We start from the raw sequence: 288,358 nt of genomic DNA on the forward strand, positions 1-288,358 counted from the left end.
CCGGAACGATGGCGGTGGCGTTCGATTCTTCGCACCTGACTCGAAGGCAGTCCGTCATGCCCAAAGTCTGCGTCCTTCGTAACGGCCTACATACGACCGTTTCGCGCGTAACAGGGCACGCCGGTAAAACTGCATAAATCAGACGGAAGACAACGAGGAGTAGGAAACGAACACGTGCCCCGCGGAACGGTGATTTACTAGCTTCGAGGGTCAAAGAAGCAAGGATCTCCGCTCGAATTCGCTGCGAAACTACGCTACGGTCGATTCCAGCGGATTCGATGCGCGATTCTCCATCGATGCTCTGGAATGAATTCGGTTACACTTCCAATTGCAACTCGAACCTATCTCGGACTATTCGTAGCACTTTTACCAGAGAGTTTTTGATAGTGAAGTTCGAAAGTGATTTGCTGGGAACAATGGATTGTAAGGTTTCCAGTATTCATCTATTTTCATTTCTTCGTAAGTAGTAGCACACCTGACCCTCGAGTTACGCGAAAATCCGTTCCACGTGGGTTCGTTTTACGCGAACGAAATATATATTTATTTCGCATAGCTTAACATTATAACACAACCCTTTGAATTTTGTAGGCTCCAATATTGCACCAGTTGAAATATGAAATATTTTAATGAATCATAGAAACTACCCTAAAATTATTAGATTTTCTATTATTAATTATTAGACTTTTATTAAAAGATCAAAGGTGTATTATAGCATTTTTCATTTTCACTAGATACCATAAAAATTAGTTACAGTTGCTGATAGATTACAAAATCATCTGCAGCGCTAAGGGTTAACACTAGAACTACCGAGCATTTAATGCGGTTAATATGCAATTAATAAAAATTGTAACAATAGATTATTTTCAGTTTCTTCAGACATTCAGTATAGTACTGAAATGGAACTATTTATTTTCAAAATCATTTCGAATATTCATTTCGAAGATATCAATAATTGCTAAACAAACAGATCGAAACCAGTCATTTTGAATAATACATTTTAGAAAACAAAAGTATATTTTATTCGCTGTTACTAAATTCAGATAAAAAAAACTACCGCGTAAATCAGGTGTATATCAGACTGTATTTTGAGTATTTGAGAATCGAAGCCTAATCGATAGTTACTAAGAAAAAGTGCAATCATTTACTCGAGATTTCAATGTATCATTTACAAAGAAAAATCTTTTCCCTACTAAGTACGAAAGACACTGCACTGTCAATACTTTCTCCACTTCGTATCGTACTCATTTCCAGCAACTTTGCACTCCCAAGTTTCCCACGAATTCTATCTAGTGATTCTCACTTGTTCGATCAGTGTCCATCAGGATCGTAAGGGGTAGCAATAAATCGAATCGAGAAGAATATTTCGAGTGGTCTGCCGATCGATCGCGACGACGTCCGTTGTCGTTCGCTCGGTGTCCCCCGCGCTCGGTACTTTCCACATGTTATCAGGCCATTAATACTCCGTAGCGCGGAGAGATAGGGTGTTTACGCGGTGTTTCGCGGCGAACCGTGACACCCCGGCCGCCGGCCGATCGGCAGAGGCAGCGATAACCTCTACGAATCGGCTCCCCGATCCTACGGAATTTCTACTCGTGCCGAAGTATTTATAAGTCTGATTCATTTCGACGCTTGTCCGCGACATTAAATCGGCGGATGTGGCCGGTTGCTATGCAGCGAACGAGATGCTCGAATCTAGACGCGTCATGTGATCGGTGGAAGTTGGGAAAGCTGGGTCGATCGGAACCTTGGGCAGTCAAGCTCTGGATAACCGATGGAGTCGTCAGGCCGGAGAACTGTCTGGTGTGCACCTAGGTTTCAGTGGATGTCAGAGTTCACGATGATAGGATTCAGTGGATCTAGTATCTGGTAATTGGAAATGGATCCTGGATTTGGGCATTGGATACTGGATATACACTTGCGAATCTAATAGTATAACTTAGGTTTCGGTAATGGTTGGTCTTATAGATAGGATCTGTTAGATCTAGATTTCACTGACAGATATGTCCCTATTTAGATAGTCGAGCTAGGTCTCAGTCTTCTATCAGTTCCTATACTAGTTGAATAGCTCCAGGTCTCAGTGGATGTTGGAGTTTACGATGATAGGATTCAGTGGATCTAGTCTCTGGTAATTGGAAATGGATTCTGGATACATACCTGCGAATCTAATAGTATAACTTAGGTTTCAGTAATAGTTGGTCTTAGATAGGATCTGTTAGATCTAGATTTCAGATATGTCCCTATTTAGATAGTCAAGCTAGTCTTTTCAGTTCCTAGTTGAATAGCTCCAGGTTTCAGGAACACGAGGATCGATTTCGATTGCTGACTTCGCAAGCTCCTTTGCCTAGGTTCAATTAAGATTACCACTGCTAATCCTTTGCTCTCGAAGGAACTAAATGTTAAAGCTAACGTCGAAGCATTAAACCCAGGACCTATAGAGCTCCTCTAACGAGATCAGATGCTTCGGTAGAATCGTAGATTTTGCCCGATTCAGCTAGCAATGAGCAGTTCGAACTTTCTCTGCCTCCGAAGTCCGTTGGTCTCCCGTAAGATCCGCTGACTACGAGTTTATTCGCTCGGTGTGGCAGCGATCCAAAGGCGCGACAGCGATTGAGAAGTCGGTCGTGCTGGAACGAGCTGTAGAAGACCGTAGAAACATTCGTGGGGCTACCTACACGAGCAGGCCCCGAGGGACCGACCGGTCTGGCCATATTAGTCCACGGAGGCCACGAGGAGGTTGACGTCACCAAGGGTCGCGTTCTCCTGCAGCGTCGACGCAACGTGTCCTAGACGTTCCCTCGCCTATCGAACGCCCGGCGACTCCATGTGTCACCTGGACTGACAAACAATTCCCGTGAAATACGTCCCGTTTCCATGTGTACCCGCATTCGACGGATCTCCTCGCGCTCGGGCGTCAGCTTTCTTTTAGACGACACTTTCCTTTATTTTCAGCGACATCGAGATTCTCTGTTTCTTATTCTTATTCCGTTTGATAGTTCAGACTTTATAAAGTCTTCTTAACGCTAAACCTTACCATTCTTGATTTCTTCTTTTTGTAATTATTAAAAAGATAGATGTTCCTCTGAGGAATTATTAAATGGATTTAGCAATACGCCAACTGAATTATAAATGAATTGAAGTCTCGATGGATGCACTCTCGAAGTTGCTATAGAGGAATTTCGAGAAGTCAATTTAACTGCTCGGTTTAATGTTAGACTTAGACTAGTTTAACACTAGAACTACCAGACTGGTGAAACTAACCGATTTCAAGATTCTTACTTCATCGTTATTCTGATCAAGGTACTGTCGCGAGGAATTTCAAAAGAAATTGCATTTGTGCGAGTGCAGCAATAGGAAGCTCTTTGAATCTTAGGAAATCTGCTTTCCTAATTTTGATAACAAATTATATATAGCTCTATATAGTGTTAAGTCCTTAAAAGCCAGGTTTGCGGATATTTATTGTACAGTTTACTCTATTGATCCTAGAAGAATCGATGTTCGATTAGATGTTGGAAATTGGAGGTTTAAAAGTGACGATTCTAAAGCCAATGTTAAACGTTACGTTTTCATTGGAAATGAAAGACATGCAGCTAAGAATCAGGATAATTTGGTCTTCTAGCCGCTAGTCAAGAGAATACTGATATAACAGTGTCACAGGCTGAAAGGCAATCGATCGGTAATACCGAAGGAGACATTCTTTAAATAGCAAGAGCTCAGGACAATGATTTACATAAAATGCGAACTAAAAAAGACTGGTGTCAATCAGTGTGCCCGCGTTAATCGAAATGCAGAGCGAACGGTATTCCGAGGGAATGAACCTGGCCGTGAGGAATTTCTCGCCGGCTTCCGGCTGCTTGCAACCAAGTTACGGGGACGTGACCGGCCGATTAAATCTGCTCGGTGCGTGGTCGGCCGCGAAGATTGCCACCTGTCCCTCAGCTAGGCGAGATCGTTGCAACAAAAGACTCGAAAGCCCTCGGACCGCCTTGCAACCGCGAACCGAATAACAATCAACTGTTTGCACTTCGAAAGGCGCCTGTCAGTCGCCGCTTGGTCCAATACGGCGAATTCGTAAAGTTTTATGTGTAATTTTCGATCTTCCATAATGTAACCCTTTGAACTCGACATTGAACCTTTTTTCGGCGTCGCAGAGACGATATTCGTAAAGTTGTATATGAAATTTTTGATTTTCCGTAATGTAACCCTTTGAACTCGAAAGTTTTTCACTAGAAATATTGAACCTTCCTTCGACAACGCATAGACGACATTAAATTCAGAAAGAAAGCCATTACATTCGAATATTTCTCGCATCGATGTATTATAGAAATATTTCTATTGTACATAAGACTTTACGATTATATCAAACGCTTGATATTTCGAAGTTTCAGTGGTTGTTCGATAAATAATTGTATTCCATCGAATGATAATTCGGAAACACGCACGGTTCAAAGGTTGACGCACGAAGTACCGGAATAAAGCAGATTTCTCCGTGAATCTACGCGAGTGTCGCTGATTTTCCTTCGGAGAACGCTGAAGATTTCTATTAAGAATACTTTACCATACAAAGGGTTCAACGAGGAACGTTCAGAAGGTACAAGTGCTCAGCGAGAAGTAGGCGGCGAGGAGAACCTCTCGACCTTTGGGAAAGGTGTCGCGCATTGAAACGCAGTCGTCGTCTAATTTCCATCGCGCCTGTCGCGTTACGCTGCAAAAACTCGCGCTCGCCAGTCACCATTATTATATTCAAACGAACGTTTGAATATGTTACGCTTAAATAATTCAAGCGGTGGCCGGGCATTTCCATTTCCTTTGTCCGCGAGTTTCCTATTTACATGTTCCCAGCGATGGCTCGCGGTGACCGACTTCGCTCGCGTCGCGGAAAACCGTGGAATTCAGTTTCCGAATGTTACGCGAACGTTCCGGAAAATAGAAAAATGATCGAACACCAATTCGTCCGTCTATCTACTCTTCATTCGACGAAAGTGTACGCCGGTGGAAATGGAATGTCGTTCGATCGCGGTTTCGCGAAATTCGCTCGTGAAAACGTGCGGTTGTGCGTGCTCGGTTCGGTTGTTACACGTGTTTCGGCGTTCATTGTGAAATTCCAGCTTGTACCGGGACAAGTAGAAAGTCGGCTTGAAGGAATCTGAATAATAAGGAAGTGACTTTTCGAGAATCGCCGGAGTATTCTCGGCGGGAATCGATGAAAGCCCGTAATTTCCCTGGCGGACGGTGCGAACGTCGCCGAAAACCGAGGCAGGGATCGAGGGACGGCGGATTTTAATGAGGATTTTTCGAGAGACGTCCTCGCGTCGTATCGGTACGGCGCGGAGGGAGAAAGAGGGAAGCGAAACGACGGCGCGGATCGCCGCGGAGGAACGATATCATTAATATTAATGCGACGAGCGTACGATCGAATTATGTATACGAGTTATACGGGCTTGTTTACTCTACGGCGTGTCTAACGAATCGATTCGTTAGGTCTTTGGAAGCGTTCCCCGTGAAAGGCTGGTTAAACACTCCGCCGGGTAAACGAGGATCCTCGATTCTACGGGATATTAGTCACTCGGGAAGGGTTCCCGTTGCGAGGCAGCCTCTGTTTCTGAAGCAGTTAAACAGAGGTTCCAGTGAATGATGACCCCCTGGCCGGGCTACTCGAACCAATCATCGTGTTATTGTGTCAGGACGTATAGTCATGGAAATGTCGGAGTTGTTCCTGCTTCGTAGCCGCCGCTTCTTCGATCCGTCGAAGTTTCGAAACGCAAATAATGCGCAGTGCAGTTCGACGTTGAATCGAACGCGTCGAAGAACTTCGCGTGCTTACGGATGTGTCTTTACACAGTTGTTAGTCGAGTAGAATATGCTTCGTAGTTGGAAAGTTTGCGCAGTCTTTTAAGATTCATCGGGTGATAGGTCGCTGATGGTTGGGAGCTTAGAGTCTTCGAGTACTAGGATTTATCAATTATCCTCGAATCTTCGGGTATCTGTTGGACTCTTGGAACGAAGATTCTTGGATCCTTAACGCTTGATATTTCAAGGAATACCAATAATCTAAAATCTAAAGATACTTTACTGATCCCTAGGATCCTTGGTTTCCTCTTGGCTCCTCTTCTAATTTCCACAATCTCGAGGATTCTACGTGATCACTTTGTCTCCTAGCAGATCTTCAACGCTAGGTTTACAATAGTTTATTATTCAGTTTATTCTATCGTCTAGAACAATTCGTTCATCTAAATCTTGGAAGTTAGAGGTTTGACAATGGATAATTAGGAGGTCCTTTGAGATATACAGAACCTTCAGCAGATCAAGCTAAATTATCAATTAATAGAAAACAACATCAATTAATAGAAAACATCAATTAATAGAAAAAATGAAACTACGCGTTCTCTTGCTGTTCGACTAATTAACCCTTTGCAGTCGCCATTCGGTTTTACCCATGGAAATGATAAAAACTTCAATATTAAATTTTTCTATAATGCATCAACAGATGGAACATCGAAATAAAATAGTTACTTAATTCATACGAGGTATTTCTTTACGTTAGTTGTGAAACATATCATTGACGTTTCATCAGAAAATAATGAATATTTGTTGGGATATTCTCGAGTGCAAAGGGTTAAATCGTTTGCCCGCGACTCAGTCTTCCAAACGCGAAAACGTCATCTCGCCAGAATGTCGACATTCGTCAAAGGGTTAAAAGTGCCGGGCAACTTGAGAACGCGAAGCCGCAAGCTGCTCTCCTAGCAAACCGGTGAAACCGAAGTCACCGGCGCACGAAGATCAATCATCATTTCCCCTCGCATTGGTCTGGTAACTAAGCTGAAAAGCGGCAGCGAGCCGAGGCAATCGTAACTTCACGCGTCGCCAATATTAATTTCTTAGAAACGTTCATATCTCATGTCAATGAAAGTGGATTGAGGGGAAGGAAGAGAAAACAAAACAAAAAAAAAAAGAGAAGAAAAGAAAGGGGAACGAAAACGAAGGCATGCGCCGGGTTCTCTCGCTACCGGTCTGGCGAGTGGTCGACGGAGTCGCTGCTGCTGCAAAAGGAGAGGCTCGAGGCTTCTGGAACAACACGTCGCGACGCGTGTATCGCTGCGGCGAGATCTCCCCGCGAGGAGAGGAGCCGATAACACGACTCCGCGATCATCAATTCGGTAGAATATTCATGGACGTCGCCGTCGGCCGACGCGCGATCGGCCGTGCGTGAAGCTCGGACTAATTGATCTCGATATTTCGCGAAACCTGGAAGCGGAGTACTTCGTTAACCCTCGACAACCCAGTCACATTTGTAACTGTGACCGTGTAGTAGGAAATAGTCGATGGTTTCCAGTCATTTTGTAGCAACAGTCTAACCCTCTGCGGTTCGAAGTGCTCTTGGTTTCTTTGAGGTTCACGTCGACGTTAGTTCGTTCGATTATAGCTTGATATGACGGTATATTTATTTATTCGAGAATATTTGGAAATGTTACCTTTAAATGGTACAATTGTAATACTACAAATAAATATAAAAAATTGTTAGAACAGGTAGAGGGTGCAATAAAATAGAATGTCGAGTCTGACTCGACGTAGGACTGATAAGGGTTAATTAACCCTTTTAGTGCCGGGCGAAGATAACCGGACAATTTACTAAGGTTCGGGAAAAGCTCATAGAAACCAAACTAAAAATGATATTTATCTAATTAGTCGAACAGTAAAAGATCAGCACGTTTTCTTTCTTTCTATCAATTAATCAATTGATGTATAATTTAGCTTCATATGTTGAAGCTAAATGTTTTATAAATTTATTTTGAGATAGAGTTCTCTCGCGTTGCGAATAATAAGACGCTAATGAATGTGCAACGATATGTCGTCGCTGGTACTAAAAAGGTTAAAATCAAATGGAACTTTCTTGAGACATTTTGGTAAAATCATTCGATAGATGTATTGGATAAAATGATACAGATCGAGAAACAGTTTGAAAATGTGTCTACCGAGTGTGCCGTTACCTAGTTGTTTAGGGTTAACGAGATTGCGAGACTTTAACGAAAGGTTCGTGCAGGATTCCCTCCATTTTTTGGCAATGGGGGTTGGTCCGAATGGGGATGCTGCGCAGGGAAGATCCGGCAGATCCGCACGGTGGGAGCAGCGCTCTGATTGGAGCAGCATCCCTTGCACGAGGGTCTGTACCATTTTGCGCCAGGAGAAAATGGCTTGTCCTCCATGTTTCGCAACATGGCGTGACGCTGCGTGTTTACGGCGTTTGTTAATATATCAACAAGTCATTTTTCGTTGATCTCCAAGCGTATAGACATCATTCTCATGTATGAGAAGAGCTGTCTCCTAAAACTGATACACTTGACGTATAACGTTGCAACTACTCTAACTTTAGAATCAGGATCCTTCAAAAATCAACAAATCAATACTAAATCATTCACTAAATCTAATCCTCCATTCTCAACTACAATCTCCCACAAAGAATATCCCAATATTTCCATCAACCCACGAAAACTCCCAAGACAGCCCAAAGTTCCAAATAAAACGTCCGAATTCGACCACTCAACGCGAAATTAGATTCCGCAAAACGCCACTCCCAGAAGGTTGTCCGAAGTTCAAGAACCTCTGAAAGGGGTTAACCTCTCGCGCCATTCAGCCGTGCAAAATCCAGGCCACAATCATAGCAGCCGATATCTCACCGGTGATACTAACCCGAGTCGCCTAAGAAAAACATACATATTCATGAAAATAAATACATAGTCTTCCAAAGACTCCACGTACAGCCGACAACTGAAAACAGACATTCGACAACCTACATAACTGTCCCGCTAACGAAGTTCATATTCACTGACCGTTTTACAAATTAATTCTCAGACAGAGTTCTCCAAATTGTCCTCGATATTCGCGTTCGGTCCGAAATTCTGATCCCGAGCGAGACTCGTCAAAGTAGTACAAGGGGTTAATCGCGAGGGCAGGAATTGATCGTCCAAGGGAGCCTGTGCAGGGCGCGCAGGGGGTTCGTGTGTACGCCGACGAGGGGAGGGGGGAGGTAGGTTAGACGCAGAAGAGAGAGATCCAGCGACGACTGCGCAGGATTTCTCTCCCGATGCGGTGTCGTTGGCGTGTCGGCCAACCCCCGGCCGGGGCCGAGAGGGTGGAGAGGGTGCGGCCTGGCCTACCCTCCCGTAATCAATACCGGTGCCGGCCGGCTCGTTCCTCCGTTCTTTCGCCAGCCACGCGAAATCCTGCAGACCACGAATTTTTCTTCTTGTCGTCACCCCCTCGCCGACGCCGACTCCGACGCCGACGCCGACGCCGCCGCCGCCGCCGCCGCCGCCTTCCGTGGCCACCCTTATCGGCTTTTGTCGTCGCGACGCTGCCGTGACGACCTCGCCGCCCCCTCCGACCCTCCGCGGCCGCCGTAAATTTCGAATCGCCTAAGCCCGGCGACTCGTTTCGTTAACCCTGTTATTCGACGACGGGGTCGTTGCCGAAAAGAATAAAAAAAGAGGGGTGTACGCACGAAGACTGTCGGCGGGCTAAGCCCAGTCCAGACTGAAGGACTTTGTATTTAGACGGCGCGTTGTCTGTTGACAGTTTTCTGTAACCTTCGGCGGGGGTCTGGCCCGTGGATTTCGAATTGGAACGTTTGGCGGCGCGATTATGTAAACAGAGCTAGGATAGAGGTGACGTTCTTGGACTTTTTTCTCGCGCGCGTGTATTTCTCGATCTCGCGACTTCAGGTTCGCCGACGTGTGCGGGAGACCTCTTGTTCTGTTATTCGCTCGATCGTCCGGTTAGAGAGATTGAAGAAACATCGCTGGTAATCGTTATTTATCGTTCGGAACGTCTCCCGCGGCTTATGAGAATTTCATTCGGGAAGCTTGCCACTCACTCGGACGGTGGTGCCTTTCAATCAGCGCCGGCCGTTTTACACGTCCGAATCCTCTCCCTTTCTCTCTAGTTTCTATTGATTCTGCGAAAGAGGTGAGAGGTGAAACCACGCTCGGTGATACGCGTGTAATTGCAATGGATTGCTGAGGCGGCGGCCGCGATTATTCGATTAATTAATATTTCTGGTGTTTAGAAAGCACTTAAGGGCTACCCGTGCGCGCGCTGGTTCGCGTCTGTATCGATAGCAATTCAAGGGTATTGTTAAGGCGTTCTCGGCGGCAGCGGCGACCGTTTAATCGCGCGAATGATTTCTCACGGGATGATCGTAATTACGCGCGTTGCATTCCTCGGCCGCGGTTGTGCCGAGGGGCGGACGCCGCGTAAACGTAGATGCGTGAGAGTTGCGTACCACACGCGAAACTCGGCCGCTCGTGTTGCTTAAATCATTAATTAGTGCCGCACGCGCTGCGTTGCACCTCGCCGCGTCCGTTCGAGGCTAGAGTTTTCGCATGGGCGCCGTACGAACGCGCTCGCGGCGATTAATCGCTGAACAATCGCGCGATGATACGTTCGCAGTGGTTCCGCCTTTGCGCCGATGATCCTCGGCGATCGGTTCCTTTGTTCCTTCGCTCGCGAAACATTCTCAAAATCGACGAGACGTCGAGCTTCCGAGGATTCACGGAAACTCGCAAGATGTCCGCTCTCGAAAATCCAGTTTCCTTAAAAGTAATCGAACGCCGCACGCGCGACTGGGGATAATTACGTTGTAAGTTATCGCGTATTGTATTTCCGTCTTTACTTTGTCCGCTCGTCAGGAATAGGAGCAGCGTTTAATTGTATAATAAACAACCCGGCGAATGAAATATGCCGGCGTTTCGCGTTGCCAAATAAACGTCGCGAAATCCGCGTCGAGTCGTTCTCACGCGAGCGGAAAAAATATGTCGCGACGTCAGCGACGAGGCTCCGGGTATTTTCGATGCGTCGTCCCTCGGGGGACATTTCTGTCTCCAAATTTTCGAAACGTTTTACGCCGTTACGCTCTACGAAGACGTTATCGTGCGGATTCTTCTGTCTTAGAGAATTAACGCTCGATCGTTTATCTCGGAAAATCGCTTCTGAACGCCGATTAATCGCGTTCATATTCCGAGGGTTGATCCGACGATGTTTGCTTTTCCCTTTTTTTTCTCGCCGCGCATTAAGCGAGCCGTCGGTCTCTCTTTCTATCGGCGACGGTTACAATCGTCGATTTGCATTAACGACGCTCTCAAGGCGATCTTGAGTGGACATTCGAATGCGTTTCGCGGCTCGGCTACGTGCGACTCTTCGCGACGCATCTTCGCGTTGTTTCGACGCGGCGGAGGCGCGTCCGACGCTCGCTCGTCACGTATGACTCGATTTAAATTAATATATTCCATCCTTCGTTACCGATTCCCTTTTCTCCGCGCTTCCCGGCCTTCTCCGCCGATTTGCATTTAATGGAACGCTCGTCGGGACGTCGTCACGCGTCCGTTTCGAAATAGAACGAGGGAAACGCGACGCGCGAAATTCAGTTGCGCGCCGCCGTTATTATTACGCGGTTGTTCGCGTATTATTGTTGACTTATATTTGGAATTTTAAAAATACTCGTTTAAATTTAAAGTAAATAAATGCCCGGCCGAGGGTCGCGCCATCTTTCAGCGTTCTCTGGAAACTAGACGTTGAATTCGCATTATTGTTTTTATGTAAAATGAAAATATTTGAAAAATTTCAGGCTCATCGTGTTTGTCGGGTTTTCGGAAGATTCCTTGGATGATGATCTTTGGAAATCGATAAAGTAAAAATGAGGGATAATGCAGGAATGCTTCGTTTGTTATTGTATGGCGATAAAGGAGGTCACGATTTCTGGTACCGGAAGTCGGTAAGGAGGTTAGAGTCATTGCTGAGGGAAAATCGATAGATGGCGGGGAGGTTTGAACGAGTGTCACGGCTCTGTTCGACAGAGTTTTTATTTCTGCGATCGAGCCGAGAAGGATTGAAATGTCAGGGTTTCGACGACGGTTTTCGTGTTTGTGTAATGTCAGTCACAAGTGACGCTTTTGCGCTTCTCGCGGCGCACTCTTCACGCGAAACGATGCCAAGGGGATAAATTATGCCACGAAAGGAGAACACGTAAGTGTCCAAACAGATTGTTGTCTAACCTCGTTCTACCATTAGAAACACTTTTCCCTGTTACCTCGCGTCCGACGATATCGGGACGGGAGAGAATGTTCAGTCGTTCCCTTAAATCGTAACGGGGTGCACGTTAACGTTGCTGTCTTCTCAGCAAAGCGAAAACATGGGAGCGAGACAGAAGAAAACGTATGAACGCTTACTTCAAAACTCTGGCAGACCTTCTGCCGCCGCACCAGGAGGGTCGGAAACGCAACAAGGTCGACATCCTGATCCATGCATCAAAGTACATCAAAGACCTCCATAGTCGTACGGAGGAATTGTTTTCTGCCCATGCATCGGAAGCGCACAGTAATAAGATCCATCAGATTTGATGACAACACCGTGAAACGTCTGCGACCCGTTGTTTAATTTCTTGTTGTTACTTCTGCGCAGAGGAAGAATTGGCTCGTCTGAAAAAACTTGTAACCCAGCTGTTCTCTCGTACACAGTTATTGTCGACACTGTTGCGAGAGGCTGGGATCACTGTACCTGCAGAACCAGCCCTTGAAAAGATATCCCCGTTGAAATGGTCGAATAAAATTAATGTAGAGGACGCAGAGAAGTACTTCAATAAGTTAGAAGAAAGTAAGATGAAACGCTAAGGGATTAATGTTAAAGAGTTTTCTAGCTACTTAAAGAATGGTTGGTTTCAGTAAAAAGTTCTGAGAGCAAGAGGGAAAAGTCTGCAGAACTTAAAGTGCCTTCTAAGAGAAAATCTGTGAATCCTTCTCAGTCATCTGCTAAAAAATTGGTGGAGAATAGTGATATTTCGAAGAATGTGGATAGTTTGATTGAAAATCAGGAGAATCAAGTGAATTGTGCAAACAGTAAGGATGATAATTTGGATTCAATAGGAAATGTATCGGAAACTGTATCAAAAGAATCTGAATGTTGCCAAACAAATACAAGTAAATATTTGTTTTTAATGGGTACTTCAATTCACGTATGTAATAAAGATTATAATTTATAGTTATTTTTTATTAGATTCTGATGCATCAGAGAATGTTCCAGTAAGTGATAAAACGAATAATGGTAAGTACCAGTGAACTTTGAGTAATATTAAATAAAATTCTGCAGTAAGTTCTATAATTGATGTGTGGCTTTCAGCATTGCAGAAGGTAGAATCCCAGAAAAAGGTAAAAAGAAAAACAAAGAAAAAGGATGGAAAAAAATCTGTAGCACCTTGTATAAATAATTCTGTAACTAATTTGACTCCAAATACTCTTATACTGTCTGGTGGTAAATTGATGCCTTTAGTAACACCTATGACATCAAATATCATTGTGAATACTCAACAGCAACCAGCGAATCCCATAATCCTTAGCAATACGCAACAAAATCAGATGTTTGTTATGCAACCTTTGACCAATCGTGTACAGAACTCTGTTGTCTCTATTTGTAATCAGGCGTTAATTAACACTGTACAAAAGGTGACCTTGAATACCGTCCCAAGTATTCGCACAAATGTAGTAGTAGACTCGCAGAATTGGGCTTCGAATGTGAAGAATATAATTAACGCGACGAAAATCGGCGGTCACAAAGGTATCCTGCCTAAAGGCAAAGAAGTGACAAAAACAACGATGACGTATAAAGTTCCTATTCCAGCGATTCATAAAGAAAAGGTGGACAAACCGAAAGAAAGTAAGAAAGAGGAAGTTAAACCTAAAGGGAATAAAAATCACGCGAAGGGCTCAAAGAATCCACAGGTTTCAGAAGCAGTGGAGGAGAAGAGTGAAAAAGAGAAACTCGGAAGAACTACAGAAATCTCAAGTTCTCCTCAAAAATGTTCTCTAAAGCGCCCTTTAAATGTAGAAATCGGTACCAGTGATGAACCGGTTGATAAAAAACAAAAGATCAATGAAAACAATGAAAACCCTGCTACAACGTTGTCAGCATCTGTAACGAAGGCAGACTTTGCTGTGACTTGTAAATCAATTGAAAGTCTGAAGCATGTGATAGAAAAAATAGGCGAAAATGCGAATGAAAATCAAGATAACAGTCATATTCTGCTTGAATCGAATGAAAAAGAATCTTCTACAGAGGCCAATGCAGAATGTCCAGTTTCATTATATTCCCCCAACAAGGATATCTCTGAAACATCAAAGACCATAAGCGATATAGAATGTGAAACGAAGAAGCTCCAAGACGTATCGGTATCAGATTCGGTGTCGCCTGTAACTTTTTCGGAAGAGCATTTGAAACCGACTAATGAAGTTGTTTCTGCATCCTCCGATACCGAATTCAGTATTCCAGTAGACAACGCATTAGAAAAATCAGAGAATAATATGGATGGTTCGAGTTCTAAATCTTCTCTGACAGAAGTAGAAGAGGCTGTTCAAGAATCTGTAGATTCCAAGAAGGTGAAAGAGGTGTGCAACTTAGGCACAGAATTCGACAATTTGTTGCAAGTTACACCGAAAGATCCAGATGCCATTGAAGGGACACCGAACTTGGAGAATAATAAAATTATTTTAAATCTTGATACAAATATCACGACAACCTTGAAACCGGAAACGAATGTAACGGTTCAAACTTCTGATACTACCACAGAATCGTCATCGTTACTTCCAGTTAACATAGCCGAAGACGAGTCCAAGCTGGCCAAAGCATCTAAGGATGATGGACCAAAACCGTCGCTGCCCTACAATACAGAAAATTCTTTTGTGCCTATTGGCAATAGAGCTGATGGTCTCCACTCTGATTTATCCAATGACATATTCGCTTCCCTTCAAGTACCTTCCAGCTCGCACAATTCTGAATCCATATCACCTACTGCTGCATTTTTAATGGCTTTCCCGCTGGTATCCTCTTTGAACGGTAAAACTGAAGTCCTTGAAGAGGAGATGAAAGAGGATTTCAAGTATCATAGTCAAACTCCGCCCATGTTATTGCAAATTGGAACTATGGAACCCAATAGCTTCAAAATCAAGACATCATCGCCGTCTCATTCAATCGCAGAAAAACGTTTAAAGGTGACTTGCGAAGAGAAGAAAACTATAAATCCACCGGTCAGTGAATCTGTAACTACAGAGATGATTGCTACTGTGGAGTGCAGTACTTCTACAAAAGCTTTGCCCAAGGTTGTGAATAACGAACCCCTTAGGGAACCTTATAAAATTGTGCAAACTGTGTTACCAACTTTGGAGAAGACTGCTCCCCCTAACTCATTTCCACAAACAACCTTATACTCTATTGCGAGCGCATCGACCAGTAATTCCATCAATACCAATACTCAATCGGGAGGAAACTGTCAAAATCAGCTCACAAGAAACTTGCAGAACACTATTGCTACTAGTGAAAATATTATTGATTCTCAAATTGGTACTGTGTCCACCTCAAATAAAACAGATCAAACTAGTTGCCCAGTTCAGGTATCCACTTGTGACACTAGTGTTCGTTACTCGGCTTCTCAAGATTTCCTGTCAAGTTATTCAACTGTTGTCGATAACACTCTGACGAATCTACAACAGAATTCAACTGTTTGTAGCAACGGAACTATTTCAACTATTTCAGAAGTGAATCCTGCAGGACTTGATCAGAGTGCGTCTCAAGCATCTTTGGTTTCACACCTAGTCAATACAACAACCACTACGAATGCTTCTTCTTTGCCTTTACAAACTATGCAGGTGGATTACACATCTCAAATGAAAGACAAGGATTCCCACAATTCCCGCATTTCTTATGGAGTTGATGGAAAAGATAATTTAGTTAATTCCAGCATTGCGCCTAATGCAAGACTCAATTATACTGGTCACATTGACAGAGTTCTTCCTACTTCATCTCAGAACATACAACAAGATTATTCTATACAATCCAAGGATGCATCTCTACCTATTCTATCTGCGCAAGGTATTCAAAGTGTGTATGATTCGCAGTCTAAAAACAATCATGTTCTAACCACACCACCGAATATTCATAATGAGTATTCTGTGGATCAGAATAAAAATCTCTCACGAAAGGATACCATATCTTATCCCACGGGAACTGGCAATGCTTCAACTAGAACTCAAACTTATTCTTCTAAGGACCCCATACCCAATTCATCTGAAAACCATTTTCAACATAACTATCCAAAGATGAAAGATTCCGAATCGTCGGTAAATAACATTGTAGATCAAGATGCAAAGTTGAATGATATTCTGAGATCGAAGCCGCAAGAGACACAAGATCACAGACGGGAGGCGAGTTACAACTCATCGAAGAAAATTGATGTTGATCCTTTCGCTCAAACATTCTCTTATGGTGTAAAGGAATCCATAAGCGCACAAACTGAACAAAACGTTATGAGTCAGAACACGGAGAACCTGTTCCAAGGGAAACGGGAAGACACTCAAAATTACACTTCTTATTCCAACAAGGACATAAAGAAGATCAACACCAGTTCCTCGAATCCTGTAAGTTCTAAACCTTTAATTCAAAACGTCCCTGTTTCACGTTACTCGCAGCAACCGACTTCCTTCGTTGCCACGTCCAATTTTGAGCAAAGTACCGTTACGGATAATCATGCTAAATCAACTACCACCGTTGCCCAGAACTCTTCGAATTTCAGTATTTTATCTTGGACTACTTTATCGCCTGTTGGCGGTACTGGTAACAATAATTTGGTGCAGTTTGAGCAAGGACAAAGTCAGACGGAAACCACGGAGCAAAAAGCCATCTGTGAAAGTTATAATTATGTTCCTTTACACAAGGAAAATTCAAACTTCTCCGCAGTGTTGACGAATGATGTTTACTCGGGCAATTCAACTGTGGCTAACATAGATAAGTCGAGAATGAAGTCCGGAATGGAACCACAGAAGCCCTTCGTTGACCCTTCCAAGGCAAGAAATATTCAGACGAATGTCCCGCCGTCTGGTAAACAAAGTCGGATGCAAAGTCAAAGTCAAACTTCATCCAGTAACAATGATTACACTAAGTACAACACTGAAAATAAAAATAAGTCCAAGTACGGAATAGAATCAGAGTATATTCAGAATGAGTATCCAGGTATGGAACAGCAGTCACAACAGCAACACGGACCGAAGAATCATCAGTCTATGCCACAGAAGCAGGACAAGGCTATATATCCAATGTCCAATTATGATTCACAGGTCAACTTTGATTTGCCAGAAGTTAGCACGCAGATGAAGTACTCTGTAGATTATACCAGTTCAAATTTCAAATATCCGGATAAATCCCAGCAACATAATCAGATTAAATATCCACCACTAGTTCAAGGACAAATTCCCTCTCTTCAGCATGAAAGTGTTTCATATGCCAATGACGGCAAGCATGGACAACAACAGAGTGCCACAAAGTCCAAGTCGAATCAACAACAGCATGCTATCAGAGCTCCTGTAAACTGGATGATGACACCTGAAATCAAGCATAACACGAATATTGCCGACATAATTTTACCACCTATTGGAAAGGAACTTGACTTTTGTCAGAATAATCTGTTTGCTCAGACTCCGTCGTACAACCAAGGAACACCTAATCAGTTTTATAACAACTATGACGTAACAGCCCACAGTTTCCCCAATTTACCCGTTCTGCAAAGTGAACCAAAGAGAACTTCAGACGTATTTTATTCTGAAGAGCAACCGTTCCCATGGTCTCCTACAAAGACCAGTGTTCATGTCGAACAATCTCAACCAGTTAAAGGTATAGAGCAGCACATTGTACCTTCCAGTCTTCCAACTTTAGTCGGAGATTTGGACCTAGGTACTAATATACCTGAGAAACAGAATTTCCTGTTCAGTCAGGTACCGTCTAGAGTTCCATCTGACCAGAATAAAGACCCCATCAAAGATAAAGAAGGTGCCGTAGCTGCACGTGATTTCCATACAGTGTTAAATACTCAAACGGTACAACATCCAGGAGCTGGTTCATCGTTCCTTTCTGTGAGTCAATTGGTGGAGCACGAGAAGGCTGAAAAATCTCATCAGCAGCATCACCAGCAGCACCATCATCACCATCACCATCACCATCATTCCCATCAACATCAACAGCAGCAGCAGCAGCAACAACAGCAACAACAACAGCAGCAGCAGCAGCAACAGCAGCAACAACAGCAAGCCAGAAAACATCAAAGAAAAAGTAACACTAGTCCTAGGGGAAATAGTAAGCGGCAAATAGACCTTCGTAAACAGACATCGGGTAACGATCAGTTGCATCAGAGGCACGAAGACCAAAAGTCATCGGGTCACACCTTCTCAGAACAAGGGTATCAGCAACAACAGCAGCAGCAGAAATATCAGCAGAATAATGTTCACTGGAGAAGCAGGAACTGTAAGAGCAATTACACTGCAGAGGCATTGATTGGAACTAATAGTAGTGTCCATGATACAATCCAGGATAAACATGCTTCTATAAAGTTTACTACCAACTACCCTCAGAATAAATTTCAAACTAGTCTACCAACTGCGGATACCGTCATGCCCATCAATTATTTTTCTAATACCGATGATGGAAGTGGGTACGGGCAAATGGTTAATCAGAATTTCAATTCGTATACATACTCTTCCAATACAAACATTTATCCTACTTCAAACTTTATAACTAGTATATCAAATACTCCCACCAGTTACATGATGCCATTACACGATAACACCGATTACATGGAAACAAACGCGTTTCTTCTACCAAACGTGGCAACTTCCTCCAGTGCCACTTCATCGTCCACTTCTACAGTAACAACCTCGACCACTAATGTAAATACAAACACAAAGAACCACCAGCACTACGCGAAACATCAGAACTGTGACAAAAGGACATACTCTACAAATGCAAAGAAAGGGAAAAGAAAAGGTCTAGACGGGACAATGCAGAATTTAGAGTTCCCGCTTTCCGGCATTAATTCACCCTTGGAGGATTATCATCATTCGGCTACCTTCTTGCCACCACCACCACCGCCGCATGCTAGCCCCCTGTATCAAAACCATCCACAAGCAAATGTATACACAAAAGCTGTAAATAGTTTACCACCGCCACCAGCAGTTGCTGGTCCTCAAGGTGTACCGACTGTAGCCACACCCGGATTTTCAATGAATCCAAACATGCCAAGAGGAGGAATCGTTTCAAGCAACCCAATGGCTATGACCCATCATCCCTCGGGCACCAGTCTTACCAATTTTAACTTGAGTACCATATTTCCTGAGATGAATGACAAAGTATGTGGATCTACAGATTACACCAATCCCTTATACTTACATTGATATACTAATTTTTTCAATTGTTTATCAGATTACAGGATACAAACCGCCGAACGGTATACCAACTGGTTTGACACAACCACCAAATCAGACCACAGCTTACACACAGAGAACCAATTATCCGACGAACCCACTCTGTCACTTGCCTCAGGTTTGTTGCGTGAAAAACTGAACATTCCATGAATTTACATTAAATGTAAATATCGTCTTCAGGTATCTGAAGGAAGCCAATTTGGTAACAGCGTTCCTCCTCCTCCTCCTCCACCTCCTCCTGGAGTAATACATTATAAGAATGTATGATAAAGTAAGTATGAATGGGGAATGAGTCATTGACCATTGTATATATGTACATAATTATGTAATTGATTAAATTAAATTAAATTCAAAACGAATTGAGTTAATAACAATGACAATATAATTTTAGAAGATCTTATTGCGTGCTTGGTTACAATTTAAATGTTGTTTACAAAAGGAGCGTTTCCTTGAATTTTATAAACAAAAAGAGTCATGTTCAAACAGCAAATATATTATTTATCGTCACTATAGATCTGTGAAATTGGTCCTAATCATATAATTGTATAGTAAAAAAATATCACAGCTTATAATTGTATTATTAACCTCCTATAAATTGAGTTATCTCATAGCTTTGGTAGGCGGTTTTAATGGAATCTTGCCGAAAGTAAACTTCTCTGCCAAATACATGCTTTTCTCATCATCGGTCAATTGATCTTCCGCTGTATAAATACTATCATCAATGATAGTAGCGGTCATAGTAACGCCAAATGCAGGTTTACCAAATGGCTCACTGGAGGATACAGTAACAGTATTAGCCGTTTGATTTTGTGCAAAATTGCCGAACGGTGAAGTGGTTTGTTGTGTCCTCGGTGCAAACGGATTGGTAGTTGTAGTTGTGACTGTAGTATTAGTGGTAGCGAAGGGTGAACTCTTCAAATCACCGCCAATTGTAGAGGGTGTGAAAGGGGAGGTTGTAGTGCTAGGTGTACCAAAAGTCAGTCCAGTATTTGTAGTAGTTCCAAAAGGTGTACCGGATGATGTCACAGTAGTACCAAACATTTCACTGGTACTCGTGGACATACCAAATGTGGGTCGCGAGAAGGGTCCAGCAGTTGAGTTCGCGGCTTCAAATTGTGAGGTTGCAGGAGCAAAAGGACTGCTAGTTGCAGTGGTAGCTGTACCAAATGGGGTTGCACTAGAGGTTGATATAACAGATGTAGTTGGAACATTACTACCAAATAAGTTCACAGCAGGCGTAGACACAGTAGCTCCGAAAGCATTTGTAGGTTGAGCAGCTGAGCTAAATGTCGGAGTAGTGTTATTGGTTCCACCAAATATATTGTTAGAACCGCCAAATCCTGGTTGTTCGCCAAACATGGGTGTATTTGCGTTTCCAAAATTTGCTGCGCTACCAAACACAGGTGCTCCTCCAAAGGCGGGTTTAGATTGAGAAAATAATCCAGAACTGAATGCCCCGGTTGATGCAGTTGCTCCGAATATTGAGTTCGTAGTCTGCAGGGTCGAAGAATTACCGAACGGATTAGCCGTGGATGTTTTATTAGCTCCTCCCATGTATCGATTTAGAATCGGCGCATTTGCTTGAGAAGTGGAACCGCTAAATAATGATGGAGCGGATGTTGCTCCACTGAATACTGATGTTGTTGATTGCGATGTTTGAGGTCTAGCAAATACATTGTTTACTGGATTGGATGTTCCAAAAATACTGGGCTGCCCAAAAACATTCTGTGATGCACTTCCACCAAAAATAGAACCACTATTGGTATATGAATGATCTGTATTGAATGTAGTAGTAGTATTTGTAGTTCCACCAAAGACAGAGCTAGTACTAGTTCCACTACCAAAGCCCAAGTTATTTCCAAAACCTGGAGTCCCTCCAAATATAGGATTGGATGTATTGGCTCTTCCAAATATCGATGAGCTACTAGTAGAAGTAAAACTTCCACTGAAAGGATTGCTCTGATTTCCAAATGTTTTACTGCCAAATACATTAGAGGTTGAAGTGTTCCCCGGGATACCTAATTGAGGAGTTGCAAATGAAAAATTTGATGATTTTCTTAATTTATTTCTACTTGTATTTAATTTACCTTTTTGACCAGTCCCCTGAAGTTCTTTCTGAAAAAGAATATTTTTCATAAAAATTTGTAAATCATGCTCAATGTTTTTAGTGTTTACTTACAAGCATCTCTATAGTCTCGTGAGTAGGATTCTTTAAGGCTTCTCTTTTGGCTTTCATGTCTTGACACAGTTGTTGAAAACGTAGTTTCTGAAAAAATGTAACAGCCAAATGATTTATGAGCATTCACAATATGTAATGAATTATAGTTATTATATACGTACCGCCTGTTCAACCATCCCATTCTTTTGTGCTTGGTACATCTCCCATCGTACTTCCTCCGGGGATACATCTTCCATACCAGGAATACATGGTTTTTGTTTAAGTGGCGCAAAACAAGATAACAGCCATTGCCCTCCTCTTTCGGCACTAAGTACTTCTTTTGCAACCGCAACCCTAATTTTAATGATAACAATTGGATTATTAAAGCATTTTAAAATTTAATAAAAATTGACTTGATTTTATGTTACTTTTGAACCATTAATTATGATATAACATACGCTGTATATTCATCCTGATTGTAAGATTCAGTCTTGGTGTTGTTTCCTACAAAAAGAAAGAGACGAATTGATGTTGACAGAAAACGTATTGTGAACGTGAATTATAATCCATATTTTTTTTGACTTACCGAATGTATTTATGTGTTGAAACTGACAGTACTGTCCAAAGCGACAATTGCCTTGTCGATAATATTTACAAATAACCATTGTACAGGTAATTGGCTAGGTTCAGTGTTGTGAAACTTTACATCTTATATTGCAATTAAGTTATCCAGGACACCAGCATGTTTTCCATGATTCACACTAGAGTGCGCAGTTATGCAAACATTAAAAATACTGAAATTTATAAAATAGAAACAAGTTAACATGTGCCAATAAATATCGGTTTTCATTATATGCACATAAAAAATGCAGATTCAGGTATCAGTGATTAAAATAAATTGGAATCAAATTGTCAGCCTCTTTAACTTGAAGGAATTTTTGTATAGATATTTAGTTACTGCTTGTAACAGTATTTAATATTTTTTCAGGTACCACCTAGTGACAAAAGAATAGTATTAATTGGCAAGTAACTTGAGTGTTCTGGCGTAGATGGTGCCACTCGACACCTTCATCATTTTCCAATTGCACATAAAAAATTCAGTATTAATTTAAAAGACTGCAATTAAAGTTGTACTACTTCGCTATAGATAAAGACGATAATTAGTTTAAATATATGTATCTAAAAATGTGCATACGCCGAGATTAAAATGTACTGTATGCCATTGAATAATACAGAATAAGAGAGAGCTCCCATTCCGGACAGTAGCCTTAGTTTGCCAGAGTGGGGCGGACAACTATTTTGATCGTCGGTGTATGCGAAGCACCGCGATAATTTTCGGACAGGATGCGTTCTGAATTTGTGCAAATTCGCTGACGACCGCCCGTTATCTCTGTGGAAGTCTTTTCTACAAAACAGGAACAAGAAAAGTTAGTTTTGGTTATCAGTGAACTTCGGAACACGCCCCACGCCGTTGAAATTAAACCGGCCGAACTCAACCCCCCCTGATATGCATGAAACGTAATGTGTCACCTTTCACGTGTTTCCGTGGATCTTTTCTAAAAGGGGCAAACTGTTGGAAGGAGTAGAACATTGTTGAATTTTGATCACGACATTTCATAGCTAACTCGCAAAATGGTAAGAGTTCCTTCCAGATTTTACTGAAATAGGTTATGGTAATTTGTGTTCTTTAGGATGATTAAATTCCTTATCAGTAGACAGGATGTAGCAATAGTATGAATGGATATGTTTCACGCCCTACTATTCTGTCATATAATATACTATACTACGTTTATGCTAATGTAAAGTACTATTTAATTAGTGTCCAATTTGTAGTCATGTTCATGTATTAGAAAGTGTATCAGCAGGATATGGTAGACTTAATAATAGCTTCATTAAAGAAATTGAGTTAATCCATTTGTAAGAAATAGGGTTAGATGTACAGTTTCATTTTATTGGTGTACCTATATACTTTTTAAAAGTTTTTAGTCTTTCCATGAGCTATATGAAGGGCGTAAGAAAATCATTATGGTTTTTAGAAGATAAGACACGAATTTATCAGCAGAGATTATAATTGTTGTTTGTTTTATGTTCTACAGTCTGCGACTTTGAAACCTTACTTGACAGCAGTAAGGAGGACACTTACTGCTGCCATGTGTTTAGAGAATTTCTCTTCCCAAATTGTCGAAAAGCACAATAAGCCAGAGGTTGAAGTGAGAGCTAGTAAGGAGCTTCTTTTGACTCCGATATTGATCAGTAGAAATGACAAGGAAAAGGTGCTGATAGAAACCAGTATAAATAGTATGAGAATAAGTATCGCAGTGAAACAAGCGGACGATTTGGAAAAAATTCTGTGTCATAATTTTACAAGATTCATGACAATGAGAGCGGAAGATTTTGTCATTCTCAGGAGGAAGCCTGTAGAGGTAATTTTATAAATTTATGAAAAATCAAATGCATGATCGATTATATTTATGACATTCAAACTGTTCTATAGGGTTATGATATTAGTTTTTTAATCACAAATATCCATGTAGAACAAATGTACAAACACAAAATTGTAGACTTTGTTATCCATTTCATGGAAGAAATTGACAGAGAGATCAGCGAAATGAAATTATCTATGAATGCAAGAGCTCGCATTTGCGCAGAAGAATTTCTAAAAAGGGTCAGTGCGGTGAATAAATTCAGCACATATTATCATGCTACTTGATTAACCAACAATTTTTATTTCAGTTTTAATTCCTGGGACACAGTGTGTTACCAACATAGCAATAATTGGAAACGTCAGGTCGCTAAAAGTAACAGTGCCCATAAGCTGGTTAATGCAGTTAGTACTAATTTAAGGATAACTTCCTGTACCCTGAACAACCCTCCACTAAAAATGCCAATTCCTGTTATTCTCCAGTTACAAAATCCACTAAATAAAGTTTTCGATTAATTGGTGTTATCTCCAGCTGTGTAATGAGTAACAAGTCTGAGGTTTATGTAAGTACAATACGGTATTAATTCACTGCGTCGTTGTAAACTGTAATAAAAGTAGGGGAGTGTATCTCGTTTTCTCAAAGAAGTTGGATAGAGTGGTGAACCGACATCCGTTCAGAAAGCATTTAAAATTAATTTTATCGTTCGAAAGTTTGGGATATAAAATTGTAAGAACGACTTTATAAACTTTACACACTGCAAGGGTAGTCTGATAGGACGAGGTCAGATCTTTTTCGAGTCTAAACTTTTCCATCTTGTAATCGTGGTATGCATGATCAATCCATAGTGTACATTTTTATGACAACGTATTAAGGATCAAGATGTTTTTCAACTGTAAATACGGAATGGCATATAATCTTCACACAGAATCCTTTTCTTAACAAAAACACTTTCGGTGATGAATTAATAACGTATAATTTGATATTGAGTACTTTCGCGAGTAAATCTAGCACAAAGAGAACGAACGCAAGAATATGGTGCAAAGTCGGGAAGGCTTGAATTTCCGAACATCGGGAAGTTTTTAACGGACATTCCTAATTGTGGAGCCGTCGTCTATGTATCAGTGCATCGTTAACACTAGTAACTGTAAACACAACTAACGTCCACCGACACTGGGTATTGTAATATGTTCGACAACTGCCAAAACACTATTTAGCATAGCGAATCGATCAAGGGACTGTAATTACAATGTTCTTAAACGGTACGAGTAGTTCTTAAGGTGTCTATACTATAAGTACCATGAGAGCCGTACCCTCATCACGGTGTATTTATAACGAACAGAGTGGTGTACTTTTGGATTTTCAGTAATTTCCAACTGAAGTTCAACGCTCGAACACTGTGGAACGCGCGTTTCAATTTTTGCTGGATGGTGTTCGATTGTCCCTCTTCCCCCATTTTAATGCTATTCGAGCTGGCGCTTACTCGAGAAATGGTTTAGCAATGATCACGTGCTTCTCAGAGTAACAGACAAGACGGTGGTGTGTACGTAATGCGTGCAATTCCTTTTGCATTTACAAAGTTCTATTTATCTTACGAATCATTGTAACCATATGATTTAATACTAATGTAAATACAAATAAACGAGAAGAATCAGAACGTGCAGCCACTACTTTCCTCTTTAGCACTAGGCTCTGAGCATAGAAGACTAAGTCAAACTTCACTGAGAATAAGACTAAACATTAATTCCAAGTTTCTGTTAAAGAATACAATTACAAATATCATTAACACAACGAAAACCATGATATCCTATCCACATATTCATCGATCTCACTCAATTGTTTTCCATTTATTAGAACGTTCATCGAGAAGCCATCAAATTCCAAGTCCACCCCACACTCTTCGGCGAACCGTTCCTCTCCACGAAGATCCAGCTTCGATCAGTGAATCCCAGGGACCAATTCCCGATAGCACATTATCGTTCAAGGTATTCCTATGTCTTTGATTAAAGTAATTATCCCCGTCACGGTACCTTCAGCCCCCACCCTCGTGACATCCGTCTAATGTCCGCGTCGCTGATTCCTCAGGTAACCGTCCCACTCCTGAAAGTCTGCAACCTGTCGCGCGGAGCACAAAGGCCATCTCGAGTCATGGAATCCGTCACGTTCGCGGTGACGACTCCTCGTTCCATGGGGAAGGGTGCCTTGGCGGGCAGTCGCACGGCAATCGGCAATGCCATTCACCAGTGGCAGTCCGCGAGTTTCCCGGCGACGAGGTATCGCGGCGTCCTCGCGCATTTCGATCGGTATTACCTTTGGTTGTGCAGTTCTCCGCGGTAACAGTGGCTCCCCTTCTCTCCCCTTCGCGGCGGGGTGGGATTAATCAAATTGAACGTGGCGGTCACTCACGAGGGTAGCTCCAGGGAACCGGTATCGGCGACGTTATCAATTTTAACCCTCGTGCACTGTTTCCGGTCAATTACACTCGAACGTAGACTCTCGTTTTCAATTGTATTGTACAAATTTTCTAAATCAACATCATACTGTAAGCTCGCACTTAGCAACATTGTACACGGCATGAGTCACGGATAAGCCATTTATCTTAATTGCACGTCGACTTTGATCCAATTCTACAATTGCAATTTTGCTAGATATCAATGCAACGGTGCACCGTAGCGAACATTGACACTAATTCTCTAGTTCCTCGAATCTGACGCCTGAAAACCGTATTAAGCTTCAAGTTCCACATAACGTTCTACAATATATTTCGTAATCGTACCCTCGAACTCATCTTCTCGCGTAACGGAAACAATCCCAATAACGTATTCGTTAACCGCTCAAACTTCCGAATTCCTTAAGGAGAACGGTAATCCCGCGCCGCCGACTTCGCGCAAAGAGTGTCGCCTCGTTAAAAAACGCTTCGTCGCGCCCCCGAAGAGCGAGCGTCGTCCGCCGGGCAATTATTAAAAACAGAGAAACAGTTAGCCGGGTGAAGGGTCGCGGAACGGGGCCGGGGGACGGGGGGGATCGCGGGAAGCACCAGAAACAGAATCCTCTCGCGGAAACTTTTAAGCCCGCGGTCGTCTCGCGGCCAGTTACGAAGTTCCGCGGGGCCGTCGCCGGGCGAGGGGGTGGGTCGGCTTCAAGGGGTTCGCGTAATCTCGTTCGCGGCGGTCGCGATTTCGAGATTACCGCGTTCCAGGCCGCGCTATTTTCGAGGGTGAGCCTCTCTCCGGCCCGGAAGATTGTTGACAAACTTCCGGCGTCGGTGGGGCGTCGTTCCGAACCCCGCTAACGGGGGTTTTAGCGTCGCTGATCCCCAGAAACCGCGCGCGCCCGCTCCGCCCGCCTTGCCGCTCCGTCTCTCTCTCTCTCGCTCCCCGTTTCTCGCCCCTTCTCCCGGCGTCGCGTTTATTCAGCGAAATCGCGGCGAAAAGGGAGAGAAACTCGGCTGCTAGAGGAGACCTTCGAGGCCCACACCGCTAATTCCTAACGAGCGCCCAAAAATACACGCCGGAGAGACTGGCTGCGACGCTGCTCTGTAGATAGCTGCGAGGAAGAGGGCCGAGGAAGAGGCAGGTAGACGAAAACGAGCCGGATAAATAGAGGCTTACGATTAGAGAGAGAGTTTTCCTAGCTCTCCTCCTCCCCCTCCCCGCCGTTCGCCTCCCCGTGTTTCGCTGCCGCCCATCCCCACCCGTTTGCCCTTCATTCTGCTGTACGTACATTCCGAGGGGGTTGTAGCTTGCATTCTTCTTGGGCTCGGTCGGACCTCGGTGTCTCTTAATGTTCCGCATTGTGTCCTCTCAATTGAAGTGATTGGGAGTGATTATTGGTACCGTCTTTTTCGGTCTTCTCTGTTCCTTCTATATTGTTGCCCTTTTGGATCTGTTTCTCGGTGTGCTAGCTGTTGTTTAGCTGTGTACGTAGTCTCGATGCATAGACTCTTATACGGTACCGTTTAAAAAATATTCGATCGTTCATTACATTCTCTGGTAAGAGAGTATTAAACGCAGGCTGTTTATTCGTGATGATCGTTTTATTCTATGCAGCGATATTTTATGTAACGCGTTTACATAAGGGTGCTGTATAATGTACTCTGTATTCGGGTGTCAGTCTGATTAGCTACCACTCGAACGTCGTACTTATTCCTCTGTTCCCAGCGAACGTTTCGAATCAATTTCGACTTTCGACGAATCTTCCAAACATATTCCGATTCAGCCATCAAATAACTCTTGCCCGGCTACAAATTTCTATTCCCAATTCGGGAACGATATCACGCTCGAAGGGGTTGAAAAAGTTACGGTGACCAACTTCCTCTTTCTCTCCGCCGAAGGACCATCCTCATCTTCCGCCTAGCACCCACCTTTTTCTCCGCTCTCCTACCATCCTTAATCTCATCCCTCCTCCCTTATCCTTTCTCCGATTTGTCTCCTCTTCCGTTTCTCTATCTATTTATCTCCTCGCGCTCTAATTCTTTCTCTTTTATTCCCTCAACCCCTCGTTCTTCTCCATCCCTTACCCCGAAAATTCTCTCTGTCCCTTTCCCCCTAGCTTTTCCTACCCTCTTCTTCCTCTTCTCTCTCCGGCTCTCTCTTCTCTTCCGTCCTTCTCTCTAACTCTCTCTACCCTGCTCTATCGCTTCGATTCTCTCTTTCGCTCTTTCCAGTTCGTCTCTGCCTCTTCTTCCTCCGACGTTCAACTCTCTCTTTCTCTTTCTCGTCTTTTGGTCCTCGTCGATCTCGTTAGCCGCCATTTTCCTCTCTCTCGTTCTCGCCGTGGTCCCTCGTTCTCCCTCTACGACGGGGCGAGCAACGCAGAGGCACCGAGGCGTCCTCGCGGCGCGCTCCCGGCGAGCTTGCGCGACGCCGGTCGCTTTTTACGCCGACGCCGACGCCGACGCAGCGCCGGTGGCTCGGAGTCGGCGTAGTCTGGGGCCTGGCGTCCTCCCGATCGGGAACGGGAAGAAGCTAGAGGGAGCCGAGAAGGAGCGCACCCGGGAGTTCGTACGTGTGTGGTTGTTCACAACACGACGTGGTTCTCTCCTCCACACGCACGCACGCACGCAAGCAAGCAAGCAAGCAAGCAAGCAAGCAAGCAAGCAAGCAAGCAAGCAAGCAAGCAAGCAAGCACGAACGCACGCACGCACTCACGCACGCACGCGAGCACGTCTCCTCTCGCCGCGTCCCCGAGACACGAGCGGGATTATCATCGTCGCCGTCATCCGTGACTGGGGAACCGGGTCCTCCCCCGCGCGCAGTAACGGGCAAACGAGAGCCGACGGACCCGACGGACACTTGGTCTCTGAGTGACACGCGAGCGGATCACGCGTTCGAACAGAAAACAGGCCGCCTTTCCCTGTGACCCCTCGGTTAAAGGCGCTAACGGGGATCGCCACGAGTGAAAGAGCACCGCGGGGGTTGGGGGTTGACAGAGGACGAGAGCGGAGAAAAGAAAAGCTGTACACCTCGAAGTCTGGAATAAACGAATTGATATCTGTCGAGGAAGAGGCGAGAGGGATCGACAGGGAGAAAGCGAGAAGCTAGACTGTGGAAACGGAACGCTGGAGAGAGAGGCTCGACGAAGACTCGTGGCTAGAGGGTTAGAGAGCCGGGCCGCGAACGAACGAACGAACGAACGCGAGCACAGATAGAGGAGGAAGAGAGAGGAGAAGTAGAGACAGACTGCAAGCTCGAGGAAGGGGGTTGGTGAGGCGAAGTCGGAGAGGGGGATCGCGAGGGGGGAGAGCTTGAGAGGGAGAAAGAGGGAAAGAGAGCGAACGCGCGCAACGGAGAGAAAGAGAGAGAGAGAGAAAGAGAGTGAGCGAGAGAGAGGGAGCGGGAGGGTGTACGAGCGAACGAGCCGTCTTGCGTGCCACGAGAGATAGAGAGAGAGCATCAGAGAGGGCCTAAAGTCGAGAGTTAGGAGTTGTGGCTCGTGGTTAGATAGGATGCGTGTGCCTGGGTGCGGTGTTCCACCACCACCCGACAGCCGACGGTTCAGCAACGACGAGAGTGCCAGCACTAGGAACAGCAACAACGTCGACAACATCAACACCGTCAGCGTAGCAAGCGCGGAAACGGACGCACGGGTTAGCTGCGTATCGAGGAACGCCGACAGGTGCGTGATCGCGCGGGATCAACGGAGGAAGACGGTTCGCGGCGACCGTTCGACGTCGAGCAGATCAGCACGCGGCCACCAATCGCAGTCGGACGACCGTCAGACGTCGGCGACAACGTGGAAGAGGCAGTCGGTCAGGCAGAAACGAAGGGAGAGACGTTCGCGTCCGGTATTAAAAGCCTGGACCAGTTGCACGGAGGACTCCGAGGGACTCGAACTGTCCAGGGACACTTTGGCCAGCTGGTCCAGCACCCGGTGCACCGTTTAGAACCCGGTCCGAGTGACGACGAAGCCGTTTCAGAGGATTAATCGCGGCGAGAAGCTGGTCCGAAGAGATAGTACTCGTTAAGGATCATCATCGGCGGCCGAGCTGCCAGCTGCGACGGTCGTTTCACCGGTGAACGGGGACGTCCCGAACGACGTCAGGACGACGCTGTCGGCGAGCATACGCTCGCTGGAGGACCGTCAGCGCGGTGCAAGCCGGCTTCAGCCTGTACCACAGCCGACGTCCCAGCTACTCATGTTCATCCCGGACACACTGAGGAGCTGCATGGTGGAACCGGATGTCTCTACTTACCTGCAGGCCCCTTCCGTAGGACAGGTGGTTCGATTTTCATTTGCAACAGTGACCACTAATTATACACACGCTTCTTGGCTGAGCTTAACCGCTTTTAACCGCTTGCAAGCCGGGGAGAAAGGGGAGAGATCGCGAGAGAGAACCGGAGAGTATGGTGTTTTCGGTGTGCCAGCGCACGGCTCCCGCCGCTCCCGCGTGCCACGCTTCTTTGACGCTTCCGCGTGTGACGCCTGGTACTCGACGGGCTCGCGACGCTTCTCGGGGGTAGTTTCGGGGACTGCGTGCTCGGATCTTTGTTTTTAAGATTCGGCACCGTTGTCGGCTGTGATTCAGACCATTCGGGAGCGCATGATTGTTACCGGTGAGAGATCCTCGGCTAAACTTCCGGCGACCGTAGGTGGGCCTTAGATTCCGAGGAACTGTTCCGGATCATTTGGGAAAACTCTTCCATCGGGGAACTTTAGATTTTTCGACGGATTCAGAGAACATCGATCATAGGTCTCCTAACTGATTTCGTGCAGACTTCGCGGAGGATACGCCAATTCGCTTAGCTCGCAGGTTTCGAAACTTTACAACTTCCGTCCGAGAAGATTCGAACTTTCCTCTATTTTCAAATATCGCTTCGAATCTGTCTCTCTCTCCCTCTCTCTGTAGACTCTCGGATGCTGACGCAACCACCCCTAAACTATTTTCCCACGGAACGCCTCGCGCCGGAATGTTCCCGCTTCCAGCAATATTTGTTCTGTTGTTTCCTCCGCGCGATTGTTTTATTTGTTGTCGGGTCGGCGGAGAGAGAGAGAGTGCAAGGGTCGGAAGTGGCGCACGTGCGGCCCGCGCGCTCCGCCCGCGGAACTTTTTTCCGCCGGCCGATTATTGCGGCACACGCATCCGGGATCGACGTAAACACCGGTGTTTTGCCGCGAGGAGCGGATCTCGCCTCGGGTTTTCGCGGAAGCTCTCTTTCGCCGGCTGATTCACCGGTTAAATCACGCGGCCCTCGCCGCGTTTCTCGACGGCCGGGCCGCGGCGCGCGGTGAAATTCGTCGTGAAATTCGCGGTCGGGAAATCCGTGTATCCGGCGTGTCGAACGGCTCGTCCGTCAGACGCGGCCAATCAGAAAATTACGTAATCGCGCGAAACCTGGTCACCGATCGCTGATGGGGGGCTAATTGGATCGTCGATCGAACGAGGTGCTGAGCGTCGATTCGGAAGCAGGCATTTTGTTCGGTACGTGATTGGAATATTGTGTTCCGTAGCAGTTTGTTCGAGGATTTCGAGAGTTTCATCGGGATTCCTTTTTCATTGGCGATGCAGCAATAGCTGCGATCTGTAGGTTGTTAAACGAGAAAAAGAATCGATGAAGGAGGACTACTTTTATAAAGTTACAAAATTGTGACAAAGAGAGATTAAAGAAACCAACGAGAAAGCTTACAAATCGAACTCTTAAAATTCCCTATGACAATTGGAAAGCAACGTGATACAATCAACTAAAAAATCCAAATTGAAACCAGTATTTCTATTAATTTATTCAACATTGACAAACCTCTTACGCTATACGAAACATATACCCACATTCTCAATCTATCGGATTTTCCGAAGCGGACGGCTGAAATATTCGTGGATCGAGCGGAAGGGCCAGAAAGTGGGAAAAAATGATAATTGGCGGAGCGGCAGGAAGTCGCGGGTGGCTGCTGATGGCGGGGATTGAAAAAAGCGAGCGTCGGAAGAGGATTAGCGAAAGGGGGTTGCGCTTATTACGCTCGGGTGTCGGCGTCGGCGGTGGCGGCCGGCAATATTCGAGGGGCGCGATGCAACGCGATCAGTAACGTTGCACTTGGACCGGTGCAGCGGTGCGGCGGCGTGTAAATACCGGTGCACGTATAAACACGTCACCGTGTATATATTGGCGGCGCGCACGCGAACCTGTCCGCGATTGTTCCGCGTGCTTGTCATGTCCCGATCGTCCCCGGCTGGCGAGTCAGCTGATTTTCGGCAATGCAGCCTTCCGCTCCCGCGATGCATCGACGTCGGCTCTAATTATGCAAGGGGACGTTGACTGTTCGAACACGTATGTAAAAGATCATCTTCCTCGAGTGACTCGACGCCTCTTGGTCGGGAGACTCATTGAAAATTTAACGACTTCCCCTCGCTGATAGGTTTATCTGCTACGTTATTTAGATTAGGTCAACTGTGCACAGTTTTTTCGGTTGAACTGATTTAAGTTAACAGCCACTGAGCTTACGAGTGGGAAAAAAGGGAAAGCTCCAGCGGAATGACGCCTCGTCACGTGCTTCCACGTGAATTTCCCTTGTCCTTTGTGTATTTAGACTCCACTTGTTCTTTCGGACGATATCTTGTTGAGATTGCCGACGTTTCCTTTCTTTCCGTGCTCCTCGTCCTTTTCGTTGATGACTTCATCGAGTCTAGAGCAAGGTTTGTTTGCCCAGTTCGCGGTGTTTGCTTTTCCGTTCCGTGCTTGATGAATTAGGGGTGCTAGAGGAGACTGTAGAGTCGCTTCGATTCGATGGCGAGGATCTCGCGTTCCTCGCGATGCTTCCTTCCGTTTCGACTTTAATTAGTCGGCGATGGCAGGGTCGAAGAAGCATCTGACTCTCTGATTTCTCGAGAGTCTTCCCTTCCTTTCGATGTACTCTCTATCAGATCGAGTACTTTTCTACCAATTTTATTAGAACATCCCCTATTCCTAATTCACCGAAATTTCTTAATCTACTGTCCGTTTCTACAGATTTCATTAAAGACTCTCATGGCCCGTTTTCCAGAACCCATTGAACAAGATCCGATTCTCCGTAGATGTAAAAAAAATCCTCTAATGGCACCCTACTTTCCGAATTCGTGGGATTTCCTTGACCGACCGAAAGAAACTTTCCGAAGCGATTATCGTTAGCAATGTCCAGCGAGATAAGAAGATATGTTCCTGAGGCAAAAACGAAATAAATTCCGCGTGAAATTAAAGGAGCCCCGCGGGGGGGGGCCGGAAGTCTTCGGGCGAGGAGAGTTTCGTTCGATCGTAGCCCCGTCGGAATTGGGAACAGTTCGCCGCGCGGCCCGCTGGAAACGCGGGGAACTTTTTGCCGCGGCAATCCGGAATTTCGTAGCCCACTTAGGCGGTGAAATGTCGCGTGGATATAGCCGGGGAAGGTTCGTTGTCCCCGGGGGAACCGGCGTCCTCGTCTCCAGCAAACTTAGAACAGTCATTAGTGCGGCGAACGCGATATTTACTCGGGATGGTGTGCTCTGATACGCCGGCCGTGTGCATTACCGGCGTGATTCGGTGGTAAAACTGCTCCTCACGTGACGAACATCAGCCCGCTATAATCGTTTCGAAAGTTAGCATCCCCGCGGCGGTCCAACCGAGGTGTGCCCGACGGATTAAGCGTAAATAAACTCCACCTGTTTCTTCGAGCGTTTCAGCCGGCTAATTGTACACTTGACAATTTAACGGACCGTTCGCTCTTCCGACTTAGAAGCTTCCTTATTTCGCGATGTTTCGGATATTTTTAGTAGCCTCGAAAGGTCGCTTCGAGAATATTCAACTTGATCTTCGAGGAATATGTCTGACGAATCTGAATTCTCAGGAACAGTGGTTGTTATTCGCTTGGGAACTCTCTTGAAGTCTCGAACTATTCGTTTTACAGGTTAGGAATTAGGTTGTTAGGGTATTTGGTTTTCCAAAAAGACATCTTTATCTCTCAATCTTTACTCATACATCAGCAACGAAGGCTCCCATTCATACAAATCTAATCACCTAACATCCCCAACAGTGAATTATCAATCCATTATCCAAAGTATCAATTCTCAAGTTGAATCCTATCATCCCCTAAATAACTCCTATCATCATCAAAGGATCTGCATCCCGTCTTCATTTTACAGATTAGGAATTAGGTCGTTAGGATATTTGTTTTTCCAAAAAGATATCTATCTCTCAATCTTTACTCATACATCTTCAGCAACGAAGGCTCCCATTTATACAAATCTAATCACCTACCATCCCCAACAGTAAATTATCAATCCCACTATTCAAAGCATCAAATCTCTAGTCAAATCCTATCATCCCCTAAGTAACTCCTATCGTCATCAAAGGATCTGCATCCTGAAATCCGTCCAACCTGAACCCATTCCCAGCCAATCCGTCTTATCTACCGAAAAATACGCTGCGCCGGGACCAAGCGGATGCAACGACGCGAGGAAGGACACCCGAGTTCGCGAGGCGGGCTAGTTGCGATCAAAAATTGCGGGTGTATCTGCAGGCTGCATGCATAACGTTTTAGAGGAGGGTGGCCGGGGGGGGGGGGTGGAGGATTCCCTCTATCCGCGAGGAAGTCTATGTCAGTGTCTATCTTAGGTGGCGGCGAGGAGTTTGGCTATCGATCGGCTTCGCCAGCAGCCGCGTGTGCTCCCTCTCGTTCCTCTTTTTCTTCCCTCGTCGTCTTCTTGTTCCGCCGCCGACGCCGCCGACGCTTCTCACCCTACCCGCGTTTTCTTCTTGTTCCTCGTCGTGCGCGGAACAAGCCACGCGGACCCGGGCCCCGCAAAACACGCTTCCACGAACGTCCGACGTCTCGCTGTCCGTTTCTTACTGCGGCCAGAGGGAGAGAGAGGGCCGACATCCACCGGATTCCGTCGGTCTCCTTCTTTCTGGCTCTCCGTCCCCGTTCCCACCAGCCCGGCGTTCCCTCGCGGCCACCTACTTCGTTTCCGGGGGTGAGTTAGCCGAGTCTTTGGAACGCTTAACCCCGGGACGCGCGATCGCGACTCCGCGGACACGATTTATGGGGGGCCGAGACGACCCCGCGTGTCGCGGGACGGGGCGGAAAACGGAATTCCCAGGGAACTGGGGGTTCACTCCGGTGGCTGCTTCGAGGGGACTTTCGTTTGCGAGTTGGGATGAGGCTATCGAGGCTTTGATTCGACTTGGGGTTGATAAGTTGTAGTTTAAGAGGATTTTTGGTGGGTAGGGTGTAGTTTGTTTGAGGGAAGGATTTGACGATCTGAGGATTCGTTGTCTTTTGTTGATGAGGTTCTTGGGAAACGTAGTTTAGGAGCATTTTTGGAAGGTAGGGTGTAGTTTGTTTTAGGGAGGGATTTGATGATTTGATGATTTGTTGTCTTTTGTTGTTGAGGTTCTTGGGAAACGTAGTTTAGGAGGATTTGGGAAGTAATTGGGGTTAAGATTGAATATCCTGGTTTTTGGATAGAATTCGTGTATCTATGGAAGTTTGTAGGTTATTCGTTGTTGAAATTTGTGGATATTTTTGCGGAGATGTTTGGAATGAGTTTAGTCGATTAGAAATAGCGTGCACTGTAAGTTTTGTAGGTTATTAATCATTGGGTGCTAGAAGGAAGGGTTTATTAACGAAGCTTCTGCACGGATCGGGAAATTTCGGCCGACGATTGGTCATTCGCGTTTCCCGTGTCGAAGTGTTCGTGGAAATTGTTATTGTTATCGGAAGTATCATCGATCCCGAACAATCGGCGGTGTTTGCACGTTTCGCTCTTGCGTTTAGCGGTGTTTTTCAGCTTCCATAGAATCGAACGTCGATTCACAATGCAAGCCTATTTTTAGCGTTTCGGAAAGTCGGTTCCATTGTTTTTTTTCTGCGGGTTTATTGACGCGGAACGCGGCGGGCAGGACAGCCAGCCTCCGCGGGGAATTAAAACGTGGCAAGAATCAATTGTGACCGGCCTTCTTCGTCGAGTTTCGCGCAATTTACTGATCGTCCCCTGGGAATTCCCCGGTTAGCTACCATCGCGAAGTGTCGCAGCGTAAATTTTACCGTTCGTTGGCTGCCGGGAAATGTCCCCGAATGCTACTCCATTTTTTATCTCCGGAACCGCTGAATTTTTCAACTTTCAGATTATCCCGTGGAACATTAAATTCTCAAATTTTCGAACTGTCCGTCCAACCTTTCCCGTTTTGACATTCCGACGAATTTCAAATTACATATGGACGCTCAAAGCGTCGAATTTCATTTTTTTTATTATTGACATTTTCGAGCATAGTCAGTGTTTGTTTGAAAGGGAATGTTTAAGAATTGGAATATTAAGCAATATAGCCTCCTTAAGGAGACATTAGATTACTTGATTATATACTTAATACCATAGGCATAAAGTTACTGAAAACATGGAACAACGAAAAGTTGCTCACCATTCTCTACCATCAAACCAACCCTCACATCTCAAAACCACAATTTCCACTGCAAATCCTAAACATTTCAAAACCTCCAAACTCTAGAAACTTTTCTCGTGCCCTTTCCTCAAACACTGCCGGTCCCCACCATTTCTCCAGCAAATCAACCCAGGTCCAAAGCAACCCTCCCAAACCCGACTTCGTTATACCAAAAGAAAAAGAACCCTAACAATCCCATCAAACGAAACATAAACTTCAACCACCAAGAACACTGAACGCATTCACCGACCGTCCTACGAACATTCCGTGCCCAAAAAGCCAGCTCTCAAACCATTCTCATACAAAAATCAAAATAGTACAGAGAGAACGGCTACACCTCAAAAACCAGCAAATCCAACGCAAAGATCAAAAGCCAAAAAGAAAAGAAGCAAGAACCAAAGAGTCAAGGTAACCGCACCAAAATCCCAAAGAATCCGATATCAAAAATCAAAAACCGAAAAGAAAACGAGCAAGAACGAAAGAGTCAACCCTGGTAACTGCACCAGGAGCAAAAGGTCCAAAGGAAAACTGGAAAAAAGCTAAAAAGAAAAAGAACATCGGACCAGAAGAGAGACACCCGTCCAAAAGCGTGTGGCTCTCGATCCGCGAGAAGACGGCGCGTTAGAGGGGCGTCGGAGGGGGTGTCCGGCGGTCGGGAAATCGCGGGTAGTGGGGTCGGGGATCGCGGGCGGCGAGAAGGAGCGCAGGGGAGATCGTTCGGCGGATGGTCGAGCGGTGGAGGGGGCGGCGAAGAGTTGCGTTGGTTCGAGGGCAAATCTAGTAAGCTAGGACAGGGGCTATTAATAACTGTTTGGGGTGCCGTACCTGGCCGCCGCGCGGTGCCTTCGGCGCGCGTCTAGATACGCGCGTCTCGGCGACCGGCGTCTCAGTGTCGTCGCGACGACCGACGTCGAACCCGTCGTTCCGGCGTCGACGGTCCTCCCTCGCCTGCGGGTTCACGGTTTTCCTCTCGCGCGCGCGTCGCCGCGGTCCGTTTCTGTCCCGAGATCCCCCGTTCGTTGTGGCTCGATCCTCTCGCGAGACTCTCCGGCGGAGCCGATCGATCGGCTCCCCTCGTCGCGGCCAAGTCCCGAAAGGAGACCCGGCCCGAGTAGATCGGCGTCGATTCCCTCGTTAACGGGTTTCCCGAGTTTCGCGCGAGTTTCCGCGTAACGGGCCCCGGCGACGATCGAATGCAACGGTACAGTGCGCACCTACCGATCGGTCCGATCGAGTGAACCCGTTGGCAACTGACCAGATCCTTGGATCGAGTGGATCAGTGTCGAGGCCCCGTGCCGGATCAACCGTTTCTCTCCCTTCGGCCACGAATTGTGAACGAAACGGATCGGATCAGTGAGGAAACGACGACGGTAGTTGGTTCCCGGGACCGGGCTGACTCGAACGCCGAGCCGCGCTGCCGCGGTCTTCCTTAAGGATCAGCTGATCGGGGATCGCCGGGATCTTCGGTCGTTCGCTAACGTCGACTGCTACCGTTTTAGAGGTCCCTAGAACGTTCTAGAGACCGTTAGAGAGTTCCGATCGCGGCCAGTAAGTAGTCGGACGGTTTCGAGTGCAGACCAATGATCCTTGGTGAGAGCCGAGTGTCTCGAGTTAGAGGATCTCCGCGGGGATTTTTCGATATGGATACTCGCTCGTGGCTCGTGGATACTTAGACACTTACTTCTATCATGGTAATTGTCTTCGGTAACCTTCGGTTATTTCTTGAGAATGAATTTCTGGGGATGAACACGATCGATCCTCTTCGAGGATGTTGATTGTAGGCTGATGGTAGTCAAAGAGTTTTGGGTATCGCTATCTTTTTTGATCAATCGATCGTGGATCGCGAACGGAATTATGTAAGTAACCGATGTAGCAGAGTCGGCGTGCCGATTTCGACGGACTCAACCAGTTCTAAGCGGAAGTGTCTTTTTTCCGAGTTCCATTTAGCGCCGGCTGTCTCGGTACCAGAGATCGCGGCGTAAACGTATCTTCTGTTGTGATAAACACGCTCGCCGCGCAGAATCCGCGCCGATTTATTGCCGACAACTACGCACCAAGTCTCGACTTGCAAATAGAAGTTTTCCGCGACACGTGCGCTCGTCTCGATTCCACTTCCATCCGCCGAACGTCTGTATTCCTAGCTGGCTTTTAACGGTTTTCGGAATTGCCTGGGCAAAGTCGTGAATGATGTAAATAACAATCGTTTTGCCTTGACTGCTTTGGTTAATTGATTCTGGATCATCCATGATCATTGTTTTTAGTCTCTGTTATCCTTTGAGGATAAATATAAGATTCTAGTACCGTTGACAATGAAAGCATAATGTTCTTTGGCAAATGTTGCTGGGTTTGACGTTTTCAAATTTGATCTAAAAATAATCGATGAGAATTAGTTGCCAATGGAACTTTCGATTTATTTGAGCTTTTACAGGCAGTAAGATCGTTTGACCGACAAGCTCATCGAACCACGATTGCCGGAAAACCGTGAATTGTCTCCGAGAATTCTCCTGCTCCGCGCGGGATACTAAATTCGTTTTGTTGATGTTGTACACTGTCGTCGAATCCTCGCGGCAGAGCGAGGCACGGTTTGCAAATAGAATGTTGTCGCGAGAACGCAGCCGAGAGTGCTCCGCGTTTTCAGTTGCACCGGGAACACGTAGCATCCGCAAAAATCCCGAGACAACGCGCGAGAATTTCGTCGGAAACGCGAATCAACCGAGCCAGACGATTCCTCGGTTAATTTCTCAAACTCTAAAATACCTCTGACCGTTCCTCATCTTTAGAACCGACGAATTTCTAGCATTTGTTTTTCGTAACAGCAAACAACGTTCTAACTCGCGAAACGCGCACGATCCTCCATGAATATCGCGTTGGCCGCCACGTGACCCGCCGCTGGGTGACGCCATTTTGTTCTAGAAATTCGTAATACCGATTTCCCAACCCGGTCGCCAACGAAAATAGCAAAATTTCGATGCGTCTATATTTTCTCGGTCCGCGGTCCTCGAAAACTAATTCGAATCAACACGAAAATCCTCTAGATCCGAACGGCGTTTGTTTAAATGCGACAACATTCGTTAATTCTATCTACCAGACTCGAAGATACCCATTTTCAGTCATCTACAATTCTTTCTCTCATACCAAACACGTGCCTACGACATTGAACTCTTTCGTTCTTCCACAATTATCAAACCTTATCAATCTTTAAATCCCTAGAAGGCTAATCAGCTATTAAAATACCAAGAAACATTCTAGCGTCACTAGAAATATCCAAAATTTCTCATCAAGGTATACAGGACATTCTTTGAAACCATCTAATAAGAAAACACACAAAAAAACAACCTATTTTATTTCAATGCATTCCACTAATATACTAAGTTCTAAAATTAGTACTAAGTAGTACTAATTTTTTATACAAAATTCAACACGAAAACTACCAGACAGATCAATCCACTTCTGATTGCCTTTACCATTCCAAAAATATAGACGACTCAGAGGAATTACCAAATGACTGGATTCAGCAATGTGCAAATTAAACTACAAGCTAATGAAGATCTCAATAAATACACTCTTACCAACACTGTAGTGTCAACATCGCATGTAACATAATAATTTCGCCACATCGAATCGTGCGGTGACCCAGGGTCGCCGCTCCCGAGTGCAAGGGGTTAAACAAAGGATCCTTCGATTCTTTGACATTCGTCGGTTCATCAACCCCCGTGGCGAGATAAAACGGCCACGGGACGTCCCTGGGAGTCCGTTTCCCCGGTGTTATCCGCGATGACGGCGGCCCGCGGCGCGGCGTCACCGTGCGCCTCTCCTTAACGCCTTTGATTTTCGTTCGCGTCCGAAAATAACGGCGTGTCGTATAGATACGCGGCCGGCACCGTCCGTGTCCGCGCCTAAACGCGCACGTATTCGCGCTCCTCGCCTCGCCTCGCCTCGCCAGCGAATCGCGGTGACAAAGCGGGCGAACGACACTCTTAGCTCGAACATCTTTTCCCCCCTTCCCCTCCGTCGCGGAGCAATTTCGCTTTCTTTCTTCTTCGAAACGGAATCTTCAACGCGAACCGATCGGAAATCATCTTTACAATGTTGCTAATACCGGTTCCGAGTCGTTCGTAGACTCGAACTGGTTAAATCTGGTTATAGTTCTCGAGTGTCGTCAAATTTTAGAAGCATTTAACTCCTTGTCGCGTGATTCCTTTCACAACTGTGCTCGATGATGCTTCGTTCATAATTTCGTGGGAGAGGAACAGAATCCGATACTTCTGTGTTAACGATTGATATCGGATAAGGAATATTTAGTTCGTATTAAAAGAAAGTATGTCGATTTGTTCGATTTCAAATTTTCATCTAAGATATAAGGCAAATGGATGATTATGTCTATACGTAATTGTTCTCTACTATGGAATCGCCTTGCGAAGTCAATGCTTCAATTGTACGAAATAGGATTCTTATCCCTAGATGAGATGAATATTAATATTAACATTACTGAAAGAAGGGAGAGCCACGACCGAGCGTCAATGTATCGAGAGGTCGCGCGAGATTATCGAAACGAAGTGTTCCAATCGTGAAACCGGGATCATTCTCTCGTAACAGAGCACGTTCAGCCGAAGATCGAAGGGGACCGTCCAACCGCCATCTTTACGGTGTTCCAGAATTGCTCTGACGCGAGGAATTAAATAAATTCACCGTTGAAGACGGAGAATAGACGAAGTTGATCATTCAGTGTCGAGGAATCGGAGGAATAATCTCGAAGAGGAAGAAGAAGCCGAATAAAGGAGAGGGCTCCGAAGGATTTCCAGTGACAGAGGAGACGAGAGGACGTCGAGAGGGCCGACTGCTGTCGGTTCGGTCTGATCGAGACGAAAAAGGGGCCGGCGAGGAGAGAGAGACAGCCGGTGGCGCAGATGAGGCCACGATCAATCTGCGACAGGGTGGCGGAGGAGTATTGCGACCCTGACGGTTGTTACTGCGAGAATCGGTGCTTCTGACAGCCGGACGGCAGGAGGGACAGACAGACGGTAGTGTGCCACAGCAGCCGCAGTGCTTGCGAATACTCGATGGTTCGTGTCGTTTCACGCTTGTTCACTCTCTCTCTCTCTCTCTTTCTCTCTCTCTTTCTTTCTCTCTCTTTCTCTCTGGACACCCTTTCGTGTTCTTGCCTGGTAGACACCTTGATGCTCCCTTCGACTCCTGTTCTTGTTACCTGAGTTGACGCTGCGAGTCAAATGCGCGGGAATATCGATGGGAATTAGGGAGGACGTTTTTAGGGTGCGAGAGCGTCGGGGATGATTTGCGAATATTTGGATGGTTTTGAACTTGATCGTATGATTGTTAATCCTATGCGCTTGAAGGGTGGTTTGTAGTCATTGTTGAGAAGTGATTGTTTGATGGTGAAAAATGATTGAGTATGATCTGGGAAGCTTCTTGAGATTGAGTGGATGTTTTTCGAGCTCGTAGCAGGAAGCATAAGTTCTAGTTTGTGAATGAACAAGATTTGCCAGTGGTCGGATTAATATTTCCAGTGTATGCTTAGTAACATTCGAAATACTAGTAATACTTCCATAACCAAAAGAAACTAAGCTCTCGCGTGCCAATCAAAATCAGATCCTAACTCTCTCAAATCTACACACCTTCAGCTTCTCAAACGAACAACACGCTAATCTGCCACCCTTCATTTCCCCGAGCTCCTCGAAAATCAGCGAAACGATCCCGAAACAATATTCCCGTCGGGAGAAAGAAAGCTCGAACATTAATTCGCACACAAGCGAGCGCAAAAGGGGTGTCGAACATCCTTCCCCGCGACATTCCCTCCTGCGAGCATCCATCACGCGCCATTAGCCCGCGCTCGTCCACTCGAGCCCGTCGATCAAGCACATCGTTACAACTCGATGGGTTCCCGCACACCCTCGTGGAAAAGGGGGTCGGCGGCTGCTGCGAGGCGGCGCGCGTGTGGGCGAGAGTGCACGTACGTTATTGTTCCGTCGATGAATATTCCGCAACCGGGGCTGATTTTCATGCGAGACCGGTCCATAGAGAAGTCGGCCGAAAATTGATCCCCCCCTCCCCCTCCCCCGCCTCCGTTTCCCGTGAAATGATGTTTACATTCCGCGGAGAGCGTCATCGGGGGCCGCTGCCTCCACGGCTGCCCGCATTTGCCTGACAAAGGGACCGACGCGGCGCGATCCATTCTCCCGCGGCGATCGCTCGATCCCTCGACCTACAATCGGCGAACCGTGGAAGGAGCCTTTCTCTTTCCGCCCCTTCCCTCTGTTTTCGTTTTTTCACCCCCGGCCTCCACCCCCTTTCCCGCCGGTGCTCTTTCTTTCCCGTCTTCCCCATTGATTTTGTCCTCCTTTCCCGCCGCCGCCACCGGAAACGGAGATTCATCGACCTTCCGATCCCGGAAGGGGACGAGGGCCACGATAAGGACGAGCTTCCTTCCGCGACCCTCTTCTTCTTTTCTCCTGGCCGGCGTTCCCGGGAAATCGCCGTCCTTCGGCGGAACGAGATTTCCGACCGTTTGATCCGTCGCGTAGAAAATACCTCCCCCGCTGATTTCGGCGAGCCGGGGTCGGAGCGATGGATGCGGTTATTGGAGCGGCCCTCCGAACGCGGATCGGCGTTTTGTTTTGTAAAGGAGCGATCGGTGATTGGATGTTTCCTTCTTGCGGGAGATCTCGTGTCTCGTGGCAGTCGTCCGGTTAGGCTTGCTTTGGATCGTTTAAGGGATGTATGGGAATCTAGGTCGATTAGGGTTGGTTTTTGCATGGAGCTGTGCATGGTGGTAGATACTTTGATTAACTGGGAAGGTTTATTTGTGCTCATTTATTGATAACTGTTTACTGCATTTTTGGTTCAGTATTTGTTTTTTTTTGTTTATTAGCTAGATAGTAATTTGTTACGATAGCTGTTTTCTGAAGCTGATTGTTAGTGGATAATTTAAGGCTTGAGGTTTTATTTGACAGAAAGGTAAATTTCTTTGAGACTCCTTTTCCTGCGAATGAAGCGATGATTTCCGATAAACTCGTTAATTACTTGTAAACGACAGTGGAATAATCGGTTCGTCGCTGTTTATGATTGCAGGATGAGTTCCATCCATTCATTGAGGCCCTCCTACCATTCGTGAAGTCTTTCTCGTACACGTGGTTCAACCTACAAGCCGCCAAGAGGCGTTACTACAAGAAACACGAGAAGCGGATGAGTCTCGAAGAGGAACGTCAGTGCAAGGAGGAACTCCAGGTGAGTAATGTCACTAATAATATCTTCCCCGAAATTTATTACCTCTGTGCAACTCGACTTCCAAAAATTGCCTCGAAACGAGTCATCGATTCGTAGATTAATCGACGAACGGTTCGAAAGGGATATTTCAATAAGTGGAACAAAGTAATCGTTTTTCAGGGATAAATAGATTTACTAATTTACAGGACGATTGATTGATTTCTAGAATATTTAACAGTTGAATTGTTGGACAGTTTTTCAATGCTATGTAATATCAGTAACACGTAATTCTATGTAATAGATGTCTTATTGATCGATACACGGTAAAAAGAGGCGGTTCGAGTCGCGATAGGCGGTGCTCGATAAAAGTTCCGCGTCGATTCATCAGTGCCGATGGAATAAAATGCCAGAACAGTTGCACGAAGGTCTGGCGTGGGTGTGACCGCTAATTTCATAAGTTCCGAATAAAAATAATGAGGTTTCGGACTATTTCGGGCGCGAAGCGTCCTCGTGACGCGCTATCGCTCAGACCTGAAAGCCCAGTAGTTTCTCGATCGTCCTATAACGACCGGTCCTGTATTAATAGAACAATCCGAGCAACACAGGGGACATTAATGAGGCTCAAGGAAGTTTGAAAAATCGATGGGCAGCCGTTCCGTACTTCGCCTACCAATTTTGGGACCGGGAAACTTGAGATTCTCTTGGGAATTCTTTTATTTCTGAATATTCGATCCGGTTTTGTCTCTTGTAGAAATAATCGTTTAACACTAAAACTACCGAGCAGTTCAATTAACTTTTTGAAACTCTTGTATAGAAGCTTGAAGAGTGCATCTGTCGTGACAACTGATTTATACTTCAGTTTGCGTGTTGCTAACTCGATGTTCTCAATAATTTCCCAGGGAAACGTCTCTTGGCTTTTTAATAATTGCAAAATGAAGCAATCAAGAATAGGTCGGTTCGACTCGGTAGTCTCAGTGTCAGCACGTTGCAAATGACGGCAATGACCTATATTCTTAGTATTATAAATAAAACGCTACAGTACTTTTATTCTGAAAGTATGAAGCCTTGAACTCCCCAAGAATCATCTAATTAAAAACAATTGCTTTTGCTCCATTACTGATTTCAACGTGAACGTGTCAACTATTACAAATCTATAAAAAAACCAAGAATGATTTCCTAGAGAATTCATTGACTATTAGATTGCACATCAATATGCGAACGTAAATGTTTCCGTAGAAGTTTACAAATATTCGAATCGAAGAGAAACTGCCGTTTCCAGATTTTATATTCAATTATTATTAAATATATCCTTCTCTTGAAGTTTCCCGCGCGTTTTCGTTGGATTCATTGTGTTCGGGAAAGTTCCGTCGACTTATTCGTGAACGCGTAATTCGAAAAATCTCCGGTGTAAATCTGTGTGTCTCGGTTCAAGTTGCCGCGAAAGTACGAGGCCAGTTTCAATATTTAAAGCGACGTAACTGCGTCGACAGGACAGAGAGCAAACACTTTATTTAATTAAAGCGTAAATCGAGCGACGTCCGACGGTAAGACCGGAAGCCCGCGCGGCCCACGGCACGCCGCGGAAAGTTTTTCCGGGAGTTTTAATCGCGGGGATAAGTCCGCGTCGGATTTTACGGGGAAGTTACTCGCGGCCGAAGTTTCGATTACACTCGACCGCGACTGTTTTCTTAGTCCCGCGACTTCCGGTGTCCGCGGAGGAACGTTGCTTCCTCCTCTCGACGACGATTTGTATTAACCCTTTGCACTCGAAAGTTTTTCGCTAGAAATATTCGATATTCTCCGTCGAGATACGGACGATGTTCTCTTTAATTAATTAATGAGGAAACATATAAATTAACCCTCTGTAGACTCATGTAACTTTGAAGTTATATATCAGTATATTGGCATCTTGATTTATTTCATTTTGCACTCGAAGTGTTGAATAAAATTAAGTAATCAGTTAACTTAAACTTTTATACGCTCAGGCATGAAAGTTTGTCATTGTAACTTGAAAGTTACAAAATATATTCGTTTGATGAAATTGAAACTATTGAATACATTGTTAATTCGTATTTATATGTGGATATCTATTAATTTTGTACTGCATTGATTTTGTTATAACAATGAACAAAAATTCGGCCCATAAAGGGTTAAGGAGGATAGTTATTTTATTTCAATATTCCACGTATTGATGCATCGTGCAAAGCTTAATATTATACATAAGATTTAATAATTTTGCAAATCAAATTAAGTGGTGACTTGATTTAATTTAACAAGGGTTAACCCTTTGAACTCTGTAGGCTTAATTAATTAATAAAGGAGTAATTATTGCTATGTTATTTGTTTGGAAATTGTTAAGATGAGAAAGAAATTGTTTTGATTTAGAACACATTAGGAAGGTGATTTGAGGATTTGAAAGAAGAGGGTACATTAAACGTGATTGCGTGACAAATGATCATTCGATTGTGTTGCGTAGAGTTAATTTCACGATTAATCATTCTTCGTCGATATCAGTTTTCCACGTGCTAACACTCATCACCCGCTTTCACGCTCGCCCTATTCGCTCTCCTTTGAAACTATTCCATCCCGCCATTTTGTTTGACGAAATTTATAGTTTCCGCGCACTCGGTGTTCATGCCGTGATGAATTTACGACTCTATGGACTCCAGTTTTTCGGGGAAAAATTGAATCTCCCGACGGTGATGGACCTGAATCCCTGATCAAAGGGAATATCGATTTTTCACGTGATGGGATTCCTCGGCAATAGGTTCCTCTCGCGACAGAACGTCCTCGGCGAAGTCAATTCTTACCCAACTGAAATCCAGCCATATTACCATAACCGTACTATATACCTTAAAAATCAAAAACCCCGTTCCCATAAAATAATCACACTAACCCTTAAAAACAACCCAGCCCAAACCCAAGTAAATCACACACAAACCTCAACATACAATCCAAACTACAAAACTCTAACTATAAAAGACCCTTAAAACCTGATATCAAGAAAATCAGTTAAATCAACAAAATCCCTCCGGAGGCCCGAAACCGAACTCACCCCCGCGAGCGGCGACCCTCTCGGGGCGATTGTCCGGTACCGTTTCAACGGGAGCAAAAAATCCGGCAGAGGGAAAAAAGAAAGGAAACGGTGGACAAGGTGAATAAAAGTCGACGAACTTTCGATATCGAACTAAGTTTGGCGCTCGGTTCGACGAGTCATTGACATTCGAATTTTCGGCTGGACCGCAATCTTTTTTTCTTCCCTTTTCCTCTCCCTCTCTCTCTCTCTCTTTTCCTCTCTTCCTTTTTTTTAGCCCCATCGCCGGCACCAGCGGCGCCCCCTCCACCGCGGGGGTTCGTCGGTTCGCCGGAAACATGCAGAAAGGGGGCGACGGCGGCGGAGAAAGGGGGTGAAAGGGGGTCGGGCGGAGTGTTCTCTTCTATCCACCGCAATTCGTATTCTCCCTCGCGACGCTGTTCGATCAATATTTTAATTTCGCGATGCTGCGGTATTTAGCGGACGAAAAGAGAGAACGGTCGGACGGACGGACGGGCGGACGGAGTGGACCCGATGGTAACCGTGAAAGGATTCCTTCCAGGATCGATATATCGCGGTGTTTAGGGAAAATCGTCGACCACCGGATGCTCCTCTTTTTTTTTCTATCCCGCTCTTCACTCGCCGGAGCTCCTCTTTTTTCCGTGCGCTCCCTTTTGCTCGTATCGTACGTGCTTCCCTGACTGACCGAAAGGGTTGCGAGTCGGGAGTTTTCAGTTTTTCGCGGGGATTTTTCTTGATCGTCGGCTCGGTTAGGTCTTGGGAGATGTTGGAGGAGTTGCTCTTTTTTGTGATCGAGGGAGTGTGTTGATGGGGAATTGTTCATTTTTGATAGCTTGCGTTTGAAGCAGATTCTCTTGGTTGGCTTTTAGCTTTCCCTTAGATGATTCTCTTGATAGTCACCTTCGATAGTTTTTCCTCTTTAATTTAATGATTTCGTTCGAAAGTAGCAGCAAACAGTTATTCGATCTTCTAGTTTTGCTCCACTCTTTTCGTACTTTCGTTTTCACACTTTGATCTTGGCGGACGAATGTCATTTCGGCGAGATGAAATTTTCCTATTTGGACGACCAAGAGTTTTCTCTGTTTTCTATTGTTTAAGTGATTGATGTATAATTCAATTTCATCTGGCGAAGGTATTGTATGTTTCTAAGAACCTTCGCAAAGGGTTAAATATTGGATTCTACAATGAACAACTCCGCAATTCGTTGCAGACTTCGCTACACGTAAATTGAACTTTACGAGTTCATCTCGAGCAGAAGCAGCAACTCGCGACGAGTACCTCCACGATTCAAAGGGGAGGAAATAATAGAACTAGTCTAAAAACATTCATTTCCATCAATTCCTTCCAAAGAATCTTCTTGACCCTCTGCTTTTTATCGCACCCTAAACTTCTTTCTTCCAGTGTATTCGCTCTCTTCTCTACTTCGATAAACCGTCGAAGATTTTCGTCTCGATCGAAACCCGCGTTCGATGAGGTACGTCCGCGCACGCGAGATGTATAAAAATTCCGTCCGGCTAATGGAACTTTTTTAAAAACGAAAGTATGCCCGAGGCTGCCACGGGTCGTGTTGAATTTTACATGAAGTGCATTTAATCTGCGTCGCACGAAGCCCTGCAGGGCCGGCCGGAGCCCTCTGCCATCATAGAAACGGGCTTTATGGAATTGCGAGCGGCGAGCAGGAGGGCGAGAGAGATAGAGGAGGAGAGAGTGAGCTGGACAGAGAGAGAGACAGAGAGAAAGAGAGAGAGAGAGAGGAAGAGAGAGAGACTACTGGCCATAATCGACAATTCCATTTGCAAATCTAATCGACGCCGCAATTTCTCTCATTACATTTAGAATTTCGCCAACTTTGATACGGATCTTGATGAACCGTTACCGTTTTCCAAATCGCGATATTTGTCGGGGCCGACCCGTTACATCTCGACAGGAGAGATTTCAATTTCGATCTCGACACTCGTGTAATATTTTCCAGTTCGCTGTTACCTTAACCCTTTGCACTCGAGACGCGACTCCCAGTCGCCGGACGGTTTGATACAGGAAAATTATAAACTTTGGTATTTGCCATTAACCTTTGTATCCTGCACCAATGAAATTAAAATATTTCTAGTGAAAAATCGCCGAGTGCAAAGGGTTAATAACATAAAGCTAAAACTATGGTCAACATATAAAACACGTAAAAAGTACAACGCAGTGCCACGGAGGCCAACACACGACTCTGCTCTCGCAACTCTCTTACAGAGATTCTCTCCCAAAAATCATTCTCTCCCCCACAAGCATTCTTCTCAATCATTACAAACACTCGGATGCACCCCTGGAAAGCTGGACCTGCATTCTTACATTCACTCTTCTTAAAAATACCTTAACCTACGCTGAAAATTCTAGATACTACACTAATTGATCTCTAACCACCGAGATCTCCGACTATCAAACTAATACAGAGTATCTACATTTTCACCGAAACACAGCCAACACACAAGCAAGAAGCACGAATCGCTCAAATAAAAGAAACTTCACTCCGCTACATGTTCGCTCAAGCATCAAACATAAACATCGCCTAAAGAACCAACATCAATCATTCCGAAAACAATCACCAAAAAACCTTCCACTTAACTTGCGCTGGAAAGACGTGTTACGTCGTGATGTTTTCGTAAAATCACCAACGACATATCGTACAGTCGATAGTCATTGTACTACATATTCCATATTGTTCTGAAATCTACCACTTCGCACAAAATAATAAACATTTGCGTATCTGTATACAATACGCATAGACAAAATTCTTCGAGATGAGTTTCTCAATTCGTCGCGAGTGGTTAAATACCCTGAACCCGTATTCGGTCGTCAGCTGTCCACGGGGACACCGAAGACTTCCGGTTCGCGGGCGAGCAACGTGAAATGCGGCAAAAAGGCGCGCGGCCGGAGGGGAGCGGGGATGGAGCAACGAATGTATGTAGGGCTCGAGAAAGTGGCCATTGAAACGATGATCGCGATCTCCGATGCACCGGGGGTCCGCGCTCGAATCGGTCCGCTTTCAGAGATCGCGATCAGGAAGGGAAGAAGGAAAGGCGGAGGAGCAGGGGGAGGAGGAAGAGGAGTAGTAGGAGGCGGTGGCAGGGAACGGCGGGGAGGAGGGCGAGAGCTGTCGGCGACGACCGGCGCTCTCTCGGAACGTCCATTCCAATTTTCCGGGGCGCGCGTCGCATGTCAACGAGCCGGTCTCTCTTTTTCTCCGGTTTTTTCCCTCCTTCTTCCTTCGTCTGCCCCTCCGGTTCCTCCTCCCTCTCGCGCGGCTCTTCCTCTATTTTTTCGCCGTCCAAACACACGGCATAAAAGTGTATCGTCCGGTTTTCCCTCGTTCCCTCATGGTCTCTTTGCCTTCTTTTTTCCCCCTTTCGCTCGTTTTTCTTCTTCTTTCTTCCCGGGCTCTTTCTGGAAAGCATCTGCGTACGTGGCCGGCGTGTCGAACGACGAGAAAGCGGAGGACGCGGGTTACGCTCGACGCCGCGCCGGCGACGTCGGCGATAACGAAGATCGATTCGCTCGTTTGCGTGGAGGAACGACGGCGTTCGATGTGTCGGCTGGCGAATGATTTTTCGAATTCAGATGAGGCTTTTTTTTCTATTCAGGGGGTTTGGGGCGATGGTTTGTTTATGGGAGATTGGGCGTGTAGATGGGTTTGTGGGAGAGTTGGTAGTGTTAGTGCTGTTAAGGGTTTAGGGGACAACATTCGAGATTGTAGAATTCGATGTTCAATGGCAAAGTTGATGCAATGTACTTAATTGACACTTTGCACTCGAGAGGTGACTCACAGTCACCATTTGATTTGACACAGTAAAATTAGAAAATTTAATATTTAATATTGAAGTATGTACAATGCATCGGTACGCGAAATGTTGGAGAAGAAAGCTTTGTTTCTCAATTTAGTTTCTCTTTGAATTTTAAAAAAACCATCGTCTTTGTCTAGTTAGAAAATGTTAAGAATTACTAACGAAATACTTCCGAGTGCAAAGGGTTAAATAGTTCGTTTATAGGAATAGGAAAGTTTAATCACTGTCAGTAGAAAATTATGAATATGCAGCGAAAAGATGGTTGAAATATTTGAAGGTATTAATCTGGAAACGTAATTGAGTTTCCAAACGAAAGTTTGCGAGTGTTCAAAGTTCACCTGCGTAACTTCCTTCGGAAGAATTCTTGTTCTTGCATTTGCACTCTGTTCTACTGCCACTCGGTTACCAGCGGTAACACTGTTCTTCACTGTACGCATCAACTCCGTGAACAGGGTATAAAACGATAACAAAAGGAGCATAAAATTAACGCGAAACGAAAACACGGAACTCCGTGGTGTCCCATCGATTCCAACATGGCGGACCGTTAAACGGACACTTACTTTCGCAAGCTCGTGAATCCCCGCGAGCGGTTCACCGTTTTTATCGTACACTCCGGCGAATACGTAAATAGGAAGAGGAAGTTTCGATGTCCCCGGCCTGTCCCATAACTAAAGAAGACCGCGATTCGTAGTCCGCGGTCACGCCGCCATTATGAGGGGAACGGTAGTTTGTAGTCCGTGGTCCGTCACTGTCGTGGAAAATGTGAATTTGTAGTCCGGCCTCCATCGGGCGCCTAGGAAAACGGTGATTTCTAGTCGAAATGTCCGGCGTATAATTTAGAAAAAAGGCGCTCGCGGTCCGACGTCGCATGATCGGGGAAAGGGGTGATTCGAAGGCAACCCCTTATCGTGGAACACGGTTCAGCGGTTCCTTCTCCTCTTGACACATTGCGTACCGGCTAATTTTCAGAAAACTAAATTGTGATGGCAATTTTCACTGAGGTCAACTCATATCGCTATACATAGAAAAAAGATATATTGTCATGTGATGTATTTTAAATAGATAATCAATTCGAGTGAAATTTTATATTTCTTTCAATGCTGTAATTAGCGAAGTTGCATAGCTAAGTGTCTATAACATCGAGATTCCTCGTTACCACGCAATGTAACACTAAAGCGACCGGATGAGTCGAATCGACTCACCTCAGAATGTTCATTCTGCAAGTATTTCAATTACGAAAGCGTTCTAGCGAGAGATTTTCAATTAAACGTGTATTTGCATGGATACAAGGCTAACAGATCGAATCTCAAGAAACGTGCGATTTTCATGAGAAGCTGGGAATAAGTCAGTCCGATCGCTCGGTGGTTTTAGCGTTGAATATATTTTTATATTAGATTCCGAGCGTTCGGGTGAACTTTGGGTGTTCGATTTGTCTTGCTAGACCCCGAGGGCAAACCTAGACAGTTTCGGGCTTTAGAGGAAAGTTTAGGCGAAAGTTTCGCCGAGGTTAGTGTAATTAAAAGGGCAATTAAGAGGAATTTTTAAGTCGTAGGTCTCCTGGACTCGCGTGGCACGGGACAGTTTCTCATTCGGCCGGAATTAAGTCTTCCGAGGTCTCGGAGCATCGCGATATCTGGAAGTTCGACGCGCTGATTCTAGTTCACGTGTCGCTATCGCACCCTCCCTTCGAACTCCGCGAACATTTTTGCGAACTCGAAATTACCGTTCATCTGTCGCGGTATAATCGTGTGTCTCTCCGAGTGCTCGGCGAATCGTTTCGTAAATAATTTCCCGTCCGGTTCTGCGCGGATTACGTGAACGACATAAAGAGAGGGACCACGAATTATCCCCGGAAGCAGCTCTCGGAAATCCACCCCCGGTGTTTACGTTCGCAAACGGCGTTCGAAACGTCCAATAATCGTTCCCCGGTCGAGAACGCGATTAACCCCTTCCGCGAAGGGTCTCGTCCCGCTGAACGTGTCCTCGAAAAAGTCAGCCTCGCCGAGGGAGAGAGAGAACTTGTCGAGGAAAGAAAGAAAGCGTCGTCCAACCCACGGAGGAACGTTGCCGTCCCAAACGCCGACTTTCTCCTTCTCTTCGCTGCCTTTCGGTCTCTTTTACTCTATATTTATCTGTCTACCAATTTACTACTTTACTAATTTACTGATCGACTAATTTATCAGTCTACTAATTTACCAATATACTGATCTATGAGTCTACTAATTTACCAATCTACTGATCTACTAATCCACTAATTTAGCAATCTACTGATCTACCTGTTTACTGATCTACAAATCTACTGATCTACCAATCTACTAATTTACCAATCTACTGATCTACCAGTCTACTGATCTATCAATTTACTGATCTATCAATCTGCCAATCTACTAATCTATTAATTTAGTAATCTACCAACCCACTAATCTCCCACTCTACCAGTCTATTAATTTAATAATCTACCAATCGACTAATCTCCCACTTTACCAGCCTATTAATTTAGTAATCTACCAACCCACTAATCTCCCACTCTACCAGTCTATTAATTTAGTAATCTACCAATCGACTAATCTCCCACTTTACCAGTCTATTAATTTAGTAATCTACCAACCCACTAATCTACCAATCCACCAATGTACCTATCTACACATCCATCTCCATTTTCTCCCCATCCGCCCATCAGTTTCTCTACCCCACCGCACTAGACCAAAGAGTCCCCGAAAAAAGCGAAAAGAAAATATTATCAACACGGAACAACAGGGACAGAAATTAGCAGAGATAGACACGGGTACGCCGGCAACGGGCACAGACGCAGGCACCGAAAGGGAGCAAGAAAAATTCCTCTCGGGGGTAGCGCGCGGCGCAGACGGGACAAGCCCCCTAGTAGTAGTGAGGTTCCGAGTCCGTCGTTTTCTCTTAATTTCGAGACAGGCCGCAGGACGATATCGACTACTTCAATTCCGTTGCAGCTTCAATCCTCCCTCTCTCTCTCTCTCTCTCCCTCTTCACCCCCGAAGCGCACAAAAGACAGACAACCCGAACGAGCATCTAACCGACGAAAGACAGAGAAAGACAAACACCGAATCCGAAGGTTCCGAACGGTAGACACGCTTCGAATCCAGATGCAGAAAGAGACGGGCGAAGGGCTTCGGGGACAGGAGAGCGGACGAGGAGACAAAACCGCCCGACACAGTCCGGCTCCGAGGAACAGAGTACCGGGTGGCCCGAGCGAGAGACCCGCCGCGGCGCGGCGCGGCGCGGCGTAGCTGGTTTCCGAGCTGGTAAAAGACGGCGCGCGCGGGGGGGCAGGCGTAACATCGGTCGGGCGGACCGAGACAGAGACATTGTAGGACGCGGAGAGGAGCGTGTACGAGCCGCCGCGCGCGCTATCACGCGAGAAGAGGGCGGCGGACGGGGTGGCGAAAGCGCGCGGCAACGGCACGGCGAGGGGGCGGGGGTGGACGGAACGGTTGCACCCACCAACACCCGCGAGAAGTATCCGAGTACACGGGTGCACACGAGCTTTTCGGGCGCGCACACACAGCGGCCGGGCTAGAAGGGTTCGTGGCATGGCCGGTCGGAGGAAGGAAGGAAGATAGAGGACAGGCCCGCCAGACGGAGACAGCCGCCGCGGGCTCGGGGGGCGGGGTGAAAGGGGCAGCCGGCAGAGAGAGCGTAGACATGTAGCGCATACGCCGTCGCGACGGAGGCTGCGGCTACGCGGCGCCTACCAACCACCATCTATAATCTCTATGCGGATATCGATTTTCCACCCTGTATTTCCTAAATTTATGCAAACTAGCGGAGCCCGTCCTCTGCACCTCCGTTCCTGCCTGCCCTCCTCCGTGTCTGCCCTTCGGTCCGACCACCGACCACCCTCTCTCCTCGTGTTCCTACGCCCACGCTCTGGCCAACCTATAAACCCTCACCCTTTGTTCCCGTTGCATCCTTTCGCGCTCTCTGTCTGGCCGGCCCGTCTCTCTCCGTGTTTTACCACCTGTCTTTGTCGCCGCTCGACGCTGGTCCTCTCTGTTTCTCGCGTTTTAGGCACGCTCGTCTTTGTTCCTGTTACAGTGACACGTTTGAACCGGCCCGTCTCTGTTCCTCGCTTCTCCTCGCCCCGCCTCGCCTCGCCTCGGCTAACCCTCTCCTCGGGTGGTTAGCTCGCCGCTGTGTGCGTCGGCCGTACGTGTGCCGGCCCCATTCATCTAACGAGCTCAAGCGGGCTATCGCATCACGATGCACCTCGCACCTCCTCGTCAGCGGGAGGTGTATTCCGGTTTACGCGCGCCGAGGGCGCAAGTGCGGGTGAACCGCCGGTACAACGTTGTTTTCCGCGCGGGGCGGCCGAGCGGGGCCGCTGGACGTTGTTAATGTTGGATTATGTTTCGGCTTTCGGGTTATTAATTATCGACGCGACCGCGCGCCCCTGGATTACCGCGGTTCTTCGGCAGGGTTTTTCGTCTTTTTTCCGGTTTTTGAGCTGCGGCTGGCGTGCCCCGGATTAATGAGCTGATTTATCGGCCCACCGGGGATGAGGCGATATTACCGAGTGATTTAGGGGACGTCCGTTTCGTTTTGACTCGCGGCGAACGAGGGGTGGTTTTTAACCCCTTGCCGCACAATGAAGAGTGCGACTCGCGATGAAGATTTCTAAACTAATTTAACGAGAATCAATGTTATTCATTACCCACGGATCAAAGCGCGTAACTGTTTCGCTGTTATCAATGTATTATCTTCAAATGAAACTTCCGCTTGAAGTAGAATGGAAAATTTTGATACTTCTAAATTAGTAAAATGTTGCACGAGCTTAGTAGCGAAAATAAATACGTCAAGGAGTTAAGGGAGTTTTCGGATGAATCGTTTCGATGCTGAAGGAATTGAGTTCGTTTGAACTCGTTTTGTACTCTTCATGCTGTAGCGTTGTAGGATGATCGATGATGATTTACCGAGTCCTTCGGAGTTCGTTTTTGTGAAGTTAATTAGCCTGATAGGTAAACGAGGATGGATTATATTTTTGTTGAGGTTCGAGTTTGGAAAGTTTGTTCCTTAATTGGAGATGGATGACGATGGAGATGATGAACTTTTGGCATAGTTTCGTCTCGCGAACGTTTGTACAGGAATTTTACGCAGATATTTATCACGAGCGCGAAGGTGGAACGGTCAGTTTAGTACGTTGGTTTTAAGTTTGACACCGTTTCGCAAGGAGAGCGTGATAGTGGCTATTAAATGAACGGAACATAAAGGTTGCTACCTTGACTGCCGAACCAGCATCCATAAAATTCCCGTAAAATCGCGGCAATTTATTTCACCCCGTGCTTCAGAGCATCGCGCGGGGCCCGCGGCCAAGGTTTCAAACTCAATTTAACAAATGCTCCGCGTTGGAAGTAAACGTGGACCCACAGTGAAAGTGAAGGAACAATACCGATAGATTATTAATGCTGAAGCGTGTTCTGTCGAGGAAACAAGGTTCTAATGGCCCGGATTCGTCTTAAATCTCAACAGAATTTGGTTCGCTCGACGCATTACCATATAATCTATTTTTCAAATCTGAACGGGGAAGTGTGTCAACTACATGCGATTCACGATACTACCAAAGAATCTGAAAGTAGTTCACTGTCCTCGGTAAAAGAAGACGCAGTGCTTCCAGAGTTTAAACAAACTTCCCATCATTCTATCAACTTCTCATCTACGATTACTTCGCAACTCCGACAACATCCTTCACTAATAATTGCCAATCAATAAAACTCATCTCTGCAAGAATCCAAAAAAAAATCCTTACCTCACAATAACGTGTCAGACTAGTGGCGAAGATTTCAAACAGAATCGAAGGCGCACGAATGTTACTCGATTCTTCAGAATTAAAATTAAATATTATTCTTTCGTTACCAACTATTATACCCTATAGTAAACATTGATATAGAATACGCTTATCATTTTATTCGTTTTCTTAATAATCATCAATGTCAAGGTAGTATCGATCACAATTGAGAAATAAATCGTAGGGCAAGAGGTTAAGGGTTAATTACCAAGCAAGAAATGGTCCTTGCCAGGATTCAAAAGAAAACGCCGAGCTCGTCGCGGCTGGAGGCGTCACAATGGGTGTAGCAAGCCGTGCAACATTTTACGCTCTGCTACCGCGGAAAGGAGAGCTCGATCGCGCGTGAGACTTTTTACACGGGCCAGCACACCCCCTGTCCGCCCGTCGCGCGGCCGGAAGCGGGGAAACTTCGAAAATAAACGATATCCCCGAAAGACGGATCCTCACCGGAACCGAGTGACGGCGGCCGTATCGTTCAGACGCGAAATAATCTGCTTCCGCGTGCCCCCTCCCCACCTCCTCCGCCGCCTCCGCCTCCTTCTCGCGTTTTATTGCCGGCAGAGGCATATCGCATATGTCTCGACGAGAACCCTTTTGCGCGTTCCGTTCCGTATCGCGCCTGAATATTCGCCTCCCCCGCCTCCGCCGCCGCCGCGAAAGGAGTGGCGCTCCGAGATGCCGGAAACAATGGCAATAAAATTTTCGGAACGGCCTGCTCGCTCCGGGCCATCGCCTATCCTGACCCCCCCCGCCCCCACGCCCCAGTGCCGGCAGTTTTATGGCCGCGAATCTGAGCGCGTATCGCGACTTCCGGTTACCGGGCAGGTCGGCAAATCGGCCCTTCGAGCGGTTGCTCTCCTTTTTTCGAGTTTTCTATTGGTAGCTGCTTTGGTAAATTACGATCGTTGGACGGATCTTTATGGAGATTCGAGTTTTTAACGTGATGTTCTTTGTTTTGGTTTATTCGAGTCGATTAGGTTTTCGTTCTGAGTTTGTTCTTTTGTTTGTTTGACCTTTTTGTAGTGTTACTTTTTATTTTTCCGGCGAGCAGGATTAGAGGAGCGTGAAATTTTTGGTGCAATATCAATTTTTGGTTCGATTTTTGTTCAACATGTTCAATATCAAATGAAAATTGTCGGTGGCATTAGAGTGACCCAAATCAACTTGTTCCTTATGTGCAGTTTAATAATAAATTTAATAATAATTTGCACTCGAAAGATTTTCACTGGAAATATTCAACATTTTCCAACAAGATATAGACGACATTGTTTGAAACTAATTTCACAATAATTCACAGATAAATTAAGCAACAAAGCTATTTTATTTAAATATTTCACACAGCAACACAAAGTTTCATTTAAAACACTAAATATTCAACTTCATAGTTTTGCTGTATCAAATCAAGCGTTGACTGAGAGTCACCTCTCGAGTGCAAAGGGTTAATATTGTACGTAAACGTTGCTGAACGACCCATGGTTTGATGTCAAGAATTTTTAAAATTCCATTCGAGCATGCAGCTCGGTTCTGACATGTTCCTCTCGAAGCAGAAAGAATTCGACGTCGTTTCTGCAGCCAAAATTCCGGGAGTGTGCATGCAGTCGATTCGATTTGGCGGATTGATTGTTAGGTACACGGCCGGATTAAGGACTCGGGGGCGGCAAAGAACTGGGAAATTCATCGCGGCTCGATAAGTCGATTGGATTCGTTAGGCCCCCCACTTTGGCCCAATTCCGGCGGTTTAACTTTTAAACGGGGTTTAATCGATACTTCGGCCCGCGTTGCACCCCTTGGTGCCGCTGTCTTTTCTAATCGACGCTCGATTTTCGAGCATCCGTTCAATCTAAATATTCAAAACCGTTCGGTTCGCACCGAGATTGAATTATTGATTAGCTGCGGAAATTGTGAATGGAGAATTCAATTTTGCCAATATCTGTTTCAACCTGGTCATTACAATTTAATAAATATTTATAGGAATTATTTTTGTAGAGATTTTATCGATAGAAATTACATTGCTCGGAATGTGTGTGATATTTTTCATTTTGACGTTAGGGTTTAATTATAATTTTATCATCTTCTTCTCGATCTTGATTTTTCAATATCTGTTTCAAGCTGGTCATTACGATTTAATAAATATTTATAGGAATTATTTTTGTAGAGATTTCATCGATAGACATTACATTGCTCGGAATGTGTGTGATATTTTTCATTTTAACGTTATGGTTTAATTATAATTTGATATTGAAAGTATGAAGTGAGGTATCTGTACATAGAAATCATCTTCTTTTCGATCTTGATTTTTCTGGGTCAAACACCTTGTACTTCCAGCCATAAATACGCGATTACATGCATCGTATTAAATCACAAAGAAAAGCGAGCGCGGCTGTAAATCCTCTCCGTTTCATGCTTCGTTTAATTCGTCGATGCACTCGATATTTAACGATTGACGGGAATTAAAAAGTACAGCACGGAAGAGAATCGAATTAAAATTCAATCAGAAAAATATCGCCTCCCGTTACATCGAATACCGTTCGCCCATTAACTCGGAAAACATTTCGCGTTGGCCGTTAAATTGACATATATTGGCCTGTATATATATATACGCGCCTATATACGCATACAAGGTGGGGCGTAATTCGGGCTAAAATTGAAAATTGGGCGATCCTTCATGCCTGAAATAAATGAAATATGCGCAGCGAAGTTTTCCGTACTAAAGTTGCATTTTCCATTTAATCATCTTGCATTTTCAATAGAACTTCAATGCGAACAATTTCCAACGATCTCTTTAACCTATCAAAACCATATCACTGAAATCACTCATCAACGATTCAAAAATTGCATATCTTATAATTTCAACACTCTCTTACGTCACAGTTCCAAAACGAGTCACAAGCGAATTTTCCACAGAATGCTACTCGCCGAACAAAATCCTCCATTGGTACGATAAACCCTCTCAAGCCCCCGATAAAAGCATTCCCCCGTTCTCCGGTATCAATTAATAATCTCCGCTCTCCTCCCGGAATTCCAACGGTAACTCTGCGCGATCGGTGGCCCGCCACCCCGTATACTCGCAGGAAAGGAGGCAGCGGGAGCTCTCTCGCCGGCGGAGAAGGAGGGCTCGCTCTCGGCGCGGCTCGACATTAAATTAAACTGCAATCTGAAATCGTCGTCGCCATTGTCGCGGCGGCGGATCGGGGAAATATCGCGGGCGAAACGAGCGTGCCCGGGCTAAATAAATCTGTCCGGCGGCGGGCAGACTCGGTGGGAGCCCGCGCAAAATAAAGGGGTTCGAACGCGGTGTGTCCCCGTTCCCGCAGAACCGTCGCGACGATGCCACGAACGAGACGAATGAATTATGCCAGACGACGGACTATCATCTCGCAGCACGAGCTCTCACAGATTAGAAAACTCCCCGGTGCCCTGCCTCTTATCCGGCGACGTATCAGATCCTGGAATCGCTCTGACGACGGGGCGAGCCCGCGGTTTCCTCGCCGATCCCGCTCCGTATCGGGCCGAGATATCCCTTTCGTAATTCCGCCCGCCGGAGATTGTTTTATGGCGAGCCCGGAGATGGCTCCTTACAGTTGTACAAGTTAAATTGGGTTGGTGTTCCTTCGGAAATTGTGGACGTGCCCTTAATTCTTGGGGGATGCTCTAACTTCAGGGCTCCTTTCTTTCGAGTGACCATTTTCAGGTGGTCGTCGAGGCGTCGTTATTATTTATCGATGTCCTTGGAATTCGGGATCGATTGAGATACGGAAGTTTAACCCTTTGCGGATGATGAGATGAAATGTTCTGATTTCGAAGACTAAGTCGTGGACAAATGATCTAATTAGTCGAACAGCAAGAGATCAGTTTTCTTTTTTTCTATCAATTGAGCAATTGATATATAATTTAGCTTCGTGTGTTGAAGGTTCTGTGTTTCGAAGAATCTTCGCAAAGGGTTAATATCGCGTCTACCGATAGGTTAATAAATCGAGAAACTAATTAGATTGTAGTTGGGGATAGAGTATCTCTCAACACACAACTGTGAATCAATCGATTACCAAATAATTCTATCAAGACAATTACCATAATCCTCCAAATCAGAGTTATCTGCTAAAAACTACCCTCCGAAACTCCATCAAAAAACCACCCACAGTACTATTCACAAATCCGCGTTAGAAGCTCGTAGCAACGAACCGTATTCGACCCAGGACATCCTAAAAAGAGGACATCCTCATCAATCTCGAATCGCATTCCTTATCATCCGGTTCCCGGGAACGAGCGCCGCGCGATCCTCCGTTGGAACTGGGAAAATCATCGATCCCGTTCCGTCCCGGCGAAAACACCTCGCATATTACTATCCGAACCGCAATATACGAGTCCCGAGATCCTTATCCCGTAGACCACGCGAGAGGAGCCGGTCGGGGGTGGGAATCCCGACGCGGGTTAAGGACCCGGTTGCTCCTCGAGGATCCGTGAAAGGCGGTTCTCGGCGCTCAAAGGGCGCGGAACGAATCGGCCGGAGGGCGAACGGCGTCGGTAATAGACGTGGGATGGGTTAAACGGGGGGTGGCGGCGCACGGGTGATACTCGAGCGGTCGCGGCGCATAGGAGGGGTTGTAATATTTACAACACTCTATGCAGACCCCGGAATTGCCTATAAAGAAATCGCGGAGTCGCTTTGTTCGCGTCATAACGTAGTAACGTAAGGGGCCAGCAGCTATACACTCGGGAACGATGCCAAATTAATAAATATATTCCAGTCTATCCCAAGCCTCACATCCCCCGCTCCTCCCCCTACCCCTCCACCACCTTCACCCCGTGTACCAGCTATCGACGTCCACCGATGCCGGCCCATCCCCCTTGGAACCAGACCTGCTCTCTACCCACCTATGGGCTTCCCATAAATTTTCGATCAACGCACCGCCGATCCACCCCCTCGCCTCGGCGTTCCCACCGCCCGACACTCGAAGCGGCGATATCCAGCGGTTTTTTCTCTGTCCGCGAGTTACATGCGCGCGGACGGCGAAACGTCGGAAAGAAGGTTCTTCCCGTCGCGCGGCGCTCGAGGAGGATGCGCCGGATTTATGCCGGTCGCTTCCGAAGCTTCTTCGGTGGATGCTAATTTATGGAGGGCCCTCGTGGGGTCGCCGCGGCACCCGGTTTTTCGCGGGGCTTTTTGCCGGCGCGCCTTCGCGGAAGCGATGTTGGCAGATTGTTCGGTTGTTGCGCGAGCTTCGGTCTCAGGGATTTATCGGGGAGATTTTCCGTTGATTTCGGGACCGAGCGTGGCTCGCTTTAGCGAGTTTGCAGCGGGACGCTGAAGGTGGTTCGTGAATTCTTTGGTTCTCGAGTGATAAATGATAGAAGTGTAAGAGCGAATTAATGGCGCTTGGTGTTTAGCGTCCAACGAGCGCAGTAAGCTTACCGAGCGGAACATCTTTTCTACGTTCGAAATGAAACTTGTAATAATCGCAGTGGCGAGTTCTAATTCGCGTTAGATTTCAGTTTGCTAACGTGGTAACCACTGGAATCTAAATTACAAGGGTAGTACTACCTTCACGCTGAAACTACCAGTGACCTGATTTCTTCTTTCTGCGATTATGAGAAATAGACGTTCCTCTGAGAAATTACTACAGACATTGATTCAGCAATACGGAAGCTAAATTGTAAATCAAATAAAGGTTCAATAGATGCACTAATGGAGTTTACAGAGGAATTCCGAAAAGTCAACTGCTCGGTAGTTTCAGTAAGTACCATTGCCACTAAAACTGAGGCAAAAAGAATTTTCCCGCGATATCCCATTAGAAATTACCTGAGACCTCTTTTCCAAATTCAATGATTACTTCCACCAGAAAAACCATCCCTTGCAGCTGGATCTATCCAATGACGTTCGCCCGAAAATCACTGTACAGCCGGCCGTAAGCTTCATTGCTCGCATTGACGTTCGTTCGACGCGACCACCGCCCCCCGACGATTTTTTCCTGCCCCTCGGGGCAGGAGCCGGGGGATGAAAATTTCCTGCGGCCAGGTGAGCTCATTTCGGCCGGGCTTAATTCCCGTGACACGAGTTACACCGCGTATGCACGATTTTGATAGGATAAGCGGGCGTAAACACGGGCAAACAGAGTCGCGACAGCGTAGCGGCCGCCGAAAACCGGAGGCCCGCACTCGAAAAACCGAATCGATATGCGTCGACCGTGCACACGTGCGCGTGCGAGATCGTGTCCCGCCTACGGGGAATAAAGACCCAAACGAGATTCCGAAACGATGCCCGCCCGATAGATTATTTTCGAATCATCCCCCCATCGTTCCGCGTTTTATCGCGACCAACGCTGGGTCAAGTTGAAATAACCGATAGAAATATCATCGTTCCGCGACCGCCGGAGCGCGGACGATCGAACCGTTCTCGCAAACGTTCCGCGAGTTTCGAGTCGAAAAATGTTAACCCTTTACGGACGAATGTCGACGGATGGGGAGGTGAAACGCTCATTGGACTACGTCGCGAATTGTTTGATTACTGATTGGCATGTGGTTTCTGTTTTTTTTTCTATTGCTTCAGTGATTGTTATATAATTAACGCTAGGTTTACGGGTATTTATTGTACACTTCATTCTATTATTTCTGAAAGAATTGATGCTCGTTTATTTAGATCGTAGAAACTGGAGATTTGATAGTAGGTGGGGTACATGTCAGTGCGATCGCATCAATGAAAATCGGCGTAAACATTTACAAAATAATATTTCTAAAATCCAATATCGCTAAGAATGCTATAGAAATTAGTTGCAGTTGCTGATTACAAAACAACCTGGAGTGCTAAGGGTTAAACTCCTCTAGAGAAACCGATTGAAACATTCCAATCTTAACATACACCCGAAACAAAGTTCAAGAATCATTTATTAACACTAGGTTTCCGGAGTGCGTCAATTTGACGCATACTGAATTTACAAACATTACTTGGCAAACGTTTACGTCGGTTTCGGTTGATGCAGTTACAATACGTATCGTAATAACCTAATTTTAAATCCCTAACTTCCAAGATCTAAATGGTCGAACATCAATTTTTCTAGGAACAATAGAACAAACCGGACAATAAACGTCCGTAAACCTAGTGTTAATATATTAGCGACATTATCACCGATGCAATATCAGTAACAACAGACCAGAGTAAATAAGGAACATATAAATATTCAGTGAATGATGATTCGAATAAAAGTTGATTCTGATAATGCCCGGCCCTGTTATAGATTACAGTCTGTATACACACAGGGTTGGCCTGAATTGAACCCTCCTCTTTGAATGCTAGAAAGTCACAGTGGGCTGGGGGCAGATAGATAGATAGATAAAGAGTGAGAGAGAGAGAGTAGAGAGCAGAGAGCAGAGAGCGACCTATCAAAGACATTTTTCCGAGCGCAATCCGTCTTCGAGGAGGGGAAGAAGCCGGCGCGGAGTCTGGAGCCAATTGTCGATTACGTACCGCGCGGAATTGCGTTCCCCGTTCGCTTTATCGTTCCCGAAACCTTTTCGTTCGTTGTTTTATCGTCCGACGTTAGGACTGGGGCCGGGGCGATATTACGTTGCGTCGGGAAACGCGCGCGATGATGGATCCTCCTCGACGAACAAGGTTATTCTCGTCGAGGAGATGGTTCTCGGCTGACGCTCGCCAGGCACGAAATATTTCAACATTAATTAATCGCGCGAATTATTGCTTTTTATTTGCTCACATTTCTTAGGCTGCGGGAAGTCGATTGTAGGTGAACAATGTAGAATTTCATTTATTGCTTTTGGGATTTTTCGAGAAGCTTTCTAGGAGAGTTCCGATGTTTCTAGTTCTTCATTAGTTCCCTTTGCGGACGAATGTCGACGTTTCGGCGAGATGAAGTTTTCATGTTTTTCAAGATTAAGTCACAAATAATTTAATTGCTCAAACACCAAGAGATTAGTGCATAGTTTCGTATCATTTAAGTAACTGTTATGATTTAGCTTCATTTGCTGAATATTTAATATGGATTTTTAACCCTTTGAACTCTGTAGGCTCCAACATTGCACCAGTTCTAATATTAAATATTTTAATAAATTTTAAGAAAACTAAGATTCTTAGATCTTCCAAATATACGAAGTTTGTACTAAGAAGGGAATCACCTTCCGAGTGCAAATTGTTAATAGTTCAGTCGTGTGAATTGTATCTTTAGCTAGTCTATTCGTCTATTCGCTTCAGAATATTTTCTCTCATTTTCTTATCTATCAGAAACACTATTATTTCTTAATAATGTATCAAACACCGAAAGTCAAGTCGTAACTTTTTCACACGAATCAACGAATTGAATTAGCAGATAAAATCTTGATGTTCCCCAGCTTTCGATATTCACGATAAATTATTGTTTCCGCCGTCGAACGACTCGAGAATAATACGGTCAACGATTCCCAAAATTGGACTGGTCCCGGTCATCGTCTTTTTTGGCGCGAGATTCGGTTTCGCGGGAGACGCCGCTCCGCTCCCGAGACAACGGAACGGCCGAAGCGAAGCGTGAAGGAAATTCTCCGCGAAACAGCACGTGGCACGGGAAGTCGCGTGCACATGGCCGACCCAACCTTGGTTCGCCGGCTGCCAAAGATTCGTAAACCCGTAATTCGGTACGTAGGGGGCTAACCTTGTTGATTTGGCGTACGCCAAGAACCGGCCACGTGCTCTCGCGCGGCCACGTACACACGATTCCTTTCCCGTGGCCAAACATCTCCAGCTCCCGAACGAAATTCACTTCGGATCGTTTCTTTTATTCTCAAATTGTTTCCACCGTTTCCCTTCGCGATCTTGGCTTCGATGTTCCCGTTACTTTCGAGATTCCTACGCCGATATCCGATCGAACGATTCACCGAGTGTGTTCTTCGATCATTTTATAATTCTCCATCGGTATTCTTCATCGGAATTTTCATGAAAAGCCAAAATATAAAATCGTAGGAAAGAAATAGTCGAAAGAGTACTCGATTTCCACTTAGAAAATACTTTAACCCTTTGCACTCCAGAAGTTTTTCACTGGAAATATTCAATATTTCCTAATGAGATACAGATGACATTTTCTCAGATTGAATTAGTCTCACATGCATTGAGGAAAACTATTTTCTTTCGATATTTCGTACATTGATGCGTTATACAAAGTTTAATATTAAAATTTGTAGGAGAAAGAGAATTTTATTAGAAACAGTAAAATTATTTCTTGACAATAAAACACTAACTAATTCAAACAACGCACACACTATTTATATACTCGGATGCTCTTGTCTCACTCACATACTTTCTAGAACATTCTTTCATCACCATGCATTAATCTCACATATATTTGGAATATTCTAGATTCATAAAAAAACGAATATTATTTATATATAGAGAAAATCAATATAACCTAGAATATTCCAATGCTTTGAACATTCATTGCACACACATTCACCACTCATCAATATATCTATCCACACACTCAAATACATCCATTCCCACATATCAAAGTTCACAGTTTAGCTGTGTCAAATCATTCGGTGACTTAGAGGCGCCTCTAGCGCAAAGGGTTAAACGTACATCTACAAAAGACAATTCTTTCAAACAAATTCCTAAGAGTTCGAGATTCACCCTTGAAACAATCCCATCATCCGCCGGAAAATCTCCGGCGACTCAAGCTATAAAAATCCCATAGAGACTGAAACCTATGCCCGATGCATCCACGTCAAAATCCCTGGTACAAGGGTAGCAACCCCGGCGGTTGAAGCCGCAGAAAATTTCGAAATCCCGAAAAAACGTTATTTCCCCGTGCCGGGTGTGTCTAGTCGACAATAATTCGGACAATTCGCTACCCGGTAACGACGCAACGGTCGTAAAGGGGCGGGGTGCGCGGAGGGGGTTGTAGCGAGAGAGACTGCGGGGAAGTTTTTGAACGAGCCCAGTCCTTTAACACGCGTTACGGTGTAATTTCAGCGGCAGGATCGCTCTAAACGATATTCCGTGGGCAACGAGGACGCTGGCCGCCGAGTCTCGAAACTTTTCCACCTCGTGGTTTGGGGCAGACACTCACACACACACACACACGCGCGCGCATACACAAGTATTCCGTGTGTTCCACTCACCCCCGCGGTGCGTTTAAGGAACGAAAAATCAAGGAGGCGCTGGCGGCGAAGCCAGGAGTTTTAATATTTAGATTCAATTACGAAAAGAAAGAAGGCATCGTTATGCGGCAAATTGTCGCAGCCTGCTGGACCGCGAAGAGGGGCGAGCTTTTACCCCCGTCGCGGGGGACGCCGGCGGCAGGAAAAAGTGCCCGGGGGTGGGACGCGTTATATCGCGACGTAATGGACGCCTCGAGAGCGTTTTTCGGGTGCTTACTTCGCGAAAGTTATTGTTATTGGAGACACGAGAAACGGCCCGGTCTTTTCGGGGTGGCTTCCATTCTGCTAGGGGTGAGACCGTTCTTACCGCCCGCGTATTATTTAACAATTAAAAAACCGGCTCTCTGTCGCTCGCAGGTTTCCTTTGCACGAGGGTTCGGGAATTGGTTTTGGAATCTTTCGTTTGTGGATCGTGCGTTTTAGAATCTTGTTTCTTTACGGATGTTTCGGGAATTTCGATTTTCGAGGAATCTTTAGGGGATGAGATGTATCGTGATAATCGAGATTTTATTTTTCGCACGCTTCGTGTTTGAATTTCCGTTACTTTACTACGGTTTTAATCATACATACTTTTATATTTCTGTATTTTTCAAATTCTCACGACTCTTCGAAGTTCGAGAACTTATTAACCAATATTACCCAGTTTTCTCCAACTATTAACCCTTTGCACTCCGAAGTTCTTCACTAGAAATATTTCAACATTTTCCGATGAGATGAAGACGATATTCTGTAAACCCAACTCAACGAGAAATTCACGCGAATCGACGGACGAAGCTGTTTTACGTGCATATTTCTCAAATTGATGCATTATACGAAGTGTAATATTAAATATCAAACTCATCACTGAGAGTCACCTGCCGAGTGCAAAGGGTTTGTTAGGACAACAAGGGGACAATTTTACGACACGGGAATTATTCTTAGAGACGGGATAGAAAAGGGATAGAAAAACCGCCCCTGAGGCCTACCTTCGTATATCGAGAGGGAGGGAGTAGGCCCAGGATCAGTATAAAAACCCTTCAAACAGTCAGAAAAGAGTTCAGTTTGACAGTCAGTATAAGTATCAGTTCAGAATCAGTTCAGTCAAAATCAGTACCAGATCAGTTCAGAGTCAGAAGTAGTTGAGAATCAGCTCAGCTTCAATCAGAATCAGTTTAGAATCAAGTCAGGATCAGTTGAGAATCAGCTCAGCTATCAGTCAATCAGTCATTTAGTCCCAACATTGGGTGAGAATCAGTTGAGAATCAGCTCAGCTTCGATCAGACTCAGTTGAGAATCAGCTCAGCTATCGGTCAATCAGTCATTTAGTCCCAACATTGGGTGAGAATCAGTTGAGAATCAGCTCAGCTTCGATCAGACTCAGTTAAGAATCAGCTCAGCTATCAGTCAATCAGTCATTTAGTCCCAACATTGGGTGAGAATCAGTTGAGAATCAGCTCAGCTGTCAGTCAATCAGTCATTTAGCCCCAACATTGGGTGAGAATCAGTTCAGCTTCGATCAGACTCAGTTAAGAATCAGCTCAGCTATCAGTCAATCAGTCATTTAGTCCCGACATTGGGTGGTCCTTCGAAAAACTCAGCAACACTCAAAAGTGCTCGCGACGATCGGAGTACTTCACAGGGTTAAAGTAGCCCGAACATCCGAAAACGTCGAACCACCCTGTATAAAATCCCCGCGAGCATCGGCCGCTCGTCCGTGTGCCGCGGTGTGTGTGTGTCGACTGTAAATGCGCCCTCCTCCGCTCGCCCTCCGCCGCCGAGTCTGAGTAGAAGGGAGGTGGAGGTTGACCCCACTCCGAAAATGCTCAACGGCGTCGTTGGTGTCGCCCCACCATCCTCCGTCTCCGTCCCTCTCGCCACCTCTCGCTCCCTCCTCCCCGCCGACGCGTCGAAGCAACCCGCCGGCCGCCCCCCGCCGCCGCAGCGGAACGGCGGAGGCTCATGGGCTATTTTCAAGCGCGGGAAATAAAGCGCAGACCGCATTTTTAGCCTAACGGCCGACGGTCAGCTCGTTTTCGCCTTTCCTTCGCGCGGGGAATGAGCGCCGGGGCTGTTAAAGGGGACCTCGTATCTCCCCCCCCCCCTCTACGCCGCTTCTCCGAGAGGGTTAATTGGGGTTGCGTAATTGAGCAGATGCGATTAGGGCGCGGTTTCTTTTCCCGAGAGGATTTTGATTTCTCGCGCGCCGCTCTCCACGGCGATTAGGCGCTCTTAATGAACTTTGCTGTATTTCTCGCGGTGTTCAGATGCTTTAGATAGGGGTTGTTGGAGTGGAATTTTTCATTTCGATTTCGAGGTTAGAGTTTCGATGTTGAATTTCCTGTTTTATATAGAGAGTGAGTTTCTTGGTGTTGATTAATTGTAATCACTGTACTCGGTATTTATATTCACGTTCGAGAGAAATATTGGGGCAGCAGGCTGAAATCTTTCCCCAAATACTGTTTAATAGTTAGTGACAATATAGACGTAAGACTCGAAGATGTTCTAATGAGAATGGAAGGTTGATAGCGAATCGTTAATTCGATTGACGAAGGAGCAACGTGACAAATCGAATAATAGAACAGCTCGGTGAAATCCGGACCACCCGGTATGCACGATCGCGCGTACGTTAGCTAAATTCATTCGCGGGCAGAACGACCGTAATACGTAATTTCGGTGCACGCGAATTCGAGGATGCGCTTAATGCAGTGGGCACACGTACGGTGGCTCGCGCGATAGTGCGGGTAGAATGTTAAAAGGCCGGCCCGGCCGAGGAGAAACGGCGGAAAAAAGACCGGAGGGAAAAAGGACCGGGTAGAATCGACGGCGGGAAGGGGAGGAATTGCGGGCAACAATATTCGAAGTTTTTGCCCGGGTACGCGGGTATAATGCACCGCGATTCGAAAACGCGGGGTTTCACGTTTCACGCGGTGGCCCGATCGCACAGAGGAGTCTTTGACGCGGCACCAATTAAGTCGTCCTGGCCCGATCGTCTATTCTAAGCGGCCGATTGTTACAAATTAGAGGCCGGCTTGTGTTGTGAGCGCGCTAAAACGCTTTGAGCCGTGTTTCACCCGCGAGTAACGATCGGCACAGCTTCGGATTGAGTTATGTAAGTTCCGCAGGGCTCTCTCGACGTATCTTGGTTCCCGATGCACGACCCGGCCATTCGTCGGACAGCTTTCGATTGATTGTTTCGCCGGTTATTGCGCATCCGTGACTGTTTATTTTTCGGAGTTTTCATTGCGATAGTGATTTTCCTTTTTGGATCTGTGGCACTGATTTTTAGATAAAGGAGGCTATAGGTGTAGGTACCTTGTGGTTGTATTGACCCTTTGCACTCGAGAGGTGACTCTCACCATTTGATTTTATATAACAAAATTACAAAGTGTTGTATATAATATTAAATTTTGTAAATTGCGTCAATATGTGAAACATTTATATACAGCTTTGTTTAATTTAGATATGTTTCCTCATTAGTTCGTTTCAAATAGTGTCATCTCATCGGAAAGTGTCGGATGTTTCTAGTGAAAAGCTTCCGAGCGCAAAGGGTTAAATTTGCAGTGTAATTATGATTAGATTTTGAAAGGTGAAATAATATGTTCAGGAATATTAATCTTGTTTATTAAGAAAATTCGGTTTTTGATACAATATTACTATGTCTATCTGTAAAACATTTTTTGGTATATCTTGTGCATTTTGAAATGAAGTTACAATATTGTTTAAAGGTGATTTGCACCCTTAATGGATGTAGATGAACCAAAACTTTGCTTTGGTTAAAACCAAACACGGTTTGTTCAGTAATTATCTGGATATTAATGCCAGGCAACGATGACAAAGGTAACGAGAATATCCGAGTTAACGAAGCTCCCTTTGAAAGGGGTTGAAAACACGAGTCATCATCCCCGTAAGGACCCACCGGCGTTCGTTTCAGCCCGCGAGGCAGGTATGCATCGTGTCACATGGCGTCATGTATTCGCAGCTCGTGGCAAATCCAAAATAAATCGCCGGCAGCTGTTGCGTCCCGTGTTCGGGAGGTGTGCGACTGTTTTTCTTTCTTTTCAAACCTGGATACGGAACGCCCGCGGCAAGAACCGGCGCAGCGCATTTTTCTCTGCGATTTCGGTGCTTCAGGGAAATTCGGGAACCCGTTGATTCATTATTAAAATTTCCCACTGGAGATTCAATTTATATTATTCAAAAATTATTCAGCTGCACATATAACTTTTCCTTTTATGCGTAACTTATCGATCGAACATTTTCTAATTCATAAATAACTATTCTAATAGACTACCTAGTTCCTAAAAATCACGGAGAAAATCACGAAAACTATCGAACAAAACCGTGAGATCATTTCCCTAAGATCTCGAACCCACCCAAACATCTCAAGACACCACTCATCTGCCACGACTCCTTCCACATGCTTAAAAGCCCGTCCATCTCGAAGCCATGACCAAAAACCAGCGCGTCAAAGGGACCGTTCCGCAATTGTTGTCCATAGAAAACGGAGGAACAGAAAGAGGGATCCAAGTGCAGCGGGAACAGTGGCTATAGAAAGGCCTGAAGCTGAAGGAATAGGGGATAGCTTGCGTCGAAGAAAACGTGGCAACCTGTTTCGCTTTTGTTTTATCCTCTTTCCTGCGTTCTTTGGTCCTCTGTCAATGGATGGACTGTAGAAGAGGAAAAAGGAGAAGCAGGGACAGAAGAGGAGGAAGAAATAACAGCGAGAGAACAAGAGCAGGAAGCAGTAGCTGCTGCGGAACAAGAAGAAGAGGAGGAAGAAGCTATTACCGGTAGCAGCAGAAGAAGAAAGAGGTTGCAGCAGTAGCAGCAGCAGAAGAAGAAGATGAGGTGGAATAAATAGAAGAAGAGGAAGAAGCTGTAGCAGCAGAAGAAGAAGAAAAAGATGAGGAGGAATAAGTAGAAGAAGAGGAAGAAGCTGTAGCAGCAGCAGAAGAAGAAGATGAGGTGGAATAAATAGAAAAAGAGGAAGAAGTTGTAGCAGCAGCAGAAGAGGAAGAAGATGAGGAGGAGCGAGAAGTAGAAGAAGATGAGGAAGAAGTTGTAGCAACAGCAGAAGAAGAAGAGGAAGAAGCTGTAGCAGCAGCAGAAGAAGAAGAAGACGACGAGAAGGAAGAAGCAGCACTAACAGAAGAAGAAGCTGCAACAGCAGCGGCAGAAGAGGAAGAAGAGGACGAAGAAGAAGCAGCAGCACCAACAGAAGAGGAAGAAGAAGAAAAAGCAACAGCAGCAGCAGCAGCAGAAGAAGAAGAAGGACTCTCGCGGGCTCGGGATGTAAAACGGAAATAGAAACGGGCCGAGCATCGATGGCTCTTCCGCGTTCCAACAATCGGGCCAGCTCTGTCCCTCTTCCTCACGCTCGCGCGCGCTAAAGAGCGAGCGGGCGAGCTTCCCTCTGTTCCTTCCTCCCCCATGTTCCGTCTTGTTGTCCTATCGTTCCTTGGTTTCCAGCTAAGCCTTTGTTTCTTCGACGTTTCAGTCGGATATTGCGATTGGTAAAGAGACGCTGAACCCTCTCGTCCCTCGCGTTGGTCCTCTCCAGGATTACCTCCGGCCGATTTGCGCTCTGGCCCCCTTTTTAAAGCCACTCCGCGCGGCCACTTCCGTTTCGATGTCGTCCCCGCATTCTCCGGATGTTTGCGCCCGAAATAGCTGCTGCTTTTGTGAATCTGTTTCTCTCACTTTATCCCTCTCTCTCTCTCTCCCTTTCTCCCGCTGTCTCTCTCTGTTCATCCCATTTTCTTTATTTATTTTTTCCCTTTCTTCGCTTACGCTTTCCGCGTTTCAATGTTTTCCCAGGCCGATATTGTCCGACGGCGTTTCTGGAAAATCTGTGTTGCCCTCGCGATGCCTTCTGTCGTTTCGACGGTGAACAGCGGTGCACTGACGCTTGAGAGTCTTGGGTGCAGTTCTTTCTTCGTTATATTTCAGTGGTGTCAGAGTGGAGACTAGGCTTGTACATCCGAATCTTCAGAAGGTCTATGTGCGAACTCAACGAATTTCTGTTCACGTGTTCATTAGCCTATAACATTTACAACTCTAAGTCCTACTTCCTTATATCAGAATCAAAGTGCGAATCGTCGACTCACCGAATTCAAACTTTCATTGACTCCTACAGTAACTGACTTTCTTATCGAATTTTGTGTATGAAGATTTGATGCTTAGGAGAGTTACTCTAGGTTAGATCGAAATTGAATTGGGTATTGTATTTTGATAGTTTCTCATCGAATTTTCTGTATAAAGATTTGATGCTCAGGAAAGTTACTCTAGGTTAGATCGAAAGTGGATTGGGTATTGTATTTTGATAGTTTCTCATCGAATTTTGTGTAAGATTTGATGCTTAGGAGAGTTACTGAAGGTTAGATTGAAATTCTTCTGAACCTCAAGCGAATCCTCCGAAAAATTCATATCTTCCGAATAAGACATTCGAAAGTCCGATCCAAGGAACCGTCGAGCGGCCTGAAAGAAAAACTAAAATATCCCTGGAAAAGTGTCCTTGCCGAGGGAACGGGGCCGCGTAACAAGCCTAGGGCTCTCGCGTAGTCACATCCGTAGCCGGTGGCGCTTATTTTCGGATAATCACGTCGACCGGGACAAATTGTCGTCACGGAAGCCGTTCGCTCGTCCGCCGGGTATTTACGTTCAATTTCACTGGGCTGTATGTAACGAGAGCTCGTTGGCTCTCGAAGTGAGACGAATTCGATTACTTACGGACCCAGTGGGTGGGTGTGTGGGTGGCGTGGGGAGGGGGGGTTTAAGAGGAAGAGTACAGAGGACGACGAAGAAGGAGAGGGGCGAGGGGGGAGGGGGCGACGATCGTACCCGCCGCGCTTGTACGTGAACGTCTTACAGAAGGAAAAAGCATAAAAATGAACCGCCCTCCGAGATTTATTTACCTGGAGAAACTTACGGCCTCTTATTCCATGCCCGGCTCGTCCGGCTCGGAGAATTCCCGCTCGATAGGAATCGACGGAATTAGAGAAACGGACGGGATTGATCAGCCGGATCGCTATTCCGGGGACGGAGAATTTTCCATTTTCAGTGCGACGTTATCGAGCGAAGTTTCTACGCCGGTTTACGATCCTTCTTTCAGTGTTCGAATGTTTCATCGTCTTTGTTTAATGCTGTTTTTCGAATCCCTGAGAATCGAGGTGCTCGGAATTCGGGATTTGGAATTTAGTGTACGCGTGGCAATGGTTTTTTTTATATTTATTTATAGTTAACAGAGACACTTGTCATTAGCGACTAACAGTTTACAAGTTGTTAGAGTTAACCTACATATGTCACATAGCTAATAATTTTACGTTAGAGATTTTTAAATGGTATATTCCGATCACTTTCAAAAAACTTAGCCTTTGTTCTATCTTCTCTGGGTTTCCAATAATTTTTTCTAGTGATGTTCCTATGTTAGAGCTCTTCGTAGTGGGTGTAGAGGCCATTAATGTTCCATTGTATAATGGATGTCATGTTCAGAAGATTTCGTGGCAATGGTTGTTTATAAGTATTTTCAGGAAGTTTGATAATTATTTTATGGGTATTTCGTTGATATGGAGATATTTGTGCAAGTTAACCCTTTGCACTCGACAGGTGACTCTCACTCACCACTTGATTTCATAGAGTAAAACTATAAAATTTGATATTTAATATTATACCTTGTACAATGCGTCAATTTGTGAAATATTGAAATAAAATAGCTTTTTTCCTCAATGTACGTGTGATTTCTCTTTGAGTTGGCTTCACAAAATATCGTTTTTATCTCATCAGAATATGTTCAAATATTTCTAGTGGAAAACTTCCGAGTGTAAAGGATTAATAATGTTTTTTGGGTAGATGTGTCGACGATGAGTTTTTGTTGGATTTCATATCGATTGTTGTACGAGCGCGTAAATAGTGAATTTTTGCGACATTCGAGACGTATTCTTGTAGAAACGTGTAGATGATATGTTTCCTGAAATGTAATATGGGCTCGTGTACAGAATAAGGGATAAGCCAGTGGATATTCATTCTCCGGTCTGGCTCTGGAATGTCTGACAATGACTGGGACATTCTACTTGTCCCATTTTCATTGAAATATATATTTCCCCGTTGGGCAGGCGTTCCGCACTTAATACTCGGTATTCTAAAACGTTTAGGATAAATCGAGCACTATGTTAAATACAGATATTCCGTTTCTAGCTCCTCCGGATCGTCTGACGATGACTGGTATGATCTACTAGATCCTATATCTTTCGCAACGACTTTCCGCAGTTGTTATTGGATATTCTATGGGGTATAGAAAACAGGAGCGGCGGGTTAAAACATAATTCGATTCTTCTGTGTGTCTGACACAGATCGACTGAATCTACTAGGACAAACTTTATTCTTAAATTTTCAACAATTACAATAATTAACAAATTTTCCATTACTTTTCCTTAGCTGATGATAGCTCTATCAATCTGATTCCATTTCATTCCCTTATTAACATCTCCAGTACATAAAAAATAACATAAAATTCCATCAATTTAATCTCTCATTCAACTTTCATCCTAATTTCAATTTTCAACATAATATTCTACAAATCCCCGAAACTTCACAACCCAGTTACCAATCACTCCATTATCCCCTCTTTTAATTTCAAACTCAATTCTACAATATTCTACAAACTTGAAAAATTCCACAACCCAATTACCAATCGCTCCATCATCTCACCTAACTCCAAATTCCGTTTCACAATATTCTACAAATCCCCGAAGCTCCACAACCCAATTACCAATCGCTCCATTATCCCCTCTTTTAATTTCAAACTCAATTCTACAATATACAAACTCGAAAAATTCCACAACCCAATTACCAATCGCTCCATCACCTCCAATTCCAAATTCCATTTCACAATATTCTACAAATCCCCAAAGTTCCACAACCCAGTTACCAATCATTCTATCACCCCTTCCCCTAATATGAAACTTCCTTCCACAGTATACTGGAAATCCGAAAAATTCCACGATCTAATTACCAATCATCACTCCATCTTCTCTCCTAACTCCAAATTCCATTTCACAATATTCTACAAATCCCCAAAGTTCCACAACCCAGTTACTAATCGCTCCATTATCGCTCCCTTAATTTCAACCTCAATTCTACAATATCCTACCACCCCGAAAAATTCCACAACCCAGTTACCAATCGCTCCATTATCCCTCCCTTAATTTCAACCTCAATTTTACAACATCCTACAAACTCGAAAAATTCCACAAGCCAATTACCAATCGCTTCATCATCTCTAACTCCAAATTCCATTTCACAATATTCTACAAACCCCCAAAGTTCCACAACCCAGTTACCAATTGCTCCATTATCCCTCCCTTAATTTCAACCTCAATTTTACAATATCCTATCACCCCGAAAAATTCCACAAGCCAATTACCAATCGCTCCATCATCTCTAACTCCAAATTCTATTTCACAATATTCTATAAACCCCCAAAGTTCCACAACCCTACCAATCGCTCCATCATCTCTAATTCCAAATTCCGTGTCACAGTATTCTACGAACCCCGAAAGTTCCACAGCCCAGTAATCACTCTATCACCCCCTCCCCTAACATGAAACTTCCTTCCACGGTATCCTGTAAATCCGAAAAATTCCACGATCTAATTACCAGCCGCACTATTATCCCCGTTGCGACGAAAGGAACGCGATCGTTCAGGTTTCCCCGGCCGTCGCCGGCCGGTCGACGACAGGTGCACGATCCGGCGTCGTTAGAAGGAGCCCACGGCGGCCGGGTCTCGCATTCGCGTTTTTCGCGCACCGTGAAAATTTCAAGGCACGTATGTACACTCTCTCACGCACAAGAAATGTCACGCGGCGCGGCGGGCAGCGCGCGGCCCAACTGTGGGAGAGACCTGGTGCAGTTACCCGGTGCATCCTGCATAAACCCGATCAAGTATGCCGAGTGTGAAGGAGGGCCGCGAATGCGCCGGCCACGCATATATCGTGACATGCGTATGTACACCTAGGCGCGGCAGTTTACCTCGTTCACGCCGCCGATTTCTCGCGATGCTATTCCGCGCGTTCTTCACCGGCACCGGTTCTACGTGCCTCGACGACACCCCAGTCGCCCACGTCCGCAACCCTTCTCGCTTACGCCGTATCGCTTACGCAATCGTCTTCGGGAATGTCGCCGAACAGCGAACCATTTCGAGCTATTTCCGTGAACGCCGCCTTTTTATGCTTCATTCAGCTCTCCCGTCGACGTGGATCGTTTCGAGCGCGTTTTTCATTCATCCGGAATTTTCTTTTGGAATTTTCACTCCGAGCGGAGTTGATCATGGACTTGGCGAGATCGGTGAATAATTGGAGATTGATTTGATTGATGGATGAGGATACAACAGTGATTTGCTGAGGTGACCTAGTTTGATATAGTAAGTTAAGTCATGTATGTTAAGGTTTTTCTAATCGATCAATGGGATATTCAAATAAAACGGGTTACTTAGTGCTCTTCTTTATTCTAAAAGATCTTTACATCTCATCGCAAGATAGAAAGTCTTATGCGTAACATTAACCTCCTAATGCATCGATAATCGAAGTTTTCCACTAGAAATATTTGAACATACTCTGATGAGATAAAAACAATATTTTGTGAAACTAACTCGAAGAGAAATCACACGTACATTAAGGAAGAAAGCTATGTTATTTCAATATTTCACAAACTGACGCATTGTACAAGGTATAATATTAAACATCAAATTTTATAGTTTCACTGTACGAAGTCAAGTGGTGAGTGAGAGTCACCTCTCGAGTGCAAAGGGTTAATTCCAGCCTTCAACAGTTCCAAAACACGTTCACATCCCATCACAAAACACCTCACACCCCTATCAAAAACCTCCAATCCCGAATTACCTCAACATCCGTTCCCAAGCCGATCTCTTAAACTCAGAAAACAATCAAAGCCTCTCCACAACTTTTTCATTTCTCCAATCGAATTCAAAACTTCTCCCTCCCTAAAACCGCGGTTATCCTCAAAACATTCGAACCTCAGCTACGATCCGCGATCCCCTTACAAAATCAAGCGAATCCGGAGCACGAGAGGTCCCGAGGAACCGCGCAAATCCGATAGATCCCCGGAAACCTCCGTTGCTCCAGGAATCGCGTCGATCCTCGCGCGTGCACGCGTGCGTCGCTCGCCGCGGATCGTGCAGAAACGCGCGTCCCCCCGCTCTGCCCCCGCCGCAGTGTGTTTCAGTGGCTTTCCACAAAGTTTTCGCGGGCCGCACGTGCGTGGCAGAAAGGGGCTAGGCGGGATAGATCGGCTGCGCCGGTCGCGCGATGCATTCCGCGCGCTTTCAATGCATTTCTCAGGGACCTTATGCACCCGTGCATTTGCTATTCCACGGGTGACGAGGGCCGCGGGCGTGCGCTGCATAATCGGCGTCGACGCGCTCCGCTTAGGTCGGCCGTCAACCGGCCGGGCGGGAGAGGATCGACGCCGTGGACGGGCGAGCTCGCGAGATTTCCACGGTGACAGAGAAACGACCGGCCGAGCCGTGGCCTGGACATCGGAATTTTATTTGCGCGGCCGCTCGGGGCTACTCTTCACTCGAAATAGGCGGACAATGCGGTTTTGATGCGCCGATAAATTTGACGCGACGTCCCCCGCTACTCCTGGGTTTTGCTCCTCGGATCGGGGTTCTTCGGTTTTTTCAGTCGGGGATCGAGGTTGGAGTGCATTCGGATAGAGGTCGGTTCGCTTCGAGAGAATTGTTTGTTAAGGGAAAGTGGAGTGGTGCGACGTTTTTAAATTGCTTCGTGGCGCACTCGAGCGCACTTGGAATTTTGTGATTTGTAGGTGGAAGTTTGATGAATGAGATGGTGTTTCGCGGTTAATGGTAGATGAATTTTGTATTTCTTGAGATGGATATTTGATATTAGGTTTGATTGGTAGATCTGTTGTATAGATTATGGATTGTTAAGTTTGGTTTTATTTATTCAAATAACCATCCTCTAAGAATTCAATTGAAGCTATTCGAATATTACAGTCTCCAAGACGCGTGATACGCCTATTATTATTAATAGACTGATTAGTGTTATTTCTTTCTTGAATCAGTAATTTCCCCACGCTCCGTCGCGAGCAAGCGACTAAACATAGCGAAGAAACTTTCAACGGAGACTCGAGAAACTCGCGAAACTTCCATTCCGGCGAGCAGCTCCGAACCCAAAACCGTTCAGCCTACTTGCGAGCGGCTCGAACCGATCACGCGCGCCGTGTTTACGTATCGCATCGGGCCATACTCTTTCAAATTCCTACTATTTATATACTGACCCACTAAACGCGTAGTCAACAACGATATAGTAAATTTCGAAAGCGGGTCGCTCCACTTCCGTCGCTCAGCGTCGACAATGCAGATGCGGCGAGCCCGCGAGTGTCTGATTATAAAGCTTCGTCTTCTCTATGCGCGAAGGGAACGAAACACGGACGAGAAAGACAGACAGACGGACAGAGAGAGAGAGAGAGAGAGAGAGAGAGAGAGAGAGAGAGAAAAGCAAAGGGGGCACGAAACACGTAGAACGCGAGTAAGGTCAAGATATCGAGAGAGAAAAACGGGGGTTGGGCGGCGAAGGGGGAGGAGAGATGGGGGAAAGGGACACGGTGTGGGGACGTGATCCCGCATATCGTTTCGTCGAATAGTTTGAGGTCGCCCGGTTCCTTTGGTCCCGAGCCATCGAGTTTGTAAACTCGAGAAACTTTCCGGATCAACAGCTGCCGCGGGACATCGATACGCGAAACTTCGGAATATGCTTCTTGTAACATTTATGATGCATCGTCTGGTCGGCCTGTCGCTTCCCGCCTCCTGCCACCGGTGTTATACCCTCTTGGCTTTCCTGTAGCCGGCACCGAGGTCCGTTTCAGGCACGATTGAGTCTTCTGTCCGAGGATTTCGTATTTTTGGGATTTCTTGGGAGTGGAGCGATGGTGACTGGTAATTGAAAATTTTGACGAGGATTTGGCTTCTGAGGACCTCTTGATATTGGAATGGTGATAACCATGAATTTGATAATTGAGAATTTTGACGAGGATTTGGTTTCTGAGGATCTCTTGACATTGGAATCATGATAACTGAAAGTTTGATAATTGAGTTTTCTGTCGGAGAAGGATTTCATATTTTTGGGATTTCTTGGTAGTGGAGTGGGGGCGATAACTGATAATTGAGTCGTTTGATGAGGATTTGGCTCCTGAGGACCTCTTGATATTGGAATGATGATAACTATGAATTTGATAGTTGAGTGTTCTGTGCGAGGAAGGTTTGGTAATTTTGGATTTCTTGGTACTCTGGAGTTGAAATAATCGTAACTGAAAGTTTGATAATTGAGTCTTCTGAACGAGAAGGATTTAGTATTTTTGGGTTTCGTAATACTGAACTTGGAGCAGTAATGACTATAAGTTTGACAATTTGTTCTTCTTTGGCTTTGATATTTATCTGGGTATTCAAGAGTGAATTATAATTAATGTTCTCCTTAGAACTAGGAGAAAGTACTACTTAACGAACGACTACTAGAAAAGATGGATCCTAAAATATTCTCAGTTTATCTATAAAATATTTAAGAATAAATTTTATTACACAGATTAAATGGCATTGTCGCACGATATTAAACGGAAACGAATTGCTCTGTTGCAGAACGAGAAGCTGGAGGTGAAACAGAAATGGGCCTCGCGGCTTCTAGGCAAGTTACGAAAGGATATCACGCAGGAGTACAGGGAGGACTTCGTGCTGAGTATCACGGGGAAGAGGCCAGCCATGTGTGTCCTGAGTAATCCTGATCAGAAGGGCAAAATGCGTCGGATCGATTGCCTGCGTCAGGCCGACAAGGTGCGTCTGATCACCACTCTTCCTAATCCACTTACCACAAACCTCCCTTCTTCGCAATTTCCTAATCCCCTCAACATTAACCCTTAGCACTCCAGGTTGTTTTATAATCTATCAGCAACTGCGGCTAATTTTTATGGTATTTCTAGTGAAAATTACAAATGCAACATTCCTTCGATCTTTCATTTTCCTTCTCAGTAAAAAATTGATGTTCGACCATTTAGATCTTGGAAATTAGGGATTTAAAATCAGGTTATTACGATACGTATTCTTGTAACTGCATCAACCAAAACCGACATAAACGTTTGCAAAGTAATGTTTATAAATTCAGTATGCATCAAATTGACGCGTTCCGTAAACCTAGTGTTACATGGTACAATTGTGATACTACAAATAAATATAGAAAAAGGTAGAGATAGCAATAAAATAGAATGTCGAGTCTGACTCGACACAGGACTGCCAAGGGTTAACCTCCACGTTCCCGACCAATGTAAATTAGATAAATCCCCGTGTACATTCTGCGCACATTATTAATGTCCATTACGCGGCACGCAAATTTCCCATGGCCCCGCGTGGTCCCGCAAGACCACAGAACCATCGGACCCACCCCAAGAAATAGTTGGACTCGATCGTTAACCGCCGTCTCGATGGACCGTTGAGAAAGTCAGGCGGAAATCGGGCCGGGTGTTCCCCGGCTTCCGGTGGTTCGTGCGGCGGCCAATAACGCCGGTGTCTGTCGTTGTTCCACAGGTATGGAGGTTGGACCTGGTGATGGTGATCCTCTTCAAGGCAATTCCGTTGGAGTCGACGGACGGGGAACGGCTTGAGAAGACTGCGGAATGCGCTCAGCCGGGCCTCTGCGTCAACCCCTATCACATCAACGTCTCCGTCCGGGAACTCGATCTCTACCTCGCCAATTTTATCACCAGTCACGGTAAGCGACCGCCGAGACTATCGAAAACACATTTCTACGTGTGCCGTTCTACAGTCCTTTGAATCGCGGGAAATTCACGTTCGCTCTCGTCCTTCGTTTAACCGTTTGAGTCCCGCCGCCTTCGCGCTCTTCGGGTTTCGTGTCGAAAACTCAGCGCGTTTCAATGATACGGACAACTAACTAAACTAAACTAACAAAATTCACTATCTGGTGAAACGCGCTCAACTCAGACGCATCTACAGCGCATCGCTGCTTTTGTATAGTAATACATTTTGTATATCGTTGTTATGTATTATAAATTAACACGTTGAATGGCACACGATTTCACGAAGCAAAACGTAGGAGACGAAAAAAGATATAATATTGAATTATTGAATTAACCCTCTGTAGGCTCGTGTAACTTGTTGGTTTATTTCATTTTGCACTGGAAGCGGTGAATAAAATAAAGTAATCAGTTAACTTCAACTGTTTTACGCTCAGGCGTGAAAGTTTAAAGTCAATGTAACTTGAAAGTTACAAAATATATTCGTTTGATGAAATTATTGAAACTATTGAATACATTCTTCATTCGTATTCATATGTGGATATTTATTAATTTGGTACTACATAGATTTTGTTATGAACGAACATTGAATTAAACGGTGACTGTTTGAAAACATTTTTATATTATAAATAATGTCAGCTAATGCACTATATATATTAGTATTAACATACATGGTATTAACATAGATTAAGACAAGCACTCTCCTGCTTAGCTTTCCTCGACGCAGAGTAAAAAGAGCGCAATCGCGTCGCTCGGATCTTCTCGCGTCCCATTCAGAAAGCGCCATCGCGCTGTTCGGCCTCTTTCGAGCGTGTTTTTTGAAAAACCTCTGGTACTCAAACGGTTAAAAGAACGCGGCGATAATTATTCTTAGCCTCTTGCGCTGGGAACGAATTCAGAGATTTGGCAAAGTCTCTTGCGCGAAGAATTCTGTTTTTACCTGTTTCACGCAGACGCGTCAACTAATTTTGTTTATTAATACTTTCGTGTAGAGTGGTACGTTTCGAAATAGTCTAGTATGTAACGGAGACTATTATGATTATTTCCAAGTAATTCTGAAGCCGGTGGCTAACACGGAGCTTAACGCGTTAAATAATCTAAAGAAAATGCTTCGGTATCTACATGATCAAACGGAAGAAACTAATAATCTAATATCTGCATAATCAACTAAGAGCAACTAATCTTCCAACATTTAACACTAGAACTACCGTAACAGTAAAAACGACTGGTTTCGGTTTTCTAACCCTTTGCACTCGGCAGGTGACTCTCACCTGATTTGATACAGTAAAACTATAAAATTTGATGTTTAACATTATACCTTGTACAATGCGTCAATTTGTGAAATATTGAAATAACATACCTTTCTTCCTCAATGTACGCGTGATTTCTCTTCGAGTTAGTCTCACAAAATATCGTTTTTATCTCATCAGAGTATGTTCAAATATTTCTAGTGGAAAACTTCGGAGTGCAAAGAGTTAAAGGTGTTTTATTCGAATAGTCCAATTACTGACGCATTAGGAGGTTGACGTTACGCAGTTATAGAATCTATTTAATGTTAAACTAGTTCCTCGATACGTGAAATAGAATAAAATAGCTTCCTTCCTCAATATACTGATTTCTTCGCATTAATCTCAAAGAATGTCTTTGCCTCAGAAAATGTTATTCCTACTAAGAAACTCCCAAGTGCAAAGGGTTAAATACTCACATCACAAAGACCAATGATCCATCCCCTAAATGCTGAAACAAGACAATCTACCATCCGAGAACCGCAACCCCCAAGACAAAGATCGACACGTAAACACACGCCAGACGATCAGATCATTTCGATGGACAGTCCACTCTCCAGAACGCCCTTCGACGACTCGCATTTGGCGGCTGTCGGGTCGTCATCTTGATCTTCAGGTCGATCATGGCCGTCTCGGCATCTCTGCGTCTCGGTTTCGTCAGGCTGACCGCGTTCATTCACCGTCCGCGCGTGTGTCCCGTCCATTCAAAGTGTCCACGCTACACTCGGCTTCGATTCAAAGTTTCTTGGAACGCTCTGCCAATTCCACCGGCCCCCATGCAACGGGGCTGTGTTCATGGCGCGCGCGGACCAGGACCGTTTCCCGCCATTTTAAACGGCCGCGGTACAAAGACCCGACGCCCGCGGTCTACATAGAACGGATCCACGGATTGGCAGACCTTCGCGAGCCCACCACCTCGACGATCGGCTTCAAGAATAGTCGATCTTGTCCACCGTCCAAGGTATTCGATCGTTTCGCGTTCCATGAGTCGATTGATTTAACCTCTCTCTCTCTCTGTCTTTGTCTCTCGCCTCGTCTGTCTATCGACTCTGTCTCTCCTTTTGGTGCGAATTCTAGATCAGATCCTAGATGAAGACGATTGGATCAATAGTACTGGGGTTTCTAGACGTTTTTTTAAGTTTCGGGATTAGGCGTGTTTGGTGAGGTGTATTTGGTTTAGTTTCTTATCGTGAGAATGTTGGACGCGTTTTGGTAATTGGTGTTATTAATTAGTTAATTGTGTTTGACGAGCACGTCATCGTAGCTTGACAGGATACTAATTCTTTCAGCGATGGATTCTTTGTTTCGCTTTGATCTTTCATTAAAATATACGTGCATTCGTCCTTCGACGAGTACACGCTCCATTTTTTATTTTATTGCGCGTAGAACCAGGTTTTTCCAACTAAATTCCACAGTTAACTGGTTAATGAGAATATGATAGCTTTAGCTGCATCAGTGATTCCTCTGGTTCAAAGCTTAAGTAATAGGAAGCAATCGGTACGGCGAAATCGGGGAACTTCGAGAGATTCGTAGATTCAAGGAACTTGCAAGTACTTTTTCGAAAATCTATCTGTTCCGACATCAATTTCTGTCTACTGGATGTCCCGGAAGTTCCCGGAAGTTTTTCAGTTTACCCCGAGCGAACGTATCACTCTTCGAAACTCCAATAATACAATTCCATAGCGCAGAGGAGCTTCTTCGTCAACCTTTCGGCTACCGATCTTAATTTCCCGAAGTGTACTATACTTCTTTCCGCTCGGTACCTATGTTACCGTATTTCTTCGCGGTAGGTAAACTCGAAATGCCTCCGGTCCGTTAAGGGTTGAACCGTAAATTCCCGTTCCGCTAAACCGCAAACTGCGTGATACATACGCGAACAGTCTGCAGTGCGACTTCAACTTTGGATTACCGTGAAGCTGCCGAGCAATTAGAGCGACTTAATTTCAATCTTTTATGCAAACTAATATTACGTTCCTCGACGTTCGAAGAGCCTTCTAGTCTTGTATCTGTACAGATAGACTTTATAATTGAAATACTTGAGAAATAAACCTTGTACAGTACCTCAATTCGATTCGTACGATAGTTTCAGTGTTAGTGCGACGAAGATTTCTGCTAATCTAAGAATAATCAATATTCATTACCCACGGATCAAAGCAAACTATTTCGCTACCAATGTATTATCATCAAATGAAGCTCCTCAAGTAGAATGGAGCATTTCGTCGCATTTCTTCGAATTGTCGATAAAATATTACCCGAGCTTAGCGAAAGTGAATAGTACGCCAGGAGGTTAACCCGTTAACGTATTTATTTTCGCTACCAAGCTCGTGTAACATGTTACTATCGGCAATTTAGAAGAAAAGTAGCAAAATTCTCCATTCTACTTCAAGCGGAAGTTTCATTTGAAGATAATACATTGACAATAGCGAAATAGTTATGTATTTTGATCTGCGGATAATGAACATTGATTGTTGTCAAATTGGTCTAGAAATCTTCATCACGAGTTTCACTCGTTGTACGGCAGGTTAACCCTTAGCGGTCCTTTCTGAACTGTGATCCAACCGACTACTTTGTTACTCATAATTTATTGGAACAAGTGAAAAATTCTAAGCATATGTTATATCTATATTTCCTTTTAAGTATAGTAGTTGATTACAGAGGAATAATGTTTGCTATGAATCCGAATGAACTGAGTAATATATATATTTGTTGAACCGCGTTGAAAATCTTCACCACGAGTCTCACTCGTTGTAGAGCAAGGGGTTAACAGACACCGACATCCGGTCGATTCGAAAAATCCCCGAAAAATCCGCTTCGAAGCGTTTCGGTCTCGGTCGATCATACGCCCGGCAGAAGTCAGACGTAAACAGAAATGGCGCGCGTTGATCGACCGTCTGATCGATCAGCTGGCAAGGAGAGGCTGTCTCGCGACTGGCAGGGTCCGCCGGTTCTTTCCGTCCGGGTTTCATCGAACTCACTGACTCAGTGGTGAAACACGTAATTTCCGTGCGCGCGTCCTGGCAACCCGGTCGCCAGGCACCGACCCGACCGTTCCCGCTGCCGAGCGCTGAGAGGAGAGCTCCCGCTGGCTACCAGAGAGAGAGGAGACTCTCGCCCGGCCGTGCGCGCGGTGTGCGGCTTGGCAGCCGGCTTTCTAATGTTTACAGCCGGTTGACGCAAAAATTGGCGAGGCCTACCGCCACCACCTACGAGAAAGAGAAAAAAACGCGCGGCTGCCAAGACATGGGGTAGGTTAGGCACTCTCCAGATGGCTCGGTTTCTTGATCTCTCATTCAGCTTCGTCGCGCCGCGCTCTTCGGCTCCGCGTCCTCTCGGATCGTCTCGATGCCTGCGCTTATCTACTCGCTGGCTGGTTCCTCGATGGCGAATCGATCGGAATGGAACGCAACAAAGTAGAGCTCGTGTAGCTTTCTCGAGGAATGTGTATTCAGGAGAGATGACCTTTGTCATGCTGGACTCAGATTTGAGAGGAGGATCTTTTGAGACTTTAGCAGACGGTAACATTTTGTAATTAGAGATGGATAGTGAAGCTTTCAGAAGAGATGAATATGTAGATTATGAGACATCCCTGTTTAATTGGTCAATCATATGAAGACAAGCTCGTGTAGCTTTCTCGAGGAATATGTATTCAGGAGTAGAGATGACCTTTGTCATGGTGGACTCAGGTTTGAGAGGAGGATCTTTTGGTGAGAACAGCGATGGTAATATTTTGTAATTAGAGATGGATAGTGAAGCTTTTAGAAGAGATGAATATGTGGATTAGTACATCCCTTTAATAGGTCAATCATATGAAGACAAGTTACTTGATGACTCAACAACTCACAAGTATCCAGATCTTGAACCAACGATCTACTTCGACAACAATCATTGTAATCATTGGAAACTCATCGATATATAGAGTCTACCTCATACATTCTATTCACCGATACACCTGTACCTCGTACCATTCAGTCTAAGTAGACCAGGCTGCACACCGATCTCCATCGGACGCAATACCGCTTCAATCAAAATTCCTGAATGGACCGGTAAATTTCATCGAGCGTGTACGACTCCGTCGACGACAAGGAAGCGATACGTTCATCGTCCACGGTCCAAGTGAACGGATCACCGGTGGCAGCCGGTGAGTTGGCGGCCGAGCACGTGGCCGATTAATTCACAAAGGCCGACCGGCCGGGAGAAGAAAACTGGCTTGGTGCACGCGACGAACGATCAACATCATAAAAATTCCTTGCCCTCTGTAAATATACAACCGGCCGGCACCACAATAATATAAACTCGGTGGCTGCCAACGCGTGCGTGCCGGATAGCCGAAGGCTCCGCCGGCTACTCTCCGGGACCCTTTCGGATTATCCGGCCGCGCGAGCGCGTATGCTAAAAGTAGACACTTGCCTCCGTTCGTTCGTTTCGACTGACCTAATAGACGGTATTATTATAGAAGGGAAGTACACCGGGACACGGGGACCCAGGGATGCCTAATATTTCATTCCCGGCCGCGTTCAATCGTTCCACGAAAGCCGTTGTCACGCTTTAGGGGACGATTGATCGTCCACTTTAACAACCCCCCGCTCTGCGATATCGTGTCGAGCATCTGATGAAAATTTGAAACAGATCGACGAAGGTTACTTACCTTCTTTTCAATATAAATTGTATATTACTTTAATACTTTGTATTGGTTTTCTACTGTCAATCGTCCATTTTCGCAGTGGTGGGTTATGATGAAAATTTGAAAGATCGACGGAGGTTATTTATCTTTTTCTCAATATAAATTGTGTACTACTTTATTAACCTTCATTACTTTGTATTGGCTTTCTACTGTCAATCGTTCATTTTCAGAGTGATAGGTTATGATGGATTATGATGGATTACGATGGGTCATGCGAGGAATAAGTATCTTGTTTGCCCCTTTTCCTGATGAATTGTTAATGGTAAAGTTGCGGTATCAAGCACAATTACGAAAGCAAGAAGAAAGTGTGATAATTTGTAACGAGACGGTTGTTACATATTATTAGTCGCCGAAGGTCTTGATCTACTTCGCGTAGGGTCTATAATCTTCTTTCTTTTAGGGGAAAATGTACTTCTTTGGTACGGCAAGTTTCGTAATCTTCTTTTCTTAAGACGATTGTGGCGATATTCTTCTTCTTGCTACAAGAACACCCTCTTTCTCGAGACGTTTCTATATATTCTCTTTCATCTACGTATTCTTCTTACAATTAAACTCAGCTGCTTGCTCACGAGAACCTTCGTCACTTCTTCGAATAAACATCTCTACGTAACATTCTCTGTACTCTATATCTTTACACACTCTACATTATTAATCCTCATCATTCCAGATGGTTTTGTAATTTATCTGCAACTGCAACCAATTTTTATCATATCTCTAGTGAAAATGAAAAATGCAACATTCCTTCGATCTTTCATTTTCCTTCTCAGTAGAAAATTTAGATATGTGGAGAATCTAATAATTTTAAGGCAATTTTTGATTCATTAAAATATTTAATATTACAACTGGTGCAATACTGAAACCTACAGAGTTCAAAGGGTTAGATGTTTGATGGTAGCTTAGTAGTAGCTAGTTATGGAATAGAGGAACATGGACTGATTCGTATTAAGACGAAGGTGTAACAAATTAATTAATATCCGATTGTTATAACATTTCTTCAATATTTCATTTTCCTTCTCAGTAGAAAATTACATATATGGAAAATCTAATAATTTTAGTGCAGTTTTTGATTCATTAAAATATTTAATATTACAACTGTTGCAATATTGAATCCTACAGAGTTCAAAGGGTTAACACGTTTCAAGTTTCCTCCGTATCAACACACCGAAACGTTCCATCTTCATATAGAATTATCTAAATTTCCCTGTTTATACGAGCGCATCTTCTCTCGTCGGTTCGACGGTGCGAGCGCTTTCCCCTCGGCGGAGCACGGTTCGACGGGAATCTAGCGAGGCAACGCCGAGGATCCACGTGGCGTTGATTCACTGGCGGCGTTGGAAACGCGACCAGAGGTACCCCGGTCTATTCCGGATTACCGGAGTCGCGCGGAGCCGGCTAAAACGGAGCTTGCTCAGGGCGAGCGGTGGCATCGCGAAAATGCGATGTCCGAGAGCGACACGCGTGGAGGCACCTGTCCTCTCTTCTAACACTTTCATAAGAGACGATGATACTTACGCAACCCGGCCGGCCGGGCGATATTTAGCTCTTAGGGCGAATACGCGCGCCGGACGAACTCGCTCGACGCTTCGACGCCTTAAAACTATTCCTCCGCCTCCTCCCCTGGGAGCCGCTCCGCTAGACACATCCCCGTTTCGATAACCGCGGGACACGTAAACAGTCAGCTAGTAACCTCGAAACGACGCAAATAGGATCGGATTCATTTTTCACCCTGTCCGCCGTGAAGGGTTGCGGTTATCGTTTCCATAACTTACAGCTGATCTAATAACTTCGAGCTCATTGAAATTTCGAAATCTTTGTAACTTTGATCTGATTCGGACGAAACATTCGTATTAGACATTCAGATGAAATAGAAGTATTATAATTAGAGAAGCAGTGATAATCATGAAGGAAATGTTGTATATTGTGAGGAATCTGTTGGAACAATGTAATTGTCTATACTATCATCAGTGATTAATAGAAACAATATAATTGATAATAATTGAAGGATTAAATTTCTGTTAATCCTGCAATGTCGAGTAATCGAGTCTTAATCGCTCGAATTACCCTCGAGAGTAATTACCCCATGCTATTCCGTCTCCCGTGATGAACTTCTAAATGTACTCCGTGAGATTTTTATCCCCGCGAATATGTACTCTAGCCTAATAAATTTTTTAGTTGTACAGGCTCGTAAAAACGCTCGGCGTCCTCGTCGGTGTGTCGTGCACGCGAGCATGTGACCATGCGTGCCGATGTGTGCTCGCTCTATAAATAAATAGGCGACGGACATCTTGTACCGTGATCTCTCTCGCTCTCTGTCCCTCTCGTTCTCTCTTTTTCAGCCACCGTGCTCGCTTATATGTTTGATTTTCATTCGTGCCGACGCGAATACCTGAAATGAATATTCTCGTACCTCCGCTCGTGGACGAAAACCGCTCCGAAGCGGCGGATAAATAAATAAAAGGGAACAGGGGAGGAAGAAAAAGAGTCCTAGGTTCGGCAATTAATTCTCCTATCCTATACAATTTTTCATTTCCTCGGTTTTCTTCGAAGAAATATAAAGTTGCTTCGTTGAGAAATAAAGGAGGCTCACTTAGAATATTTTCGAATGTTAGTGTTGAAGCATCTGATTGGTAATTTCATCAGATTTTTCGAGTTCTCGTTTTGTAGAGTTGAACACCGTAGAAAATGAACGATTCGAATGCAAAATAAAAGGTCCTTTTCATTTAGTTATTATAATATTATAAAATTATTATTATTATTATTATCATTATCATTAAAGCAAGGAAAGGAACGATTGAGTATCTATAAATTTTTGAGTATCTATAAAAATCTCACTCTTCTTCCAGAGGGTTGAATTTCTCTTTCACTTTGAATTATCAAAATAAAATGGAGACTTTGTTTCTTCTTGTCGTTGTAAAAGGAAGTTAGAAGATGAAATTGACGTTTGACCGGGGATAAACGCAGAGCGCGTGGCACGACGCTGTTATTGAAATTTATTAACAGCGAGATAGATCTGGGTTAATTATCTTGACCCTTTTGCGACGTTTCGAAGGGTGGGAATCGGGGGATGAAACGGATATTGATCGGTATTAAATGAAATAAGAGGGTTAATTTCGCTAATGAAGTTTGTGTACGAGTGGAATTCGGATCCGAATTGAAGTGGCTGAAGGGGTGGTTACGGATTCTGATGAGTTTCCCCCGGCAATTGAATTTTAGGAGATTAAGAACAGCTCGCGACACTTTTTACTTGATTAAAGACTCGTTTTCGATACTGTAGTCGATTGTACATCGGTGTTTGGAGTTATTTCTCTTGTTTGCCGATGAAAGAACCTTTCGTTTTTCCCTTTGAAACGAATATGTTTGAATTCAGCGTGGAAACAGTTTGAAACTTATCGTTTTATTTCGTTTCTTTGTAATATATCTATTTTGAGCTCACTAAGTATGCAAATGTTAAGGTTATAAATGATTAACTTCAGAAGTTATTAACTTTAGAATTCGTTAAGCCCGATATTGTTCACCTTAGAAATGATTAACGTTGGAAATTATTAACTCTAGAAATTATTAAATCTAGAAGTGATCAATTCTAGAATTTATTAACTCTAGAAATTATTAAATCTAGAAGTGATCAGCTCTAGAATTTATTAACTCTAGAAATTATTAAATCTAGAAGTAATCAACCCTAGAATTCATTAACTCTAAAAATTTAAAATTAACTCTAGAAATTATTAAATCTAGAAATTATTAAATCTAGAAGTGATTAACTGTAGAATTTATTAACTCTAGAAATTATTAAATCTATAAGTGATCAACTGTAGAATTCATTAACTCTAGAAATTATTAAATCTAGAAGTGATCAACCTTACAATTCATTAACTCCAAAAATTATTAAATCTAGAAATTATTAACCCTACAAACCTTCGCCTGTTGAAGATATCACTCACAGGAAAATTATCCACCAGATTTCTATGCAGAACCACTTATTTCTCACTCGTTCTCGTGAAAGCGAGCTGTCCTATCAAAGCTTCGTTAGCGAGACCCCTAGGCATTTATTTTTAGTTTACATTATAAACTCTTAAAGTGACTTACGTTGTAAAACGTTCTGCAAGATGGCCGTAAAGTCTATCGTACACTGCGTCGTCCTTGACGGACCTCACCGTGGCATCGCGGGATCGCTCATGGATCACATAGCGTCAACAGATCTCTCCGTTCTCTATTATTGTTCCAAGATCGTGTGTATCTATCGGCCTCCTAAAATTTCTGCGTCGCACACGCACCTGTCGACCACCGGCGGACTAATTTTGCCGGGTACTCGCCCGAGGATCCTTCGCCGCGGTGTCGCAATTAATTTTCCCGAGAAACGATGCCCGGTTGCGCAAAATCCATCGTCGCGACCATTTTGGAGACCATTTTTCGCGACGGGTCCCGGGCCATTCGTTATTCCGCCGCTTCGGCTTGTCGTTTACGATCCGAATAATTCGCCTCGCCGCCCGTCTGCTTCGGGAATATTATATTCTCGAGTTTACACGATGGTTTCTCAATAATCCGATGTGACCCAAAATTGTCTCGTAATTTCAGGGAATTTCTGTTTCATCGAACGCCATTCGAACCGTTCGTTTCGGCGATAATTCCAACGTGCTAAAAGTAACGGCACTGCGACTCGCGTTTCGCTGTTTCTTTTTCAACTTTCGCGCTCTATAGACGCGCGTCTATTAATAATTATTCTATCATAACACAGCTTCATTACTATATACCCATCGCGACCAAACAAACAAAGGCATCTAAATCTCCGTCTAGCATCAAAACAATAGAAATGTTAGAATTCCAATTAAATTCCAACCTTTTCTATTTAAACGATCTTAGTCGAACCTCGACAGAAGTCTCAGGCCAAACTTTTCCCACTTCGATTCCCTCGAAGTCACTCTAATTCACTTTCGTTCATTAAACTACATCAATCCCTATATCTGATCAATTTTCCTATTTTCCTCATATCTCCATTAACAAAGTGTCAATACTGTTAACGTTAATCAAGACTACATCCATAAATGCAATTCCCCATACAACCCGATACCCAATAAAATCCCCGAATTTCTCCTATCCAAGAAGCTAAAGTTTCGATATAATTAAGTTCACTGTGAAAAACGGTGTCATCAAATTCGAGTGACCAAGTCGATCAACCGTTTCGCAGACGAATCTACTAATCCCCAATTTCTTCTAATTCCGTGCGATATCGAGCATTCCCAGCTCTAGATCGAAGGAGCTCGTTTCACGACCATAGCGAGGATTTATCGTCCGAAGCGGCGATATAAAGGTTGAGCCGCAATTAAAAATAACCCGTCGGTGAGCGTATGTTTGTCAACGGCTATTTATAGGCGCGGTACGTTTTCGCCGGCGAGAGGATCCCCTGCCCGTTGTTTAACGGAGACAGGGGCCGGTTTAACGATCGCGAAAAATTCGAGCCTCCGGCCGATCGAGCCGCGATTCTCGCGATCGATCCGCACGCCCCGCGCGCCCCGGGCCGATCCGCCGCGCGATGAACACGAACACGCGTTCCGGGCTCTCGTGTATTTCGGGTTTGGTGCGTTGCGTAATGAGATTTGCGTAAGGTGCCGCGATATAAAACACCGTGCGACAGCGAAGGTGAGATGGCCGGCAAGGAGCGCGCGCGTTTCCCGAAAAACGAAGCGGTCCCGGAAAATCCCAGGCGGTCGCGGCGCTCGGGGAAACGATCGGTTTCAACTCATTTCCTGAAATAAACCCGCCGTCGAACTTGAATCCGCGGCACCGACGGAAACGTTGACACATTTATCGCGACCGTTCGTCCCGAGTTTCCAACGGAAACGAATTTTATATCGGCGGCGGGATTTATCCGGCAGATCCGAATCCGCTGGATCGATGGAACTGATATTTTTGGGATCGGAGGCTCGGGATCGGTACGATCGTGTCGCGCTCCGAGCGGTTTCTGGGACGAGGATTCGTAGAATCGGAGACGTTTTCATTGTTTTGGATTTCGTTCGGATAGCTTTATTATTAGATTCGTACTCGTGAAATTGGAGTATGCAGGTTTCGGATTCGGCGAAGTATCGGAGAATTGTGTTTAGGATGGAGGATAGAGGAGGATCTTGTTTTATAGGGGATTCTTTGGTGGAATGTAGAAGCGGAGGATAGGGGACGATTGCAAAGGTGTCTGGATGTCGTTAGCGGGAGGATGATAAGAGACCTCTGTTTAAAATCTCTGTTACTTTGACATACCAAATGGTTTCCGATCAAACGCAGTTAATTTAATGTGTTCCTTATAATTTCATGTTGCAGAGGTTCTAAACGGCATCTGCAACGCGAGCAAGGAGGAAGAAAGGCGGCGAAAAGGTAAAGCTCTTCAATTCTTCGTTAAAGAACCGGCGAAAGTACAGTCTGAACCGTCAGTTTCATCGATTTCTTATCGTTGCAACAATTGAATCTTGCCAGTTTAATCGGATCCGTTGTGTAAAAGACAGACTAAGCATAAAAAAAAATTAATAAGAAGTAAATAAATAAGTAAAATAGAAAAACGTGAAAAAGAAGCTTGAAACTAATCTCACGGACGATTAAAGATGGCGGACTGGGTTCTGTTCCCAGGTGCGGGCTACCACGAACTATATAACGGTGTTGTCTGCAATGACACGATCCTTGCGACAGGTGTCTTCAGCTCCAAGGAGCTCTGGATGCTTTCAAAAGGTACGACGAAATCTCTCTCTCACATTTCCCACTAATTTCGAAGCGGCTTGAAGATTCGCGTTCTTGCATGAAAGACGTCTAGGATATCGAAAGTCTCCAGCCTCTCTCTCTCTGTTTCGTTGGAAAAGAAAAAAACAAAACAAAAAAGAAAGAAAAAGAAAAGATGGAAAAGAAAAGAGCAAATTGGAAAGAGAAAAAGAAAACGAGAAAAAAGAAAAAGACAAAAGTGATCGTAGAGACGAAAAGAGAAAGAAGCGAAGAAACGAAGAAAGAACAAAGATTCGTTCGATTGGAATTGCGGTTTCACGGATGCTTTCGAAAGGTAATCAATAAATCGATATCTGGAGAACCTTTTGAAAGCATCCTTTTCCTTCCCTCGGACGATCGAATGATCGCCGGATATAAACTCGAGTTGAATCGCGGGGAATGAATTTTTCTTGATTATCGGGCGAGGGGAGCGTGTTCCCTTTTTTGATAGGCCGGTTTTATCGTCGGGGGGCTATACCGTCGACGGTGAACGAACAGCGTATTTTTAGAGCCGGAATGCGATTCGCGGCTGCCACTTGACAGTTATCCTTTCGACGTGCCCGAGACCACTTCACCTCCTCTTTTCATATCAAGGACCCGATGAATGACTGGCACGCTTCCGTTTTCTGCGGATCTTCGCCACCTTCTTTTCCTTTTTTTCGCCAGTCGCGTCTCGCGGAATTCGCGATTCGTCTGAGACTCGTTTCTCCAGGTGTTGCTCTGTACCTACTCGATGTGAATTCCACACAGTATTAGGTCTTCTCGCTGTTATAATACCAATTCTAGCAACTCTGCTGACTTTGTCAATTCAGGTACTTAGGGTAATTTCGATTCTGGTACTTCGAGTAATCGAGACAGAAGTTTTCACTTCGAACACATTTCCAAACAAGTGCCAACGCTTCGGCAACTCTGAATCCGCTCTCAAAGCGAGTCAGGTACTTCAGGTACTTCGGGTAACTCTTCCAGCAACTTCCCCGTTTGAATACTTTCAGGGACAAATATCAATATCTCGGGTACTTACGGCTATCCCGAATCAACTCTAACAACTCAGGTACTTCGGGTACTTCAAACTTCTCGATTAATAGCCCATGTAATTCACAGATTCTACTATTCCATGACTCTATCAGCCTCGACATGTCAGGTAGCCCTCACTTCTCATGTATCAGGTACCTCCGCGAATCCTACCATGTCAAATATTTTCCCCACATCCGAGACTATCTCTATCCAATCCCCAAATGAATCTTCTCGATTAATAGCCCATGTAATTCAACGGATTATACTATTCCGTGACTATCAGCCTCGACATTTCAGGTACCTCAGCGAATCCTACCACCTGAAATTCCTTCCCCACATCCGAGACTATCTCTATCTAACCCCCAAATGAATCTTCTCGATTAATAGCCCATGTAATTCACAGATTCTACTATTCCATGACTATCAGCCTCGACATTTCAGGTACTTCTCATCATATATCAGGTACCTTCGCGAATCCTACCATCTCAAACACCCACATCCGAGACTATCTCTATCCAACCCCCAAATGAATTCCGAATCTCCCCGCATCAGGTACCTCGAGCGATTCCACGCGAAAAACACTTCTTCCAGCCGAGATCTCCCAAGTACCATTCGGGCACCATTCGCTCCTCGATCAGGCACCAAGATCCCTTGCCTCCGATGTGTCAGCGTCGTTCCGGCTGCGCCGATGCATTTACTATTTCGCGTAATTCCACTAGGAAGAAATATCGTTTCCCAATAAGCACCGGCGGGTCGGGGCGGAGGGTCGGCGGCGGAGGATCGGGCTGGTATCCATGCTAGAGATCAGGTTTTAAGCCGATCCCCGTCGAAACGAGCATCGTGGCACGCGTGTGCACCGCCACTAAATGGAATAATAGGGCAGGGGAGCGCGTATCGAGGAGCGGCGCGAGCCTCGTCGTATGCATCTGCACTCTCCGCCGTCCCCGCCCCCCAATCTGCTCCTCCTCCTTTTGCCATCCTACCCGTTCCCCCTGTAATCCCCTCCGCGTCACCGTGGCAGGAGATTAGTATGCAACCCGGTGTATTAATAGACGGGGAACAATGCTCACGGCCTCAGAGACTGCTGAGAGAGCCTCGCAGCCTCTCTTTCCCTCGAGTCTCTTCCCGCCCTCCTCATCCTCCGCCTCGCGTCCGCGCACACCCTCCTCTACCGTCTCTCGCTCGCTCGCTCGCTCGCCTCATCCTCTAACACGGCTGCATCCTCCCCGTGGCTTCTGTCGATCCTTCCATCCCGATGATTCTTCGTTTCTTAATTTTCTTTTGTTTTTTCGGTGGCACGCCGGATTTCCGTTTGTTCTTCGCGACCGCGGTTGCTGGATCTAGGTGAACGTCTCGTCCCTTCGTCTTTTTGTTTCATTACTGACGCCTCGGGAGTTTGTTTCGCTCGCGAGGGTTGATGGCTCCAGCTGAAAAATTTGGAATCTTTATTTTCTCTCGTGATAGGGGTTGCTAGACTTAGGAGAGTGTTTCGATCGTTAATTCTTTCTTTGTGACATTTTTGCGAGGAATTTTCTGTCTTCCATGGTGGGGTTGTCAGTTCTAAGTGGACGTGTTTCCATTGTTTTATTTTATTCTCGTTTGTGCGTACAGAATGTTGCTCGGCTTGGCGTTAGATGTGGGTAGCTCTATGAGAGTCTGTTACAATTTCGCGGGAAGGGACAGATTGTTTCCGGATCGAGGGTAGATCGTTCGGGGATGGTCGTTAACAGTTGACTCGGCGACCCCGCGCAGACAGACCGCGATATTCCGTGCAAAGTGGTCAAGCGGATAACGACCGCGAGCTTGATGGTCGTGTACCACTCGTCGGAATGAGGCTAGGTCCCCCATAAACTCTTGGGCCCGAGTGTCGTCTGTTTTATGGGCACAAGATGATCCTCGGTTAAGTGAATTACCCTGGAGCGCGTCTACCGCTGGGACATTATTTGTTTAGGCGTGCCCGTAACTTCCGTTGGAGTTGGCGGTTAAGTGCGCGGGAAAGGAATTGGTCGTTCCTCCAGCTTCATTATAATGCTGTAACCATGCACTATTCGATTAGGTTTCGCCGAACTTCAAATGAAGTTTTGGGGGATGGAAGTTCTGTCGAAACTTCTGTTCTCGTTTGTATTCAGTTCGACGCAGTAGTGTCCACATTTCGAGTTAAGTTTCGTTTATGTTTGAACTGATTGTTAGACAATAGAAAGTTTACTGTTGAAGTTTCAATACAATAGTATCCATGTATCTACTTTTCAGTTACCTTAAATCTAACTTTAAGTCGGTCTACACGAAACAGAGATTTCACCATTGAAACTATGGATCTCCTTCTCATTCTTTCGATGCAATATTAACTATACTTCAATTTTTATATTACCACCGATCGAAGTTCCAATTCATCTCAAACAACAAAAATTTTTGCAACCAAACCTTTTCGTTTCTCCTCCAATTCGTCTCCAAGCAACAAAGTTTTTGCGCAACTAAACCCTTCATTTCTCTACCAATTCCTCTCCATGCAACAAAGTTGTTGCAACTAAATTCCTTCGTTTCTCCTCCAATTCCTCTCCAAGCAACAATGATTTTGCAACTAAACCCCTCTACCCACCGTTTCCAATTCAATAGCACCGGTACATTCAGTTCCTAACGTCCCTTTCATTCCGAACAATTCACCAGTGAAATTCCCTAGGAGTCACCAGGAGCCGCATCCCCAATCCCATTTTCAAACAATTTCGCTGCGCGTCCCAGTCTCACGATCGGTACGACTCTTTTCCATCACGGCTCTCCTCGAGCTATGGAAGCGCCTCATAGAGGGTTAACCATCCGCCACCAGTGTTCATCCCTCCCGGTCCGGAGCCCACCCCCAATTTTCCCGGAGATTTTTCCAAAGTTCCTCGTTGCCGGTCGAGTGTCCCTCAACGGTGACAAAAAAATCCCTGAATCACGGTCCCGGCGCCGTGCGCGATTTTCGACGAATTTTTTTTTCCCTTCCCACTCGTTCCCCCTGCTTTCTTCCTCCCCCCTTTTTTTTTGTCAACAATGCGACCACACGTACGGAACACACACACACTCATACACACGTGCCCGCGCGCGCGCACGCGGCGAGCCGGGGGGAAACGGGGAGGCTGAGGCCCGCAGGGTGGCGGTATTTTCCGGCGGGTTTTTTTTTCCTCCCTCGGCCGATGTTCGGAGCCACGTAGGCCGGATAAAAAGGGGTGCAATTTCCGCGGGGACTGGATGATGTGAAATAGAGAAGAATATCCTGTCGGTGGCGTGACGTGCAAGACGGGCCATAATAGAAACACGCCGGTGCAACCAGCCCGAGGGGGCTCGCGGGTTTTCCGTTATGGAATTCGACGGGGGTTGGGGACGGGTAAATACTGGGGAAATTGGAACTGGCTCGGGGACATTACGAATGAAATTTGCGACGCGTTTAACCCGTTGACCGTCGAATTTTCTCGTCAACTGCGTTCCTCGCGGACTTCGAATCGAGTGCCAGACTTGTTATCGTTCGATTATGAACATGAAATTGTTGCTGTTCAGTTCCCGGTGATGAAAGGTTCTTGTTTTATCGAAAGATTGAAGGGAACTTCGGTGTTTAATCCTTTGCACTCGAGAAGTGACTCAATCACCACCTGATTTCATACAGTACGATTATAAGATTTGATATTTAATATTACAGCTTGTGTCACGCATCTATTTGAGAAATATTTAAATAAAATAGCTTTGTTCCTCAATGTACGTATGATTTCGAGTTTCATAAGATATTGTTTTCAGCTCGTCAGAAAATGTTAAAATATTTCTAATGAAAAACTTTTTTATATTAGAATTCTTCGAAGTCTATGAACACGTTGAATGCCGCACGATTTTATACAGTAGAATACACAAAATGAAAAAAAAATATGATATTAAGCCCTTAACGCACAGTTTTTTTGAAAAAAATCAATTTTGATATACTGCGCTTTTGTTCCATGGAAAAAGGCTATATTTTATTCTTGAGTAAATAAGTGTTATAGCTTACAATCCCATGTAAATGATAAATTTTTTTCTTTGCTTTCACATTATTATTTTCACAGTTTGGCCTGTTTAGCGTGCTCGAATTAACTCGAGCGTACAAGTTAAGGGGTTAAATCATTTAATTGAATTGCGTTATTATTATTACATATTCATCCAGCTGAAAATCACCGCATCGAGTAGCATTGTCCATAATGTAGAAATATCTTCAAATAATCGTCATTTAATTGAGTGAACTATAGTTATTTAATTTGGTCGGCGGTCACCGGTGACCCCCACGGCATTCAACGTGTCAAACACCGCCGCGAAGGTTCTAAAAACGGTATCTCCAATTTTCCACCGACTCTATTTCTATCTTCCGGGAACAAAAAACGCGATCAAATCTATTTCCCATCTTCCCGCTGCATCGCACTAATACGCACGGCCGCGCGAAACGCGAAGTCTAGTCGATGCGCGCAAAAACGGAAAAAAGGAGCGCGGCAGAAAGAGAGATAGAACAAAAAGTACAAATTGATCGACCATTTCAAAACATCACCCTCGTCGAAAGGAATTGCGATTCGGGAATCGTATCAAAGCCATTTTCTGGGGATGGGGCCGGGCTCGGTGAAGCGGAAGGGAAAAAGCGGAGGACGGAGCGGGGCGCGGGCGGAGGGTTGAAAAACGTGGAAAAAGGAGCGCGGAATGGCCGAGGGCGCACCTGTACCAACGATGGATCCGCGTCAGCATCCGGACCGGTTAGAAATTCGTCGAGCCGAATAAATATCCGTGCTCCGAGGCCTCCGCTCTCGAACTAATTCTGTAATTGGGGCCTCCATTAGGGGCGGCGGGCCTCGTATCGAGGACAAAACCGCCTCTCCCCAATTCAATCCTTCGACAATGCTGGTCCTCTAGTCTTGTTTGTCTTTTTCTGCTTCCTTTTTTCCTTATCGATTATCCTGGAACGGACAGCCCTTTCAGACGATAATTCCTCCTTTTCAGATGTATCGGGGTTAGGAATTCGTTCGCGTCTTTCTCCGAGGGACTCCGGAGTCTTCGCAGATTTCGAACGGGAACCTCGTTTCCTTCCGTCCTCGCGACTCGTCGATTCGGAAATCAGTTCGAGTATTGTTCCTATGGTTAGCTGATGGAAACGTTTTGAGCTTCTGTGCTTCCTTCTGCTTCGATTAATTGGTACTCAGGGATTTAGTTGAGATTTAGGACCTTGAGTTTTCGTAATGGAAGTTCTATTAGGAATATTATTCTCATGATAGGAAAATAATATTCTTCACAGTTTGCTCTTTAACTCTAGAAGAAAACATTTTTAACCCCTCGGCGTACTATTTACTTTCGTTACTAAGCTCGTGTAATACTTTACTATCGACGATTTGTAAGAAATACAAAATTTTCCATTCTACTTCAGCTGGAAATTTCATCTGAAGATAATACATTGATAACAGCAAAAAATAGTTTGCTTTGATCCGTGGATAATGAACAACATTGATCCTTGTTAAATTAGTTTAGAAATCTTCATCACGAGTCTCACTCGTCATTGTACGGCAAGGGGTTAAAGACGAACTCCGGTTGGAACTATCAGAATTATTTAGCTAATTATTTTTCTGAATCCTCGCCTATTCACCAATTCCTTGGTAATGTCCTTGAGGACGAACTCTGGTTGGAACTATTAGAATTAAAAAAAAACAAGGGGTTAATAATTCATCCAAAAGACACCAGAAAATTTCCCTCGATGAACCCCTACTTCATCCTCCCGTCTCACCGACCCGAAAACTACATCAGAACTCAATTCCCACCGCTTACATTCCTTACTCACCCCTCCGGCAGAACCCCCAAAAATTCGGAAAATCCCAAAAAACGCTCGCCGTCCCATTACATTTCTACACTTCCGTTGCTCTCGCGAACCCTTTGTCTCTGGAGCGCGATCATCCCGCTCTCCCGCCCCGCGCGAGAATTTAAATTACCCGTCACGGGCACGGAATAGTTTCCTCCTCATACCGGGTGCGCCACCGTTCCGTACGTAAAATTACTAGACCGGCCCGCGAGAAATACAATCGTCGTTGCCCCCGGCGTGAATTACAACCAAAGAAGTCGGCAAGATATTCCCTGTGCCGGCGCGGCGCGGCTCGGCTCCCTGGGGGTGGGCCGGGGGTGGACAGCGGGCGTCGCGTCGCGAGGAGGGTCCCGCCGATCCGCAGTGTCTCTGGCAGGGGGCGGCGGCGCGGCCGGGGGCGTAGGTTTACGAGCGAGTTGCTTACACAGGATGCAAATTCTACGGCACTAGCTCAACCTAATTGGTCGTTGACCGTCGTGCACGGTGGATCCCTATATTTACGCGTCGCCAACTGCGACAAACTGGAATCCTATTATTTTACGGGACCGCTGATTCAGCGGAACGTGTAACTGGAGCGTATTCTAATGGCCGGCCGGCGATTAATTAACCGATCCCTCAACCACGTCCGAGGTGTTACCGGCTACGGGCCGGCGTTCCCGTGACCGTTACGAGGCTGGAGGACACTTTCGATTTCTTGGGGTGCCGTCCGGATTCCGGGGTTCTTAGGGTTGTTAACGTCGGCCTCTTGGACCGTTCGGGTGGATTTGGGAATATTCCTCGCTGGGAAACGGCGTGTTCGTGTTGATCTCTTCAAGGATGGGGATTTTTGGGTTTGGATGTTTAAGTTCAGTTGGAATGGGGGATGAAGGAGTTTGAGGAATGTTTTGGGGATGTTCGGAGATTGTCTTTGAAGAGATTAATGCTGGATTGATAGATATTGCATGCTGGATTTAGTTAAGGTATTCTAAGACTGACGTTTCAGTGTTCGATGCATCGGTGCAATGGTTTAAGAATGGTTAATCTCAGATACTCTTGAGATATTAAAAATTAATAATCTTGATTACCATAATTTCCAGTTAGAATTCTATTAGTCTTCTATGATTCAGTTCCGAACAATATGGCAATAGAATATCAAACTATTGTTCTTATTCCAAAGCCACTGGCATCGATGCATTGAATGATCACTCACGATTCTCCCTTTCCCTTCAATCGAGAATCGGCAGAATCCGAATTTCGATAAGAAGGGTAAACGGAGAACAGTGTATCCTCGTGAAACGCGCGGAAGTGGAACTTCCACGCGAAATCGAGGCTGCAAGAGTACATAGACTGAAAGACGACGACCGCTACTGTTGCAACGACGACGACGACGACGACTACGACGACGACGACGAAGAGGACGACGAGGAGGAACGGATGACGTACGAACGCGCGAGGATCCGTAACCGCTAATGTGTGTCTGGTTTCAGCGTCCATACTGCATGACCTCAGCGACATGCAGCCTCAAATAAACGCGATCAAAATAGAGCACCCGCCGTACTACTGCAGCAGCTACACCCCTCCGTCCGCAGCCACGGCCGCGGATCATGCTCAGCCAGCGGCTAGCTTCAGTGAGTTTCAAAACCTCTACGTTCGCCCTTATTTTTAGTGGACGCACGCTCTGTCACCCGGTTCCGCGGCGGCGAGTCGCTCCGCAGCTGCATCCGAGATGCGCCGCGACCGGACCAGACGCGGCGCGGCCGATCTGCATGCGATGCAACCGCGACGATCGGTTCACTCGACGGTTAATCGAGTTTATGTGTCGTCTAGGCAATTGGAATTTCGGTGCTTGGGATTGAAATGTTTTGACAGCTTTTGGAAGCTGTTTGATTTGATCGGTTGGGATTTTTAGCGAGATTCGAAGCTCGAGATTTGAAGCGTTCAGATTCGACACGTTGAAATTCAAAGCGTAAGCAATGAGATTCGATGGGTTAACGTTCGAAGCGCTGAAATTTGACAGGTTGAGATTCTAAAGGTAGAGATTCGACGCGTTGAAATTCAAGGCGCAGAGATTCGACATGTTGAAATTCCAAGCTCAGAGATTCGGCGCGTTGAGATTCGATGCATCCGAGTTTAAGATGTTGACATTGTAAGCAATGAGATTCGATGGGTTAAGGTTCCAAGCGCTGAAATTTGACACGTTGAGATTCTAAAGGTAGAGATTCGACGCGTTGAAATTCAAAGCGCAGAGATTCGGCGCGTTGAGATACTGAACGCTGAGAATCGACACGTTGAGATTCGATGCATTCGAGTTTAAGATGTTGACATTGTAAGCAATGAGATTCGATGGGTTAAGGTTCCAAGCTTTGAAATTTGACACGTTGAGTTTCCAAAGGTAGAGATTCGACGCGTTGAAATTCAAAGCGCAGAGACTCGACGCGTTCAGATTTGATGCATTCGAGTTTAAGATGTTGACATTGTAAGTAATGTAATTTGTTGCGATGGGATTCGATGGGTTAAGGTTCCAAGCTTTGAAATTTGACACTTTGAGATTCTAAAGGTAGAGAATCCACACGTTGAAATTCAAAGCGCAGAGACTCGACGCGTTCAGATTCCAAGCGAGAATCGACACGTTGAGATTTGGCATCGGAATTTAACGCGTTGAAATTCTAAGCGTGGGAGATTTGACATGTCGAGGTTCCAAGCGTTGAAGTTTCGCGCGTTGAGATTCTAGAGGTGGAGCCCCGACGCGTTGAAGATCCAAGCGCCAAGATTCAACGCGTCGAGATTCTAAGCATTGAAATTCGACGCGTTGCGATTCAAAGCGGTGAAATCCGCCGCGTCAAATTCTAAGCGGCGAGAGTCAACACATTGCGATATCAAGCTCAAAGGAGCATCAACACGACGTCATTCAAAGCGCCGGAGAGATACAGTGCGCGGCGGATCGCGGAAAATCGGCGCGTTGTGTGTTCGAAGCGGCGGGGAATCAACAAATCGTTAATGCGAACGCGCCGAGGAGCGTCTCGGCGTTTTGCGATCGGAAGGATTCTAAATCCGCCGGCTCGTAACTCGAAACGTTCCGAATCGTTGCGTTTTGATTCGCGTCGGCCCGTATCGAACACACACGTCACGCGGAAAGCGATGCATCGGGACGGCCGACGCGCTCGCTCGCCGCCCCCGTCTCGCTCCACCCCGCGCCGCGGAGACCTTGTTTACCGGTCGCCGTTTGCGAAACCATGATTTTACAGTATTTTTATCCTTTTTCCCCGTCGCGGTCACTAAAATTAAACCATCCGAGGACACTTATCGCTATGCGGAATCGCGCTCTGCGGCAGCGTGCGTCCATTCAGCCGCCATAGTGGCCGGGATTACACAATACTGTTAAGCTCGTACACACCGGAATAGGAAATCGACGTGCATGCATGGAAGAAGGCTCTAAGTGATCCAGGTTTTCCTTCTGATACATGAGTTTGTGGTTCATGGTAATTTGTGAGGTAATTCTCGAGCGATTGAATTTTGTGGAATTGTAATAGATGGATTTTTGTGCGAGGTCTGTGTAATGGAGGCAATGAAATTAAAGAATCTACTATAATTTGTAAAGACAGGGATTCAGTTTTCTTTAGGTTTAGATCTAAAGGGTTAGATTTGAAAGTGTAGATTTTCAAAAGATTCGAATTCAGAAGGTTAGATCTGGGATTCCAAATTTAAAAGCATGGATCTTCTAAGAGTTCAAATTTGATAGCTTATCTCTTCTAAAAGTTCAAACTTACAAGTTTAGATGTTCTAGATGTCCAAATTTAAATGCTTGAGTCTTCTAAAGGTTCAAATTCGAAAGCTTATCTCTTCTAAAAGTTCAAACTTACAAGTTTAGATATTCTAAACGTCCAAACTTGAAAGCTTGAATCTTCTGAAGATCCAAATTCGTAAGCTTATCTCTTCTAAAAGTTCAAACTTACAAGCTTAGATATTTTAAATGTCCGAATTTAAATGCTCTAGTCTTCTAAAGGTTCAAATTCGAAAGCTTGTCTCTTTTAAAAGTTCAAACTTCCAAGTTTAGATGTTCTAAATGTCCAAATTTAAATGCTCTAGTCTTCTAAAGGTTCAAATTCGAAAGCTTATCTCTTCTAAAAGTTCAAACCTGCAAATTTAGATTTTCTAAACATCCAAACTTAAAAGCTTAAATCTTCTAAAGATCCAAATTCCTATAACTTCATAACTTCATTCCGTTGCTTTATGCATTTATTGCACTCATATCTCAACTGCCTAAAACCTAGTACGTAGGTCTAATAACAGTTAAATTAACCACCAAAGGGGCGACTTAATATTGAATAATTGAACCAGTCGATACTTACACGTAGCAGGGATCGAACCCGGATCGCGTCGGCCCGGTTTAAGTAACAAATTCGCGGCGGTCATAGGTCGGACGTTTTTTGTCCCCGGGTTCAATCTCATCCGGCGGCTTATCGGGCCGTCCTTTGTTATCGGGATCTACTTTGCTCAGCGTTCTATAGATCATTTTCCCTATATTTCTCCCTTTCCGTTCTCTATTTTCTTTCTATTCTCCGTCGGCCTCCCTTTATCACGCCCTCGCCGGCCCTCTCTCGGCCGCCCCCACCCCTCTTAACTCTTTCATCGATCAAACGATAACCCCCGCCCGGAACGGAAGTCACTGGATGGAGATGAAAAAGAGGAATAACTTCCGGATGGCAGAGGCTTTTTCCAAAAAAAAAAAAAGAGAGAGAGAGAGAGAGAAAAAAGGAAAATAAAAGAGCGAAGAAGAAAGGGACGCGCGGCGAGCGAGGGCGAAAAACGCGGCGCGGCTCGGGACACGGCAGCGCCGCTGAAAGTGTTTTCTCGCGCTAATTTCGGGGCGATGAAAAAAATTACCCTGTTTTTCCTAACGGAGAGATTTCTTTTGTGAAAGGAGAATGGTTTCGCTCGTTTTATTCGCTGGCTTCTTTGCCTCTTTGCGGAGTATTAAATTGGAATATCGAAATGTAATACGGTTGATCCACGATAGACGTTCTACTGTTCTCTCTGGACATATTTCCTGTCGTAAATTACGTTCTACGTTCTATCTAACATCTCTCAAACCAAATCAATAAAACATTCGAGATACATTCCGAGATCCGCAACGTTGTTCAGCCAAACGAAACACAATAAGACCAGCGAAAGAGTATGCATCATTCCGAGGGAAAATCTCAATACAAGTACAAACATTACAAGAGACTCGAGTAACACCCAGATCCGCATAAAGAAAAAGAAATAGAAATTCTACTGTTCTTTCTGGAAATATTTCGTCTCGTAAATTACGGAAATCAATCGTTAATTCTGCATTCTATCAAACATCTCTCAAATAAAATCAATAAAACATTCAAGATACGTTCAGAGATCCGCAACGTTGTTCAGCCAAACGAAACACAATAAGACCAGCGCAAGAGTACGCATCATTCCAAGGGAAAATCTCAATACAAGTACAAATATTACAAGAGACCCGAGTAACACCCAGACCCGCATAAAGAAAACCGAAAGCCCGAGCGAAGGAAATACTAAAAACAACAAGTAACATTCCCCCGGGCCACCGAATCCAGAATAATGGAATAATCGGACGGGTAATTCCGGCGAAATTTCACGGCAAGATACGCGAACCGCGCGTCGGCCGGGGGAAGGAAGCGGCGCGAGAGGATAAATAGCGCGGACGGCGCGCGGGGGGACGGTTGAAGTGGGATAGCTCGATCAGACCCAGGGCCGAAAAGTTTTGACTTTATGCTATTTCGGGGGTGGGTGCCGGGGTGGAAGGGCGAACGCCGCCGGATAGACGGAATTTACGGACAGAATAAAATGACCACTTTCTCAAGCAAAATATACACGGAGAAAAATTCCGGCAATAAGCATACCTGGACCACGGCCAACCGCATTCTCCGTGCTCCCTTTTTATCATACATACGTTGCCTTTATGGCGGCGTAGGCGTAAGGGAGGCGGCGGCGGGACGGGGGAGACGGGACGACGATCGGGGGTGGGAAAGAGGTCGCTTGATTGACTGTATTGTCGTTAAATTAACGGGGCCGACGTGGATATCGGCCGGGAGAGCGAAACTAATTTTATGACCGCGAAACGGCCGCCGTTTTACGCGAGTCGTGTAAATCCGTTTGGTCAAGACGCGAGCGTCTCGCGAGCCCGGCCCCCCTTGTTCTTCCGGGATTAACGCCTGTAGCCTTGGGGAGTCGTTCTGTGCCAAGGACGCCGGCACACTTGTCCACTCGATTGATCTTCGGTCTACCGGGTGAAATCTAACGCTTCTGATCGTTTCGCCCTGTTCTCTTCGAACGACCGTTTCACGCGCGAATACGATGGGTAGTTTAGGTGGAGGATGGCTTGTGGTTGGAGACGGATGGAAAGAGCTTCAGATGGTATTCGAGTTTGATTGTTTAGTAAGAAATTATTGGAGAGATTGTAGATGTATTGAGTTTTACTTCAACCCTATTGCTCAATCGAGTGTGGTACGCTTTTGAGTATTGGATGGGAATGGGTGCATTTTGTACTGTTTGGATTGCAGTTTGGATAAAATAAGTCTTTGTGCAATCGATGTGCAGGATGTTTTGTAATATAGAGTTTGAAATGGAGAAAGTTGAATGGAGTATTCTAGTATCGTCGGAGAATATTGGATCACTTGAAGTAAAATGAAGCGAGTGTTGAGTAATGTGTTTGTTTTATTTCCCATTGTTCCGCAGGCCCACCACCAGTGCACCAATTGATAAGGAACGACAAGACTGAAAAGCCCCCGACGGTATCCGTATCGAGCGCGCCGACCTTCTCGCCGGTCCTCAGGCCCGAGGACGGCCATCGCGGAATGGACTCACCTCATTCGCAAACGGGTATGTGATCGACAGCATCGTGGCCATATTGATATATCTCATATAATACATAAGCCCGCGATTACGTTTCAGGCTGTCGAAAGCTGTTTTTCGGGGGCCGCGATACGGCGGCCCCTCCATTGATACGGGATCTCGTGGCTCTTCTTACGAATTTTCAAGCGAGAAATCATCGCGAACGTAACCGGAGAATATTCGAAGCTGTTTCAAAAGATCGTTCGTTGAAAATATCGCGAGGAAACGTACGGCGAACACGATAGAGGCGCGGAACGTTTAATTTTGCTTCGCGGAGGAATATTAAATTGCGAAGTTCCCCCGTTTTTCCATTTCGGAGTGCTCGTTTTAACAATTCTAATTACAGCGAAATTAGAGCAACACTTCGAGCAGGATTATAAGGAATAACGCCGGGTCTTTGGATCTATTCCAATTGAAAGAGAAAAGAAATGTAGGGGAACGCGCGGAATTAGGCGATATGTATGTATTAGAATAAACACGCCGGGGCCGCGGCCGGAATGTTTAATTAACGGGGCGCGCGCGAGAATTAGAATTTCATGTGTTCACGGAACAATTAGGTTTTTTTTAAATATACCGAAGAGCCGCGAGGTCCGACCGTCAGCCGAAACTTGGCAGCGAGCGTTAACCGGGTGTCTTAACACGTGGCAGCCTCTTTAGGGGTTGCACGGGGTGGAAAATCGATGGAAACGGGGGTTCGTTTAATCGCCCGGCTTGTTTGACCCTGTTCCCGGGGCGCATGAAAAAATATATCAAATAATCTGCGAGACAATTAAGCCTGACATCGTTAGCGAAACCCTTGCATACCGGGTGGCTCGAAAATCTCATAAACCGGATAAAAGCTACAAATTCATACTTTCCAAAAGTATCACACTTCAATACTAATTAAAATTTCACAAAATTCTACGAAACATTCGAATTTCGAGTACTCCTTTGGAAAAACAAAGAATTCCTACACACTGGGTGACTAAAAAGTCTTAGTGCTCCCTTCGCTAAAATAAAGTTCCATTTGCCAAAAAAATAGCATTCTAAGAGCGATCTGAAATTCCGCAAGAAATTCAAGTTCCGAGCGCCAGGCTCTTATAAAATTGAATTCGAGCACCCCGTACACGGAAACACGAGACGCTCCCCGCGGGGGAGCGAGTAACCGTATTCCAGCCGAAGTGAATCCACTCGAACGTGTAAGACGAAGTCAAACAGGAAGTACGTGCGCGCGAATCCCCTTTCAGTCTTCCGCAGCCCCGAAGCGACCGCCCCGTGTTACGACACAGGCCCGGCAGGCCGCAGCCGCCCGGAGAGGCTCGGCGCACCCTTGTAAAGCGAACGAAAGCGAATCGAAACTACCCGGGAGCGTGTTCTCTCGCGTAACGTTTGCGTTTGATTGTTGGGGAGTAAGGGCTGCGCGGGTGAGCGCTCGTTCAGCGCTGACGGGACGCGCAGGAGAAAAGGAGAAGGTTCGGGAAAAGCGAAGGAACCGCTGAGAAAAAGAAAAGAGAAAGAAAAACGGGGAAAAAACGAGGAGGAAGAAGAACAAAAAAAAATGAGCAAAGAGACCGTCGAACGAGGCGTTGCTCGTCTCGTTTCAAAACCCCCCCTCCCATCCCGATTCTTTCGTTTCCTCCGGTGCAAGGGAAGCCGGACCTGCAGTGACCTTGAACGACCTTCGACTCGGATCCCACCCCGTCCACGATCTCTCGCCCTTCAACCCCCGTCGTCGTTTTTTCACGCGCGCTTCACCTTTGCCCGCTTTGTTTGCCTGACGAGAGTTCACTAACAAACATCTAACAACGCGACGATACTCGGCGCGTTCGCCCGAGGAACCGCGCGCGCGCGATCCCCGCCCGGAAGTGACGCGTCTCGAGGGAAACGAGGAAAGAACGGTCGATCGGGAAGGGTTCCCTGCGACGTTTCTCTCGCTGGCTCGCGTTCTCGCCCGTCGATGATCGAACTTCGTGCACGCGATCGGACACGTGCGCTTGAATTTCCCGCCTTCGTCGCGCGCTCCTCGCGAGAATTCCGGTGGAGTTTTCTTATCGGGTCTTTAAGGATGGTTCCGTTGAGAGTTCGTTCTTGTTGATGCTTTCATCGGGGGTGGAAGGTATTTGCAAGTATTAATCACAGATTCTTCCAATCTCTTCGATCGCAGATCAATTGCTGTTCAAAATGATTCTAGTAAGTTTTTAACCCTTTGAACTCCGTAGGCTCCCATATTGCAGTTATATCAAATATTTCAACGAACCAAAGAAACTACCCTAAAATTATATTTCCCACACATCCAAATTTTCTACTGACAAGAAAATTAAAAGATCGAAGGAATGTTGCATTTTTCATTTTCACTAGAGCTACCATAAAAAGTCGCAGTTGCTAATAAATCACAAAACCATCTGGAGTGCTAAGGGTTAAAGTGTACTTAACTGAATAGAAAATTGTGCCCAGGAAACAATTCAAACTTCATTACCTAAATTTTCTAAATAAACATTCACGCACCTGACTACCAAGTTGATCTACCAATATCCAAATATCCCACTGTCACACACCCCTATTTTCTATTGTCAGCAATATGCAAACGTCCAGCGACTCAAATCCAAAGTAAACTCCGAAGTAGCAACTCGCAGTCACCGTCCCGGAAGCCATACCTTTCCGCGCCATAACACTTTCACCCCCGGCCCGAATTGACTCAATGACTCCGCCATCGGAGCGCGCGCCCCGTGAGTCGCGGAGTGCACGAAGTTCGAAACGCATCGGTGATTCGTCGCAACGAATGTCCAGTGTGCGATAGACCCAAACTGAGCTCAGCCAGGCATCATGTAAGTAAAAATCGACCCGTGAAAGTGGATCCCGATCCCCGGGAAGCGATCGAGCGGGTCCCCGTTCCGGGTTGCGCTCGGGGTTGCCCGCGAATCGAGCCGAGCGCGCTTGATCGATCGTTTAGAGTCTAGAGCGGCGTCTTCGCGCTCGGTCTCGCCTCACTAACCCACTTTCCCCGAAATCACTGGCGCGAGTATTTTCAATCGGGCAGTCGTCCGCCGTGAAATGTTGCAGAAAGTATTGATAAAGTTCCGGTCGACGCTAATGAATATTTAACGCCCGGCGCCGATGGATTTAGATCTGAGAAGTTTCCTGCAACCGGGTTTCCTTCAGGAGAGGGGAAATTTTCCGAAGCGGGATTTACCGCTTCGGTTTCTTGAGTAAAACGTCGCTTTCGGGATCTCTTTACTCCCGTACTTCCTGTCTGCGATATTTCACCGCTTTGCATAGCACAAAATCTCTCTTGAAATCGATAGCTTCCTTCATTCCCTTCGAGAATTTTCAATAAAATAGAATTTCCCAAGTTGGGGATTTCAACTCTACAGATCTACAGATTTCAACTCAGACTCTAGGGATTCCAATCGATCGTTTCTATAATAATGTTGAAAAGAATTAATAAGAATTGAAAGATTGAAAGAGGTGAACGAATGATTCCACTGAAAATCGACTCGATTTCCAAAATGACTTTCCCACGCGGTTGTCGGTTAATTACCTGTCGCCTTATTCGCAACGCAACCATGATCTATTTAGAGTTCCGAACGTTTGAGCTCGATACGACGAGAACCGTGTCAAAGATGCATTAAAGTACGATCCAAAGTTCTCGATAAATCAGCGCGCCGTCCGCGGCAAGGATCAAGGACTGCCCGAGATTCCCCGGTTCTTCGCGTTCCGAGGAGGCGCGTATGGTTGACACAGAATAATCGTCGAGCGAAGTATCCAGTGCGCGGCAAATGCACTTCGAAATTAGCGATCGCGCCGCTGAAAGTAGGTTAGTGGGGCTCGCCGCTGATTTTTCGTCGAGCAAAACGAAAACCGAAGGACGTCCAAGAAGCTGACGTCGGTCCTTGACGGGCGGAATTGCTTCCGGTTCGCTAGGGGGACGTCACCGTGCGCTGTTCTCCCGATACAAATTCGAAAACTTTCCACCGTAAATCGGACAGAAGAATGGACGAAAGAAACGGGAGAAAAAAAGGAAACGGAATGCGTTCGACTCTCGGAGCGTGGATCTTCGGAGCCGGAAGTTAGGAGGAACGGGGATCGGGAGCGGAGAATTTGGAGAATTCTCGTGCGATCGAGCGGGATCGATGATCGATGGCGAGGCAACGCTGCGAGCATCGCCTCCCAACCTCCCCCCCCGCCCCGACTGTCCGCGTGGAAAAAATGACGCGATGATGATCTCTGTTTCAGTCTGAGCCCGAGCGTAGAGAGAAGCTCGCTAACTCGACTAAAAGGTACTTTGTGACTGGTTATTGACTGTTCTATATATATCTATATATATATATATATATATATATATATATATATATACATATCTATATTTGTCTCTATATTTATTATATACGTATACATATACGTACGTGGACGTGTACAGTACGTGAGTGCGTGTACACGCGGCGGGCACGATCGCGCCGCCTAGGGACTTTTTTCTCGGGGTCGCGCGGCACACCTGCTTGCGTTCACCTTCTCGCGGGAAATTTGAATCTTTGAATACTGGGGATGAGCGTGAATGAATGTAATTATCGAGTAAGTCGAGAAAATGAGATAATTGTGGGAAAATGTTGGTTTCGTAGTAGAAATTTGGAACTTTAACTGAGCACTTTGTTAATGGTGACATTTTTTGGTTCGGAGAAAGTGATCATTTGTTTATCTTTATTTTATTGTATATCGTAAAGTAACTTATTCAAAGGAATGTTCGAAAGTTCTTTTTCATTCAACCAAATGAAACATTCTTATTCCATTAAAAATTTGTGTTTGATCGTTCATGTTTCTTAGGCAACAGAGTTTCATATATTAATTTAAAAATCTTATATAAAAATCGGAACGAAATAAAAATTTGCTTCGGTATATTAGTGAACATTCCTTCTGCTCTAGATAAAAGACTTTTTGAGTAGTTTAAAGGTCTGTCGATAACGGACAAGATGAAAACGCCGGGGATCGATGATCATTTTCATACAAAGCACACGCACGCAGGTGAACGCGCGGGATCACGATCGATAATGGATATCGATGGATCCTCGATCCGTCGTACGGTAAAAGCCCTCGTGCCTCGGTGCAGCCGGGGCCACGTGTCCGTGTCCCGCGTGTACGTACACACAATGCATCACGATGTCGTATCAGCTCGAATCTATATATTTTTCTCTATTGCTGTCACGTTTGTCATTTCTTTTGTTTCCCCCTTTCCACAATCTCTCCATCTCTTGCTCTCTATCTCTTACTGTCCATCTCTTACTCTCTATCTCTTACTGTCTTCTCTTTATCTATGAAGCTATCTCTCTCTATCTCTTACTCTCTTCTCTTTATCTATGAAGCTATCTCTTTCTATCTCTTACTCTCTTCTCTTTATCTATATATCTCTTTTTCTCGATCTCTTATTCTCTTCCCTTTATCTATGATACTATATCTCTCTATTTCTTTATCTGTGAAACTGCCTCTCTCTATCTCTTACTCTCTTCTCTTTATCTGTGAAACTGTCTCTCTCTATCTCTTACTCTCTTCTCTTTATCTGTGAAACTGTCTCTCTCTATCTCTTACTCTCTTCTCTTTATCTATATATCTCTCTCTCTCTCTCTCTCTATCTTTTACTCTCTTCTCTTTATCTATGAAAATATCTCTCTCTATTTCTTACTCTTTTCTCTTTATCTATAAAAATATCTCTCTCTCTCTCTTACTTTCTTCTCTTTATCTATGTATCTCTCTGTCTACCTCTTACTCTCTTCTCTCTCCCTCTGTCTCGTTCTTTCACCCTCTCTCTTACTCTCTCCTCTTTATCCATGTATCTCTCTGTCTATCTCGTACTTTCTTCTCTTTACCTATATATTTCTCTTTCTACCTCTTACTCTCTTCTCTCTCCTTCTCTCTCTCTCTCTCTGTCTCTCTTCTCTCTCCCTCTCTCTCTCTTTCTCGTCCCCCTCTCTCGCTACCACTGTACGTCCCTGTTGTACGTACGTTTCCACTCCCCGCTCCGTTTCTTTCTCTCGTAACACGTGTAACACATAAAATCGTACGTGCACACACGCGAAACGCGACTCCTATAAACGATGGCGCGATCGAACCACGGTCGTGATTTCGCTCGATGGCGAGCACTGGAAGATATAAAATCAGCTGTAACTCATAAGACGGCTGTTGAATTTTTATTTTCGCTTCTGCTCGCCGAAGATTCGTGTTGAGAATTCGTCGAGTGTACGTACCATTGTGTCCGTTTATTAGTCACTGTTTCCACTTGTACAGTGAATTAACGATATCAATCAAATCGAATTCGGGTTTAATGTTGGTCTACGAACGGCAGTAATATTTCAGTCGCTCAGACGCCAATGCGGTTAAATTGACATTTTGATAATTACTGATTTTTCTAAATTGCAATGGAGTAAATAATATTCTTTTTAATTATTCGAGGAATTACTCGGTTCTTCGTTGTTTCTAGGTCAGAAATCACTTTTACAGTTTCCGAATATACTATACGATAATTTCAAAAGATATACAAATTAATTTTCTTAATTGTTGCTCTCTGCACTCAACCCCATTGGTTTTTGAGCGAGATTTGTCGAATAACTTCCTATTCGATATCTCCCTTAGTCGATCTGTACCTTAAAACGCGAATTCGAAGTCTATTGATCAGACTGCGGATGTTTGAGCTCGGTAGAATTCAGACACTAGTGTAACTATCTGAAAAAAACTCGATCAATCACGAAAGAACATTCACTTTCTTCGCGTACATTGGATGTTTCTTATTTATTAACAAATCAGTTGATTTCTCGAAGACACTATTTCTCTATAATTGCACTGTATCTCAAATTATCGTCGAGCATGATAATAGATTCATTCAATTGTACACTGGACGAATGTTCAAAATCAGATTTCCCCAAAATTCCATCTCATCAGTGGAACGTTCTACGCGTTTCCCTTAGTTTCGATCGCGCCACGATTTCCGGAGCACTCCGTGCACAGACGCAAGAGTTCCCAGTGTAACATGGAACACGATCTGACCCCCGTAGAATACGTTTCTCTTCTTCATATCCCCTCCCAGTTCTTACATTTCTCTCCACTCAGCGCGTATTGTGCTACCTCGAGAGTTTCGGATTGACGTGCCGCGTCTTCGAGACCAGCCGCGATCGATTTCGCGAGATTCGCGCGAAGATTGCGAGAGTTCCGTGGAATCGCGCCTCGATGGGGCGGCGGAGATCGTTCACGGGAGATTGCCGACGGAGGAAATCCAGAAAGTTGCGACGTTTGTCGCGGAGATGATCTGAATTTCCACCTGGACGAAGCGTCTCGCGCTCAGGGCCCGAAGTAAACAGCTTCCCGTCGCGAGAAATTGCCTCGTCGTTCGACGAGAATCGGAAAAGTATGAGAACACTCTGAACTTTCATCTGAAATCGATGAACCGACTTCGCGAACCAATTATCCCGGTACGAGCACGGAAATTTGATAATTCATGGAAGATGTTCTGTAACCGACAGTTACTTAACACGTTCACACCGGTGTAATTTCCACTCTTTCCCATTTGGCGGCTAAATTCTCAAAATTTAAAAATATTGAAATGATTAATAAGTAAATTGACCCTTAGCACTCCAGGTTGTTTTGTAATCTACCAGCAACTGCAACTAATTTTTGTATTCCTAAAATTAGAAATGCTATAACATTCCTTCGATCTTTTATTTTCCTTAGTACAAAATTTGTGGAAAATCGAATAATTTTAGGGTAGTTTCTTTAAGATTCATTAAAGTATTTAATATCATAACTGGTGCAATATTGGAGCCTAGAGTTCAAAGGGTTAATTCTCAACTATATGGCAATGTTTTCTAATTACCGAACCATTTGAGCCACATATTTGATGCTACACACATAATAAGCCATCAATGGTACACTGTCTGATATCTTACTGTGAGCCACCGGTGGTACACGCCGTGAACGTGTTAACATAAACACTAACCCTCTGCACTCGAAAGTCTTTCATTGGAAATATTTAACACTTTCGGACGAGACATAGACGATATTGTTTGAAACTAATTCAACGATAATTCACAGATAAACTAAGCGACAAAGCTATTTTATTTAAACACTTCCTATAGCGAAAGTTTAATTTAAAATAGAATGTTCAACTTCATAGTTCCGCTGTATCAAATCAATCGGTGACTGAGAGTCTCTGAGTGCAAAGGGCTAATACGAGTCTAATTGGAGAATTTCAATACACTCGATTATCGTTGTCGATCGATTCGCGATAGAGTCTACTCGAAATTGTAAACGCGCACGTTCCGGGTATTCCCAGCTAATTCCTAAAGTTCCAGTTCCGATTCTATTTAGAAGCTCGTAATTACCCGATTTCGCCGGAAGAGCGTTTTGATCGCCGAGCAATCTCGGGATCGCAGATATTCGAGAATCTGCGAACGTGTTCAGGGTCAGGCTCGTGGAAGCTGAGAAATTTAGGGTAATAGGGTAATTTCTGAAAAGGATAGTCTTGCGAAATCCCCGGCAACGGGGACGCGAATCGTCAATGCGGCTCGGAATTGCACAATCACCCCCCTTTCTGCCCCCGCTCCCCCTCCGCCCGACTCACCCCCCGCACGCCAGCACTTTATATTTCTCCGGGCTGTGTATTGGTGTCTCCGCACACGGACACGGCGTGCAATGTCTTCTTTATGCGTTGAAAGATCACCAACCACACGTACACACCGACGTACCCGTTCAGTTTCGAGAATATCTTCGACGCAGCGCGGAACGAATTTCGTTCCATTGTTCTTTCACTATTGTACCGTTTTTTTCTTCCATGTTAAAGGAAGAGGATGTATGTTTTTCTTTCGATCTCTTTGGACTCAAGGATGTGGTAATTGTGATAGTATTGAAAGTTCTGTTTTGATTGTAGGATATACTAGTAGCAATAGTTTTGGAGATTTGATTTTAGATTTAAAGAAATTAATTGCAGCAGATAGTATTAAAGATTTGATTTTCGACTTGAAGAGTGTATTAATTGCAATAGATAGTATTGGAGATTCGATTTTGGACTCAGACAATATATTAATTGCAACGAATAACACTAAAGATTCGAATGTTTCAAAATACAATTACTTTATTTCCTTATTTCTTTGAAAAATATTATCAACGCTCATCGAGGTCTGTTTTTTCAAATACATTCTAGGAAACAGATCTGGGTTCAGATAGATTCGACTAGAAAAGTGTTAGAAACACGTTGTCCTCGTTTTGCAGTACCTCTTCGCGGGGGAATAGTTTCAGACAGCCGAATGGGAGCGACCTGAGCCGCGAAGTGGAAGATATTTCGAAGACCGAGCGAAAAATCACAGGGAAAGGAAAAGGGCCGTCCTTTTGTTGCCGGGGTGAATCGGGAGAGATGCGGTTGGCGTTCGGCAGGATTGTCCGAGTACTCGAATATCAAAGTATTCAAGCTTTGAAGAGGCTGAAAGTCAGATCTACTGTACGTAATCGAGACAAGTCGAATCATTTGTCCTGATACATTTAAAATACCCAAATCAATTCAAAGTACTCTCGAATTACTATCAGGTACTCGAAAGTATTCTCAAGGTGTCCCACGTTCTCCAAATTACTCTCGAAGTACTCTAAACACTTAATATTTCCAAAATCTTACGAGGCGAGACATAAAAATCTACTTTCAAATGAGACCCCATGCATGTTACGTATCTAGAAACGAAAAACCCTCGTGGCTTTCTCGACAATGGCCCTTTGTTTTCTCAAATAATAAATGCCAAGTTTATATGTTACTTAATAAGACGATGAGAAGAATCTCCGTTTCTTCGTTTTCCTTTCAATTATAATCGAATAACTTGCACCTTATTATTCTAACATTATTCATCGTCTTACAGTAACATAGCAACTAGAAACTTTCCAAAAACAAAGGACCATCAAGCCACGGTTTCTCACTTCCAGATACCCGCGGCACCAGAATTTCATTGAAAAACAGATTTTCTTGTCACTGCCGTAAATGCATTCTCAAAACACTCGAAGATATCCGCAATACTCGCAAACCGCTCAGCAACCCCCGCGGTGCTCGAAAGCTACTTGGATCCCACTTGATTCTCTGAAACCGATAATCTCTCGAATCATTTGAACTGCCCAATAGAGTAATCGTCAATACTAAGCTCCATCGTCTCGGAACGCCACAGTATTCAAAGCTGATTCGGGCCAGCCAAGTTCACCGGGGCTGCTCAACGAATCAATGTACTCGACTCCGTACTCCGGAGTGTACTCAAAGGCCTCCTCGGGTACTCGGTTCTCGCGGCGTGCACCGTCGAGCAATCTTCTCGAATGCCTCCGCTATCGATCTCCGGCGACGTTCGGTTCTTTCTCGAACCTTATCTGTTACGTCCTCCTCCCTTTTGTCCCCCCTCCCCCTCCCCCTCCCCGCACCGAACCCCTTTCCCCGTAGCCTCTCCCACCGCTGATTCAATAGATCTATTCCCAATCGCGCTAAGTGCAGTGCTTAATTTCCAGTCCGCCCTGCGAGAAGCTTTTCAAAACAATCGCGGACGACTGATTTATACGTTCCCCCGTCGATTTCTGCGGCCCCCTATTCCCACTTTTCCCGGACCTCGTAACTCCGCCGCGGATCCGAAAAGATTTTTCCCCGTGGAGAGCGTTTCTATGATCGACGACTCACGGTCGGTCATCGGAAACTCTCGGCGTCGACGCTGGAACTGCTCGGTACATTGAAACGCATCTTGGATCTGTTCTCTTACGATTAAACGGTACGAGTTTTTCCGTGAATTCTTAAATAAATTAATTTCCTTTGAAAATAATTGATCATGAATTACAGTTGTGAAGATTATAGTTCAGATGAAATTAATTTGCTTATTAATTCGGGGAAGGACGGTTGTATTGTGAAAGAACACGTGTGAGATTGTAATTGTAATTTCTAAGGATCTTTTGTACTGTGGAAATCAATCAAAGTTTCAATGGACGCATTGTTGTCGTCTTTTTATAGGGAAGTACCAGACAATCGATGTTTGATTGTCCGATAGTTCCAGCGTTGATCGGTGCTCTTTTTATTTTTCTTTCGTCCGAACGAATGTGATGTAAACGTGCTGGCACAACCGTTTTTGCTCCCGTTGTTCTCCTTCCGTTCCCATTCCAGTTTTGTTTTCCGTATTTTCGTTTCTCACGAGCTCTCTAGTCTCGACGCCTCTTGTTATGGTAGTTGTTGCACCGTGTTGACTCCACCTGATTCATTGTACGTGCATACAATATATATATTTATATGTATGTTGCGTACATAAGTTTCACACATGAACTGGTTATGACGACAGTCCGTTTTTTGGAAGTGCTTGCCACATGTTCACGCGTGATCAGCTGTGCATATACTCTCTTTGTCTCTCTCTCTCTCTCTTTCTCTCTTACTTTCACTCTCACTCTATTCTCTCTTTCACTGACTGTTTCTCTGTTCTGTCTGCATATACATAGAAAACGGGTATTGCGTTCATGGTGTTTGCGTCGAGAACGGGACACTCGTGTCTCGAAAGCGTTTTCACTCTGACACGCGCTCTTTCTTTTTCACTCACGCTAGCCCACAAGCTTTGCCCTCTGTCTCGTTTATCTTTTTCTTGTACATTGGGACGTTCTCTCGGTCCCGTTTCCATTTATCTTTCAGTTGGAAATGAATTTAAGAATGGTCCTGTGATTATTGTGTTTTCCTATGTGGACCTGGATACGAACCGCAAAGAGGACGAAAGAGTGATTAGAGTAATGTAAATAATGTCTCGTTCTTAGGATCTCCTACTCAATTATTTTATTGTTCCGTAGGAACTCGGGAATCTTTTGTTAAAGACTAATTTTGTTCCAACGAATGTTCGAATCTTATGATTAACCTTCCTGAAACGATTCTTAAATCTCTGAGACATAACCTCGAAAACTGGGAGATTTCTTTGGAATTAGTATCGTTTATTGTTAAATTACCATGCTTAAAGTATTTTAATTTTGTAAACAATCATAGAAATATATATACTAGTCAATGATTTCCTATATTATAGTATTCAATCATTGAAAAACTAATTCTCGTTCCGTAACCTTCCGCGTGGTTCGCCATCTTTACGGCCGAAAAGGCGGGAAATGGTCGGAATTTGAAAAGATTTAAGTTCACCGATGATTATGAATGTACAGCACGACTATAAACGCGGTAGAATCGATTCATTACGTTATCAGAACGATTCCAAAGAGTTTTCCTTTCACTAATTCCCTTCGATCCGCGAGATCCAGGCGAAAGCGTGGGAGGGAGAGTATCGGGGAGAGACAAAGGCACGAGAGACGGAAGTGGACTAATTCGACGGTCGTTTGTCCGCCACAGGGGAATCCCCGAGAAATCCGCCCGACGTCTGATTCCGATACGGTGAACCGGTGCGTGGTGACGAAGAACTCGAACGAAAGCAAGAATGTTATATATGTTAGCCCTTAATCTGAATCTGTGTGTTAGCTCGATGTTGCATCTCTATACACTCACTGTCTCGCGCAGAAGTCTGGGATCGCTCGGCTGAATTGGTAATTCACGGCAGAAAACGATTTAATTATAATCCATTACGATTTCGATTAACCATTCATACCAATTCTTATGTAATTTACCTGTACGTTAAAAATTTACGAGAATTACAATTAAAAGAATAATTTCAACTCTCGATTTCAACGATTCACGACAGTTCGAATTTCATTGAATTTTTGGCAGACTTTGGGAAGAACTTTCATTCAGCTCGATACAATATATTTCTCTTTTACTTTTCGTTCTTTTAGGAGGACGTTAAATTGGTCTGTTGCTAATGGATCACTCCGTAGATCTCTCCGATGGAAATATTTCGTTTTCTCCGAGAAAGTCGCCGACGAGCGATCTCACACGTCAGTGCAGCACTGTATTACATATACGCATATACGTGTCGGTATATGTATGATTGTTACGTATCGCGTGACAATTGTTATAAATAGACATGCACACGTATATTCGACGGTTGACGTCTGTTCGTGGTAATTAGGACGATTGAATAGATGTACGTGTCTGTATTTATAATAATTGTTGCACAGTCTGTATAGCCGCCTGCAGCTGTGTGCACGATTGTTCGCGCAATGCTGTCGTTGGTAGGCGTGCCGACATTTTTATCTTACTTCCGTTCACCCCGTATCTTTTTTCTTTTTTTATCATTTTCGCCTCCCACTTTCACGTTTCCTTTGTCAAGATCGAGGCGAACGCGCCACGATCGTCTTCGTTCCGATTTTATTTACCAATTACTAGATCATTTAGTTTCGACTTTGGAATTATCAAACATTCTTTTCTTATTCTTGAATTCAACGTTCGGTATGCTTTGATTGGATGATTCAATTTTCTTGAGACAAAACATTAATAAACTATCGATAAACTTATTTCTTAAATTTTCAAATTGCTTGATATTAAAGTTTGTTATAGAATCTCAATAGAAATTATAAAATTTCGATCGATATTTTAAAATTCGCGTTCACACTTAATTCCGAGGTTACGTTGCGAAACGATCAAGACAATTGAATCATTCGAATGTCTCCCGTCACTCCAACGAACAAGATCCATCGAGGTAGACTTTTTGGTTGCATCCCTCATTATCTATATGTTCCTCGAAAGATCGATGAAGCTTGCGCTTTCAAGCATATGATACGTATAGACGAGAACGATTTAGAAGCGACAAGTTGTTACGTAGGTTCGTGATTTTGTTTGTTATTTCCTTTGCGATGGAAGGCTTATTAATATCTGGGTTTGAAATGATGGGAACTCTGGCGAGAAGCTTTTACATCGATAAGAAGTTTATTTGAGCATCGACCAGTAGATGAGAACGACCACGATCGGACAGATAATAGACCTATCCACCGAGTGTCTGACCAGTGACTCGTTCGATCTACTGATGCAGTGAAAATCACATTATTGCAAACTTAAACGATCAATCTTTCCAAAACATTTTTATCGCAACAACTAAAGACATATCTTAAATAAGTATCAACAGACACGACAATTTTTTCATTAAAAACAGAAACATTAAAAAAATCCCTTAGCTGCCCAATTTCGAGGTCTTCGACCATTCATTCTCTTTTCCCACCGTGAAACATTGAAATCGCGTGACCGCGGGCAGAATGTCCCCGTCAGACCGAGCACGACCGCGTCTGACCCCGACTGGACCATTCTACTGAACCCTTTCCAGCCTCTGCTTTCTACAATTCTCAAACCGAGAAGAAACTCTCGCGACAGATGGAAAAAATTGCCAGACAGAAGAACCACGAAATTACCATTCGGCTATCAAAGATCCCATTCGATTTTTCCCACCTGCCAATCGTTAACTGTGCTCGTTAACGTAAGCCGTATCATCAACCCTCGACAAAACCTATTGAACGGATGCGTCGACGTCCGAACCGGGATATATTCGTACGCCTCCGTACGAAAATAAGTGTACTCGATGTATCTGTTCACCTGTGTATGCATAGCATTCGTACATGTGTATCTATATACATAAACAACGTGTGTATATGTATGTACATATAATATATAAATATATAAATATTATATAAATATTAAATATACATAAATATTATATATTTATATATTATCATTTACACATATACCCAGAACGCCCCGTTTGCCTGTCCGTCTGACTGACCTGTCCGTTGAAGTACCAGCGGAGGAGAAAAAAAGAGGGAACAAAAACCGGAAAAACGAAAGGGTGAAATCCGCGAGCCTGTCGAAACGTAGACGGTGTACGCCCCTTCCCCCGCCCCCGTGATTAGCCGTGAAAATAAAGTGCGGTTTCGAATGAATTTCTTGCTTTTTTTTTTTCTTTTTTTCCTTCGCCGGGATGAGATCAGTCGGGAGCTTCACCCCGAACAGATATAGGAGGAGCGTTCGGGGGGGTTGGTGGAACGGACAGACAGACAGACGGACGGCGTTCCTCGCTAACTGCGTAGCGCCGGTTCTACCTGGTAAGCTAGCTGTCGCTGTCTGTCCGTCCGTCTGTCTGTTTGTCTGTTCGTCTGTCTGTTCGTCTGTCCGTCCGTACGTCCGTCTATCTGTCTGTCTGTCTGTCTGTCTGTCCGTCTGTCTGTCTGTCTGCCCGTCTGTCCGTCTGTCTGTCTGCCCACCCTGTTACACCCTTGTACACCTGTTCACGTAATACTATTTTTTAAGGGCGCGGACTCGAGTTTTATCGAGACCCCTAAGCGGATCACGGTTTTCCGGCGGGAGATTCGAAATGTTTTCGAGAAGCGTCTCTTCCCGGGAATCCGCGACGGAGATTATAATTCTGGAACCGTGATTGATCGTTCCGGACGAGTTACACGTGAAATGTGACGGGATTTCGCGAAACGTCCGAAACGATCCGAAATTCTCCCTGAGACTTCGAATCGCCGGTCGACGACAGGTCGTTCGCGAAGTTGAACATCGAAATTTTGCTTCCAAAATTCTGAACTGGATCTGTAACCGTGGAGGACAGTGAACATTCGACGGATTCCCGGAATTCCGAAAGAAATCTGGAAACGACAGGACGACGCGTCCGTCGAGCGTCGACGACGATCCGTGATCCGTTACAGATCGAAGGGGTTGAAGCTCGATCGAGGCCGTGCCCGGTTGGTCTGATTATTAACCGTGCACACCATAATTATCTCTATCTCACTCACTGTCACACGGCCAATGCTCTGGGTATGTCGTATGCTGGATGGAATTGAACTTCTTACCATTGACTGAATTGACTTTGATTATTGGTTATCGATTGATTTCACGATACCTTGGATTGAGACTTGTTGTGTTTAATGCTCTCACACACACTCTATCTCTATTCTTCTCTGTCTATCTCTCTCCGTACGATACCACCTTGTTCTTATTATATATATATATTGTTGTTGCGATGTTTGGTGTTGTTGTTTACCATATACATATATATATATACATACATACATGCATACATATATATTACCACGTATATATGTATATCATTGTATTGATGTTGATGTTGTTGTTACCTTGATGTTTTTTGATGTGTTGTTTAATCGTTGTTATCTTGCTGTTTGATGTTTGTTGTTGCACTATATATATCTATATATATATCTCTCTCTCTGTCTATTCTATATGTATATATCATATATATACATCACCCATATGTATATATACATACATGTATATATCGTGTCGCGTGATACAACGTGCACGCGCGCGCGCTCTCTCTCTCTTTCTCTCTCTTAAAACATCAATATGAACAATCTTTAGATAGGGAACATTAATATAATAATATTAACAACTTATCTTTCTCTTGAACCATACATCGTATTATCGAATATCCTTGTTACAAAACAAACTATTCTCCAATATACTCGAGCGCGCGCGCGCGCGCGTGCACGCGTATACGGGTACATGTACATTTCAGCCAGCCAGCCTCACGCTTGGAGTGCCTCATATATATATACATATATATATATATACTTAACACGATCGTTATAGTTGGTCGCCTCCCTCCTCCCACGCCCCCCTTTGATACACCACTAAAACCACCCCCTAACAGACTTACAGCGGCAATCGTTACCTCTGTTTTGCTCCCGCTTCTGCCAAACTCGAGCGTTCAATAATAACCGAATAATAAACGAATTCTGACTAATCATTAACAATCTCGAGAACTATTTGCTAACACTACCTAACGTTCGATTAATCCGTTGTTATCACATATCAAGCTTCACAGCTTTCTAACGATCCAATAGAAAGACCCTCTCGAAATTTCTTCCAAAATTATCTCAAGTCAATAATAAACGAATAATTACCTAAGATCTGAAAAAAAATCGAGTATATCAAAGTTTCTCAAGCGACTCGACGGTTGAGCGTTGTCTAGCGATTCTGACGGAAGGGGATGCGGAAAACGGAGACGATTCGGCGAAAGACGTCGCTGGTGGTCGAGGGGGTGGTTGAACGTGGCCGCGGACAGGATGGCCGGAGGATGACAGTGGTGAATTGTGTTTCAGGATTGCACTCGCCGCACGAAGGGCTGGCCGGTGGTTCCGGTCAGAGTATGTCCGGGCTCGGCTACTACCAACCGGAGCACCCTGCCTCCGCGGGGGTGGTCAAGTACCCCGAGAACGGTCACGACACCCTCTCGGACTTCGTCACGTTCGTCTGCCAGGAGGCCGAGAATACGCAGCAACTGCCCCAGGTAGCTTCCGGATCCTTTAAACCCGTCCCGCTCTCTGTGCTCGCGCGGACGAACATTGCTCGCCTTCTTTCACTCGATGTTCAACGCTGTTAGCACATTCATTTCCGGCTTTCGGGAGAGAGCCATGTCCACAGGGAATTTTTTAATTGTTCAGCTGACGATTAACCCTTTGCACTCGGATGTTTCTTGCTAGTATTTACCATTTCTTTACGAGGACGATGTTCTTTGAGACTAATTCGAAGAGGAATCAGTACGTTGAGGAACAAAGCTGTTTTATTCTGTTTCACGTATCGAGGCATTGTACGAAGTTTAACACTAGGTTTACGGAACGCGTCAATTTCACGCAGATTGAATTTTGTAAGCATTATTTGGTAAATGTTTCAATCGGTTTTCGTTCAATTATACGAATATGAATCCTGATTGTCTATCTCTGCGTCTACAATTTCCAAAATCTAAATGAGCGAATATCAACTTCCCCAGGAACAATAGAATAAACTGTACAATAAATACTCGTAAACCTAGTGTTAACATTAAATATCATATTCTATAGTTTTATTGCGTCAAATCAAGTGACTGAGAGTGCAAGGGGTTATCACATTGAGCGGCCCCGTGAAAACGCGGGATTCTGAGTCTGTCGCTTGAGCGCCGCAATAATGCGGATTTCTGGATTTCCGTTAAATTGTATATGACGAAATTAAAATGTACTATTTAACGAAAATGTATAATGTTTTGAATTTTTTTGGCTACTCATTGATCATTGCCGGCGCTCAGGCTTTAAAGTTTGGAGTCAGTTTTAAAAGTCTTTGTACACCCTATATATTTATTTCTCGAGGTATTTGCGATCGATGTAACTGTATCAGAATCAGGATTTATTTTATTTAATATTTATAGTTTTATTGGAACATAAATACTGTACTATTCGATTTACAATTTTGATCATTCCGCTCGTCGCAATTATAGAAAAATCGCGTCTACTTCAGCAACACGGCGCTTCAGACGGTGTGCAAGGATTTTTGAAAGCGTGTCTGGGTCCTTAATATTCGATTACCGGGAAAGTTTCCCATGAGAGCGAAGTTACTCGAGAAGGAAGCTGATCGATGTTCGAGTAACTGCGACAAGAAGAGCGGGGCGGTCCTCTGCGACCTGCATCGTCATCCGTGTTCCAATCGCCCTGGATTTTACTAGTCTAATTCACCCGTTGTATATTTCTCAATCCGCAGTGGAAACAATTGGCATTCATTAGTAACTATCCCTCGACAAAGCAATCAGTGCTATTATCGAAGTATGAAGAACTCTACTTTGTACCCCTTGTTTGTAACATCAGCCCTAATAAGCGACCACTCTAACCTCACTTTCGTAACAACGGAAAAGAAGAAAATCTTCGTAAACACCTATCGACTTTCTACCATCCACAGACCGCGGTATAAACAAATTCAAATGTTCGTACAATTAGAACGCTAGAACTTTACAGAAACTTTACGTATCTGGCACTCTCGATTGGTCGGGTTCGGTTCATATTCGCTGAGGCGCGCGCCAATCGGATCGCAACAAAGTACACGAATAACCCATGGAAAAATGTCGTCTTTTCATCGCTTAACCCATTCGCATCCGTAAACGGAATATTGGCGCATGACGATTACCGAGCGCGGAATAGTCCGCGAGCCGCGACTTTCTATGACGCGGAATATTCCGCATATGACAATATTAACTGTCGATATACGATGTGCGGTAACGCGGGCCAATCGTCAGTTGACACCGCTGGTGTCTGAACACAGAAACTTAACACTTTGAGTGCCGGCCCCGCAATAATGCGAATTTCTGGATGTGACGAATATGCAATTAAAATGTACTATCTTACGAAAATGTATGTTTTGAATATTTCTTTTGGCTACTCGTTGATCAACAAGCGAATGAAGCCATTTGGGCTAAGTGGCCGATACTAAATGTCTCTTAACCCTTTGCACTCGACAGGCGCCATCCAGTCGCCATTTGACTTGTCCAAAGAACATAGTAAAATTGAAAATTCAATATCCAATTTTACATAATGGAACACATGGAACATCGAAATATTTCTGTCACTTACTTTACGCAAGGTATTTCTTTACATTAATTGCAAAAGACATTGACATTTCATCAGAAAATACTTATCGAGAAAAATATTCTCTAGTGCAAAGGGTTAAGTCACCGGCGCTCAGTGTGTTAAGTAGAGTCACGATGCAAATGGGTTGACATTCCACACAAAAGACGCGAGCATCCCGCAAACGCACGAAAATCGGTCTACTAAACAAACCATCAGACAAACGAGGGGTCTAAGAAAGCCGATCAGAGGGAACGGGAAGTAACGAGAGTCAAAAGAAAAAGCCGGAAAGTATCGATCGATTCCTGAAAGAAATGAATCAGAAAACGGGGTGAGTGGATCACGCGCGGGTCGACGACGTTGATCGGTGGGTGTGTGGTATTTCCAGGCGCAGCTAGCCGGACCCCGCACTGGTATACAAAAGTTCTCACAGTATTATCCGAGCTCGATGTTGCCGCCGCCGCCGCCGGCCCCGATGGCGAGGCCGGTCGCGATAATCAGGTCGACGGGCGAATTAACGGCGGCGAGTTCGAACTCACCGCCGACATCGTCGACCTCGCCCACGGACCCGTCCGAGCTGGCGTCGAGTCAGGAGCAAATGGCGGCCGCGGCCGCGGTGGGCCTCGTCGGCTCCGGTTGCCAGAGCTCCGTCGATCCCGCCGGAAGGAAGAGTCCAGCAAGGATCCTCGTCACCGCGCCCCACACCAGCCGGGAATACACCTTTGCTCATTTCCACTCCCAACCTGGACAGGTGAGGACACCATCGGATTCGGCTCGACGATCCTGCGGAGATCCGTGGACTTTGGGCCTCGAACTTTCGCCTTTCCTCTTCTAACTTCCGTTTTTAATCCCTTGGCCTGTAACCACGAGACTCGTGGTAAATACCTTCGGTTCCGACCTTCTTGTTCATAGATAGCGTCTGGCCAAGGGGTTAACCCTTTGCACTCGGATGCTTCTTACTAGAAATATTTAACCTCTTAGGCACGGCTGAATTTTGTTTCTCTGTACGGCAGAGTTCTGTACGGACAATGCTGTTCTCCACGCGAGTACATTGGAATGAAGTTTTTGTTGATTAAATTATAATTTTTCTTAAAGATATGATACACATAATTTAACTCTAACAGTTTGAAATAATAATTAGTGATACAATTGGGTATAATATATGACATATTGGTAGCCTAAGAGGTTAACATTCCTTTACGAAGATGATGTTCTTTGAGACTAATTCGAAGAGAAATCACCAGTATTGAGGAACACAGCTGTTTTATTCCAATGTTTCATGTATCGAGGCTTTATACAAAGCTTAACACTAGGTTTACGGGCATTTATTGTCTTCATTCTATTATTCCTGAAAGAATTGATGCTCGTTTATTTAGATTGTGGAAACTGGAGATTCGATAGTGGGTAATTGGGGTACATGTCAGTGTGATCGTATCGATCAAAATCGATTGTCGATTTGTCTAGAGAGTCACTGGGATCCGATTGGAATGTTCTTCTCGTTGATTACAGCAAATATTCACCTATCCCACGATCAGCTCCATGTCGGGGGTGATCTCTCCGACGAACCTCTCCCTCTTTTCGTCGCCGGTCTCGGTGACGAGGCCAGTGGCGACTCAGAGATCAGTTTCGAACGTGCCGCCCCGCTGGAACACTGCGCCGTTCATTAACCTGGAAGACGACTACAACATGATCGCCCCGATCATCACTGGAACCGCCAGCGAACCACCCTCCGCCATGGACGAAGGTCAGTACCCCCCTGCGTTCTGTCTTCTCGTCCCTTTAACCCCTGCCCTACAATAACGAGTGAGACTCGTGGTGAAGATTTTCAACATGATTCAACAAATATATATATTACCCAGTTTTTTCGAATTCAAAGTATATATTATTCCTCTGTAACCAATTATTATACTCAGAAGGAAATATAGGCGTAACATATACTTAGAATTTTTCTCTTTTTCCAATAAGTTATTAATGACAGAGTAACCGTATCGATCAGAGTTGAGAAATAAATCATAGTCACTAAGCTCATGCACCATTTTACTATCGACAACTTGGAAGAAATGCAACAAAGTTGTCCATTCTACTTCAACTGGAAATTTTATTTGAAGATAATACATTGATAAATTAGTCAAAATTAGATAAATTAGTTAAATTAGTCTAGAAATCTTCATCACAAGTCTCACTCGTCATTGTACGGCAAGGGGTTAACCACTTGCGCTAGAAAGACGTGTTACGCGTCGTGATGTTCGCCCGAAAATCAACGACACATTGAACACGTCGATAGTCTTATTGCATCACATATTCCAGATTGTTCTGAAATCTACCAGTTCGTACAAAATTATTAATAAACGACATTTGTGTACATATCTGTATACAATACGCGTAGACAAAATTCTTGATCCTGTCGAGTTTCTCAATTTTTGCCAGCGCAAGTGGTTACCACTCCCCTTTTTGTCAATACTTCCAATTTCCAAATTCTCGAACCTAAGAAAACCCCGAAGACTCGCGAGTCTTACACTCGAATCGACGCTAATCATTTCACTGTTCTATACTTTCGCAGTTTCTCGACTTCACGATCCCCTAAATTCCACAGAACGATACTTCCATCCGGTCCACACGAGCAGCGTCGTGGACAAGAGCGGCGGCAACCTGATGGGCACCGACCTGGGCGTAGGCGCGGACCCGACGTCGCACCACCACCAGTCCCAGCAGGCCCAGCAGTCCCAGCAGCAGCCGCAGCAGCAGTCCCAGCAACAGCAGCAGCAGCCCAGCCAGCAACAGCAACAAGTGATGCAAGACAAAAGCGGGAGACCGAAGTCTCCCCCGTGACACTGGAGGCTCAGACCGGAAAGTCTCGAGAAGTTCGCATGTTCCACGGGGTCGTTACTCACCGCCGCCGCCGCCGCCGCTGCCGCTGCGTACGATGACAACCCTGAACAACAACAACAACAACAACAACAACAACCGCCGCCGCCGCCGCCGCCGCTGCCGCCACCGCCGCCGGATGGGAATCGCCAGGATTCCTCGTGTCGTGTTCAGCTTCGCGACCAAAGCCCGCGGAGAATCGAGTGCCTGAGAGTCTGATCGTTAGTTTAAGCCGACGCCGCGCTGTGGGGCCGAGGGACTTCCGGCGAACGGGACCGGAGGCCTGGGCTGCTTCCCCGGGCAAAGAACAACTTTGAGATACTACTGAAAGATCACACCAAGGTCTGGCCCCCCATACTCGGCGCCAATGTCTCTTGACCCTCTGAGGAATTCGGACAGGCTACTGGCTCCTCGCGAACCCTGGTATCCGTCGGCTGATCCTCCTATCTGTGGACGAAAGGAGACTTAAGATATCGTTTGAGAGATGGCTTCTGGGTTATCCCTTTGTGTCCAGAGTTAGGGGATCTTCCATCTCTGATACTAGGTTAGGTAGATCGGATAGACACCTGTTCTGAATTAGTGTTCACCTTTTATTATGCTTCATTTCAACTCGAAGACTTTATTCCTCGAGGATTCTGGGTGATTTGATTTAAAATTAAAATTGTGATTTGATTTAGAAGCTAATTCTGAACGTTAGTCTCTATCAATCTAAGGGGATGTCTTGGTTTACAAATTGTATGTACTTTTTGTTGATTCTTTATCTTTGCTCGTCTGTACTTCGTTTTCTTTATTCTGATCCGATCCCAGAGCTAGCCTGTTGGAAGTTCAAGCCAGACCTCAGAGCGTCAACGTTTCGGTCAATTATTACTCTGCTCCTCGAAGCGTCAGCGCGAAGGCCTCCGCGACCGGAAGCGTGATCCTCCTCCCTCGGCGTACGATTCGCGTAACTCTGTCTCTCTTTCTCTCTCTTTCTCTCTTAAGTGTCCTGGAAAAGCGAACGAAAGCGAAAGCGAAAGCGCACGAACGGAAAAGCGGAGGTGCGAGCGAGAGGACCCCCGATTTCGTCTCCTATCGAGAACGCCGCCGATCGACGTCGATCGGTCCCGTCGATCGAGGCGAGGCTGGAACGCAGTCGCCGAAATTAGACGAGCGAGACCGCCGGGAGGCCGAGGAAGAGCACGAAGAGGACGATCGGTCGATCGTTCGCTCGGCGAGCTTCGATAACGCGGTCCCCAATTCTTCCTGCTTCATGGCCATTCCGTTTGCGCGGAACGGGGAACGGAGGAGAACGGAAAACCGAGAAAAAGAAAGAAAAAAAAAAAGAAAACGAGAAACCCCTTTTTGTACATACGCGCGACCTAAATTTCGTCGCAGAACCGATGTCGCGGAGCGCGGTATTTTGTAAAATTTTAGAGGACCTTAGACTAGTCGGAGCGGAACGCACGCTAAACGAAAAGGAAACGCAGAGGCTCCGCGCTCTTCGCGGGAGGGCGAGGAGAACGACTTCGAACGGAACGGACGGCGAGAGCGGGGACGAAACGGGACGCGTGTACGGGGAGAGGAAATTTCTAGTGCCAATCTCGAGTAGCTTATAAATATTATAACGAAATTATAATTTTCTATTATATTTTTTTATAATATTTATGAAGGAACACACGTACACACACGAACACACGCGCATACATACACACATAGACACGCGCACGTATACATACACGCTTGTTTAGACGCGACAGTGACGAGGAGGCGTAGTGTCGACGTGAACGGGAGCTTAGCTTCGTCTCGAACAAGTTTTTACTGATAAGAAAATTACATGAGCTAAGAAGAAGAAAGCAGTAAGAGAGAAGAAGATGAAGAAGAAGAACCGTGACGCGTAAAAATGGCCGAAGGGAACCGATCGACAGGAACGAGTCGCTTAAAAGTTTCAACGTAATGACGATTAGTGAACATCTTTGTAAAAAGAGAAATTAATTAAATTGTATTGTTATCGCCTAAATGGTCGGGCTGGTTACACGAGGAACCAGTGGAGGACGAGGAGGAAGGAGAAAGACGAAGAAGATTCACCAGGAGAGAGATTAGTGCGGACTAGACACCAGAGGCTGCTAGTTAGAAACAAAGTGAATATAGAAATATTGGATGCTCGGTGAAACGAAGCGGTTGACCGATCGAAACGGGGGACGCGTCGTCGATTAGTCGAGCGAAGGACGAGGAAGGAACGGAGGACGACGAGGAAGAGACGCTGAGGAACAGTGTGCGAGAGTGGGGCGCGGACGGGACGCGGATACGAGATAGTGAGAGATTATCTATATAGTTCTATTAACAATTAGGGAGTTTAGTGTTAACGAGGAGATCACGCAAGCATCGTACTCGACGACAACGAAGATCCTAAAACTATTTGTCCAAAGTGCTTTCCGTCGACTGTTAGAAAATGGAACCGCGCTGGGCCCTTCCGCTGCCGTTATTCGAGTAAATTATCACCCGAGCACCATTGTATATCGAAGTGAAAATATTCAAAATGTACTTCGAAGCGATGAAAGAAAAAACGATTGTTCAATTTTCGGATTTCATATTTTTCGGAATGAATCGAATTCGACGGGTGGCAGCTGGAGGGTTCAGGGCTAAGCACGAGGGGCGACCTGTCCAGTTTGTAACTCCTAAGATGCTGTACAGGGTGTGCAGAAGTCGTCTGATTATCTTGTAATAAATTTCTAAATGAACACTGCTCGGAGACTCGTTGTAAGATTATAGGAATTTTTGAGGGTGTAGAGATGATTTTGTTCTCGTTTCTGTGTTGTTGAACGGTTAGCGGACGATCGTTGTACACCCTGTATATCCGAGGAAACCGTAATTAAAAATGCGCTTAATATACTCGCTAGACGACCAGATATAGTTTTGAGGCGGTTCTTCTTGGGTTTGTAAAGTCACTTCCCTGTTTTTCTCTCTTCGAGTGAGGTTGAAAGGGTGCGCCGGCCTCTTGCCCATTGTCGAAACTAGATTAATGATAATTATAACGATCGGGTGAACCCGATACACCGAAATGACAGTGAGATTCGTGTCCCGTTGCCACCGAAATCGAAATTCTATGCACGAGCACGGCAGAGGGTCGTTTTTCCAACGTTTCTTTCCCCCGTAGATTAAATGCGAAACAAGATGGCGGTCGATTTGAGAATAGAAATGGTTGTCTCTTCGTTGAGTTTCATTTGTACAGCGATCGCAATGCTTTTCTCTGCTTTTCGAGCACCGTGTTTATTAATTACCGATATTCTACTGTGTTAACACCTCATTCCAGGAGTATTTATAAGGAACGAAATACGATTCGGGAGGTTAGGTGATGCAATTGCTTCGTTTCCGGACCGTTTTTACTCGAAGACGAAAGGCTAAGCGAAATCATTTTGAAATTGTTCAGCTTCCTCGACGCGAGACACGATAGCGATCGAAGGACAGGGATAGTCGAGTGTCAAATATGGTGGACGTTCTCGAAGATGGTGCCGCGAGCGGACAGCCATCTTGGATTAGTCTGTTCTCGCTGCACTTTGAACTGTACATAAGTCTAATTTAATTCTCGTTGGAATTAATATACTTCTTGATTTGTAAATTTGTTTAAATGTAACTGACGATTGCAGAATGTAATGGGGAAAAGGGTGGCACCCTGTCAACCGGTTCGTAGTGATAGTACAAAGAGATCGAGTGTAGCAATACCGGTGATAGCAATAACGATTGTCGATAAGGGTTGACGCGACGACGATAACGACGCTATTATTCCTATAAAACGAGGAAAATCGCTTGTAACGCTATTAAACGCTAATACGAGGGCGACGATAATACCGCTGCAACTATTGTTAATACTACGAGGAGACTACTACTATTATTAACTATTACCACGATTACCACCACCACCACCACCACCACCACCACCGCCATCATCATCAGCAACGCCATTAAAGAGGAATTTGAATGGACGTGATGAAACCACTTTACCATCGCCACCACCGCTCTACCACCACCACCACCACCACTATTACTATTACTACTACTACTACTACTACTACTACTACTACTACTACTACTACTACTACTACTACTACTACTACTACTACTACTATTACTACTACTACTACTACTACTACTACTACCACCACTACTACTACTACTACTACTACTACAACTACTACTACTACTACTACTACAACAACTACTACTACTACTACTACTACAACTACTACTACAACTACTACTACTACTACTACTACTACTACTACTACTACTACTACTCCTACTACTTCTACTACTACCACTACTACTACTACTACTACTACTACTACTACTACTACTACTACTACTACTACTACTACTACTACTACTACTATTACTACTACTACTACTACTACTACTACTATTACTACTACTACTACTACTACTACTACTACTACTACTACTATTACTACTACTACTACTACTACTATTACTATTACTTACTACTACAAATACTACTACTATTACTACTACTACAACAACTAAAACTACTACTATTACTAAAACTACTATTAATAACTACCAGCGCTATTATAAACAAGAAAAAAAAAACTTTAATTCACTACTACTTACTACCGCTACTCTTAACTATTAATTGTAAAGGCGAGAGAGAAGGGACACTACCGCATACAAGCTGTTATTATTACACCGCCTAATTCACTATTAACGTACACACACCAGTTACTTGGGGAACGGTAGGGGAGGGGGGACGCGCGGAGGAATGCTACTATCGCTGACTACTACTACTAATTAAACTACTAATCGCTTTACGAGTACGATTACTACGGGAGAGAACGATTTGTTAATTTGTACATACGCAAAAGAGAGAGACGTTAGGGTAACGAACGCGTTCTGGCTGAGACACACTTATTCTCTTATTGAACTTATCTTTCATCGATTTCTTCTTTCTAATTAATACATTTTAATGTGAGATACTTCCATGGAATCTACATATTGGTTTAATCTTTTCAAGTTTCTAGTTGTCCACTGAGAAATTATCTTTATCTGTATCATTCTGCTTTGAAACATTTTTTTTTATTTAAGTCTGACTAGCACACATTATTCCACTTGTTCAATGAAATTTAATATTATTCCACCTATGCAGTGAAACTTAAATCTTAGCGATCAGTATTCAAGATATTCTTATGAGCTTCCCTCAGGCCCAAGGCAATATTTAGATATCAAATTAATTTTCCAAAAACGGTAAAATTTTTCGTAAATGCAATTTCGAAATCTGAATATTGTGACTCAGTCCGAACGACTCTAGTAATTATTACTACGCACAGGGGCAGGGAGGCACGCGAACGAACCTAACCTCTAGATTCATCGATCTGGAACGCGATCGGAGAGGTTTCATCCCCCGTGCACCCTGCAAGACTAATTAATAATTTTCCATGGAAAATTCATTTCTTGGAACTATTTTCAAACCCTTCGCGAGACACTTGCTCTCAGGAATGCGCCGAGAATAACCGTGATCGACGTCACGGGGATCTATTAAAAGACTTTTTCGAACATCGGGGGCTGTTAAGGGGTTGAAATAGCTCTCCGATCGCAGACGTAGACGCGTAAGGAATTTTTAATACTTGCCTCGACAAGGGATCGCAGCGAGGCCTCGTGTTCTTATTTTGTTAAGCGAAGCCGACTGGGCTGAAAGTTAATCCCTGCGCTGGCAGCCAAAATATCTGTCACTTACCACATTGACAAATCACAGATTCGTTTCAATTTAAATATACAAAGATTTTGTATTCGATAAAATTATTTAATAGTCATTATCTTAAAATTATTTAATAATCATAGTCTTATAAATTATTCTCTATGTTCTTTATCAAAAGAAAAAAACAATCATTATGTTTTTAAAATTGTTTAATAGTCATAATCTTATAAATTATTCTCTATGTTCTTTATCAAAAAAAAAAACAATCATTATGTTTTTAAAATTGTTTAATAGTCATAATCTTATAAATTATTCTCTATGTTCTTTCTCAAAAGAAAAATTGACGTGAAGATAAATTTAAAAGTTAAAAATCCAAATTATGCTGAATTTTCACTGAAACATGGGGAAATTTTAGGAAGTCTCTAGAAGACAATGTTACTATGACTAGGTATTCGGTCGCTAGCGCAAGGGTTGAACGAAAAATAAAAGAAACATTCACGGGGAACCATCGTACGAGACGGTAGACCACCCAGGGTGGTTCGGGATACGATAACACGCGCCCGCGGACTATGTAACTAACTTTTCTCGCTGACTTTCCTTAAATAGTACGCCGTTCGCGCGGCGAGCGGCGCGCGGCTAGGTGGTAGAGTGCCAATTAGGGTTAGTCGTGTAAATTGTAAATCTAGCTGTTAGGTCTTCCTGAAACGAAGGTGCAAGACGGTGCTTTTTTCTAGAGTCGAAACGAGAATTCAAGGGAGAACGATAATTAAACGTGGCACGAGCGTATCGTCGAGCAACGTTTCGCGGCGCACGAGCCGGTCGGACGAACCCACCCTGTCAGGTTTCTGCTCAAAAAAGAAGAAAAGAAAAAAAAACGAAGAAAAAAAAAGATGACAAAACGTCGAGCCCCAAATTTTGAGGCAACGTCGAAAAGAACTTTGGCGTCACCGGAACATTTTGTATAGCGTCTCGAGCTGCCTTGAACCGAAAGTGCATTAAAAAATCGTCCGCGTCGCGGTCGGCCTGGGACTTTCAGCTGAGATCACCTTTCAAACGAAACAAACCAATCAAGGAATTAACGCACCCCGCTCTTACGTATTCTCATCTGTTCCGTACATCGGAACATTAACATTCTCTAAAGTAAAATATCGAATTGAAAATCTCGAATTTCCACTTCCGACTCCAAGATACTTCGTTTCGAATTTCACACCGAAATTCACCCTTCGCGAGTGTTCCCAGACTCTCGAGGAACGTTTCCCCTTCCAAACGAACCGTTCGGCGAATTTCGAAAGTGATTCGTTCAACTGCGAGGTACTCTAGGCCGCGCGATCGCGCACGAGGACTTTTTCTACGTAAGATAGACTTTTTCTCTAGTAGATTCGAGGAACGACGAAAGAACGAAACAAGAAACTAAGGGGACGCGGTGTAGGGGGCGGTGTAAACTTAATTGCGCGCGTCTCGATCGGGTTCCCGGGGCTGAGATGGAACGACTCGATATCCCGGACCACCCGGCCACGAGGGGTGCGAGTGTGTGTATAAAAAAAATCCTCTAGGAGACGGGGATGCTATAAATAGTATTTAAACGGAGAATAAACGTTAACTTCGAGATGGAATTCTTCTCCTGAAGAGTCGCGAGCGAGATCATCGGTACGCGTGGAATTAAGTGGGTGGAAGGGGTAAATTAACGAAGTTCGCTAGAAATTAAGCTTGGGACTGAAGATTTACACTGTGAACGTAGTCCGCGATTAATTTAACGGCGAGGGGAAACGAAATGGGGGTTGAAGGCGTTTCGATTTGACAGATTTCTTTTTTCTCGTTCGTTTCGTATCTTTAGGGTGGGGGTGAGTCGAAGAGGGTTCGAGTTAGGAGTTTCTAGAGTGCACGCGAGGCGCAGGTTCAGCTACGAGAGGATACCGATAATAATATGATTAGTAACGATAACTGTAACGATAATATTAAACGATGAGGTTTAACGGATAAAAGAAAAGAAAACGGTTAACTGATAAAATTAATTGTAAAACGGTGAAGCGACTACGGCGATGATAACATAGTGCGATTATTAATTACTATTAACTACGGCAATACGATGATATACATATATTATAACGAAATACAGTGGATATATTTATCGAATATTTATTGAGCAAACGGAAAGGATTAAAAAATGAACACACACACAAACGGAATAGCACACTTGTGTAGTATGGTTGTACAAAGTAGGCGAACGAGGCGAGGGGAGGTAAACGTTTCTGTTTTCTTTTGTTTCACGGCTCGACGCGCGGCTTCCGGCGGGAGCGGGGCGACCGTTCCGGGGTTGCGATTTCTCCGATGATCCAATGATTCAAACGAAACTTTGTTATTATATGCTATTATATAATGTATATCATAATTATCTATATTATTACATCGCTGATAATATAGTTACGCGTTGCGCGTTACGTTATGATATAACATTATATAACGACTATAATTATGTATACTCCGATTTCAAGAAATTCGTTCGGCTATAAAAATCAGGCACTGTCACGTTAAGAAGTTCCTGAGAAGATTCCGCAGCCCCGAGACTCCCTCGCCGACGCGGAAGCGAGGACACGGCGAAAGGGGTTGGAAACCGAGGGGGCGCGAGTACGGTCGAGCCACCGGCGTGGTAGCTCGCGTGTGTTATCGTCTGACGATCCTTTTTTTTACGATTGTGAACGAGGTTCATGTTATATATCAGGGATTAGACTAAATAGTATAATACGCTGCGAGGGAGGTGGCAGGAACGAAAGGGAAGAAAAGAAGAAAAGAAAGAGAAAACGAAGAAATTACTGAGGATTATTTAATTAACGAAGCCGGGGGTGGTTGGCCTTTGCGAGCGAGGCTTGACGCGGGGACGGGGCGAACGGGAGGGGGGAGCAGCTGTGACACAAAGGTGGTGATAGTGGTACCGAAAAAAAGGGTGTGGGACGAACCGTCGCGTCTCCGTGGGGAAGAAAGAGAAGGGAGGACGAAGGGCGCGATAGGCGAATGAAATTTCTGTGCTCGATCTGCCGGAAACGACGGATGTTAACGAATCCTGAATAATATAATAATGAAACGTACGGGCAGAGACGAGTGGGGAATTGTTAACGGATGATTTGATAAATTGTTACGAAGCTTGCGTAGTATATTCTCGTATGGTGTTTCCTTTTTTAATATACATATATTATATATAATATATATTACGTATAGATATTATATATAAATATATAGCTCCTTGTACATTTAATAGACGCGGCCCGAGCGAAACGGTCCTCTCTGTTCTTTCTTTCGATGGAGACGCGACGACCGATCGTCGAGACTTTAATGCTTAAGAGAAACTTCTTGTGATAAGCGTGGAGAGACCTCCGCCCAAACGGTTCGGGCTGTAGAAAATGAAGAAAAAAAAATAACAAACAAACAAACGAGCGAAAACCAAATGAAGTAATTAATACGAGAAAAAAAAATAAGGGGAGAGAAACAAAGAGATTCGGGGGTGTAAAGTAACGACCTTAAATAAAAAAAATTCGCGATTCGAGCTGGCAACCCTCCGACGAAGGGACACTGACAAGGGAGAGGCTTCTTTGTCACCTTACCGCGCCAATTATACGTTGTGTCCATACTGTCTCAATTAATATAATGTATTATATTATATATATAATATATATATTATATATATATCCGACAATATTGATTATTAAAAATTCTTAATATATAAAACGAAAAAAAAAACAAACGAGAGACCATCTTTTCTGACAGCTGCTGTGTTCTTACCCTCTTTTTCACTTGACTCCATCGATTGTTTGTCCGCCACTCGTTGGGACTGGGGGTGGAGAAATGGAGAATTTGTCAAATTTGTATACTATTCCTATTCATGTAAAATATAGATTATTTGAAGTATCTTCTTTCCTCTGACAAACATTGAACCTCAGAATTTTTCTTTGACTCTTCACGGGGCTGCCAAGGGGATGGTGATGTTCCAAACGTTTTGCTTCATATTCTACCCAAACTATTCCATTTTCTATATACAATAATTATTTCACATATTCTTCCTACTAGCTGAACAAAACTTTCACAATCATTTTCAATCTTTCTTTGGGGATGATGACTCAAACCTGTTCTTCGCGTTTAACACTAGGTTCACGGAACGCGTCAAATTCACGCATATTGGCTTAGAAATATTATTTTGTAAATGTTTACGCCGATTTTAATGCGATCACACTGACATATACTCCAATTACCTACTATTAAATCTCCAGTTTCCACAGTCTAAATAAACGAGCATCGATTCTTTTAGAAATAATAGAACGAAGACAACAAATGCCCGTAAACCTAGTGTTAACACAGATCTCATAATTTCTATAAAATTTCAATCTATTATTTACTATAATCTGTTAATCATCCAAGTAGTGGAAACAGGTTGCAATTGTTCATTATCGATAAGGGGTGGTATTGAAATCGATACGACCGCTGAAAAAGTGAAGTACAATTTATTATCATGCGCAGCCATGTTGACATTCGGTGCACCATTGCGAAAATAATTCCAAGTACAATAATACGCGCGCCACGCTCCGGAAGTGACGTAACCGCGGCGGACCCGCGCGTTCTCACTCTATAAATACGTCGTAAATAAAATATATGTATATATATGTATATATGTGTGTGTATATATATATATATATGTATGTATATATGTATGTATGTATGTATGTGTGCATGCATGCATGTATGTACGTATGTATGTATATACATATTTATATGTATGCGCGTATAATCTGTACAACCTGCGGACACACGACCCTACAAAATAACTTCTATCTAATCGTTAAATTTTCCGTCGAGTCTTGAATCGTCAACCCTTCCGTGGTCCTTAAACTTTTATTCACACAATAGTTTTCATCTTACACACTTCTTCCGGCGAATAATAATAAAACTAATAATAATAATAATAATAATAATAATAACAACAGTAACAATAATTACAAAATTCAGAGATCACATCGGGTCGGTGTTAAATAAACAATATTTTCAATGTATAAAATAGGGGGGGATAGTTTACAGGGGGACGACTGTTTCTTCGAGGAGAAATCAAGATTTCATTTCCGTCGAGGGAAATTACATTGTCCAACGGATTTCGTCTGAAATACGTTCGGATGGATAACTTTCGTTCACTCGAGACGATTGGGAAAGATAATCAGCACGGAAAGTCTCCCGATCGAACGCGAAGGGGAGGTAAGTACCTTGTGTCTCATCAACCGGAAGTAACGTCCGCAGGACCGTGGACAGTAGAGCAAACGGAGATGTTTCGTTATTGAGCAATCTAAGACGTGAAGTAAGAAATGCGGTTGGACGAAATGCGACGGCTCGTTTGATGTTCCGTTAACGCTGGAACTACCAACTTTGCGAAATTAAACGACTTCACCTTCCCCGCACGTTGCAGTGATATATTTATTGATATCTCGGTAGATCTGCGCGTTAGAGTGCGCGCTAACGCGTTCACGCCGACGTGTACCACCGGTGGCTCACGGTAGGATATCATGTTAGACAGTTTTATTGATGGCTCGTTAGACGGTAGCATGAAATATGTGGTTCAAATGGTTTGGTAATTAGAAAACATTGCCATACAGTTGAGAATTAACCCTTTGAACTAGGCTCCAATATTGCACCAGTTATGATATTAAACATTTTAATGAATCGTGAAGAAACTACCCTAAAATTATTCGATTTTCCACAAATTTTGTGCTAAGGAAAATAAAAGATCGAAGAAATGTTGCATTTCTAATTTTCGCTAGGAATACAAAAATTAGTTGCAGTTGCTGATTACAAAACAACCTGGAGTGCTAAGGGTTAACTTATCGATCGTTTCGATATTTTCATCAATTTCGAGAATTCGCCAAATGGGAGTGGAAAACACCGGTGTGAACGCGTTGATCGATCAGTTTGATAGTTCCGGTGTTAAAAGTCGGAAAAGTGCGACGTAGCGGCAGATTAGATCGAGAAGCCAGCAAGTTTCAAATGTAATTCGAAAACGTTCGTATGAACCGTTCCGATTCTTCCGAGAATATCCGAATAATTCGATCTCCGTGCAGAGTCATAGAATTCGTCTATGGATCTCGCGAATATCTCTCGAAACGTTGATCCTGTCTCTACGATTGTTGTTCTAGCGACAAGAAGAGGAATGTGACGGATACATTTTCCTGCCCAACAAAACCGTGTATCAAAATCCTCGTTGGACCTCGCGACTCGCCTCAGCGAGGAGCCTACCTAAAAAGAAGCGTCGAAGGGGTTCTTCCGGTCTACGAAAATAGACGGAGCAGCGGGTAACCGGAAACCAAGGACGGAAATCGTTCTACGTTGCCGTGGACACGAACGGAACGGACTAGAAATGGAACCTGTCCCGAAAAGATACTCAACTCTAAACCGTTTCTACTTGTCTTTGTAAATTGCCGTTTAAGAGAAAAGAGCGGGTGATCAATAAAGAAAAAGAAGAAGAAGAAGAAAAAAAGTAAATTCCGAATCCCTTTTCAATTACTTTCCCTGTCTTGGATCGACGATAGCGGATAAATCGATCGAGCTTCGAAGCGTTTCGCTCGACTCCCTACGCCCTAAATAAAATAAATACGTGTCGGAATACTTTTGGTAAAAGTAAATGCCGCTCGATCGTTCCTCGACCAAAAATACTCTCCGCGCTCGAGTCTATACTTAAAGCGCTAAACAGCCGGCTGACTCGCGCGAGCGTAATCCTACGTTACATGTCTCGTTTTTACACGCTGATTGACTGTCTTAGGCGTGCTAAAGAAGATATTGCTACTCTAATACCGTCGAAGACGTAATTTCTGCTCGGCGCTCGGGTGTCTGACGTGTTTGAACGCGTTTGAATCGCTTCTGAACTATTTCCATCGCCTTCGGGCGGTTCTAAATGACTTCGGAAGCTCTCGATACTATTCTCGACGCGCATCGAGCTCGTTCGACGGTTCTAGAGACTCTAAACGTCGTCAAACTTGAAGAAACTTCAACGTCATTCAAACGTTCACGCGTCGGAAATCATTTGAAGCTCGTGGAAGTTTATTCTGAGGTTTTAAAATTCATCGTAGAAGCGCGTTTGCGGATGTTTGAAGCTGTTTGAAGCCGTTTGAAGCTGCCAAACACATCCGAACAGGTCAGAAATCACTCGAGCACAACCTGAAGTAACTCTCTCGGACTCCGCAAAACAATATCACACCACTCGCGTGTCTCAAACCTCTCCACACACCTCCACGAAACGAGGCGAAACTAAAACCGAGCGTCTGGAGGATAACGGCTACTCAAACTATACACTCCATCGAACTTAAGCGAATACTAGATCCTCCGGAATATCGTACGCGACACAGTAATCCCTCCGTGCACCGAATCGCGTCGCGAGTCTCGCGTTAAGTACGAAAACGCGTCGCGTGCCGAGAGAATCGACCGGAAAAACGCCGGTCGTATTGATACAAACATCCTCGAGCACATTGAGTCACTTGACCCTCCTCGATCTCTCGGTCTCTTACCCCAAACGATCGATGAATTGCCCCAATTTCCGTTTCCTCGTTCTCTTAATTTACATTCTACGACGAAGATCCTTAATCAATCGAATGTTCAGTGACCTTTTTAGAAAAATATTTTTTGTCCGACGATCCGAGAGAACTCCGAAGGACTCCGTGACTCAGTGCGCCGTCTCTCAAATGAGCCGCGATCGGAAACATCCGCGACGGAATGTTCGCGTTGCAGCCATCTTTGTCTCTGGCTGGAGTCTAAGACCGTTGAGCGAAATGAAAGAAAACGTTGGCCGAGCTCCGTGCGAACGCAAAACGAAATTCTCTGGCCCGAGACCGTCGGACGCAGCTTTTCCTTCGTGTTCGTTAACGTTTCGAGCTCGAAGTTCGTGTTCCCCGTTGGTCTCACTGGAATGATCCGTTCGCGGACAGACGCGCCTGCAATCTCGGGCCTCGCGAACTCGCTAGTCTCCTCGCAGCTCTCCTGGGCTACTTTCGGCTCCTGTGAACCACTCGAATACGCGCCAGAGCTGTCGGTGCTCGGTTCTAGAGTCTTCGTGTCCTAGCTTTCGAGTATCTAGCTCTGGGAACTTTGAAGCTTCTAAATTTTCAACTCTGACCGACGAATCTTACGACCTCTAATTTAAGGGCACATTTTCAACTGTGCCGACTTGAGAATCGCGCAATTTCTAGTTGGAGGATTTTGAAATTTCTGAGTTCGACGCTTGTTGGACGCTTTAATCCTTCGATTAACTTTCGTTTCGTAGTTTTTCTAACTTAGGAAGCTTGCTGGAAATTGGAGATTTCGATTGGATGTTCAGATGCTCGTAGGCCTTCGAGTTTCTCAATTTTACGATCTCCGAACGCTGAGATCTCCAAATTTGTAGATCTCTGATCCTCGAATCTCCGTTTCTTCATAATTCCTTTCAAAATTCTTCGAATCCTCCATGTTCTTATTTTTCGAATTTCTAATTTTCGAGTTTCAGAAGCTTCCGGGCGTCTAAGTTGGCGGTCTTTCGGTTCTAGAGGCTTGAAGGAAGTTTCCCAGCGATTCGATTCGCAAAATGCTCAAGCTGTCGGATCTCCGAGCCGCTGAATTCGAACGGCGGCGGGGAGGAACGAGCGATTCGATTGTTGCCACGCGGCGCGCGGTTGGGGCAAGTCGAAGGAACTATGCGATTGCAATGCCATCGTGTTCCGTGGTAGCGCCGCGGCATTTTTCTCTGTTGTTTCATGGGACGCCGGTGATACGGACCGTCGGCCGGCTCGCCATTAACAGAAACAGGTCCGCTCGTGAACTGGTTCTTGGGATCGTCTCGTGAACACGTTCACTAGTTGGCAGTGTACCCTGTGAACAGACCGTGACTGACTTTTACATCGATTCCATTGGATTCATTATCGTGAGAATGAAATATTCATGGTGTATTAGATAATACTTCCTGTATCGATTCTTTTGTATTTTATTTATTTATGAACGGTGTAAGCGATATTTGGCTATAGATATTTGACGAGAAAAGTGAAATATTTTGAAAACTACATAATTTTGACACGTTGAATGCCGCACGATTTTATAGAGTAGAATACACAAAATGGAGAAAATATAGTATTGAATTATTCGATTGAATTGCATTATTATTAGCACGTTCTAGCTGTACGTCATCGCGTTAGGTAGCGTTATTTATAATATAGAAATGTTTTCAAGTAATCATCGTTCAATTGAGTGAACTGTAGTAACTCAATTTGTTTGGGGGTCACCGATGATCCCATTCAAATAATTTATCTACTTCTGTATTTTTTAGTTACCTTTTGTAATTTATTATTTGTTACCATTTAATAACTAGAAACATTAGTGAAATATTGCTGTAAGAACTAAATATTTTAAGTTGATTAGACATGATTTTTACGACACAATTTTTCTAATTATTTATGTTTAATTAACGGGGACACGATGTTTCTGCGCAGATGTTCGACAAGAAAGTCAACTGGACGCGAAGCACTGCACATTCTGAGTACTTTCACTGAACTAAACGATATCTCCGCGAGGCAATTTTTCTAATTTCTCAGTTGACTTCCAGGTAATCAGAATCACGGCGTTTGCGTGGAAATGTTCAGCGTCGAGAAAGGTGAGTGGTCTATAAGCACGCCGCAGACACTTTCAATCCTGTTTACCTGATTTTCACGTTCGAGTTATTGATCACCTCGCCGTCGCAGTTCCACACGCTCAGGCTGGATTTCATGTAGCTGCTGTTCAGCTGACTTTCGGACTGCATGTGCATCGTGGGCATTGCCCGGAATGTGAACTCTCTCGCTCTGTACACCTCGACGAACGGAAGATCGTACTTGAAACAATAAACAGGGCCAGTCAATCGACATTGATCCGAAGTTTCCCGAGCCGAGATTCATAATACGTTTGTTTGCCTTCAGACGATGTCGAGAATATTTCAGACGCGATCGTGTAACTTAACCCTTTGCGGAAGATTGTTTTTAGTACACGAAACCTTTCGCAGATTCTGCTAAATTAAACGCTGAATACTTAAATCATAGAGAATAAGGAAACTGTGCACTGATCTCTTGCTGTTCGAATAGTTAAATCATTTGTTTGCGACTTGGTATTCCAAATATGGAAGTTTGATCTCAAAATGACGACATTCGTCCGCAAAGGGTTAACCCTTTGCACTCGGAAGTTTTTCACTAGAAATATTTGAACACTTTCCGATGAGATAAAATCGATATTTTGTGAAACTAAGTCTATTTTATTTGAATATTTCTCAAAATGATGCATTATAGGAAATATAATATTAAATATCAAGTTTTAGTTTTACTGTATAAAATCAAGTGACGAGTGAGTCACCTCTCGAGTGCAAAGTGTTAATTATCATAATTATCGACTGAAGTAACTTGCAAGTTAGATTTAAATTACGACTAGAATTCATCAATACCTAGTACAACTACACTAGTATATTGTATCATCTATTAAAATAAGAAAAAATCTAATCTAATTTAATTAATGAACCAACGATTAACAATTCTACATGTTCACATTTTACATACCAGGGTTTTCTGTTTACTGGACAGCCTGAGCAACATTCTAATATTATTGAACAGGGAAGTGTGACGGACCAAAATCACGTCGACGCAACCGTCACCGACGTGACAGTGGGGGCTGAATCCCATGGGACTCCTGGAGCAGGCACAGGCCAGATTAGCACCGTTCACCATGAAGAATTTCCCTCTGACAGTCACCCATCCTGAAAGAATGACGTTAATCGGAACATTCTCGTATAAATTGACTTCACAATGAAGATTGACTGCTCACTGGATATTTCTTTGTCTGGTACACTATTGTGCATATGTTGCAAACACCTGCTGCAATTTTTCGTACATCTTGTACTCGTCGCCGGGTGGCAGGGGTCGGACAGTAGCTGAATTTCACCTTCGTAGCCTTTATTCGCGAGGATTTTCTTAAAGCCTGCAACAGAATCGGTCGATGATTTTACAATTGCATTCTAATTTAGAACATATCAGAAAACACTGAAACATAAAATCCTGTAGAACGTCATCAAACGACTTAGCGTTGCAAACATGAACATCTGGTCTCGCTACAGTGACGTTCGTCCGAAAAAGGTTAACTATTAGACGTTAACATTAGAAATATTTCAACGTCTTCTGACGAGATAGAGAGGATATTTTGTGAAACTAACTCGAAATCACACTTACATCGAGGGATAATCTATTTTGTTTGAATATCTCTTAAATTGATGCATTGCACGAAGTTTAACACTAGATTTACGAGCAATTATTGTACAGTTTATTCTATTGTTCCTAGGGAAGTTGATATTCGTTCATTTAGATTTTAGAAATCGTAGATGTAGAAATCAGGATTCATATTCGTGTAATTGGATCAACGAAAACCGATTGAAACATATACCAAACAATGTTTATAAAGTTCAATCTGCGTCAAATTGACGCGTTCCGTAAACCTAGTGTATTAAGTATCAAATTTTATAATTTTACTGTATGAAATCAATTGATAAGTGAGAGTCACTTCTCGAGTGAGAGAGTAATTTTAAATGAAAATTTCGAAAGTGCCTTCTGACAGGTTCGGTGGAAAGAGCGTTGAAGAAATGAAGGACGATGTAATAAAAGTTGGAATAAATAAAAGATAAGGAAGATTCATGCGAGCGGGTCGACTCGATCCACTCACCGGAGTAGTCGTATCTCTGAGGGCCCATCCACCTGAATTTCTCGCTGTCCCGGATCACGTCCCCGAGATACCCATAGCTGAGAACGCTGGCGTAGAGCCTGAGGAGGTTCTGGTCGTTGTGCACGGAGGAAATATCGAGGCCGGTGCTGTCGCCAAAAATGATATGTATCGCGGCGGTCTGCACGTCGGTCGTCCCGTGGAGGCTGTACGCTATCGTGTCGGTGCTACCGCTCGGTATCACGCCAATCGGCAACGGGGGAGTGGGCAGCCTGACCTCCGGGTCGTTCGCGTCGATCTGCTGCTCCTTCGTCGTCCTCAGGACCAGACCGTTTATCACCTCTGCCAAGGTACCGTCCCCGCCGATGCACACTATCGCCTGCAACACGGTATTCAATTTCTCTTTCGAGGAAATTCGGTTTTTATCAGGGCTCGAGAATTCTTAGTTTTTCGGCGATGTTTGAGTTATGCGGATGTGACAGTGTTTTAAAGATTGATCTGACGCAAGGAGTTTCGAAGTGGACGTTGGATTAAATTACTTTGATTTGGGAACTAAAGTATCTAGCTATCAAAATAACGTGATATAGAAGTACCAAGCTACCAAAGCACTAAACTACCAAAGTAACAAGCTACCAAAGTAACAAGCTACCAAAGTAACAAACTACCAAAGTAATAAGCTACCAAATAACAAGCTACCAAAGTACTAAGCTACCAAAGTACCAAGCTACCAAAATAACAAGCTACCAAAGTAAGAAACTACCAAAGTAACAAGCTACTAAATTACTAAGCTACCAAAGTACCAAGCTACCAAAGTAACAAGCTACCAAAGTACCAATCTACCAAACCACCAAGCTACCAAAGTAACAAGCTACCAAAATAACAAGCCACCAAAGTAACAAACTACCAAAGTAACAAGCTACCAAAATAACAAGCCACCAAAGTAACAAACTACCAAAATAACAAGCTACTAAATTACTAAGCTACCAAAATACCAAACTACCAAAGCACTAATCAAATTAATTTCAATCTCACAACCACAGTCTTCGCTAAACATTAGAACCTAAATAATCACTTCTCTTCCACGAAACAAACCAAAACTTTATAATACACCAACTACAACAGAAATTCTACCAACACCCTCAAGTCCATATTTCCCTCTTTAAAAAGTCCCTGACACAGGCTCGCGAAAGCCTCCCCAGAAAAACCAGGTAATCACGTAAACGTCCTCAATCTAATTATAAAACTCTTACATGGAAGTCGCTCAGGTCAGCCGTTAGAAGCGTGTCGCGTGCGTGCCCGACACGTTCCGTGACCAACATCTTCGTCTCGATGCCCGCGATGGTCATCAACGGCTGCACGTCTTTCTCCCAAATCTTCGGCCCTTTCTTCTTCCCGCCGAAAGGGTTGACAAACAACAGAATCTTTCTGGGTCGGTGCGTCAGACCTAGAAACGACATCCGTAATCCTCGTATTCCGATTTTTCACGCGCGCACACACATACTCAGGCACCCACGCACGCACGCACGCATGTCAAAGCATCCTTGCTCTATTGATTTTTCGCAGGGAACGGAATTCCACGGCTTTTTCCTCGAAACCGTAACTGCAGGCGAGAGCGAACCTAGATCAATACTGCAGCCACTCGTTCTCCCAAGAGGCCAGTTTTCAAGGAGATTGCGTTACGCGCGCGACAAAGAACCAGGCCCGATTGTGTTTCCGTTCGACAACGTTTCCCCCGGAGCGAAAGTAATTGAACCGATGGGCTGTTTAGATTGATTAGAGCGGACGATAACGCCGTTTAATGGCCTCCCGGTACGTACCGAGCTGTCCTTCTACTTTTAAGATGCCTCGAGAGTTTGTACGCTTCTCGCTGATACCGTGGCATCGATTTTTTGAGGTTCTAGGGGATGTTCACTGGTAGGTTCGTGGATCTTCTGAGATTTTTCGAGGTTCATTCTATTTTGTTGATGTTGGATGGTAGTTGTTTGGAGTCCGGGACATGAACTTTGCGGATTTTTGGGAATTTTGGGAATTATTGATAAGAATCTTGGTTTATAGACTCGTTTCTCGTGATTTTGGAAGATAGGAGGGTAAGTTGCGATTGATTAGCTTCTGAAATGTTTAGGAATTGCGGAGGCTATAGTAGCTTCTATGTAGACATATTGGTTGTAGACAGGAAACGTGACCTAGATAATTAGAATTTTGTTTTATTTGAAACACAGAGAATTTCGATCTTTAGATCTGTGAATTTTGCAAAGTTTAGTGTGAGTTTTTATTATTTAGCTTCTGAGTTTTTCAGAGACTCGCGAAGCATTTAGATTTGTAGAGTTTTAACATTTCTGGAGGCCCAGTAGCTCCGAATGCTCCGCGTTTCCACCAATTTTCCATGATCAGCATACTTTTCCGTTGCAGATGAAACGGGCCTTTCTACTCGAACCGCGTGACACGGCGTCGCTGACCTACGGTGAAAGTGTCTCCGGCGACTGCTAATTCGCTCTCGATCTACATATGCGTCTACATATCTAATTAACTAGCTTGTCTATCTTCGATTTTACTTGAAACAGAAATGTTTATGTATTTTCTCGTTCCCGGAATTAACCGAGACTTGAATTGCAACTTCGAACTTTCTTAAAAATATTATCTGCCTTTTTTAACTGTTACATGAAAGTTGCGTATCAAGAGGTTTATCCTATCAAAGAAATATCGCTACTATTATTATAATAACGAACCCGTTAGACCTTTCAAGCCCTTTGCACAGGAAAAAATGAGAAACAACGATAATGTCATACGAAAATCTGCAGTTTTCACATTTCTAAACAATCCTTCGACAAATGTCGCACTCTTACATAATTCCTGATTGAAAAAAAGATTGTAAAAACGATTGTCCAAGCAAGAAACGGATAAGACAAACCTTCCTTCGATCTGAACATGAATTATTCATCGAAAAAATCCTCCGCGAATGCAAAAACGGACAGATAACCCTGGAAGCTGATATTTTTTGACAATCCCACGATAATGCTCGAGTAAACAAGAGTTCGTCCAGTTTGCCAAGCCTTTGTGCCCGGGGGCGGATTGTTTGAAGTATCGACCGTGACCTTGGCTCCCGGCACTCGAATCACGTGGAATCGATCGGCGAAACCGGTTCGCTCGAGATTGTTTTATCATTCGGACGATTCTACGCCGGCGAATCGTTTAGAAGAGAGTGAGCAAAAAAATAAAAGGAGAGAGAAAGAAATCCGACGCGACGGACGGTTATCCTGTTGTCGTTCGGATGAACAGGTAGTTTTATTCCTGGTGATGCGCGCCTCTCCGCTAAATAGTCGTTAAAATTCCTCGGATGCTTCGCGATCTAACGTTCTCGAAATACTGCGTCGTGAATTTTCTTTTTTTCTCTTTTTTTCATCGCAGGCACGAAAACTCGCTGCGATAAATTCCAGCGTTGACGCCTGGTCGCCGATAAAATGCATCGAGGAATTTCGGAATGAAAATATTTAACAATTATCGCGTGGGGTCTCGCCGTTCCTCGTGAATAAAAGATGCCCGGGTCCCGTGGATTTTATAACGACGATCGAAATCGCCGTAACCGATTGCGTATGAATCTCATTGTGTTTTATCGCTGATTGGTGCCGCTCGTGCTCGCGATTTTATTGCACTCCCGGTGAGACTCGATACTCGACGTTGTACTTTTCAAGGATTTACATTTCAATCGGGACGAATACGCGCAGATTTATGGGACACGCTTATTACAAAGGTGAATTCGTTTTAGAGAATCGGAGAGCAGCGTTCTAATGAAATTCAAGGTCCAACGATACAATTTTGTGTTAGGTCAAGTGCTTATTGAGTCAGCCCGGCGTTAGGCACGTCATATACGATACAATTTAATCTGGGTTACGCCCAAATCAGATATCTGTTAGGGCAGGGTCAGATCTAGATCGAGATGAACGTACACCCGAGTTGGGGCTAGTAGGTGTGCTCGGCTGGAATATAACCTCTGCATTCGCAAAATTCCAAATATTCAGAGTAGAACAATTTCGCGTAATCTTTACGTAACAGTTATAAATCGGTAGGTAACGTTTCTAAGAAAGTTCAAACATTCTAATTTCGTCGCGAACATAAAACTTATTAGAAACATAACCTCGAATTCCAGTCATTTTAACCCTTTGACGAAGATTCTTCAAAGTACAAAACCTTCAGCAGATTAGGCGAAATTATATCTAGTATGCTTAAACAGTAGAGAAAAAGGAAACTATGCACTGATCCCTTGCTGTTTGAGTTATTAAATCATTCTCTTGACTCAGTATTCGAAATATGAGAGTTTGATCTCGAAAACGTCAACATCTGCAAAGGGTTAATATGTCAATTTCGACGTTTATCAATATTTTAGAATACTGACTCATCAATGCATCACTATCTTAAAACACCAAGTTCAATATACCAATATTGAACATGTCCCTAAACTAATATTAACAACTTATTAACCGTCTCTCGTAAAAACGTGCTCACAAAGAATCCCCGAAAAAACCCGCAGAAAAACGTGAGCGAAAAGTCTCGTTAAATATCCCGAACCTGATTTTCATTTCAAATGTTTGAACCATGACACTCGAGCGCAGTTGACTTTGCATAATACATGAACGGTGCCCAGTTAACGCGTAATCTGTCTTATCATCATTTTTCCCGGAATTTCCATCGGCCCTGACGAAAGCGGCCGAAGAATGCCGGTGTGTTCAAAGGCGCCAGACCGAAATAGCTCCTTATTTGGCCAACAAAAACTGCACGTGTGCAACGCGGCACACGGCCGAGTGGTTACGTGCCCCTTTTTCTCTCGTCGGCTACCCCCTTGAATGAGGATGACGTAAAAGTCGCTCGCCTCGGGCGCGAAACGGCAGTCTCTTGTCGCGGCGCGCAGCGGCCGTTTCCTGGATAAAATTCAATAACTTGAAGAGCACGAGCGATGCAAACAAATGCTTCAGACGAAAATTCTAAGGCATAGAGCCGAATGTACGATGGTTTTATTTTTGTTCACACTGTGGAGATATTATGCAGTTTTCTCAATGATAATGGATATCTTGCGTTTCGATTCCAACGTTATATAAATGGAGAAACGGGATTTGTTTGCAGAAAATTTGTATTTTTCGAATGAAGATCATTCAGTGTAGCAAGGACTACTTAGCAACATTGGTAATCTTCAATTTTCATTATGCGAATAATCGAATTTGGGAGTTTTGTCCACAATCAGCCGCACAATGCGGCAAGGGAAACAAAGACGATGAAAGACGAAAAAATTGCTCGAAGCAGAAAATTTCCGGAATGTTCGAGCATAAATACCTAATAAATCCTTCGAGGTGTGCCATCGGTGGCCTCGACGCGCAGGTTTCGTTCCGCGGATTCGCCCAGTGCCTGGCTGTAATGCTTTTCCATGATAAAAGCGACTGTCAAAGCGATAACATGGTAACGAACTGCCTTTAATAATTCCGAGCTCGACGGAACTACTTTTTGAATATTTTTAGCGACCGCTGCTATCGCTATTAACATTGATATTACTTCGTTGTTCGCTCGAACACGCGAACACAAGCAGTTGCGCGTTCCTGTGTTACCGGTTTATTTATTTATTTATTTATTTATGGGAAAACGTGACGGTTTTAATTTAAACGAAATCGCGAACGTTCCGCTTGTAACGACTCGCCTTAAGCGAATCAATTTTATCGGAATGGAAGTGATTAAAGCGGAAACGCTTGGTACGAATGAAATTTCAATGTAACGCAGGAATCCGATGCACGCGAAATAATGAATAATGTGAAATTGTACGAGGTAACGTCGATCGAAGCGAACATCAAAGGTCTGAAATGATTTTTCGTTGCTTTCAACATTTTCAGAAATTACCCGAAGTTCCCACCGACGAGAGTTCGTTCGCGAAATCCAATTACATTTCAGAATAATCGCGGATGTTGCAATCATGGACGTACTTTAATTATCGAGACCTTGCGCACCGAGAGAACCGCTCGAGTAGCTCGAATGGCCTCAGTTGCAGCTGAAACTCTCTTGTTTCTCAATTCTTTGTATTTTTTTTTTACGGGACATTAAAAACCGTGTACCTCAGCCGCGCAGCCTTGATCCGTAACCAACGACCCAGTTCTACATGCGCTATGATTAATCCTTTCTACCGATTCGCGCGGCGCGCCGCCGCTCGATAAACCGAGCATCGCGTAACAATAACAAAAAACTCGAAAGTCAGCGCGAGCCGATCGTGTTCCATCGAAAAATCGGATTGATTTATTTACAAAACTCTAATTAAAACTCTGGTATCACGGGTATCTCTCCGACCGTCTTATCCAGTAATCTTGCGAAAATCAACAACCGATGTTTAAAGATCTCTCAACGAACGCTTAATTAATCTGCACTTCCAATAAATATATTTCACAATCAACATACCACGAACATGAAACGACTCGAATGAAACGAAACAAATAGAAATCTATTTGAACGAAATCTAACGTACTCTCTGTAGTTACGATTACTTCAAACCTGTACCTCGGAAAATATTTCATCAAACTGCCTGCATTTATTTTTAACGCGTTTATTATTAACACTAACTGTCACGGTAGTCACCGACGAACGGAGCGTCCGAATTACTTGAAAATTGTAATTCGTAAGATGGCGTCGATTGAAAATGTTTAACGCTGGATTTACGGAGCTCGTCAATTCGATGGATGAAATTTTCTAAACGTTATTCAGTAACCGTTTAAATTAATTTTCATTGATGCATTATACGAAGTATAATATTGAATACCAAACTTTATAGCTTCACTACAGGAAATCGGTGGAAATAAGTGCAAAGGGTTAATTATTCAACCGATCCGCCGTAAGTACAGCGTCGTACGCGTACCCTAATTCCGATTCAACTTTCATCTACTTCTGCCATCGTTTCGCGCTTTTCCAGGTGGTATTTTTAGCACGTGCCGGTGCCTCGCACCTTCTCCATCGATTCGAGCACCTTTCCACGGGGCTGGGGGCGGAGGAAAGACGCGTGAACTCGGTATGAACGGTTACAACGGGAACTTTCGACCGACTCGGAACTTCCAGTTTCCTCGGAAGTTTCTTGGCTTCTTGGGGTGAACGGTGCGAATGTCGATCTACTCCTTCGTCGAGTACGTTTCTTTCTTAATCTAGTTATCGCGTGTTTGTTGTTGAGATAAACTTATTTAACTGGAGGATGACGGGCGTTTAGAATGCGAGCACTGTGAGACGAGACAGTTACTGTAGAGTTTTGTGAGTTTGACTGAGATTTTGTAATCATTTACATGGTGCGTTTATAATAACAATAGTACATCAAATTTACTAAATTTATTGTTAATAATGATATATTAATCAATTTCTCTTTCAATTGACATTTATTCGAATGCAGTGAATAAATTTCAATTTTTCTTTCAATTGACATTTATTCGAGTGCAGTGAATATCTAGTTGCAATCGATGCAATTGATGCAGTTACCGTCGAGTAAATTTCAATTGAAGGAAAAATTGATTGGAATATATCGTTATTACCTGATAAGGAATTTAATAAACTGAATAAAGAGGAAGAATAGAGTTACCGGAGGCGAACTTGAAGCGACCAAACATAGCGCGAAAGTGATTGTAGGAGAGAAAGACTCACCCATGAGGTAATTTCGTATGGTCTTGACCCATGAGGCGACTTGCCTTGGATCCGTATGACTCATAGTGACACTGTGATGGCTCCATTTATTCTTTGGTCCACGAACTGCGTAGTGCAAAATGAAATTCGTCGGGCAGACGGTCGGCGAGGTGGGCGAGGTCGGCGGCTGTTTCTCTTTCACGTTCACCCCGGGTATCCAATCATCCCCGTAGCGCACGGCTAACACGTCCGACATGGGTAACGTCCATCTTGCTGGAAATTAAAAACGCGGTTCATTTTCAGCCCATCGGGGTTGGAAAAGAAGATCGTTTAACACTATTCCTACCAGTCAAACGACTGGTCTTTAGCGCAACTTATATTTTTCAATATAGAACGAAGATAACAGCCAATCTGACAGTATACAAATATAGTGTCTTTTATTTAGAAGTACAGGAAATTCTAATCGAAGTTCATGGAAATAACTCTACATATTAATTAATGAAAAGTGAATACTGCATTAAGATTGAAAGTTGATTGAACTTTATGAAAATAAATATTAATGGAAATATTATTATTAATGGAAATATTTATAAAGATTGATATATTAATGACTCAGTTGTAAAAATCATACTAAACCATTTCTGCCGATGTGCGTTTAGTAGTTACGATATATCATTTTTAGTTTAAATTTAAATATTAATCAATGAAAAGTGAATAATGAAATAAGTCTGAAAGTTGATTGAACTTGATGAAAATAAATATTAATAGAAATATTATTCTTCAATGCTCGTCGTAATTGAGTTTAAAGATTGATATATTAATGACTCAGTTGTAAAAATCATAATAAACCATTTCTGCCGGTGTGCGTTTAGTAGTTACGATAAATCATTTTTCGTTCGGTGTTTTGTGTACGTTAAGAAGCGAAATGGAAAACAGACGGAAAGAAACGGAGCAAAATCAATGCCGCGGAGTCGGCTCGCATGAAACAAAGGCTCGGTTTACGATCCCCTAACAGCTGTCACTTAATATTGCAGCAGACCAAGACGAAAGCAGTCACAACGAATAATCGAGAGTGTTACATAATTAATGGTCGCGACCCCACTGACTATCGATCCTTAAAATTCCTTTCAAGTCCAAGGATTTATCGAGACGTCCGATGAAAGAACCGAACGTAACCAATTAGAACGTACGTGATCACTGGTCTACAACAAATAAACGAATAAACATATCAATCTTCTTATAAACTGAATTCATGGGACCGTATAGTTGATTCTTTGACACTAAAACTACCAGATGAGTCAAATTGACCCACTTCGGAACGTTTATTTCATAAGTATCTCAATTCCGAAGGTTTTCATTTCAATTTCAAGAAATCAGCGAAAGATCTTCAATTAAATTTGTGTACTCGTGTAGATACGAGATTAGGAGATCCTTCAAATCTCAAGGAACTAAGGAAATTTTTTGTAAAAATCAGGTCACTCTAATTGCTCGGTAGTTTTAGTGTTAATGACGTAGGCTTAGTTTCCAAAATACTGCGGATGCTTGATACGGATAAACATCGGAGTGAAAGATAGCACGCAGATAATCAACAGAGATAAGTTAATTACTGATAACGAACGATTACAGCTATAGATTATTCTGCGTGCTGTTCGCACGGCTTATCGGGTATTCCTTTGTCTTTTTCGACTCTTATTATCGTCGTAGTATTTTGACTGCCGACAGCTACCTTCGGACTATTCTTGAATGATTGACGTTCTACGAACATTTTTAGCTTTTCCTTAAACCTTTCAGCTACCTCAATGATCTTCGATGCTTTTTATGTAATTCCCAATCACATTCTGTTCATTCATGATTAGGTTCGTTAAGATCTCTGATTCGGTATCGATTACGAGCATTCCTTCGTCACTCGTGATCGCCGCCGTTAATCTTTTGTCTCGTTGGACTTGCGAACCATCTTGGATGATAATGGCTACTCCGACCATATCTGGTCACCTTCTCGAACCTTTTCAAATTGCTATTGTAATTCCGAGTTACCTTGAGACTATTCTCTCACCTGCTCTAACCAGCTACAATAGTATCTGTGCGTTATTGTTAGACCCCCGAGCAACCTTGATCGATGACAGCCACTCTCTGATCAGCTATAAGAATCTTATCTTACGACTTGATTGTTTTATAGATCCTTCCAGCATTTCTAGGACGTAGTCGCTATTTCCTAACGTGTCTCCTAGGTTCCTGAAGCTATATATTTCAAAACGACTGTTGGTTAACACGTTGAATGCCATGGAGGTCACTGGTGACCAATCAAATTGAATTATTATAGTTTGCTCAATTAAACGATGATTATTCGAAAACATTTGTATATTGTAAATAATACTATCTAATGCGGTACGTTCAGCTAGATGGACGTGCAGTTACAGTAATGCAATTCAATCGAATGATTTAATATTTTTTCATTTTGTGTATTTTCCGCCATGAAATCGTGCGGCATTCAACGTGTTAACTTTCTGGGCTGACTTTCTGTTCATGATTATAACAAAATCAATGCAGTGCAAAATTAATAATCCACGTATGAATACGAGTTGACAATGTATTCAATAGTTTCAATAATTTCATCAAACGAGTATATTCTGTAACTTTCAAGCTACAATGACGTGAAACTTTCACGCCTGAGCGTATAAAAGTTTAACTTAACTGATTACTTAATTTTACTCGCCACTTTGAGTGCAAAATGAAATAAATCGTCAAGATGCCAATATATTGATATGTGACTCCAAAGTTACATGGGCCTACAAAGGGTTAAAACAATGTCTAGCTTCGAACCATTTTTTAACACTAGAACTACCGAGCATTTGATACGATTGAAATGTAATTGCTATAAAAATTGTAACAATAGATTATTTTCGGTTTCTTCAGACATTCATTACAGTATTCAAGTGAAACTATTTATTTTCAAAATAATTTCGAATATTCAATGCTTCGAAGATATCAATAATTGCTAAACGGAAAGACTGAAACCAGTCATTTTTATTGCTACGTAGTTCTAGTGTTAACAGCGTCGCTAGCAGCGTCGCATATTTGTGACGATCGATATTTCATATTTTGTGCAAAGAAGAGTAAATTACATTTACGCGTGTTGAAAAAGAAATTACATTTGTACTTTGTGAAGACCATATATTTTATTGAAACAAAAAATTGCTATGAAGTCTGTTACCGAAGGAAATGCTAGCAGCAAATGAGTTAACGATAGGTATCCTCTAAGTCGCATCTCGAAAACTCGCTCATTTATTTATTTATACCGCGCTGGGAACAAGTTCACGTTATCACAAACTGATAACGCTTAGCTCGGAGAGGCGTGAACCACACGCGACTCAGCCGAAACTGATAACACAGTTGCGTAACCGATAATGGACCAGAAATCAATCAGGTGTGTTTCGATACTGGAGTTCTTCGGGCATCATTGAGAATGCTAAAGTAACACTTATGTAAATTTGTAAATTTCTATGAAGTCAAATTAACCCCTTGCGTACTATTTACTTTCGCCACTAAGTTGATGTACCATTTTACTATCGACAACTTGGAAGAAAAGCAACAAAATTCTCCATTCTACTTCAAGTGGAAATTTTATTTGAAGATAATACAATGATAATAGCAAAATAGTTTGCTTTGATCCGTGGGTAATGAATAACATCGATTGTTGTTAAATTAGTCTAGAAATCTTCATCACGAGTCTCACTCGTTATTGTACGGTTGAAGTAGTAAAATACACAAAATGAAAAGTATCAAACCATTCCATTGAATTTTATTATTATTGCACGTGAATCTTGTCAAATATCACTGCATTAGGTAGCATTATATATAATATAAAAATGCGTGCAAATAATCATTTAATTGATTGAATTACAATAATTCGATCGTGGCGTTCAACGTGTCAAAAGAGAACGTAACAGGAGAATTGAATTATCGTTAGATTACTTAATTGCTGAACTATAGTTCACTCTAATTCATCCTTGAAATTTCCGACTGATTGTTAACCAAGTTATTGAATAATTCGTTGCGCAAGCAATTTATTGGAACAGTCGAGGCTGTTCCGGAAACACAGAAATGCAACGGCTTATAAATAAAATTCTAAAAACAGCTCGATCGTTCGGGTTCCTACCGATCGCGTGTCACGAACGTGCAGCTACAGTTCACGGAGCGTTGATACGTGATCGAAATAACGATCGATCGGGTGCCTCGAACTTCTGTCCACGGTCAGGTCGATTCCTTCCCTCCCCGAGCGGCGGCGAGATGCGACGGGAATGGACTTTCTCGCTCGAGCTCGCGTGACGCCTACGAATCGCTCCGAGCTAGACAAATCGCATTGTCAACAGTCCCGTTGAACCCAGAAATGACGACAGAGATTGAGAAACTTTTGATTATGCCCGCGATAAGTACAATTGAACCGGCCGCCTCCGTTCTCGCTGCGTCTTCCCATCCGTCACTGTAGATTCGAATGACTGATTAACTTCATTGGAGAATTAGTTCCATTGTCGCGATTTTTTAAAAATATTTGAAGATCTCTAACGATTTGGAGAATTCCGTGATGAACAATTTGTGGATTTTTTTAATTGAGTGGATTTGATTATATTGTGTAATATTGGTTGGCAAAATAAACTTTCGATAGCAGAATTTGTAGAAATTAAATCGGTAAGTGTGACAATATTTATCATTTATAATGAAGCGAATTTCAAGGACATAAATGAGCAATGAGAACAGTACAATCCAAACTGGATAATCGCAAGATTATTTTTTAAGGTTCCATTGTCGCGATCTTTTAAAAATATTTAAAGATCTCTGACGATTTGGAGAATTCCGTGATGAGCAATTTGTGGATTTTTTTAAGTGAGTTCGATTGGTCAGGGAGATTTGATTATATTGTATAATGTTGGTTGACAAAATAAATCTTCGATAGTAGAATTTGTAGAAATTAAATCGGTAAGTGTGACAATATTTATCATTTATAATGAAGCGAATTTCGAGGACATAAATGAGCAATGAGGACAGTACAATCCAAAATTGGATAATGACAAGATTATTTTTTAAGATTCCAGTTTTGGACATTCGGAGTCGTAAAATTCAGAATAAGGTTTGAATGATTGAAGGTAAGTGGTCCCATTAAAGATCCATTAAAGGAAATATCATTCGGACTCTTTGGTTAGTCAGTATAGAATATGTCAACGCGGCAGTATTTCAAGCGTTCGAATTATGAAACGTGAAACACAGAACGGTCGTTAACAGGGAATCGTCATCGTAAAAATATTTCGCAACGAGTCGTAATTTCAAATCGATCCACGGCCAGTTAGGCTCGATCCATACTATTAAGCTTTATCAAATTTATTATTTCGAACGCATTTATTCGAATGTTTAAGTTCTAAGTGTGAAAATGAATTTCAAAGTGAAAATACTTTCAAGTTTAAAACGTTTCTAGTTGGATGCGTTCAAATGTGAAGCAATTTAAGTTGGATATTTTCAAATTTGAAGCGTTCCAAGATGAATGCGTTCAAGTTTAAAACGTTTCAAGTTGGATGCGTTCAAATGTGAAGCAATTTAAGTTGGATATTTTCAAATTTGAAGCGTTCCAAGTTGAACGCGTTCGAATTCAAAGCCTTTCAAGTTGAACGCATACAATTTGAAGCGTTTTAAGTTGCACGCGTTCAAATTCAAAGCGTTTCCAGTTGAATGCGTTGAAAATTCAAGGCGTTCAAGTGGGATATTTTCAACTTTAAAACGTTTCAAGTTGGATGCGTTCAAATTCAAAGCGTTTCGAGTTGAATATTTTCAAGTGTGAAACTCTTCAACGTACATACTTTCAAATTTAAAACATTTCAAACGAAATACCTTCTCATTCGAAGCATTTCAGCTTGAATACGTTCAAATTCAAAGCGTTCCAAATACAACATACTCCAATCCAAAGCATCAAAAATCAAATATTTCCAAACTCGAACCATCCAAAATCCAGTCTACTCGATTTCCTATCAAACACAATCTCCGTCGAAACTTCGCACAAGTTCTCCGCGCAGTTACGCGCCGGGAATCGCGGCGAGCCGTCTAGACACTGTGGATCGAGCCTGAGCGTCCGCGTGATCGAGAGATCCACGTGTCCTCGATCAGCACTTTTTCGCGCGCGCGTAACAATAAGCGGCGAGGCTACTCGCCGTGGTCCGCGATTTTCAGGCCGACTCTCTCGCCCGTGATCCATCGGCCATTGTCTCCGCCGCGTCGCCATTGTAACCCACGCGTCAAGCGAGAAGAGATATTTCTAGGTCGCGCGGTCGCGTGCGTACCCTCCGACGCGTGGGCGGCAACGCGAATATCTTGGCCGGCGGTAATTCGCGATTTCAATTTGCTCGGACGTCGAAAGTTTCGCCGCGAGAATCGAATCGAGAAAATGGATCGAACTCGATTCTGGAAAGTTATGGACTCGCAACGAGCCAATTGAGGAGTGGCTCGCCGCTGCGGGAAAGTAGATTGAGTTAAGATGATCGATGCTTAGAAGATTGATTGATTGATGGGCCAATAGTCTATTCGCGAGTTTGTTTTCTATAGAGATTGCTGAAGCGTGGAATGGAAGTTTGTGTTCTCTTGTGAAAATATGATAATGTTTTGGAATATCGTTCGTTCGTACTTTCGAGGAACGTTCGCTGTGAAATATTTATTTCCAGGGACTCGAAGTTTCTATTTCTATTGTTGCTTAAAACTGTTACTTGTATTGCTACGCAAAGTTCCCATTAGTATACTCGGCTATTTCATAAGACCAGTTAACCCCAATCAAATTACCGCGCGCACTTTTTTATTCCCCTCTCATAATCGCGTTTCGCTGTGTTCCAACCGAGTTGCGTGTCCGTGAACGTACGGAGCATATTACACATAATTATAGAGTAACTTCGTACCCGGCGAACAAGTTCGCGGATAAATGCTCGGTACGTTTCCCGTGCTTTCGACTGTGACTAATAATTTATATTGGCGAGCCCGAGCGGTGTGGAAAGTTTTTTCTTTCTCAGCTCCGTCGATTGATCCGACGTGGTCGCCGGAGATTCGGGGCAGAAATATTTACGAGAATCACCTTGTAAGGCGCGCACCGCTCACGAAAGTAAATGTGAATGGCGAAGGCTGACGAATGATCACCTTGCGAAGGAGGAGGAAGAAGACGGGGACCGTTAATGGCCGAAACGGTCTTTTCATTTGCAGTCGCTGGATGAATGCGGTTTTGTATGCGCCGCTCGGCTGCGTTCGTTTGCACCTTTTCGGGAATGGAAAAGGGGTCTTTACGCGGACCTCGTTTGAAACTGAGTAAACCCGTATTTTGTGTGCGCTGTGAGCGAATGTTGTACGATTCGAAATGCGTCGAGTGTGATACTGCTGAATCTGACGTATTTCGAATTTAATGCAACCGAGGTCAAAGAGTTTCGTGGTAGGTAACATTCGTTTTGAAGCGGTTTGAATTACATGTAGCCGAACTGGAAGAGTTTCTAGTGGAATATGTTGAAACTTGAAGCGTTTCAAGTTGATGAGTTGACATTTGAAACGTTGAGAATTGAATGCATTCAGATTTGAAGCGCTGCAAGTCGAAGGCGTTCGAATTCGGAGCGCTGAAAATTGAATATGTTCGAAGTTGAAGGGTTTCAAGTTGAATGCGTTTCAAGTTGAAACGTTTCAAGTTGAATGCATTCAATTTTCAACGCTTCGAATTTGAATGAATTCTATTTTCAACGTTTCAAATTGAATGCACTCAAAATTGAAACATTTTAAGTTGAATGCGTTGAAATTTGAAACATTGCAACTTGAATGCGTTCAATTTTCAACGCTTCGAATTTGAATGCATTCTATTTTTAACGCTTCGAATTTGGATGCATTCTATTTTCAAGGCTTCGAATTTGAATGCATTCTATTTTCAACGCGTCGAACTTGAATGCATCCTATTTGCAACGTTTCAACTTTCAACGCATTCAAAATTGAAACGTTGCAAGTTGAATGCGTTCAAGTTTGCAACGTTTCATATTGTACGCATTCAAATTTGAAGCATTTCAAGTTGAATTATACGAAGTCCAAAGCCGTCAAACTCAAATATATTCATATACTCAAATAACTTCCAATCCCTAGTCTCTCCTCATTCCCAATCTAATTAAATTTTTAATAATTCCACGCCATCCTATGCTCTCAAAATCCTATTCCATCAAAACAAACGGTCTCGCCTCATAATCTACCTGCCTCGTTCCAGAATCTAATTCCCCAATCCCCAACGCGACATCATTAATTTAAATTCCATCCGCTTCTCATTCGAACTCCGGCGTCTGATCCGATGCGTTTGCATTTCGATCGACTTTATCGGGCGAATCTCTAGGCAATCAGACACTGCACCGTCGCACGGGGCAGCCAATCATCCGTTTTCTGGACGAAACTCAATAACTTTAAAAGAATTAATGATACAAACAAATGCTTCAGACAAAAATTGTAAGGTGTAGAGCTAAATATATGATGGTCATATTTTTGTTTACACTATGCCAATATTATGCAGTTTTTTTCAATGACAATGGATATCTCGCGTTTCGATTCCAACATTGTATAAATAAAGAAACGGAATTTATTCGCACAAAATTGTTACTTTTCAAATCAAACCCATTTTTGTTACTTTTCAAATCAAACCCATGTTTCAATTTTCATTATTCGAATAGTCGAATGTCGGAGTTCCGTCCACAGGCGGCCGCGCTGTGCGACGCTGCAATTCCGCAGCGTCTCAGGTGAACCAGAGTTCGCGCTCAGCTATTCTGCACCGGTGAAACGGTTGATCGAACGGTTTCGCGGGCTCCGTTGTTCCGTGAGCCGGCTCACGTGCTGGCTCACGTGTGCAACGCGGCGACTGCTGCCCCTCCGCCAATTGGATATTAATTACTAGGCCGTCGGTCCACGCTGTGCCTCAGATCGCGTTATGCAACGAAGCCAATGTTCTCATCAGCAACGCTCCACTGGTTTCGTTCTCTGAATGAGCTACCCACGTGTCGCCGGTGTAGCAACATTATATTTTAATTATTCCAAGTTTCAGTTACTCCATTTAATTATTTCAAATTTTTGTAAAGCTTCAGTGACTTTTGTTCGGTGTTTTCACTCGATTATTTCGCAGCTAATTTCTAGTAATTTTATTAAGTTAACAGCGAAGCTATTTCTTTATTCTCATTGTTCTAGCGAATACTCTAATTGTAGTAAAAGCTGAAGGTTTTAATTGATGTTTTTTTAGTATGATTTTATCAGTTTCTCGATCTTTCGCTCGGTGGGTTTGATCATTGCAGTAAATGGATAACTGGAATGGGCAGCCTGTTTAATTAATTAGGAATTCCGTTCTCGTAGTTCATCGATACCACTTTCATAAGAAATTATTGGTCGGCAAAGCAACGAACGGCGAACGTTTTCACTTCGTTAAAATTGTTTAAGGTTTTTCCTTTCGAATGGTGTTGGCGGAGATTGATCGAAGTGATAATCTTTTGGCATGGTACGAAGGGAATATAAAAGAGACGTAAATATTCAACCGTTTTTTCTTTCGTGGACTTCGATTGGTTAATTATCTGGGTTAATTACACTATATAATGTATTATCTAAGTTTATGTAGTATAACACGTGTTTGAATATGTATGAAATACTTTCGAGATCCAGAGAACTGGCTCTGGCATGTTAACAAAATGTTTTATGACGGAAACGAGATATTTCGATCTGTTTGATTAAATTTTAATTAAATTTATGTTAGGTCACGTTTTTGTCGAGTTATATCGAGTCTAGATTAGGTCCGTATTAAGTTAGATTGGGTTAGGATTAAGTTTGGGTTGAGTGACTCTATTGACTGAGGTCTGGAACATTTCCAAAATGTTTTGGCTCGGATTTAGAATGTTTAAACGATTTATGGGCTCGATGTAGGTTATGTTTGCGTTAGGTCAGTGTTTGATGTATACGTTGCTTAAGTCCAACGTGTTTCTGCTATCGGTTCAGTCAAGTTTAGAATTTTCCCAAGTTTTGCCACGACATATTCTACACGTCTTAGTGACAGATTGAAATTTTAGTTGTATCGTATCTGAAATATTCCTGAAATCTATTGCTTCTATTTTTAATCTCCAATTTCCACCTTTCAAATCTTAACTCTCAACTTTCCATTCTCAACTTTCAATCTCCAATTTCCACTTTTACTCTCAACTCTTCAACTTTCAAATCTTCAATCCTCAATTTTCAATTTTCACCTTTCAACATCCAATCTCCAACTGCAATGCAATCCTCCCATCCCACGCAAATCAATACCTAAACTCGAAACCAAGTCACAATCGAAACCCAATCAACAGAAAAATCTCGCCCACAGATCCCATCATAAAGCACACCTATCAAAAACAAAGAAACCCCAATGCTCACAAATCAATGCAATCCTTCCATCCCACCCAACCGACATTAACACTAGAACTACCGAGCATTTAAACGATTCATATGTAATCTCTATAAAAATTGTAACAATAGATTATTTTCAGTTTCTTTGGATATTCATCATAGTGCTCAAGTGAAACTATTTATTTCCAAAATCATATCAAATATTCAATGCTTTTAAGGTATTAATCACTGCGAAGCAAACAAATCGAAACCAGTCATTTTGACTGGTACGGTAGTTCTAGTGTTAACCCTTTGCACTCGAGAGGTGACTCTCAGTCACCACTTGATTCTATAAAGTTGAATATTTAATATTTAATATTTCAAATTAAACTTCGCATTGTTACGTGAAATATTGAAATAAAACACCTTTGTCGCTTAATTTACCTATGAATTATCGTTAAATTAGTTTCAAACAATATCACCTATACCTCGTCGAAAAGTGTTGAATATTTCCACTGGAAATCTTTCGAGTGCAAAGGGTTAATACCTAAACCCGAAACAAAGTGACAATCGAAACCCAATCAACAGAAGAATCTCCACAGATCCCATCATAAAGCACACCTATCAAAAACAATGAAACCCTAACGTTCACTCATCCAACAAGCAAATCCTTCGCAAATCCTCTCACGCAAAATCCTCCGTCCGCCTAATAACAACCATCAACGTCACGGCTGCACCGCAGTCGCGCATCACCGAGTGATTATATCATAAAAACAATCAAATTTTCCGGTGCCCACGGTTGCAGCCGGCCGAAGGACATTACGTAAACCGAAGGCACGCAAAAGTGAAACTTGCAAGTCGGTGCGGGCGCGTTGCACGTGTACGCGCAGGATACAAGTTGAGCGTGACTTATGCGATGCCCTCTTTACGTAATTTTCTCCGGGCCGAGCGGAGGCAGGCGCTTTTCCAGCCGCAGGGAAATCGACGCAACCGGGGCCCGGCCTCTCTGCGGATCCTGCGGAGATTCAGTTCTCTTTCCAGACGTCCCTTGCTCTGGCACGCGTCCTACTTGCGGTCCCTGTGACGTGGGCTGCGCCGCGCGAAGACGCATCCGCAACGCTGATTGTTTCCGCGGATGATCCACGCTTTCTACTTTCATCGACCAGCGTGATTTCGTTCGTTGTTCGCGGGACTAACCGGCGAAATCTTTTTAGAGAGTTTCGCAGGTGTAAAATTGTCTGTGAAGATCGGGGGTCGAGATGGTTTTCTGAACAAATATACGCTTGCGTGATTGTTATTCGGTTTATTAACCGTTTGACTGCTGAGGAGCGTTATATCCTCTTATGTTTTGCCAAAATTGCGAAGATAGCACTCCTTTTTCGTTCAAAGTTAATTCGCTCTATTTGTAAAAAGGGAATTCACGCACTTTGTATAGCAAACCACTCGTGTAAAGAATCATAAAAAATTATTTGTGTTAATTTGAGTGTATTATAAGTGCGTTTTACTAATTTTATCCACAAAATGAATTAAAACAAATTTAAGTAAATAGATGGTATTTTTAAAAATTTGTGTTGTTGCAATGCAGTATAAATGAGTTTATTGTATGAAAAATGTTTTCCATTTTTTCCCATACACGCGCAATTAGTGCCGCAGTTTTGGGATATGTCCGAAAAAATCCGTCAGCAGAAAATACATAGAATGGAGGAAATATAATATTAAATCATTTAATCGAATTGCATTATTACTATTCCACATTTATCTGGCTGAATGTTACTGCATTATGTGGCATTATTTATAATAAAGAGAAGTTTTCATATAATCATCGTTTAACTGAGTGAACTGTAGTAATTCGATTTGGTCGGGGGTCACCGATGATTTAGCAGTGAGGATTAATTGTGAGGCGAGTTAGATTAAGAGAAATTGAATTTTATAAATACAAATAATGTGTCTTTCTTTTAATTCCTTGTTTTGAAGATTTCGAGTTGAGTTTACTAATTTTAAATCCTATTAATTAATTCACAATCGAATACGGGCACAATTTTTCTCTTATCAACATTCAATATCCAAAGCGAACGAAGGATTAAAGTGAAAGTAGGATTCCAAATGCGCAATAAACCGAAAGATAAACTAATCCTGACGAGTGCGGCTGTGAAGGGAACCGCGAGATGATGGGATTAATTCTACACTTGAGTCTAGATTAGTAAGTAATCAGGCTGATTTATAAACCCGGAGCTGCGTGTTTTATTGGGAAAGATATTTATTACACGGTACAGAAGATGATCCCAAGTTAACGAGCGATTTCCCGCAGCCTAACGCGGAAAGGAATGAAAGCGCTTAATTAAGTGTTTTATAATAATACTTTATTATGCATAACCTCTTCGTCGAGCGTTCATAAAGAGAGACGTTAGACTTTGCTCGTTTTCTAATATTCTGTATGGAATATCAGTATTCTGCTTCGATATCAGTATTCTCGACGAACGTTTTACAATTTTTAATTCTAGAACTACCTTGCAATTATTGGGATTGATGTAATGCTTACAAAAATTGTAATAATACATTCGTTTTATATTTAAGTGAAACTATATATTTTCAGTATCATTTCGGATATCGAGTACTTCGAATACACCAATAATTGCGAAATAAGACAACTAAAACCGGTTGAAATGGTAATTCTAGCGTTCGAATCACTCGTGCTTCAGTGGTCCGTTTCCTCGTTAATTTCCCGTCCTCATTATTGTCTCTTATGTAAACGAAACTAGATGTTTATTGCGAAGCGGCAATTAGAAGTTCGTGACGCAACTGTATTGCGTCTGCGCCGCTTCTTGTCGCGTTCTACAGATAAGTGAATAGACGCGGCTGCACGCCGCGTCAGAGTGCTTCGCTTCGCCAGTCACCCTGTATTAACAACCGAACAGGAGACCCTATAATTTATTCCGAGCAGCATCTGTGTGTCGATCTCCTTAAAAATTATAAAACCTTGAGCAACATTATCTTGACCAGCATGCAGGAATTAACCCAGTTTCTGATTGTGTTCGTTTCTAAGCTTATTCATTTATGCACCTACAGATGCGACCTTCGAGTAATTGAAAAAGAAAGAATCAGATGCTGCGACACAGGGTTTGTCTACTTTGTACAAAGATTAGCTTTTATTGGTAAATGATTCTATCGGAGCGGTATACATGATTGATGTGTAACAAGTGAGGAAATGAATAGGTGGAAGTATATGGAATGTTTCATTTGAAATTTGAATATTTAGATCCTTTTGGTGGTAGTATTGTTATGAACACAAATCTGATAGGTTTCGATCACTCTTAGAAATCTAAAATATTCAAAACTAACACGACTTTCCAAAATTCCTCTATACAAACTCCAAGAGAGCATTTATCGAGACTTTAATTGATTGAAAATGCCTGTTGCTAATTTAATTTCTTAATAAATTCTCAAAGAAACGTCTGTGATCTTTTCAATAATTGCAAAAAGAAGAAATCAAGAACAGATCATCTTGACCCATCTGTTACTTTTAGTTTTAAGACAAAAATTAACACTCCTGTTCAGACGTAACAAAGGAAAGACAACCTATAAAAACTATAAAATATGATACTTAATGTTGAACTTTGTACAACGCCTCCATACGTGAAATATTGGAATAGCTTTGCTCCTTAATATACTTGTTTTCCCTTCGAGTTAATTTCAAAGAATATCGTCTTCGCCTCATCAAAGAATGTTAAATATTTCCAGTGAGAAATTTCCGAGTGCAAAGGGTTAAGTCGCATTTCGACCGCAGCCACGCGAGGAATCCTGAATTCCGCGGCAGCGTTTGTTCACCAGTTGCAGCCCGAATTCGTTCAGGTAAATTTAGGCGTCGTCGCAGAGCAGTCGGTCGTTCACACCGGTCTCTCCAGCGGTCGGTCGCGGCCGGTTCGAGTTCTTAGAGAGACCTCGCCGCCGTGGAGAACCGGGCGATTCGAGAAGGTCATCGGTTTTCACTAAGTCCGATATCCCAACGGCCGCCTCACGTTGTTCCGCGATTATGACCTTCTATGGGGGACTCGTCTTCCGTGTTTCTAGGGGTCTCTGACCGGCTCAATGCTGCCCGAAAGTGTCTTCTTAGGAAAATCACCGGACGTGACACGATGCTGCGAGTTTTATCCACGTATTCAGGGTCATACCATTCGGGAATGGATAGAGGCGAGTTAAGATTCTGATTAAGTGTAGTTTGGACAGTTCGTGGATTGTTAATGGATATGAGATTCATGTGATTTAGAATTCCTCTTGCTTTGGGAGAACAAAGAGCTACCATTTGAGGTGATTTGAAATTTTTTAATTTAGGATAGATGTCGGCTGGCGAGGAAATCGAATTTCTTTTACAACCACAGTCGAATAAAGTCTACTCTAATCTATCATTCTCGAAGTTTTAGAAATGAAAAATATTTTCAGTGTAAGTTGAACTTTTTAAATGGAAACTTAGGAGTATGCATTTATCGCAGTTATGATAATTCAGTTCTAACGTCAGTAAAGCAAGAAATTTAAGATTAATGTAAGTTTCTGTTGTAGTTTAGTTTCTACGAGATACTTAGCAAAAGAACCGAGTTTTCGCCACATTCCAAATTTATGAGAACAACGTACGTAAAACTTCGTATTCGCATAAAAACCCGCAGTCCGTTAACAAGTTAAATCGAACGATTACCTGGGTTTGTAGGTTTTTCACCGTTTTTTTCTCAGCAGCCGCCTATTACCTGGACGCGAAAGTAATTAACAATCTTACGACGGACCGGCGAGGCTTCCTAAATAGAAGGAGACGAGCGAGATGTAAAGAGAGAGGTGTAATCGTATGCAAATGAAAACTGTCCAACGCCAGCATCAGTTCACGCGAACGGAATATTCATACACTAATTCATTCTACCCTCGTTCGCGGCTCGCGCGTTGTTACACACTCGGAGCGCAATTAATTATTTCTGTCCGCGCCCCTCCCGCATCGGAATCGACGAAATCCCAATTAATTCCGGAAGAACCGGAGCGATTTCGTATGCACCGGCGACCTGGCTTATGTAACGCGGGACGCCGAACGTTCGGTTAACTAGAGATAAAAAGAACTACGCCATCTTCGTAGCGGCAGGTTCAAGTGTACCTAACCGAGTCGACGTTCTCGAGGTATCGTTATCGAGATATTATTTGTAAAAGTGAAATGATAATGTCGGACAAAGGAGGTTCGATAGATTAGGCTTAGAAGAGAAAGGCTAGATGTATAAATTATAGTGCATGTGTCATAAATTATAGTCGTTTCAACGACGATTGGGAATATGTGTTTTAATAACATTTATGTGATAGACGTTCGATGTTTTGATTTTTAATATTTCATGTAGTATAAATACGAATAGCGAGCAATTTTAATTTTGTGGTGTTTCAGTGGGATGTTATGAATCTAGTGGTATTAGATGAAGCTTGTAATTAATGAAATGTTTTTTTTTAATTATTTATAAGCTGAAGTAGGTAACTCGATTAGTTCGGATTTCTTGCGAACTTCGATGCAGAAATAAGCTTCAAATAATTCGAATGATTCAAGTAATTCAAATAATTCAAAGATTACGAAAGAGATGAATATTTTTAATAACCAGTTTCCGCAGTTTATGTCACTAATGAACGAACGTCACAGCAGTCGCCGACGTCCGAAGACATCACCGGCACGAGGAAACAGAATCATACGCGAATCAGGCTCAAGGACGAGCGCGACTACATTTTTTCCTGCCTTTGACGATCGCCGAGAAGGAATCGGTTATTCCGTGCACACCTGCGAACATCGACACGAACGACGATATTATGCTCCGACACCATGTGTCCCATTCGACGAGGGCGGCCATATTCGAATGCAATCCTCGGGAGACGATTATTCAAATCGTCGACTGTCTCGCGCTCGATTTATGTTAAACTGATTAGCAAACGAACGATCCTTCTGCTTATGCAAACACACAGTCGAAGCATCTCGTCGTGCACGATAATATAAATGATAAATCGCCAAATTAAATTATGCAAAGTTCCTCGACGAAGCCTCGATTCGATCGACAGAGTTATCTGGCTCCAAGGGATTCGTTTAAATAATAAATTCTTACTGAATTAATTATCTGATTTCGATAACGCTCGTTTGATACGGAGTAATTCGCTTCGTGATCGATTCCTGCGCCGAACAATGGAACTTTTGGCGAACGTCTGGCGGAGACAGGGATCATTCTACTTTTGATTTTGTTTAATCTTTGACTCGAAGAGTGTCATAATTCTCAATCATCGAATGAATTATTATTCAACGGATCTAAGTTGTTAAATAATTTTAATATAAATTTTGCATTAGTGTAAGGATGTAAGCAGTAGCTTGAAATAACGTAGGAAATTATTACAAATTGCGATCTCAATTCGGCTATTCCCACAAAATCTGTATCTTGATTATTAGGAAAAGTATTTTTATTTTTCTGAGACAAATTACAGAAATTGCAAATTATAGAACAATGGATAGATGTTCTTTCTACTTGGTCGATTTTTGGAGTTTTTCGGTTGAACTTTGTATCCATGGATAAAACGCAGCGACGAAACCTTTCGAGGACTTTAATGGTTGGAACATATCGGAGAAGAATTTCTTCAGGCGACACGCCGTCAATGGTCCCGTTGTGCTCCGTCGATAAGACGGGAAACAGGTGCATCAGCCAGCATCGATTGCATGCCCCGAGCATGCGACAGACGTCACAAAAGGTTAGTAGAAAGATCATCGTGTACTTTCCGAAAAGATTTAAATACAAGCCTCGCTGTAACGAATAAATTAATTTGATTATATGCAGCTTATCTCATCCGAGGACAGTTTAGACTTTTTCAATGTGGTTTTTATATCCTTCCTCCAGTACAAATCATCCGACATTTTGGACGAGAAATACAAAGTCAGAAACCTGTTTTACCGGTTGCTCGCGCTAACAACTCCGTTTTATGTGCCTTATCGCGTGCGAATTTGAAATTCGAACTATAAAACAGACGAAGTAACGAAAAATAGTGGAATATTATTTTTAATGGAAACATTTCGTTAGAGACAATCTTTCTAAGCTTTCTTGGCCGATCAAACATTTCCGAGCCTCTTATCTTTTATTGTGGGCAATAATGGTAACATTTTCGCCTGATAACGATAATACTGGACCTCGATTGACAGAATGTTTAGCGTTGAATAATACGTCTGCGTGGATCAACGACAATGATAGGCGATTGAATGACAAAGTAAACGAAAGTACAGAATTTTTGCGAATTACGGTACCGATGAGGAAAATACAGATTTGGCGTTGATTAAAGTTACGTCGGGAATGGTAGGCACATATTTTATTGCTCAAAAATAAAGTCCGTGTACCTCTTTCCGTACTCTTTACCAAAACGACGAGGAACCTAAGGAAAGAAGTGGAAAAAGATTACTGCAATCATCCCACCGACGACACACCCCAATATTTGACTTCCGTTCAACAATGTTTGATTATTTGCTCTGGGGACTTGTGATATTTGCTTTTTTAGTGAAAAAGCTAAAGTTAACACGTAGAACTCAATAAAAATGGTACACAAACGGTCCCAAAATAACATTCTGCAGTTTCAACTTCCTTTTCTGCTCCCTAAATTGTGATAACCTCAAAATATCAAGTATATTCTATGAATAGCATATTTCAAAGGAATTTTCAATATTTCCCAGGAGCTATCTTCTTCGTAAGAATTGTTTAACTCTGCTACGTTCCTTGGGTCTTCTTTGACCCAGACACGTTCATTTAATCTCTTCCAATTCATTCGTGTTCTGTTTTCGTTAAGAATATTTAAAATTTGGAAATAGAGTAAGAAAATAATTACTAGACCACTGCTATTATTTCAAACAATACTTCAAATACGTAGGAAAATTACATTAAGTGCTCGTCCAATTAACACGTTCGCTACGTCGCATGTTTGCGACAATCGATGCTTCATGTTCTGTGCAAACAAGTTTCCGGCCAATATCGAACGCATAACACGATATACCGGAAGTCGAGGAGATTTTTCTTCTTCGTTATCATTTCTATTTTGTACAGAAGATATACTATTTAACACGTTGACCGCCACTGGTCACCGATAGAGCTTCTAAAATGCTTGAAGACAGTTACACGAAGGAAACTGACGTCGTCAAAACATTCAATAACACGAGTAACTAAATATAATAGTATAACTCGAGAACCATAATGTGAAAACCAGTAATCAATTCTAATACCATTTGCCTTCGTTACGGAACAATATTCTACAAAACGCTCAAAATGGCGGTCAGCGTGTTAATGAGATATCGTTACCAGGAAGACTGTCATTGGAAGAGATGCCGGTAGCGAAAAGGTTAATAAAGTATCAAAAGAAAACTGAAGGAAGATCTAAGTGAAACAATCGTCGACGATCGATTCCTCGAAGCCATCGATCTATCAATCGGCTTTGTCCATCCAGAGGGGACAAATGACAAATGGCAATCGATACGCTTCAAGATTGACGCCTTAAAATCTGATCGATAATTTCGAGACACAGGGGGAGGAGGGCTAAAATTGCAACAAACAATGTTCCCTCGATGGTTGTCGGCTGATAACGCGATAACATTGAGACGCGACAAGGCGGCTCGAATTTTTATCAACGGTCGATGATGCGCCAGCCCGGATCGAAAATAACGAGGCCGTTCCGTTGCACCGTGAGGCCCCGTTGACACGCGCGCAACGAAAATAAATTCCGCCGACCGCGATTTTCGGACCCTGGTAGATACTATACACATGCACACGTAATCCTGGACCGCTACGAGCAGGCTACAAAGCATTGCTCAACGCCCTAAAAACAAACCCGGCCACGATTTTCTCGCGTTTCGGTAAAAAACGAGATCCTTGGACCGAGGCCAAACGTATTTTAACCCTTTCGCCGCTAATGGGACACGCGTGTGCAATTCGCCTTCGGAAAATCGGGAAGATGTTCGGGAAACGAGTATTGTAAGAGTGAATACGTTAAGTTGATAATTTTGCTTGTAAAGTGATTAACCCTTCGCGCTCCGAATAATTTCGATATCTCAATAGTTCTATAGCGAAACCTTTAAGGAGTAAAATTTCGTTTCGAAAAGGAGAAATTATAAATATTCATGGATGAACAGTTTGCTATATTCGAGTAAAAACGAGAAGAATTTTACAATTTGAAATTGATCGTATGATATCTATGATGCAAATTACGTGTGTACAGCAGAGCCAACGGAGTGCAAAGGGTTAATTTGTTAATACATTTGAAGAACAGTATTTGGTTTTCCAAGGTCGTTCTTTACCTGGAGATTAACTTCGTTTCTGATGGATGCACTTTGCGACGAACTCTGAAGCTAATTACTGTAATTAGAACGGGAAGTTTGGAACTAAAAATATTTAATTCGCGAAGAAAAGTGTAAGGCTCGATGTAGTTCGTAAGTGACGTTTGACAGCGTTTTCTTGAAATAGAGTCTGAAGGAAGCGATCCTCGTATCCAACGAGGAAAATGAATCCTTAAGAACATTCATTATTTATCAAGGAAATTTCCAGTCTCGTGGAACCTCGGTTCTTACACAACTCTCGCGAGCAGGAGTCTAACCTGTTTCGAATAAGGAAAGGTTTTGAAGAAAACGAACTGATATCGTTGAAAGACACGAAGTTCCAAGTTAATCTAACCCATTCGGATCTGATTTTTATGCAGCATTATGTTCGCTTGTCTAAGAAAAATAGATCTTCATTCAATGCATCATCGGTAACAACGTCATTTCGAATGAAGTAATGGTAATATACTGCTTTTCTGATAGAAATAGACTCAAAGCAAAGGTGTATGTATTTCCTGTCACGGTTTTAATGTTTTGTCAAACATCGAAGTATGTGAAGGGGTTGGGAACAACGAATCATCTTCAGTAATGAGAATGTAGGGAGTATTCTCACGTAGTTAACGAATACTGGCGAGAAAGATGACAGATTAAACGGGGAAACGGAAATTTATGGTAACAAGTGTTATCGGTATAAACGATTGGAAACGCAGATACTCGCGAAGTTCCGCGGCGACTTCCGGAAAAAATGTCACGGCTCACGGCGATGATTCCGTGACGGAACCGTGCAATTTCCTCGCGGCGACCCGACATCCTCCGCGATAATCGCGTCGGAGGACACCGGGGAGGGCTTTTATATCGTTTTGTGTATCACGTTCCAAGGAGAGGAGAAAAATAAACACGAAAACTGCGGTTGATACCCGTTCACCTTTCTGCTGGGAATTAAGAAGGAAAGGACAAGCCTGACCAATGCGACGGCGAAAATGCTCGTTGAAGAGGCTTGATACTTTTCAGTGGGACTGGAGAACTTTGTGATCATGAAAAATCGCATGGGAACCTAGAGTTTTGCTGTTGAAAGAATGTAATAAATATTCTGTATAAGATATTATTGCGTCAATTTATTAACTCTTTCGAATTGACAAAGCAATGATGGAACTAGCTTCTTAAACAGTCATTTTTCAAATCGTCAAGCTGACTATGAATACTGAACATTCACTTGACTCGAAAATAAAAAAAGCATTCTACAATTCTGTAGAATTTGACAATATACTTTCAATGCTTCGACAAGTCTACCACCACTGAAATTAAAGAAAATCTGTTGAAAGTTGAATTTGAAAATTTGAAATTGAAAAGCTGATCTACAATTTCATAGGATGACATTAACCCTTACCGATTCGACAACACCCCTCCAACGTGAAAAATGTCAAACGAACTCCTCTACAGCCCTGAAAACTCACCCTCCAGCTCTGAACCACTCGGCAAGACGTTCAATCATCATCCACACAATTGCATCAATAAAAACAAAGCTTCTGTCAGCAAATAAAAGCTGCCCGAGCAAAGCGGCGCAACCCCGCGCCATTCCTTTGTCCGCTATCCACGAGAAACACGGAAACGCGATTGATCCTTGCTCGACAGGTATTATCCTAGACACTGCTATCAGCCTCTGGCATCATTAACCAGTTAACTAAGTTCGGCGAGTATACGCGTCACCTCGGAGCCCGAAGTAATACTAACGTTACAACTAATGAACTATTCATTTTTAAATAGACATGTAGTTTGACAAGTATTCGTGTTGAAACTTAGAACAACACCTATTGCTCCGACGATCAGCTATTTTTTCAAGCGGTTAGATAGTTTGACAAGCGTACCGCCAGCTGAAAAAGAATACTAGTTGTTTCAGCAATTACTAATTCTTCCAAATAAACATATAGTCTTCCATTTTTCTTGAACCATTTCCTCTAGTGTACATTATCAACATTTGATACTATTCCGCATCCCACCAGAGATTTTCTCAGCTAGATCCCCGAGTGAACAGGTCGAGGCACGATGTACTCACTGTAAGGCGGTTTCTCCGTCTCCCAAATCAGCGTGCCCCGATGAAAGTACACCCTGCACCGTTTCTTCTTCACTATGAACGTGTTCAGGAGCACAGTCCTGGAGGACTGGTCCGTGATCTCCTGCATCATCCTGGCGAATCCTGGAGCCGTGTCTCGCACCGATGGACGACTCAACGGAGACACCACTTAAACATCATCCCGTCAAGGCGATCGGATAAACGAGACAACGGGAGCAGTGCCGCGGAAGAGGAGAAATGAAAAAAACACTCCGCGAGCTAAAACACCGATAGACACGCTACCAAGGAACTAGCTCGCTCCACGGTACGAGCACGACTGCGGTAAACGATCGGCTCGATCAGGACTCGTGCCAGACCGTGGACGCTCGGCTTTCCCCTGTACAGTTTCGCGTCGCCAGTGATAGAGGGCCACTGACAGCTCTGGAACTCACAGCCGATATTCCCCACCAATGCTCGTTGCCGTGCGCAACCGAGACGCTCGAGACCTCTGCGTCTGATCATTGTATTTACCATTCTACTGCAGCCCTGAAGTTTTAATTAGGGACACTACAGCCCTGCGCGACGACCTTGCTTCGGGTTGGGCTCAGCCTCTGAGGTTCTACCGAGACCTAGTGCACTTGGATTTCTAAAATGCTTCGCGAATGAAATTCTTTGAGAACGTTTTGCAAACGTTGACAGGTAATTGTTCTATTGTAGCCTGCTGAATTTTTCGTTGATGCTGGGGGTTGAAACTTTGGCTCGGATTGGGCATGGGCTCCGGGGTTTATGTGAGATTTAGCACATTCGGCTTTGAAAATGTTTTGAGAATATTCTGTAAATGTTTAGGGATAATGGGGATTCTTGCTGTGAATGTTGAATAATCGACTTGTTATTCTTAAACATTTTGAGATAAGCAGTTCTGTATCTAGATCATGAAAGTTTAATTTAAAATAGAACACCTAGTAATTAATAAGAAGATGGAGATTTCGTTTTTGAGAAGCAATGATAAAAGGTAGATTGGAGTACATTCAGCGTGTCATAATTTGTTCATATCCTGCAACCCTGGAAGCTCTCCAGTCCTCCCTTTTTATGTTTGCGCAGCTCTCTGGCTACAATATCGCCGTTTCCATAGACACAGGCGCGCTGTCTCTGATTATACGTCGCGTACAGAGACCTAGCTTCGAAAAAATTAGAATTTCTCTTTCAATTTCTAACGCATTGTCCGATATCATGATCATAATCGAAGAATGCAGGGAGGAATCAACACAAAGGTATTCGTAATTCACTCTGAAATTCAAAATACGAAAATAGTATCATCATTTTCAATAGCGTATCGATATCTGTCCGTGACAACGAACACTTCCAGCCAAGACGGTCTCCGAAGCGTGAAAAGGTCGTCGACTCCCTTTCCATTTCGACACAGCGAATCTGCGCTCGCAAGACTTGTTAACACGATGAGCGTTAGACAGTCCTAGTTTCAAGTTAGGAAAATTCCTTTAGACCATTAGAAATATCCAGCTTCCCGTTTGGTATGTCTGGAACATTTGTGCAAACTATTTATATTTTTCCTTTTAAAGAATAGGGAAAACTAAGGGTTTGATGAACGTGCACATGGGAAAGACAGTAAACCTTGACTACACGTGTCAAACAAATTATAAAGAACAGCTGGTGAGTCAGTATTATGCAACAAAAAGCGTCTGTCGTGTTGCTAATAATTAATATTTATTTCAATGTTTAATGATAATGCTGTATGATAGACATTGGGCGACATCTGCGGCAATCGGCCTAAGTTGTTTACAAAATCGATACAGATGTTTTATTACCGATGGTAAAATAAAGGTATCTGACTCCTCACTCCACTTGATGAGTTGAGATGTTAGTGGGGATGTCCTTGACCTCTCCATCGAAAACAATGCCCCGTTTAATAGTTGCAATCGATGATATTGTAGGAACCTTGTGTTCGTAATGATGAGGTATCTCCATCTCCTGTAAAACGCGCAAACTTTGCTGTCTAATAGTTCAGGCACTTTGCTATGGAGAACGCCACTGTCACTCGTGAACTCCCACATCAGTGACACGGATGTCGCTACCAGTCAAAAGCTGTAGCCTTGTTGGTAACGTCCATTTCTACTTGTAGATAAAGTTCATTTCTATTTGTTATTAGAAATTGTTTAACCTCACATTTTAAAATTCTTTTGTTAATATCCGTAATATTCTTTTTGTCAGTTAGTAACAAGCCACCATAGAAGTTGGTCGATAAAATATTTCATTATAATTTAGTGGACATTGTAAATAAATATATTGAATAAAGATACACGCCATCATTTTTGCTGTAATATCCATTGTATGGTATGTATTTATGGTGTTCCTATGGTTTATAGCGCTGCCATGTAAAGCTAGCCTTAGTCGATATGACAGAGTATGACATGAATATGGCAAGGGGTACTAGTACCCCTGAGAGCGTGTAACAAAACTTTACGTTGCATGCTATGTCTGTCCTATGCCTCGTCTGTGGTCTCGGATAGCTCCCTGAGTAGAGGTATTTGGGGAATCCTGTTTTCGAGTTACTAGCGTAAGGGAATTAAGTTAAATACTTCTATTGTATACTATTCGTTTAATCTGAAAATTAAAAAATTCAGAGTATTTATCCTATTATCTGTATATGAAATTGATTAACCGAGAATGTAGAGAATAATTTTTTAAGAGAAATACAACTTATTGAAAATTGCTTTAACACTTTTTTTTAAGGTTCTTTTACCACGTGATGCAGTCACATGATATGTGTTTTGATGTAATATGGCGCCTTTAATTGTTAGAGTGTAACAAAATTTCCGGAAGAATGTGAAATTTGCCGAAGTGTTGAACTTTAAACTCAACACAGAATGCCAGTTGATATAAACCGATTAACAGAAGGTTGGCTAGAATTGGAAAGTGACCCAGGTATGGGATTATGACCATAAAAGTATACTTTAATGACTATTGTTGCGAGGGTAATGGAATGAATTACAGGGTACAATAATTTTAGGTAATATCATTAAGAAAGGTACATTGAAGGAAATAAATCCTCATGGTTTAAAGTACAATGAATACAAATATTTACCTTTTTTTCAAATCAGTTACCATGTTTGTATACAATCACCATATGTTGTACTTATGAAACATGGAGTTTTTATGGCCTTTTATGGCATTAAGGGCTGAATATACAAAACGCAGCTCATTTTATTTTAGTATTTTCTATTTTGTTTAGGATTATTTGTTCTAACCTTATTTTTTTATGTATTCTATGTATATTAAATGTATATTATTATACTTTTCTTTCTTAGGTTTGTTTACATTGCTCTTGGAAGACTTTGGAGTAAAAGGTGTGCAAGTAGAAGAAATATATGACTTGCAAAAATCTTTGGAGGGTCCTGTGTATGGATTTATATTTCTATTTCGGTGGATAGAAGAGAGGAGGTCCAGACGAAAAGTTGTAGAACAAGATGAAAGCTTTGTGAAAGATGAGGAAATCGTTAACAACATATTTTTTGCACAACAGGTTGTCATTTTACAAATATAATTTACCCGTTTTCATAAGATTAAAGGTTTTTTTAAGTAATTCTTTTCTTGCAGGTTGTGCCCAACAGTTGTGCAACCCATGCACTACTTTCAGTGTTACTTAATTGCCCAAATATCCATTTGGGTACAACTTTATCCAGATTGAAAATGCATACCTCTGGTATGTGTCCAGAAAATAAAGGTTGGGCAATTGGTAACACACCTGAATTAGCGTGTGCACATAATTCACATGCGATGCCCCAAGCTAAAAGACGTCAGGATAAAAATACTGGAGTGTCTACTGGTAGATTTACTGGGGAAGCTTTCCATTTTGTTAGCTATGTACCAATCAATGGTAGACTATTCGAATTGGATGGTTTGAAACCATATCCCATGGACCATGGTCCATGGAAGGAACATGAGGAGTGGACTGAACAATTTAGACGCGTAATCACTGATCGCTTAGGAATGGCAACAGGGGAACAATTGCAAGATATAAGATTCAATTTAATGGCTGTTGTTCCTGACAGACGGCTAGCTATATCTCATAAATTAACTATGTTAAAGACTAATAGACAGATAGTACTAGAGGCATTGCAACAGCTTGTTAAATTAAGTCATCAAGATGGAACTGAAAAGAATGTGAACGATTCAGAGAAATCAGATAAACATGAAAAAAAGAATAAAACTGATGATGAAAATGTGTTGCCTAATAAATCAGAAATTGATGAATCCTCTTCTGTGCCAGCTATCACTGTTGAAAAAAGTGATACTGTAGGTGATATTGAAGAATCAGGTTCAAATGTAACCTCTGGAAAGACTGAATCAAAGTAAATAAAATCTAGTTTAATATTCTTGCTTATTTAGTACTTTATTTATTCAAACTTATAAATAAATTGTTCATCAATAGATACACAAAATTGTTAGATAAAAGGTATTGTGATATTACAGTGGTATGGAGAAGGTAGTAATGTGTGCATTGGATTATGCCACTCCACTTCGAATTCAAACTTCACCAGCCCATAGCTCCTCGAGTACTGATACTTCATCTGAGATTGGGTCTGCGTTTAATTCTCCAACTCAAGGTAAGTGAAACAATATTTATGTTGTTTTACAGAGCCGTTTGGTTGTACAAACCTTTTTACTCTGACAAAATATTAAGTTATTTGGACATGCCAGTCGCGTAAATTTTAAATTTTGTGAATTATCCGAAGGAGAATAACAAATGTAATAATGTGCGTCTGATGTGGGGTCTTTTGTTTTCCCTCGTTCGGTACACACTTTCTGCAGCATGTTCACTTTCATTTTACTATTACTATCTGGAACTTCTGCATTGTCTTGATTATTTTCCACACATTTGTTATAGCTTTCTCTATCGCATATTCTAGTATACTTATTAAATGCTGAGTAAGATGGACATGAATATTCAATTACATATACCCTTTCTGGCTCACACACATAATATTTAACGCAGTCAGTCGCGTTCGGCATTCGAACGTTTTTGACACATGGAATTACACTAATAAACTTTGGGTCCACGAAATAACCTAGTGATTTATAACTTTCAACTGTTAAATATTGCTTGTTTCCATTATTATTAGAAATTAAAATTAAACTATTTTCATTTTCTGAATCTCCAAGCAGTGCCTCCAGTGTATCGTTTACAGCTTCCATACTTGACACTGATGTATTCTCATTCTTCGTAGTTTCACTATGTTCAATTGTATTTTGCAGATTTGTAACAGCTCTGATAGTGGTTTGTATGTTCGTTTGTTGAATGAGATTTTGTGTGAAATGACTCATTAGAATATTGTGCTGATTGGTTTTAGAAACTTCTGATTGAGTTGTATCGTCACTTGTAATTCTTGAAGGCACTGTTAGTGATGCTAAAACTTCTAAAGGAATAGTGATCCCTTTATGAATCAACAAATGATACATTAAACGATTTAACATTGAGTACTCCCTTTTATGAGAACTCTGTAGATTATTAATTGTATTCAGTTTATCTGTTACTTTTTCTTGCTGATTATCCACTGCTTCCTCAATTTTAATTAACGGATATGGCGTCACTATTTCTTGATTAAGTGGGTCGAGAATGCTATCGGTAGTATAAGATGAATCAACGAGTTCAGAAAAGTTTGAAGGATCTTCTGTTGACCCCATATAACTAGTCTCATTTGGATCGATCAGTTCAGGTGTATCATACCTGTTTGTTATAATAGATGAGTCTGTTGATAGAGTGTCACATGTCCAAGAATCACCAGGTAGAATACACATTCGTAGATATGGTTGAAATACCTGAAACGAAACAATGAAACAATGTAAGTTATGAATAATCTTTGAAATAATAAATAATCTTACCAAGCCCTCTGTGCATTTTCTGGGTACCCAAACATAACCACCATCAGGCAAATTCACACAGTTATAAAATATAGTACAACTGGTAGAATGGGGTTTCCTTGATTCTGGACATTTTGACGATTCAACTGCAATCAAGATAGAGTAGAAAACGAATAGCGCCACGCTCATTTTGAAGTGTTACATCCACGTTTCTATAGCATACTGAAATTCAAGTCTCTTCTTGATGGTACCTATTTGCTTTTCACACATTCCCCCACATATCTTTTGACACCTCTCAGATACAGTTAGTTGACCCATGTAAGCATTTTTGTTCTGTTCTCATGGCATAATATGTACCTAAAGTAACTTTAGATTTAAAAAAAAGAGGACCTGATTATGTTTCCAGCATGGGGATGGAATTCTGGTCAGAGTAGTCCTACATCCACAAAAGACTTCAAGAAGTTTGTGGTGATCAGGGTCGCTGGAGATGAGAAACATGAAGCAGGTTTAAGTATGTACATTTTCACTATGATCCGCAATATTCACATTGCAGCATTATACGAAGTATGTTTCCACGAACAGGTCGTTCCTTAGGAAATATTAACATAAATGGAAAAAGATTAGTTTCTGACAGTGGTCACCTGCATAAAAAGGTCTGTTTATCTGGAGAAGTTAGGATACCTCATGCCAGAGTAAAAACCAGTAATGGCGACACCGTTACCGAGGAAAAAAAAGTTGAAAAAATTGATCCTAAATTATGTTCAAAGTATCCAGAATTATTTGAACCACACACGTTTGCACCCAAAGACCTTTTAGCGTTATTAAAGAACTTGGAGCATGAAATAAGTATTTGCGAAACCAGTTTGAAGGATGAGAACGATAAAAGGAACAAATACAAAGTAATATCGAACTTATAATGTGGTAATTTCTTTCAGGCATCAAGTAATAAAATTATTATTCAACGCTGTGTTTCAGATTGACGATTGTCGTAGAACACATAATTACGACGAGTTCATTTGCACCTTTCTTTCGATGCTCGCTCAACAAGGTAAATTAGCAGAACTGGTTCAACAGCACTTGACCTTAAAAAAGCATACTTCTGTGTCGGTGAACAGGGTTCACAGGTAACTAATCCACCGGCAGTTTTAATTAGAGATAGAAGCGAAAATCATGCCTGACACACGAAACGTTTGCAGGTCTTCAAAGAAGACAGACACACGTCCAAACTCCTCGCGTAGACGTCGGGGTAGAACCAAATGCAAGAAACGGAAATAAATTAAATTAAGATGAATATTAAAGTTGTCCCATTTATGGAATTGTCAATACTGCAAATAATTAACAAGAAAAAAATTCGCCACAAGCGCATAGTTTTACAAAGATAACGATAATATAAAAGGATCGATTGTTAAACTGATTTCATTGCACTTAAACATTTACTTGTCGCATTAACGATACCGAACGATCACTTTTCATTTTTCTTTCGAAATCAAGAAACTTGTACAAAGTGAAAATAACAGGAAAAGAAGTCCTTTCCCAGACAATCCTAGACATCGGCTGTGCTGTGCGCACTTCCGTTTCCGAAGTCTGAGACTTTTGCACGATCGACAGTTACACTTTACAATTGTACAAATTATCTTTACAAGATATTTTTTATATTTCTTCTCGTATTAATGCGTGATACCCGTTTGCCATCGCACGCGTAAACATGGACATTACGAGTCCTACTGGTACCCTTTTAGGTACGTTTCAATAAGTTTTATCTTTACATCTGACTTTGTTTTCGTACGAAATATATGGTTTCCTAGATACGAATCATACCCTTTTAATAGCCTCCATTCTCCAACAGTTGTCACCAGGTTTCACGCGTTCGTTGGATCTTTCGTAGCCTGAAACGGACAGGGAAAGCGGTGCGACGATTAAACAACACAAACGACCGGCTATTGTCAAAAACATTGAAAATATTTATTTCGGTATTCATATACAAGTACACTACACGCTGTGGATATGTCACTTATATCTAAATACTTATATCTCCGTACAGCCGGAGAGAGGAGGATCAAGAAACTCGTAATTGGAATCATGTTTATCTCGCGGACACAACGGTCGACCGTCTAAGTCGCTGTACGATATTAAACTGTATTAGGAACTGTATTCATAACGTCCTCGAAAGAAGCTATTATCCAAGGGATAAGGAGGGCGGTTAGCGGAAAGGGATGAAGAGGGGGGGGTACGATCAAACGATGGGAATTGAAGTTCCTTCTCCGGCCGGTGTTCTCACGCGCCTTTTTCCGTCGACGATTGGTGGCCGCGTTTATCGGCACGAGGCGGCGGCATTCCCGACAAAATTTTACGAAAGTCTCGTTTCATGTAAATACAAGTAATCGTTTCACGGACGCCGTGGTCGAAGCTCGCGCGTTTCCTCGCGGGCAAAATCGTGGGGGGCTGGGAAACGTCGAAGATCATCTTGGAATCTTTTTTTTTTCCTTTTAACGCTATTTACAGAGAAAACGTGACGGGTAACTGCCATCCCTTCGAGAACTGCGATTCTCGCGGGGGTTGGAGGGCGACGAGGGGCAGTTTCGCCGCGAATTTCGTTAGTATAGGCACTCGTGTGTGGTCGCGCCACGGCGAATCAGTTGCGCGGACGATGCGACGATCGAGCTTTTTTCTTTTTTTCAGAGTGAAAAATTATCCGCAAGATGAGGGGGATGAGGGTTGACTTATAATATATCTCGAAAGTTCTCGCGGCAAGATGAATCGAACTCGTCTAGAAGAGGCTAAAACTTTGAGATGATTAGAATGGGTCTGTCAGCGTGATCCAAAGAGATGGAAAGAACATAGATTGCGGATAACTTTTAACTGATCGTGTATTTCTGTACATTTACAAAAGATAGAAGATTCGAAACGAAGCGCCGCGTCGATTGGTCACTTTTTCCGTTCTTTTTCTTTTTGAGCATCGAGCCACGACTGCACTCAAATGTCGTCACTACTTGTTCCGTGAATGTTTATAATGGCGGCTGATCGATCCATTGCTCTTCGGCTATCCATTCGCAGAACATTGTTTCCATGCGATAATAATAATAATAATATAATAATAATATAATATAAACATGCCGTATAAAATATAGAAAATTCACGCGAGGGATGTAACGTAAAAAAAAGAATATGGGGATGGGGGAAAGGGGAGAAAAGAGGACGAAAGGGGTGAGGAGGGTTAGGACAGATAAACACGGACGAGATCTTTCCGCGAAGAACGCCGATTTACGATAAAAACAGTCTTGTGATGTGTCTTCTTCAAGATACCTTAACCGAATGAATGTGTGTTTACGCGCCGGGGATCGACGGTTCCGATCAGCTCAGAATTCCTTCTGTCTCCCTCTTCAAACATTATAAAACGTCACGAAAAAGTAGTGAACGCTGGATGGTTTTTTTGTTTCGTTTTCTTTCTCTTACTGCGGTCTCGATCGTTCATCGTTCGCGAGGTTTGTTCCCCGTGACATAGAAACGGAGCCGAGGAAAAATAGTGTTCCCGGTCGAAAATCAGCTCGTGTTCGTCGGTTCACGCGCGGACATACTATTTCACGTGGCTCCTTTTAGGCGATTAACAATAATAAATAAAGGTATAATGCTTTACAAATAGAGCGGCAATCGGTTAACGCTTCGAGCCTGGTGGTTGCGCCACCGCGTTCGAGTAAACCGAATAAAGGTCACGATGACAGTGTCACCCGTTGACAATCTTTCGACAGTATTTTAAGAATTAATGATTTCAATTAAGCTCTCGATACAGCTTCCGAGTCGTGTCATTTTTCGAAATTATTGTGTGAAAGGAAATTATTAAGCGTGTTGTACAATTATGTTTTCAACGAGTAAACTGTCAACAGTGATCTATCGATTTAATTCCATGAAAATCAATAGTGTATCGAATTTAAAACTGCTCGTTATCGATTCGAGCAGTCTGTTTTTGAAAGTTACAACGGTTAATGTTCTCAAATCGTTCGAACCGATGCTGCTACAGGCTCGCAGAGTCAACTTCCGTCGGCTTATCACACTGACTTACGGGGGGAGGGGTGTGGGGGCGTTGTCGAGCGCGCGGATCGAAACGATATCCGGACTTTCCCTTCTTTCATCCTTATAAATACATAACAACGCGTTAAAAATCACAACAATATTGCTCGAATGAAGCAACACGTCGCTTTGGTTCTGTCGTTTGGCCCCGGACACGATCGATCGACGCGTTCGTCCAGGAAAAACGTCGAGAAGGAGGTCCCTTCTTCGTGGATCGCGCGACGATCAAAAGATTACTCTCTCCTTTCCAATTTATAAGTTCGTCCCTCGATCGAATTTTTCTCGTATGACACTGAAACGTTCCCGAGACCGTTCTCTCGTCTTTGCTCGCTCTCTTTCTTTCTCTCTCTCTCTCTCTCTCTCTTTCTCTCATTCTCTCTCACTTCCTTTCACACTCAGTCGCACACACACACACACGATATCGAAAAATACATTAATTTGAAAATATATATATATGTATGTATACATATACGTATATTTATACATATGTATCATTCTGGTATATGTGCATTATGTATATTAATTACATACACCCATAGGCTCGCTTAATACTTGGATGCTGCGCGTTTCTGATATCCAACCTAGAACCTCTATACCCCTTCCGACAGAGAACAAAAAAAGAAAAGATTGGCTCCCGGTGCCAAGAATCTCGAAGGACCAGCAAACAATGCACACGAACAGTCACGCACACTCACGCATCCACGCATTGTCTCGCTTGCTACATACATATGTACACTACGTAGTCACGTTAATAGTAAAAGTATAAAAAAAAAGAAAAACAAATGAGAAAAGGAAGAAGACAAAAAGGAAAGGGTTCCAACGACGGGAGGAAGAACCGATGAGGGTTCGATTTCTCGGAGGTACGCTATATACACAGGATCGACCCCGTAGAGTTCGGCGTCGATCGGCTTCGACGCGACTATCACAAACGCTCGGGCTCCGCTGATTCTCTTCTCGCGGAACGGTGTTGGGTCGTGCCGCGCGAGGAATATTAACCGAGCGATTTAGAGGATCGGACAAGAAAAGGGGATTTATTGCTTTGCGCGCGAGCGTGCAGGAATTAAAATGTTAAGAATCGACTGGCGGTAGTGAAATTAGCCGGTTGCGCGATGACCAATGACCAATTGAAGGTGTCCAAACAGAGGCTCGACGCGGCTCGCGCGTCCGAAGATCTTCGAAGTCGTTCATTATTCGTTTCCCCCATTCGGTTTCCTTCCCTTCGTTAATCGTCATTGAACTCGACAACGGTTGAATCGTCCGAAGATCTTCGGATCGACGTCTCTCCGTCGGTCCGCGAGCCGAGCTGAGCGTCAGAAATTCCAGAAGCAACGAGGTTGCTACGAATCTTTGCGCACGGTCTGGCGTACACGATTAAATTCAGCTCGAATCAACGGTAATGATGAAACAGCAACGAAATAACCTAAGAAGGTCTTACAGCGTTAAGTTAACTTACACCCTAGTCGCAACCTTATCACCTAGATCATCGTCACGGTAGAGCATGGGACAGTGGGAGACCCGTGTTTTGGCTTTTCTTTTTGCGGGTGTCCGGGAACCGCGTTCCCGACTTCAACGACTGGCGTCGGGTAGCCGTTCCCCCGATTCGAATCGATCCGATCTCATCGTTTCCGGGTAAAAAAAAAGAGCTTGACACGGATTCGCGCAGCGATGACGACAAATCCGAAGAACGCGCGTCGACGGTCGTGGGATCGAGCTACCCGATCGAACGTAAGCTTAGCAGACACCCGGGCCAGGTGTCCGGCGTTGTCTATCTACCTTACTCTAACTTATCTGACTGATCCTAGCTTATCCGATCGATAAGGAAAGAAAAGAAGAAAAAAAAACAGAAAAGAACCGCACGGACGATTCTGTTGCACGCGACATTGGCCGATTACCAAGGTGCCACGCGGGTCCAATACTGCAAAGTCGGTAGTAGTCGCTCGACGAAACTGTACACCCCCGTCTCGAGAAGCTCTCCGGAAGAAAGACCGCGTGACTAACTGTGCGCCCTACTACCAACTACCATCACACTTGGAACGTTCGCTCGATCATCGTCGCCGGAAGTCTCCAATCCGCTCTCTCCATCACCGATCTAGTTCGAGGGAATCGTCGTCGTCGTCGTCGTCGTCGTCGTCGTCGTCGTCGTCGTGGCCGGTGCCGGCGTCGCTGCCAGCGCAGCTCAGGGATCTTTGGATCTGTCTGATGATCGCAAAGAGGGCCGCGAACGGCTCGGTCAGTAGAAACAGTTCCTCGCTGGTCCACCAGATGACGAGGAAGAGGATGGTCGATCTGGTCTCACGGCCCGCTAACGGTGGCGTTCGCCGGCAACGAGTGGTGAGCCGTGACCAGGCTCTCAGCTGTTGGTTTCCCGAGACGGAGGATCGACTGCAGGGAGGCTACCTCTGAGGCCAGACGGTCGAGCCTCGATTTCACCTCCCTCTCGCTTTCTGGAACGGTCGCGACCGTTGGACCGGTCCACTCGGCGCCCAAAGAGATGCCGGAATCGCGTTCGTCGCTGGACCCCTCGTTGTCCCATGGAGGCGATGCTCTTGGTCCGGGTTCCTGCTTGATGCCTTGCAGCGCCAGCAACGCGCTGGCCGCGTCTTTGTCGCCGATGCGCGACTTGTGCCTGAGTTTGTGTGGCAAACTGTTGTTGGCCGCCGGATTCTGCGAGCTGACCACCAGCTGTGGTCCCTCGTCCCCGCTGCCGGATGAAAGTTCGAACGGCGACTGTGCTCGCCTGCCGCGCGACAGGTTCAACGCGCTCGTCGTGTCAAGGTGCATCGCTGGGTGAGGATAGGCGTACTGGAAACTCTCGGACTCGGGATAAGCGGTTGTCTCCGGTACGTAGAGCTGTGCCGGTGACCTGGGCGATCTGGCACCGCTGACTGGCTGATGGATCACCGAGGTGTGGACCGGGCTGGGCGTCCTCGCGTACAGAAGCGCCGCGGAGGCGGGCAATTTCGCTCTTTTAACGCTGATCGGCGGCTCGGCTGGCAACGCGGCGAGCACGTGTTCCGTGCTGATCACGGACTCACCGCAGATGCCGAATTTGTCCCTTATCGCCTCGAGCTGCGCCTTCAGGATGTGATTCTCCTTGCTGAGCTCCATCACGCGCTGCTCGAGCACCATGTCGTTGAAGCGCCTCTTCTCGCGAGACCGCTTCGCTGCCTCGTTGTTACGCCGCCTGCGGTCCCAGTAGCTGTCGTCCTTCTTGTTGTCCGGGATGAACTCCCGTTGCTTGCGCTGAGAAAATAGCTCTTTTCTGATGTCGAAGTTCGGGGGGAAATTTTCGGGATGTGTCACCTGTTGGGCGTCGTGGTGATGGTGCTGCTGCTGTTGCTGCTGCTGCTGCTGCTGCTGCTGCTGCTGCTGTTGCTGCGACTGCGGCTGCTGCTGCGGCTGATGGTGGTGGTGGTGGTGCTGCGGTTGCTGCTGCTGTTGCTGCTGCGGCGGCGGCGGCTGTTGCTGCTGATGCTGGTGTTGCTGTTGCTGTTGCATGGACGGCGGTCCGGCGTGGTGAGCGGGATGGGTCAGCGGCGGCAACGGTCCGTGGGCGTCGTGACCGCCGTGAGCACCGTGACCGGCATGCGCCATCGTATGGGTGGCCGGCATGTTACCGTTCAGACATGCGGTCTCACCGTTGATAGGTGATCCACTCTGACGGGTGACAAATTCTGCCACCATTATTTGTCTTCTTAGTACATCTGCAAGCAAACGAAACGGAAAGACGAAATTAGTACGGTGGCGAGTAGACTTCCGTACGACTCGGTGTCGTTCAACGTGTCACGCTGATCCAACGGGATTAATGGGCGATCGTATATTATCCCGTCGGGTTCACCGTGTCGGATAGTTAGAGGGAAACAATTCGCCAGTGAATTGAGACGAGTCTATTAACGTCGGTGACGAACCGCGACACGTGCCAAACGCTTATGATGACGATGACAAAAACGACGACCAAGAGCTTGCTCGAAGGATGGGGTAAGTAACGCTTCGAACGAACAAATTAGAAACCGCGAATGAAATTCACGGTAATGTTTGGACGAAATGATTGCGCATATTTTACCTGTCCTTTTACCCGCGATGGTTTCATGATTGATCGCGTTTTCGAGAACTGCTGTATGATCAGTGACCTATTTATATTGTATACTGAAGTATTCTGTCAACTCTGCTTTCGTAAGTACTATAAATTGTCGCAGGTTCTAGACACAGGTGGCTAATGTACGTGGCAGCCCTGATCGACGCGACACCGACACGAACGCAGAACGCTAAGCAAATACGGTGAGCAGGCCTGCATTGTGAACGTATGCTTTTCTTATTTGGACAGCGAGGTCCTTCGAACTTCGAAACGGAACATTTATTAATCCAAAGTCACACGAAGTACGTTCCAGGAAAGTTATTCACGATAAATACAGTCCTTGTACGGTTCGGTCACGCGACCACCGAGTGACAGACCCATTACGAAAGAAGGTCGACCGATGCGGAATCAGGAAGAACAAGGAAAAGAGAGTCCCGTAGAGTTCGCAGCTGACCTCCCCGGCTGCAATTCTCTTTTTTTTCGCCGTCAAACGATTACGCAGCCCGCTCGGATTACAATCCGCATCGATCACCTGTCGCGTGCTTTCCTGAATTCAAATCGGAGGACTCGAGTGGTCGCGGCGGGTGAGTCAATGCGATCATTCCGCAGTCGTGACGCGACGCGAAACAATTATAACATGGGCCCATCTCTGAAATGTAATTGGAGCCGTAGTTGTTAATGCGACGATGACACATCATTATGAAAACTATGCGTCATACCTGGCGCGGGACGTCAAACAACGATAATTGGACATTCTTGGAACTATTGTTCATTCATCGGGCTGACTGCCCTTCTTACGTAGGATAGAACTGACCGAGGAAGCCATTACGACGTCAATTCTGTTACGTCAGAAACCAAAATCTCTTACGTGATACTGAAACAATGCGTCCACAGGGTCGTGAAAATGTTGTGTAAGGATTAAGATGATGGTAGATGATAGACACTCGTGTACTCCGCGCAACTGTTCCTTAAGTCCTGCAGAATTCTTGGTCAATCCCGTTCGTCTAGTGGCTATCCGAGTGTCTGAAATGTCTAGTGGACGAGGCGAGCCTGATCTATGCGACAGGCAACGCGGAATAAAAGTGACAATCCCAGACATGGCGACAGGAGATCATAGCCGAGAGGATGAGCGTCGCGAGCTTTCGTAACCGTTATACCTGAGAGTGGCACCGATGGTCAAAGGTGAAGCATTCCGAGGGATCGAAAAGACGTGCCTGCACTGCCAACAATACTGGCTCGAAACGACAGCAAGAGAAGTCACAAAATAGCCTTGGGTAAGGTCGCGCTCCTCAAGGCCGAGGGTGTCAGCGAACCCAGCGGGCGTTGCCAGTATGAAGCGTTAGCAGCCATTATGAGGCGCATTCACACTTTAGACACCGAAAATTCGTGATCATTGGTCCAAGCAAAAGACTATTCAACCGCTTTTATCCTATCATGCTGACTTTCGCCGATTTCCATATTTATGAACCGATATATCTACAGCTCGGCAATTAATTTCTAGCATTTACCATTAATTGTAGCAATGCGCGCGTTGCATCCAACTTTTACGTAGATAACATTTATCTCATTTTTTCTTGCTTCGCCTTTTAATGTGCAGTCACGTAATAAATTACATGCAGATTTGTTAGAAAAAAATGAAGATAAATATGCGTTGCGATAATATTACGCTTTCTGGAGGAATAAGGAAAACACGCGCTGAAAGTGACACATTGTCGCGCGAAGATAAATCAGCGAGATATCGGTGGCGTAAAAATGATGGAGTTGAACGCGCGAGCACGGTTCCGGGCACGCGGTGTAATTATGTAAGCGCTCGTGCGAGCATTTCCGCAAATCGGTTGCGCGCTCGTTACGTGTTAATTGGCAGTGATAATTGTCGGGATAGATAATGCTCCGTTTTAGCAATATTGTTACGATTTTCAAACGAGATAAAACAGAGCGGAGAAGAGGAAGAATGGAAGAAGAATCGGTACACGTATCTGTTTCTAGAATGGAGTCGATTCATTTCAAGATCACGACCCAATCTCCGCGATCGGATCAGTTGATTCGCCGGTTAATTGGGAAATCATTTGTAGGCGCGTTCGTTGAAAGGAAGAAAAAAAGCGAGAACGTGTGAACGTTAATCCACGGCGAAGGGGAGAAGCAGAAGCGAAGGAGGGAGGCGTGGTTACATAAGGGAGCACGTGCGACTCCGGAAAACGTGACACGTGCTGCATCGTTGCTATCTGCCGTTCACGTACGGCGTCATGAAAATATTTGTTTATTTCAGCCTTCGGCATCTGTAACACGGAAATGTCGGAACGGCTGCGCACGTCGCTGAGAAACTCGACGAAACACGTTTTTCTTCCCTTCTAACGATAATGTGTCGGTTATAGGCAGATGTAACGTGAAAATATAAATGTTAAATGATTTTCCTATCGACCGAAATTAGGTACTCAATGGATAACGGGTATATCAAATCGCTGGAAAATAAAATAGAAAGATAATGGTCTCGTGAGCCCTCTGGTGGCAAGAACAGAAACTATGTTGCACTAAAGAATATCTATCCTTATAATACTCTTCTTAAATATCGATTTTGGATGTTTTTAATTTCTTTTATAATTCCGCAAATGTTTTGTGCGAAGAAAAACAATACTTTATACAATAAATTATTGAAATAACGCCATTACGTCTATAAAGAAAATTTGAATATTTCAGTAATACCGCCAATTAGATCGAGATTCGATAGTGAAGTTCGAGAATCGCAAGCGCGGTTCGAGAATCGAAGGCGACGCTAGAAGTTTCGAAGCATCTGCAGGAGTGATGTTGCTGCCGCTTAAAGTGTGAAGAAAGTGTGAAAAAGTGGTTTATTACGAGAAAATTCGTTGGAAATGTCGTCATTAGGAATCAGCGGAACGCGATCGTATAAAATTCGATCGACTTAGTATATATTTAGTGCGTGATGTTGCTGGATTCGAAAACCGTCCCCGGCGTCCCTCGCCGAGCGCCTATAAATAGGTAGATATTGCATGTTTTTCCCAATTATTCATGCTTCCTGTTCGTATTCGTTGAATTTACTTAAAGAAGGCGTATGTATACTTTCAAAATTTGTCAACGTGCCACGACTGTCCGTTACACGCGAGCCTCACGCTCGCGAAAAAATTGGGTAATTCGAATAACGGTCGCGCGATATACGATCCCGAGAAATTCTATTTGATACTCGGAAATCCTATCTTACTGCGCTTTAAAAACTTCGCACGGCCGATCCGTCGCGTTCTGACCGGAATATTCGCAAAACTAAAAAGAACGTCGAAAAATGACCGTCGCCGCCTACACTCGCAACAACAATCTATCTATACATTACACTTCTCTGTTCATTGATTTATTTCAAATTGAATTTCGAGTTCCGTTGCGTGTACGTAACGAGCGATACAAATTGAGCAACACACAAGGGTATCGAACCTGAACTACGCGAGATGGTTAGAGCTCGCGCGGCCGTTAGAGAAAGAGAGAAAGAAGTAGAAAGATCGAGCTCGTGAATTAACCGTTGAAGCACGCGGGCCAAACGGTTACGCAAGAGGTTCGAATGCACTGTGCCGCGCATGCGTCGCAACCGTCCACGTGCTGTACGCGCCTGTTAGAAGCGAATGTCAGGCCGTTTATATCGCGGAAGCCATTCCGGTAAATGTATCGACGTACGTGAATCTCTTCTAATCACGTAGTCCCTGCGAGCCAGCCAGCTAGTCGGCAACGTGTCGTCGCGGCCTCGCGGCTGGCTCTGCGCACGGTTTTATGATCGGCCGAGGCTGCCGCGTGTCCTTCCACGCTATCGATTATGTATCTTGCACCTTAATTTATCCCCGGTGAGACCGTGCGTCACCGTCCAGTCGGAAACAGTTCCGTTCATCGTTTCTGCGAAACGCAATCAGTATCGGTGATATTCCGCTGGGAATTCGTGTAAACGTAGCCGGTCGCGTTGGGATCCCGTGATCGCGCACGACCTTTCGTCGTCTGACGCTAGAGGGCTCTGCGCATTGAACCGGAAACGCGAAATTGTGTGTCGAATTTCCGGGTACTTTTTATGCTCGCCAAAATGGAATATATATTTCCAAAAGATATAATTTTAACCCAGTCATACGACTGGGACATTTTGACTGACAATCTTTACTGTATACCGTCTTATTTATTAATTGAACGTCGAAATTGAAGAATCTTCGACAACGCGTTCTCGCGTCTCCGGATAGATGGCGAAACACTGTTACCGATTCTGCGAATCCTATCTTCGTTGCGAGAACACTGCATGCCAAAATGGAAACAGAGGAACGCGGTTCCGATCTTGGCTAATAGGCGCCTGATTCATTGCGATGCCGCGAGGTGTACGATTGGGACCCGAGTCCCGCTCTCGAAATTGAGCAATCACTTGGAATTTCAGTCGCGGATTACGTACCGCGGGGTTCGCGTGACTCATGTCGCGGCTGTGCACCGGGGTTCTATCGATCCGACGATTTTTCCCAGAGCAGAGAACACGCCGCCCACATGAAATATCTGTCGCGGTGAAATCTCCGCGATTGCTCGCGTCGACCGCCGTGGCACGTGATGCGAAAAGCAATTTAAATATCGGCTAACGGCTTCATTCGAATCTCCGAACGCCCAACATCTCGCATACCGAGGCTGCGCGGTCTACGGCTCGGCGCGCGTTAATTATCTTGTAATATCGGCACCCGTATCGCTCGTTACTCCGTTTTTCACTGAATTAGAGGATTAATCTCTCTCGCGTCCGTATCGCGAGCAATCAACCGACCCTTTCCCCGCCGGCGTTCGGAGGAATGAAATCAACCGGCATGTTACCCGTTGAGTCATATTTAGCCGTTGCATGTTTCACCGCGCGTCCGTGTGTGCGTGAGCCGGGGCGGCGGTGTACGCGAGTAGTAACACGCGTACACGCGGGGATCGTACCAGGAACACAGGGATGGAAGAGGTTGTCGGCCCTGTTCCCGTGAAACACGAAATTTATCAGGAGCAGCAACGCGGCGCAGGCACGCCGGAAAGGCTTTATGGTCCATCGTAAACGCCAGCAACGATTCGTTAGCGGGTAATAGACGTCGGCCGGTTTCGCGGCAGAAAATTATCGAGCGAATAATTTTGCAACCTTAACGGGTGCCACCGTTTCCTCGAACACGGTCGATAAGAACGGGCACACCGAGAAACGGTAATTATAAACGCGGGCAAACGTGGCGAAACCCGTGAGTAGTTGTTTTCTATTGCGCAAACCTCCGGCCATACGCGAAGATCGTATCGGCGGGCGCGCGAGCGCGCTCACGCAGCGCAAACCGGCGGGGCAGGAGGGGGGGACAGCAAGGGATATATCGGCGTGCAGCTTTCGTTTCGTTTCGTTTCGTTTCGTGTCGTGTCTCGGGGTCGATATTTCTCCATGGAGATAATAATAGCGGACCCTTGGCGCGCGCGTCACGCACACACGAAATAATTACGTAGCATTGGGCAAGCGTTGGAATTGATCCGGCCGGCGACCGGCATGCGTTACGTTCAACACCTCTCCCCACTATATTCGCTCCTGGTACGATCTCGATTCCACGGAATAATTACCGCTTTAGCAACAATAACGGGCAAAGACTTCAAACGCCCGTTGATCAATGTCCGATGCGCTCGGCATGTCGGTGACCGGGTCGTCGGAGACCCAGTTGCTCATACTTCACACAGTAATACTATCACTCTCATTCGACTCCAATGTTCGAGAATTGTTAAATGAACAGCGATTCAATTCTCTTACCTACAACCCCATGAGTTTTAGCGACGCCTGATGGCTAATTGCATGACGCGATCGGCGAATAAACAGATGCTCTCTCGACCGTGTTTCTAGCCGTCGAAGCAATTCACTTTTGCTTCGTATTCTAAGCTCGATCCTCGGCGAGGACGCGATCATTCACGCGCGATTATCTGGAAATCCGGCGTCCGGCGAGGATGCGCGCGGAAAACTGAAAATCCGAGCCACGTGACCGTTAGAATTGAAACGATCGCGACCGGTACATCGCGCGTCAGAAAAACCGTGTGACGTACATAGCAGAGGACAGCAGCGTACGCGCTAGGCACACGTGTTACGAAGCCGGACAATCACGTTTTCGAGCGTTACCGTCGTCGGGCACTGTCGCAGGACACGCGTTACCCGCTCGCGTGCGCCGGCGAAAATAAACGAGAGCTCGGGGAATCCGCGACGCGGCTCGATTCTTGAATTATAAATCGCAATTAGATCGATCCGCGTGCGTCACGTGTACCGAGGGGGCTCGTGTCGGTCGGTTGCGCAACGTGACACTAGTCCAGTAACTGGTGACGCAATTCAAATGACAACACTCGTCGCTGGGTGGGACGTGCGCGTATCCTTTACTCCAGCCGCGGGAACTTCCGTAATAATTTATTTAAAGTTTACCGATTAGGGAGCGTCGCTGACGGAAATATCGCGAAACGTCTGTTGATCGGTGTTCTGTCGAGCAGGTAACAAGAGGCGAAAGATAACCGATTTGCATAATCGGACAAGAATCCTTTGTCCTCGACAATCCTTTGAACCGCCGAAAAGCGATGCGTATACGTTTGCTTTGCCTTCCGATGAAAATTTATAGACACCGACGATCAAAGTATAATCGGTTTGCCTTAATTGCGCGCCATAATGAAATGCGACTACAAGTCACATTTGCGTCTCGAGACTAGAACTGACCTCACCGACAACGCCACCGGCGTACGAACGGTTAGGCGAACGGACTTTTTCTTGTCTCACTTGAGACAGCGTATACGGTTCATAAATTTACTCGTGTGTCCGGTCGTGGCGGTCGATTATTCGCCGGAAAATCCGCGAACGCGCTCGACATCGCGCCGCTATTAATAACACGCGATGACTCGGCCGTACCACCTCGACGAATGATCCTGCGGCGCAGTTGCATAATATCCTGCTCTTCTCGTTCCTTTTCCTTTGTTTCGCCTTTCTTCTCGGTTTCCCCGGATTTTCCTCAATTTTCGATCGTCGAGTAATAACACGGTCTACTTTCGAGGATCGTAGAAACGCGATCGGTTTCTAACGCGATAATCGCGAGAGCGGGCTCGCTGATAACGCGTTTATAAATAGAACGATCAATTAACAGGGAAACTATGGGGCCAGCACGAGGCCACGTGTTATGTCCTATTGTTTGCCGCGCGAAATTTTCGTCGGCGGCGCGGATCGCTCTTATCGGTCCGTTATCGTGTAGTAACATGCGGGGGGAATAGGACGGAGCGTGCGAACCTGCGAGCGGTGGTAGCCGCGGCCAGCTAGCTGACTAATTCCTCCGTAGCGGAGAAAAAAATTATGCGAGCGAGCCGGTGACACGGGTTTCGTAGTCACGCGTGCACGTGTGTCAGCGAGGAGCACGGTTACGCAATGCTGGCGGGCCGAGCACGTGGCCGCGTTGACGATCGGTCGCGTTTCCGTCAGCGATGCCGTTTCCTTTTTATTCTTCCATTCCGGAACCGACCGCACGTGCTGACACTTCTCCGCGAGTGCTGACACGCATAGAATATCGCTGAATCGATGAACACGCGGGGCGAGTCAAAGGATCATTCGTGTCCCGCCCCCGCCACTTCATCTCTGATCGTTCAATTCCAATCGATCGACACTCCTCCGGCGGATGTTTCGTTGTCAAAATCCCTCCCTATGGAAACAAACGCTTCTAGATACGGAGATCTTATACATTCCAGTTATCTTCGATTTTTCGTGTCGCAATTGCGATAACGAGTCCGTTTGTTTTCCTCCTTCGAAGGCAGAATCGTTTCGATCTCGGCGTTACTCAACGTTATGTGAATTTGCGTAACACCGTAACATAGTTGCGCGTTTAAATGACCGAAAGCTCGGGGAACTCTAGAAGAAACGTAAACAGTTTCTCTTCGAACGGCCGGAATTCTTCGCGTATTATCGTGGAAAAATTCGAACGTCCCGTTCTCCCAACGTAAATATCTCCTCTCCGCGGAGCACGCTCTCGAGGATAGTTCATGCGTTTCCGGAGGCAACGTTCTTTCCGTGTTCCCTTTTTTCCAGGGGAAAAACGCGCGGTATCAAGGGACACCGGGAAAGAGAGAGGGTATGCGTAAAGCAAAATTTAAACGATCGAGGGTAATTACGTGGGATTTACGAGGCGTTTAGATGGCGTAGCCGTCTTTGTCCCCCTAATAATCTCGATAGACGGCGAAACTGTAAATCCCCCGACGTGACGCGTGGCGATTCCCCGGTTGACCTGACGCCAGAAACCGTGGCGTGCGTGCGTGGTGGCGGCTATTTTGTTTTTCCTGCGGACGCCGAGCGTTTCGGGGAATGCGACGAACGAGCGGGCGCACGGCGCGCGGCCCGCCGCGCCGCGCCGCGACTTCGCAGAAATTTATTCGCGCGATATTTCAACGTGTCGCCCGCCGGATTACTTTTCGACGAAGGCGTGCTGCGCGCGCACGGCCGGCAGATCGCAAATCATCGCCGCGTTCGATATTAATCCGACACTTGGCCCCGGTCGGCCGCCGCACCCGCAAAAAGACGAGCGCGAGTCAACAAGTTGTGATCCTATTAGCGAGATACCGCGAGCGACGCGCGAGCCTCTAAACCCTAGACACGCTGGGAAAACGATCCGACAGTTCCCCGGACCTCTCTCCCACCGCGACGCTAACTCTTCCGATCGCGTGCGTTACTTTGCAAACTACTTTGGAAGTTCGAGCGGACATTGTTCTCGCGCAGACGCGATATCTCACTCGCGATTGATGAGATCGCGGCGGCTTTCGGGTTGGAAAGGAATGCGCGAGTTTCCAGACGTTCCAACCCTACGGTCGAACGATACAAGCGACACTCGTTTAGAAGTTGCAATCGATTTCGTTACTCGCTGCTTCATGGATTGGCACGAGCTCCGACTGCACGATGATTTTGATAGAAATCGGGAGAGTTTCTGTATCGTTGAGTTGAAATTGTTTCGAGTAATTGGAAACGAAACCTTGAGATGTAATTTGCACGGATAATTTCGATACAAAGGAGGCGAAGGATTTCATAAATATTTATCAGTATGCATATTCCATTATTCGCGGTCCGCTGCCGACTGGTCCGACACCCGTTACATAAAAAAACGTCACGGGGGAAGCGAATCGCGCTCGAGTGGGAAAGGGTTAACCGCGTTATCGACCCTAGGAGTCGAATCTCGAGGCACGCATCGGTATCGCGTGACCGCGTCTTCTTTTTCTTCGGCTCGCTCCGAATTGTATCAACTCGGCCGCGTGACGCACGATTATGTAACGACAAAAGCACGCCTCGTCCCGGCACCGGGAACGTTGTAGACACGTACAGTTGCGCGCAGAGGCTTTCCGTGTAACATTACGCCCCACCAATCCTCGCCATCCTAGTCGTGTTTCTATTCTATTCCGTGCTACTCTTTCCCACTTGCCCCTTCCCTGGCCGCCGTAACCGCTGTGTTTCCCTTCTTATCAGCGGAGTAAGGACGCGACCGTTATCCGTCCCATTAGCCTGGAACCGGACGAGCGGGTTACCAAATTCCTTATGGTCTCCGGGAAAAATATTTCTTCGAGAAACCTTTCGTTTCTCGCATTCTTCCCGACGAATAACAGCGAGACTCGTAAATAACCGTGGAAGTATGGATTCGGATTTCGGAGCTAAGTTTGGTCCTCTTTAGTATGTAAGCTTTGAAGGTACTTACTGCAATTGTCTTTGGATTAATGGGCCTAATCTATTGGACAGCTCAGATATGACGAAAATGGCATTGATAAAGACTTACACGAGAACGGAGAACAAACATGGGATTTCGAAATAGTTTTATTACAGGAAACAAGAGGTTGCGTTGTGAATAGGAAAAGATCCAGGATTTAGGAAATACTTTTTACAGCTCCGTCTCAGGTAAGCGACTTTGAGACAGCTAGGCGAGTATGCACATGGTTTTAAGAAAGCATTAAGTAGGAAGGGAGAAAGGAAAGCAGGTCGGTAAACAAACAGAGAGTAGCTAATTAGGGTCCCTATCTAACGGGCCCAGAAACGAGGGATTTTCCACTTTCCCGCTGTAAAAAGGAATCGTTGGTTTCTAGGCTTCGAAAGGGACCGTTATGAGTCACTGTTACATACCTGCCCCTTATTCCAATAAAACAATTGATCCATTCAGCGCAGCCGAGCACCGTAGATTTGAACTGCCGATAGGCAACAATTCTCTATCAGATAAACAAACATGCTAGTTTCCTAATACCCGAATAAAAGGAATCAGAGAATCAGAGTTATCAGAGAATCGCGAACAAAGGCAGCGTCAGTGGAGAAACGAAAACCGTTCGTCAATTACGCGACCCAGCGGCGAACACGAGTTAAAGACACGAGCTCGTCGCAGTTACGTAACGCGTTTCGGATTCCTTTCATTCAGTCGCGCTTATCTGTCGCGAATCTCGCGTCGGACAGCCGTACCAGGAATTCGGTATCTATCCACGCTATCCGGGATTCGACGAACTCTGGAAGCTTCTCCCCGGTTATCTCGAGCGCGATACACTCCTCTTTCGTGTTTGTTCGGCTCGTGGCGCGGGGAGACAATGCTTTAAGCCGGTGGAGCATCTAAAATTGGAATTTTTTTCGCGCGTGCCATTTCGGAACCGCGAGGTATTCGGCTCCCTCCGGGGGAGTGGGAGGTGCGCGAAGGGGCGGGCGGGGGGAGGAGCGTTCCAAAAACGCGGGGGGATAGGAGGCGCCCGCGGGCCTGAAATAGTTGCCGGAGTACGTCGAACTTTAAGTACAGTACATAAAGGCACGTGCACAATGCCAGCCACTCGATACCGCGCCGGCCATGCGTGTTACGATTGCGGTCAGCCTCTCACGTAACGCCGAGCAGCGCTGATACCGTTATCGGGCCGGCGCAGGCATTTCGAACCGGTCTCCGATTTCGTTTCCCGCTCATTATGCAATTGGTCCCGCGATAACGCGACCGCCAACAGAAAAACAAAAACGGGAACTCGTAGCCCGCCGAGACCATTGTCCACGCCCTCTCGCCCTCACCCCGCCCTCCCGCTGCTGTCCCTGCCCTTTGGAACTTGACACAGTTACGAATTTCATTTCGTGGCGGTCCCGAGGCTTCGAGACAAAGGCGAGTGTCCCCGACGTTGATTCTTTGCGACACGGTAATTGAGGACTTTTTCCTTTGTTGGTACGTTTCGAGGAGTTGTACCTCGCCGAAGGGAGTGGCCTTGGCGAAGGACAGTTCGGCGGTGGCGAGTAATTAGAGTTCAAATGTGGATAATTGTATAGCTTCCGGCGTGAGATAGTTGTCGGTTCAAGCGTAACCGGAGATACAGCGATTTCAATCGATTTATAAAAGCCTGTATTTAAATCCGTTCGTTACGAACGTTCGTCGATCGGCAGCGACACGGGCAACTTCGTTGAATAATAATATTACGGTCCTTGGGAGTGACGTAAGAAATGTCACGAACGCACGGGGAACGTATCGGCTTCGTAGCACGATCGAACGGTCCCCGCGCGAACGTCTCACCCGGTATGCCACCGTGACGTAATAGGAACTCGAGAAATTGTACAATGCCGCGATAAGTGGACCAATGAGCGCGCGCCAGGCGGAACGAGGCGGCAAAAATAATTGAGAACGACGCGTCGAGGGTACCGTTGCCTATAAGGAAAAAAAGAGGAAAGAAGAAAGCGTCACGAAAATCGCCGAGAAACAGTTATCGTAGCCGTTGAAACATGAGAGAGAGAAAGAGAGAAAGAGAGAGAGAGAAAGAGAGAGAGAGGGACAGACGACGGGTGTCGCTGCCGGATCCGAGGCGAATCACGGTCCCGGGAATCGGTCGAGTCGGCGGCGGACAGATATACGGCCGGCAACCGGAAGTTGACTCACCGGAATCGTTTTCTCTTTGGTCGCTTTATTCTTCTCGGCCTCGGTCCTCCGCTTCCCGATGATCGAGCGCGATCCTAAAATTTCCACGGATTCTGTTTTCGAGCCGACCAACGACCCTGATCTATTTGTCTATCTACCACGAGGGGCGGGGCGGGAGGGGGCGGGGGGAGGTCGATAAGTGGGCTGCGGTGATTATGAAAGTGGCCCGAGTCATTTCTCGTTTCGAGATACTTAAACATCGACGGGCACGAGAGTCCCTGCGCGTCGTTACGACGGATCGACGTAACGAGCCGGCGATAAAACCGACCCGCCCCCTCGCCCCGGCCGATGTGATTTGTCGTCCCGGGACCCACGTTCGCGGCGAATGGCAGGAATTAATTGTCGCTCTCCGGAGAGATAGCTTTCCCCGTTATCGGGCGGACGGTCGTGAATAATCGGGAAAGTGTGCGCCGATAAAAGAGGAAAAAAGAGCCGCGCGAACAATGGTCGGGGAGGGATAAAAAGAATAATGTGAAAGGACGCGCGGCGGGAGAGGGAGAGAGGGAAGAAAGGAAAGAGATACAAAGGGTATTCAGAGTCGCGTCATCTGCGCGCAATCATCCGCTTATCGGAATTTTCACGCGTAACACGTGAGCATCGCGTGTCGTCTGCTCGATCCGTCGACACGTGACCTGAGGTAACGTGTCGGCGGCTCGCGCGAATACATACATTTCCTCTTGAGCGTGTGTTACGTAACGAACACGTGGAAGAAGATATGTCTCTCTCCCTCTCCCTCTCCCTCTCCCTCTCTCTCTATCGCTCTCCCTGTTGCTCCCCGCTCCCGTCTTGCCGGAGGGAACGGGATTACGAGAGTCTATTTTAATACGTTTTAAACAACGCTCGACACCGAGACTCCAGAGGCGAAGTAAACAATACTGGCTGCACGACGGTACGTCAGCTTTAATTTAACGTGTTTATCGGCGACTTCGTACGCCGTGCAATTATCGCGTCCGCGAATTTGCGTAACCGAGCAGGATCGTTGACAACGGCGCGCAGTTGCGCGTGGAATGGGGCCGGTGTCTCCTGGAATCGGGAAAGGCTACGCGAATCGTGGAACACGGACGGCGAAAGCGCCGATAGACGGATCGAGTGGGCGGTTTCGACTGATAAACAATGCAGGAGAGAAAGAGGGATGGAGACGGGGAGCGAAGGGAGTAGGGACTGAGAGGCAGGCTTAAGAAATAACGGGGTGCGTGATGCAACTTGTCGGTGCACGGCGACGTAGAAATGCTCGCGCAATTCGCGCCAGCCTAGCGCCTTCTGTTCCCGTGCTGCCTGCGCGGCCTCCCCGCCACGTGACTCCTACACGTGCACACCGGAGCGGTGTCTTACGCGAGACCGTTCACCTTCGTTGCATAATACTCACGCGAAAAGGTCATCGCGAACAACGGAGCCAGATATTTCCTAATATGATTGATAAACCGGCCGATCACGGTGATCGGTGGAACTCCAACCCGTCTCACGACGTTGCACCTTCGGGGGAACCGGCGCTGATTACCGAGGTTTCTTCTGTATTTTGCAACCCCGTTTCGCGGAACGACGATCGTCGAGATAATAGCCTTCGAACGGGGTCTTGGTGCCAATGATTGTCGAAACCGTCGTGTTTTTTAGAGGACAATTGAAAGATACACGTGCCGCGTATGTAAACGCGTCTTACCCTCGATAACAGTCCTTCCTCGGGGACCGCCCGTAAGCAATTATCGAGGCAAATGTTCGCGAAATTTTAGAACGTTCGTCCGTTCCACGTTCTTTCGTTTAAGAACAATTTCAAGTTCGTTTCGCGCGATTGAAAGTCGTTGAATGAACGAGACGAAAGGGAAACGATTAGATGATTCTCGTTACCTGATCCGGCAGCGGCCAGAGATTCCAGATTCCGGTTATCGTTGATCGTGAACGACGCGTATGAAAACCTTCTTGAAACGACTCCCGTGATCGATGAACTAACGATGACGTAACGCGCGATCCTAGGCAATATCTACGACCATTGGCGGCGCGATAGGATCGAACGTTATCTGTTGAGGCCACTGAATAGGAGAAGAAGATTGGTCGGCTGGTTGTGCAGCTACTGCACTCGGCCGGCCGTATGCACGCGAATATAACAGCCCGCGTCACGCGTTTCCGTGGAACGTAGATACCGCTAATCCCGACCGATGTCACGCCGAACAATCGCGAGATCGAGATAACCGGCGCACAATGCGAAATCCACCGGCTTCTCTCTCCCTTATGCCCCCCTCGAGCTGACCTCATCGATATCTTTCCATATTCTATCGTCGCAATACGTTCCTGTTTCACCAGGACCGTTCCCGTTTCGCTCTCGACATCTCGGATCATCGCAATGACTTCTCTACGCATCGGAGCTCAACCTTCTGCACCTCGGAGATATTTAAAAAACCGCTTCGATCCTCTTTCGACACGATTCGTCCGCAAAGCACCGTGTACGCGTGTCCCCTAACAATGATCCAGTGTCCAAGTGTTTAGATATGCGATAGCCTCTCACTCGGATAAAAGAATTGCATCATACGGTGCAACAAAGTACACCGAAGTGTCCTATCATCTTCAAGCTGCTAGGCTCGTCCCAGTTTCACGAGGCTCGTGCAAAGCTGTTTCACAATCAACCGGCTATCTATCTCTATTTCGGCGATAGAACGCCGGCCAAGGGTCAAACGTCCTTTCCCTCGAAAAAGGGAACAAAACTAACGTCCCGATCGGAGACAGACGCGGTCGGCTTTGATCCGACCCTCCCTCGCTCGTGACCGCCTTTTAACAGGCCGCGTCTCGACCGCGAAGCCCGAGAGAAAGAGCGAGGGAGAGAGAGAAAGAGAGAGAGAGAGAGAGAGAGAGAGAGAGAGAGAACGCGCGTCTTGGTGCACGTGCGTGCCCTTCGTTTCGAGTCCGTGAAGCTTATTGCACACACGGTTTACGCTACGACGAGGCTGAGAGTTCTGCAAATTAGGCCGTGGCCCACTTCTGAGACACGATAGAGGAGAAGGCGGCTCTGCGGCGCGGCGGAGGTGGAGAGTGGGATCGATCGCGGATGCCGAAGTATTAAAGCGCGCGACCGTAAGGGGGGAGAGGGGAGTTCCCGTTTCGAGCGACGATCGCGATCGATCGCGTTTCGCTCGGACGCCGGACCACGTGGCCGACAAGGGCCCGACGCGCAGCCCGAACTTTCATCCGTTTCCCCCTACCAAACGCGAACCGCGAATTACTACTGAGGTCGAAGGAAGCGACTGAACAACCACTTCAAGATGGCTGCCACTCTTCGGCTCGAGTGCCACTGATTCGTGAATGAAACGCGCGACATGTAATTTCATTCAGATTTTCAGATTTAGTGTCCTTACTTGGATGAATCTGGATGTAGTAGATAATCGCGTGTATCTTCAACTTGTTTATCTATTGTCTTTGATCTTCCGTAAGATCTCCACAAGGCTGTCAATCATTGTTTTAATAGAAGCAATTGGTGAATCAAGTGTTCACTGTCGAATGTACATTATTGCAATTCGCTAATTGCATAAGTCTGCAATACACAATCGAAAGCAGAACAATGTTGAAAACAAACGATCCCAGGCTACAGCCGCCATTTGTCCATAACCTCGCATAAAGAACGCCGCCTCCATTTTCGATTTCTAAGTAACAAATGTCGTCCGCTGAAGATTCTTTTGCACTGCGTTTTATCGTCGAATGTTTTCCCTGATCGCGACAAGGCATCGTCTGGCACATTGTGCGCTCGGCGAAGATAAAGATCAGAGTCCTCTTCGCTTCGTCACGAGTGACGCAACGAGTGCTGCCGCGTTGCTCACGCGTTGCACGAGACTTTCGTAAGAGTAGTTTGCGTGTGTGTGTTTGTGTGTGTGGCTCCGCTGCAATGCGCACCCGAAAATAACGACCATGGTTTTCCAATCCATTAAACTCGCGACAACAATTTTCCTTGATCGCGCGGATCGGCCCTGAGATCGGCAATTTCGAGCGCATCGATAACAAGCGATAACGATCAACGTCGGCGAGAAACAATGGTCCCGGCGAGTTTATTGCGCTCTCGGCGGGGATTCGCCGTCGCAAGACGTCTCGTTGCGTCATCCGAATCTGCTCACCAAGGTCAGAGTCCGCCGACTGGTTTTCAGGGTCGTCTTTGAACACGCCGAACGGAATCGGGAGGATTGGCGTCGATCGATATTACGGCGCGGATTATGAATTTCGTAACACTGAGGAGGAGGTCCGGTTCTAAGAAACGGCTCGTCATTGGTTCCACGGAATAGGCTAGCTAGAATCCGTCCGGACATCGGTAAGGGAAAATTTTCGGTAGGAATAAATGACTAATGCTTCGAGACTTCAAAATCGTTAAGATACACATCCACGAAAATTGCACATTAAAGTTAGGGATATCGGTAAGCTGGTAGATGAAAAACATCGTTAGTTTCTTAGAAGACAAGCAACCGGTCGTGATTCGGAACTAACGAAATTTCAAACCTCGGACTGAGATACCGTCTATCTAGACGATAGCGATTCAATACCGATTTTTCAGTATACAAGGTTCAAGGAACTTCTCGGATAGAGATAGGAATAATACTAGAAGATCGTGATCTATCCGATCATCGTCTAATATCGGTGGTCGGTAGCGAAATGAATTCTTGAATGCGATACCATCGATTTCTGCGGGAGAGTTAAACCGGTGATGGAGATTGGCGAACGATCGATCAAACCGTCTAGACGGTGCAAAATTCACGATCGCTATTACGACGATCGTTGGAGCTTCCAGTGTGCGAGGATCCGCGAATCCTCTCTTCCAAGAAGAATCGGAATTGCTGTTAATGGCAGCAATGAAATCGGCGCACAGGTTTCACGGGAACGGTACCGATTACCCCGAACGAATCACCGGAGCTCTGGCTCGAGGCACGTAGCGTCCCGGACTTGAAACACGATCGCGGAGTTTTCGGTTCAAAGTCCCGGCGCGTGACGAGTCGCTAGTAGATAACGGTCTATTCAACAAACGATTCCGAGACCTTGGGCGTTCCTTTCCGTCCGATAAACACAACGATCGCAATCGGGACAAGATCTACGAGCACCCCGTCCGGACATGTGAATTTTTCGTGCGCGGTCACGTGCTGTCCGCGAGACCGCCGTACCCCCGACAGATCTTGATGAAATTCGATGGAACTCGAGTGTCATTCATGGATGAGATACAGCGAAAGGCAACACAAACTCTGATAAAAATTCACTCGATATTCTATTTTAATACCCACGTCCCTGACGATTCCAAGATTAAACGGTTGAACAAGTATTCTTCCCCGTTGCATAATTAAAAGACACTCGACTAACCGTTAGAGAATCCCGAAGCGCAGAATTTAATCAAGCTCGATCCACCTTTGTTTTATTTCGATTACAACCGATCACTCGTTTCCAGATCCTCGAATCTGTTTACGAAAACGACGGTCCACTTCATAATTGAATTAAACGGATTCACGGTGTCCGTTTCATGAAAGAATTCGCGGATTCGTGAAGCGATCTCGCAGACAGCACGTGATCGGTTAAGGGTTGCGAAGGAGAACGAGCGATCCCCCCGAGTATCCTAGCGCGAAAGAAACCAACGAGAGGATTTCCGTGACTACTCACCAATTTTGAAAGATTCTCTCGAGCAGGGTCGACCGACGGAACAAAGATCCACTTTGGCTGGTCGAGGGGTGGTTGCGTAGACGTTGGGAGACGGTGCGTCGCACGCGTCGCCTGGCGAACGATCAAACGTTTACGGTAGTTCTGTCCCGCGGGACAACGGTGCGGTGGGTGTAGCACTGGCCGAAGGCAGGGCGCCTCGGGTATCCCGTTCGTCGAACCAAACGCGCGACGAAAGTAGAGTCACCAACGGCGAAGAGAACAGGTTGAACCCCGTGCTCCCTCTTGCTCGGGTAAATCCAGTGAGATACGCACGCCGGTAGAAAAGTCACACAAATACCGAAATATACCAGTCGCGGGAACGAAGAGACGAATCTCGTGAAATCCGAACGAAACGGGGATTCAGCGAGAAACGTCGATCGAAATTCGAACAGTCCGAATCTCAGTCAATGATCCACGCAGGAGACGCGGAGGATCCTGCTTACGGTGAATCAACTTCTGTAGGTACGCACACGAAGAGCAAAACCGATGCGATCACTCGAAAATAAAGTTTCCTCTTCCTTCGGAGATACTCGCGAAATCCAACCGAGTGGTCCTCCCGAAAACCGACGAACTCGAGGATCCCGCTCGAAAACCCGTAGGCGAAAAAGCAGGTGACAGTGATGTAGCTCGACCAACGAACGGCGGAGAGTCAGTCCGCTGGTGCGTCGTGTGTCAGTGGCCAATATGATAGAGCAAGAAACAAGGTGCGCGGGCTGAGAGAGACGTTACACGTCCGCTCTGTACGGTGTCGGCCTGCAAACTGACTGCACGCCAACCGAGACTCGCGACTGCCGTCTTGGCCCCAATGTCGCGTCTGGGCTTCGAGTTTGATGCGAGAAGGCTGACGCGCTCGGTCACGTGTATCCCCGTCTCTCTTTCTCCCGCGGCGGCTCTCCCTCCCGAGCGTCGCGCTCGTGTGTGCGTGCACGCGGCTCGTCTCACCGTGCCTCGATCGTGGTGGTGGAGCGGTAATTTCGGTGGTGGGGGCAGGAGAGGACGGGTCCACCCGCCGGGGGAAGTTTATGCCTGGTTTACGCTCGGTTTATGTGCACTCCCCACCCTGACGGCTGTCCCCTGCGTCACAGCGCCGACTCTTCCCCTACGCCGCCCCCACCGCGGCGGCGGCCCCTCCCCTACGCGTACGCCCCCACCAGCCGGTACAGTTGCAACGCGTCAGAGGCACGCAGTGTGTACGCGCGATTAGATTGCGTCGCGCGGCGACGCTGAGCGCATCGTGTGCGTTACTTCAGAGGATAATGCACCTTTTTTCCTTTCTCCCTTCTCTCCTCCTTTCGCTGTTCTCTTCCTTTTCCTTCGGTTCCTTCGGTGACGGCGCGACGGTCTCTTGTTTTCGCTGGATCGGCGCACGAGCTTCTCGGATTCGAGATTTTTGTTTGCATTTTTCTTAGGATCAGCTGGGCTTTCGTCCTTTGTGTTTTATCTGCGGCGTTGTTGAGTTTGGGGTTCTTTCTTACGGGAATGGGGTGAAATCGATGGTGGAGGTACGATCGTTTGAAAATAAGTTCGAACAATAGACGTTTCGAGTCGTTCGCTTTAGAGCGGATCGGCGAAGGCGTGTCTGAACGATTAGATAATTTTATTTGTTTGTGTAGCCGTTGCTCTTTGCTCCCGCTATTTTTGTCAGAAATTAGGTAATAGTCGCTTTCACTGGTCGACGGTTTTACCGTTCGGTGCATAACAAAGTGATCCCATGACATTTATCCACGAATTTCTGTATCATTCGGTTCACGCGAGTCAAAGTGAAACATTACTCCCACGGTCGCCGATATTTCACCTGTACGATCGATGTGCACGCACGACGAATGTACAGGGTGTTCCGTGAGTCGTGTCACGAGCGGCGTTCGGACTGGCTCAACATCTAATTGATCAACGTGTATAAACAATCCTCGTGTGGATCGGTAGAAAAAGAAAGTAATACAAAATCGTACGCTCGTACGGCTCCCCGGTTGGACAGGCCCGGAAGTCGGGGAACGCCGAGGATCCTTTCGATTTCATCGATAGAACTCGTTCTCCTTTTTTTTCTCCTCGTTGATGGGGAATCGGTGGTTCTTTTTGCTCGCGGGGCGTGAGATTCTCTCGAACGATCCAGCTACAGGATTTTTATGGATGGGATAAATGTTAAGATGATAGGGCCGCGAGATATTGGATAGATTGAATCGTTTTTTTCGGTTGGCGAAAAACAAAGAGCGCGCGTAGCTAGCGCCACTTGGACGAGTCTGGTCGCAAGGACCCTCTTTTCTCTCTCTCTTTCCTTCTCTCTCCCTTTCTCGCTCGTTCGTTTGCTCGCTCGCTCGCTCGCTCGCTCCCGACCCTCTTTCTCTCCATCTCCGTCCTCTATAAACCGAATGCCAGACAACGAGGGCATCAGCCCCCATGAATCACCGTCGGTCACCTTCACTTTTTATGCAAGTTTGGTCTCGCCCGGCCTCGCCGGTTGAACGAATCCTCGTGCGCGCCCGCCCCGGGACGATCGATACGGAAATTTGCGTTACGCCGTAATCGCTGGGCCGCTCGTTTACCCGGTAATTAAATATGGATCTGGGACGCGCCACCGTCTTCCGGACAATTTCATTCAGGAGCATTAGACCGGTCGAAGTGCCGTGGAATCTATGGCTTCCGTTTTTCTTCCTGCAATTGTGCTCGTATTTTTGGAACCGGCTCACCTATTCGTCTATCTTGAATTTAGAGCAAATCGCGCATCGATCTGTGGCTAATGTCTCCGATTTTGTATAATTATGGCAGACCCGGTTCCATTCAACGCGTAGAACAAACAATCTCGCCGAAATACGAACAATACTTTTTCCTTCGAAAATAGAACCGCATTCTGTTGAAATCGGTAATTCTTAAATTCCGCTCCACGTTGGCGACACGTTGCAGCTTGCAAACAAACACAGGAACGAACTTTCGCCGGAACTGCCAAAAAACCGAAGAAGCTCCGCCGCTGAAACGGCCGAAATTTCAGTCTATAATCGACCAACGACTGAACGTCCGCCGCGCGTGAATCGCGTATGAATATTCCCCGGCGCGCGCGGCCGTCTCGTTTTTCTCCGTGGAAAAGGCAATCGTAAATTCTCGTCGGATCGATCCGTCGCGGGCGGGGGGACGCGTGGCAGCGGCGAGAAGGGATTAATTCGCGATCAAAATAATAATAAATCCCGTCCGACTGATAAATCACGCGTAGCGAGCGTGCGCGGCGTGCCGCGTCTCGCCTTTTTAGCCGCGATTCGGCAATCCGATTTGCATAGATCGCATATGCATAATGATCGAGCCACGACGCGCTCTTATGGCGGGCGAATTTGGAATTTCAAGGACGCGCGTCGGGACGTGCACTGCCTGGGGAGCGCGGTGCGCCTGTTCCTCTGCCCCGTTGCAGTTTCCGTCGCCGCCATTTTTCCCTGGGAGCGGCGACCGTGTCCCTACCCGTTCGATAAAAATAAAATCCGCGGCGATCGATTGGATCGACGCCAGTTTCCACCGGGTACGCACGCGAGTGTACACGCGGAATACGATCGGGGCTAATTAACGAAATTCTTTTGTCAACGAAGAGGCGTCCCGTCCTCGTCTCTGTTTTCCTCTTTCCCTCTCTCCCTCGCGCGGTCGCCTCTCTTTTGTTTTCAGCCGGGCTCGTCCGTGATTTTAAATGCGATTCGTTTTCTCGGTCGACCGACGGTGACTCACCGTCGTTGCATGAATTTGTTTAAACCGACGGTGTTCGTTTGTTCACTCCGACGTACGGATCGAGAACGGCGTAATAATAAGGTTCACAGATCGCCGGAATGCGCAATACACTATTTCTAAACGGAACCGCGGCGGAGGCCTCGCGCGCTCGGTTGTTCGGGTGTACGCAGTTGCCTTGGACCACGCGACACCCGCGTGAGGATCTCCACGCGGCCGAAACTAGTTCAAGTTCGAGCGACCGCCGGCAAAGGGGCGGCGAGGTTCGCCGCCTCGGATTATACCGATCGATCCCGCAACGATCCGGGGGAATGGGTCCAACTATCGCGGCCGGGAGAAATGTACTTAATTAGCCATGGATCAGCCGCTTTTAGAATGGTTGGGAATGGTATTATAGGAAGGAAAATTAACGCGTACATCGGTATATAGGAGATTGTTTACGGATTTAACAACGTGATCCGAATTGCGTTTGATATTGTTATTTTTCGGCTACCGTTATTTTCGTGGATCGCGCATGTTTACACGTAAACGCCAATTTTATCCTGTTCAGGCGAAACAGATTATTGCTATTAATGATTCGCGCGAAATACATCGGGGCGCGGTTCGCGATTTTCCTGATAACATGGAAATGAACTCTCCGTCGCCGAACCGATGTAAAACAGTATAGAGCAACGGTAAACATTGTTAAGGGATTATTCACAGGAAAACAAACATTGGAGTTGCCGAGCGGTAACGGATTGCTCGTTAGTACGCTCGATAGTTTCGCGCGTAAGAAAAAATGAACGTTATCCCGCGGATCGAATACATTATTATTTAATTATGACCGGCCGATTGCGAGCGAGCGAGCGAGCGTGTGTTCTCGGCGTTAGCCGCTTAGAACGTTGCCCTGTGTGCGTGCACATAAATGTACGCGGCGCACCGGTACCAGCGGAATTGTAATGCAGACGCTCCATCTATTCGCACGCGCAATCCGGATTACACCTGCATCGTCACTATTACTTGAACAGTTACACTTTCTCCGCTCGAGCATCTCGCCGCGGAGAAAGAGCTCTCGCCGCGCGCCGGGGGAGGAAAATGATTGTTCAGCGAGCTGATTATTCGAAACGCCGCGGTCGGCTCGCGAGCGCGTTAACGAGCCGCGCGATTCGATCGGGACACCCAGGACAGAAAAGCGTTATTAGATAATAATATATTTTCGCTTGCCGGAGACCAGGTACACCCGTAACACCGGCTGTCTCCCCGTTGTCCGTTACGAAACGCCGCGTAGAAACCGATCGATCCAATTATCATTTATTAATCATTCCGCGGCTGAATCGGAGCGGATCGGGACCACGAGTGTCGGAGTAGAGGCGCACTCGCGGCCAATTTCCCACGTTCAAATTCAATGGTGTAGAAAGCCGATTTCTGACGCCGGATCGGCAATCTGTCTGGGAAACTTCGTTGCCAGGCGAATTTCGGATTTCTCCGTGAAATCTTTGATCGTTGGGCTTCGATTTGTACGTTGGCATTTGAATGTAAGTTTGAACTTTGAATTTAACCGGTAGGTTTCGAGAATCTTAACCGTTTATACCAAAATTAGGCCTATCTCTTCGAAATCGAAGGAGTTAAGACTCGAATTCGAATTTTAGTCTATCCTTCAAGGGTTAAATTTTGAAAGTCAATCGTTCATGCAACAAAAGGATTCTCCATGCCCAAACTATAGGGTAAAGTCGGAAATGGATAATCAAAGATTCGCGATCCGATTTCTTAAACGATTCAGTGCTACGGTTTTCGTTTCAATCCACAGAGTTACGCTTTTCTATTCCTACACAAAAAAATTCTAATGGAACGTTTCCTTTGTTCATTTCCAAGCTGGTAACAACAGAAATGAAAATCAGTAATTAGAAGGAAAGTAAATAAATAATTCAGTTTGATTCTACGAACCGTCACTTTTAGGCAGTGTAACGAAGAACCCCGATCGCTTGTCATTGAAACGGTTAAGGATCCAGGCGTAGAACATTTTCCCAGGTTCCGTGATAAATTAGTGACCGATCGAATGGCGCAGGCTGACCGTGGCGGACACGTAAGACGAGGGCGAGCGCTCGCGCGCCCGAGAAACCGGTCGTGCACCAGGATTTCGAAACGTCGAAGAAAGCCTGGGGTTTTAATCGAGATATCGAGGTCCCTGCGCGGCCTTGCGCGTTGCAGGCCATCGATAAACGAGGTGACTGTCCTGCCGGGACTGGAGCCGGCTCTGACTTTCTTTTAAAATCGCGCCGCGAGCCTCGGCCAGCCTCTCCAATCCGACGACCCACGATTTTGTCCCGGCGCGGAAAACAATGCGGAACTTTTCACCGGCGCCGTTCGTTCGGGGATCTCATTGTTCCGGCGTGCGCGCGCGAGCGCCTCCGCTCGCGCTCGCTAGAGAAAGGAGCCGGGATTAATTATAACAGAACTGATACCCGCATGTCCGGGCGCTTCTTTCTACTCGTAAAACCGCCGTCCCCGATGCAAAATAAACGCCGCCGCGGATTACGCGCTGATGAAAGTCGAGGAGAAACGTTCGAAGGATGGGAGGAGCTAGCCCGTCGTCTTATTGTTCTATTCAGCTGAGGAGAGATTCTGCGCAACCCGGCTTAAAGGTTCTATGCCGGAAATCGTTCGCGTTGTTGCCCCGAGTTTCAGATAGCCGATTAGATTATCGTTAGACGGATATTCGAACGTTCGGAATCGTCGGTTTCAAAAGTTTCGCTGGCCGATCCGCGGTGTTATCGAGATCGTTGTAGCCCTGGAAAGTGAATATTCGCGGAATGATTAAATACTCGAATTTGAATTTCACGGTTGATATTTGATATTGAATTTATACATTCGAACGAGCGTTCGCGTATGACGGCAAAGACTCGAATTCGAATTCATCGCACGGACCGATCGGGATATTATTAATTCCAAGTAACGCGATACCAGAACTGCCAAACGAGCGTCGACGATGATCGTTCCGAGCAACCGTGGTTAATGACGCCCGATTAGTACAAGCTATCGTCATTAATCGCGAGTAATTCCAGCGATATTTGCGTCACTGTGAATCCGGCATAGGAAATTATAAATAGCCGGCTACGCTCGCGAGCTTACCGCAGTGCATCGACTTAACGCCGCAATTATAAATTTCAGATAACGATTGCGAGATTTCGCGTCGGTCTGAACTTGACGTGTGATATCATTTGATAACGAACGCGGATAAACATTGATAGAAGAGCAAATACGGTTCGCAAATAGAGCTCGTCGGTTTTGCGAACGGGCCATCGAGTGCTCGCCGACCACAACGGAAACTATGATCGTTAGATTACGTTCGATTCGGATTCCTTTCTTCCTCGAATTACCGATTCTCGTTCCCAATAAACGCGGGAACGTTTTTCGAACGAGGAATCCGTTTCGTACGATTGACTTTTATCGTTCGAACGAAGAAGAACAATGTTGACGCGAAGTCAACAGACTTTCGCCGGAAAACGGAGGGAGAGGATTCGAAATTTCTACAGGAAAAAAGACGAACGCGGAAAGTTAATTAGCGATGAACGTGAGGGCGGCGGGCGGCATGCGGCGGTCACATGTTTAATTGAATTTTCGCACGAATTTCCCCGGGCCGTTACGGGAGCCATTTATTAGCCTCGGCAATCGATGACGCCGCTGTATTAATTAATTCGCGCGAAACCGTTGTTATCGAATTAAATACACAACGTTCCAGCGACTTGTCCGTTTAATTGAAGTGTTCGCCGGCCCGCGTTGCGGGGAAATATCATTTTCCTCCCCCTCGATAATCGATGGCGCCCGGAATATCGCTCGGCGCGCTCGTGCGCCGCGATTTTAAAAGCGTTTCAATTAAAAGGAGCGCGTTAAAATTGGCTACAACGCGTGGACCGTTCGCCCGCTCCGGCTCAACGTGATTGTTGTTACGTGGCGTTGTTCGGCTCAGCCTCGTGACCGTTAACCCTTCGATGATTCTTCTCTATTCGGAGAAACGCGGGAGCTATAACCCGGACCAATTATAGAATATTATCGGTCGTTGAACATTGACGCACCCCCAACGGAGAAACTCGAATGGTCCGTTCGTCGCGCTCGCCATAAACTGTGAACGTCTACAGTTAGCATTTAATAGCGCGCTACGTTCCTTAACATTTCCATAAACATTATCGCGCTACACATAAATATTTCTATTCAATGGGTTAAGGACAACATAAATTAAACTGCTCGTTACCATTCGTATAAACAGAGGTAATCAAGTGATCGCACAGAAACCGACTATTAATATTTACAATCTCTATATTTTCAACGATGAAATCTTGGATCCGACGTTTAACCGGCCTGCCGGAGTCCAACGTCGTGAGACGTTACTTTCGGTACACCCCGTATAAAGGACGGGAGCCTACTTGACTCGGGAACGGTACTTTCATCGACCAAGTGAAAGCAATATGAAAGTGCTTGATTGCAAAGTAGAAAGGTGAAATGTACGATAAAAAGACGAAGCTGTTACGTGCGTGTGCGTGGTTCGTGTGCGGCCGTGCAAGCGCGCGCGCGAGCGCGACGCGGGTTCGCTCGACCCATTTGAAGAGCGTTCCGCGAGAATGAAAGAAAGGAGCGCCGCGCAACGAGAGCGGCGGAGGAGAGGAAGGATGAGCTGAATTATTCCTACGGTGGGCGGCGGGGAGGGGGCGGGCGGAGTTCGGCGCGGTACGTTGGTCCTTGATTTCAGTGGCTAAGGTCAACATTGCCCGGCCATTCTTTTTCGTAGCGTAACGATGCGTTTCCTTACGTAACGCGGTCCACGTAATTCCTCGCTTCCGTCTTGGCGACTCTCCTGCGTTTACCGGCACCTGGCCCGGATCTCCCTCGATCGTGGATCTTTTTAACCCTTTGAGGTCGAGTGTCGTAACGACTTCGAAATATCACATCCAAAACCGAGAGCTTCGAATAGATAATTTAATAATTCAAAGAACGAGAGATAAGGTTTCCTTTCTTTTCTGGTACTTAAGAGTTTGATGCATCATTTACTTTCTGATGGGCAGGGTTTTCGAAGATTTATTGATTTATTTCTGTTTAATGGATTCATTACTCTCCGACTGAGGCACCTGGAACATCGATCGACATTGTGTATGGTTTTCTGTGTAGGTTGTTTGTGTGTTAGATACTTTTATTTTTAATGTCGTTTTGTAGGTTTAATTTAGATGTTCAGTGGGTTGTTTTGTTTATTTACGAGTGTTTAACGGGACACTCTGTATAGTGTTTCTAGCGAAAAGGATTTACACTCCAGGAATTCGGGGAACTGCGTCCGTTGCAAAAGTGTACCGTGCGTCGGATGCGAGACACGTTTGCGTTGGTGGTAAGAGAAATAGAATGTGAGGGTGGTTTTTATATAAATAAATTATTCAACGTAAGAATGAGTATCTTACTACGCGTTACTTACGAAACGCGGAGTAAGAAAGTTCTACGCCGATTTGAGGAAGCCTTCAGGCGTGCGAGGAGTTTTCCGACTATTTCCATCCTCATCCCCTTTGTTCAGGGCTTTTTTTTATAACTTTTACATTCCAGTGAACAGTACATTATTTTATAGTCGGTAAAGGGACGAAAATATATATTCTTTTTATTAATATTTTCTTTAAATACCGCCGACTCGTCCATTTTATATCTTTAACCCTTAACCGGTGGGCATTTCCGTCGGAATAAAGTATCCCACCAAATATAGTGTTGACATTATATATTATAAACATTAGATATTACAAAGAGTAACGCTCCTGAATCTAGGAAAAAATAAAATGTTCTTTACTGCGTCGATACTTCCGATCGATTGAAAATAATGTTAATAAATAGCCGGGTATATACAAGGTTTACGATTCAATTTTCGCGTTGGTAAATCGACTCTTTTAATAATTTCTTACAGAAACATCTCATTTTAACACTTAGAAAAACGAGACATCAGAATTAGATCACCTTGACTTGTCTAGTAGCTTTAGTATTAAAGAATCTTCTGACTCGTAAACGCATAAAGATCCACAGTTCGCCAATCGTTGAATCAGATCGTTCAATCGTGATCGAATGAGTGAACGAATGTTTCACATCGACAGAAAGAACCGATTGAAATGACAAGTGAATCGATGAAAAGCTCGAACTGTCGCCGAATGTAACATCGACCGAAAAGAAAAGGAAAAAACAAGAACAAAGGCCGGCTGCGGAGTAAAAACCGCGCGTCCCGATGCACTCGGGCATGTCCCCGGACTATAAATATTTATGAAGCGCAGATTACGGCCGAAGGTCCGTGTATCTCCGTCGGTGTAACCGCTAAATTATTGTAACATTGGAGGAGCGTTCCGCGATAATGCTTTATCGGTCCGTGGATACCGAATTATCGAGTCACAGGGAGCAGAGAGAAAAAGAGAGAGAGGGAGAGAGAGAGAGAGAGAGAGAGAGAGAGTCAGTTATTTCATTTGGCACGGGTCAGTATGGCGATAACTCCTTGCAGTTTTCTTATCGAGGCTCCGGAGCGGTGGCAGCCGTTGTCTCGGCCGCTCACGCCGCGCTTGTTGCGCGCACGTAATCGTCGTGCGTCCACTTTCGCACGCATCCGTCGATGCACGAGACGCGAAACCCTCGTGCACAGCCAGATGTTCCGATAAATCGCCGTTTCACTGGTCGATATCGATCGCGTCTTATTTTTTCAGACGGTCGAACGGGTTTCGCGAGCCCCTAGGGACGTACGCCGTGCGCGCCGCCATTTTGACGGCGAATCCGTTTCAGCTCTCCGAGGCACACGACTTTAACGCTGAAACTACTGGACACATCAGAATGATCCATTCCTGATGCGTTGTCTTCGCAATTATTAAAAAGATAACGAATGTTTCTCTCGGGAATTATTAAAGAAATTGATTTAGTAATACGCAAACTGAATTATAAATCAATTAAAATCTCGATAGCTGCACTATTAGAGTTTCTATAGAGGAATTTCGGAAAGTCGATTTAACTGCTCGGTAGTTTTAGTGTTAAGAAAACAAGCCAAGCTGTGTAGAGTTCACCGCATAATTCGCCAACCTTGATCGCAACAGTCTTATTGATGCATTTCGCTAATATCGTTGACGGTTGTTGAATAATTTCCTGCTCGAGTTGTTACATATTTCACTGAAATTGCGGCTGAAAAGATTCGAAAGTTTTCGAGATACTCGACGAGTTTAGGATACACTCGTTACGAGATACACTCGAACGATACTGGCCGGTTACGGGATTCGAAACATTGATCTTGAACTTTATCCGCTCGGGGGAAAAAAGGCAAGAAGGTATCGACGGATCTGGGGTCGTTGTAACCGCCTCGGTTCTATCTGCGGTTGGATCGTAAGACAAACATGTAATTCCGTTTAAAGAAGCGCCAATAACCTTGATAACATAGCCGAACGGGGGCCTTGAAACTGAACGCTGCCACGACAGCACGCCCCGCGATACTCTCTGCCATCGATTGACAGAAGGAAGGCATTAACATGGCATTCACTTTAAAGGAACATCCTTTGTGTCATCGGTACCAAAGGGAAATAAACAGAACAGTCCCGATTGAACGCTCTATTCGACTCGATATGAAAACAATCGTATCGGGAAACAATCGTAAACTCAAAAGAGCAATTTAAATTTTTACTCGAATCGGAAATAAACCGATCGGACCGACAGAAAACATAAGCGTGACGTTGACTTATTAAACAGGTATTAAGTCTCCTTAATTACGCTCTGGAAATGGAATAAGTAAATTGATCGAACGCTTTCATTAGAGACGTCTGTTGAGTCCAAGATGGCGGAGGTCACCGAGACTGCCGCGTCGAATCAGCGAGACGAAAGAAAATAAAAAGAAGGAATCGCCCGAAGGAAAGTTCTCTCGTTGCTCGTATTGTTTGTTATTCCGTGCATCAGGGATATATTGTTTCGTTATGAAACTTTGTTGCGGCAACGCGTATCTAGAGAAGAAGCCGGGCCGAGAGACGTTGTCGTTGCGCTGGTTGCGTCGTTCGAGTTTCGCGTAGATTAGCCGGGGAGAGATCGAAAGGTCAGAACGATGATTTGGTCGTTGACGCATCGACGCCTCTGTTTTCCATACCTCTTTCGCTGTATTACATCGGTCCGCGTTACCCGCTCGTGGTGATTGACCTGTATCGTTTCTACGTACCAAGTTATTTTTGTTGCGCCGCTATCCTTGGCTGAAGAACTGAGTGATCGTTCTCCCGGCGTCCGATTCGAATGCGTTTCCCAGCGTGTATACCTGCGCCACGTGGCGCTTATGTTTACTATTAACTTATTATTAGACCGCGATTCCTCCGCGCCAGTTTTGGGACTGTGCACGCGAACATCGCCGAAAGGGGAATGTTGATAAACCTTTGATAAATCTTCTCAATTATTCTAACAGAACATTTTTACTCGCGTATCTCCTATTATCGAACAATCTACGTGCATTTCGCATTCGTCGAGAAACGTTTGATTAAATTCTTTACTCATTCTTTGTCCAGCAGAATAGTGTATACTATAAAAGATATACCATCTTTCGAATCAATACGAACGAACTCCTCCAATAGGAAAATCGTCGATTCTAACGGGACATGCGTCAAATATAATGGTTATCTCGATTCTAAATACTAGAAGGGAATTAACGAAAAGCAAAATAATTCAAGGATGATGCAATTGCGAAGGAATACACGTTCGAACGCACACCGGGGTGTCCGCATTTGATCGTCGACGGTTCGCGAACCATCGGCGCGTTGGGTCAACAGACCGGCTTGATCGCTGTTTACCAATCCCCGGATCGCCCGTTAATTCCGCAGGTGGCGTCGCCGAGGTTCGCGCGACCGATCGCCCCTTCTTATAAATAGTCGCCGATCCTCGATTAATTAACGGCCACGGTACCGAGCGTTACTATTAATACTTTCGTAACCGGAGACACCAACCGTCACTCAGCCGTTAACCAAGCTGCTTTCAGCTAGGGGATGGTTAATTTTATCGCGGAGGATTTTAATCCCCCTCCCCCCACCCCGGCCACGGTCGTCGCGATCGAGACCGCCAACCGACGGAAAAATCGATCGGATATCGCGAGCCGAAGAAAGTGTCGGGAGAAGGGACGCCTTCCGCGGAAGCTACACACAGTGAAAGTTACACTTTTTTTCTTCTTTCCCTCCCTTCCCCTGTCCCCGCTTCCCGCCGCCGTGCCTCGCTTGTTTCCAGCCTTTTGCGTTTACCTATGGCGGTCGCGGTAATTTCGCTTGGAACTATTACGCAAGTTCCACGAACGGTGATCGACATCCCCCGGTGTTAATGAACTCCGAGTTTTCTTCTGCGACTCGAGATTTATCTCGAAACGGTCCGTCGACGAGCGATCTTTCTTCGAAACTAAGGATTCAACGATCGTAACCTTGAAACACGTGGTTCGTTCGACTCGAAAGATCTCGATTTAGGGGACGGAATCTTTTATCGTTTTGCTGTTTGTTTTTTATCGCGTTCTCTTCTGTTTCTTGCAAGTTTATACCAAGACTGTTCGTTTTCTGCAGTTCCTACGAACGCTTCGGTACATGTGATCCCGCGCGGCGGCGAACGAAAAACCAGTCGCCTGTTATCTCGTACTTTTGTTAGAACTTTCTAACAAAACATTTATAAGCCCGCGCTTATATAACGTTATTTTCTTGCCTCGTGGAAACATGTTCGCATCTTTTTTCGAAAATACCCTGGAACCAGACCGCGTGCAGTTAAGTATCAAATTAGGAAATCTCATTTAGTAGGGGAATTGCAATCCAGTTTGCATAATGACTTGATCGATAATCATGCGCCGGAATCAAATTCCACGGTGGATTCCATCGATTTCGTTCCGAATAACATCCTATCGCACAGGTGTTCGAGCACACGATACAGTATATCTTAATCTAACACGCTACGTGCTCGTCAAAATTTAATATACCATAGGGAACTAAAAGAAGAAGAAAGAGACAGACAAATTACTGTAAACATCTAACTAGATTGGAAACCGTTGGAATCTAACGATAATATTACGTCTACGTTGAAGTGCTTAAGGCGAGGTTTTCCCGAACGTCAGCAGTTTTTGTACGACCACGGAATATTCATTTACAACAGAAACTGTTCAAAGAATCTCAAAACGGGACGAGTTTCGCGGAATCGAACATCGTTCAATTTCACCGCCCATACCCGCCGAAATGACTCTGGAAGAGTACTCGTGGTTCTCATTGGACACGTCGGTTTCCCCCGACAGGCTCGCAGAATCTCGAAGTTCCGCAGTCCGTGGATGACGAAGGATGACTACTACCTACCCGCGGCCGCCCCGAGGAGTCAAGTTAGCCGGCGTGTGTCCACGTAACACCGCTCGTAACCGCGGACCGTGTAACGCCAAGATCACGTGCCGGCGAGCCAGGAAATCCTAGGCGAGCAGCACGGAGAAAGCCAGGCGGTCGCGGTCTTCTCGCCTGCGAACACGTACGTCGAGAACCGTTCCGTGCCGAATGCAAACACGGAGCCCGCGTGCACCGCGTTCCGGTTTTTTCCGCTTTCTTTCTTTCCTCCCTGGGCGAAACGCCCGGGCAAGAGCGCGGAGCGACGTCCGCGGACGTTCCAGACATGTCGACGCGACGGTGGAAACGTTGTTTTCCTTAATCGACCCGATATCTCGATTATCAGCGCTAGAAAACCATTCGTTCGGACGAACAGATAGCCGACTGTTCCGCTCGTGCTGCGCGGGATTCATCGATTAGGCAGGATTGGGCAAGGGAAAATTAGGGTATCGGCGGCGATAAGCATCTGAATACCTTCCCGATGCGTAATCCTCGTCGATCGTCTCAGTGGCTTTGATCTTTGGACGTCCGAGACGGGTAAACAAGAAACTGATTCTTCCGCGATGATAAGCGTCGCTCGTTTATGTAACGAAGATCCTCCAATTTTTGTAGCCGAGGGAAACGACTAGAAATAGATGGCGTCTTACATAAAACAAAGGAACCTCGGGGAATCGTCGATTCCGCGTAGCGGCGACCGTTTGCACGGGAGTTACGATAACGTTACCGATGACAAATCACGGAAACGAGCGAAGTGCGTCCAAGGTGCGCTCTTACTTCATCGAATCGAGTAATCATCTTCCCGCGATCGTGCTTTTCATGACGAGTCGACCGGAGCGTGCGCCCACTTCGTGCCCGGCGGTGACTTTCGACGGGGCACGATCGTCTAATTTGAATCATCCCCGTTCGTTGTTTTCGGCCTCTTTATCGGGAGGCTGACTCACCGTTCGGGTCCCTCGATTCGTTGCGTCGGTTGACATATCCTGCATCGAAGGACATCGCCGACCTTGGGGCACCGCGATCACGGTCACGGTGTAGGGCAAGGCCCTCAAGGTCACTCGAATGGCCACCAACGGCCGCCATCCGCGAAAAAACCGGGCTATTTTCTTCGCGGGACCCTCCTCCCGCCCCGCCGGCCGTTCGGCCGTGATCGTAATGGATGAATTACGGAACACGTCAGGGTCGGCTGGTATCTAGCCATTCCGTGTGGACACACCGGCGCGTCCTCGACGGGCACCGATAAAAATCGCGACGCATACCGTTGCGAAACCGAAGGCGAGATCCGCCGATAAGGCGACGCGTTCTACGGCGCGGCCGCCTGCGGACGAAACCCGAAAATTCGGCTGTTCTGATAACGGGGACTGAAGGTTAGCGATGCGTCGCTCAGTAGTCCACGCGAAATGGTTTTCATTTGAAAAACAACAATGGAGTAATTTAATCGATGAATCACAATGAATTTCGAACGATATTTCGAGTAATATTCAAAGCACAGAGATGTACTTTGCATCCTGTTTATCGATGAATTTGATATTCCGCTGATATATAGAACGAACTTCAACTTCAGCTCAATTGTATCGCGTATCGCATAATCCTCGAAGTGAGAGTATTACGATTGAAGTGCAATACTGAAGCTAATATACGTATCCGAATGAAATTGGAAAACGATCGCGAGGCAACGGACGTCAGCGTTTCCCCCGTTTCCTTCTTCCCTTGGCTACCGATCTCTGTCCAGGCTCGGTCCGTCTACTTCTTGCGCGTAGTTCAGGAGTTAGCCTCCGCGGTAAGCCGGTGTTCGAGCTAAAATTAAAGTCGCGTATCACGCGAACAAAATAACAAATCGCGACGACTCTGCTGCAATCCTGTCGCGAATGATCGATCGATCTGCGCAGATCCCCTTCGATCCTCGTTGCGTCGTATTGGGTTGCGACACCGGCACGGGAGAAAGAGGCGAAGCGTCGTCCGGCGGTTCGGTGATCCGATTCACCGGATCGAACGGTTTAATCGTTGACACCGCGCGCGATCAATTTCCCCGTGTCTCGATTTATTAATAGCGATGTGTCGAGACCGGCGGGACGGCTAACGGGCGGCTAACGGGGCGAGGCGGGAGGGGGACGGTCGGTGCATCGAGCGGAAAACAGGAACGAGATTTCGGGACTCGGAAAGTAGGGCAACGGAGCACGTGGAGTACACACTCGACCGAGTTCGAGGTCGGCCATTACGTAACGCGGATATTAGCTATTATTTACGTTGTTCTGGTACCGGGCCAGGCTTTAAACTCCCCGGACCTCGAAATATCGCGCCGCGACATCGCGTTAACGTAACGGCGCCGTTACGCACGCCCGGCTCCAAGGGCGGCTCCCAATGGCCGGATCAACCCTTCGCCGCGTGGCTTTACGCCGGCCTCGTAAAAGCCGTTTTATCGGTGGCAATTTCGCAGTGGGAACAGGGACGATGTACTTTATCGCAGGTGCACGGCTCGTCGTGATTGAGCGTGCTCGAGAAGTGGCGTCTTCTTTTATTAACGCGGAGATCGAGAGAAATATTAAGTAAATTTATTTGGAAGACCGAGCAGCGTGATTAACGTGGTTAATTTAATAAAGAGAATGATTTAAGGCAACGGTCAAACACGCCGTAGACCGAAGTTATACACAGATAGTTTATCGTTAGCCCCCAGTTCGTACGTAATAAACATTGCGTAGTTCGACGGTGCCGATACGTCCACTTTATTGAATTTATTCAAACAAAGTATTGTGTAACGCGAGCGTCTCCACGGTACACACCGAGCAGATTAAGATCTGATGTTTTGTAATCGGCCGGCCGCCGATAAAACGCACGGAATGCGCGCCGGAATCGAATGAGGCGGCTCGATTGCGAATATTTATAAAACTTCAAGGAAGTTTCAAGGAAACCACCGATGAAGCGTCCTTCGCGATTTCTCCTTAAATCCGTGTGGAACGGACGAATCGGAAATAAAGTGCTCGGAAATAAAACGGTTACCGTGCATCGGCGTCGTATCACCTTTCGAACCTGCCTCGCGGTTAAGAAGAAGATAAACAATCTATCGGAATTTTTCCTCTTCGAGGGAGAGAGCGGTCTCGATTTTCGCCGTCGAACAATGGGGAAGTGGGACGGCTCGAACGGTGAAAACGTAACGGGAGATCGTAACGTACACCCGCAACATTATTTCGCGAGCCGCGCGGGGTGGCACAAAAGGGTCGGACAAAGGTGGGCGGCGGACGATCGAGGGGGAACGGAGGAAATTGATCGGAAGAGCACCGCTAGATCCTTCTGCCCTTGCGGCCCGTTCGGCCGGAAGCCTCGTTCCCGTTCCCTCTCTCTGTTAACGGCGAAGCGGGGGCGGTTCTTACCCCGTGACCCCGATATTCCCTATTCGATCTCTGCCTCTTCTTCCGCGTCTTCCTTTCTTCGCGGCTCGGGCCGAGCATATGGATGGGGACTTCCTCTCCCGCTTTCTTCTCCGGTTTTCATCCAGCCAGCGCAGCGTGCCGGTGAGTTACGTAAAGGATACGCTGCGTTTTCGGCGATCCTCCGTCCCGTTGCAACGGTCGGTGCGCCCGTTGGCGGATTCCGCGCGGCCCAGACGCACGCCGCGATTGCGCTCGTTAATCCGCAGCTGCGTGACCTATCTGCCGCACGGCGCCGGCGAGCTATTCCATTCCCGCGTGCGATTCGCGCGGTAATCTCCTTTCCGACGAACATTTCGTTACCGCGTGCACTCGGCCGTTTCGCTTCGCTGGCGAGTTCTTTGTTTTACGGGAAGCCGCTTAATCTATCCGAGCAAACGTACCTCTGTTCTTTAGCCGTTCGAGTGCCACCGGTTTTTGCATGAACCCGGCAACGAAACTCCGATCGCGATCGCGCTTTCGTTTCAATTCGGACAGTAACGCTTTTCTATTTTTACACGAGGAAATCGTAAGTAGCGCGGACGTGTCGTTTCCGCGTTTCCACGTTGCTAATGACAGAACTGAAAGTAGATCATTGGAAGGGAAATAGATAAATAAATGTAACTTGATTCTCGGAACCGACAGGTACTTTTAAGCAGTGTAACCTTTCGACCGGGTTAAGGTTCGAAGTTCCGATGCGTTCGGATTCCCCGTTGAACGTTCGAAACTCGACATTCCCAGATCACAGAAATTTGAACGAACTCTCTCGATGAAACGAGAAAATCAAGCAGCATAAAACCCAGAAGTCGTCCGCACACTCCGAATGGAAGTATCGCGACAGCCTCGTAAATGAGTCACGTCGAAGTGCGAAGAGGGAAGAAGCTGGCTGCTCGAGGCGAGGGCTTCCAATTACCGGGAGTAGCGCTCTTAACCGACCCGTGGATCCGAATTCCACGAGCGTTTCACCCAAATAATTGAATAACGGGCTACCCAGTCGTAATACGAAGCAACGTGCACGGCACGGTCCCGGAGTGCAGAGGCTCGCTCGCCTGCAGCCGGCGCGGCCCGTGTGTGCACGCTCGATTGGATAACGGGCGTGTGTAGGCGCACGTGGACGCATCGATCGGCTCACGCGGATCCGACCGACCGTTCTTTTTTTATCGTTCTAGTAATTTTTATCGCGGTCGGTTGCGACACGACGCGGCAGCGGGGGGGAGGGAGGGAACGACAGCCGGGAACGGACCGGGAGGGACAGGAAACGGTCGATTACCGAGCGGTCCTCGTCGTCGCGCGGCCAAATAACACCGTTACGGTACCTCGTACCACATTCGCCCGCTGTCCCGCGTTCTTTTTTTCCGATTCCGATTGTCGGAAAGCGTCGGCCCGCCTGTAAAAATGATTTAATAGTCGTCAATCTTCGGTTTACGGTCCCTTACGGTCGCGCGGTACCATTTCTCGGCCGACCCCGAGCCGAGCCGAGCGTGCGGGCCACGGAACGATCCCGCGTGCACGCTTCTTTCGCGTTAAACCGCCGAAATTTCCTCCGCACGAACGGGACGCTCGGAATAAACGCGGAACGACGACCGCCAACGAAATCGGGGCCCCGTGACCGCAGACCCGCGGGGAACCGCGGCTTCCGTGAATTCGGGTTCGCGCCGCGAACATTTCGCCGTTGCGTCGGGTCTCTCGTGTCATTTGTGTTCCTTTGTTCCTCGGTTTATTGTGGTTTCGCTGGTAACTGCTGGTTGTAGTTTCTTTGTATGCTGGTGTATTTTTCGAACGAGTTAGCTGTGAACCCTTTGCACTCGACATTTTGCTGGAAGTATGGAATATTTTCTGATGAGACAGGTGATGGATTTGTAGATCAGTTTAAGAGGGAATAGTAAAGTGAGGAACAGAGTGTTTCTTAGATTGATGCAGTTTACTGTATCGAATGAACTGGGCGAGAGTTAGTGTTAATATCAGTTGCTGCTATGATGCAATAGTAACAAAAACTTGTCTCTATCCCGTTAAACTTCGTTACACCGATTCCGCAATTGAGACCTGTCTGGAATCGGAATTAACGCGACCACCGCTGCAAGAACTGCGAAATCTTCGATCGGAGCATTCCTCGATAATTCTCGGCTTTCATGAAAGTCGGGAAAAGATCCGGAGAGCCCGTGGAATGCAGCGAGCCGCGGACGATCGCGGAGATATCATCGATCGGCCGGAATATCGTCGGCGGAATGACGAAATCCCGCGGCGGTTTATCGCCTTGAAGCTCGCGTCATCGCGTTTCGAGTCGCGGGAGGGAAAAAAGTGGAGAAATGTAAGAGGATTGCGAGCGCGAGAGGTGTTCCAGCGGTTGTTTTCCTTTCCTGTTTTGCGTAACCGGCCCTGAATCATCCGGGGCAGAAATTTATAGGAAATCCGCGCGGCGCGGGCGGCCGGGCAGCCGGGTCTCTTGCGACACTTCCGTGCTCGGGATGATCCGCCGATCTATATGTGGCCGCGGGACGTCGTCGCGCGATAGCAATCGATAAACAAACGGCCGGGGCACACGCGCGTGTCGTTTGCATATAAAACGGTGAATTTACACCGACGGGGCGAATGCTCGTTCGCACCCCACTATGGCGAAATTGAAATCCGAACGAGCGTCCGACGTTTCGCGGCGAATGACACTCGTTCGGTTTTATAAACACATGTTTTGCTTGTTGAACGAATGCTCCGCAGCAAATGATCGAATTCAGTGAACTCGGCTATCCGTTTTTCGACACTTTAACCGTCGAATCATCAAAATTTCATGGAGTGAACACGGTGTTCCTAAGGAACAGAAATTGAAAAGCCCAGGATCATTACGACGGTTCTCTTGATCTTCTGGGAGTTTATAGATACAACGAAACTGGATGTGCTCGATGTCATTAAGAAAATTAGTTCAGTTTATATAGAAAGCTGTGTATTTTGAATTTGCGATACTAAAGTGTTTAACTACACGGTCCGCTCGTCTTCGCGACGAACTCGGTTAACATTAAATATACACGAATCGATCGAGAGTGGGGACCGAGCACTGGTTCGGTTGGTGTAAACGCACCATAGAGGAACCAACGACGCGAGGGATTGCGGAAACGCGACGATCCGTGGGGGAAACGATCGTCCCTGTGTTTCCTAATCGGATTTTCGCGCTGCGCTAATCGTTCCGAGGAATTAAGCGACCGAGCCCCGCGCAACGGGAAAGAGGAAATTTATGGTACGGATAAAAAGTTTCGCGTGATAAATAAGATACGGGGGATCGATTCTCGTTATTTGAACGGATCGTTCCGGCGAAAACCGGGGGACGGAGTGTCTCCGTTAACAAAGCGGAAAATTGTTCGAGGAAAATGTAGTTCCTAGTAATTCCTACTTTTCAATATATCACTGATTCTCGATAAAAATGCAATGTTTCACGTTCAGTGTTGCAACCTTCATCCCATTCGTTTAATAATCCAAGTTCCATAAAGCGTTAGACTTAATTAAAATTTTTAAATCTAATATCTTCGCAACTAGCGTGACATACTCGCGACATTTCGCATCTTGCGTAAAGAGAACTTAATTATTTTGACGTGTACTCTTCAAAATCATAACACGTGATATAACTCGGAGGAAGTTGTCGAGACCCTCGTCACAAACGTTGCTCGTACTTTATAAGAATGATTTGCATTCAATAAAATATTCTTAATCAATGCGTCGATCAATGTCCACAGTCTAATCCCAAATAAGGAGATTCATACGATTGATTGATACGCTTATTAACACTTCGACTGGCAAATAAACACTCATCAAAGCTGCTATGCAGTCGGAACAGTATTCTTCATTAACCGGAAACTATAAAGTCAAGATTCTTCATAATTCCTCCACTATCTTCCTTATTTCCCACATTTCAGTGACGTGACAGTCTATCTGTGAAATATTTGATTCTTTGGTCTGTATTGATAGTCCAGCTACCAGTATATTAAATATTACATTATCTCTTTGACTTTTAGTTAGATTAATACAGTAGCTAAACATTTTTAAAAAATCGACTGTTAACAGCAAAAAATTACATTTCGAAGACTATCGAGATTCCAGCACTAATTACTAAATCCAGCTTCTCAATCCAACTTGCACCCACATAATCACAACAATGGACCGTTCAACGGACAGTTGAAATTTACGTGAAAAATAGTGTCACCCGAATTTCGGTGACGTGGCAGTCGAAGCGTTAAAGAAATTCGAGAGAGAATTCGACGGTGCGCGTCGCGTCTTTTTCTTTCGATCAGGGAATTACGCGGCGCAGAAAGTGAGGGGATCGAAGGAAGATCGGCGTGGAAGCTGTGGGACGGGGAGAGGATTCGTCGGAATAAGGTGGAGAAGAAGTAAGACGAGACGAGACGAGACGAGACGAGACGAGACGAGACGAGGCGGCGCGGCGTTAAGTGTGTCGTGGTGAAGCGGTACACGCGACGGATCCTCTGTCATAATATGTAGTTTCACAATGGCGGCTATCGAGGGCAGAACACCGTTAGTTCCTTCGTTGCTGGTACCGTGTTACCCAGAGCCGGGAGCCGGCTGGCTCTGCTAACGTACCCGGCAAGAAATCGTTTCGTCCCGCCACCTGCCCCTACTCCGCCGACTGGCTACGCTCTTCTTCTTCGCCGATCTTCTCCACGGTAGCGTGTCACGTTCACCGATAACGTTACCGATCCGCGGGAATCGCCGCTGTCACGGACACCGGCGGAGTTGGATTCGTTCGACGCCAATGTTGCTCCTAAATAATCATTCGTTTATATTTAGATCGTAATATTGAATTTGATAAGTATGAATGTTATGTATTCCTTTAGTATCAAGGAGTAAATTTGTCGAGAGCATACGATTTATTCTGTTTTTGGTGAATTGGCGATACGGTTTGGATGAACTAGGTTGCGATGTTTGCTATGAGTAGGTCGATTCTCGGATAGTCCTGCGTCTAGTCTTGGTTGGAGTTGGATGTATGGTGGGAGGTTGAGGGAATAAACTTCATGATTTTCGAGTGTAGTTAACAACATCAATGTTGTTCATTACCCATGGATCAAAACAAACTATTTTGCTATTATCAATTTATTATCTACAAACGAAATTTCCACTTCAAGTAGAGTGGAAAATTTTGCTGCATTTCTTCCGAATAGTTGATGGCAAAATGTTACACGAGTTTAGTAGCGGAAGTAAATAGTACGCCAAGGGGTTAACTGTATTTAGGAAAATCTACTGTGTTTTCGGGGAAATCGTTCAGAGGAAAATGGAGGGAGCGAGGAAGAGTATGATGGTGGGAGGACGTTGGTCATGAGGCAGTAATAATAACAGGAATAATAACGATGATAATTGTAATAGTAATATTAATGATGATACTAACAATGCTGACGACGGTAGCGGTGACGATTACAAGATTAACGATATTCTCAGCCTACGAATGTGAGGCAGTAGGATGTAACAGTTGTAAACTCTCTGCGAGGCGAGAGATTGATTATACAGAATCATCTTCCTTTCTAGTGGAACTCGATAGAAATAGAAAATCTGAGAAAGTGGTACATCCAGAGATTCAGGTAGCTCCTGAGAATATCGAGCAATCCATAGTGAATCCTCTAAAAATTTATTCTTCGGTAGCTCGTCTCTAACCTCGAATCTCGCATTGAAATCGATGAATTGTTATACAGCGAGCTGCAACGACGGATCCGCGAAACTCGAGAGGGAGGGAGAGCCAACATCGTTGAACGAGGGTTAAGGTATAACGGTAGCCAATTTACGCTGCTCGAATCGAAGAGGAGCCCGCCTAAAAAGATGCACCGTGGAGCGTCACTCGACACGATTCCCTTTGAGAACGGTTCTATACGTATATATGTATGTATATATATATATATATTTTTTTTTTATTCTCCGTTATCCCGTTTAATTGATCCCGAACGGTGCACAAGGATTCGGTGAAGGATCACTTGACCCGAATCCGAAAAGGATCCTCCTCCCGGTGCGGATCGAAGTTATCGATACGATGCGATGGCCGCGGCGCGCGGCGAGTTATTCGATAAATGGGAGCTGCACTCCGAATGCATTACCGGGAGCCGCGTTGCCATTAACCTAGAATATAATACAACCATTAACCGATGATCAATGAAGCCGGGGGAACCGGTAACGGGGTATTTTGATCGAGATCCTTCGAGCGGCGACCCACTTGCACGCGCGCGCGCTCGCGCGCCGCTCCGGAAGTCGTTGAAAGGGAAAGATGCCTCGGAGGAGTATCGAAATAATTAACCTTTTTATACCGCTCCGTTGTCTGGACGGTTCAATTATCAATCGAACGTGGATCAATAGGCCTCCTCGAGGCCTCGTTTCCGATGCTCGTTACCGATAATAAACGGTTCGAGTGCCGAACCCCGGTACAATGAGACATAAAACCGGCTCGTTTCTACGCGAACGAAAGTCGGAAGTTGCTTTTGAGGCGCCCCGGATCGAGCGGCGGCTTGTTTTTTCCTTCGAGTGTTCCCTCGTCTTCTCGTCGACGATGAATCGCTCGAACGGTGAATGATAAACACGTTGGACATTGGGAGCTCGCGTTTTGTATCCCGATTATCAAGATGACAGGGTTTATATTATAGTATAAACTTCAAGTAATTCAATGAAACTGCAACTGAAATTTTAATACTAATCATTCTTTCAATTTGTTACAGGTAATAACGACCAGGAACACAGGCTCCTAAAAAGTGAGTTATCTACCTAATAATAAAACTAAATCAAAACGTGTTGACGTTAACTTTACATAATATCACAGTATCTCCATCGAAACTTTCAAAGCATTACGTTTTATCAGATTTATCGAACTATCGCGAGAACGCATCGAATCACGTAGAAGATATAACAATGAGTATCCACTATCTAGGTGAATAGCCGGCTGCCAGCGTGTAGACTAATTAAAAACGGTCTGGCAAATAGTCGCGGTCCTTAACGTCATCCAGCAGTTTATCTGTCCGCCGTCGAATCCGCGCAACGAACGGATGAAAGGCGAGAGACGTTATCAGCCTCGTCCAACGCATTGCCCGTTGCTAAGGTTAACGACACCCGGCACCCGGGCGGTCCGTTCTGGACGCATCCAGGATGTCCGCGGCGCGATAGAAACGTCGCCGTCGTATCCTGGCCGGTCTGCCCCTCGCCGGATCATATCAGCGGGCCGTTTCTTTTTCTACGAGCGATAGCCCGCAATCGCGCCGCGATATTCGGTGTTAGAACCACCGTCACGTGGCGTGCAACGTTATCGCTGTAGCCAGTTTCTTTCACTCCGCCCGTGCGTGAATGAATCTCGGGGCTGAATTCGGATTACGTGGGCGTGCCCGCGACGGAAATAACTAGGGAGACCGTGATTTTTCTCTTACCCGGGAAACATGAATTCCCTTCTGTCTTCCTGCCTTTTTATTCGCGCTTCATCATCCTCGGGACAGATCTTCGCGTGAGTCATCTGCAGGGCTGGATGAAAGGGAATTTTGGAGAAGATTCCAAGATAGTATTTTAACCCTTTTCAATCGAGGGGTGACTCTCGGTCACCGCCTGATTTGGGGAAGTAAAATTATAAAATTTGATATTTAACCCTTTGCACTCGGGAGGTGACTCTCACCACTTGATTTCGAGTGATATTTAATGTTATACTTCATATAATGCATCAATCTGAGAAATATTGACGTAAAATAGCTTTGTCCGTCAATTCGCGTGAATTTCTCGTCGAGTTGCTTTTACAAAATATCGCCTTCGTCTCATCAGAAAATGTTGAAATATTTCTAGTGCAAAACTGCGGAGTGCAAAGGGTTAACACTGAAACTACCGGATAGGTCGAAACATTCCTGGTTTCTCCTTTTCAATTGTGAAAAAGATAACTGACGTTTCTCTGAGAAATCTGGAACTAATTTTATATTTTAATACTATAACACTATTGGAGTTTATAGAGGAATTCCGAAAAGTCAACGTAACTGCTCGGTAGTTTAGAATATGTAGAAATTAAGAGATGCTTTGTCGTAGGTGTATCTTCGATGGATAAAGCGAGAACGCTGATAATAATTGGATGACAACGGGTGAATCTTGAATTTAGTCAAGTTCTAATATAAACATGAGAATACTGGAACACGAAGTTTCAATTTCAGGGACTACAAACTTGAAAATCTGCTCTCGCGATCCATTGTATACGCGTCTATTATTATTTACCCATTGCGTATGCATATTTCGCTCGTAACGGTACGGATTACGTCGAGCCGAGGCTCTCCTCCGAACGGCTGCCCGTTACTTATAATTTTTCCTTCGAACGCGGGCACAGACGGCAAGAAAGTTCACGAGGTGCGCGCTCGGTCGCGTCGCCTTGAGGCCTCGGACGCGAACACGCGCGTGTAACACTGGCCGTTATTACACCGATCCGGGCGTAACGATTTCACCGGGTGTGTTTTCGTGGCGTGCGGCTCGTACACGTTCCGAGAAAAGAAGTAGCGCTCGGCTGAAAGAGACCATTACGCGTGGACGTAACCGAGCCGTGCCTGTGTGCGCGCGTCCCGTGTGTGTGTTACACGCGCAACGCGCCACGCTCGGGACGCGTTAAGCGGAAACGTAAAGTCAGTTAAGTAGCGTAATGTACGGTTGCCACGGCGTCGAAGGACCGGGTTCATCGACCACTTTCTCTGGCCCCGATCCTCTTCCCCGCGGCTCGAATCGCCGATCGCGCCTCTTTTTTTTTCTTTCATTTCCCTCCTCCCGCGGCCGGAGGTCGTCGAAACGACGGAACGCGACACGCGCGCTCGCCCTCTCGTAGACTGCTTGTTGACGATACGATCGCTGACGTCCTCCTTTCCGAAATTTTGCGATATCAACACTTAGCACTCCAGGTTGTTTTGTAATCTATCAACTGCAACTAATTTTTATAGTATTCCTAGCGAAAATGGGAAATGCTATTTCTTTGATCTTTTATTTTCCTTAGTAAAAAATTTGGATCTACGGAAAATCGAATAATTTTAGGGTAGTTTCTTTAAGATTCATTAAAATATTTAGTATTATAACTGGTGCAATATTGGAGCCTACAGAGTTCAAAGGGTTAACTCGTAATGTCGTTTCTTGTTTCACTTTGTAAGAACGTTGCAGCGAACCTGGCACTTTCTTACGTGAATTTTCGATTGTGATATATGATTGGCTGAGAGTATCATTAAGTATGTAGATCAGCTTCTTCAGTCATTCCTTACAGAAATATCTGCACCTTTGCAGTAATTCGAATCAGTCACTTCAACCCGTCTGGTAGTTCCAATGTCAATAAATCTAAGAAATATCCTGAATACATCGAATAAAAGGAGTCCCTTAGATCCCCAAGCGAGTCGAGCGAATCTGGAAGTGAATAGATTTCCCACCGGTTACTCTAAAATTACGGAATTGCGTGTCGCGTGTAAAATTGGAATCGCCAGAAAAGCGTGAGTTCACGTGGATCAGCGGCAGCCATCGGTGGCGCTTTTTTCGAAGGTTGAAGCCTCACGAGGCATCTACACGAGAGCCGTGGCTCGTTTATTTCTGTCGGCGACACCCTCTTTCCTGTGCCGGGAGGCCCGTCCCGTCCGTGGCCGCGGCGCGCGTCCCCCTTCGACGTATCTTCGCGTCCCTGCTCGTCCTAGGTCGGAAGGGGGTTGCCGTGTCTCCCCTTCTTCCGTTATGCCCGCTTCTCGCTGCTGGGTTATGCCTTGCCGCCGGTTGTTTGCGTCATTCTCCGCTCGCCGTAACCTTCCTCAATACCGTTTCGCTGGAAAGGATCGACGGTGTTCCGGCTTCGAAACTTTTTCTCTCGTTTCCTCGCCTATTTACCTATTCTCTGGTCGCGTCGTTCTTAACCCCTTGGCGTGCTATTTACTTTCGTTACTAAGCTCGTGTGATATTTTACTATCGACAATTTGGAAGAGATACAATACAATTTTCCATTCTACTTGAGGTGGAAATTTCATTTGAAGATAATACATTGGTAATAGTAAAATAGTTTGTTTTGATCCGTGGGTAATGAACAACATTGATTCTTGTTGAATTAGTTTAGAAATCTTAATTGCGAGTCTCACTCGTCATTGTACGGCAAGGGGTCAAAGACGAACTCTGGTTGGAACTATTAGAAATATTTAGTTAATTATTTTTCTGATTTCCTCGCCTATTCACCAATTCCTTGGTAGTGTTGTCCTTGAGGACGAACTCTGGTTGGAACAATTAGAATTATTTAGTTAATTATTTTTCTCTGCGCTATTTCCATAATTGCGAAAGAAGTGACACGAAACGGATCATTTTGACCCATCTGGTGGTCCTAGCGTTAAAATGTTTCCTAAAGATGTGTACTCCGGATAAATGAAAAAGAAATCGATCTTTTTCAAGAATGACCTCTTAAGCCTGACACAGCAGCATTCAGACTTACAGCCGGGGATGCAAGTTTAATGGGTGGACGGTGCACCTAAGGCCACGGGTCCCTGGAAAAGTGGGGCAACCGCGTCACGACGCGCGGCCATTTTCATACCGGCCCACGGACGGTCCGGGGAAAAATGTCTCGGGTGAAAAGGAAGAGGGTCAGGAAAGAAGATCGCCGATAACGCGGCCGCAACCGAGGCGAGATGAGATAGCCGGCATTCCTCGGGAAACCGTTAAAAGGTGTTCAGGGATCGCTGAGCCTGCACGGTAGCGTTTTCTGGCCACGTTCCGAAAACAATGAGTCTACTTAGGGAAAAATGCCGAAGAAGAATTAAGGGAAAGGTTGTACTCAAGTGTACATGGTTTATTTTGATAATCCGTGCAGTTGCGACAGACTGTTCATCGAATGCCATGTACGTTGAATCGTAAAACGTATTCTCCATTACAGTAATCGTTCCGTTTCGCTCGGCGATACACCTTGATGCTTTAATCGTCCCCCAACAATTCCCAATTAGCAGCTCAAGACCTTCCAATAAATCTCTTAACAGGCTTCCAGTAAACAACCGTTAAATTCAAGATTAAATTACTTAATCATGTTTCCAATTTCACAAGTTTCTTGTGAGCTGCGCGAGCAAACAGTATGAAGAGCAAAGTACTTACATTAGATTTGTTAAAGACTGAAGGAAGTATCTAAACCATTCGAAAATATTCTGTAGGGCTAAGGATCTAGTAGCTTCCGTTATTTAACTCTTTGATTACTGTTGACGTTTAAAGGCGCTTGAAAAATATGTGAAGTCTAATTCAACAATTGCATCTTCCGTTAGTCGTATATTATATAACTGTGATTACAATAGCTTAACTTAGATTAATCCCCTATCATAAAAATACGCGTTGACGCAATATTCAGAGGGTGAAATCATTTTCGTTGTGTTTGCGAACGTCGAAAACTACCGAGAACCGCTGCAGTCGCCGTCTTTGCTGCAAACCTCACACCCGTGACGTTCCAGGGGGCGGAGACAGTCCCTGTCGCGCGAGGCGATTGGTGGGCGTGAGCGCCTCAGCCTATCAGGCGCGCGGCTTCGAATCCGACCACTCAGAGGAGAGTGCCAGGTTCGCTGCAACGGACGGTACTCACAACCGGTCGCATTAGCGAGGAGATCGAGCCTCTTTGCGCAGGACACACGATCTGACTTTTTCCCCGGGGAATTTATATTTCACTCCCGTGACATTTAACTGCTTTCCTTCCCGCGTTCGTTCACCACGGTGAACGCTATTATGCATTAATCCGCGGCGGTGCCGCGGGTACGGCGTACTATAATCCGTCGTTGTTTATTGCATCATTAGAAACTTCGCCGAGCTTCGAGCGTTACGTGTCCCGGTGTTATAATACGACTTCCAATACACCGGCGAGCGTTTGTCGCTCTTCGGGGTCGGCTGTAATCCGCTTGTTACTAATGGGGCGTTATAATCCGGCCCGGGCAATAACGTTTCCTGCGGCGTGTACTCGCGGAACGACCGGCACCACAATCGAGCCGTTCTGCTCGACGTTTTTGTCAGACTTCGATCGTCTCTGTCCACGGCTTCGACGTTTCAATTATCGAGGATTGTTTAACTCTTTGGGGCTAGGGTTAAAATCTGTCCCACTCGTCTTATTTTAACCTACATCGTAAAGTTGAAGTTACACATAGTCGTACAGTTTAATATTTTAATTAAAGCCATGCAGTTGGCGATGCTACGAACTAACGGTGAAAAAGTGAATAAGTGAAAAGAATTTATACAATTCGGAACGCATTGGTAAGCTGTTGAGACCGTTGCGATAGAGGTTGCCGAATTCTGTGACGAATTCTGTAGCTTCGGTTGTTTTCTCTTTGAAAATTGTGAGCCTCAAAGAGTGAACGCTGATCAAAGAGGAAACTAGGAATCGTAGCGTGAATACTTTGTCCGATTCATTGTTCACGTGTACCGAGCGAGAGAACCAAATAAAATGTTCGTCCATACGAAACTTGGAAATCGACAAAGTAACGTTTAGTTTGAAAACGTAAAGATGCATTGCGTTCGATATAGCATACAGGTAGCATCGATCGTCCAAAATTCCAGCACTCGTTCCTCGACGAAAATAAATGTCTGCGCGCGATTCGGATCCAGAAAACACTGTTCGCTCGATATTTTTTCGTTGCCCGCTGCTCGTCTTTCCAAGTTCGAGACGCATTTCATCCGGTTAGATCGAGTTCGAGCCGCGACCGGAAAGTTGAACGACCGCGTTGCATCAGCGAGCCAACCCCGGTTCGCCGTTACGATTTACTTTATTGTTACATCATCCTCGTAATAATTCATCCCGGCGACTTTTTGCGTGGCGCGCACGATCAATGGACACCGGCAATTGTTGGGGTATTACGGCCCCCGGGGGCAGAGAAGGGTCGAGGGAGGGCGGTGGCGGCGGGTCGGAGGGGGAGAGGGCGTGGCGACGATGGGGGAATCGAAATCACTTAGCGCGACGTCGAGGCAACGACACGCGAGAATTATTCGCGCAACGATTAGTAGACGAATTTACGGCCGGTCGTAAAAGGCGCGGGACGGTGAATGAGTTACACGGCCTCGTAAACGGCGCGAGCGTGACCTGTCGTGTTCCGCGCGAGAACGGAATAATTACTTGAAAAACCGAAAAAGAATGGCGCGACGCGATCCGCGGGGCCTGCATAAAACGCGGCGCTCGCCCCGCCGCGGAATCGATAAAGTTACTCGTCTCCCTCGTTCTCGGACGTCTCTTTTGTGTTCCGATCGTCGGCGTCGAGTGGTTATTAACTTGTTATGGCCGATCGAGCAATCTCCATCGCGCGATCGAAGCTGTGTCGTTAACGTCGATCTGAAGTTTAACCCTTTGCGGGCGAGTTGTCGAACCTTTGGACACTCTGTCCATGAAAATTCAATTGTGTATGGAAATCTTAACGCGAAAACTGTCAGACAGATCGAAATAATGTCTCGGTGTTGAGATTATTAAAAAGAGCAGATGTTTCTTTGGTATTTCACATTAAAACTACCGAGTAGTTGACTTCTTGAAATTCTTTTATAGAAACTGGAGTGCATTTATTCGGAATTGATCAATTCAGTTTGCGTGTTGCTGTATTGATATTTCTAATTATTTCTCAGAGGAACATCTGTAATCTTTTTGATAATTGTGAGAAGGAGAAATCAGGTTTTAGAGTTAGGAACCGGCGAAAAAATCGTTAGGTACGTGGCTGGAAGGGTGGATAATATGAACGTGGGGAGCGAGTGCGAGCGGAGAGCAGCCTTTTCCAGCCGATTCCGTCGGGCCGTTTGAAATTACCGACGGTCGCTGATTCGTGACGCATAAATCTCGATTGCATAACGAGCATTGCCCGTGACACACGCGAATTAAGCGATCCGGAGAGGCAGCGGCGGTCGATGCCGGCTGCTGCTTTTAATCGCGATGGCGTAACAACGACGCGTAGAATGGGCGTGCTAGGTATTTCTAATATTTTTACGCGGCCCGGTCTCGATCGAGAGATCACGATGGCGCCTGTGGCGGGTCTATTCCAGTGGCGGCGGCGTTTCCCCGCCAATTACCCGGCTAATAACGTAATAGCGTTAATTGGGGGCGGGACGAGCGGGTAGCCGAGTGTTCGCGCGAATTCAACCGGAAACGGGAGTTCATCGGCCATCGCAATCGATAATTGGCTCGTTGTCTTCTTCGATCCCTTTCACTGGAAAGCGCGTCGAATCGGATCGCGTAAGAACGAAATTGTTTGTACTTTCATCCGCTCGCGGATCGCGCTCTCGCCGCGGCGATAAACGTCTCGTCATGGAAATTCTACGATTTCATAGAATTCCATGATCTCGGGGGAACGACGGAGTAAACAGCGATCGATTTTTACCTCGTTCTCCCGTTCGATTACTTTTTTCACGCGAAACGGACGATCCACGATGAAATCGATACAGGAACTTTAATAACCGCCCGGAATATTCAGCTGCTCCGCTATTCCTAGCTTTATTGCGCTCATTACTCACAACGGTACGTGTGGTCGTTAAAGGGTGAACGCCCTTAAAATAGCACTGTCTGATCCGTTCATTCATTTCCATATCGTTCCTTCGAACTTCGTTTCCCATCCACTTCCTTCTCACTCTTCGTCGAATAAAATATTACAACCGGTGTTAGATTATTATGATAAATTAGACACCGAGGATGCCATTATTACGAACCTACATCGAAATAATACTGCTCTACACCAAATAAAAACAAAGCTTGTGAATCGAGAGCAAGACCTCCGACGATCCACTCGACGAACGATACCAAAAATCACGAGAAGATTCTCATCGGAGAAAGAATATTACAAGAAGTTGTAGACCATTATAATACATCAAAGACACCGCCAACGTCATTATTACGGACCCCGCTGAACCAAAGTAACATTGCTCTACGGCAAATAAAAGCAAACAAGAGACTTGTAAATTGGGAGCAAGACCTCCGACGATCCACTCGGCGAGCGATACCGAAAATTACGAGAAGAAACGTTCTCGCCGGAGAAAGTTGACCAACGGGGTCCTTGAACGAGAACGATAACAGCGTGCACCGATGCTGGGAGTCTTTGGCCCCTCGTTATCGACGCGGTATTAATGGCGACGCAGGGAGGCAGCGCGAGGGAGGGATGTTTATTTTCTCTGGAGATTGGAGGCCCGTGGAATTTTTTATCGGACAGCTGGAAAAGAGCCGAACGTCGCGTCGCGGCGCGCTCACGAAAAACGTTGCACGGGGAACATCAATTTTCGCCGGGCCTCCTCGCCCCGGAAGGAGAAATAATTACTTGTCCTCGGCAGATGTTCAAAAATGCCGCCGGTCTCACCCCCGCGCCGCCGTCGCCGGTTATTCTCGGCCTGTCGGCATCGCCTCCCCCACACCCCCCTCGTTTCGCCGTGAAATTATGGCCGTGGGTTCCGCGTTTCCGGCGACGGGATTTCGTTAATATCGTTTCCACGCCTTCGACCTCGGCCCTCCGACGATCCCCGTCGCTGCGACGACGTTTACGCGCCCGCCGACGATACCGTGCGTCCGCGGGGACACCGTGGAACGCTGACGATTTATTTTAACCCCCGGTAGCTGTCAACGCGCGGAGGACGGCGTGACGCGAGTGCGGGGAGAATTGGGGAGCTGGGGTGCGCTGGTTAATTAATAAGGGAAATCGGGGAAACGGATTTTCTCGGAAATTCATTGGATTCCTTCGTTTGGAGGTTGAACGTTGTATGTTTGTGGTTTCGAGCATCAATGATTAGATAGGTTTTTGGTTAACCCCTTGGCGTTCTATTTACTTTCGGTACTAAGCTCGTGTAATATTTTACTATCGACAGTTTGGAAGAAATACAACAAAATTTTCCATTCTACTTCCATTCTACATTGATAATAGCAAAATAGTTCGCGTTGATCCGTGGGTAATGAACGACATTGGTTCTTGTTAAATTAGTTTAGAAATCTTCATCGCGAGTCTCACTCGTCATTGGGCAAGGGGTTAATTTTGGTTTCATTGATGTTGATACTGAGTTCTGTAATGATAGTAGGGTATTGTAGTTTGATTGTTAGGTACTTTGTAGATGATTCGGATATTCTTACTTTCTTGTTTTCACGTTGGTTTCGAATAAGTAACACGTCAAGCGCCAACAAGATCTTGACTGTTGAGTGTTATGTTGTAGCAACGAAAAGCAGGAGCTATTAAATATTTAGTGTTACAATCGTTGCATTCAGTGATTCAGAAGCGTCGATCATCGGCGCTGAACGTGTTAATAAATACCTGAGTAGAAGGAGAAAAGACGAAAATGGAATTGAGATTTCTCCGAATGAAGTTCACGGCGAGACGCGGATCCGAGAACAGTTGCGGGCAGAAACCGCGAGAAAAGTGGCGTGACAATGCGGTAATTGAAAACATCGGCGCAAAACCGCTTGTCCCTGATATCTAACGACACTGTTTTCGCCGCAGTTCATTGGCCACGATACTTTTACAATCGAACGGACGCGAGGCGTGAAAGCGAGGCCGTTGTATCTCGCGTAATTATCCGGTGCGCGTTTCACGCGCCGTTATCAGACCAGCCAGAAACTGCAATTCTTCCATTCCCGGTCGAGTTCCGTCCGCCATTTTATTCCTCCGAGTCTCTAAATAATCCATCTTTCTATCCTTTAAACTTACTACTCGCAATCCGAGCGACACATTTCATTTTTAACCCTTTGCACTCGAGAGCTGACTCACTTACCACCTGATTTCGCACAGTAAAAATATAAAATTTGATATTTAATATTATACCTCGTCTAACACATCAATTTGATAAATACTGAAATAAAACAGCGTTGTTCCTCTTCGAGTTAGTTTCACAAATATTGTCTCTATCTCATCAGAAAATATTAAAATATTCCTAATGACAAAATTTCGAGTGCAAAGGGTTAATTCATCTCTCGAACAAACAGATCTGCATTATTCCCTTTCAAAAAATTCTTTGAAAAGAATGTCTCACTTCATCATACAATTATATTACAAAATATTAGATAATTCCAGGAAAAGTATCCTAGCAGTAGAATGCCAAAGAATTAAAATCGAAATGAGAATACTCGTTACGAACGTTCATCTTGACATTTATTTCGCTCGAACCCCGATCCGCGAATTCGCGTCTAATTGCGGTTCTTACGAATTAGTTGATAGGAAGTTTAATTTGCATTAGCGACTCTGCGGTGTAATTATGATCCTCCGCTCGGTAATAAGCATCCTGCTTTTTGTTTTCTTTTCCACGATGGGAGTAACGAGTAAGACCGGGGAGGACGGGGGAAACCGGTTACGAAACGGGGAAACAATCGGACCGGGGATTCGCCGAGAAGAAAATACGGTGTTCGCGACAACGGCGTGACACGAGCCACGTTCAAGTTTCAAGTACATGTAACGCGGTGCTCGCCGTTCCGCTTTCTTACCCTTCCGGGCCATTCCCACCTTCTGCGGCTGCAGTTTCTAGAGCAGCGAGCGCGCGAACGCCGCGGAACGCGCGTCCATTCAGCCGCTCGATCGCTCGATCACGGATTTCTTTGCCGATATTGCTGTATTGTTACGGTCGCCGACGGAACAGTCGTTTCTTTACGATCGAGTACACTGGACAAGCGTAAAATTTACTTTAGAAAATCGTGCAAACTTATTCTTTATTTTCAAACAATAGGTAACTTGCATCATGGCTTCCTATATCGTCAAAGATGTAGAAAAATGTTCGAGGACTTCGACTCGTAATAAAGTTTTGTAGCTCGGTTTAAATAATTAATCCTTAACGAACCAATGCCATATAAGTGGCACTTTTACTTACTGGTTGCAAGAATCATTTTATTATTTCTATGTTATCATTGTAATATTCACAATCAACACGTACTATGCTTATTCTTTCGCGGCGAATCAACTTGAAATGCTTCCGGTCGTTAAGGAATTCATTGCTTAATTCATTGATAAAAAAGAAATATTCTAATATTTTCTTTTCGAAGTGAATACGACTTTACAACCGGTTCTTCACAATCTCAGAAATGATCGGCAGCCAAAGTAAACCCGAGAAAAATCATACGACGAAGAGTTAATAAACATGTTTTGAATTTGTATCGATCTGTTGTTACCAAGTCACCGGCGTACACAGGATTGCACGCGGCACGCAGAGGTGAACTGCAACCTTGCATCGAGGATTGAGGCCATCGTTACGAAATCGTCGAAGATCGGAAGAGATCGAGGCAGATCCGTTGAACCCGACGGTTCGTATCGGCAGGCTGGGTCGCGGGCAGGGTCGTTAAACGGTGAGATTTTCGACATCGCGACGAGTCGGCAGGAATTTCGCCGATTCAGGGTTCCCTTGTCTGTGTGTGTGTCGCAAGTGCAACCGGCCGGGAACACGGTGTTCGTCGGGTTACACGAACGGGGTCAACGACTTTCTCCGATTACCTGCGCGTGACACTGTCACTGAAACTGCCAGTCGATTTGCAATTTCCAGAAAGGTCTCTCCCCTTCCATTCCTCTCCGGGAAATCACGGACCCATGAGAGAAGAAAGTGTTTCCGAAGCTAGCAATTCGGATAGAACGCGTCTCGCACGCTTTCCTCCTCGAGGATTCTGCGTGAACCGAATAATCCTTATTTTCGCGAACTCTCTGCTGCACTCAGCGAAATGAATGAAAATTAATCTTTAGAACTGTGACGTGTAACAAGAATTCTTATATATTTTAGAGTACAGTTTATTATGTAAATGAATGAAGAACGGTATAGAATTGCTTCACTTATGAAACGAAAGGTTTCAGATAGAAGGTTGCAAGATATAGAGCTAAACATATGATGGTTATTTTGTTTACATTACTGGGATTTTATGAGGTTTTTTCAATGGCAGTGGATACGCTGAGTTTGGATTGCAACGTTATATAAATAGAGAAACGCGAGTTATCCGCACAAAACTGTTATTTTTCAAATGAAAATCACGTGTAGCTCAGTAATACATAGCTAACTTTCAATTCTCATTGTGCAAACAGTCGAATTTCGGGGTTTTGTCCACAGGCGTCCGCGCGGCGCGCCGATAAATTATTTTCGCGGTTCACGTGGCATTCCACGCAACCTCGGCACGAAATGCGGCCGCCGCGCGTGTTACACGCACTGTTATGCGCGCGGCCGGCAAGATTATCGCAGATATGGGTGGCCAACGCGGGTTGTTGTTTCGCGTTGTTCGGCCGGGATGCCGCGGAGGCCGTTATATTCTGGCTCAGCCGCGGAACGTTACGGAACGTTGAGCAGTTATGAAATGCGGCTCTGCGACGGAGCAAGTTGCTTTCTCGAGCTCTCCCGTCCACGAAGAAAGTTTCCGCGGCAAGTGCATTCGAATATTCGAAAGTCTCTCTCTTTCTCTCGCCTCCTCTTCGCCGCTGGCACGCTCTCGAATCGGGCCCGCGATACTTTTCGAGCGGCTCGAAAGCGGCCGATAGACCGGCTAGAACCGATAGAGCGGACCCTCCGACGATCTGATTTCGGAAACTCGATATTTACGAGAGATACTCCGCTCGCGGTAAATTGCTCTCTAATCGTTTACGATCGGACGTTTCATAGAACCGAATGGTAACGAGTGAAATGAATGGTAACCTTGGAAAGGTTAGAGAAACTTATAGGAATACGTATAAGTAAACTGAGATCGGATAACGACGGTGCAACTTTTGCACGAAGAGTCTATATCGAATTGTAATCGCAACGATACATCAGGTGATAGAGTTAAATAAAATAATCCAGGACAATTACTGATTAACTAGTCCCCAAACATTCTGTCGCTAGATCGCGTCGGAAACACGTTCTCGGCGCTTTTCACGCGGAGAACAGGTAGCAGAGTCGAAGCTCCCGTTGGAAACGCGGGTCCGTGTCGCCTCGAAGTGAAAGATACCGCTTCCGATACGAGGAAGCAATTTCGTCGGCGGTTTTCTCCGTCGACTATCCACGCGATCTATCGGTCGGACGTGCGGCAACGGCGACGGCATTGCGCCTCGGACCGGCTTCAATTTCCATTTATTAGCCGAACGGAGCTAACCGAGTGTTCTTTTCATTTTTTTATCGCGTTCGCGCGCTGAATTATCGAGGCTAATTACGCTAACGCGGACCGCCAGTGCAAAACAAAGCTCGATAGCCGTTCAATGCCATGGACCGGTCGACCGAACGACGTCATAAACCTCCCCGCTCGCTGAAAAACAACCGCGCTCCCCCGGAACGGCCGTTCGTTTGACGGCTCTTTTCCACGGTACGCGACTCCGATTCACGATCGCGCGACACCCGTCCCCTTTTTATGCGTTCTATCGGTTCGCAACTGGAGCGTCGAGTGTGACATCGGGGTTAACGCTTGCGGAGCCTCGCGTTCGAAGGATTTCCGCCGGGGACAGGTTATGCGATCCTCGAGGATTTTTCGACATTGCACAGAGTTCCGCAGTGATAACTGTCTGTTTCATCTATGACATTACTGTCGCTGTTATTATCGAGTTTTTATTACGAAAGTGAACGTTACGAGCTGAGAATTAAATCGTAAATAGAAAGTAATGGAATGAAAATCAGAATATTAGATGATGGATCAATGAAATAGGAAAGAGGGATAAAAGAGTACAAGTTGATCCGAATTGACAATTACATTGTTACAATTAGCGAAAATAGGGGTGGTTTGTAGGGATTCTAGACGGGTCCAGCGGCGAGCTTATAGAGAGTCGTCGCCACGAATTTATGATCATTAGGCTTCTCGCTCATTCCTCGTCTCTCGTCGTGGTTTCTTTAACTAGTAGGTTGACAAATTGTTATTCTACAGGGGAGGACACCACTTTATTTTAGAAGCATCGCTGTTGGTTACTAAAACACCTAAAAGGGAGAGCACATGTTGCTCTCTTCATCATTCACTGGTAGAGGGTGCTACCCTCTTTCTTACCCGGAAACCTACACGTTTCTCCACGCGTTTCGGTCCTCGGATGTGTCTCCATATAGAATCGTAGAGAATACACCGGAAGGGTCCCAATATACTGGGTGTTCAATAAGGTGCAGCTACGCAAATATTTTTCCTCAGATAAATTAGAAAACTGAAGAAACGTGGGCACTTGTCGCGATTAATCACGTTACGCCGTCCTTAGAGCAAGGGCCACGTATTCTGAACCGCTGTGTACAATATTTCTCCACTATGGAAACTACTGGTAACACCTTCCTCCTAAAAATAAATTTCAAACCTCTCGTTGCGCAATTACGGAAATCCTGCGGTTACTCTTATCAGAAATTACTAAACAACCTCGTAATGAAAGTTTGAAAGCAGGACGTACGAAGCTTTCTACGGGCCACAGGAACATCGATACTTATACGTTGGACGTAATTTTTACATAACTAATGCGACTGCCTCTTCCTCGTTTAGAAAAACGTGACTACCGTTTATATTTACAGGAACGAAACAACTTCAATCGTTTATGGAAACATCAATTTACCCACATCTAGAAGAAAAATTACAAAACAACCTTACACCCACAATAATTTGAATTTAAAATCGAAACCATTATTTTTCTAACGAAACTAACGTCGAATCATAGTGATTAACATATTCATTCCATAAAACATGAAGAATATCTAATAATCTGTCTTCACGGAAACATATTTGCAAATATCAACCCCTTGTCAACGAATGTCGACACTTCGGCAAGATGAAATTATATTTGTAATACTAAGTCGCGAACAAATGATTTAATTACTCAAATAGCACGAGATCAACACGTAGTTTCCCTTTTTTCTATCAACTAATCAGTTGATACACAATTCAGCTTCATCCGCTGAAGATTTTATCTGTTCCAAAGAACCTGCATGCGCAAAGTCTTAAAACCTTGTACTTTCCCTTTTCTCTATAAACTAATCAATTGATACACAATTCAGCTTCGTCCGCTGAAGATTTTATCCGTCTCGAAGAACCTGCGTTCGCGAAGTCTAAAAGCCTTGTTCTCCGTGAAAGCGTCTAACACGAGTGGTTCGTTCGAAAGCTCGAAGCGTCCAGTTGAGAGCGCGACGCAAAGAGCTCGAAAAGAAACCGTTCGCGCGGGATCAATCACGTAAGTAGAGCCGGTATCGTTCTATTTCTGCTTTTCTTCCTGGCACCAATAAAGTAGAAAGCCTTAGGAAACCGCGGATTTTTATGAAAGTACGTTCTGCCAGGCTGGCGTGTCTACCAATCAGACGACCAGCTCCGACAAAGTAGCTACTTTTCACCGGCTCGTTTTCTACCCGGCTCGATCCTCTTATTTCTCTCGCGCCCCTTTCTTTCCCCCGGCGCGCGGGGCACACGCTCGGCGAGGGGCTTTATCGAGGAGAAACCATTCGGCGGTCGCTAGAGCCACGGGTTTCTTTATTACGAGACCGCGCCGGTCAGGACATTGGCCTTCCACCGTTTCGAGTTCCTGCTTGACGTTTATGTAACCCGTTCCATCACTCGCGCCTACGCCACCGGGCGAGTTACACGCTAACGAGTCACGCCCGTGCACGCTAATCGGCTCGCGTGCTATCCCCACGCTAGCCACGGACACTTTCACGCGGACTTCTTTGATAGAGAAACGATCGCGCTGGATTGCGACATTCAGTTTTCCTTCGGAAACTGCTCGGTGGAAAAGCTACGTTAATGTTCGTTGTCGGTGAAAATGGAAGGGGACGAGGAAAGGGTGAGGCGAATGTAAAAACTGGAATTTAGAAGTAGGATTTTAGGGAGCATACTTATCTGAAGCGGGAGGCGAGAAATTGCTGTCGATGAAGCGGAAAATTGTGAATGAATGGAACGACGAGAAGAATTATTTGCGGTAATGTCGAAGTAAGGTTGTAAACTTGAAATCGACGGAAGAGAAAGAATGATAGGAATATTCTGAATGAATCGACGCAGACGAAGTTCAAACTGTTCAGTCGAAGTAGAAGTTAGAAGCTCGTATCCGAGAATGTGGACGAGGAAGGAAACGGAAAACTTCCCGGATAATCCAAGAGAAATGTTAAAAATGTCGTTCTACCGTAACCATAATTTGCGTGCTCGCGTCCAAGTTGCATTCCATGCTTTCACCACCCTCCGCGGATAGCACGGTTCCCTTGTTATCTAAGTAATAACTATTTATCGCATTACGTTCGTTGCCTTGCGCAATGCACTCCATCGGCGGCAACAACTTATTTCAGCGCGTTATTACATAGTAGCACATGCGAACAGGTTCGCCAACGCTGCGGCCTGTTTGCAGTTCCTGTAACTTATACCGTTCAATTATCCGAGTCTCTTCCGGTTCTCTGTGCTATTTGGATAGGTGCGGGCGGTAGTGCACGGCGAATGATGAACTGCTCGGCCACGAGGTCAGCCAATCGCGGTTTCACACGTCAGACATGGACGGTTTGTTCAAGAGCCGTTCGTCGCGGACGATGTGGGTGTTCAACACAATTCGCTGTAACTGACAACGTCCATACACCTTAACACTAACACTACCGAGCAATTGAAGTGTCTTATTTCAAATTTCTTTGAAGAATTAGAACGATACGTTCAATCAGATTCGGAGGGTCTCCTAGTCTCGTATCTGTAGAAATACAAAAATTTCATTGAAAATCTCTCGCAGAAACGCCTTCATAATTGAAATACTTGCAAAATAAGAATTCTGTAGTTTTAGTGTTGACTATAAATGATAATGTAGAACTATCAGTAATTGTTTGTAATCTGTAATTGTAAAAACAACATATGTTTCCCTGAGAAATTATTAAAGAAATTGATTTACCAATCAAACTGAATCGTAAACCAATTAAGTCTCGATATCAATTCAACTAATCGATAGTGAAAAATGTAAAATTGGAGGGTAGGCGTGACAGCTATCTCAGAGGGTTCACATTGAAAATAAATGCGCAATAATGAGTTCCTGAATTTTCTCGACCACAAGGAGTCACGGTACGAAGCGCATTCAGTCGCGTGTTAATTTGAATTTCGCTTATGCATCGGCGGGGGCATCGACGCGATGAAATTTCGAACGCCTCTGCGACGCGACGGTACGTTTTGCTCGAGGTTGTTGACATCTGTCCCCAAGAAGGCTGGTGACGGCGGCGAAGGTGACGCCAATCATTAGAAAACGCGCCGATGCTAACTTGGCATTCCCATTAGCATTTCTATACGAGCCGGTGCAACGAATGTCGTAATCGTATAAAGTTCCCCGGCGGGACAATAGCCGGCGAACGGTCGATCGTCTTCGCGACACCGATAACAATGCCCGGTCGGCTTAATCCCGCGATTAAAACGATTGCGATTCTAATCGGCCGGCTGCTTATCCGCGAGCCCGTTTAGGCTAATTATAGGCACCTTGTTGCATTACAATTGGAACATGCCCCCAGACGTTTCATCATAACGCCTCGTTAATGGAAGTTCCGATACCATCGAACCTCTCGCGTCTTAATCGTTAACATTTAATTCCAGACTCTTAACGACTCTCCGCTCGTGTCTAAGCGTTACGTGTCCGCCTTTAACAAGCTACTTCTCCGATAGTCGGCAAGATAGCATCTCGAAGTATCGATCCCGATTCTATGGTACGTCAACTCCATCATTGATCGAAGTTAAGATCCACTCTTTATTCCTCCCCTCATTAGTCTCCTATTGACTAGCCCCTATCTTCATTTATCATCTTCGTTACAAACTAATCTTCAATCACCTCCGAATTCAGTATCAAACTCAAACCCCAAACTCTCCTAAAAAACCATCCAACCCATTCCACTCAAGATAAAAAATTCAACCCTTAAAACAGCCACTCTCCATTTCTCAACGCCGAAAATAGCAGCAACTGCTCAGCGACACGTCGCTATCCTTCGATTCTTTATCCGAACAGTCAAATTTCCACAAGCGGCCGCACTGTGCGCCGAGGAACTTCCGACCGCCGCGAGAAACCTCCCCCGAAGCCTAAGCACTTCGACCTAGACGCAACGTCATCGTTGGACGCCGACGGTATCCCTTATCTTTCGCGAGAGGACGAAGCGAGCGGCAGGGATCGTCCGCTTTCGATCGACGGGACGGGACGGGAGTCCTGGCAGGTCTCGCGACGCAACGGGACAGTGTGTCAGCGCATTCCTGCTCGCCCGTGCCTCCGGAGAAGAGGAACGTGCCGCGTGCACGCGCGCGCGCACGTGCGAGATAACCCGATCGCGCGATACCCGATCTCACGCGTGCCCGACCGCGTGCTCGCAACACGCGAAGCCGAGAGGAGAGGACTCGCAGCCGCCATTCGACCGGCTCGTCCGCAACTATTAGCATGCGATCCGCTCGGCCGACTGTCGCCGTCGCGGAGGGCAGGGACGCACGCCTCCCCCGCCCACCCCGGCCGCGGCAACGCGGGGAAACACGGATTTTCTTGGCACCCGGCCGCCGACGACGAGTTCTCTCGCGGATGATTAATTCTGTGCGCTTGGCACCGCGCGTCGACGCCGGCGCAGACACCGGGCATCCTCTTCCTCCGCTACAATGTCGGCGCGAGGCGGTGGACCGGTTCGACGCCGCGTTTCACCGATTAACTCGTTAACGCTTTCGCGCGGACGGGCCGGGGCATACGGTTCGACCGGATGGTATATTTCCCTTATTTTTAGAGGCGCGAGAGGACGCTATTTATAGGAGCGCGGCTCCGACGGGGCCCGCCGCGGGACAGGAATAGTCTCTCGGGTTCACCGGGTTTTTGAGGATTTTCAACTGTGCTCCTCTCTTTTTTAATACGGAGCCTCTCGTTTCTCGCCGTGAGAGAAACGTGTTTCGGGATACGAGTTTCCTCGACGGTTGGCAGATACCTGTGTCTGGTTTTAAAAGGCCGCTCGGAGGGTGATGCCTCGAATTCCCTCGCGAAGTTTGAACTGTCTCCTTTGTGGGCTTCGGATTTTTGGAAAGTCGAAGATCGAGTTTTGGCAGGATTTTGGGAGTGAAATAAAATTGTAGATATTGGAGTTATCTCTTTAATGCAATGCTCCTCGTTCGGGAGATAGAGGAAGAATGTCCTGAGGATACTGTTTAGCCGGAGGATTAAGCATGGTTCTATTACACTCTCGAGACTCAGGGAAGCTTTCCTTTAGGCAACGCAGACGACCTGTTCGACTTTCCCATCGCTAAGGTTATCTTACAGGTTGCTGATTAACCCCTTGGCGTACTATTTACTTTCGTTACTAAGCTCGTGTAATGTACTATCGACAATTTGTAAGAAATACAAAATTTTCCATTCTACTTCAGGTGGAAGTTTCATTTGAAGATAATACATTGATAATAGCAAAATAGTTGTTTGATTCATGGGTAATGAACCACATTGATTCTTGTTAAATTAGTTTAGAAATCTTCATCACGAGTCTCATTGTACGGCAAGGGGTTAACACTAAAACTACCAGGATCAAAATGATCCATTCCTGATGTCTAGTTTCTCCGATTATCAAAAGCATAACGGTTGTATCTCCGAGAAGTTATTAAGGAAATTCACTTAGTGATACGCGAACTAAACTGTAAATCAATGAATGTCTCGATAGAAGCACTCTCCGAGTTTCTATACGGCGATCCTAAAAAGTCAATTCAACTGCTCGGTAGCGTCAGTGTCAAAGTAACCTTCGGAATATAATGAACCTGCCAGTGGTTCTCCGGTCTGCAGCTCGTCGAACGTCGAATATTTCCGGTGAAAAGCTCTCGAGCGCGAAGGGCTGCCTTCCGGCTAATGGCACGATGTTGAAATTCTTTCGGAGGAGGTACCGAAGGGGAAAAAAAGAAAGGAGAACCGTGACATTGATCGTCACGGGGTACCGGGGGACGCCGATCGGCACCGGGGAACGATGGTTTACCTGTCAGTGACATAACGTCTGCCACGGATGAGCGCACACGCTGCACGCGCGGCGCGTCCGTGCATTTTCCCCGGGCAAACATATTACGAGAGTAATTCGCGATCGAGCATGACGATGACTCCTGCGAGCGTAACGGGCGCCCGCGGCGGGGTGCGGGAAGGGGGGAAAGAGAGAAAGGAGCCGGCTCCGCTCGTCGAGTAGGGGGAGGACGCACTCCGATGGGGAAGAGAAAGAGGAAGAGGGAAGACAAGGGGGAGGAGAGAAGACTCTCTCGCGGCTGCGGCCAGTGTCAGTGGCCTTGCTTTCTGCGACCCACTTTCTCGATCGCCGACAAACCGATCGCTCGCAACCTTACCCGCGCGAAAACCTCGCTGCCCGATCGGCGAGACCGACCCTTGTCTGATCCCTTTAACCCCTGAGACACCTCGAGTCAGCCGTGGTAACCGTGACTCGTGAGTTCAACCCTTGACACGTTGTTGATGCGATTAAAGCGTGTCGATGGCTGCTCTTGTCGCAGAATGTTTGTATTTTCATTGGCAAATCGAAATGGAAATTCTATTAGTAGGAATTGTAAGCGGAACGGGGAAGTAATATTGATACACGATTCAGTAGATTGAAGATGTGAATGGTTAACAGTTTGGCGAGACAACGGAGGATATTCCTCTGCGTGAAAATAATGGTTTATTAATGAATTTTTAATAGGTAGTCTTAAATAGGGAGTGAAAGTAAAGAGTAGACGCATTTAACCCGAAGGTTCTTTGAGATGTACAAGACCTTCGGTAAATGAAGCTAGATTACATATCAGTTGCTTAAGTAATAGCAAAAAGGAAAATACGCGCTGGTATCCTGCTGCTTAAGTAACTGAATCATTTGTTCGAGGCTTAGTCGGCCGAATATGGAAATTTCCTATCGTTGAAATGTCGACCGCATAGGGTTGAAATATGTGAGAAACGGTTCGAACTGGATCGAACCAGCGACTGCGTTCCACAAAAACAGGAAAACGAGAGTAGCTAATCAACTAGAAATCCGTGTAGACCCGGCGATTCTTCCTTTTCCGAGAAGTCGCTCGAAAACACGTGGCCCGCCGATCGTTTCCCGAATGACGCACGGAAGAACGATAACTGCTCTCGGAAGAGGGGTTCGGTCATCGTTCCCCGATACGATTTCTCGAAACGGGGCCTCGCCATGTGGATCCCCCGAATTCTGCCCGGTACTTTTCCCGGTACGGGGCCAGTATCGAGGTTAAATCTGCTTTCGGTAGCGTGGAGGTCGATCACCCCGAGAAACCACGACGAAAATTCTCGGCGGGCATCGACGAAACTCTCACTCGAGAGTTCCCTGAACCTGACTCCTCCTCCTCCTCCCCCTCCCATCACGTTCGTACACGTTGTTTGCGCCTTTTACGCGCGTACGTTCCGCCTTTCCCGCGGATCCGCACTGCCAATGCCGAATTCCATCGGGTCAACGTTCCACTTCCGACTTTCTTGCCCAACAGAACTATGCGGCCGCTGTAACGTTGCATCAGCGCGGTAATATGTCCCACTCGCCCCTCTCCTCTCCCCGGATCGGCCGCCGCCGACCCTTCCGAGCCATTGTCGAATGTTTTCCGAGAGAGTTATTGGAATTGTTCGGAATCTTTGCGAAGATCGCGAGATCCTTTCAGTTAACAATGCACGGATTCGACCACGCATCGATGTAGGATTATTTTTTAGTTTGAGTCAGGCATTAAGAGAACCTAGTTGTTAACAAGATTATAAAAATTGAAGTTTGAGTGGAAGGAGTTGGGGTTACCGAAAAGGAATACACGAGTTATTCGAAGACACTGAAATTCGGGTTTACGCAAATGTGATGTATACTTCTTGGAGACAGTAAATTGAACTTTCTACCACGCGCGTCTATGGGTGATAATTCGAGAATTATTTAACGACACGTGGCGGTGATTTCAACGCATGGTTAATGGCGTCGCCGCACTCGAAGGGCTGATCTTGATCAATGTAAATTCTTTACTTCATACGTCTACCGAACTGTTTCGCCGGAATTCATTACATTTCACAAACAACAGGCTAACACGTGAGTTCGGAAGTATTCATAAGTATCCAGAACACGCCTCGCTGCTCTGAATTGCTGAGCAAACAGGAAAGCGTCTGGACACGTGTAAGCGCGATGTTACAACCTCCGAGGTAATCAAACGCTCGATTTTTCCTCTGGAATTAACATAATCACGATATGCTCCGCTCTCCTCCGTTCCTCCTTAACAGCTGAGCAACTTAATTACCAGTTCCACAGCTGAAAACAAGAAACGCCTCTGTCTTTTTCAGAATATCCTCCATCCGTCGGCCGCGCGCGCTCGCGTTTTTCTCTATTACCGTGAAATCTGTTTCGTTACGACCGTCGATTTACCATTTCACGTTCGGTTTAACCGAACTCTCGCTCTCGGCAACATTGTTGACCGTTGTATCACCGATCACGACACTCGGTCCGCTCGGTAAACCGAGTTCCACTCGCTCCGGACGGAATTACGTAACTTTTACCGGCGAAATTACGACGGCCGTTACGCGTTTTGTTTCTCCCGATCGTTCAGCGCGACGGTTTCCGCGATCGGGCCGGAAAACGGCGCGATTTCCCCGCGAAAAGGAACGAAACGCCGTCGATTGCGGGCTCGACGAGGGCCCTTGGTCACGTAAGAAAGCCGATCCCGCCGGTTTCCGTGTCCGGTTCGCCGCCATCGCGCCGCGGTCTCGGCGCTGCGCCGGGACGTCCTGCCGGTTGTTTTGCTCGTTCCCGGCGTTGCTCGCGGATCGGCCACTTGTCAATGACCTCCTCCGGAGAAACTCTCACTCTCCCTGCCTCATTTCCCTGGCCGACTAGTAGGCCTCTCGAGCTAACGGGCCCCTGCTACGAAATTCGAGTTAGATCGGGCCCGTCCGACGCGTTCTTAACAGTTTAGCTACCGATGTCTTTTTACTATTTCCTTGGGGAGTTCGATCAAGATTTCATACTTTCAGAAAATACTTTTTTTAATTCAATTACTGATATGTATTACAATCGTCTATTTTTGAGTATTCAATTTCCATAATCTAAACGAATAAACATCAGTTTTTCTAAAACTGATCGATAAATCTTCATAAACCTAGCATTAAGAATCGATGATCAACTGAGAATTTCTTTATCACCACTTCGGTAGCAAGCAATTGTAATCGTGCAGTAATAATTAAACGAAATTATCACTCGAAGGAAAACTGCTTCTTTTCGATGTGGCACAGGCAGCGAGGATCTATTAATAGGCTTCCGGTAGATAAAGTATTAAGCGTAGTGCAGGCGGACAGACATTGTCCGTAGATAGTCTACGTACACTGTCCGCGGACAGTTTTCCGTTCGCATAGAAAATAACACCGTGGACCAGTGTTTATCTAGGTTCGGAATCAAATTTTAATTTCCGTTATTTCGAACTGTCTGGGATAAATCAAACTGGGCTAGACTTCAATCCTTCCATTCTGGTTTCGTAACGCTTCGTCCGCTGTCAGAGGAATGCGCATACCGGGTGGCTCGATACTTTTCCTAGGTTAAGCTTATAAATAGACTACTCAACGGCAACACTTATTTACCGGCGGCTTATTAATCGGTTTTTGCCCGGTACCGCTACGCGAGCGCATATTAGCGAATTTTGATCAGTCGCGCTTTTGCTATTAGCGGCCGCCCATTAATCGGTTTTTGCCCGGTACCGCTACGCGAGCGGCGTATTAGCGAATTTTGATCAGTCGCACTTTTGCCATTACCGAGTGTTAATGCCTCCATGCCGGTTCTCTATTTGCCGCGGTTCGATAGAGTTTTATGCTCTTATTTAAGGATTATAGCGTTCCACGATTAAAATCGCGGCTCGGTTTTACGGGATAACGGAAGAACCTGTATTCCCATTAGCCGTTTCTTCGGCGTAATCGAGCAATCACTCTCAACGCTAACTGCACGCGATTCCAATCTTAAAAGTCGCACGCTCGCCAATGCAAAAAGTTATTTGCATACAAGTGTCTTTTTATTTTCACATGACGGCGAGTCGATTTTTATAAGCGGCGAGCACTTAGGGGCTGCACGTCGCAGGGAAGAAAATGGACGACGAAGTTGAATTCGAATCGATGCTAGGGAAAATTGCTGCAAATTAATGTTCCTTAATGGGGATGCGATGCTTTTAAATGAATTGCACACTTTGCATCGTATATGGTTTATTGTGTGTAATAGGTAGTATTCCATAAATCGTTACCTTGGTTTTTATAATGGAGCAATGAAACAGTTTTTATTTGAGACAATAAGTAAACATGTCTGTTCGGTACAATTGATCGGGTCGTAAACAACCGCATTAACTTGCCTTATAAATATTGTCTCGGAGATAGAGATCTATCTTTCCTTTTAATCGATTATAATTTTATCCAGTCGAATCTATGTCTGATATCTTCTTTCTGCAATTATTAAAAAGATAGACGCGTCTCTGAGAAATTCGAGAAATTGATTTAGCCAACTCTCAATTATAAATCAGTTAAAGTCTCGATAGATGATTCAAAAAATCAATTTAACTCTTAGCTTATAACAACGTGCCGGACTCGTGGTGAAGATTTTCATGATTCAACGAACATAAATATTACTGAGTTCATTCTAATTCAAAGTAAATGTTATTCTTCTGTAATCAACTATTATACTTAAAAGGAAACAGAGGTATAGCGTATGCTTAGAATGATTCTTTTTCCATTAAATTATTAACACTAGAACTACCGAGCATTTACGATTAATATGCAATTCCTATAAAAATTGTAACAATAGATTATTTTCAGTTTCTTCAGACATTCATTATAGTACTCAAATGAAACTATTTTCAAAATCATTTCGAATATTCAATGCTTCGAAGATATCAATAATTGCTAAACGAAAAAATCGAAACCAGTCATTTTGACTGGTACGTAGTTCTAGTGTTAATGACAAAGTGGCCGTATCGATCAGAGTTGAGAAAGAAATCATAGGGCAAGGAGTTAACTGCTCGTTAGATTTAGTGTTGAGTTATCCAGTTTTCTCCAGAAAACGGCCATTTTGAAAAACCTCCCCTTAAGCCGAACCTCAGCTTACATGGAATATTATCGTTGGATTCCGACAAGAACGCATCAGTAGGTGATTCACTAAGGTGTGATCGAGGTTCGATCGTGATCGAGGAAGAAGACGAAGTGGAGGGACGGGGCAGGGAGGCGCGCGTGTGCGATTGGCAAAATTCTGGCCCCGTAAAAGTCCCGTTTTAGCTCTGGAAGCTCACGTGGCCGAAACGGCTCGGCGCTCACGTGGACGCCACACGAGGCTCGAAGGACAACGGGGGCTGAGATCGGAATTAACTAACGTAATTGTATTGCCTAACCGTTCCTTTATCCCTCCTGCGCGAGGGAATCACGAAATTCGTCTCTATTATCATCCCCTTCGAAGATTTCAACCTCTGCTCTGCGATTACTTTAGCATTTATACTCCTTGAATCGGCACTTCGTCGTTAACGACTCGCTGGGGAAAACAGGAATATATATTCATTATAATTTCTTGTTAGTAACAAGTGTTGATTCGTTTATAAAGGGAAAGCAATTTATTTCGACTTTTAGAGGAATAATTTCCGAAGATGAAGTATTGATATTCGAGAAACGCGACTGTTTAACCTTTTTCCTTTTAATGGCCACTGTCAGTGGCGTCAAGAAGTGTCATTTATATCTTATGACAAAAAATCTTTGGAGAGCAAAGGATTACATGACAACGAGTCGAAGAAGTAATTTAGGAGGAAGAATTCTCGGAGCATTCGCTAAGCAGAAAGAGAGGAGAATAACATTGAGAACGTTAAAAATTCACAGGTGAAACAAGTTCTTAGTATACTTTATTCATGTGACATCTCGGTCGAACTAGTTCACGTTTTAGACGTTTAAGATTAATGTTACGAGCATCGATATATCAATGTTGAACACGTTTCGGCTTCCAGCTTATTTTTCTGGAAACGAAGGTTAACGTTAAAAGGATCAGTGAATCATGCCCGGTGAAAAAAATTATTTTTCGCAGCTCGGACGTATAGTGAATGATTTACGATGATAATTATATGGTTACCCGATCATACGCAACCCCCCGACGAAGGAACTGTCCGCGATCGATCGCGAAGGGAGGACGAAGACGATTTTGTAAACAGACAGGAGTGAATCACGGTGTTTTGCAGCTCGTCGGTGAAATGGAAAACACGTCAGGAACGCTCGACCTTTACTTCTGTCAATATACATACGTCTTTCGCGGCGCGTAACATTGTTGTTTCAATTTCCGCGACCGAGTCTGGCGAAACGGGACGGAAAGTAACGCGGCTAGAGCCTTGTTATCTCGACGATCGCGCGCCCCTCTCCTCGGCCCGCGGTTTTTCGACGGAAAGAACCTGTTTTCGGAATTGTTCCGCGCAGTCGAATTGTCTATGCGTCGCGGCGGACGACGCTCGTGAATAAATTCTCGTAATTAGCCGCGGTCGCGTCCGTCTTCGCTATCCATCGACCGCCGAATCCAAAATACCGTTGAAGTCGATGGAACAACTGAGAATGAATAATTCCTTGATTCCATTAGCCTTTGCACTCGAGAGCTCACCAATTGATTTCATACGGTAAATAAAATTTGATACTTGATATTAAACTTCGTACAATGCGTCGATTTGAGAAATATTCAAACGAAATAGCTTTGTCCCTCGATGTAAGTGCGACTTCTCTCAGAAGACGTTGAAATATTTCTAATGAAAAACTTTCGAGTGCAAAGGGTTGAGTTTCAACGAAGACGAAGATCACCTGAAACGTTCGACAACGTCTCGCATTAACTTCTCGAAGGTCGATAATGAGATGACTGCGGAGCAGAACGGAGCGATAACGGAATACAACGGAACGGTGTAGACGCGTGCAATCTGCAGTCGACTCGTCGCTGATCCACGCGAAATTCCGCTGGCTCGAGAAAATATAAACAATCCCGCCGACGCGAAATCTTTATTCCGAACTAAGACGCGCGCATAAATCTCCTGGCCGAGCATTTCGGCGCTGATACGCGACGTTTTCCAGGAATGCCACTGTTTACCGATGCAACCGGTGCATTCCGTTCCGAGCAGGAAAATGGGAAGAGATACGCCGGGAATCGGAATCGTCCGCCGGATAGCCGGCACACGAACGTCGAACGGCGGACAAAGGATTGTTCGATCTGTATCCGAAATGTGGGACATGGTAATTAATTCCACCCGGCGTGCCGCGAAAGCCGGTGAGCCGTTGATACGCGTTGAAATCGTTGATCGTTGGAAGCGCGTCGCGCGTCGGGACAAAATGCATCGCGGCGTTGCGCTCGGTCGACCGTGATAAAATATTGAATGATAAATATGCTCATTCGATAACGATTCATCGTGTCTCTCTGAATTATACGAAAACGTACGGTATAGTTATAGGGGAGAATGAAATATCATTGTGATCGTGGGAGGCTATATTATCTCATTCCGTTGCGCGGCGTTAATACGTCGATGTCATAAGGGTCACCGGTGACCTACAATCTAGTCGAATTACTATAGTGCGCTCAATTAACGCTAAAAACACCAGATCGGTAGCAATGACGCATTCCTGATGGTTCTTTCTGCAAATTTTTGGATAACAGATGTTCCTCTGAGAAGTTACTAAAGAAATTGATTTAGCAATACGAAAACTGAATTGTAAATCAATTGAAGATGCAGCCTTAGAGTTTCTATAAAGAAGTTTCGGAAAGATTGGTAGTTTTAGTGTTAAACGATTTAGTTGAGAACGTATATTATAAGTAATGCTAGCTAATGTAGTGGCATTCAGCTGGATATGTACAATAATGATAATGCAATTCGATTAAATGATTTAATATTACATTTATTCCATTTCCAAGATTCTGCTCTGTGAAATCGTGGGACATTCGGCGTGTCAGCTAGCCGCTAAAGTAGATTAATCGACAACTTTCTATTTCTCATGAGTCTCGCTTTTTTCACAGTTTTGGTTAAGAGTTTATAACTCTTCCGCCGGCCCAGGGACGAGGATGGTTCCCGGGTTTCCCAAACAGCGAGAACAACATCGCGAATTCTATTTTTAATCCCGCGAAAGACGCAGAATTATTGCTTCTTTCTTTCGTGCTCGCTGCATCGCGACGTAACGAGCCCGTTGCTTCTTGGAACAACGCGTGCACGTGCACCGGCCGGAGAAAAACACCTCGGAAGCGCAAACTCTCGGCGGAAAATACTCCGGAAACACGCGTAACAGCTTTTACCCTATTCGGACTCGTTAACCCCTTATCGTACTATTTACTTTCGCTACTAAGCTCGTGTAATACCTGACTATCGACAATTTAGAAGAAAAGCAGCAAAATTGTACATTCTACTTCAAGCGGAAATTTCATTCGGAGATAATACATTGATAACAGCGAAACAGTTGTTTGCTTTGACCCGTGGGTAATGAACAACATTGATTGCTGTCAAATTAGTCTAGAAATCTTCATCGCGAGTCTCGCTCGTCATTGTACGGCAAAGGGTTAACTAAAACTACCAGGATCAAAATGATCCATTCCTGATTCCTAGTTTTTCCGATTATCAAAAGCATAACGATTGTTTCTCATTATTAAAGAAATTCACTTAGTAATACGCAAATTAAACTGTAAATCAATGAACGTCTCGATAGAAGCACTCGGAGTTTCCACACAGCAATCCCAAAAAGTCAATTCAACTGCTAGTTTCAGTGTCTGTCGATTCTTTCCCAAAGAAACCAACTGAATCAAACTTCTCTACCTTACTCATCAATCAAAGAACGTACACGACTGTTTCCGCTCGAAACTGATAATTCCCTCCTTAATTACAGCGAACGATCAAGTTTCCAAGCGCAACGTGCCTCCGCGAACTAATCCTAAACCGAGCGAACGATCACCGAATCCTCCGCCCGATGGATTCCGTTCCAAAAATACGAATTCCCACGAGCGTCCGCGGTATAGCTTATCGAAGAGGGCGCGAATTCTTCCGCGAAAACACGCGCGAGCGTGCTTCGTCGTTTAACAAGCGAACTCCTCCGTGCCTCGAGCGCAGGATCTAAATCCGGTGGTTATGCAGTCGCGATGCAACACGGTGCAATCGTTCGGCGCGGCCGCGCGTCCCCCGAGAGGCGAGTCGCGCGCCGCGCAGCGCCGGAAACTTTCCTCCCCGCGACGCGGGGGCGGCCGATGAAGACGGCCGGCGAGAGGAAACGCGGATGAATGGCAGATCGCTCGAACAAAGCAGGATTCGGCGTCGGGTTTTGCATAACGATGGCACCGGCTCAGCTCGGCCGCGCGTTACGCCACTGTTCCCCGACGCTCGCCGTCCGCGGCGATCCTCTCGCGGACGCTCGCGCCACCCACAGCATCTCGCTCGGCGTCCCGTGAAAATTGCGGCGCGACGCGGCCAACTCCCTTTATTCCGTCGGGACCGCTATTTCTGCGTGTCAGAATTTAAGGTGCCGTTGCACCGCGCGTCGCTCGGTATCAAAGTCGCAAGTGGGTGGCCCGGAGGCGAGCGCGCGCCTCTTAGGCCGCGTCCACAGTGACCACACGCGACGATATTTGTTTTTCTGGAATATTCTTTTAACCGTTCGCACTCGATTTATATTCGATGTTGCGCGTGGACTTGGATTTATCCTTAGGGAAATGAATCTCAATGATCTGCTGTGGTGGGATTCTACGCTTTGTATTTAGCTTGTGTATTATTGTTGTAATAGGATCTCGTTTTTGTATTCTTTTGGAGCCTGGCACTTTTTCAAACGATTTCCAATGTTCTACGGCGAATTTACTGTCATTTGCAGCTTGATGTGAGCTTGAAGGGTGAAAAGAATGAGAGATTTTTATCTTGCTTCCTTCTTTCTTTGTTTTACGAGTGTAATTTGGTTTTCTGGAGTTTACATCTAATTGGGTACTTCAATATGGCGACCGAGATGCGGGAATCTTAAGTATCTGAAGTTAAAGGTCTTCGGTTCGTTTTGAGGTTTTTTTATTGAGGGTAAGATAGTTTTTTGACCTTTTTCTTCGCTATGACTGCGATTTCAGGTGAAATTTTTGTCGTTGCAAACGATTTCTATCACAATTCCCTCGATCAACCTTTTCTTTATCCGATTCATCGGGGAACGATATGTGCGTATGTATGAACAGTGACGCATCGTGACGGCGTAGGATCACGTCATACGGCACTTTCTTGCACGCCAGTGAAAGACACGGTATCGGGCACAGTTCTTCCCTGTTTCGAAAGCGGTCGAGCTTCGCGGTGAGATAAGTGTGTCTGTATCGCAGGTAGAGCACCCGTCCCCCGGATTTTAGTAACTTTCCATTGTCGGGCTGATTACAGCTCCGCAAGCTCGACTTCATCATCGGTAGATGACGGGGACACACGTTCGTAATTGACAGACATCGGAATTAAACGGAAACTCCTTATCTCCGGAGAAAAGTGTATTTATATCTCGCCGTATCTATGAAGAAAGAAATGTCTCCTCCATTTCCCTCTAAAGATTAACGTGCAGTGTCTTCGAAAAAATATCGTAAACAGTTACATCAAGCAACGCTTATAAATCACGAATAACTCAGCCAACCAGATTCTATGCGACATTTTCCGTTTATTCTTATCGCACGGGCATCTCTTTCGTTAGATTGTACCGGTTCAAAGACGCTGCTACTGCTCCGAGCAGAAAAGATCAAAGCAAATCAGCGTTCACCTTGGCCGATCGTTTCATACTTCAACGATCAACGAAGTGGCGATTATAATTTTTGTCGTCACGTATAAATGTCAACGACTCGAAGTTTCTCCGTTCCCGGCCGGCGTCAAGTTCATAAGAACTAGCCGGTGTCGAGAAAAGTGAATTCCGATGTGCACGTGGCTTAAGGGAGCCGGTATATCACGAAGAGGCAGATGGTGCGCACACGTCGACGGGCCGGCGGCGGACGTGTGTGCGTGGCTGTGGCCACCAACCCACAGCCACCGCCTAGGACAGGTCAGTGACAAAGCAAGGTCACGTCAAGTGCTTCGGAAGCTAGCAGCGCCGTCGCTCCGCGGACGGGCGGGTCGAGCGAAAAAATAGACGGGATTTCGTCGGACGTATTTTTCTACCTGCAACCGCCGCCCCGCGCGTAGTATAGAATTTCGTTGGTCTGGCCATGACGGAAAAAACTACTCGTGACTCGCCGCCCTGCCCTAGGGATGATACCGATACTTTGTTTCACGTACTTGCCGACGAAACTCGAAAATTCGACTATTCGGATAACGAGAATCGAAGGTTACTTTTGTCTTGTTGACACTAGGTTTACGGGCATTTATTGTACACTTCATTCTATTATTCCTAAAAAGTTTTTTACTGGAAAAATGTTACGATAAAATGTCGATGCACGTGGTAATCGGGAATCGATACCGATTCAAGTACGCACTGGATTTACTGTCGCCTCGTAGAATCAATTAACCAGTTAACTGTGCTTCACGAGTACAGTCACCTTAAAACTAGCTGTTTAATTAATTTCCTGAACAATTTGTTATTTTTTCAAATGAACGTGCAGTTCTTCGATTTGCTTTAGCTTTTAACCTTTTGCATTCGGAAGTTTTTTACTAGAAATATTTTAACATTTTCTAATGAGATAAAGACGATATTTTGTGAAACTCATCAAAATCACACGTGTATTGAGTAACCACGCTACTTTATTTCAATATTTCTCAAATCGATGCATTGTACAAAGTATAATATTAACACTAGGTTCACGGGCATTTATTGTACACTTCATTCTATTATTCCTAAAAGAATCGATGCTTATTTAGATTGTGGAAACTTGAGATTCGATAGTAGGAAATTGGGGTACATGTCAGTGTGATCGCATCAATCAAAATCGGCGTAAACGTTTACAAAATAATATTTCTAAAATCCAATATGCGTCAATTTGACGCGTTCCGTAAACCTAATGTTAATTAGTCCCTGCTGTATAAAATGATTTTTATTTGAAAATAACAGTTTCGAGTAAATTCGGTTTCTCGGTTTATATCACGTTGGAGAGACGCGAAGTATTCATTGACATTTAACTCTTCGCGAAGATTCTTTGGAATGGAGGAAACCAACAGACGAAGCTAAATTATATATTAATTGCGGAATTGATAGTCGAAAGGTAACTACGCTCTGGTCTGTTGACGTAGTAATTAAATTACTTGTCTGGGACTAAATGATTAGCGATTTAATGGAGACTTTTGTTTAGATGTAGTTCTCTGGAAAATTCATCGAGGCTGAATTCGTTATATTAGTGGATTATTTACTTCTTAATACGTAAGAGATGAATATATGATTTCTTTTTCTATGGCAACGATTTTGAATACTACCGAACGTAATTACAAAGTACTCTTTGAAAATGAGTATGTCGATAGGAGCTGATAGTTGACGTCTGTCGGCGTTGACGCGTTCAAATCAGCAAATAACAATTAACACGTTTTTACATCGAGCGTTATCGAGTCACGTTGAAAGTTTTTAAAAATCTTCCGCTGGCGGTGCACGTGAATAAATAACCCGACACGTGAATGTTTATTTTCCCGGAATCCTAGAGCCGTTCATTATACGTTACGAAACCTTCCCGGTTTACTTCGAAATCGAAGCACATCGTCGATAATAATCGAATCCTCGTATCGTTTCCGCCACCGTTCGTTCGCGCTTCGTCCGTCCGTCGAGCGTCAACGGGACGGCTAATAGAATATTCCAAAACTAATTTTCTGTAACAACATTGTTGCACAATAGAGCATGAATGATTCATGAGCCGATTACAGTCGAAAGTTCCATTGTCCCGATGTTTTTTAAAACCGTCTAGCAGACGGCGCTAACGCATGCTCGGAATACGAATAGTCAATTTCCAAACCTCCTCATCCACTCGAACAAACTCAACGAATCATCCAACTGAAAAATCTACAATCAATTAAACTTCTCCACCCGGTACATTCGACCATTAACTTCTCGAATAACCTCTTTCCTCCTCACCTTCGAAAATAAATTCTCCAACGCAGAAAAAAGAGGGGAAAAACGAATCGTTCCCGAAGAATGTTCTCGACCTGACAGAACGAATAATTCTTCAGCTGCAATGAGAGAGAGAGAGAGCAGCTTCTATTTTAAATGTCGCGACAGGGAGCGATCGCGGAACGTCGAGAATATTCCGGACGAAATTATCGAAGATCCGAACACAAGAATAATCCCATCGATCCGCGGGCAACCGGACGATTTATTTTTCATCGAGGCTAACCCGCCCGGCGGAGCCCACTCGAAAAGAGTAGAACTAGTTTCCGAGGGAGCGCATCGATCCGGCGATCATGGGAATTGCGCAAGTCGCTCGGGGGGGACGAGCATAATAAACGACCGTGTCGAAAAGGACTTGTCCGGCGGATACGGACCGCCTTACGTAACCAGCGGGTCGGTTTTAATCGACTGACACCGCGACGGAATGTCTGTCGATATGGACGGTTCGAATGGGGTCGTTGTACGTTTAGGAACGCATCGTCGGATTGCCGGGACGGAAATAACTCAAGGAACACGGCTCATAAACTCTGTTGTGCAGCGCAATATTATTCTGCTCGTGCGTCAACGAGAATAAATCCGCGAGGGCTCGGGGAATCGATTCGAGCTGGCCGCGTCTTTTACGACCACCTTTCGCCCCCTCGGACCGCGCCGGGAACCATGAGACGAGCGCGAACACGATTTTCCGCCGTTTCTTTGTTACCCGAGGATGCCTCCCGTTTCGGGATTCCGTCGACGGTGCGGGATATTTCAGCCGGCGAATCTACTTTCCATCTGCGCCGGGCCTGGTCCACTTTACCGTGACCTTTGCGCCGCTCGGGTGAATCTACTTTGATCCGCGTCGAGCCTTTGACATTCTACCGAGGACCTTTGAACAGTCTAATTCGGTCTACACGGACTTCAGACGATTCTACTGTTTGCGTTCGGATCAATTCACGTTTCACTGTGTCGCGAGGGATTTATTGCTGTTGGTCTAGCCGGTTCGGTCTGTGTCAATTTAATAAGCCGAACTCCACGCTGCCGCGATTTGCTTGGTAATACGTCTACTTCGGCCGGAGTCGAACTTGAGTTATTCCGCGGAGACGGACAAAGTTGCTTCGGAGTTTAGATTGCTCTGTGGTCTGCGTTATGTCTATCGATCTTCCGTCCGCAGTGATCCTGGATCGATCTCGGTTGGACTCCATTAAGCGAGCTACATTCCGAATGATCGAGGAACTCCGGTGGAAATTCATTAGCGCCGCTCGTTAAAATTGATTTTATAACGGTCATCAACGCCGGTCCAGTTACGGGTCGGATAAAAGTCGCTAATTATCAGATCACCTTCGGACGCGAGGTAGATCGGACTCGGTTTACGCGCGGGTTAGACACGTCAGCGGCAGTTCGATCGGTATTTATTATGATTTAAGTGTCAGCTGCCGGCGCGGCCTCGATCTCTGCATAAACTCGAGCGTCGTCCTTGTCCCTGGCGGGCGTCCGGATCGGGCGCCGCACGAATGGACGCGCGCGCGCGCGCGCGCGTAACCGCGGATCTTCGAGTTGTTTGCCCGATCGGTTGAAAGGAATCACGGGGATTTGACGTATTTTCATGCATTCCATCGCGGGTTTTTATGCGGCCTGTTTACGAGTGTCTCGGGCAGGATTCAAAACACGACGGCCACCGTTGCGGGAATATTTAAATGAGTTCACTTTTCTTGCCGCGGGTGTTTTTATCCGCGGCTTGGCTATTTCGAGGTCTTACGGCCGCTACGCGTGATCCTCCGTAGACGTCGGGTCTGCCCGGGTGGAATTTATGCCAGGCTTACGACGAGCGTTGCACGATCTCTATGAATTTTACGTAACAACGCGGGACTCGTCCTTTCATTGTGAAGCTTGCATAATATCTGACGCGCGGACGCGGACTCGCGTAATTAGTGTCCGCCCGGCGGACCGCTCGTGTCCGCTTACGCGGAAAAACGGAGATGAAGACGGTTACCTAAGCCGTCGTCTGTTATTTACACTACGCTGACTTTTAATTCATTCATTTTTAGTTGTCCCTCCTCGAAGCGACGATGAGTTTTCCCGTTCCGCGCGATAAACCGCGCGTTCTCGTTACCAGTGGAAAATCGTACGGAACCAGTTCTAACTTTTTCACTCTCTGCGCTCTGATTTTTATTATGATCTTTCAATTCCGAGTCATTTTTATCATGAACTACCAGCTATTATAGGAGTATTTATCGGCAATAATGCACTAGTGGAAGGGAACGATCCACGCTCTTACCATTCGATCAAGGTGTAAACATTGAACATTGATTATGGGTATTAAATGTTTCACTCTTTGTACGAAGATGCGAATCGATGCGAAAATCAGTTTCCCGGGTGCAACAGGTGAAGTACTGGACGAGCCGTGTTGCGAAACTTCATTCGCGAACGATGCGTTCTCCGGTGCGTGCGGTTTGGGCATTACCCAGCCGGAATTGCCGAAAGTTTCGCAATTCCGCGTCAGCCGGCGAGGTCTCTAGATCACGTCGGCCGAAATTCAACGTCGAACCGACCGCGTTGCGTTGACGCAACCGATGATTTCGAGAAAAATCCGGCTCGCGCGCGGCGCGGCCGGACGCCCGTTTTCTGGGCGAAGCTCAATAACTGAGAAACTATGAGTGCTACGAACAAATGACGAATGTCATTTCAGACGAAAGTTGTAAAGTATAGATCTAAGTACCTGGTACTTGTGTTTCATTTAAGTTACAGCGATATTACGAAGTTGTTTCAACGACGACGGATATACGAAACCAAATGAATTCGCACAACGTTGTTATTTTTCAAATGAGCATCACTTTGTATAGTGTACGGCAACCTCCAATTTTCTTTACGCGCACAATCGAATTTCGGGGTTCCGTCCACTGTGCCGCGACCCGGATGCGAACGCCCGGACGTGCATCGCGACGTCCGCGTGACGGGGAGCCTTGTTTTCTGGCCGGGAGTGGCGAAAGTGGACGCGGTTTTGTCCGAACGAGACGTAATTTCGGTAGTTATTTTTTGCGAATATTTTTAGCGCGTCTGCATTTCGAATGATTGTCTTTCAAGTTGTTTACCCATCCGTCTACGCACTTCATTCGGATCTCTCGAAACGGTTCCAGACTGTTTTCTCGTTTACCTTGCCGCGCCGCGCCGCGCCGCGCCGTTCACTGTTATTAGATATCAAACAGCGGATCATCGCCGAATGTCCTCGCCGTCGGATTTCGCAATCCGGCGATCGAGCCGGTTTCTAGTTTATTCGCGAAGACTCGAAGCTCGAAGACAGGTTTCCGAGGTTTGAAGTGTTTACATCGGTTCACTTATTAATTGCTTAATTCCTGTTGATCGTGGTCAGTGATGTATGATTCACGTGGTGATTCATCGAGTAGTATCGATTCGATTGTTACAAGGAAACTAAACGGACGTTAATGGGCGCGATGGAAGGATAAATTTCTAAGAAGACGTTCAAGTTGCGTCGGTAATTTACGGACGCATGAGTTTGCACATAAATTAGCGGGAAAGATTCGATTATTCATTGTGCCGAACAGAGGCGAGGTTTCTCATTCATTCGAACTGGGTGCGCGCCAAGTGGGATTTTTAGTGTTACATTGTGCTCGTTTTTCGCGGGAAACGAGAGTTTTGCGGGGAACCGGTGTAAAGATCTTCTTCTTGTTATAATGACATTGCGTCGTATTAATAACATTGCGAAAAATATGACTCGGTATACTTATAATTAGACGGAACAGCACGATTTCTAGTTTAATTCGAACTTTTCGAACCGGAATCCTTCGATTAAAACGATTTGCATTTTCCATTCGCGTTTCGTTTAAATCTCTTAATCGATTACTCGTCGATGTTACGATTGTGGCGTTGGTAACGTAATCGCGGGCAGTTCGGTACCAAGAGATCATGAATGAGAAGAAGGTGCCTGTCGCGACGCCTCTTTATTCGAATCTTGTTCCCTTTTTTCGTTTTCAGGAGCGACAGCGGTCTTGTTTAATCGTAAACAACACGGTCGCCTCGCTCACGTGCCCCATTAACATTTGATATAACAGTACGTGCAACAGAGACCGATCGAGGATTAGCTTTTACGTAAGCCCGTCGAATTATGCATGCGTTGCGCTGAAAATTATATATAACTACTTTACATACGCACCGTTCGCAACCGAAGCGAATGGGAATACGTTAGCGAGGGTGCACGTAACCGATCGAGATCGACGCGATATTACCCGGCTACGTGACATTTATTTATTTGTTCGGCGAGGGAACGAGTTTGCCCATACGTCAACAGACTAGAAAAGCTACAGGTATACCTAGCGTGAACTTATAAAATTGATTTATTTTTAGTTAAATACACCGAACCCAACGTTCGCACATTTTTCAGCGGACAAACGCCGCTATTATTATCCACTTTAACATTCAAATTTCCATACAACCGTTAGCATTTGAATTCGAATCCGACCGTTACGATTTGAATTCGAATCTCGCGTCCGTATCAACGGAATCGGAATGTTACACGTTCCTCCATCGTGAACGAAATTGATTTCTATTCACCTAAATATACCGAATGCAACGTTTGCATATTTTTCAGTAGACAAATGCCACTGTTATTACCCGTCCTAAGACTCAAATTCGAATCTAACCGTTAACATTCGAATTCGAATCGAACAGTTAAGAGGTGAATTCGAATCTCGCTGGTAAGATTCCAAAAAACAAAGCAACGAGATGCGAGACAAACACGGCCAAAACGGCTCGGCGATTTCCGTTTCGGTTGGGCGTCGCGCGCGCGGTGATTTAAAAAAGGGACAAACAAGAAATCAAACGCATTGATACCGGCAACGCCGCAGATTTCGTGGAAAAGAGTCGCGCCGACCGGCTGTTTTCCCGACAGGAGGATTCAGTTATCAGCGTACGGTTAATTAAGTCTCGCCACGGCAGACACGCCGACGAGAGTCGACGATCGTTACGACGAGCCGAACGGTTCTCGTTTGGAAATCGTCAGATTAGGTCGCGCAATGGTTTTCCCCTGGCTCGCGAATACTGCGCCACATGTTATTCAAGGAATCGCCGCGTGCGGACCGCCCCCCGCCGCGGGCGCAATAATATTGCAAAAAGATCGTTTAATTGGGCTCCGGCCAACGTTGACGAACACACACGTACGCGCGCGCGCACACGCGTGCACACGTACGTGCTACGTGCACACACTCGTCCACCGAAATAAAGACGGAGCGTCTGTTGGCCTTTCGACCGGCGTATTAGCGCAAATCATAAATAACATCAAGTTAAGACTAATGGAGACGAATCCGTGGCTCGAAACGCAGAACGCCATAAGTCATGTGTTTTCCATTTCGAGAAATTGCGCTCTTCGCGCGCCGGGCAAACAGTGTCCAACTGCACATTTCTCCTTGGAACAAACGAAAAATATTTTTCACGCGTTTCCCGTTTCGTCTAAAAATACGGTTCCCCGTTTCCGGCTGTCGATTAACGATCGAACTGGAACTTTCTCGAGAGTCTGCCGGATTATCGTTAGCTGTTGAGTAATCTAGAGGTCCCCTTGGAATACTCCTGCCATTGATGTTTTTAATGAACGCGTAATCTACAATCGTGTGGCATCCAATTCGAATGGAACTAATTAACACTGGAACTACCGAAATGATTTCGAAAATCAATAGTTTCATTTGAGTACTGTAATGAATGCCTGAAGAAACTGAAAATAATCTGTTACAATTTTTATAGGAACTGCATATTAATCGTATTGAATGCTCGGTAGTTCTAGTGTTAACACTAGGTTTAGGGAACGCGTCAAATTGACGCACAGATTTTAGAAATATTATTTTGTAAATGTTTACGCCGATTTTGATTGATGCGATCACACTGACATACCCCAATTACCTACTATCGAATCTCTAGTTTCCACAATCTAAATAATAGAATAATAGAATAGAATAATAGAATGAAGTGTACAATAAATGCTCGTCAACCTAGTGTTACAGAAATAGCGACGCTGTCGATATCTCCACTACGAGGAAACCTAAAGTATCATTTCTATTTACCGTATTACTCTAGATTCAGCTGTACTTTCTATTTCATTACACCGAAACTCCTATCAATATTTCCTCCACATTCATCCGATATCCCACTCTAGAATCGAGCCGAGTATCATCAGAAATCCATCGACCCTTAACAGTGAACGCGAATCAACATGTCCCGTTCCACTGCGTCTCGTCTACCGGCCGACTGTTTTCGCGACGCAAAAGTTCAGCGAGCGAAGGCTCAGTGTCAAAGTCAATGGCACTTGGAACGAGCGCCGCTTGTTGAATCGGGCCTCGTTAATGCATATTTGCGCTCGTTTCCCGTACTCCGATAATCGCGCGTCCCATCCCATCTCATCGCCTGGCTCGCTCGTTCGCCCGTTCGCTCGTGCGCGGGCGCGCAGAAGCGCGAGCGCCCGTGCACGCACATTTTTATTATTCCTCGGCCGCTCTCTTTCATTGGAGAGGCACACACGCTTGACTTTCAGTCCCGAGCGTCATCCGGTTTCGTCAGCGGACGGATGCGCCGCAAACAAAATATTCCACGAAACGTCTGGTGATAGCGCGTCGCCCCGGCGCACGCCATAAAAATAAGCGTCGCGTGTGTAACACGCTCCTGAAAAACTGCACACGGTCCCTAACGAAACTCGCCGGCCGGGTTCGCCGTTCGACCGATACCCGCGCCCGATGGCCGCCATTTTTCTCTCCTAACTAATCGCCGGCTGATGCGACGCGCAGCGCGTCCGTGTATTCATTGTTGTTTGAAGAACTTTATAATGTCTATAATGTACATAAAATATAAACATCGTGTGTTTCGATCTGTACCTTACAAGTTTTGTCCGAAGCATTTGTTCGTAGCACTCATAGTTTTTAAGTTATTGAGCTTCGTCCAGAAAACGACCGTTTAGCCGCACCGTGCGACGCGACGCTAACTTTCTCTTTTCGATCGTTGTTCGCGGTCTCTTTGATCGTTCGAACATGCGGTAGGGCCTCGATTAATGCTAAGACTGTTAAACTGATTTTTCGTCGATTTTTAGAAACATTATAAATGTGTTTCATGAGACTTTGGTTGATTTATATGTCAGTTCGACCGTTGTTAAATCGAGTTAATGATTCTTTAAGGAAGTAGCTATATTTGTTTGACAATTGTGAAAGGAGAAATCAGGAATGGATGATTTTGGTGCATCTGGTAGCTTCAGTGAACCGAGTCACTGTTTTTGGTGATTTAAATTTTTTAGACTCTCGGTCATCCAGCGATCAGACGAAATCGATAGTGTATTTCAATAAATAATGTTTATAAAATTCGATATATAAGCGACGCCGAATTTTACAGCTCTTGAGCAATAAGATACAGGCTCGTAATTGCATCGGGGATTTTTATAGAATCGTCGGGCTGACCTTGAACATAATATTCAATTTTTTGCGCCGACAGCTTCGGTAAGTTGAACGTGATATAAAAAGAACAGAATTTCGTGAAAGTTTCAGTGTTGTCGTTTCTTTCTATACACCTTTACGAGCTATAAATGCAGAAAAATCCGGCGCCCACTCGTAAAATTAGCAAGCCACAACAATTCACTTTCATAGATCCGTTAACGTCGCGGATTCGTGTTTTATTGGGCACGAGGCCCCCGTATTTCATCGATCGTAATTTTTCATCTAGCATATTTGAACTTTAATTACGCCCCGTAGTCGGCGGAAGTCCATGCAAATTCACGGTTCTTATACATAAATTTCAAGCGATTAAAATTCAATGAAATTTCCTTTCATTCATTAATGCTTTCCGTATATCATGAATAAAATGAGACTGCATTGTGTTTGATTACATCTTGCGTTTCGTAATATTTCTAAGGTTTTTATGCTCTGCGGATGTATAAAATTACGGTGTGTAACGCCGAGGGTTAGACCTCGATATCAAATACACGATAGATGTAAGATAGACTTTGTTAGCTCTGAATTTCCATTAAATATTCGTCTTGTAATTAAAAACTAACCTCGTTCAAATCCGACTGTTAGTTTTGCATCTGATTACACTATAAGCTTCGCTTTAAAATTTAGAATTAATACTGAAAAAGAACTTCTCTTATAAACACTGGAACGAACATAAATTAGACTCGGCTGTACCTGAACTTCATGTTGCATCACCACTTCGAAATCGTATGCAATCTCGGACCTTGATTAAGTCCTCAGTTCTGCCATAATCACAGTGCAAACCCAACGCATCAAGAGTTTCGTTACGATGAATATCAGGAGCATTTTACTGTAAACCATAAAACGCAATTAGACCCGGCCTCTGTAATTCACTTTCCGAGAGCAGCTTAACATCGTGTTCTTCGATCTAGACTGAACCTAGACCTACTCAACGCAGCCTAACATATGGTAGACCTGGTCTACAATCCAGTCTCCGACTTTGCCTTGGTCGATGGCACCAAGGTCACGAACTAACTCGGTCTAGCCTGAACCAAGACCTGCTCAACACATTCACCGAGCCACGAACCGAGTCTGTATCCACGTGATTCCATCCAACCTAGACCTACTTCGATCATCCCCATTATATCACATTGCCGACGTACCCCTATTCGAGAGAATCTCCCTATTTCACGGAACGGAACCTTTCGCTGAAATTTAACGTGGAAACAAAAGCTTTCGCGCAACTGTATCAATTACTATCAATTATCTCTGACAGAAAATACCAATTGGTGTCTCCGCGCAACATTTATCCCTTTACGAACGAGAACATCTTAACCCTTTGCGGACGAAGATTCTTTGAAAAGTACAAAATCAACAGATGAAGCTAAATTACATATTAATTGCTTAAATAGCAAAAACTACTAATCTCTTGCTGTCCGAGTAATTCAATCATTTGCGCGACTTAGTCTTCCAAATACGAACGTTTCATCTCGCCGAAATGACGTTCGTCTGCAAGGGGTTAAAGATTCGAAAACTCTATCTAAAATTGAATAACTATCGAAATCTGATAAGAGAAAAAGGAAGCCTCCTATTTCTCATCATTTGAACTGTTAAATTCTTTATTCAAAGAACCACCAAGTAGCGTCTCTCGACAAAGCAACCCCCGCTCGCCAGGGAGAACATCCCCGAGCGTCCGTCAAATTCCTAATCAGGAACGCTCGCACTCGTCGAAAGCAACGTCCTGTCCCCCGGTAACGCGAGCACCGGTCGCCATAATTCACGTCCGCCGAGGCATCGGCGTTAATCGATCCCCGAACAAGTTCCAGGAACCAGCACAAAGAAGCGGACGGTCGCGTCGGGTCATTCGCGATGCGATCTTGCATAACTGGCTTCTCCGGGCCAAACACGTTCAAGGCCGCATTCCCTCGGTCTTAGTCCTCCCACCCGTCTAAGCTTCACCCAAATAAATTAACCAGTCTCGTCCACTGCCGCCGCCGCCGCCGCCGCCGCCCTCCCCCCTCCTCGTCCAGCTTCACACGGCCAATTATTAAGAATATTAAATTGTCGGAGGGACAAAGAGGAAAGTAACGCGTCCGCGAAGAAACTCGTTCGTCTCGTCATTATTCCACGTCGGCGACGTTGCATAACACGGCTCGTTTCTCTGAACTCTTCTCTCTCCCTCTCTCTCTCTTTCTCTCTTTCTCTCTGTTTTTCTGTCCAAGCAGGATGATCCGCGCGCACCGTTTCGCTTCGGGTTCGACGCGGCCCCCACAGCCTAACCTCGGCTTCCTCCGCCTCCCTGCGAGCATTCGCGAAGCTCCCTCTCGCGCGCGCGCGTGCGTGCGTGCAGAACCGCCGCCCTCCGCCCCGCTTCGGGACCAGCTCGTCACCACTTTCGGTCGAGTGGTTGAATTTGTCCTGCATAGGGGGCATCGGGACATTACCCGGGTGACCTTGGCTGGTGCGGACTGCGACGCCCGACGCTGTTTGTGCACCGCCGCTCGAGCATTGCACCTTGCTCTATCGCGCGAGAACCCTCTCCGTCTCGGTCCCTCTTCCACCCTTCGCCTCCTCGTCGCTCTTCCGGCTTGCGCGTTCGTTCCTCTCTGTCCAGCGGCTCCTCGTTGCTCCTCCGCCTCTTTGTCCCCCTGGACTCCCTCTTTTCAACGCGCCGCCGTCTCGCTTCAGCGGACCAGCTGCCACCGCCGCACAATTTCTCTCTTTCCTCGAGCATCTCCTCCCACGGTCAAACCCTCCCTCTCTCTCTGCCTCTATATCACTCTCTCTCACTCTCTCTCTCTCTCTCTCTCTCTCTCGCTCTCTCCCCCTTTCTCTCTCATCAGCTATCTCGTTCTCCGTCGTTCGTCGTGCCTCTCGCTCCTCTATGCGTTTATCGAGCAGGCGTGGGCAGCCGGTCTCTCGCCGGCTCTCTCGATTACACGCGGGAACGGATCCTCCTCTGGCCGGGCGTCGGCGAGGTTTCGGAGCTTAGGGCCCCGTGGCCGCTGCTTAGGCCCCTCGACCGGTTTCTAGGCGGGTTCAGGGACTCCTCTCGCGGCTTTCGGGGACCTGGCCACGGGCCCCGGCCGAACACGGCGTCTCCCGTATCGCACGATCGCGGGGAAGCGCGCCGCGATGAAGATGTTAGAAGTTGAAGCGGCGCTGTGCGCTATCGGAATCGCTTCGAATAAGAAGCTTACGGGCGCGACGCGGCCGCACGGGCGGATTCCTCTTGCGCGTCGAACACCTCGATCGAATGCCGATCGTCAGGTGGCTCGCGGTGAACTAATCCAGCTGTTCCTCTCCGATCGACAACGCGAATCGTCCGGAATTAATGGCCGCCGAGTCTAAATGCATTTCGTTTACATAATTACGTCGCCGCTTAGGCCCCCTCGACCGGTTTCTAGGCGGGTTCAGGGACTCCTCGCGAGTTTCGAGCATGCCGGGGTCCCGGCTACGGGCTCGCAGCACGAGCGAGCGCGCCTTATCGCGCGACGCCGGGGAAATATTCAACTTCCAAGCGGCGATGAACGTTGCACCCTGGATTCTTTAAACGGGTCGAACAGCGTCGACGAATATTGATCGGTTTCAACTACCGCACGGGTCGAAATGACCGATTTCAAGATCATGTCGCCATTATTCGGACGATAAAGATACTTCCATAAGAAATTTCGAAAGAAATCATTTGTCCAGTAATAGGACGCTCTTCGTATCTCGAGGAATCTGCTCTCTGAATTTATGTAACAAATTCTAGCTCTCTCATCGCTCGGTAGTTCAAGTGTTCCGTATCACTTTAATCACTAACGTCTTCATCCCTATCTAATAATAACCAATACAACCCCATTCAAGACAGTCCTCGCAATGGTCATACACGGAATGCGTGACAGCTTCCATTCAAGCGCACGACATTCGTCGAGGAAGAAGTTTTTTTCTAAACTGAACTTTAAAGAACTCGAGGAACAAAAATGGCTTCCAGGCTCGCGCCGAGGAACGCTCGGGGACCGTTCGTCCGGTGATAAAGGTCGGAATAGCGTGGCGCGGTGTAATTGGCCGGAGTTATTTTTCGCGGAGCGTGTCGCGTACGCGGCTCGTTTGTTTTTTCGGCGAGCTCGCGCCAGCCAGATACCGGAGGTCGATATCGTTGTCGCCGCGAACCGAACGATGCACTTTGCCGAAACGTCCGGACAGCATTCCCCGAATGTGAGATCACCCGGTTCCCGAAGGCTGGCCCGTGTCGTTAAGAGGCTCGCGGGCGATCCGTCTAGGCCACCGGGAGGCGTAACCCATAGATATCGGGGATCGTCTAGTCACCGGGCAACATTCTCCTGCACTGCGGACGTGCCCAGATGGTATCGCGACCGAACGATACCTCGGACAGCTGATAACCTTCCCCGAAACATTTTCCGAAACACAGGTTCCATTCATCCTGGACATCAGGAACACGAGACGTGTTCGTCAATGGCGAAAGGGATCGAAAGTGGCAGATGTTGGTTCAATCGACGCGTTATATATTTCAATGCTTTAGCTATTGAAAGCTTGTTAACGGATTTTTCAATATTTGTTCTATATATTAACCCTTTGCACTCGAAAGTTTTTCAATGGAAATATTCAACATTTTCTGACGAGATATAGGCGATAGTCTGAAACTAATTTAAGGATAATTCAGAGATAAGTTAAGCAAGGAGTTTTATTTCAATATTTCACGTAGCAGTGCAAAGTTCCATTTGAAATATTAAATATTCAATGTGATAATTTTGTTGTATCGAATCAAGCAGTAGTCACCTCTCGAGTCCAAAGGGTTAACACTAAAGTACCGAGCAGTTCAATTGACTTTTTGAAATTCCTCTATGGAAACTTCGAGAGTATCTATTGAAGCTTTAATTGATTTACAATTCGGTTTGTGCATTGCTGAATCAATTTAATCATTTCTCAGAGAAACATCTGTCTTCTATTTAACCCTTTGCGCTCGAGAGGTGACTCTCACCACTTGATTTCATACAGTGAAACTATAAAATTTGATATTTAATATTACACCTCATAACGCACCAATTCGGAAATATTGAAATAAAATAGCTTTGTTCCTCAATGTTCCACAAAATATCGTCTTTACCTCATCAGAAAATGTTCAAATATTTCTAGCGAAAAACTTCCGAGTGCAAAGGGTTAATAATTGCAACAGGAATTTTGACTCCTGACCGTTCGTTATCTACATTACATTCTGACGATAAGTAAACTTGAAACACTTCCGGTCCGTTAAGGGTTGTCTCGATGCTCTAGAGAAGAGTTTCCCGTTTCAAATTCTTCGAGGAAATGACTCGAGTTCCATAAAACTCTGGTGATCCAGAAACGAGCTCGCCCAGAGAAAAACTTCGCGGAACCGCGTTAACGATGCAACGAGAATAGTACCACCGTGTATATTCAGATCGTCCCGACGTATCCCGGGATCTTGTCAAAACACACGGCCGGTTAGGTAATAGAATGTGCCGGCTTGTCTAAGGCAAACAAGTACCTCGTATTTGCCCCGCGTGAGGCAATCGCGATTAATCGAGGAAAAACGCGTGATCGCGTGCGCAAGAAGCCGTGGTTCCATCGGCGTTTCATTCCCGCAGCCGGCACAGCAGTCACAATAAACCGCCGCCAGACGGTTACGCAACCGCCGTTCGACAATTAATCGTTACTCCTCTCTTTTTCTCCGTCCGCCCTCTCCGTCCCTCGGCCGCCCCGCCCGGTTTCATCCGCCGCTCCTTGTCTGATTCGATTTCATCGGCCGGCTAATTGTTTTCCGGCGTTCGCGGCGGTTAACCAATCAGCGTTATCAGCGGAGGGTCTGACCGGCGGGCTCGATTGAACGTAACAACGACGAACACCCTAATAAAGCGACATCCATCGGCCATTATATCGCCGCCGCGGACGTCCATTCGATTTTATTACCGGCCCGCGGCTTTTCGTGCGAACGCGAATCCTCGCGAACCGATTTTCAAGAACACTCGAATCCAGTGGGACGTTCGATCCATCGAACAAAAATACTGTTCGCTTCGAAAGAAAACTGATAAAAATTCCGATGCAAGGAAGAGTACAGATCATAAATATAGTATCAAAATCTAGTTTCCTTGACACGTTGCAAAATCACCTACACGTGCGATCGTAATTGCATACAATAATAGATTCGAATCTCTGCGAAACTGATTAATATTAATAAAAGATCTCCCTCGTTACTACAACTTGGCAGGTTTCACGCGCGAGTATCCGCATCTGTATTTCTACACTCTTATCTGCCGTGCTTTCGTATCCGAGGTCTCGATTTCGTTTTTCCCTGACTTTCCGGTCATAAAAAGAAAAATAACGCTCCAGACCCGGAATCCCCATTAAGCGCGCTCGCAATCTGTTGCGTCTGTTTGCACGCGACTCGGCCGTTAAGTCCCGCGCGTATTTCTGCACCGATATTTAATCCCCTGGAAAGCCCTCGAATCGAGACGGGTTCGATTGTTGTTTCGCGGAAGGGGCGGGGACTGCGCTCTTCCGCGGTGTCGTCGAAATCAGTTAAGCCGGCCGATAACGCGGGCGCGTCGCGAAATTATCGTTGCACCGCGCGGCTCGTGCATCGACGCGCAATTCTTTTTCATCCATGAAAAACAGCCCGTGCCCCGATAACGTTACCGGGAACCGGTATCGGCGGCGACGCGGTGTTTTCAACGTGTTATCGCGCGTTATTATTCGCCGCGTCGCGTTTCCCCGCGCCGATCGAAGCTGTAAGAGGTGCCGAAACGGAACTATTATCGCTGGAAAATGAATTTCGATCGGAATACCGATCTTGATTGTTTAGGTGATCGTCGAAGAAACTGATACTGGCTTCGACGAGAGCTTCTATACGTTAAAGAATTATTTTGACAAAGAGAGACGTTGGATTTCTGTAGAATATAGAGCTATTTTGTGGGTTTAGACGAGTAGTTTCTAATCTACAATGATTTTCGATCGGAATACCGATTCTGATCGTGGAAGAAACTGATGTTAGTCGAATAAAACATTCTATATGTTAAAGAATTATTTTGACAAAGAGAGACGTTGGATTTTTGTAGAATATAAAGGTATTTTGTGGTTTCCGGCGAGTAGTTTCTAATTTACAATGATTTTCGATCGGAATACCGATTCTGATCGTGGAAGAAACTGATGCTGGTCGAATAAAACATTCTATATGTTAAAGAATTGTTTTAACAAAGAGTGACATTGGATTTTTGCAGAATATAGAGCTATTTTGTGGTTTCAGGCGAGTAGTTTCTAATCTACAATGATTTTCGATCGGTACACCGATTCAGATCGCTAAAGAGATTTATAGTAGATTCGACAGAAACTTCCATTTATTATACAATCACTTCGATACACAGTTATCCCGTTTTCCTAGGCAACGCGCGGTTCACAATCTACGAGTATACACGAGACATCCACGCAATTGCTAGTCAGCGTTATTTTTGTTTTCCGCCACGGCGCGTGGTTCCTAATCTATAAAGTACACAGAGGGTTTACGCGATTATAAGCCAATGTTATTTTGGGTTCCAGTAAAGCGCGTGGTTCTTAATCTATGTAATATAGAAGACGTTCACGTAATTTCTGGCCAGTTGCTTGTTTTTCGGCGCGACACGTGGTTCCTGATTTATCAAATATACTGGGTGCTCGAGTATTCGCCATATACCGTACAAACCACTCTACATCACTCTACATTGCAACAAAATAACGCATAAATCTAAAAATGCAATTAAACCGACATGCAAAATCAACTTCAAACTTACATAGCATCATACAACAAACAAATATCTCTTTCTATCTCAAAAAATCAAATAAGTCCAACAATGCAACGAAACAAATACATAAATTCTTATCTACATAACATAAAAAATCAACGAAAGAATGCTCCGTCTCTACACCCAAAAAACCAATTACAATTCTAAGGACGCAACGATAGAGACGCATAACCTCGAAAAATTCTTTGTTTCAATGAATCGGAGGTCAACGAAGCTTTCCGACAAACGATTGCCGAAAGCTCGATTTAGTCGATCGGACGTTAGTCTCCTTGACACGAGGACGGATCGGAATTCGCGCCGCGGAAAAACAGTCGGCCGTCGGAGTTCATCGGCCCTCCGCCACGATCCCCTCAAAACCGAGAGCCGATACCGCGCGGCTTGTTTGCACGCCGCTTATTTAACGCTGATTAGCGGTGTGTTCGACGGGATCGCGAAATTCTTTATCGGTCGTGGAGGCTTCGTTACTTTTTTTCTCCTTTCCTCTTCCCCCCTTCTCGCCGCGCGGCTCCGTTTCGCCGAGAGGAGACTCGTAACAGCCGCGATAAATACGAGCCTCGAGCAAGGACAAGCTCGAAACCGGCGACGGCAAATATTTTTCCCCTGGTCCCGCCGCGAAACACGCGAATCGCGCGGCCACGAGCGCGGAGTTCCTCGACATCGCGCCGTTTCCCGTGTACGATGATCTTTTCCTCTCGGCTTGTTGATTCTAGAATGTGTGCAGGTGTCTCCGAAAATATCGCGCGGCTTTCGGCCGCTTCGCTTCCTGTTAATTGCTCGGGGGAGCGGGGACGCGCTTCGCGGAACGACGCGGACGGATTTTGGAAATTGAGGCGATTTTATTGCAACAACTTGTTTCAACCGTTTCTTCTATTTTTACTTGTGCGTCGTGATTGTACCATTTGAAGGTACCATTTCGATGATTCCAAGTATTCTTGAATAATTAAAGCGTCTCATTAACCCCTTGCCGTACAGTGACGAGTGAGACTCGTGACGAAGATTTCGAGATTGGTTTAATAAACATGAATATTGTTTGTAAGCAGAAAGATATTTTGTTGTTATCAATATATTATCTTGAAAGAAAATTCCTACATAAAGTGGAAAATTTCTTTGCGTTTTTTCTGAACTGCTGATAGAAACATTTTGAGCTTAGTAGCAAAAGTATAATACGGCAAGGGTTAAGCTGTTAATGAATGAAACAATGTTCGATGATACAGAACGAGACTGTAACGCTAAGATTTTCACGAACATTTCGAAACAGAGAACCTTGCATCGCACAGTGTTTCTTCCCTGCAATCGCGTCTTATCGATTTCTTTGTAACTGCATCGCCGTTGCTGTAGTGTGATTGGAGGATCGACAATTAACGCGCTCGATGGCTCCATCGTCAGTAATTCTAGTCGTTGTACAGTCATTCGAATAAGAAGAGCTGACATACGCGATGAACGTCACTGAAATAAATTGCGTTTTTATCGCGACTGATAGGAAATGTTAAAGGTAGAGAATCAATCGAAGACACATTTTCAAGTCCATGTTCGTTTGATCTGTATATATAAAACAATCCAAATAAATTTTACACTTTCGTTCAACGATGTTTCTTTGAATTCTATTTAAACGAACTTCGAATCCTAAATTCTTCAAAAAGGATCAATATAAACCGTTGAAAGGAAAGTTCCTCACGAAAAAATACCTGCATTCAAATAGATAATGCTCACGAAGATAACGTGGTTTCGAAAGTACTCCCTCTTTCCCTGAAACATCTGTCTATCTAAACAGCGACACGACTTGCTCGACAAAGCTCATCGATCTTATGTAAAATAAAAAAACATCTTTGGAGATTCAAACAAGTTTCCAAAGAAAGGCAGAACCGACCGTTTAACAACCGTACCGGGAACCGGTCAAATGACCAGATTTCAAACTCTAGGTTTCTTTTTGTATAATTTAACTTCAACCCCTTGCCGTACAATGACGTGAGACTCGCGATGCAGATTTCTAAACTAATTTAACAAGAATCAATGTTGTTCATTACCCACGGATCAAACAATTATTTTGCTATTATCAATGTATTATCTTCGAATGAAACTTCCACCTGAAGTAGAATGGAAAATTTTGTTGTATTTCTTACAAATTGTCGATAGTAAAATACTACACGAGCTTAGTGACGAAAGTAAATAGTACGCCAATGGGTTAACCCTTTGCACTCCAAAAATTTGTCACTAGAAATATTCAATTTATTTTGATGAGATATAGATGACATTTCTTAAAACTAACTTAACGAAGAATCTATTCTCAAAATAAGGGGAACAATGGTATTTTATTTCCATAATGTTAAATACGAGATTTTACAATTTTGATGCACCAATCGAGTGATGACTGAGACGCACCTTTGTAGTGCAAAGGGTTAATTCCTACATTATCCTACTACTCAGTTTTCCAATGTTTGCCTTTCCTTCTGTTCCTGTTTTCACTGGAAAACATTAATCATCGAACTAGTTCGTCTTCATTTTACCGCCAGTTATTCGACTGGTCACAGCAGAAGTGTCGGTACGGTTAAGGTTTTCGGTTCAGTTCGCAAGGCAGCGGGATTCGCACGGTCCGGGCGCGCGCCTCTCTCCGGCGCATATCGAATTTAATTGCCGTCGCGTGGGACCGCGAGAGAGAGAGATCGGATCGTTTAAATCGCGTCCCGGCCGGGGAGTCCGAGGAATTCCAACAGCATCAATTTTTTCGCGGCGGGATCGAGGCGACGGAAAAGATTGGCCGTGTCTGCGTTCAGCGGCCACCGTCCCGGCTGAGATTTACCACGAACCGAGCGAGGCCCGTCCTTCCCGGCGAGCTTTGAACCGGGCCCCGTAACCTCGCGGTCGTTCGACTCGGCTCGCGCCTTTCGGACGGCTCGCCTTTACCTTCCAACCCCTCCGAACTCCGGCTAATACTCACTTAATTACGGTGCCATTCGTTATCGACCGCGGGAACAGGAATCGCGCAACATATTTAATTACCACACCTACTTAGCTTACGAGAAGGAATCGAGTAGGGGTAACTACCCCTTTGGACATGTCATCGAGCTTCATGTAACATTAAATTAATCACTATGAAACAGCTTACATAACTTCCAATGAAAACGATTCCATAAGACTGCAATTTAAATAAAAATTCAGTTACATAAACTACAACCCCTTTACCGATCTCTACCAATATCATGACAAACTATGAAATTCTTATAAAAGCTCATCTTCTAACCAGTCAGGAATCAACGAACCATCAATCCTATTCTTTAACACTTTAACTGCCATGTCATCCGAATTCGACCGACGCCATTTTTTATGTAAACTGAAACATTAATTTTCTTGTTAGCGCACCGAAAGAACTGAATATTGTCGGATGTATGAAACATAAGAAAGACACTAGAGCAATCGTCATAAAGAATCTTGACTTTTCATTTCCGCTTTATCAACAAAACTGTTTCGAGTACATAGAAGTTTTGATGCGTGTTTACTTGGCAGTCAAAGTGTTAACACGAAACCTAAACTATACACCAACTCCATACAACACAAAAGAAAACTATCCCCCGTTCAATTAACCCTTTACGAACGAACGTCGGCATCTCTTCGAGATGAAATTTTCATATTAACGCTACGTCACAAAGAGGTGATTCAATTACTCCAGCAAGAAGTCAGTAGTTTCTTTTTCACCTATCCAAGCAACATATACAATGTATCTTCATCTGCTAAACGTTTCCTGTACTTCAAGGTATCTTCGTCCTCAAAGGGTCAAACCATTCATCTGCAATTTCTCCGAGATCCGAAGGTTCCATCGAAACATCCACATTCGCCGGTAAAGGGTTAATTCGATAAGCAAAGAAACGTACTCGAGCCATCGGTGGCTCGTAACTCTTGATGTCTCTGTTCCGACGAGTCGTTTCACCGCTAGATACACCGGGCGAGGGGTTGGGGGACGGGGCGCCGCGTTATTTATAAATATGCCGCGGCGCGGCTCCTCGGTTCGTGAACCGAACGACGACGGACGGACCTTCGGGAAAAGAAGGGAGGCCACACGGGCGACGACGCCGTTGTTCGGGCCAACGACTACCACCAGCACGGCCAGGATGAAAAGGAAGGCGCGAGCCGAGAGAGCACCGTCGCTCTCTCCAGACTTATTCCAGGCTCCGCGAATACAAGGTCAGCCGGCCACCGCTCCAGTGCAGTGGTACTAACCTCGTCCGGCGTCGTTTGCTGCTTGCTGCTGCTGCTGCTGCTGCTGCTGCTGCTGTTGCTGCCTCCCCGCCGGCCTCGCGACTCGCCCGTCCCGGCTTCGTCAACAGAAACGGCATTCTGCTCTCTCCCCCACCCCCGTTTCACTTCCCGCTCGCCCCCGCGCCCCTCGCTCGTATCGAGCCTTTTTACTTACCGCACCGAGCTTTTTTTATTGCCCTTTCTGTTTATCGTTCTTGCGGCACGGACAACCTCGCGACGCCCTGTTACGCGATTATGCAACGGCTCTAGCAAGATGGCGCACGCCGCTTCTCGACTAACCCCAGAATTCGACTATGCTGAGGAAGATTGGTTGCTGATGCGCTGTAGTGTACTGATGTAAGAATGATCTTTATTTTACGCGGGGATTTGTGAGGTTTCTGTGTTTGGAATTGAAACGCGAAATATTCGTTGGTATTGGGGACGGTTTGTAGTACTGTGGTGTGAATGAAACGTGATTATCGTGTGTTTAGCTCTGATGATTAGGAAAATAGAATTATGCGGATGTTTCATATGGTTTTATCGTGAGTTCTATAAAATTTGGTTGTAAATTTTCTTGGGAATTTTCTGTTTTTTTGAAAATAGAATTCTAGAGTTTATTTGGGATATTTTTGTTTGTATTAGCGTTGTTAGGTGATAGGGGATGGTTGATAAATCAACTTGGAATTAAATGATCTGAAGGACGTTTTTGAAGAAAGGTTTTCTATGTCGGAGAAGTTGTTTTGCGTCGTATAAGTTGTTTTGTCCAAGATGTCAAGCATAAGAAAGTGAACTCGAGCGATTTTATCGTGTGAACACGAAACGAGAGCAACGGAAATGGTTTCAGTAATTAATAAAGTATACCTTGTGCCGGGGCGCGTTGATTTAGTGGACGCTTGGGGACTGCAATTATTTGTCCATCAACCCGATGTTAATATCATTGTACGACGTGTATTTTTTACCTCTTTCATCGCTCACGATGAATAATAAAATGAGGATGAGATAATAAAGAGGAATAATAAAGGCGGCCGCGTAATAGGCGAGGCTCAGCGGCGCGCTGTTTTATTTAGCCTCGATATTCTCGCGGGATCGGTCTGTGTTTAAGAACTATATTTAAACGCATGAATCGAAGATCTATTTTATTTTTGAATGGACGAGGTCGATTGCGACACCCGCGATAATGTTCAGATAACACGGTTACGCTAGAGTTCCAGTCGCCGATTAAACATTCCCCGAAATACGCTTCCAAAATAAGCCGAGGACGTTTGAAAAGCTAGGAGATTGCGAAATTTCGACTCAATAATTAACGCGCAGGAAATCGAGAAATTTTCATAGCTTAATTTCGTAACTTCGCTACTTTTAGCATTCGCGAGTATTTCTTTTTTTAACACTAGAACTACCGCACCAGTCAAAATAACCGGTTCCGATTCTGTTTCGCGATTATTTATATCTTAAAAGCATTCGATATTACTATAGTGAATACTATAATGAATCCCTGAAACTGAAAATAATCTATTGTTACGATTCCTATAGGGATTACTTATTAATCGTATGAAATGCTAGTTCTACCGTTAACTTGCTCTTAACATTTTCGATCAACAAATCGCGTCAGTCGATATTTTTTTCATTTATTTTCTCTACTTCGCGCTTTACCTACCAGATATATGAATATTTATCGATAGCACCCGGCAACTAGTGACACTAATTTTTAGATGTTCATCCGGACTATCGGCGGCGATAGCGTTATCGTAAAACAAATCAGTTCTCCCGTATACCTTGCTCTAAAAGTAACAGCGATAGCGTCGACGCGTTTCCATTCGACGATAACTTTCAGAAGTTCCTTTCGTTTTAATCTTCGCATTTGAATCCCGGCCGTCTCACCGTCGAATATAATTCTCGATTAAAATTTCGAAAACACGTCCATAATCGAGCGCGATTCGACGGTGGCACGGCAAAAACTAGTTATCCGCGTCTTCGAGTCGGGAGAAAAAATTCGTTACAGTCGTTTCAGGATCAAACAATTTTTTCGGCCGATTTTTTCCACGCGGCTCGGATCGATTTTTAATTCACGTCATCGTCTGTGGTTTTAGCGTCTCGCGTCATCCGGCCGGGCGATGATTGCGAAACGTCGCGAGCACGGTTGTCAGGACGAAAATTAAAATATCGGATCGACTTTCCCTGGCGTCGACCGGCGGCCGGGCAATTTTTTTCCTCTCGATTCGAGCAGTTTCGAATTTCGACCGGCGTTCTATTTTCTTTTTGGCGAACCGTCCGGACGAGACGCTATAAATCACGCTCAAGATCAAGGCTGGTGCCGTTCTCCTTTGAATGGCAAAAAACGCAGTCGATAAAAAGAGAGAGAGAAAGGGAAAGAGTGAAAAGAAACGACAGTTGATAACCACCCCGAAATTCACGGGCGACGGTCACGCGAAAGTTATTCAATGACCGGCGTCGTTAACCGGGGGACTGTTTATTACAGTCGGCCCGTAATCGTTATTGCGTAAGGTCATTTAAAGATCACACGATTACGGGTCATTGAATTCATCCGCGGTGTCAGACGCGCCGATGACTTTGAAATCAGCCAAAGATACCGCGACCTTGACATCGTTTCCGCCCGTATCGCTCCGGATTTCGTGGCCCGCGAGCCGAACAACATTGCCAAAGGACACCGTTTTCTCCTTCTCTTCTCCGCCCGCAAGTTCAAGAGTAACGCGATTAGGCGGCGATTATCTGCTCGGCCGGGCTAACGACTTCGTAACCGAAAGGCAGCCCTCGGACGCGTCGATACGGTGATCTTCGCGTTCGAGAGTGGAAACGGACGTTCGTGATCAGACGTCGTTCCCACGGAACCCAGCGGATTAATAATCTCCTCAGACTCCGAACGTTTTCACATCATGCAGCAAGAAATACATTAATCTTCCATCTACTCCAACAGATTTCAAATCGAAAAGTTCTCACGATCGATTCTCAAAGTTCCTCACGAAAAACACGAGTCTCCGATTGGAGAGCTACCAAGAGTTTGCTCGAACCAACAGCCTGACAACAATAATGAAAAATAAATAAACATTCCACGACGGTAATCCTCATGATCCGAGAAATAAGAAGTCCAGGCAACGAATTCCAGTTCGAGCGGCGAGGATTTCGAGAGACAAG

General features: G+C 45.1%; 8 protein-coding genes and 1 long non-coding RNA gene across 35 annotated transcripts; 4 read left to right on the forward strand and 5 right to left on the reverse strand.

Annotated features, from left to right (window-relative positions):
- The first annotated feature begins 245 nt into the window (after positions 1-245).
- On the forward strand, positions 246-22,527 carry LOC116434929 (uncharacterized). 3 transcript variants are annotated; one of them, XM_076366420.1, is made up of 10 exons: positions 4,796-10,633; positions 11,618-12,015; positions 12,170-12,366; positions 12,451-12,642; positions 12,711-12,965; positions 13,042-13,089; positions 13,165-19,208; positions 19,282-19,401; positions 19,464-19,554; positions 22,430-22,527. In XM_076366420.1, exons 2-9 carry the CDS (start codon positions 11,996-11,998, stop codon positions 19,548-19,550), a joined length of 6,963 nt encoding a protein of 2,320 aa, XP_076222535.1. In that variant the 5' UTR covers positions 4,796-10,633; positions 11,618-11,995; the 3' UTR covers positions 19,551-19,554; positions 22,430-22,527. The 3 variants fall into 3 exon arrangements, with proteins under 3 accessions (XP_031849743.2, XP_076222535.1, XP_076222534.1); XM_076366419.1 differs by lacking the exon at positions 22,430-22,527 and having other exon boundaries at positions 4,796-4,981; positions 5,106-10,633; positions 19,464-19,849; XM_031993883.2 differs by lacking the exons at positions 4,796-10,633; positions 22,430-22,527 and adding an exon at positions 246-459 and having other exon boundaries at positions 19,464-19,849.
- Positions 19,875-22,481, reverse strand: LOC116434930 (uncharacterized). Of its 3 annotated transcripts, none has more exons than XM_031993885.2 (6): positions 22,028-22,481; positions 21,900-21,945; positions 21,624-21,795; positions 21,463-21,549; positions 21,371-21,398; positions 19,875-21,301 (listed from the first exon to the last, which is right to left on the reverse strand). In XM_031993885.2, exons 1-6 carry the CDS (start codon positions 22,104-22,106, stop codon positions 19,884-19,886), a joined length of 1,830 nt encoding a protein of 609 aa, XP_031849745.1. In that variant the 5' UTR covers positions 22,107-22,481; the 3' UTR covers positions 19,875-19,883. The 3 variants fall into 3 exon arrangements, with proteins under 3 accessions (XP_031849745.1, XP_031849746.1, XP_031849744.1); XM_031993886.2 differs by having other exon boundaries at positions 21,870-21,945; positions 22,028-22,085; XM_031993884.2 differs by having other exon boundaries at positions 19,875-21,398.
- Positions 22,528-22,702: 175 nt separating the features above from the next.
- Positions 22,703-25,518, forward strand: Arpc4 (Actin-related protein 2/3 complex, subunit 4). Of its 4 annotated transcripts, XR_012998307.1 has the most exons (5): positions 23,140-23,240; positions 23,538-23,864; positions 23,936-24,106; positions 24,175-25,123; positions 25,228-25,518. XR_012998307.1 is itself a non-coding variant. In XM_031993889.2 (4 exons), exons 1-4 carry the CDS (start codon positions 23,074-23,076, stop codon positions 24,178-24,180), a joined length of 507 nt encoding a protein of 168 aa, XP_031849749.1. In that variant the 5' UTR covers positions 22,703-23,073; the 3' UTR covers positions 24,181-25,518. The 4 variants fall into 4 exon arrangements, 3 of the variants coding, with proteins under 3 accessions (XP_031849749.1, XP_031849747.1, XP_031849748.1); XM_031993889.2 differs by lacking the exon at positions 23,140-23,240 and adding an exon at positions 22,703-23,076 and having other exon boundaries at positions 24,175-25,518; XM_031993887.2 differs by having other exon boundaries at positions 24,175-25,518.
- Positions 25,519-28,782: 3,264 nt separating this feature from the next.
- NfI (Nuclear factor I) lies at positions 28,783-132,139 on the forward strand. Of its 13 annotated transcripts, none has more exons than XM_076367193.1 (13): positions 37,595-38,332; positions 41,339-41,805; positions 43,829-43,984; positions 80,446-80,637; positions 81,385-81,568; positions 93,885-93,938; positions 94,188-94,286; positions 102,621-102,761; positions 107,863-108,006; positions 125,005-125,192; positions 127,658-128,020; positions 128,779-129,013; positions 129,830-132,139. In XM_076367193.1, the coding sequence occupies exons 2-13, from the start codon at positions 41,803-41,805 to the stop codon at positions 130,096-130,098; spliced, it is 2,028 nt and encodes a 675-aa protein (XP_076223308.1). In that variant the 5' UTR covers positions 37,595-38,332; positions 41,339-41,802; the 3' UTR covers positions 130,099-132,139. The 13 variants fall into 13 exon arrangements, with proteins under 13 accessions (XP_076223316.1, XP_076223314.1, XP_076223303.1 ...); XM_076367192.1 differs by having other exon boundaries at positions 37,595-38,290; XM_076367194.1 differs by having other exon boundaries at positions 37,595-38,290; positions 41,398-41,805.
- LOC143174478 (uncharacterized) lies at positions 88,453-92,189 on the reverse strand. Its single transcript, XR_012998469.1, has 3 exons — positions 91,662-92,189; positions 91,491-91,582; positions 88,453-89,964 (listed from the first exon to the last, which is right to left on the reverse strand). It is a non-coding gene; the product is annotated as an uncharacterized LOC143174478 (long non-coding RNA).
- Positions 132,140-140,291: 8,152 nt separating the features above from the next.
- On the reverse strand, positions 140,292-177,341 carry Cerk (Ceramide kinase). 2 transcript variants are annotated; one of them, XM_031991867.2, is made up of 9 exons: positions 176,926-177,043; positions 176,327-176,743; positions 155,183-155,434; positions 148,786-148,979; positions 147,539-147,914; positions 146,651-146,803; positions 146,386-146,582; positions 145,504-145,673; positions 140,292-144,682 (listed from the first exon to the last, which is right to left on the reverse strand). In XM_031991867.2, the coding sequence occupies exons 3-9, from the start codon at positions 155,415-155,417 to the stop codon at positions 144,607-144,609; spliced, it is 1,401 nt and encodes a 466-aa protein (XP_031847727.1). In that variant the 5' UTR covers positions 155,418-155,434; positions 176,327-176,743; positions 176,926-177,043; the 3' UTR covers positions 140,292-144,606. The 2 variants fall into 2 exon arrangements, with proteins under 2 accessions (XP_031847727.1, XP_031847726.1); XM_031991866.2 differs by lacking the exon at positions 176,327-176,743 and having other exon boundaries at positions 176,926-177,341.
- A 2,035-nt stretch (positions 177,342-179,376) lies between these two features.
- On the forward strand, positions 179,377-186,512 carry calypso (ubiquitin carboxyl-terminal hydrolase calypso). Of its 3 annotated transcripts, XR_012998395.1 has the most exons (10): positions 179,377-179,494; positions 179,671-179,862; positions 180,246-180,460; positions 180,535-181,289; positions 181,411-181,544; positions 183,206-183,310; positions 183,382-183,698; positions 183,775-183,923; positions 183,996-184,538; positions 184,646-186,512. XR_012998395.1 is itself a non-coding variant. In XM_031991870.2 (9 exons), exons 2-9 carry the CDS (start codon positions 179,805-179,807, stop codon positions 184,072-184,074), a joined length of 1,812 nt encoding a protein of 603 aa, XP_031847730.1. In that variant the 5' UTR covers positions 179,377-179,494; positions 179,671-179,804; the 3' UTR covers positions 184,075-184,605. The 3 variants fall into 3 exon arrangements, 2 of the variants coding, with proteins under 2 accessions (XP_031847730.1, XP_031847731.1); XM_031991870.2 differs by lacking the exon at positions 184,646-186,512 and having other exon boundaries at positions 183,996-184,605; XM_031991871.2 differs by lacking the exon at positions 184,646-186,512 and having other exon boundaries at positions 179,486-179,562; positions 183,996-184,605.
- LOC116433617 (uncharacterized) lies at positions 181,538-183,388 on the reverse strand. Of its 2 annotated transcripts, XM_031991873.2 has the most exons (3): positions 183,051-183,388; positions 182,821-182,945; positions 181,538-182,757 (listed from the first exon to the last, which is right to left on the reverse strand). In XM_031991873.2, the coding sequence occupies exons 1-3, from the start codon at positions 183,115-183,117 to the stop codon at positions 181,561-181,563; spliced, it is 1,389 nt and encodes a 462-aa protein (XP_031847733.2). In that variant the 5' UTR covers positions 183,118-183,388; the 3' UTR covers positions 181,538-181,560. The 2 variants fall into 2 exon arrangements, with proteins under 2 accessions (XP_031847733.2, XP_076222854.1); XM_076366739.1 differs by having other exon boundaries at positions 181,538-182,945.
- LOC116433618 (uncharacterized) lies at positions 184,738-209,350 on the reverse strand. 4 transcript variants are annotated; one of them, XM_076366743.1, is made up of 3 exons: positions 208,468-209,350; positions 190,168-190,568; positions 184,738-190,107 (listed from the first exon to the last, which is right to left on the reverse strand). In XM_076366743.1, the coding sequence occupies exons 2-3, from the start codon at positions 190,546-190,548 to the stop codon at positions 189,157-189,159; spliced, it is 1,332 nt and encodes a 443-aa protein (XP_076222858.1). In that variant the 5' UTR covers positions 190,549-190,568; positions 208,468-209,350; the 3' UTR covers positions 184,738-189,156. The 4 variants fall into 4 exon arrangements, with proteins under 4 accessions (XP_076222858.1, XP_076222855.1, XP_076222856.1 ...); XM_076366740.1 differs by having other exon boundaries at positions 184,738-190,568; XM_076366741.1 differs by lacking the exon at positions 208,468-209,350 and adding an exon at positions 204,700-204,934 and having other exon boundaries at positions 184,738-190,568.
- Between the last annotated feature and the right edge of the window lie 79,008 nt (positions 209,351-288,358).

This window comes from Nomia melanderi, chromosome 4 (genome assembly GCF_051020985.1).
Source record: "Nomia melanderi isolate GNS246 chromosome 4, iyNomMela1, whole genome shotgun sequence".
Classification (NCBI taxonomy): Eukaryota; Metazoa; Arthropoda; class Insecta; order Hymenoptera; family Halictidae; genus Nomia; species Nomia melanderi.

Bases quoted from the DNA above. Each gene is read 5' to 3' on its own strand.
- LOC116434929 (XM_031993883.2), top strand. From the start codon at position 11,996: ATGCCACGAAAGGAGAACAC. The intron at 12,643-12,710 runs GTAAGATGAAAC...GGTTGGTTTCAG, and splicing joins CTTCAATAAGTTAGAAGAAA to TAAAAAGTTCTGAGAGCAAG. The intron at 19,209-19,281 runs GTATGTGGATCT...ATTGTTTATCAG, and splicing joins TTCCTGAGATGAATGACAAA to ATTACAGGATACAAACCGCC.
- LOC116433617 (XM_076366739.1), bottom strand. From the start codon at position 183,117: ATGGGTCAACTAACTGTATCTGAGAGGTGTCAAAAGATATGTGGGGGA. The intron at 182,946-183,050 runs GTACCATCAAGA...TCTTGATTGCAG, and splicing joins AATGTGTGAAAAGCAAATAG to TTGAATCGTCAAAATGTCCA.
- Arpc4 (XM_031993887.2), top strand. From the start codon at position 23,175: ATGAATGGATATGTTTCACGCCCTACTATTCTGTCATATAATATACTA. The intron at 23,241-23,537 runs GTAAAGTACTAT...TATGTTCTACAG, and splicing joins TATACTACGTTTATGCTAAT to TCTGCGACTTTGAAACCTTA. The intron at 23,865-23,935 runs GTAATTTTATAA...ACTGTTCTATAG, and splicing joins TCAGGAGGAAGCCTGTAGAG to GGTTATGATATTAGTTTTTT.
- calypso (XM_031991870.2), top strand. From the start codon at position 179,805: ATGCCAGTTGATATAAACCGATTAACAGAAGGTTGGCTAGAATTGGAA. The intron at 180,461-180,534 runs GTTGTCATTTTA...CTTTTCTTGCAG, and splicing joins ACATATTTTTTGCACAACAG to GTTGTGCCCAACAGTTGTGC. The intron at 181,545-183,205 runs GTAAGTGAAACA...TTATGTTTCCAG, and splicing joins GTTTAATTCTCCAACTCAAG to CATGGGGATGGAATTCTGGT.
- Cerk (XM_031991866.2), bottom strand. From the start codon at position 177,055: ATGATGCAGGAGATCACGGACCAGTCCTCCAGGACTGTGCTCCTGAAC. The intron at 147,915-148,785 runs GTAAGAGTTTTA...ACCGTGTTGCAG, and splicing joins CTGACCTGAGCGACTTCCAT to GCGATAGTGTGCATCGGCGG. The intron at 145,674-146,385 runs GTATGTAAAATG...TATTGTTTCAAG, and splicing joins CCAGTAAACAGAAAACCCTG to TACGATCTTCCGTTCGTCGA.
- LOC116434930 (XM_031993884.2), bottom strand. From the start codon at position 22,106: ATGGTTATTTGTAAATATTATCGACAAGGCAATTGTCGCTTTGGACAG. The intron at 21,946-22,027 runs GTAAGTCAAAAA...TTCTTTTTGTAG, and splicing joins TCAACACATAAATACATTCG to GAAACAACACCAAGACTGAA. The intron at 21,399-21,462 runs GTAAGTAAACAC...ATTCTTTTTCAG, and splicing joins ACGAGACTATAGAGATGCTT to AAAGAACTTCAGGGGACTGG.
- NfI (XM_076367187.1), top strand. From the start codon at position 30,499: ATGTTCATCCCGGACACACTGAGGAGCTGCATGGTGGAACCGGATGTC. The intron at 30,580-43,828 runs GTGGTTCGATTT...TTATGATTGCAG, and splicing joins AGGCCCCTTCCGTAGGACAG to GATGAGTTCCATCCATTCAT. The intron at 129,014-129,829 runs GTCAGTACCCCC...ATACTTTCGCAG, and splicing joins ACCCTCCGCCATGGACGAAG to TTTCTCGACTTCACGATCCC.
- LOC116433618 (XM_076366740.1), bottom strand. From the start codon at position 190,548: ATGGTGGCAGAATTTGTCACCCGTCAGAGTGGATCACCTATCAACGGT.